The sequence below is a fragment of the Ahaetulla prasina genome, chromosome 1 (assembly GCF_028640845.1).
Source record: "Ahaetulla prasina isolate Xishuangbanna chromosome 1, ASM2864084v1, whole genome shotgun sequence".
NCBI lineage: Eukaryota > Metazoa > Chordata > Lepidosauria > Squamata > Colubridae > Ahaetulla > Ahaetulla prasina.
The window spans coordinates 252183218-252398458 of NC_080539.1; the positions used below are offsets into that span (position 1 = coordinate 252183218).

At 38.3% G+C, this 215241-nt stretch overlaps 5 protein-coding genes across 11 annotated transcripts; 2 read left to right on the forward strand and 3 right to left on the reverse strand.

The window, feature by feature from the left end:
• Window positions 1-526: 526 nt before the first annotated feature.
• Window positions 527-20840, reverse strand: ERCC3 (ERCC excision repair 3, TFIIH core complex helicase subunit). Its single transcript, XM_058195886.1, has 15 exons — window positions 20325-20840; window positions 19299-19504; window positions 18393-18629; window positions 17516-17565; window positions 16769-16904; window positions 16295-16456; window positions 12482-12686; window positions 11779-12093; window positions 10740-10924; window positions 9983-10185; window positions 8750-8846; window positions 8426-8543; window positions 6928-7046; window positions 3303-3455; window positions 527-930 (listed from the first exon to the last, which is right to left on the reverse strand). The coding sequence occupies exons 1-15, from the start codon at window positions 20341-20343 to the stop codon at window positions 796-798; spliced, it is 2340 nt and encodes a 779-aa protein (XP_058051869.1). The 5' UTR covers window positions 20344-20840; the 3' UTR covers window positions 527-795.
• A 2155-nt stretch (window positions 20841-22995) lies between these two features.
• Window positions 22996-74435, reverse strand: MAP3K2 (mitogen-activated protein kinase kinase kinase 2). Of its 2 annotated transcripts, XM_058195897.1 has the most exons (17): window positions 73702-74435; window positions 56324-56386; window positions 55873-55991; window positions 55511-55551; window positions 53759-53858; window positions 51528-51641; window positions 50363-50450; window positions 48757-48875; window positions 48515-48594; window positions 48331-48398; window positions 47022-47111; window positions 43233-43439; window positions 42521-42669; window positions 40630-40761; window positions 39564-39693; window positions 37631-37808; window positions 22996-36182 (listed from the first exon to the last, which is right to left on the reverse strand). In XM_058195897.1, the coding sequence occupies exons 2-17, from the start codon at window positions 56325-56327 to the stop codon at window positions 35957-35959; spliced, it is 1845 nt and encodes a 614-aa protein (XP_058051880.1). In that variant the 5' UTR covers window positions 56328-56386; window positions 73702-74435; the 3' UTR covers window positions 22996-35956. The 2 variants fall into 2 exon arrangements, with proteins under 2 accessions (XP_058051880.1, XP_058051887.1); XM_058195904.1 differs by lacking the exons at window positions 56324-56386; window positions 73702-74435 and having other exon boundaries at window positions 55511-55555; window positions 55876-55970.
• Window positions 74436-78116: 3681 nt separating this feature from the next.
• Window positions 78117-101254, reverse strand: PECR (peroxisomal trans-2-enoyl-CoA reductase). 3 transcript variants are annotated; one of them, XM_058195931.1, is made up of 8 exons: window positions 101147-101254; window positions 94360-94493; window positions 90843-91008; window positions 88122-88203; window positions 85220-85316; window positions 83854-83961; window positions 82665-82776; window positions 78117-80519 (listed from the first exon to the last, which is right to left on the reverse strand). In XM_058195931.1, the coding sequence occupies exons 1-8, from the start codon at window positions 101151-101153 to the stop codon at window positions 80431-80433; spliced, it is 795 nt and encodes a 264-aa protein (XP_058051914.1). In that variant the 5' UTR covers window positions 101154-101254; the 3' UTR covers window positions 78117-80430. The 3 variants fall into 3 exon arrangements, with proteins under 3 accessions (XP_058051914.1, XP_058051906.1, XP_058051898.1); XM_058195923.1 differs by lacking the exon at window positions 101147-101254 and adding an exon at window positions 97692-97728; XM_058195915.1 differs by lacking the exon at window positions 101147-101254 and adding an exon at window positions 100414-100603 and having other exon boundaries at window positions 78118-80519.
• A 45-nt stretch (window positions 101255-101299) lies between these two features.
• Window positions 101300-127238, forward strand: TMEM169 (transmembrane protein 169). 3 transcript variants are annotated; one of them, XM_058195940.1, is made up of 4 exons: window positions 115117-115133; window positions 115680-115843; window positions 119391-119835; window positions 123122-127238. In XM_058195940.1, the coding sequence occupies exons 3-4, from the start codon at window positions 119532-119534 to the stop codon at window positions 123742-123744; spliced, it is 927 nt and encodes a 308-aa protein (XP_058051923.1). In that variant the 5' UTR covers window positions 115117-115133; window positions 115680-115843; window positions 119391-119531; the 3' UTR covers window positions 123745-127238. The 3 variants fall into 3 exon arrangements, with proteins under 3 accessions (XP_058051930.1, XP_058051938.1, XP_058051923.1); XM_058195947.1 differs by lacking the exons at window positions 115117-115133; window positions 115680-115843 and adding an exon at window positions 101300-101424; XM_058195955.1 differs by lacking the exons at window positions 115117-115133; window positions 115680-115843 and adding an exon at window positions 101367-101484.
• Window positions 127239-131382: 4144 nt separating this feature from the next.
• XRCC5 (X-ray repair cross complementing 5) lies at window positions 131383-207708 on the forward strand. 2 transcript variants are annotated; one of them, XM_058195974.1, is made up of 21 exons: window positions 131383-131521; window positions 135899-136012; window positions 136968-137151; window positions 138978-139026; window positions 140011-140133; window positions 143970-144158; window positions 147339-147453; window positions 148011-148149; window positions 152938-153050; window positions 153717-153779; window positions 156814-156951; window positions 161157-161247; window positions 163041-163174; window positions 165673-165869; window positions 167502-167595; window positions 170426-170495; window positions 187108-187217; window positions 187713-187809; window positions 190033-190097; window positions 204638-204709; window positions 206770-207708. In XM_058195974.1, exons 1-21 carry the CDS (start codon window positions 131507-131509, stop codon window positions 206782-206784), a joined length of 2187 nt encoding a protein of 728 aa, XP_058051957.1. In that variant the 5' UTR covers window positions 131383-131506; the 3' UTR covers window positions 206785-207708. The 2 variants fall into 2 exon arrangements, with proteins under 2 accessions (XP_058051957.1, XP_058051948.1); XM_058195965.1 differs by having other exon boundaries at window positions 190030-190097; window positions 206770-207693.
• The last annotated feature ends 7533 nt before the right edge of the window (window positions 207709-215241 follow it).

The window sequence follows — 215241 nt, forward strand, 5'->3', positions numbered from 1 at the left end:
AATTTAATTACTTCTGTTGTATACATATTTATCAAACACCACCTAGGGAGAATATGTCAAATGAACTCAGCAGTCATGTCAAAATGACATCTTGTCCTTTGACATTTTCTAATTAAGAAAAGGAAGTACACATTTTTAATATGAGATCATGGGAGTTATGCAGTGATGAATTTAAAAGTTTAAAGTAAGCTGGAATGCTAAAATCTGTACAGCAGGTATAGAGTGTAGTGCACTGCATAGTTTTTTACCTATTACTGCAGTATAAGAACATAAATAGAATGAATGAATCCTAATACAACTGTCTGAATTTTTTCTGAAGGATGAAGAATAATTGTCAAGTATCCTTAGCAGAAGTCTGCATATGGTTAAATATTTCTACCCGTTTTTTATCCCGTCTTTCCAACAACTCTTTCCAATAACATTTTCTCAGCTTTATACTTTTCCCACATCCCAGCCCAAACAACCCGGCTAAACCACTATACAGTAGAATTTAAGACACCAGAATAAAATCAAGGATGAGATGAGAATCTTTTAATATAGAGTATTTTTATTCAGTGCTTTCAGGTATTTGCACCCTTATGATCTTCTTACTATAAATATAAAACACATTCACAAATATTCTTAAGAATCTCTGAAACTGTTAAATAAAAATAAAGTTAATAGCATTCCCAGAATATAGAATACTGAAATAATTATCTTCAGTTGTGAGCAAATTGCTTATTCCATTTCCTTAATTATGAAATAATATGACATTTTAACTTTTCTTTTTATAGGAAGAGATATATTTTCCGTATATTATTTCCTAAAGCGTTTAAAAAGTGGGTGAATATGTTTATTTGAAGATGCCTTGCTTCGTGAGGATTGATATTCCATGTAAACTGTATCATCTGCTCCAGACATGGAACTCATTGTGCCGTAATGTCGGGATATCTAGAAAAGAAGAACAAAAAAAAATTTATTTACTTATTTACAGCATTTATATAGCCACCCATTATTCAACCAACTCAACCAACTCTGGACTACTCCCAATCAAAAATTAAAATACATATAAAAAGAATTAAAGACATATAAAAAGACATTTAGAATAATTTTAAAGGACATTTTAAATAAGATTATACCTTCTTTATAAATAAGACTATAGCCTTTTTCATGCAAAAATTCATGTGACACTGAGTATTTACAACTAAACAGCCGCTCACAGCTAAGTACTTTTGCATAAAAGTCACATAGATAAAATGATTGGAGCACGGGCAGCTAGGATAAATCACAGGGTTTGAATAAAATCCATTTCTAAACAACCAAATTAGTATAAACAAAATTTAATTATGAAATGGAAAAGTTTCTTCAGTGCAAGAGAGGGCTAGTGATAAACAGAAACTGAAAGAAGGGAGGAATTCTACAATTTTTTTCTTAGTATGCTGCTTTCCATGTTGTTTTGGAAGGCTAAAACTTTTGTATGGTCTAGAGTAATTATGAAACAATTCAGGTTACAAAAATGAAATTAAGATGAATTTAAGCTGCTATAGGCTGGCAGCATTTCTACTCAATGCTGTCCCCCAAGTGTATCTGTTTACATTCTCCTATTAACTGGAAGACCTTCCATAAATTACAGTGTGTAAAACAAACATATTTGGAGAAACAAACATCAATAAGTATGATGTTTATTGGTGTGCTATGCTGATAACAGTATTCTGATAACTGAAAAAGCAAGAATACAAGCTGTAATAGTGATAATTAAGGAGCACACTGAAAAAAAAAAGGGACTAAGGTTAAGAAAACCAAACCAAGCTTTTGCCATATAGACTCAATCAATAGTAAGAACTAACCAATCAAGAAATATGTCATAGACTAGCACTTGGAAAAGATATTCATATTCTGTGATTGTTCCTATACCTACAAAGATCAGAATCTTACAAGCTATGGTATTATCTGTGACGCTCTACAGAAGCAAAAGTTGGATTTTAAAAGAAACACCCTAATCCTCAGCCACTGAGTGAGGTGGTTAAGCAATTGCGCCTGTGATTGCTTTGTTCAAGAACTGCAATCCTGGCACTCCAGGTTGCAATCTCCCAGGTCGTTAAGCAGATCAAGGAAAAAAACTACTTGTGAAAGGATTTTAGCTCTGCCTGGAGTTGAGGCAGGTAATCCTCTCATTTTCAAATGTTCCTGCAGCCTGCCAAAGGATTTTTCCCTCCCCTCCATGCACTGGGGAAATCCTTTAGTGAGCTGCAGAAATAGAACTGAAATTCTGAAGATTTTAGCTTCTTTCTTGCAGCCCATGGAATTCTTTCAGTTCCCCTCTATCGTCTCTGCTTGTAACCTTCCCTGATGGCTTCCACCATTGGCTTTCTGGGAAAACAGGCAGAAAAGGCTGCAAGTAGCATTCATATGATTGTAAGACACTTGGCAACCAGTTGTAAATGTGAGCCAGTGGCCAAGTACCTAAAATGCAGTCACCTGGGGATAGGGGAGACATTTTACAAGAGTGGTAGTCAACCTGGTCCCTACCGCCCACTAGTGGGCGTTCCAGCTTTCATGGTGGGTGGTAGGGGTTTGTCCGATACAGAAGCACTTTCCTTTTTTTAAATTTAATTGACTTTTTAAAAAAATTTCATAGCATTATTTAAAAACATTTTCATTAGGTTTTCATAAAATTCCCTGTGACAATTTAAATTTCTGAAAATATACTATTTGTATCGCCTGCACATAAGTTTATTTCACGTTACATAAGTGAAATTAAATTGCGCTATAGTGCGACCGCAACAAAAGAGCCTCATCCCAGAATAGCTCGTGCATCTCCCCCCACACCACCCAGCTGTAACAGACAAGCAGAGCTGGTAGCCGGTGCCCCCCCCAAACCCAATCCAGGATGTGCGAGAGGCATGCGCAGACAACGATACACGGTGCATTACTGTAGAACCGGTGGGCGGCTAGAAAATTTTACTACTAACAGCGATACAAAAGTGGGCAGTAGGTATAAAAAGGTTGACTACCCCTGTTTTACAATGTCCAGAAGTGCTTCATGGGCTGTAAAGCACCCATTCCAAGGCTGTCACAAGTCAAGGATCACCTGTACACTGTCAGAAAACCTGAAGGACCATCGGGATTAATACCATTGTAGTAGACAGAGAAAAGTCCTAGGCTATAAGCCAAAACATTCCCTTGAGTGATAAACGTAAAATTGTAAAAAGATAATCGGAACACTATATTTCATTTTCCTGTTATATAAAATGTTCTTAATTGTGTGATTTAAATGGCGCCCAACTTATAAAACTGATTGGGGTCATGACATAATTACTTGCCTGAGATGACTTTGAGCCATATTCTCCTGCAACCACCTCTTCCTCAGCATCCAGGTCAGAAGCTTGCAAAACTTTTTGGAGGAGCTGCTGCTGCTCTTCTTTGGATGAAAACATAAGTTCTTCCTCTTCCATACCTGCAAGTTTAGTAATTACCTGGAAATAGGAAGACAGTATTATTATATTTCTATTCTATTCCTATTCTTTTCTTTACCATTGTTTGGTCTCAAGGGCCAAGTGCTTATATACTGAGTCTTATTTGGGAAATTTTAAAAGTTGAGAAAGATTTTAGTGGAAAACTAGCTCATACTGCATATGCTTCTAGGGCATGGCTCATACTATCAGCTTTTCAAATGCTGCAGCACACTAGTCATTTTGTTATTTTTTCCTGGATTTATTTTCACATTATTTCATTCATCAAAATGAAGGAAAAAATGAAAGACTACACTGCATCACTACACTTTCACTACATCATCCTCTATAACCACCAGTTTTTATGGATTTATGGACAACCTAAGCGCCTTTCTGTAAGTACATTTAAGTGTGAAAGGAAGATTTACCCCTATGGTGACCATTTCCTATTTCCTTGTGGGAATGCATATTATTATTTCTTACACATACTGCCATCATATTCTGAAAAATGTAGAACAGCATATGTAATATCAGGGGGTTACTCTGGGAAAATCCTCTTTTGCCAATGAATCAATGATTCAAGAAGCTGTAAAATGCCCATCTAACATGCATAAATAAAATAAATTTATCTGTAAACTTTCTTTCTTCCTATAGGTGTTTTATAACTTAAAGTTTTCACACAGTAAATATACATTTCAATAAGCATCTAATAAGAAGCATCATGATTTTAGATGATTATATAATGGCAACACTAATGATGAAAAAAAAGTGTTTAATATGTCGATTATGTCACTGACTGTGTATTATATTATAGGTCCAAATTTTTGAGCAGAATTCTACAAATACAAAATAATCAGAGATCCTATTTTTCACCATAATATAATTTTTATCAGAGTGTGTCTAGTTTTACAGACAGTAAAAATTTGGCATCTGATGAAGTGAGCTATAGTTCAAAAGATTTTCTTTTAATATTTGTTAGTTCGAAAAGATAGTACAGACTGATAATAATTAACTATGCATAAAATAAATCTGAACTGTCTGGGTTATTCACGAGATACAAAGTTATAAATAGGGCTCTTGCGTTCTAATAAAAACCACAAGAGTGCTTTATACTTTTCCACAAGAGTATAATATTAGCATCTAATAGGTTTTTTTTTCATTTGCCCTAAAAAACAGCTGTTGAGAAGACATTAAAATGCATTAAATTTAGTGCTCTTTGGAGTTTAGGCGCAGTTTTTTTATTTAATTATCTTACCACCTAAAAAAGGAGGCATGAATACTCCAAAACACAGTATTGGTTTATACTAAGAATCTAAGTGGAATCTAAATATGCAGCCCTTCTGTATTACCTCCTTATTTGGATCAAACTCCTAAAAAATTCCGAAACTATAACATAAAATGACAAACTAATAAAGTGTATTTCTTAGTTCTTTTGGTACAAGCATCTTTCTTAATACTGCTAAAGAATTTTGGCATATAAATGCAGGTAGTTTTTGACTTACAACCACAGTTGAGCCCAAAATTTCTGTTGTTAAGTGAGACATTTCTTAAGTGAGTTTTGCCCCATTTTACATCCTTTCTTGTCACAGTTGTTAAGTAAATCAATGCAGCTGATAAATTAGTAATCCAGTTGTTAAGTGCATCTGTGTGCTGATGACACCCAAGGCTATATTTCCAGTCTTTGTGACCCAAGTGATGCTATGGCCACCTTCTCGCAGTTCCTGGAGGCTGTGGAGGCCTGAGTGGGGGACATCTGGCTTCAACTGAATGCTGGTAAGATCGAATGGCTTTGGATACACAGGGCTCCGGGATCCAGGACTTTGTCATCTTTGACTCTGGGTGGGGTGGCATTGACCCAGAAAGACCCAGTCCACAACTTGGGGATTCTCCTGGATTTGCAACTTCTGTTTGAGGAACAGGTGGCAGTTGTGGCTAGGAGGGCCTTTGCACAACTTTGTATTGGGCATCAGTTGCGGCCTTTCCTGGACCAGGATTCCCTGCTTTCAGTTGTTTAGTCCGTAGTCATTTCACAGCTGGATTATTATAATGTGCTCTACATGGGGCTACCCTTGAACAGCATTTGGAAGCTACACCTGGTACAGAGTATGGCAGCGCAGATACTGCAGTTTTGGGAGCTCCAAGAATGGCCTCTGTAGCACCACTGTTCCGCAAGCTGCATTGGTTACAGTCTGCTTCTGGGTACAATTCAAGGTATTGTTGATCACTTTTAAAGCCGTTCATGGCATGGTCCATGTTACTTGAGGGACCATCTCATCCCATTAGGATCGGCCAGTACCACTCATGCCAGCAAAGGAGGCATGCTGCAGGTCCCATCAGCCTGATTATTCCAGCTGGCGGGTTCCAGTGGGGAGGGCCTTATCTGCTATTGCTCCTGCCCACTGGAACACCTTGTGCCCCCCCCCGATATAAGATTGGCCCCCCGATATAAGATTGGCCCTAACCCTCCTATCTTTTTATAAGGGCCTAAATATGTGGCTCTGCCAGTCTGCTTGGGGCCCCAGTGGGGGAACAACACAATGGAGGTGGTTGAGTAATAACAGATCCCACCTCCCCCACACTCTGCTCCTGCCCTCCCCATGTATCCTTGGTTTTTTTTTATTATTATTATTTGAATTTATATCCCGCCCTTCTCCGAAGACTCAGGGCGGCTTACAATGTGTTAAGCAATAGTCTTCATCCATTTGTATATTATATACAAAGTCAACTTAATTGCCCCCAACAATCTGGGTCCTCATTTTACCTACCTTATAAAGGATGGAAGGCTGAGTCAACCTTGGGCCTGGTGGGACTTGAACTTGCAGTAATTGCAAGCAGCTGTGTTAATAACAGACAGACTTAGTCCGTTGAGCCACCAGAGGTTTTAATATCTGATTTTAACTTTTTATGCTGTAATAGTATATGTAGCTGTAAGCCGCCCAGAGATACTCTGTGGTAAGATGGGTGGCCAATAAATTTTATAAATAAATAATAAATAAATCTGGCTTCCCCATTGACTTTGCTTGTGAGAAGGTCACAAAATATGACCTTGGGACACAGCAACAGTCATAAATATAAACCAATTGCCAAGCATCTGAATTTTGATCACATGATCATCAGGCAGCTACAAAGGTTATAACTGTGAAAAACGGTCATAAGTCACATTTTTCAATGCTGTTATAACTTTGAACAGTCACACAGTTGAACAATTGTAAGTTGAGGACTACCTGTATACAATTTGTCCTAGGGGCAGAAACATAATTACAATGCAACAGCTATTTCATTTAAAATAATAAATTTAAAATGGACTGGTTTTCAGCTGCTACAATATAATAAAAATATTGGACATCTAGTGGCACATTGGTTAGACTGCAGTACTCTCAAACTCTGCCCACAGTCTCAACTTTGAACACACTTTAAACACTGAAACTCTGAACACTAGAAAGATTAAAGCCTGTTCTGCATTCTCAATTCTGTAAATTACAAATAACAGAATTACCTTAAAGCTGTAGCCTTGATCTACTAGAAACCTTTGACGTTTCGTAGAATATGCCATTTCTTGAGTGTCTTGAGAGACCAAAGAATAAAAAAAGGCATTGTATTCCTCCGCAATCATTCCTGAAGGAAAAAAATAGCAATGGAAGATTAGCTCACCTCAAAGCAAGTCAAAACTTTCAAGAAAAACCAAGTTTAGCTGATATTTATCTACAAAAGATACTTCCTAGCAGCCTGTAATTAAGTATACTGATAACAATATTCTGCCAAATTTAAATTTATAGATTAGCAAAAGAAAACCTCAATTTTTTCTCAGCTGAAAAATCATGATTTCTTCCAGGAAATTTTTAGTAAGTGCTTTTTTTTTCTGTTAATGCAAAATCCAGCTGATCTGGCACATGACCTATAGCAAATGTATTGCAGCAATTTTGCCCTCTAAAGAGGAGCAAATCTTCACCCTGAGCAGAAAATCCTATCCTTTTTCTAGTAAAGTGGACATACTTTCAAACAAAGCATTTTTCTGCCTCCCATTCCCGCCAGCTTTTTTTTATTAAGAAAATGAATGGTGCCCATCTGAGTCCTTGAGGCCTCTTTGAAAATAAAGATGATATAGAAGACGTTATCTCACTTTTTTACATTAAAAGAATGCTTTAAAATTACAAAAAGTTAGATGGAAGAGGAAGCTCCCAAAGTAGCAAAACAGGTATCTATATATAAAGCAGACACTCACAAACCGGGGATGGGTGGGGGGGCATTTTTAAAGAATAGAAAGGGTGTAATTTATCAAATAGAGTTTGCTAGCATAATTTTAATGTTCTTAATTTAGAAATTTGTGGAATACAAAAAATGCATTTTATAAGTTTTAGTAAGTTTTTACAATTACCCTTTGTTGTAATTTAATTGCTGACAGAGGCTTAGTTTTGGGTCTAGAGGAAGGAGTACTTGCACTAAAACACCTGGGAATCCTTTAGCAAACACTCAGCCAGAAAGTGCTTATATGCATTAGTCTTAAAAACACACCTCATTCTCACGTCAGATGTCATTATTTGCTAACTTTATACTTTGGCTGATCAAGCTGCTAATGGAATACCTCAATCCCTCTGTTTCCTTTGGGGTAGTGTGGCATGAAAGAATATTTCTCCAAGCCCTAATCCCATTGTAAAATAATACTACAAGGGTATTAGAATTTTAGCTGCCATCGAAGTTCAATCAGAATAACCAAAGTCTCTTTAATCTAAGATCTACTAAACTGTATCTTTAAAAAAGGAAAAATATTAAGTGTTTGAGGAATGATTAGGCAGGAAAGAGAAAAAGATGGCCCCCTATTGAAGTATTTTTTATAATCACTTTTGAATTTTGACATAACCTGTGACCTTGAGCTGACAGTGACAAAACGGGACAATAGCAAATTGCATGTGCTTAGTCAGCTAAATAACATATTACTTTCAGGCTTCAGTGTTCCATTAAAATTACAGAATCTTGCAACACAAGAATCAATTTACCCTTTTTTGCTCTTAAGACTCGACCCAGCCTCTGAGCCTCCTGTCTTCGAGACCCCCCATGAGATGAAATCTGAATGAGAACATTGGCTTCTGGCAGATCAAAAGATGTATCGCCAACCTGTAAATGCAAAAGCACCCTTTAGGAAACAAACTATATTCTCATATTTACATAGATAACCAAATCTTAGTAAAACATATTAGCTTGTGGCCAACAATGAAAAACATATGAATATGAAAAAAATTAAAAATAATTTACTAATTTTTAAAAATAAATGCTGAACCTCTCTAATTTAGTCTAATATCAAGCAGAGAAACATGCATTACCTTGGAGATAAAGATGGTATTGATTTTGGGATTGTGTTTGAAATTCTGCAGTATTTGCATTCTCTCCCCCTGTGCTGTAGGCCCATAAATATAAGGTCTAAAAGAGACAATATGCATATTGACAAATAGTTATAATATTTTACTTCCTGGATTCAGGTAGATTCAGGTAGATTATCATACAATCTATAATAAATATACTATGATTAAGAAGATGAAAAAATCACAGCAATATGCTTTCATTATGTAATTAAGCTATATTTTTACAGAAAAACTTTCCTTTTTTGTAGCATTTTTCTCTCTTGTTTATTTTTAGTTCACTGGATTGCGTTCCCACTCATTTGGAGACAAATTCATTCTGTCAGACACCCCTCCCGCTACAGAAATAAATCCTGGCAGTTGTAAAATGTTATGTGCTTGATGTGTGCCTCATGACTCAACAGATCAGTGGGCAGAATATATCTACTAATCCTACATGAAAGGAGAGAAGCAGCTGTTAAAATAAAAAAGGTATTTTCTTCAGCTGAACCAATGAACTTGTACTTAACAGCTGTGTTCTTCTTTTCCCTTTCCCCTTATATCTGATCACATCTAAATTGCACTTTGGAATTAAATTGTTCTGATCTTCACTGAGAGCTACAGTGAAAATTAACAATCAACATATCTTTTGTGGCAAAATAAACAGATGCTGCCAGAGCATGGGGGAAGTATTCAATCAAAGATACAATCTAACGTATCTGCTAAGTTCATACAACATACTGAAATAAAATACAGATTTGTCCAATTATTGCCCTTTTCTGGAATGCAGTCCTCAATACTTCAAAGGCCCAGTACATCCCTCTGCTTACAAAAAATTATGTGTTTGTACTTGTATGCACTCATAGCTGCTCGTGTAGGAAAGGAGATTGTTGATAATCAAATGCAAGAGCCTGGTGTAACTTGCATCCATTATTTTTTATTGACAAATTCTACCAATGAGAAAATTTTATCATTTCTGAAGCAACCTCCAGAAGTACTGTAACTTGTTTGTCAAGAATTCTTTCTAACTTAAGAAATCTTTTTGTCCCTGACTGATAATTAATTCCTGCAATTTTATGCAAACAAATATATAAAAAGTAGTAAGTAGTACTGTTGATTTTAAGGATTTAATATGCAAAGTCACAAACCTGGAAGAAATCTTTTTTTGCTTCTAACATTTATGAAGCACACAAATATCTGTAATTCATGAATACTTACTTGCCCAATCTAACAGCATACTCCTTCAAAGCAAACACATTGTCAGCAAAGACTATGATCTTATCATTCCTTCGTTCATGGAATTTAATCAGGAACTGGCAAGCCCTAAATTTATTTGGGTTCATGGTATACAGCAATATCCGCTTCTTTGTTTTAATAGCTACATATTCTCTGTAGAATTCAGGAGACATTGGACACCAAACCTACAATTATATCCAATAAAGTACAGACTTTAGTAAGAATAGCTCAATAGGTTTACAGCAGAAATGTGAAAGGGATAAAAGTTTACAAGATTACACTGTATGATAAAAAGGAAAAAAAATATTTATACTAGCAGGAAAGCTAAGACAAGGGCAGGTATTTTCAGCCTTATTAAACATTTCTGATTATTTAAAAAACCTATATAGAACTATTATCAACTTCCGATTCTATCCCTAGCAGCAATTGACTAAAGAGAAGCTGTTTCTCTTCCCTGTTGAAGATTTTTCCCTCAGACAGAAGACTCAGGAAAAGCACAAGTTATGGAGTAATGTGCTGCAACAGGAAAAAAGAAGACTGAAATTATATATATATAAAAAGAGACAAATCAAGCCAGGATCTCTAAAACAAGGCACATACAGAAATTTTACTTTCAGTACCAAATGGTCCAGGGTTTTATACCCCAATTGTAAATTAGCTGAAGAAAAATATTGCTGCTGGAGAATGTATTTGCTGAAGTCGCTGTAACACAGCTAGCACTGAACAAAACATTCCTTACCTCAGCACACTGGACTTTAGCAATATAACCATTGTTTTGCAATTCCATCCAATTGGCTTCATAGAGTTTAGGCCCAATCAGGAAATTCAGATCTACAATTTTGTCATCTTCTCGGACAAGAGTAGCTGTTAATCCAAGCTTGCAATGGGCCTGAACAATAGTGAGCACACGCCTGAACATTTTTGCTAAAAGAATTGTGCAAAAAGAAGTGAGATCCTGTCTGAGAAGTATCTGAAAAATATGGCACCATATTAATTTTTCATTCCATGAGTGATATTAAATGAAGAATCATTTGAGACTCTTACATTAAAATTAGATGTGTTTAGTTGACTTCCATGCATATATCTACGTCAGGACTGTCAAACTCAAGGCCCATGGGCTGGATCTGGAAACAGCGAAGGATTGCCCCAAGGTACCTCTGCCAGAGAAAATAGAGCTCGGGAGGGGCTCTGAGCTCTGTTTTTGCTGGCAGAGGGCTGCAGGAGGCCATTGCGATTGAAACAGACTTCGAGCTGGCCACGCCCACCCGGCCACCCCGAGGTCAAACACAATCCTGATATGGCCCTCAATGAAATCGAGTTTGCCACCCCTGATCTTCATGATCAGTTTTGTAGCAATAACTTAATAGTATTCCTCATCCAACTCATTTCATAAATCTACAGAAATTAAATTAAATACTATAGTATCAATTCGAGCAAATCATTGCTAAATTGGCTAATATCTAAATCCAAAAGTCATGCACTAGGTTTAAACCATACTGGGATTTTTTTTATTGTCCACCAAAAATAAAAAAACTGCAGCAATTATCATTAAGCTGTAAGTACAATAAAAGGTGTATATTTGATGCTTAAAAATGCATCGAACTGCAGCATTCATGCTATTGTTATTTGTTTCATTTTACATGTTAGATTCATTATAAACACATACTAGTTTATACAAAGCAGTATTGTCAACATATTTCAGAATAATCAGGGCTCCTATAATTCAGTAATGAAACCTGGGCTGGGACAAAAGCAACAGTCATTAAGAGGGGCTTTACCAGGTATGGTATGCACTTCATCAAGGATCATCAGACCCCATTCTTGGCTTTTCAACCATTCCATCACTCTCTCTGCCTCCCATGACCTCTTTGTTGTGTGTCCCAACATGGAGTACGTGCTGATAGCAATAGAACAGCCAATTGGCTTGTCTTTGGCATCAGAAGTAAATCGGCAGATTTGGCTATCGTCAATGGTAGACCACATCTTGAACTGGGCTTTCCACTGCTCCACTGAGACAGCAGAATTACCCAATACTAGGCATCGCTTACGGACAGTGCAAGCAGCTGTTACGCCTACAAGCGACTTGCCAGCACCTGTAGTGAATGAAACAAAAATTTATAAAACTTTGCATGGAATGTATTACTATCCAGAAATAAAATAATATAACATTGAGCTCGATATGTCCTTCTGAAAAGAGCTTTAACCTAGTCCCTATTTTAAAAAAAAGACACCAATATGGTCTGAAAGCAGCTCCTGTCACTCTGTTGCTGAAACTAATTATAAAATATGTATAAACTGTACAGAAATCAGATGAGAATTCTGTATGAGATGCTCAGAGATATTGAAATGAGTAGTCTGCAGGAGGAAGAAATAAATATGGACATCCCATGAAATAAATGCTATTTTTACCATTATTCTCTGATAATCTAATCTCAATCAGATAATTTTAAAAAACATTCAATGTCAGCAGAGTCCACTCACCACAAGGCAAGACGATAACCCCAGATCTAGCACGGCCATTCCCAAACATTTTTCTCAAACTCTTCTCCTGGTATGGTCGGAGAACAGCTGTAGGTTTCAAATCTATGTTAATATCTGGATTCACAGAATCATTTCTGAAATCATATTCAGCAAGTAGAGGGTACTCCAGATGAATGCAACGCTTCTGAAGCTCTTCAATCATTTCCTAGAAACGGAAACAGAAAGGTAGGAGGGTCTTTTACAGTTCTTCTATTCAGTTATTCATTTAAGGTTATAGGAAAATGCTGAAATTTTTCAATAAAGTTTGAGGTGTCAAGTTGCACTTGTACTCTCTTCTAAAACACACACACATTAGAGCAATGGATCATCAGTCACAAATCCAGAAGCATTTCCCATAATCTGAAAAGGTTTCATGAGTCAGAAAAGCAATGCTATACAAAATATTAAGCAAATATATTTATGTTTTGTATTCTAGCAAGATTGATATAAAAAGTTCTACATCCTCTTATTTTGAAATTGTTAATTTGATTGAATTGCCATACTAGTGTCTATCATGTTTGGTGCTTATACATATAATAAATGTTCCTAGAGTGGTTATGTGGGAAGAAACATATTATTATGACTTCACATCTTGAGAACATAGGAGTGGCTTGATGCAATGCAAGGTAATATCTGTTGAAGTCCTATAGGAATAGTGAATATCTAGAACTCCTGGAGGAGCAGATAACCATGAATTTTCTGTGATGTTTTGATGGAAGCACATAGAAGCAATCAGGAAGGAGACTAATATCACAGAAAAAGCCAAGGATTTCTTCCTTTAATTTCCTATTAAAGTTACCTATAAATTGTGTATGTAACAGCCACATTGTATTTTGTGTGCATGTAAATTTTATTGAAATTTTTAAAGGTAAGAATAAGATTAATACAAACTAAAGATAGAGCAAAAAAGAAAAAAACAAAAGATGCAAAAATAATACAAAAATATGAAAGAAAAAAAATATAAAGTGGTTTCCAATCTTCTTTACAGTAGTTTTAAGCACAATTATAAATTTACCTTTCTTTCCCTCTATTTACATTGTGACTCTCTTTTTTTTTAATTCCATCCTATCTAATCATCAAAACCATAAATCGTAAATTCATTTTTTCTTTTTTATGCAAAAAGTCCATAAGGGATTACCAAACAAGTCAATTTGATCATTATCTTCATCAACAATTCCCATCATAGATATTGCCAAATCTGTCCATTTTTGTACAATAACCTTGCTGCAGTTATCAAATTTAAAAATTCATCAGCCCCAAGAAGAAAAGTTTTAGTTTTAGTTGTATATTCATCTTTAAAATCCTCTTAATCAATATATGCATTTGAACCCAAAATTTTCAAGCTTTTTTGCACATCCATTGAAAGTATAATAAAATGACACTTCTTGTTCACATTACCAACAAAAATTTAAAGTGCTTTTATGCATTCTAACTAATTTTTCTGATGTTATATGTCAATAGTATTTTATAAAAATTATCTTTAAGATTATGACTCAATATAACAGTATAAATTTCAATTCTTTCAATCACATTCCCATCTGTATATTATAACCAAAAATTTTAACTCACTTTATCATACATTCCTTGACTTGTTTTTGTTTCAAATTTCAGTAAGTAATTATACATTTTGGCAATCACATTTGTCATTTGTACAGAATTCTGTTTCAAAAAACACATACAATGTTCAATATCATAAATTTCTTATCTACTTTAAATCTTTCACGTAACTGAAAATAAGAAAACCACTGACAGCTATAATCCTCTACCTTCATCTGTTCTCTTGATAATTCTAGTATATCATGTTTTAAACATTTGTGTTTGCCTATTAATTTTCATCTATAGAATGTTTCTTGTGCTGAAAGCCACAAAGGTTTTTTTGGACATAGCCTGGGGTTGTATCTATTTTATATTCTCAATATTGAATGTTCAACACAATGATTTTTGAAAACTACTGTACATAATTGTTGACTTTATAATATCATAAATATTTATGTTATCCAAATCTTGGGTCATCTTCTAACTCTAAAAGTATTTTATATTCTCAGCAGAATTTACTTTTTCATCCAAACAAACAATAAGCTGTGAAATACAATTTCAATTCAAGTAAACCTGGACTTTAGCAGAAATTGGCAGAGCTTAGATATATCGTTTTGTCACTGTTTAAATGGCATCAATTGCCAAAACAAGTACTAACTGAAACACAATAGGGGTCCCCAACCCCCAAGTTGTGACCCACTACCAGGCCATGGCCTATTTGGAACCAGACCGAGCGAGAGGTGAGCTGGAGAGGCAGGGCACAAGCGTGTGCGTGCCAGCCCGCCGCTCATGCGAGTGAAGTTGTGTGCATGCGTGATGCTTCCTGTTGCTCGCATGGTCCGGTTCTCCACTCCCCCAAGCTGGGCGTCAAGCCACAAACAAGGATTGCGGAAACACAAGCATCATTCCAGGTAAAATATTCACCTTAACACACAAATTCTCGCCAACGGTGACAAAGACGGCAGTCATAAAGCAAATGCCACAGTCATTAAGCAAACACATTGTTTGCTATGGGACATTTGTTGTGGAAACTAAGTAAACACCAGTTTCTGTTAAAAATGTGTAAATCACGGTCACATGTCTGTGGGACTTTGCAAACAGTTGTAAATCCAGACTAGTTTTCGAGTGCCCCAAATGTGATCACGTGACCATACAGGGTGTGGGGGTGGAAATTAGAACTTTGAAACTGGGTCAGAAGTCATATTTTTAGGGTCCGTCAGAATTTCTGTTTACTATGCAAGGGGTCATTAGTCGAGGGCTACCAATATTTTTTTTTTTTGTAAAATCCACTAACTATCTACATTCTTTAATATGAAACAAAATTCGCACAAAAGCCCAATCCATTTGTCCGAGTTCCAATATTTGAAAACCACTTTTGCCAGAAATCTTTCAAAATGTACTGCCTCCTTTATCAATTTAAACTGTCTTGCATTCAATCATTTTTAAGCTTTTTGCTAGAGATTTAATTCCTTTAGAAGTTTTTTCCTCCTTATTTAATTCAGAAAGAATGTTGACTCACCAAGTGGTTTTGTCCTATCCTGCCAATCAGAAGATCTAACTATAAATTGACTACATCCAATAGTGTTTAACAAAATGAAGCTTTTGTGGACTTTATGTCACAGACTGCAATGCAGTTGTGAGCCTAATTGAAATCCCTCACTTCCAGCTGCTCAACTCACAAGTTGAGCACACAAACCTCAGTTCCTGCTTTCTACTGACAAAGAGCAGTTGAAGGAGTACAGAAGGGATTCTCATGGTCTTTCCTTGTCTGAAGGACTCTGCCAGTTTGTGCCACAATGCACACTCCTTCAGAGATAACTACTGTACTTTGCCACGGAATCTCACCTAGCCATACTGTCTTTTCTAAACTGCTTAGAGTCAGCATATAAAAACCACAGGAATAAATATACTTTATTTTGCTAAACAAAAACAAATTATGTAAACATGCTTTCACTCCATTCCATTGATCAGCCTTCAATTTTCCCATCACCACAGAAACTAAAGTGTTTGGGATTGAGTCCTTTAATGGACATATGTTGCAGTTATACAGCACTACTAAGAAGTGCTACACATTTAAAGGAAGACTAGGCACAGAGACACAAAAGTAATTGGGGAAAAAAGATTTAAATCATCTGACATCTCATCACATCAAAAACAAGATGTTATTATTTTATAAGTAGTTCATATCCCATATGCTTTCATTAGGATAGTAAGATATAAGTAAATTCCTATATTTACCTGCTTCACTTCAAAAGACACAGTTTGAGTTTCCTCTTCCTCTTCTTCATCTTTATCCATTTGTTCATAAAATTCAAATAAGTCAGCAGGAACATCTGGTTTATTCTGACCGTCTGCCCCTTGAGAAGTTGATGGCCCACTATTTTCACCAGACTTTGAAATCTAAAATAAATAGGTTTCTCAGTTAAGCAGAGAAAAATGAGACCAGATAGAGGCTCATTTTATCACTGGGATAGGCAAATAACACTTAAAGAAATGTATGAAAACAGACTGTACTGCTACAGTAAACTATAAATAAAGCAACTCTTCCCTAAGGATTAATAGTAGTGACAACAGACACAAAAATATGTGGCATATTCACCATATTGAAAAGGAATTCTTATAAAGATTTGACATAATTGTTCAGCTATAGTTACAGAGTAAAGCAAATAGTTCCCACGCTACATAAAGGCATGGACCATAATCTCAACATACTGCAGATTTGCTCTTGAACGTTTCTGTTATGAGTTCAGTTTCTTCCCCCTCTGCATTTCTCAGGCGACATTCCCTAATAACTTGGTCCTGAAGAAGTTGCTGAATGACTTCAGGGTGGGTGCTTTCTACAAAATACCTAGCAAGTATTAAAAAAAAAAAAGGGGGGGGGGAATTATACAAATAATTAATTCCATAAATGTTATAACTTTTAACCATTTTAACATCTTCCTCTATAGAAACATGTGTTCCTGTAGGTTTTTGCACTTTCTTCAAGTAATGTGCTATTCAGCTGGAGAAGCACAAAGAACTTATATCTGACTATAATCCTTAAAGAGACAATGGCCACATTCATACATAAGAAACCATAAATCTTGGGTTAACAAGTCACAATTTGAATGAAAATACACTGGTTAGCTCTGGTTATTCTGTTATTTGAATTTGGGTGTTTGCTGCATTTTGGTTTTAGTTCCTTTGTATTTTCTGCAGCCACATCACATATTTGTATATCTGATTCTATTTTACTCCTATTTGTGTAGATATTCGCCCTCAAAATGTCTACACAATATACTTTAACAAGTTATACTTGCATATATTTCTGATCCAATCATATTTTATTCAGTAAACACCTTATGAAAAACCAAGATTGTTAACTGAGATAGTATCAAAGCCAAAACTAATATCAGGACACATATTTGAAAATGCCATACTCTATAACTCAGGAAAAAAAATCATGCAAGTAACTCTTACCTGTTATGCTTCAGGACCAGCTTCACCTTTCCATAACTAACAGTACATAGCTACAAAATAATAATATTAATTAAAAATAGATGCATAAAATCTATTTGTATTACACATAGAATTAGATAACAATAGAAAATTTTCAGCAAACTATTCCACAAGAAAGGGAAATCAAAACTAAAGGTTTGGCTGCAATTCATAAAAAAATGCCATGAATATTGATTTAGACCATATGATTTCATATACTTTCTCCCAGCTTAGCATTCTTTAAATCCATTATACCAAAATGCCTATCACCCAAATGGAGACAATTGGTGCTATAATACTTCTGGAGACCCAGAAGTTGGGAAAGGATGATTTCACAAAACTCATAATAACTCCCTAAAGCAGGTTTTGCCACCTGTGCCCATATTTTAGCAATCACTGGCAAAGTAAAAGAACATTTACTATGCAATGGACAGGATTCATACTGTGTTCTTCTAGAAGGTATTATCAGGGATGAAGAAAATATTAGGGAGGTCATAAACGGCCAAAAGTTTGCTTTCATAATATGATCACTGTATCCTTGTAAAATCCTGTCCGTGTTCCATAACAGCAAGTGGGAGCATTGGTTTATTACCATGAAAAAAAAACCAAGCCATTTATGTCTATCTTGAATCAACCTTTATCTAGTTGCACCTGTTTTTTGTCTTCATTATGAAGTAAATGATCAAATGTAAATATTAAAGTATATGCCATATTTCTTTTGATTTCCAAAATAATTTTTGCCATGAAGCTCTGCACCAAAGCCAATGCAGTATCTCTTGTGATGTTTTATTCCACCACCATCCCAGCATCTAGCCCTTTATTTCCTGAACATGCTATTAGATAACGAATGACGGTGTACCTTAATAAACTGAATGATCCCATCAGGCACACCAGTCTTACTCAGCTTTTGTAGATATTCAGTGATATCGCTGGTTTGCAAACCCACACTGACAGCAGCATAGAGGGAATAAGCAGTCAGTTTATATTCATGGACGTGAGTAGGTCGGCAAACGGGCTCAGCAATAGCCACAAGAAAATCCTGGGCATACTTGTAGACAGGTGAAAAGGCTTCTAAGAAAACATGGCCATCAGGAGCCTAGAGAAGAGACAAAAACTGAGAAGATAACCAAAATAACTACAAAATAACCTCAAAGCTGTTAAGTATGAGGCAAGGAAAAGAATTTCACCCTGATCAATTCAATGTTGTGAATGTATTTGTATTTGTGCTTTACTGGAGAAGGGAGGGGACATGTGGCCTTTTAGATATTATTGAGCTACAGTTCCCAGCATCAGTTATGCTGGCTGAGGTGGCAAAGACTGCAGGTTCTTGAACCGAGTCATTCAAAAGATGCATCTCAAACCATTTGGAGAAGAGAATTTTTCATAAAATTACCCAAAGAATGAATAAAAAGTTTGATGTAACATTCTAGAAAATTCATTGACAGAGCAAAAGTAGTCCTTCTGCTTGCATGGATGACTTCTTGTTATTAATCCTCTCTCCGCCCACCATACAAATCACAAAAAAATCAGGCATTTTAACATAATAGAACAGCTTACAACAAATATTTCTTCCCGGTCCTTTAAAATAGATGAATATTATAACGTGAAACACAGGGAGTCTCATTCATCATATGAATGAAACAGGTATGGAGATACTATTTATAGATTCACATGAAGAAGTTAGCCGACTAGGAAACAATGAGATATCTGCTTCCTTTCTTTCAACAAAACTGTTTTGAAAAGCAGCGCATCTAAAAGAACTTACCACCCACAATGGGCGGGAAAAATGGTCAGCTTTGAGTGGCATCTGGTTCCTGTAGTCTTTTGCACCATATTCATCAACTTTGGTCCCAGAATCTTCCACTTGCTTCCCTGCAGCTGATGGAACTGCTTCTTGGGACTCTTTGCCTGTAAGATCATATTCTTCCTCCTCTTCCTCCTCATAGTGGCGTTTTTTCGATTTCTTCTTATCTGGAAACCCAAACATAGTTAAACACACATGCAGTTCCACAACTGTTTTCCTTTCAGCCATATAATAACACAAATGGAGCCATTGAGGGAACCATGAATGTCAACATCATTTTTTTACTGGTTTCAGAAGTAGTTGTTCCTATAAGTATATAGCAATCATTTAAGGTAAACAGCCTGGCAAAGATTGCTTTAGCTGTACCGAGGCTTCTTTCCACTTCCTATATTCAAAGAGAAAGCAGACAGCTATACAAATTACCAGCTTTCCTTTAGATTAAGGCAAAGTTAGGCATACTAATCCGACATTTTTTTCTAAATAGAGGGAATAAAAAACATCCCAATAGATATGGGAATAAGATATATCTTAAATCTTATTAAAGGGCTTGCCATGATTCACAGAGTGAATGAAAATTTTCAGTGGGAAAGTGTGCACTTGCAGAATAGTTTATTTTTGGTTATAGCAAAAGGGGGGGGGAGAGACGAGTGTGCAAGCAAAAACAACACCTTGCTTTAAAGACAGAATAAATAAGGCGAGTAGGTGAAGCATCGATTTATTCCGACCCAGGACGTGCTGATTGGGGTCAAAGGCATCGCCGCCACAAAGCTACCAGCTGGGCGTTACGTTTTGTAAGCATAAGAGAAAGTTAAGGCATGAGGAAGGCAGGGAAGGTAAAGCCAACGGCGCCAGGTCTTGAAGAATTTTCCCCGTCGAAGAAACAACGTCACGAAGACGAGACTGGCATCCCGGACAGAAGCAAAAACCAGCTTCCAATTCTAGGGAGACGAAGCCGAGGAGCCTCCCGAGAAAGCGCCGACGGCTTACCTCGCTCTTTCTTGCCCATCTCTAAGGAACTCCGGCGACGCAGCCCCCGCCCATGAGCGTCTCCCGGTTAGTCCCACTGCTTCCGGAGCAGAAGAGAGCGAATCCGATTGCTCCTCCTCTGAGATGTCATCCGGGGGGGGAGGTACCTCGACGAGGAGGAGGAGACCGACGAATTTGCAGTAGTCAGTGATTGGCTCGCTTTCTCGCTCCGGGAGGCAAGAGCGAAAACGTTGCGAACTGGGGATGGGAGGCCTCCAGGAAATCTCCAGGAATGGTCAGCAGGACTGAGGATGGAAAGTTGGAAAACCCCAAACAACGGAAGACATGTCCGCACAGCTTCCGTATGATTGTAGAACAACAGCCTCAAGGGCAGGTCTGCAGGAACCTCCTCCTTCCAGTAGAGACGTTTTTAATCTTGGCACTGTCGACGCATTCCAGCAAGGTCTTTTTTTCCATTCGATGAGATCTATTGCTGTGTGGGAAATGGATGTCGGACTGCAGCCATAATTAATGGTTGTGAGTGGAGTGTTTTGTTTTTTGTTTTGTTTTGTTTTTTTGCTCCTTCACTTTTTCACAATCAACACGAAGAGCCATGAAACTGGAGAGCAACTCCAGCAGCTCGGATTGTGCTTCTTGAAGAACAAATACCAATTATGAAACTACTAAAAGTTTTTAGATCAGCCGTCTAATTTAGGGTCTCTTCACTGAGGAGCAGAAATATTCTCCTCTTAACAGTGTTGACTTGGGGCAGGTCTGTTCTCTCTCATCCTCCTCCACCACCACCACCAATAAAGAGAACATTTCAACTTTGTGTCTCCACTCAGTAGCTCTCTCGCCAAATTCCAAGAGGATTCCAACATTCAGGTGTAACTTGGCACTATCTGATCCACATTTCACCATAGAGATTGCTACAAATGCAGAATTTTTCCATCAGATATTATTTTGAAGAATTCGTATTTAATAAAGAGAATGACCTTCCAACAGAAAAAAATGCATGTTAAAAGAGAATCATGAGAATGAGGCTGAATTCAGAGCAGAGAACTAGATATGAAAATAAGATCTGTGGTGTATGTCTAAGAATATGGCTTAGTGGCTAAGTGGCTAGAATATTTCTCAGAGACTATTTTATGTTTGCTTTAAAAATCTTAAAGGAGAATCTGGTTTAATCCAAAACAAATTCTTAGTCCCAAGAATGCATTTGACCCTGTAAACATTCTTTAAAAGTTGGCTGTATCTCCGATTTGTAAAAGTGCCCGCTAGTCCAAATCCCTCACCAAAAATAACAGGTCAGAAAAGTAGGTAGTGTTTGGGGGTACTTAATGGGAAGCTCATCTTCAGTTAGTCTCTGGATTGATCTGTCCCAGGCTACACTCATCAGCTGCCAGATGAAGTTTTTAAAAACTCCAAAATATACCCAGACGCTTGGAATTCTTCAGACCATGTTTCTTCTCTCTTGCTTATTTGGCTTGATGTTGCTTCTTCAAAGTGATATATTTAACAGTAACAAAAGTACAATGGAGAAAGATTGGATACACAGTATTAGCTTGGGCACTGGCCCAAGCTCATACAGCATGCTTTAACCGAATTCACAAAACTTACTGAACCATAAATAGATAGGTTTGCCTATAAGACTGAGACACAAAGCAAACTAAGATTAAATTACATTTACTAAATTGTGTGAGTCTTCAAGTCTGCACAAGCTCAAATGTTTGGAGACAATTTGAAGTGTTTTATTTTAAATTATCTTCAATATCAAATTCAAAAGCTGCTCTACAATTTCTCTTAAATTATTGACTGCTAGCCTAGGAATAAAAATCTTGTTTTATTAACACAAAGCAGAAATTAGCAATTTAGTTTAAAATAGTGGTCTACCATTTCAGCTAGAGCCAAGTATAACAGGCTGTTTTTTTATGTTGCTTAGCGAAGTGCAGTAGACAACCCTTAATTTATGATCACAGCTGGGACCAGAAATCAGGTTGTGAGTCATGATGGTTGTAAGTCGAGGCATCTATGTGATTGACCTGTTTTTTCAACATTTTTCACAACTGTCATTAACTGAACATGACAGTTCAGTTGTTAGGTGAACCCATTCTTTGGGTTTACCAAAGAAACCAGCCAAAAAAAGTCACAAATTGCAGTCATGCGGGATGTTTCAAAGCAGCTAAGCACTTGATATGCAGTTATGTAACTACAGGAGCATGTGTGTTGTGACATTTTACAATAGTTGTATTTTACGGACCATAAAGCACCCATTCAAAGGCCTTCATAACTCCAAATGGTTGTAAAACCAGTAGTTGTAAGTCTAGGACTATTAGAATATTACTCTAATATTATACACATTGAAATCAGCAAACCACTTTATATAGAAGTGCTATATTAAATGAATAATATAGCATATTTATTGAGACTGTAATTTAAAACGCAAGTAAGGCAAATTGGAATCAGTGAAATTTATTGCCAAGTCAATTAATATAGGACTTCACTTTGGAAACAAGATTATTCAAAATCCACTTAATGTTCATAATCCATTCTGAATTGCCATTTTTCACCTGCAGGCAAACTAATCTGCAAGACTTATAAAAAATATTGAAATATGTATAAACTATAGAAAGTATATGAAAGCATTATATGTGCTAAGTATTAACATACTTTTTGAAATAGAACACACACATTGGAAATAAATATTTGTTTTATTAACACTTAAAAGTGCCATTATCTATAGTCATTCCATAAGCTCATAAGGTTACATCCAGTATACCTTTGCACCATAACCTTTCCAGAATGAAATAACATGGAAGGAAAAAAAATCTTTCTTGTATTAATTCTTGCAGGTCGTCATGCACAATCGTTCTGAACGAAGATGTGTACCAGCAATATACACATTTCATAAAACAAAGTCATTTGGTCAAACACAAGATAATAAAAGCATGGCTTACTTTATATTTGATAAAGACCCCAAAATAAAATAAAAAGCCATTTACCAGCAGGAAAATAATGGATAAATACATACTTTAAAAAAAAATAAAAAATTATACATTTTGTACAAGCACTACAACAAAGTCCTAATGTGCATGAACAATGGAACAAACCACACCATACCAGGCCATTAGTACACTCTTTAAAAAAAAGAATACCAGTTTTATGTCGATTCTTGAGATCCCCAGTGCTCTATTTCCCAACCTTATAGTTGGTACGTCTTAATCATTAATAAAGATTCTTTCAAACTAGGTTGTCAACTTAAATTTAAACATTGGTATTCTGCTAGTACCCTCAATATGCTTTAATTTTCCCAGTACCAGAAAACAAGGAAAGATTTAAGGTCCAGAGGGAGACATAACATTCATTGTAACAAAAGGGAACAGGCAATAAAAACATCATCTGACTTTTCTAAGACTGGTTATGTGTCTCAATTTTTTCAAGCAGCTATAAATTCAAAGATTGCTTTCAGCTTTGCAGAGCAGCATTACTATTCTCTGTATCAAGGAAACACTTTTCAGGGGTTTTTTTGGAAAAAAGAGAAAGAGAGAGAGAGAGAGAGAGAGAGAGATACAATCCTTACAAGACAAACCAAACCATTGTCCAGCCAGAGTGTTTTAATATACAATTCATGTCCAATTCTGGAAATACAAATACATTTTGAATGGTTAAAAACAAAAATTAAAAAAATATTTTCTGAACATCAGCCAGCTGAAAATATATTTATCTAGTAAATTATCTTTCAAAGCTTTTATATATTTATCTAACTAAATGCAGTACCTTTAAAAAAATTATTTAAAAATGTAGAAATGAATCTGTGGAGTCTGTTGGAAAGAGAAAACACAGTACATTGAAGGCATTTTTGTATACCTTATTTTTGAAAGTTAGACATCTTTGCCACAACCCAAAGTTTACCGAGGCTTTGATGAGTGCATGAAGTTTCATGCAAGCAGTGTTTCTTAGTTGCTTCATATTTCTGAAAAGTTTGCATGCATTCTCATCACACATAAGTGAAACAATTTGGCATTTGGCCAATTTTCCACTCAAATAATGGTCAAATACTCAAAACTGAATGTGAAAAGACTTACATTAAAGACAGGAAAGAGAAAACTCAGTTAACTGCTATTTTAAACCAATTATGTTGCAATCTATTGCCAATATTTGATTGGTATATTCCAACAGTATGAAGTGAGCTGGAAAATCCTTGTTCACAAATGGAATGATTTGTGTGCATGTGGGTGTGCGTGCATGTGTGGAAAAAAGAGAGAATAAACTGCTTAGATGCAACCAAGTTGTTGGATTAGATTTACAATTTACAACTAGTAAGCAACGTTAATGTCCTGAGTTCCTCAACCAAGATAAAGCCAGAAGTTGACATACATTTATACTGAATTAGAAAATCCTCATACATTCAAGACAGTAGTACATTGCACACATACATTTTTTGCATACACTCTATAACAGTTGGTCAGAGTATTAAATCAGTGTACAAATTAAACATTTTCAAAAAATGTGCAAAAGAGTCAACATCGATAGAAAAAAATACCATTGTGTATTACGTTACAAACTGTGCCCAGCATTCAAACAGAGAGTAAAAACATTTAGAGAAATAAAGGGATTAAATAGAGAATTTGACAGCTGCATAAAAATGTACATTAGATCAAAAGGATAAGATTTATATATTATTATTCATAGCTTTTTGAAAAATGAGTCTGCCACTGACTTCCTCATATATAGTGACACTTGCTAGAGGTATGACAGTATGAACGTATCATAATTGTGGTAATCTATTTCTTTTTTACAGTTAAAAGTATCAAGTTTTAAACTGGTGATATTAGCAAAACAATCATAGAAAAAGCAAGCAACGTGAAATTGAGCTTTTAGACCCTGTTCCAAAAGAAAGCATTATATATTTTAAAAAACTGATTATGTGCCTGTTGGGTGCACATGTGCATACATGTGTGGGGTTGCATGGGGATAGATGGTATGTGAAGTTAATAAAATTGAATAATTCTAAACACGTTAACTCTGAATATTCCCATTATTGACATTACTTCATTTCTGAGGTTTCTCAAAATACAGACCCAGTAAACTTTGTAGGAAAGTAATTCTAATTGTCCCCCATTGCAGATTGTTAACACCCAGTAATATAAACCACTTCTCCCTTGTAAGTCAATCATTTAAGTTTGAATATGTCACAATGAAACACCGTTGGAAAAATTATTAGTTTTTGTGTGTTTGTGTTTAAGGGGAGAAACAAACAAAAAACTGTACTAGAGAGCATTTATATAATTCCCCACCTATTCCCAAAGGAATGTAATAGGTTTGCTATGTACATTCTCGTTTGAGATATGAAAAGTTTGCACTTTCAAGATAAAAATGCTGCTAAGATTCCAGGAGCTCTGAAATCTCAGGTTTGCTCACTTGCTTGCCTGTTTTTAATATTCATTGTCCTAAGACACCAAAGAGACTATGACTCTAAATTGTTCGGAATGATGAGACTGAGTATGTGCAATGTTTTAATTTGCTATGGCACAAGGAATACTTTGGCTCATTATACTAAGTCTCCTTTTCCCCTTAAGCTGTAAACTTATTTTCAGAATGTAATAATATTTGATTATTTATACCGAGGGGAAAAGATAGTACAGAAATACTTAGATGGAAACTACAATCCATCTCTAACCCATTTAATCTAGCTTAATGTGTAATGCCCACTCACAGGAGGGAAAGGGGCAGAACAAGAAACAAAATACATAGTTCATTTTTAAAGATAAATTGTCTTTTAGAATAAATATTTTCTAGGCAGAATGTAGCAAAATTTAAAATTAGCAAAATAAATAAAGTAATGGCCAAAAACAATCCAAATGAAAAATATAAAGTACTTGAATGAAAACTTTAACATTTACCCTGTATAATTTTAAAAGGACTTTGATGCTAGGCCAATATTCTCTACTTATTGTAAATTCCTACAATTTGACCTTTTATGCCTGGTATATTTATCAGGTCAATCAGACACCTCTGTTCACAAAGGAAGACATTCCCACTTTCTTATGCTGCAGCCCTTGTGTCCCCTCAAAAATATACCTTCAAATCAGGGACTTCTCAAGAACAAGGTCAGATAGAATATGGTAAAATGTTAATGGAGAAAGAAATCAGATTACAAAAAAGAGGATGAGACCTTGGAGACCATTTAAGCCAACTCCCTCCCCATGCAGGAATCTTGGCATAATCTCCCCATGTCTATGGATCAGTCTTTTTGTTCCTCTCAAAGAAATACATTTAATTTCAAGTCATTTCACATTCCTTGCCACAGCAATAATCACATATTATGCACATTGTTAAACCCAAATTAACAATAAAAGCAAGCTTCTGTCCTAAATTGAGATTTCATTGGGATTTTGCCTTCAATGTGTCATCGATTTTAGGAGCTAAAAGATAAGTAAAGGTAAAGGTTCCCCTCGCACATACGTGCTAGTCGTTGCCGACCCTAGGGGGCGATGCTCATCTCCATTTCAAAGCAAAAGAGCCAGTGCTGTCCGAAGACGTCTCCGTGGTCATGTGGCCAGCATGACTCAACGCCAAAGGCGTACGGAAGGCTGTTACCTTCCCACCAAAGGTGGTCCCTATTTTATCTACTTGCATTTTTACGTGCTTTCGAAACTGCTAGGTTGGCAGAAGCTGGGACAAGAAACAGGAGCTCACCCTGTTACACAGCAGCACTAGGGTTTCAAACCGCTGAGCTGCCGACCTTTCGATCGACAAGCTCAACGTCCTAGCCCCTGAGCCATCGCGTCCCTTTTAGGAGCTACACACATACAAATGAAATACAATCCTACTTTTTCATGTTTACAAAGTTTGTGAATCCGCTATCAAGTTGTCAAGATATGTTCTCTTGAGCTGTGACAAAATACTGTTCTATATGGGATTTTTAAAATTTCCATTTGGTTTCATCTACTATCCATCTATTAAGAATGGCATAATATAGTCAAAGCAGTCACTGACTTTACATTGTACAGCCTGACAAAAGAACCTGCCTCCAGCCTCTCTTATAAAAGATGCTGAAGTTTAGATAATTATCCTCATAGATAATAAAAAAAAATCTTCCTTCTTTTCTAAGGCAGCGTACTGTATGTTAAAAATGGTATAAGGACTGCTTATTAGATTTTTTTCACTAAGAAGAATTTGTTTTCCAATTTAAGACTGAAAAATTTGGAAAATCATTATAATTAACACACTTGTTTGGCAGATACTTGCATTCAAAATTCCTTCTGTATAAGCCAAATGCTCAATTTCATGGTTGATATAGACTGCAACATTTCCATTTCATTTTGTAATTATAATAATTAAAATAGAGTTGCTGTGCTTATATACAGGATCATTTGCCAGGTGCACATTTCTCTGCAGCCGTATGACTATTTTCACACGATCAAAGGGGAATCGGCGTGATCACAGCTGTGTGAATATTGCACCATTTCAAATATACCTTCCAAATAGTAATGGTCTTCATTATCTGCTACAGAATATGTCCAAAGGTCTGATTAATATAATGGATATGAGAATAAATTGCCCTAGAGAGTTAATGAAACCAATGATTGTTCTGATTGGGCCTATATATCATCCGCAAGTACAATCTAACCTAGTGGGTATATTTAGGATATACTCAATATATCCATTATAAAATATAACTCCACAGTTCAAAGGCCAATGACAAATACAATATATTTAAGCCAATGTTTAAATTCATTAAAAATATTTCTTTACTTTTGAAAAGGCTTCAGATGAAATTTTAGTCTATATTGTAACTGCAGCATTTTTCATTCTGAGCTAATTTTTCTACTTTCCACATAAAGCTAGATTTTGGATAAGTACCTTCATTTTCCCTTAAGGGCTATATCTACTTTACTTTCTGTACCCGATCGTCTCTGTCTCTCTCTCTCTCTCCCCCCCCCTCTCGTTTCAATTGGAATCTACATATTTTACACTGAACTAGCTCCCAAAATAGTATAGAGTAGTACCCGGGATCGTAAGGCTTTGATTCCAAAAAGACTGCATTTTATGACCCCAGAACACATTTAAATATCCAAAAGCATGGTGGGTATAATTGTAGGATATTACTGCTCAAGGAGCCACTTGGATTACATCTGTGCTGGGAGAGCCATAATAATAAATATATCCAGCACAACTTAGAAATCAAGGAAAGTTGCTAACAGCCACTAAACTAGATAAATAGTGCTTTTGGCTGTACCTAAGGAGTATAAAAGCTTTGGTTTTCAGTAATTTGCTAACATATACATAATAAGTACACAAACAAACCTGTACTGGTATGTTGACGGTAATACCTTTGCTTAAAAAACCTCTCACCTTAGAGATATACATTCAAGCATAAAAGTCTGTACTTCTCTATAGGTTCAATAAATTTCATTTTTAAAAAAAAAAATCAAATATATTAGAATTTTTTTGACCAATTTTCTTAAATGTCAGACACTACTGCAAAGTTGGTTGAAAGTTACTGAAGTTGGTTGAAAGTTACTGAAAATTACTGAATTCTACACTGAATCTGGACAATGGGAGGAACAAGATTTGTCCTTATTAAAGCTACATGGCATTAATAGAATACAAATACCGTATATACTCGAATATAAGCCGATCCGAGTATAAGCCGAGGTCCCCAATTTTACCCCAAAAACTGGGGTAAACTGGGGACTCGAGTATAAGCCGAGGGTGGGAAATGAGGCACCTACCGGTTGGGGAAACCCTCCCTCCCTCAGCTGAGAAGGCTGGCGGCTCCCCCGCCCCGCCCTCTCACTGCACCGGCAGGGCTTCAGTCCGGTAAAATGTGGAAAAAAAAAAAAACAAAACTCGAGTATAAGCCGTATATACTCGAGTATAAGCCGAGGGGCTTAAAAAAAAAAAAAAAACTTGAGTATAAGCCGTATAGACCCGAGTATAAGCCGAGGGGACGTTTTTCAGCACAAAAAATGTGCTGAAAAACTCGGCTTATACTCGAGTATATACGGTACTTTATTTGAAATCACATCTGATTTTCCTATTCAAAACCAATACTGTCGCTTGCTTTAAGCAAATACTTTCTTAAAAGAAAGCACCACTAAAATCATTCTCAGTTCACTTGAGCTGCTGATTATTCTAGAATTAAATAATCTGCATGTACGTAGAACTCCCTTATTGCAGAATTTACCAGTTCTAGGGTTAAGAATAAAGAATACAATCATATCTAAGTTTAAGTGCTATTAACATCTCTATTTGAAATTAGTGAACTTGGAATATTTTTAACAGCTTAGTTTAAAACTAATAACATACTTGGTTGGATAAAGGTTTAACATACTATCAGTATTTTTAAAAGCAAGACTTGCAAGTCTATATATAGTTATAACTCTGATAAAAATTATTGTTGCAAATACTCCCTAATTAATTTAAAAGGGAAAGGGAAAATTTATTATGCTACTTAGTAAGTGGTCCTATATGATTTGAACCTTTTCTGTAATCAATGTGCTAAGAAAATAAACTTAAGGCATAAAGATAAAGGCACTCAGATGTCTTTGAATGCTTTGTTAGTATAACAAGAACATTTTAATCCAACGTGTGTAATCCATACTTCTTAAAAATTAAGGAGTAAAGCTTATTCTAAAAATTAAAATTTCATCAGGGAGATCATCATGATCTTTTTTTTAAAGATTTTAGGCTTTCTAATTTATCAAAACATCTATTTTCTTAATCTAAATCCTATATATCTGAAGGTACTGGTCAGACTTCATGCCAAGCCTCCCTGTCACTTTCAAATTCATGAAAAATATCAGGCTTCAAGATGTAAAATACAAATAAATTCACCACATTAAAACGCTTAATTTAATTTGTGGTTTAGAAAAATGCTTGTTACGTGCTATGTGTATCTATGGCTGCTAGGAAGCTAGTGCTCCAAGAACTACCTTTGATGGGTGCCCCATGTCATACATGGAAAGAAAGAAATGAATGTTTGGATTTATGATTGGCACAACTATTCAGGATTATACCCAGAGATATAGCATCTAAGTATGACCCTGCATTTTTCTTTCTGAATTTTAGTTATGCTTCACACCTGGGTTTGAACCATCTGCAGTTTCAAAAATGATTTCTAATGCAGTTGGACACATATTAAAACTTGCACAAATGGGCTGAAAAATAATATACTGAATTATTTTTCATGTAGCAGAAAAGCCAGCTACACATTTTTTTTCATTTTTAAGACAAATAAAGACATGATTATGTGCTATATGTAGCTTATGTCTACTCAGCTCTGAGGGATATCAAACTTTCCCTTTAGTGTTTCCAGTTTCATTTTAGAATAATTATTTGAACATAACATATTCCCATACCATTTTCTCATAATCATTTTAATAATATAAAGAATATATAGACTTTGAAATATTATTTAATAATATTTATGAGAAAGCAGTCATTTGCAAGCTTTTGTTTCATGATCTTATATATGTTTATACTTTTGAAATTCTAAGACTAAAAAATAATAGCTTACAAATCACTGCAAACAGACACAATTTGTATTGGCAAACTTTGAAGGATTCTAAATATCACGTTAGATATTCAGAAACGTAAGTATTTTTATATTAGTGTTTTCTTTCTAGCTACATTGATATACTTATTAAAAGTTTCTAGTTAGGAGACTTTTGCCTATAATCACATAAACTGTCCCCAGCCTCATTTGTTGGAAGTCCAAGGAAAATGTAATGAAAATGATCAAAATTTGGCTTGAATTGTAATAGCAAGCTTGCTGTCAATTACTCTGCTTTTTGTTTTGTTTTGTAAACTTTTAATTACAAATTCATACCAAAAACTGGGTGTGTACTTCAATAACTACACGCTAAATTGCTGGAAACTGACCCTTGTGGTTTAAGGGTAAACCATTAGTAACTGAGCTACCTCCCTCCACTACAGCTGGTATTAGAAGTGTTTAGGAATCCTCTTTATATCTATCTTTTTTCTGAAGCACTTTTATATTGTCATTGTCAAGACAAAACACAATATTAAAAGAAGGCACAGCTGTCATTCTTACTCTGCTGGCATTTTTTCTCTCTCTCTCTTTCTCCCTCAGCCACACTATGGATGTGAGCAGCACAAAGTGCCCTGCAATCTGGGCAAGTTATCTACAATTTTGGACTCTGCCTACTTCCAAGATACTTCTTTGGACATTACAAGATTTTCTAATTCTTAACCTGCACTAGACATTATCTTTGAGATCACATTATTACCTTTTGGTAATAGAAGTACTGAGACTAAAGTTATGCAAATGTTTAAACAAAGCACAAAATAAAATGGAAATGTCACCTGCATTTTATGGGTCCCTAGTGTATCTTTAGCTCCCTAGAATAAAAAAATAGCATGGATAGAAATATCCCATGCTACTTCAAATATAAACACACTTAAAATATAGGTTTAGGGTCATTGTAATATTGTTCTGTATAGAAATTATATGTAAAATATACACAGCAAAATAAATCTTATAACTCAGGTATTTTGATAAGGATTATATTTTAAATTGCACATAACTTTAGAAAGGCAAAGGGCTATTGTATCGCCATTTTGTTTACCTAAAGCAACTCCTACACTCATCCATATTTGAACAACTTGATCACAAAATTATTCCTGTTCAGAATATATTAAATTCTAATTGCCTAAATTTCTGGGTTTTTTCTAATTTATTAGCAAAAAGTATTGCCTCTTACATATCTTGTTCTGCATGAATTTAAGCCATCTAATATCTTTTTTTTACTCCACATAATACTGAGTGGTCTCGTACCTGTCTACTCCATAGAATTATAGCCATTTTAAGGACCTTATTACTTTTAAACATTTTAGAGCTGTAGAATTTTGCAAATTTCACATTACTTCTCTCTTTGGGGATTCACAAATTCATGAGCTATTCTTATGCATTTGTTTAATAAATTGACAAAAGAAACAATCCTTTTCCAAAGTTCAGTTGGAGCACTTACTATTTTGTATAAAAAACATATTTCACACCCCAAATCAGGGACAAGAAGAAAGTCAACACTTTCTACATAATCATATTTACCCTCTGTCCCAGTTGTTACCACAGTATCATACATCACGTAAACATCAGACCTGTTGATAATCAGCCTATGACATGCCATGTCATTTTTGGTGATACATCAGGCCTCCAGACCCTCTAGGAGTTGCATAAGAAGACTCTCCTCTTGGAAGGCCTCTGGAGCCTCAGAAAATCACACAAGAATGCTCTGGGTGACTTTTCTGAGGCTTCAGAGACCCTCCAAGAGCAGGGCTCTCTTATGTGTCTTCCACAGAATGAGGAGAATCTAGAGGGGAGTCAAGACAGGCCTCTCTGACTGGGGGGGGGGGATGTGACATGCCAGCAAAGTCAATGTTAGCATTTTCTGAATTTTTGGCATGCCGAGCCTATCGCCCTCACTGTCCTAGTATAATTTTAAGAACTCATTGCTCTAAACTTCTAAACTCCAAAAAGGCATGGTGGGATAAAGCTGATCCAAGAGAGATTAAATTATAGCAGAAAAGCACCATAAACAGGCTGTTATTTATGAAGTAAAAGAGCAAGGAGAGGCAGCCAGTGATTCTATTCCAACAGTATCAAGTTCATGTTTTACAGCTGAAACAGGACTTTGTAAATTTGTTTAAATGTATAGCTGATTAGTGTTGCCATTTAAGCTAGAAATTTCTAGACGGAGTTTAATTCCTGTCTCCTTGCAAAAAATAATTTAAGGCTCTGCTTCAGATTTGGAGAAAAAAAAATCCAACAGCTTAATCCTATGCATATTTGCTAAAAAGAAAAAAATATCACTGCATTCAGTGTAACTTATTCCTTAATGCATTTAGGATTGTTGCTTTAGATACTACCTTCTAAAATAAGTGGAAGGTTCATTAAAACTGGTCTTCAAAATAAGTCTACACGAGCAAATATTTTCATTCAACAATTTTGAACTGGTGCAACAGTGCTGTCAGAGGTCACTCAGAGGCTGCAATGATTGTCTGACTGCTAGATTTTAAACATTTCAAAGCCCTGTTAATTGAGCAGAGCACAGAATTTTGATAAAACTATTAAATATACATATACACCTTGATAAATGTGGGAGGAGGACTTCTCTTGTGGTCTCTCCTTTTAATCTACTCGGGACCAAATGATGCACATGTTCACGTTTTACATAATTTGCATAGCTATAGCTTGATGGCAGTTTAGCAAATTCAGAATCTTACAGTGCTTCCTTACAGGGACCAGGAAAATATAGCCTGTACTCAGATGTAGGATAACACAGCTCTATACAGAACCATAACAGACTGAAGGGTTACAAGAAAGGAGTCATGACAATGATGATTCCTTTTTACATGCTATCGTAAATTTTAAGCACACCTTTAGAAAAATAATCCTGACCTCCTTATAGAAACATTTCTGTTATTTTCAAAAGTCAATAATTAAGACCCTTAGAAAACAATTAATAAGTTGTATTATTTAGAGATTTGCTCAAATTTTGTTCAAGCCGCATTTGCTTCTCCAATTTAAATTCTCTTACAACTATAGACTAATGCGTAAGCAATGTTCCATGTATTCTTAACAACATATGGTCAACTTCCAATAACAAAAGCCATATTTAATGGCTGCAGCTTATTGCTGCAATCAACAGGGCAGCAACAACACCAAAATGTATAACGCTAGGATTATTATTTGTACAATTCTTTGGTGGTTGTTGATTTTGGGATATTAAGATTAAAAGATTTCCCTAGTTCTATAAAAAATGGAAAAAATACATTTCTATTTATTGGTGATCTGCTGTTGAAATTACATTTTAGTTGGGGAAAGACTATATAGATTAGGGCTGCCTACTTCTCTTCAGCATGTCTAAGAGATGCTTTCCAGAAGTACAGGCTTTATCTATCTGAACTTATTTTAACAATAAATAAAGATTGTAAACTCAGGTTACCAGGTCATGATTAAGGTGCCAGGAGCATTATGTAAGTATGAATCATAAATCACATATGTACCTTTATATTGTATATGTAATTTATGATTCATACTTATGTAACTTATGTTTTATATGTAATTGTTGGTCAGGTTTAATAGCATCATTACAGTATCTATTTTCCTTCATATAATTTGACTTGCTTTGAACATTTTGCAGAAAGCCTAGGAAACAATTAATAGTACTGTTTACAATACCACTTCTGGAAAATGGAAGCATCTTTCCCATTTTCCTGTTACTTTTATTGTTTGATGTTAGACAATCCTAAAGGGCCAGTCAGCAAACATACATTCTACAATTCTATTGTTAATACATGTCCAAATATGGGTTGAAACAATTGGAATAATAATCCCAAATCTAATTATTCCTTTATTATTATTTAAATCAAAAGTAAAACATCTAAATAAATAAATTTAAAAAAACAACTGGGAGTGAAAAGGTCTTTTTTTTCTATCTGTATTACGTATTCCTTCTTCTTCAGCTGTAACTGAATTATATGGTATAGATACATATGGGAACTTCCAGATCTCATTCTACCAAATTTGCTTTTCCAATGCAAATTAATAAGGCATTTGCAACCTGCAAAGTTAATTCTAGACAGTCAACCCAGTGCAAGTTAGTCAGATTATGCAAAGGTGGTTCGACAAATAAAATATGCATCTCAGACACAGAATTCAGTTCAGCAGCAACAGAAAGAGAAACTATATATTGACACTCCTGCTCATTCTACCTTAAGTACTTTATGATAAAACTCACAGTAGAGGGGGAAAAAAGCCCTGGACCTTATAAAATATTTTAGGGAACCAGAAGAATATTTGGGACAGAAGAAAGAATATGGAACATATTCTTAATTAATATGAGCAGAATTATGTTGCATAAAATAAACTTCATTCTACCCATTAGACTCCTCACAGATCAACTGTTTCCAACCCTGAAAATCAGTTTGTTGCATGATATGTGGACGTTTAACTTTAGAGAAGTCTGATACTACAGCAATCTGTTTATCTATGATTCTGGATAGACAACATTAATGCACTAGCACTATTAAACAACAGGCTTCTTATCTTCAAAGCAGAAAACACTTATTTTGTTTACATTTTTGTGCTAATATGATGGTTTATTTTCCAAAATGTACCTTGCTCAGCAACCTGAGATTCTAGCTTCTAAATGAATTTCCAGAATCACAGATGAAACTTATTTCAAAGCTCAAATATAATTGAGAGCTCTTTGTTATCTATTTTTACACTGCAACCACTGGATATATACTGTTTTTCTGAAATCTGCTAGTGACATGTATACCTTCCCAGCCTTGGGAGTTAATTAGCAGTGCTTGCCAAGGGAATAGGGATGGGGAAAACCTTATACATGATTCCTGATGGTCCAAATAAATTCTTTACCCCCTTAAATAAGGAATGAATATGTACTAAAGTGCTTTATGCAAACCACATCAGTACATTACTGAAACAAAGGAGATTCTAAATGGGAAAAAGTCTGCATTCTAAATATGCAGAGAGATCTTAACAATTTTATATGAAAGAAAGAATCAAGAGAAATAACTTCTCCCTTGTCTTTTTTCAACTCTGTATAAAAAAAAGTGCAGTAAAAAATGCAGTAGGTGAGAGGGATTGAGGCAGGCCATCAGTGATAATGTGCAAATGTATGTCTCAGCAGTTCATCTGCAGATGGTCGCAACTTAGCCTCAGTAAATATCCGCTTTAGAAAATCCCGACCGTGGTCTGAGACGTGAGGTGGCAGCTGGGGATTGGTTGGCTGTGTGGCAATTTTAAAAATGGCAGCCATTGCTTCAAATTCTGCCCAGGGTGGCTTCTCAGTGAGCATTTCAACAACTGTACAGCCTACACTCCTGCAACAAGAATGAAAAGCAAATTAAAATTAAGAAGACTATCTGGAAAAGATAATCAAAGCATAATGTATTTTCCCATCAAAAGAAAAGCTTTTCATATCTCTATATTAGTTTCTGTTAAGATTTCATTTGGGTGGAGACAGTTTCTACTGGAAGAGGGCAGAGAAAACAAAAGTGAGGTGATTCAACCAATTTATTGTTTTCATTACAATGCCTAGAGCATTCATCACTTCCCTATTCTTATCCTCCAAAACTGTAGGAATAAACAACTAGAACACAGAAATAAGCAGGATTTTTTTTTTAATTTATCTGTTTCATACTGCAGTGGGATATTGTTAGGGACAAAATTCCATTCACCAAACAATTAGATCCAATCCTATACTAGCACAATTGTTCTGTATTTCATCCAGATGAATTTATTATTTTCAATTTGTAACAATTTTTCTGTTTTTTGAAAATCAGAGAAAGCTGCCCCCAGTTTAAATACTGACTGCTCTATTTTGAGTTTCTTCTAAAGCTGAATGAAGTCAGCTTTAATGACTGAAATATAATTTTACTACTGAACACATGCCATAAAAATAGCTTCTTCAGAATTTATAGTAGAAAAGACACTCACTGCAAGGTAATAAGAACATTTATGTCTGAAAAAATTCTTAGTAACACATTATTATTTCTTTGAAAACTGTATTATCCTATTTTCTTTAAGGTAATAATCCTGCATCAAAGGCTATGCCACTTCTTTTTCTCATAAGGCATACAGATTTTGCAACTTTCATGGTTTGTATCAGCCAGTAATGAAAAACTATAGAAGGAAGCAGACTCAGCTAGATAAGGTAGTAAAATTGGTGTAACAAGTATGACTAATGGGCATTCCTATAAAATGGCATGGCCAATATTTTCTACTCTGTAGAACACGAGCTGTTTAGAGAAAGGAATGTCCACATGACGACTCCATAAAACTGCTGTGGACATCACATAAAACGACCTAGTCTAAATGCCCTCCTCAGTTTGGCTTAGATAAACCTACAGAGATTGTTTGTCAATTTATGGAGACTTTCTAAATTGCCAATGATTAAAGATCTTTCTCTAACTTCTCTATCACTTCGGATGGCAATGTCCTAGAGCTATTGTTTAACATTTTTCTTTGCCTTAGAAAGTTCAATGATAGTTAAGGATTTAAACTACCATTATAATTAAACACCTATATTGGGCATTTTCTGCCCTACAACTCTACTAAATTTGAGTGTACAAATCAGGGATAAAACCAGACTGTTGATATTTCAACCTGAAGTAGTATATAATTTTCATAAACCAAATTCTGGTGTCTACTGTTATCCATCCCAGACCTAATCTTAATGCAGCATTGTGGGTATATCTAGGGGCTTCCAAAATAGTGTGCAAGAAATTATTTCCAATTCATTCCAGGTGAAAAATAATATAAGACTTGCCAAATATCTGCTTTTCTTCCGTATCCTTCCCCACTAATCACTTCTGGACTCATCCAGTATGGAGTTCCTGTAGCAGACTTCATTCCCGTACCAGATAAACAAATTGTTTGAAGCCGTTTGCTGGCACCAAAATCACCCAACTTAACATTGCCTGCAGAGTCACGAAGAATATTTGCTCCTGAAAGAAATATTAACAAATTGTGTAATTGTCCCTGCTTTGGATTAATAACAGCTATTGCTCTTGTAATCATATAGGGCGAGTAGAACCAGACACAAAGTAAGTACACTTTTTGTTTAATTGTTACTGTAATTTAGTGTACAAAAATACTATAGACAGACTGAATAAGTCAGTTGGTATCTGAAATAAATATGAACAAATCATGTAAATTGTATGTATATACTTTTAATTAGAACTCAGCTATTAAACAAGAAATTAAACCCTGACCTCAGGGAATCATAGTGGGCAATCTTTTCCCTGAGTTGTTAAAGAGCCAATTCAAAATCTGAAAACACAGACATTTCTTCAACTTTGACACCTCAAATAACATTCTAAACAGTGACTCATACCCACATTATCATTTATCTGGAACACTGTAATGTGATCTACATGGAGCTGCCATTGAAGATCATTCAGAAGCTTCTATTAATCCAGAATATACAAGTTGTTGGCAGGTAATAATCGACATGAGCATTAGATCTATGCATTGACTCTCCACTGACCCCTAGCTATTTATTAAACTTTACCTCAGGCCATCAGTTGATTGTCAGTGAATAATAAGTAATTTGCTATAATCAAAGCAAATCAAAATTAAAATCACAACATTAAAAAAAATGTTTCAACATTAGCAAACAAATAAAATATGGTCCTTTCTAATTTCAAATACCTTCTTAAATAGGAGTTTAAAATGTACTAAAACTAATCAAATGGGGTGGCCTGAATTTTTCAGGATGAGGGTTACATGTGACAGAGAACAAACATCTTTATGCCTCCATTTCCAATTGGTACTTAATACCTCAGCAACAGGTTATGCAGATCTTTAGGGTTAAAATTTGTATTGTGAATTGTACAAAGAAGTAGTCTCAGCCCTACACGGTGGGTAAGACCAAGCAACAGACACCAAGTAGACCCAAAGCTACTTTTATTAGAACAGCTACCATAATATAGTCTTGCAAGTTTAATGTGTTTCCTTTCCTCCCTCATTTATCTTCATGAAAAGGTATTCTTAAAGTGTTTTATTGTTCCCATTTCAAGTTGTATGGTTGAAACTTGTACTCCAGCCATAGTTGGACAAAATATTCCAGGCCCCCACCACAGCTGTCAGCTCTGCCATCTTTGCTATGCTCCACTAAGTTGCTGGTATCCTGCCATCAATGGGGGGAGGGGGAATAGTCATTTGGGGAAGAAGTGCAGGAGGAAGTAAAAGGAGGTAAAGGGGGGAGGGAATTGCATTGATAGAAACCAGACGTGTGAAAATCAGACTAATCCAGATGGCCAAGGTGACCCGGCCTGGGAAAGAATGCACAGCCGTTTCACAATGTGCCTGGCATCAAATCAGTTTCCAAAACATTGCACCAGGATGTTTTTGGATAATGATGGTCTGGCCAATGGGAGTGGGGAACACTGAAACCAGTAATCCTTATAAAAGTAACTATCACTTCAACCAAATGGAGTCAGGCTTGCTACTTGTTAACCAATACTATATTATAATATTAGTATTGTACTGTTATTGTATTGTATCATATATTAACAATTTTTCTATCACACTCACTTGAAACATCTACTTATTAAGTATTGAAAAAGTGCAGGAAAGGTTTTCAATAAAATGCTATTTTCAATAGTATACCAGGAGAAAAAGGAAACCAACTCTTCAAGTTTTAGGAAGCAATTTTTACAATTCACCAAGCAAATTTATAACAATGCCCCCATCAGTACCTTTAATATCTCTATGTACAATCATGTTACTGTGCAAATAGTGAACTCCTTCCAGGATCTGGCGAGTATACTTCCGAGTCACATTCTCTGTGAGAGCACCATATGCCTTCAACTGATCTTTAATTGAGCCCTACAATGAAAGAAAGAAACTTGCTATAGTAAAAGGTTTTAACAGAAGTTTTTAGAAGTCCACCATATAAAAGTTACAGCACATAAAACATTGATTGAATCCACAAATGCAGTTATTTTTATTTATTTGTATCTCACCTATTATTTTTACAAATAACTCAAGGCAATAAACATATCCAACACATCTTTCTATTTTCCCCACAACAATCCCTTGAGATCAGTTGGGCTAAGATAGAAAATGACTGGCCCAAAGGCACCCCGCTGGCTTTCATGGTTAAGGCTGGACTTGAACTCACAGTCTCTTACTTTCTAGCTTGGAGCCTTAACCACTAGAGCAAACTGGTCTTGGGAATCTTTCTCCATCTCACCTTAACTTGCATAGCACTAAATCCAGCCTACCAAGTGTGCAACTTCAACTTAGGGAAAATAGGATTTAAACTTTAAATCCAGATTCTTTCTGGAAAGCATTTCTTTTGATTCATACTAGAAAGATAACAGAATGCTACAAGTACCAAACTTGTTTATAATATTAAAAAGAATAGTAGTTAACTTAAAAATTATTTGTTTTCTTTGATCATGCTGATTTCTTTTAAGCTTCAGATATGCCCTTAACCTACTATCAGCCAAGCTTACTTTCACCAAGACAGAAATATTTAATATGGTGCTTCACACTTATGTGCATCTTGTTAGACAATAGATATGTGAAGAGCCAAATGCAGAGAGCAAAAACACTTTGCGGGATTTCAGAAATGTTGGTTTGTTGATTCTAATGAAAAACAGGAGAAGGTATTTATAGAAACTTAGTAGAAAAGCATTCATTTCAGATTCATGGTACATGATATCTTATGTCACTCCATTTGCAGACTTGATTTTTACATATGGGCACACACACACACACTACAGAAATTTACTATCTCCCGATGGGTCAGTGGCTTACCCCTGGCATATATTCCATGAATATAGAAAGCGTTCCTTCTGGATGGTCCCTTAAGCAGCCATAATACTGAACAATTCTTTCATGTAGCAGATTTTTCAGAAGCTGAATCTCACATTCAAGGGCATTTACTTCCTAAAAGTAACATATTAGAATAAGAGCAAATTTCTAGCACTAAATCATACCAAAAACACTTGATTCAAGTTTTTTTTAAATTTAAACTGAATAATTTAAAAATAATTATTGCTAGCTCATTATTATTAATCACTACAAACCATTTTAGCTGCTTTACTGTTTTCATACTTAAATGAACACTTCAGTTTTGAAAAAAATATATAAAAGCATTTATTTTCACTCTTAATTGAAAACTATGACCTAGGGCAGTGGTAGTCAACTGGTCCCTACTGCCCACTAGTGGGCGTTCCACCTTTCATGGTGGGCGGTAGGGGTTTTGTCCGATACTGAAGCACTTTCCTTTTTTTTAATTTAATTGACTTTTTAAAAAATTCTCATAGCATTATTTAAAAACATTTTCATTAGGTTTTCATAAACTTCCCCATAACAATTTAAATTTCTAAAAATATACTATTTGTATCCCCCACGCATAAGTTTAGTTCATGTTACGTAAGTGAAACTAAATGGCGCTATAGTGCGACCGCAAACAAAAGAGCCTTGTCCCACAATAGCTCGCGCATCTCCCCCCACACCACCCAGCTGTAACAGACAAGCAGAGCTGGTAGCCGGTGCCCCAATCCACGATGCGTAAGAGGCATGCACAGATGATACACTTTATAAATCACCATTATTGTGGAACTGGTGGGCGGTTAGAAAATTTTACTACTAACAGATACAAAAGTGGGCGGTAGGTATAAAAAGGTTGACTACCCCTGACCTAGGGAAACAGCTTCCACAAGTCTCTTTAAACAATATAGAAGAATCTGCAGTGCTCCTATAAATTGCAATAAGAATTGCATAGCAGTGGTACTTAGAGGACCTTGTTTGAATTATCTGTTCTTATTTAAACAATGATCAAATTACTGAACGAAATATGAAATTTATATAATTCCTAAATGTTATTGGTAATACTGTGGGTTTCAATGTCCTCTGTAGTTTATACTCTTAGTACTGAATCCAAAATTACATGTTTAAATATCACAAAGTAATGAAAATGCACTTTACAATTGTCATTCATTTAATTTTCTAGTTCATTTTTTCTTTCAGCAGCATCATAGTTTGAAATACAGTGTTTTAAAAACAAAATGGTCCATTATATTTGAGCACGTGTGAAAAATTCCAATTCTGTATTCATAAGTAACAAGAAAATGATTAATAATTAGCTTACACTGATAGGAAATTTCTGAATATTTGAAATTCTTAGAGAAGAGACTTAATTGATGTACGCTGTACAGCTTAATATTTAAACCTGCCATTAATCCCATGTCTTCATTTTTAAAGAGGAGAATCTTATAATTATTTCCATATGATAGTAGTTTCAACTCCTAGAATGGGAAGGATAATTCCCCTTCCCTCATTGACTATGGAGGATAGTGCACTCTTAAAAGTTTGCTCCGAAAGGACTCCTAACATTTTGAAAAGAAATGGAAGATAAATTAGAAAAAAAATCCTAAACTAAACAAGAAGATACCAGTTCATGTCAAGAGTATTTCACCCATGGAAAAAAAGCCAAAAGTCACAGATTCCACATATGAATAACATCAATCTTTCAGTGACATTCGTGTAATATTCAGATTCCAACAACTTTCTTTAGCTTCTTTTGTTTTTGCTAATATTTTTTTAAAAAGCATGATTCTAAAAAATAAGTTCAATTTATTTTAACTGTTGTATGTGTACATATCAGAAAGGCCGAGAGGATACTTCCTTCCCAAATTCTTACCTTACTGGTCTCTGGGCTGTCAGGATCAAACTCAACTTGTTTAACAGCTAGTTCTCGTCCTGTGTCTGCATCATAGCATAGATAAACTCTACCAAATGCACCTTGGCCAAGCGGTTTACCAAGTACCCAATTAGTTGGAGCACGTGGGGCTGTAACAAAATGTGAGAAGTCTGATAAATCCAACTATACAAGGGAAAAGCAGACCAACACCTTTCTGACACAGTTCCAAAAAGCTCGCAAATCAGCATATTTTATTCTATTTTAAAATATAAACATTTATCCTTTGAATAGACTTACAATTCCTGTTTTTGGTAAGTTTGCAGTATTATTAGTCAATCTGTAATGCGAGTGTTTTCTCCAAAATTTATACACACACAGACACAGACACAAAATGCAAGCACACATACTAACAATGAATAGACTTCAAGTTATTTTCTGCCCTTCTACTGTTACTATCTTCAAGAAAGAATATTCTTAGTCAAAGAAACATATGCAGTAGGTTGCCATAGGAATTTCCTGATAAAGCTTATTGTGGACTACACACCTCAAAGCCCCCTTCAGTTCTGTCCGTCAGATTTTCTGTTTTTAGTCTATTCTTCTGATAAACTCCCATTCCTCTGATAATTTATTTTCCTCACAGTTGTGTATAAAACCTAGCTATTTCAAATAGTTTAGATGAGGGATTACAAGGCAATACATTTTTTCTCCTTACAGCGGCTGGGAGGACTGATGTCCATTACTGTCAAGGTAGGATTTTCTATATCACTTCCTCTTCTCCGCATTCGTCCATCTTCATATTCTGGAGTGAAAATGCTGCTCCCGCTGCTTGTGCTCAATGAATAGTCAGTTGGGCTGAAACTTACTGGAGTGCGTAAGCAGTTTCCTTGAGTCCTTCTAACTCTTGGAAAAGTTTTACGACCTGCAGAAATTATAAGTAAATCAAACACCATAGTTATTATTATTATTATTATTTATTTGTCAAACACGTATAAGATAACAGATATAGGTATAAACATAATTATGAATACAGGATAAGGATACAAATAAATGGGGAAAGTAGGACAGGGACGGTAGGCACGTTGGTGCGCTTATGCATGCCCCTTACAGACCTCTTAGGAATCGTAGTATATTATGATGGTAGTATAATGGTAGTATTAGCTTACATGGATAGGAAATTTCTACATCTAATACAAGATGTAGTATTATGTTTATCTATGTAGCACACTGTTTATCAGTACATTGCTTTGGACAGAACTGACAGTAAAGATCACTAGACAGAACTGGAGATACGTTACAGACCTGAGAGGCAATCATAAATAAATATTACTCTCAGGTCCTTTGATAATAAGAAATGCATATGATAAGCAAAGTAGATATCTTTGTAAAGGACCAGAGAAAGCACCTTTTCTTGAAAAATATATTTCAATTTTCTAAACATAGAAGGTTTAAAATATAATACCGTAATATTTTTTATTGATGATTAGAAAATAATAACTTCAGCTATATAAAAGTAAATATGCTGGTCTTTTAAATACCATATTTTTCAGAGTATAAAACACACCTTTTCCCCCCAAAAAAGAGGGTGAAAATCTGGGTGCGTCTTATACTCCAAATGTAGCCCTGTCCAGCTTCTCAAAGGAAGGTTTCAGAGGCTGAAAAAAGCATCAGAAAAGAAGCCCCCAAACAGAGCTTCAGAAAAAAAGCCCTCAAACAGAACTGCAGCTGAAGCTGTTTCAGAGGCTTTCAGAGGCAGAGTTTCAGAGTTTCAGAGGCAGAAAAAAAAGCAAAAAAAAGCAAGGCACAGAGCTTATTCTGGGAGACTGATCCACCTGTCAATCAGCTTTTTTCTTATTTTCCTCCCAAAAAACTAAGGTGCATCTTATACTCTGAAAAATACGGTACCATACTTGATGAAACTCTAATTTATTATAAATAGTGAATTTAAGAAAAGACTGCATTTACACAGAACTGAAATTAGCTGCTGTGAACTGAACTCGACTATGAAATGCTCTAGAAGGAAGCAAAGAAGGTAATCTAGTACATTGTTCCTTCTCACTGAAAATGAGAAGGATCTACTGAAAAGCTGCTCTAACAATCTGGAAAACTTTCCAGAGCAACATAAGCCTTGCCACTAGAAGTTGCAAAGAAAAGCACTGAAAATATGTTGACATTCTTTTATTACGGAGACGGCTTTGGTCACGTTGGTTGATGATCTCTGGAGGGCCAGGAACAGGGGTTGCTCCTCTGCCCTGGTCCTACTAGATCTCTCAGCGGCTTTTGATACCATCGACCATGGTATCCTGCTGCACCGGTTGGGGAGTTTGGGAGTGGGAGGCACCGTTTATCGGTGGTTCTCCTCCTATCTCTCTGACCGGTCGCAGACAGTGTTGGCAGGAGGGCAGAGATCGACCGCGAGGCCCCTCACATGTGGGGTGCCGCAGGGGTCGATTCTCTCGCCTCTCCTGTTCAACATCTATATGAAGCCACTAGGCGAGATCATCAATGGCTTTGGGGTGAGGTACCAACTGTACGCTGACGATACGCAGCTGTACTTTTCCACCCCAGGCCACCCCAACGAAGCCGTCGAAGTGCTGTCCCGGTGTCTGGAAGCTGTACGGGTCTGGATGGGGAGAAACGGGCTCAAGCTCAATCCCTCCAAGACGGAGTGGCTGTGGATGCCGGCACCCCGGTACAGTCAGCTGCAGCCGCGGCTGACTGTTGGGGGCGAATCATTGGCCCCAATGGAAAGGGTGCGCAACTTGGGCGTCCTCCTAGATGGGCGGTTGTCTTTCAAAGATCATTTGATGACCGTCGCCAGGAGGGCTTTTTACCAGGTTCGCCTGGTTCGCCAGCTGCGCCGCTTCCTTGACCGGGATGCCTTATGCACGGTCACTCATGCTCTGGTTACCTCTCGCTTGGACTAGTGCAATGCTCTCCACATGGGGCTCCCCTTGAAGAGTACCCGGAGGCTCCAGCTGGTTCAGAATGCAGCTGCGCGGGTGATAGTGGGAGCCACTCGTTGCTCCCATGTAACACCACTCCTGCACAGTCTGCACTGGCTACCTGTGGTCTTTCGGGTGCACTTCAAGGTTTTGGTGACTACCTTTAAAGTGCTCCATGGCTTAGGGCCAGGGTACTTACGGGACCACCTGCTGTTACCGAATGCCTCCCACCGACCTGTACGCTCGCAAAGAGAGGGACTCCTTAGGGTGCCGTCCGCCAAGCAATGTCGGCTGGCGGTCCCCAGGGGGAGGGCCTTCTCTGTGGGGGCTCCCACCCTTTGGAACGAACTTCCCCCTGGACTTCGGCAACTGCCGGACCTTCGGACTTTCCGCCACGAGCTGAAGGCCTATTTATTTGTTCGCGCAGGACTGGCATAGGATTTTAATCCGTTTTAATGTTTTAATATTTTATAATTATGGGGTTTTATTATAAATGTTTTATTTAGAATTTTATTGTTTATTTATTAAAACATTATTCTAAATGTTTTAATTCGGCCATTTATGTAATAAGTTTTTTAATTATGGTTTTATGTGTTTATATTGCTGTTGTTTTACTATGGCTGTAAACCGCCCTGAGTCCTTCGGGAGAAGGGCGGTATAAAAATTTAATAAATAAATAAATAAATAAATAAAATAAATTGTGGACCCTGTTAGATCTGCATCTTTTCCATTCTCTTCTATGAATGGAAGGGCACATTTAGGTAAAATCTTTAGGATGCTGAGAACTTGAAGAACCAACTGCAAGTTTTCCCAAATAATTAAATATCAACATTTGTGATCAAATTTATATTATGCTAGAATGCTGCCAGCTCAATGTTTGGGTGTTTTTGACAAAACGAAGCCTCCAAGCCTGGCAATGAGATATTCAATCAGCTGAATGAAGTAGGATATTTTTCCAACTTCTTTGCAACTCCTTGCACCACCTCTCATATGATTTTAAAAGCTATCCCAATTGTGTGAAACAGATCCTGGGGCTTATAAACACACTTCCCTTCCTTCCTATTTGAGTGTTGTTGGCAGCCTAACAGTGATACAATAAAGTGACGGCAGAAGAGAAGAGACCAGGGGGGAGGGGGGCTGTTGATAGCTTCTGGGAGTAGTTTTGCTAAGAACAAATGCATTAAGCCTCCTAAAAGCTTAAGGAACCACTCTGAATTTTATCTTGTGTTTCTAAATGAAAATATTATGCTGCTCCAAAACTGATATTTTACTGGCAAGACAATCTTAGGGAAGGCATGTATACTCTGGAACTGTAAAAAATTTAGCAGCAGCCTGTATGTGGTCACAAGTAAACGGTTTCATTCTGCTGTTCTAAGACAACCCTAAAAAAGTCCTGCTGACAAGTGTTAGTTTCCCCCCCCCCAAAAAAAAATTACCCAAAGTTTTGTAAATTCAAAATTAATACACAAAAAACAATGTTCTCTTCATTTAAAGTAAAACAAAATTAGAATTTGAAAAAAAAAATATAAACCAGGTAAGTTAGCTGACCCACAACTCACCATCATTGTATTCTTGATGTTGGTATGAAATATGATACCGAGGATAAGTTCCACCTTTGACAAACTTTTCAAATATTGGAAGGTCATAATCTGAAGAAAAATATTTTTGCTTTATTCCATTAAGAAGTATAAACTAGCCAAAACTGAAAAGAAAGGTTATGTATCATCCCCAATTTCTAATCAGAAAAAACATGCATAAAGGACTATGCTTTTTTTCATAATATATACTGTATGTCATTCCTAAATTAGGGGCAGAATACAAAGAACATATTCATATTGCTTTTTAAAAACAGCATATTTATTTCAATACATATTTTATGCCCCAGAAATATTTTTCTTTATATTCATATATCTTTATTATTGCAGAGTGATTTTTCATCTATGAATATTATAGACTTTACGTTACTATACTATATGTGTATGGAGATTCTCAGTCATCCAGGTCATGATTGTCCCAGAGGTGCTTCTTTCAAAAAGCAACTGAGCTTTCTTTCCAGATGCCTTTTGAAAAAGCACCTTTGGGACTACTATACTATATTATACTATATACATACACAAATTTCATCATTTATATTCCAGTTTGTTCAAGTAATATTGTTTTATTATCTTTTTAGTAAGCATGATGGGTTCTATTCATTCTCTTTCACTGTGGGAACATACATTTATTACACCTGAAGCCCACTTTGTGGTCTTTTAAAGCTTTCAAAACAGGATTACAATATAACAAACATCCATTTTAAAAAATTCTCCCTTATCTTTTAGAGTTTATTATAATCTTTTGAAGGTTTTAAAATGCTTTGCTCCACTAGATTAAACTTCCAGTTCAACTGTGAAATTCAATACAACTTCATAGTATACTAAAATTAAATTCTATCTTGATTTGAATAGAACTTTGTCAAGTATCTGAAAGCTTGAAAGTTTTAAAATTCTTACTGCAGCTCCAACTGTGAAGATCACAATGACTTAAATAAATATGGTCAATATTTTATATGTTTAAACATCATATGTTTACAGAGCTAGATAAATAGTTGCATAAATTCAAAGGACAAAATTGAAATTATAAATATATCTACTAAAAATAAAAAAACAGATCAAGATCCTTTTTATTATCTCAGCAATGATTGCGATTTCCTGATTTAATTGTTAGATATTTCTTTAATCATATAGCTGTATTACATATACTTCTGCATTTGCTACCATAGTCTTTGACCAATTCAAACACTATATTGTGAAGCTATAGGTACTTAACATTATAATATAAAACTTTGTAACAGTAACATTGGAAACAATGTCTTTCGTTTTTATCTACCAGAGAATTCTTGATGGTTATCAGGATAGCTCTGAGCTCTTGGCATCCGGGACTTAGGGTAGTTCTCTCTAGAAACACAAAACATTGCAATATTAAATTCTTAATAACCAAGAGCCTCCTGAATATAGTAAGAAATTGTGACTTGCATCGCATAGCAGAAAGACAAATTATAAATTATTCTCACCCATCTAAAGGGCTATCAAGTGAAGGACAACTTCCTGAGCCAGAATTTTCAGGGCTACTTAGTGATAATGGATCCAACATCTGAAAGCAAGCACAAAAAATGTACTTAAAATTTCCATTAGGTCAAGGCACATCAATAAATATTAATCCAACATCAATAAATGTTAATCTAAGGAGAAAGGGGGGGACCACCCAAAAAATCCCTCAAGCTACCAGATATGCATGTAACAAGAGAATGCTTACTAAGTCTTTTTCTGGAATGAACTCGCCCTCACTATTGATACTAGTGAATGATCCATTCCGTGCCACATGATCATCTGGAATGTATCCAGGAGGAGGAGAGCTGCTGTCACGAGTATAACCTGTTGAATTTTTTTTTAAAAAGGAAAAAGATTATAAATAAACTTACCATCAAGAATTATTTATTAGTTTAATTTTTAAATCAAATAATATTCTTTTCTTCTGATCCTTCATGTATTTTCTATTATTTTAAATTATGCATGCTGGAAGGCAAACAACTTTAGTTCAATATAGAATGATTTCAAATATAAAGAAATACATTAAGTACTTCTGTAATTTTCTATTTGGCATATAAAGTATCAGAGGGAGATATATTTTATACACTGATACAAACAGGGAGGAATATACACTTTCAAAAAAATGCTTTTTTTTCCTCCTTCACAATATTTCAGAATGATATTCCTTAATATAATTGACGTTTTCCAACAGAGCGTTTTTGATGTGTTGTTTTTAAGTAGTCAAAACATACTGTTTCCCCAGATAAAACTACAGCTACAGAAAAATATGTTTTCCCTTAGTTTAGACAATCTTCTGATTCTGAATATATGTAATTCCCTCACAGAATACAAAATTGTGGAATACTGGTCTACAAAGTGACATAAATTGCATAGAAAATACAAAATATTAGTCACTATTTCCACATTTTTTTCATCTTGACCCTATTTTGATTTTTTTTTTTTGATATGGAATGTTGACATCGGCTGAAATAGAAAATACCTGAAGGATCAGAAGAAAAGAATATTATTTGATTTAAAAATTAAACTAATAAATGATTCTTGATGGTTTGTTTATAATCTACCAAAACAATTAATCTGCCTGCTTTAATTTTGATAGCTTTCAGATATGTAAGTATGAGTAAGTAAATAATTATGGGCAGGACATGAAAGGAATTAAAAACTGAATTTCAAAAAGCTACAGACACTGAGACTGTATCACATCAAAATTTCTGTTGTCAAGCGAGACATTTGTTAAGTGAATTTTACTCCATTTACTCCATTTTACTCCATTGTCTTGCTGCATTTGTTAAGTGAATCACTGCAATTCTTAAGTTAATAACACGGTTGTTAAGTGAATCTGGTTTTCCAATTGACTTTACTTGTCAGAAGGCCACAAAAGGTCATGTCCCCAAGACAGTCAATTGCCAAGTGTCTAAATTTTGATCACATGACTATGGGGATGCTGTAATGATCATAAGTGTGAAAAATGGTCACTTTTTTCAATGCCATTGTAACTTCAAATGGTCACTAAATGAACTGTTGTTAAGTCGAGGACTACCTGTATTCCCATAATCAAAGATTTTGGATGGTGTACTTTGTTCCTGTTATAATTCTAGTATTACATGAACTTAATTTTGACTTTAATGTTCCTATGACTTTTCAATTATTCAGATTCATACTGCACATTAATCATTGGTCTTTGTGTACGGCAATATTTGTATTGCTTGCCTTTTGCAAATTACTGTGGCAGCATCAAAAGAAGTGTAAATGTTTCATAAATAAATAAATAAATAAACCACCAGTTTAAAATAAAAAATATGAAGTGTTGTTACCTATTACAGAATTCCTGTTTTTCTTTTCTGTCACTCTGAAAACTGTATTATCCAAATCTTCTAATGATGACAAGGGATCCATGTTATTCTAGAAGGAAAAGTATGTTTATTTATTTATGCTTTTTTAAAAAATCTCTACCCTTATAAAAAAGGAAGCAACATTTTGTCATAGATATAGATGACATCCAATGTTTCATTTCTACTTCCACAGATGATAATGGGTAGAGCTAATTATTCTCCCTTCCATAGTCCTCAAATTTGGCTCGGAGGGATTGAGGACTTCTGGTACAAATTTTATGAAGATGGAATTGCAGATGATAGGGCTATTTAAAACCACATGGCACAAAATTCCAGTTCTTTTCTGGACTTTTTCCCAAATTTTTGCACGTTTCGAGTAAGATATTATAATATGCTATTATTCTCAAGTGCACACATTCCAAATGTTAAGATTATAATGATAGCAAGAGTGAAATGTTAAAATATATTAAGTGAGATTATTTAGAAACAGGAAAATAAAGTTTCTGGCACACCAAGGAATATTTCTGCATACATCTCTCTAAGGATAGCAATTGACAAGCAAAATATAGTTGATATATAATGTTTTAATCATCTTTTAAATTGTTTTGGGCTTTGGGTATATCTCTCTCTCCTACTGTTCTACTGACACAACTATTAAAAAATAACATTTATGAACTGGTATTATATAATGAGTTTTGTGAATACAATTTATATTTCATGAATACTCTGTGAACATACAGAACATGGTTTATTACATGCAATTTATACTTTATCATTATCCAATTTTACTATACTACATATACCCACACAAACACTCTGATTTTATGAGTTACAAATACAGATAATGTGCACATGAGAATAAACAAACATAATGGGTTAAAAGACAAAAAATGAGAATTCATGCAGACATTATCCAAATAATAATTTTGACTCAAACCTTTTTTATAGATTTGATCAAAAATCACTTGTTAATGAAAACAAGTGCTCTGTGGCTTTTTGGAACTAGAACCCAAAGAAAATTACTTCTCCATAAAAGAAGGGGATAGATGGCAATTTTCCAGAGGGATCAGGTTGTTAGGGGTCACAAGCAGACAACAGAGGAAAAGTGTTATAGCAATATACAAATTTACACAAAGCCTTAACACACCTGTGTGTTTCCATGAGCAACAAGCAGTATCTTTAGGCTCTTCATGTGAACACTGCGATCAAGGAGCTCCACAGCTTTGTCCAGATCATCCTGGATAGCTAATGGAATTACCAGCTATACATAGGAAAAATTCACAAGCGCAAGTTAAATTTATTTATTTATTTATTTATTTTATCACATTTATATACCGCCCTATCTCCCAGGGGACTCAAGGCGGTTAACAGGCAAGTAAAAAGCACATATAAATACAGACTAAAATAACAGTTAATACAAATAATGTATCTACACATTAGGTTTGTGGCCTGAAAATTAACTGTAGCAACACCAACAGTCTTCAATAATTAATATTTAGCAGAACTAAGGGATAGCATGCTAGAAAAAGGATATAAATGAGCCATAAAAAGGATATTTCATTATGACAATTTGGCTAAGCATGATTTGTAATCAGTAGAAAGATGTAACCATAGTAAAAATTAACCAGGTTTTCCCATATCCCAAATGCTACTTGTTAAAAATGCCTATGTTCTTTATGGCTATAATTTTTGAAATTTAAATCCACATCTGATTTGAAAAATAAATCCACATCTGATTTGCAGCATTGCACTGATGAAATGTGCTATTTTCATCATGTCAACTATTATTTTCTCCATAAAGGAACATGGGAGAGGACTTCAAGCAATCTGATCAAATATTCTAAGTTTTTATAACTGCGATGCAAATGCCTATGTGCTTTTTTTTCTTTTTAACAATACTGAAATACTAAAACAAAATGCTAAAATAAAATAAAAAATACCAAAATAATATAAAATACTAAATATTAAGAGAACTAGTTTGATCTAGTTGTTAAGGCACCAGACTACAAATCATGAATTCAAGTCCTGTCTTGGCCATGAAAGTTAGCTGGGTGACTCTGAGCCTGTAACTTTCTCAGCCCAATGTTTATTGTGGTGGGGAAAACAGGCAAAGGAAGGTGTGTTGGATATGTTCACCTCCTTGAGTTATTTTTAAAAATAGTAAAGACAGGATACAAAACAAACAAACAAATAAGTAACAGTTTATTAATATTTAACTATTAAACAATATTTAATAAATATTTTATTATCATCTTTATTATCATCTATTTTTTTCAATTCTGCAAAAATGAGAACTTTTTTTGCTTTCCCTGATTGAGTGCCTGAAAAATAACATAAACTTCAACATGGGCATATATGTTAACATTTTATAGTTCGAAATTTAGTTAACTAATTTTATTTATTTATTTATATCCTTCCTTTATCATTTTTATAAAGAATTCAAAGTGGCAAACCTATCATATTTAGAAAAAAATCTGTTTGTGTCTTAAACTCAGTGCTGATTCCTGGCAACTATTTGGACTAGTTCTTGCAGTTTTCTTGGCAAGGTTTTTTGGAAGTGGTTTGCCGTTGCCTCCTTCCTAGGGCTGAGAAAAAATAACTGGCCCAGGGTCATTCAGCTGGTTTTGTGCCAAAGGTGGGAGTAGGGCTCCTGATTTCTAGCCTGATGCCTTAACTATAGTACAGTACTTTGCCAAACTTGAATTAGTTGAATTAGTGAAAAATACAGATTTAGAGAAGGGTAAGGCATCATCAAGTAGCTAGAATGGCAAATAGTATGAGGAAGAGAAAATATGTAATTATGAATAGTTTCTGCCACCCCGTATAGATATTATTTTAAAAGATTTGTCATTACTAGCATTCTGCCTAGATACAATCAGAAAGGCAAGATAAACTGCTTGTTATTGTTGGTTCAATCTTCCTCTTAATTGTTTATTTAGTAATGATATATTGTTAGTGAAAGAGATCTCAATTTTTAATGTCTTATTATAGATAAGGTTGCTTCTGGGTTACACAGTGATCATATTCTGTAAACTCTAGCCAGTTCACAGATTTTATATTTAATAAGATACATTTTATTTCCCAATTGTATCTTCCAAAGGAGGTATATTACATTTCTTTAAAAATAAAGATATAATATTAAATATTTTTGTTTCATTTTCCTGTTTCCCAAAACACACTGAAAAATCTTATTACATCAATACATGGTTTGATGAGAAATATTATTTTTATGAAAGCAAAAATCCACAGTATAAATGGCACAACTTGGAGTGTAAAACACTGCAAACCTTAAATATGTCCCAGAGCTTCAAGTAGTCCTGTCACCAAGTTTTCACTATATCAACATTAGAAAGAGCAGTCTAAAAATCATTATTTTACCTCATTATTGCTGTAATACAAATTCATGGACTGTCCAAAGGCAACTTTAGCTTTTGATGCAAGATCTTCTAGCTTGATAGGTCTAGAAAACTGTAGGATTCTATAAAGTAGGATACAACTTTATTAGAAATAATCTACAGAAATTAAAGAAATTACAAATTATAATTATGAAAGTCCAATTTATTTTCAGTGCCATCTTGAAAAAAAGAAAAGGCAAACCACTTTTCCCAACAATTAAAGCACAGGAGCTGAAATTAATTGTAATGGAGAACCGAGCTCTCATTCCTTTCTTTGCCTCTGCAAACGAGTAAATAAAGGCTTATCCCTTTCCTTTCCTTCCAAAAGGAGAAATTTCAACTTCAATTATCCCAAGTCAATGACTACTGGTGGGCAAAACAGTATCTCAAAATATTGCACAGTGCAATAGCCAAATTATACCTTATTTCTTCACATTATAAGAGGAGACTAATGAACTAATTGACAGTAAAAAGATTATTTTGCTAGGCTTATACAAATTTCCAAGTATAGAAAGCCATCCTAGGAAGTGATCTACTTAAGAATTGCAACAAGTATAATGGGATAAACCAAGTTAAACTAAACTTTAATTTGCAACATTTTAATTCAGTCAAGTGTTCTAGGAATTAATTTCTATATTAAAAATAATTTGTACTATGTGGTTTACAATTTCATATGGAATATAATATACCTATATTTTAAAATTTGTTTGTCAGAATAACCTGAATCTTACTACATTTCTGTTGTAGTTTGAAGTTAATTATTAAGCCAATTAACCTCTTATGTAACCATCCTAGAAAATACTGTCTCTCTAGCTATCTAGTTATTTAACTATCTTGGATTGAAATAAAAACTTAAGAGATTGCAATGTGGCATATTATTTCATCTATTCTTTAAGCAGAAATTAAAAATAAAACAAAAATCCTCATACATTTAAAACACTTGCTTAGTGACAAAATTACAAAAGCACTGAACAAGGGGACTTAACGACAGGTCCTCAGAATTCCAGTCATCGCAGCATTCCCATGGTCACATGATCATGATTTCCAACATTCCCTGCCAGCTTCCCTGTAGCAAATCTAATGGGGGGAGCCTTAATAGAAGTCAAGTCACTCTTGCCGCTTTTTTACCTGCCTGAGCTCTGCCTGCCTCCAGCACATCCCTGCCACCCACTGACGCTCACCCACATTCTGTATGGCCTGCTTGCAACACCCTTCCCCATCATTTTCCTGTGCTCCATAGCACCTATTTGCGACAGGTTAATCTGCACTCAAGTACCTCCCTATGGCATTTCCCTGCCCTCCACTGCACCTGCCCACCTGCCTGCACTTCGGAGCCTCTGCCCATGGCATCCCTCATTTCGCCTCCTGGCCTGCTTGCCTAGGATTCCCAACTCTTCCCACTTGATTTGATTTGATTTATTAGATTTAATGACCCACACAGTCCTGGGGTTACTACGGTTACTGGGGCTGCTGGAACGGCCATTGCCGTTATGTTACATAGTTATGTAACATTGCATCTATGACTTGATTGTTTAAGTGATAGAAGCTCCTGAACCAACTGCAACCATAACCTGTGCAGGACTTTTTAAAAAATGGCTAATGGTTATGGTTTTCAAAGATTGATTAGGTAGTTTTAAATTAAGTCAAGATTCTATAAATTTATGAAACAGTGAAATTTTTTTAAAAGTTCTCATATTCAGAAAATAACAGAAATTTGCTAAAATGAATTGTTTACCTTTTTTCTCCTCGATGTTCAAATTTGACTCGTACATCATTCTGTAAGAGAATTATATAAACTTATTTATAGTGTTCAGTGGCACTGATAAAGGTGTCTTTTCCACAAGCTTATAAAAATATGTATCTGGAGGTAAGGATTGTATATGAATCTTCTCCAGTCTTTTGAAGCATTCTTAGTTATACTAGAACACATAGGAACACACAGAAAATAAACCGTAGCATATACTGCATGTATGTTTAAAATTTGTTATGTAATTTTAAAACCATTTCATTTTAATTTCTAAAATATACATACTACAAATCAATGTAAAAATTATAGGCAAATTTTTTTCACTATGGGCAAACACATTAGATGATTACCTGTTTTTTGGGTGAAGTTAACTTTCCCTTTCCCATTTCTTGAAGTGGCAAAGTAGGACGACTTGCCTTATGAAGAACTGCCAAATCCTGCATGATTGAATTCAAAGCTTGCTGTTCATCTATTTGAATAATAACGAAACAAGGAAATGTACTTGTCAAACTAAGTTTTTAAAAATCATAAACTAATCAATTAAGAAGCATAAATAGAATCTATGAATAGTTTGCATTGTAACTTTAAGAGCATTCATAATATGGATCTCAACAGCTTGATATTAGATAGTAACTCTGGTAGTGTTCCTTCCTTCAGTTATATTTTCTTCCAGCAACAATTGCATTTTATTCTATTCATATGTCATTTTAAAAAACTCCCATAGAGTTTTAATTAATCATCATTTACTATTTAAATTCAGTATTGGATTATTACATTCTCAGGCATATATTTGGAACTCACCCATAATGGCATCCAGCAAAACTGAATTTCAGAACAGTGCTCCCATTAGAATTCTTTTATTGCCTAAACAAATAAGAAGAAAAGATAAATGAAAATGAAATGAGACAGGTATGATAAAAGTATCATAGCCCAGATGAGGTTGAATTCCTCTTTGAAAAGCAGGTATATCACTATGAATCATCTTAACCAATGCTGCTTTTAATCAATCTTGATTGGGTTCACCAAACCCAGTAATTCCTGATTATGGTTTGTGTGTTCCAGAATCCTTCTTTTAAATCTTGCCATTATTATCTTATGTGACCTAGAAAACATACCTGTTATGTCTTTGCAACTGCTTCCCCCCCACACACACACCAATATGCAATTCCCAACTCTTCTCGCCTTTAGGAAAACTGTTAAGACCTGTCTCTTCCCCCAGATCTTGTAAGGTTATTATAGAATGGGAGTCCCACTATAGTTGTTTTGTTTTGATTCATCACCATTTTACATTTATATATTGTTCATTTATTGTTATATGGTGTTCTTTTTTTCTTATTTTTTAATTTATTGTTGTTTATGCGGTACACTACCCGGTCACACTATTTGAGTTAGGCAGGCTTATAAATCTTATAAATAAATAAATAAATAAATCCTCTCTTAAGATGACTTAAATTTACCATATGGGTTGGGTGACTTTTAAGAAGATAACAGCAGCTGGATAGGACACTGTTTGATTTATTATTTATGAAATGTGTATGCCATCCATCTCATTGTTTGAGAGAACTTTGGTGGTTTACAATGTATACAAAACATAAACATAAAAACAATTATAAATATAAAAGCAAATTAAAATTGCAGAGGAACTGTGAACAAATCATACCAATTCTGTCAGCCCCAGCTCTGTGATGGTACTTGGGGCCCCATTCGTGTGGGGAATTCTATTTTTAAAGCAGGCTCATTTTGTAGCCTGCTCCGGTCTCCCTTCCACTAGAAAGTTAGCTAGGTTATCCGTAGTCCATATATATCGACTGCATGGTATACCAAAAAGGGTTATATCAGATCAAGGCGTTCAATTTACTGCCTAGTTTTGGCAGGACTTCTTAACCAGAGTTGGGTCAATGCAAGGGTTGAGTTTGGCTTTCCACCCGGCAACCAATGGGGCTTTGGAATGAATGAATGCCATGATTGCAAGATACTTGCGCTGTTACGTAAGACATAGACAGGATGATTGGGCCGATCTCCTTCCATATGCCGAGGTTGCCTATAACAATGCCATATATAGTAGTACAGGGTTTACTCCCTTCCGAGTGGCTACGGGTAGGGAATTTGTTCTGATACCCAAATGTCCCTGGGTGGATCCTACAGATGCGGGAGTTAAAAAGTGGGTGGAGCAAACCCAGAGTGTCCGGCCGATCATACAGGAAGTGTTCCAATGGAAATACTTGAATTTAGGCCTTCCCAGTAAGAAACTGGGCCCCAATTATATAGGGCCATTTACCATTGAACAGATTATAAATCCAGTAATTGTCAGGCTACAGCTATCCCGATTATTAGGGAAAACCCATACTGTTTTTCATTGTAGCCTGCTAAGACCTGTAAAATCAGCTCAGATCAGAGGGGTCCCAGATGTACCACTGCCTCCCATTGACGGTAGCCTACAATATGAGGTAGAAGAAATATTAGACACCAGACTGCATAGGGGGTACTACAAAACCTCATTTTGTGGAAAGGGTCTGGTCTGAGGCTTCGTGGGTTCGGGAGGGTGATGAAACTGCCTGTCTCATTGCCAAGTACCACCATTGGTACCCAGACAAGCCGGGGCCTCTATTGTCTTAAAGCTCACTATTGCCTTATATTTTAGACACTGTCTCTCTGGTAGAGGGGGCCGCATGTCAGCCCCAGCCCTGCAGTGGATTCATGTGGGGATCGCTGTTCCGCTGCTGCACACTTTCGCCGATGATCCTTCCTGTGTGCCTGCTCTGCTGGGTCGTCAGCCCCAAGGCATGCCTCTCACTTCGACTGCCCAGCCGCATGCTAAATGACATCAGGGGCATGTACTGAAGCAGTTTCTCACAAACCATCACTTTAAGGAAAGACTGAGCAGTGCGGAACAACTGAAGCAGCTTGTGATGGATTGGGGAGGGAGAGGGAAAATACGGGTTAATTGGATAATTGAGTGACTGCACTGGGGTGGAGCTGTATGCTGCCTAAATAGTGATGGGGAGCATGGAGCGTCAGCTCCAACAAAGATTCCTTTCTGTAACACTTTAAGGTGGTCAATTAGTATATAAGGATATACATAATATAAGGATAAACAAACTTGGTTACTACTTTTGCGTGCTGAGGTTTTTTTCCAGTCTTTATGGAAGCTGACAAATTCTTCAATAGTTAAGACTATCTTGTCATTTTAAAGAGGCTCTGAGGAGTGATTCATAAAGCATATCATGGAATGTTTTGTTCAGCTCTATGAGAAAAGCTGATTTTGTATAAAAATACAAATAGCTCAGGCTGTTAAGAAGCCTGTTATTAGAACACAGTAGCCTACAATTACTGCAGGTTCAAGCCTGGCCCAAGGTTGACTCAGCCTTCCATCCTTTATAAGGTAGGTAAAATGAGGACCCAGATTGTTGGGGGGGCAATAAGTTGACTTTGTAAAAAATATACAAATAGAATGAGACTATTGCCTTATACACTGTAAGCCGCCCTGAGTCTTCGGAGAAGGGCGGGATATAAATGTAAAACAAACAAAAAAAATATGGCTGCCATAACACCAATTAACTATTATAAAAGGAAAACAGTAATTCTCCTCCTTCTTGCTCATAAACATTCATACTTTCAAACATATTCACCACAGACTGCCGTTTTAAAACATTTGTAATTGAACTTTAACACTAATAAAGCACATTGCCAACATGGTTATGATAAGGGATTATGGGACATGTGACTCAGATCTTGTAGGGTCCTAAATTGTTTATCTCTGATTTAGAAGATCAGAGTAATCCAGAACTGATCAAAGAAATAAGCTGCTTGAATAGAATTACCTTAAAGACCATATACAATACATGAACTGTTTATTCCTATCTTATATTGTGCTTTTAAAAATATTTTATGTCATGTATTTTTTCAGTGCCAGTTTTACACATACACAGACATCTGAAAGTCACTCTCTCTCAGCCCAACCCACATTACAAGGTTGTTGTGGGGAAAATAGAAAGAAGAAGAAATAGGTATGTTTGCCACCTTGAGTTATTTATAAAGAAAATGATAATAAGGCAGGATATAAAATAAATAAGATTCAATAAAATTACAGTGAAAATTATTTATTCCCAAAGGTCCTGCTGAATAATCCAACCTTCTTTGTGGAAAAGCATTAAGGCGAAGGTTAATTTAATATTTACAGGGAGGCTATTTCACATTATTAGTTATCTAATAGAAAAGCACCTGGCCACATTTATCACTCTAAAATGTGGGGTAAGTATGAGTTTCTTTTGTGATAAACTGTTGCTGGTTGGAGGAGTCAATCCTGAAGTTACCCTAGTGCCAACCATACACAGCTTTATAGGTTAATACTTGTACTCTGAATTGCACTTATATAGCTTTTCAGCAACTATTGCAGAGCCTTGTGCACAAGTATAATACACTCTTGGAGTTAACCTCTGCAGCAATAGCGCTACCACATTCTGCACTAATTTTATTTTTTCTGGATAGTCTTTAGAAGCTGCTCCATTTAGCCATTTGTGGTATGTTCAGGACTATCTTTTTCAATAAGAATTTACCCACTTATTTTGGGAGAAGGTCTTAACTATCCTATACTTCTATAATATCAGGGGAATTAAGCCAATAGAGGAGTCCCCAATCTCCAGCCTGCGGAAGGGTACTGTTAGGAACTGGGCCACACAGCTAGAGGTGAGCAGCAGATGTACAAACCCTACTGTAAACTGCACATGTGTGTGTGGGATCTCAGTTGCACACTCTTCCTCTCCCCCCTCCCCGCCCCTGGTCTGTGGAAAAATTGTCTTCCATGAAACTGATCCCTACTGCTAAAAAGATTGGGGGACAGAGAATGATTTACCATAATGGCACTAACTTTATGGAACAGCCTTCCTCTGGACATCAGAGGGGGTACACAATGCCTTCCAGAAAGCAGTGAAAATCAAGCTATTTCAGAATGGCTGAGTGGTTGAACTGTGATACTGAAGTTATTTATATGTATCTCTGTGATTATCATTAACCCATTTGTTTATTATGTCAACATGTTTATTCATTTGTGTACTGTGAGCCTTTGTTTACATGAGTACTTCAACCATTTTATTATTGCAGCTTATTTGACTTGATTATTTATGTGGCTTACAACATTTGATTTGGTTATGCTTATTGCAGATATTTTAATCATTGAATTAATGTACTACTAGATTTGGTGACATAAAAACTGAATAAAATCTTGAGTGCTACTTTACTCAATACATCAGTTATATTAAAAAGACACATCTTTCAGTAAAATAAAAAAGTTATGTAACTATACATACAACTGAATTGTAAACCAATATTTTCTTAATTTCATATTATATTCCATATGCATTATTAAACAAAGTAGTAAAGGCACTTGCATAATAAAATAAATAAATAAATAGTTTGCTAATTGTGCTATTATTAGTTTTGGTTTAGTATAATGTTTGAATGTATAAACTATCATTTATCACCTACTAGTCTATGGTTTACTCAGCAAATTATGGTTAAGCAAACTGTAGTCACCTTTTCTGAAATAGACTACACTTTAATAATAATAATAATAATAATAACAACAGAGTTGGAAGGGACCTTGGAGGCCTTCTAGTCCAACCCCCTGCCCAGGCAGGAAACCCTACACCATCTCAGTCAGATGGTTATCCAACATTTTCTTAAAAATTTCCAGTGTTGGAGCATTCACAACTTCTGCAGGCAAGTCGTTCCACTTATTAATTGTTCTAACTGTCAGGAAATTTCTCCTTAGTTCTAAGTTGCTTCTTTCCTTGATCAGTTTCCACCCATTGCTTCTTGTTCTACCCTCAGGTGCTTTGGAGAACAGCCCAACTCCCTCTTCTTTGTGGCAACCCCTGAGATATTGGAACACTGCTATCATGTCTCCCCTAGTCCTTCTTTTTATTAAACTAGACATACCGAGTTCCTGCAACTGTTCTTCATATGTTTTAGCCTCCAGTCCCCTAATCATCTTTGTTGCTCTTCTCTGCACTCTTTCTAGAGTCTCAGCATCTTGTTTACATCGTGGCGACCAAAACTGAATGCAGTATTTCAAGTGTGGCCTTACCAAGGCATTATAAAGTGGCATTAACACTTCATGTGATCTTGATTCTATCCCTCTGTTTATGCAGCCCAGAACTGTGTTGGCTTTTTTAAGCAGCTGCTGCACACTGCTGGCTCATATCTAAATGGTTGTCCACTAGGACTCCAAGATCCCTCTCACAGTTACTATTATTGAGCAAGGTACCATATCCGGTACCTGTGCATTTTGTTATTTTTGCCTAAATGTAGAACCTTAACTTTTTTCACTGTTGAATTTCATTTTGTTAGATAGCGCCTAATGTTCAAGTCTGTCAAGATCCTTCTGTAACTTGAGCCTATCTTCTGGAGTGTTGGCTATTCCTGCCAGCTTGGTGTCATCTGAAAATTTGATGAGTTCCCCATCTATCCCCTCGTCCAAGTCATTGATGAAGATGTTGAAGAGTACTGGGCCTAAAACAGAGCCTTGGGGTACTCCATGTGGATGTAATTCCATTGAGGCCTACACGTTGAGTGTGGTTGGTCAGCCAGTTACGAATCCATCTTGTGGTGGTGCTCTCTAACCCACATTTTTCTACTTCATCTAGTAGTAGGTTATGGTCTACTTTATCAAATGCTTTACTGAAGTCCAAGTAAATTATATCGACAGCATTCCTCTGGTCTACTAATTTTGTTGCTTTCTTGAGAAAGCTTTTTCTAATGTAAATTGTACAGAATTAATTTTTTTTTCAGTCCACTTATTATCTTTTCTCATCTTGTAGATTGTAGGCAAAAACAATAATATCAATTAAAATTCTTATATTTGCTGAAATATATATTTGCAATGCCACAGTGGAAATCCACTCAGATAAAGAAATTGACCATGGTCACAGTTCAATTAAAGCACTATATGAATATCAAGGAATCAAAACTGCCACCAGAGATTTTCTAGCCGGCAAATAAAAAATCTAAGCTTCAAAGATAGTTCACCTCATCAGCCAAGAGGCCAAGCAAACTGACATATAATAAACAGGTATTTAAAAGAGGAACTCCCAAATCTCTGAACAAATCTCTACCAGACATCAGGTAGAGTTGGCATCAGTTTTCCATGCCCCCATTATTTTCAGACTGAATTATTGTAATAATGTAGTGCACTGTACATTTGTCTACCTTTAAAGTCAATCTGAAAACTTCAATTTGTCAAAGAGAACTATTCAGGCACCAGAAGATCAAAAAAATGTTTTTCTCGCCCTAGATGACCTTCCACTGTTTGCCTATTTGCTTGCTCGCTCAATCAGAAGTGTCACGGGTGTCTCTTAAAGCTCTGATGCTACCCATATAAACATGTCTAAGCATTAAAGTCAGCATTAGAGTTGCAACTCCAGGTAGTCCTCACTTAACAACCAATTCACATGACTTGATGAAACTAATATTAGTTAGTTTCTAGAACTAGTTAGTTAGTTCTAGTTAGTTTCTAGAAACTAATATGAAACTAATATTAATCATAGCTTATCATAAATTAATTATAGCATATATGCATATACAAGTATATATACGTATATATGCCAAGACACTTCCAATTTTACGCGGGAGAAAACCCGAATAACCAAAGACCTACGTACAAACACCCGCGAAAACCTCAGAAAACAAATATACATATATACACATACACAGTGCTTTCAGAAAGTGTTCAGACTCCTTCAGTTTTGTCATTTTTGCTATACTTCAGCCTGATTCTACAGTTGTTGAAATTCATTTTTTCTCATTAATCTACACTCAGTACCCTATAATGACAAAGTGAACAATTTAAAAAATGTTTGTAAATTTATTAAAAAGAAAAAACTGAAATATCATATTGGTATAAGTATTCAGACCCTTTGCAACACTTGAAATTTAGCTCAGGTGCCTCCCAGTTCTTGATTGTTGCTGACATGTTTCTACACCACGATTGGAGTCTACCTGAGTTAAATTAAATTGATTGGACATCATTTGGGAAGACACATCCCTCTCTACAGAAAGCCTCACAGCTAACAATGTATACTGTACAGACCAAGAGCGCAGAGACAGGATTATTGCAAGGCACAAATCTGAGGAAGACTACAAAAAAATTTCTGCTGCACTGAAGGTTCCTAAGAGCCTCTATAATTCTCAAATGCAAGTAGTTTGGCACAACCAGGACTCTTCCAAGAACTGGTCACTCTGTCAAACTGAGCAATCAGAGGAGAAGAGCCTTAGTAAGAGAGGTGACCAAGAACTTGATGATTACCGTATATACCCGAGTATAAGCCGAGTTTTTCGGCACGTTTTTTGTGCTGAAAAACGCCCCCTCGGCTTATACTCGAGTCTACCCTTGCAGAGCCGACCCAGGGAGAGGGTTTTTTGCCCTCGGGAACAGCTGGGCCGGCAGGACGAGCCCAAATGCTGCCGGCATGCTTTGCCAGCTCGGCCGGCTCGTTTTGGGCGGCTGGCCTCCGGCGTTTTCTTCCGCCGCTTTTGATGGCGGCGGCGGTGGTCGGCGGAGGCGGGGCGGAGGGGGCGTTCGACATTTTCGCCCCCCTCTCATTCGTCCTCCTCTTGCCCGCGGTGGGGGCGGAGGGGGCGTTTGTCACCCTCGCCCTCCTCTCAGCCGAAATTGAGTGCGGCGGCAGTGGGGTGGGTGGGTGGGGAGGCCGCCGTGAAGTGCCGGCTGGGGGCCAGGCCAATCCCGGGCTCCCCCAGCCGGCACTTCACGGCGGCCTCCCCCCCCCTGCCGCTTCGCACTCAATTTCGGCTTTTCGGAGAGGAGGGCGAGGGTGACAAACGCCAAGGGGCGAGAAGAACTCTCTTTATTTGTTTGTCACTCTCGCCCTCGGAGGGGGCGGAGGGGGCGTTTGTCACCCTCGCCCTCCTCTCCGGAAAGCCGAAATTGAGTGGGAAGCGGCAGTGGGGTGGGTGGGGAGGCCGCCGTGAAGTGCCGGCTGGGGGAGCCCGGGAGCCAATCCCGGCCCCCAGCCGGCACTTCACGGCGGCCTCCCCACCCACCCACCCACCCCACTGCCGCCGCACTCAATTTCGGCTTTTCGGAGAGGAGGCGAGTGACAAACAACAGAGTTCTTCTCGCCCTTGGCGTTGTCACCTCGCCCTCCTCTCCGGCGAAATTGAGTGCGGCGGCAGTGGGGTGGGTGGGGAGGCCGCCGTGAAGTGCCGGCTGGGGGCCAGGCCAATCCCGGGCTCCCCCAGCCGGCACTTCACGGCGGCCTCCCCACCCCCACTGCCCCCTCGCACTCAATTTCGGCTTTTCGGAGAGGAGGGGGAGGGGGACAAACGCCCCCTCCGCCCCCACCGCGGGCAAGAGGAGGACGAGTGAGAGGCGAAATGTCGAACGCCTCCGCCTCCGCCGACCACCGCCGCCATCAGCGGCGAGCGCGAGGCCAGCCGCCGCCCAAAACGAGCCGGCCGAGCTGGCAAAGCATGCCGGCACTTCAATCCCGGCTCCCCAGCCGGCACTTCAATCGGGCTCCCCAGCCGGCACTTCACGGCGGCCTCCCCACCCACCCACCCACCCCACTGCCGCCGCACTCAATTTCGGCTTTCGGAGAGGACGGCGAGTGTGTCAAACGCCAAGGGGCGAGAAGAACTCTCTTTATTTGTTTGTCACTCTCGCCCTCCTCTTACTCGTCCTCCTCTCGCCCTCGGAGGGGGCGGAGGGGGCGTTTGTCACGAATACATCCCAATAAAATGCAAAGGTTTCAAAGCATGTTTTGGAAAAGCAGCGAGGGATGGGGGGAGAATGCTGCCTTGAATGTGTAAAGAAACGTGGAAAACTCCAACTACAGTATAAAAAAAACATTTGCACTCAGTACTTTTTATTTTATTTTATTTTTGCCAAGTTTTCCTAGGGTTTTTTTCCCCTCTTATGGAAGTTGGGGAGGTGGGGAGAAAGAGGTGAAAAAGAAAAGCCTCTTGGAAAGCGGAGAAATACGGCAAGAACAAACAATTTCTCCCCCCGAGAGGGGGGCAGGAGGAGGAGGAGGAGGAGAGATGGGGGCATTGCAAGCTAGGGTGGGAAGAAGGAGGAGGAAGAAGAAGGGAGGCAAAAGAAACCGACCCTCGCGCAGATCAGCAAATTAGCTTTCCTTCTCCAAACCAATTTTTTAAAAACCCGTTCTACCCAGAGCAAATGGCAAATAAGCAGCCCGTTTTGAGTCTGATTATTGTTTCATGGTGGTTGCCCTCTCTGATCTCCTTGTACATGACAAGGCACCTCTAACCCAGCGCTTTGTGTTTGTTATTGGTAATTCTCCTCTCCCTTCTTCCATTGGCGTCCTCTCCTTCCTTTCCGAACGGGCGGGCGATTTACCTTCTCTGCCTCTTTTATTTTCCTGGAGGGGGAGGTGTATTCCTAAGGATGCCTTCAGTGCGGGGGAAGGAGCCGATCCATGGAGGGGAGGGGGGCGACGCTGCCGAGAAGCCGCTGCTTACAGAGAGCGAAAGAGCCAGGGAGACCTTGGCATAGGTGGGCGGCTGGTGTAAGGCAGGGCAGAACCTTCGACCCGCAAGGATCCCGGGAGGTGGGGGACGGAAGAGAGGCAGAGAAGGAGGGAGGAAGGAAAAGAAAAGAAAAGGGGAGTGAAAATAAGAGCAGTCCGAGCAATAAATAAATATTGCTGGGCTGCTTTCCAAAAATCCTCAGCACGGAACTAAAAGTTGCAAGTGTTTTGTGAGTTCAAACAGTCCCTTCCAGACTAACACGTTTCATTAAAAGATACAAAGTTTGGTAAACTGAAGCTCGCTCTGTCCAATGCAAAAAAATCATCATCATCATATAATAATAATAATAATGATAATAATAATAATAATAATAATGATGATGATAATGATAATAATGATAATGATAATGATAATAATAATAATAATAATAATAATAATAATAATGATGATAATGATAATAATGATAATGATAATAATAATAATGATGATAATGATAATAATGATAATGATAATAATAATAATAATAATGATGATGATGATAATGATAATAATAATAATAATAATAATAATAATAATAATAATGATAATAATGATAATGATAATAATAATAATAATAATAATGATGATGATGATGATGATGATAATGATAATAATAATAATAATAATAATAATAATAATAATAATAATAATAATAATATTCAGCCGTGCTTCGCTTTGATGGCAGCCTGACGTAAAATGGGGGGCAGGGGGATACATACACGGTTAGGGAAAAATAACAAAACAATGTTTTGGGCTCAATTGCAGTCTTAAATTGAGGACTACCGGTACTTGCAATTTGAACCTTATTGGACACTTCATTCCTGGAGGGTTTTTAAAGAACAGACTGGACAATCCTTTGTCTGAAACAGTATAGGATCTCTTGCTTGAGGAGTGGGGACTGGACTAGAAGATCACTGTTAGTTTGGGATATGTTCAGAGCCCACACATCTGATGACATAAAAAAATTGGCAAAGTCATCTCAAGTCACTTTGGCCGTTATTCCAGGTGGGCTTACATCTGTATTGCAGCCCCTAGATGTCAGTTTAAATAAACCTTTCAAGGACCATGTGCGAAGGATGTGGCATGAATGGATGACATCTGGTCAAGCTCGTCTGACAAAAGTTGGAAATCTGAGAAAGCCAGACATAGAACTAATAGCACAGTGGGTTCGTGATGCATGGGAAGATATTCCAGAGGACATGGTGCAACGTGCCTTCAAGAAATGTGGCATTAGTAATGCTATGGATGGCAGTGAAGACAGCGCATTGTATGAGAGTGACAGCAGTGATGATGACGACTGTGAACTCAGTGATGGCGACAACGTATATGCGGATAACATCACAGAAGCTGAAGTAGCTGAAGCTCTGTTTGGGCAAACAGATGATGAGGAGGAGAACTCCAGTTTTGAGGATTTTAGCTCGTTAGCTTGGTTGCTGTTACTTTTAAAGATACTGTATTTTTGATACCATATTCTTTTTGGGGACCCCCTTTTGCACTTTTATTGTTTTTCGTTCAAATAAATATTCATGTTATTTTACTTGGCTCTATCTTTATTTTTTACATTGACCAGTAGCTGCCTCATTTCCCACCCTCGGCTTATACTCGAGTCAATAGTTTTTCCCAGTTTTTGTGGTAAAATTAGGTACCTCGGCTTATATTCGGATCGGCTTATACTCGAGTATATACGGTACTCTGATTAAGCTCCAGAGATCCTGTGTGGAGATGGGACAATGTTCCAGAAGGACAACCATCACGGCAGCCCTCCAATGATCAGGGCTTTATGGCCAAGTGACTAGACAGAAGCCTCTCCTCAGTGCAAAACACATGAAAGCTCGCTTAGCTTTTGCAAAAAAGCACTTGAAGGAGATTGTGAGGAACAAGATTCTCTGGTCTGATGAAACCAAGATTAAACTGTTTGGCCTCAGTTATAAATGTTACGTTTGGAGGAAACTAGGCACTGTTCAACATCTGTCCAATATCATCCCAAAATTAAAGCATGCTGGTGGCAGCATCATGGTATGGGGCAGCAGGGACAGAGACTGGTCAGAGTTGAGGGAAAGCTGAATGGAGCAAAGTACAGGGATATCCTCAATGAAAACCTGTTCCACAGTGCTCAGGACCTCAAACTGGGTCGGAGGTTCACTTTCCAACATGACAGTGATCCTAAGCACACAACAAAGCAACACAGGAGTGACTTAGGGACAACTCAATGAATGTCCTAGAGTGGCCCAGCCAGAGCCCTGACTTGAACCCTATTGAACATCTCTGAAGGAACCTGAAAATGGTTCTCCATTGACGGTCACCCTCCAACCTTACTGAACTTCAGAGGATTTGCAAGGAAGAAAAGAATCCCCCAATCCAGGTCTGCAAAGCTTGTCACGTCATACCCAAAAAGACTGTAATTGCTGTCAAAGGTGCTTCATATTGAGTGAAAGGTCTAAATATTGATGCCAATGTGATACTTCAATTTTTTTTTTAATAAATATATTTGTTGTTGTTAGTTGCAAAGTCGTGTCCGACCCATCGCGATCCCATGGACAACGTTCCTCCAGGCCTTCCTATCCTCTACCATCCTCTGGAGTCCATTTAATCTCACACCTACTGCTTCAGTGACTCCATCCAGCCACCTCATTCTCTGTCGTCCCCTTCTTCTTTTGCCCTCAATCTTTCCCAGCATTAGGCTCTTCTCCAGTGAGCCCTTCCCTCTCATTAGGTGGCCAAAGTATTTCAGTTTCATCTTCAGGATCTGGTCTTCTAAAGAGCAGTCAGGGTTGATCTCCTCTAGAACTGACTTGTTTGTTCGCCTTGCAGTCCAAGGGACTCGCAGGAGTCTTCTCCAGCACCAGAGTTCAAAGGCCTCAATTCTTTGGCGCTCAGCCTTTCTTACGGTCCAACTTTCACAGCCATACATTGCAACTGGGAAAACCATAGCCTTGACTATACGCACTTTTGTTGGCAGGGTGATGTCTCTGCTTTTTAGTATGCTGTCTAGATTTGCCATAGCTTTCCTCCCAGGAGCAAGCGTCTTTTAATTTCTTGGCAATTTTATACACACAAACATAGTCCTTGACTTCTGACCACAATTGAGCCCAAAATTTATGTTGCTAACTAAAACATTTGTTGAGTTTTGCCCCATTTTATGACCTTTCTTGCCATAGTTGTTAAGAGAATCATTGCAGTTATTAACAACATGGTTGTTAAGTGAATCTGGCTTCTCCATTGACTCTGCTTGTTAGAAGATCACATGACTCCTGGACACTGCAAAGGTCATAAAAATAAACCAGTTGCTAATCATCCATATTTTGATCATGTGATCAAACACACACACAAACACACATATATATATACATATATATGCCTAGTTTCAAACCGTAACACTTGATTTTCTAAGAATAACCATAATTGAGTTTTATCATAGTGCTGTATCAGGATAACAATAAATTGTCATTAAGTAGAGGAGAAAACTATAAACATCTTCCAATTATATTAAAGAATGCATGTAATGCTTATGATTTGTTCATACTGTACATAATCAAGTGTACTGTGAGGTCATGTGATAACTGGCAAGTCATGAACTTTTGCCAAGATCAATATGTGAAACAGTTCTCCAAAATCTTAGGACCATTAACTTCCAGAAATCTCTGCCAATTTTCAGCTGCCAGGCACCTAGTTGGGGAAGGGTGCTATAAACATATAAGCTCTTTTACTTTTGTAGTTGTTTACTTGACTAAGGTAAGCAGGAATAAGCTAATTGTGTTGGCTTCATTTTCAGTTGTGCTATTACATCAATAAGGAAGAAGTAATATAAAAGAAAGTCAGGATAACATTTTGCAGCTTGTTTCAAATCATAAAAATAGACAAAAGGATATTCTTGTCTGAAGAAATGTAAGATATATCCGTTTAGCAGATATTGTTTAGGATGAAAAAGAGGAATACAATATATTGCATACCATATTTGCTGTTTTAATGTACAGAGTTAACTTTGCAAAAGAGTTGTTCAGAATACTCACAGAAAATATAAGCATATAAATATGGAATATATATTTTAACATGATTTAATCATATTTTATAATATAAAATGGAACTTAAAACAATTATGTAGTATATAACTGTTCAGTAGGTTTTGAGATATGGTGGTAGTAGGGATTGCTATGAGGGCTCCTCTAGCACAGTAGTCCCCAAGCTTTCTGGCTCCATGGACTAATGGTGACAGCAGGAAGGGGTGAGAGAGGATGGTTTTGTTTGAGCATGTGCCATTTGCACAACTGGAGCTTTGCACACTTCCACGTTTGCCCCCCACTTGTGCAGCCTGGTTCTCAATGGGCCACAACCTGGTATCAGGCTGCAGACTAGGGGATTTTGCAGACTAGGGGATACCACAACCTGGTACCAGGGCTGCAGACTGGGGATTCCTGCTCTAGCATACTATGTGGTATTATTTTTCCACTGAGCCTTGATAACTGGTCTCAAGGGTTAACTGTTGCTGGCTTATTCTCTTATGCCTCGCATCTACTGCTGTGCTTTATAATAGAGGACGTTGAAGTGACATTCCAGGTTCAAATATTGACTGCACATCCAATTCTTCTAGGTCTTCTTGAATCAGGGTTGTAATGTATAATTCATCTATCTCAAGTTGTGAGAGCAGCTTTCTCTTCACTTATGCTGAAGCATTGGGTAACTAACTATTTCTCAAATAGTGTATATGTAGGTCTTCTGACCTTCCATAGTTTCTTCATATGTTTTAAACATCCTATCTCATCAGGTTGTAGTAGCATTCCACCAATTTCAAGTTCTGCTCTATTGTCCATGTATCGCTTATTCCAGTAGCCCATTTATGGTCAGATTGTCCTGGTTCTCCAATATCTGATGTGGACCTTATTAATACAGGTGACATCCAAGCCAGCATGATTCTTAGTTTGTGTCACAGTCATATCCAGGGTAGGTAGGTGTTAGGGGGTCTTTGCCAAAGGAACCTCCTTACTGATAAGCAACCTCACATTACAGATAATCCTAAATTACAACCATCCGTTTAGCAACTGTTCAGTTACATCACTGAAAAAAGTGATTTATGACCAATCCACACACTTATGACATTTATTTATGATGGTTGCAGCATCTCAAGGTCATGTGATCGCTGTTTGTGACCTTTCCATATGGCTTCTGACAAGCAAAGTCAAGGGGAAAGCTGGGTTTGCTTAACGACTACATGATTAACTTAATAGCTGCTTTGAATCGCTTAAGTATTGTTGCAAAACAGATGGTAAAATTGGGTTCAATTTGTTTAACTATCTTGTTTAACATCGGAAATTCTGGTCCTAATTGTAGTCGTAAATTGAGGACTATTTGTATAAGCCAAATACTTTTGTCTGAATGCTCAACATTATTGCTCTTTTTCTCCTAACTGTAAAAAAGTTATCTTGAATATTGCCTAAATTTGATAATATTGACTTCAAAAGAATAAATTAGTGCAAATTGGGCAGAAATATTGCTGATTAGTAAAAAGCTACTGGCTTTTTTTCTATCTGGGATGGCACCTGCTCTGAAACAACTTACATTTTGCAGAGAAAGATTTAGGATGCTTTCATCTTACTCTATTTTAGAAGAGTAATGAGGAGAGAGGCCTACATGTGTGCCCATTTATGGGACAACCTGATTATATAACAGTTACCTATACCCTGCTTACACTAGGACTACTACAAAGTACTCTCCTCAAAGAGCACTGAAATTTTTGCAGCAAAATATGGTAGCTGCTTAGCTATACCTAGACAGTATTAATATCACATTGCATATTTATTAAAAGACCTCTGGTAGCTACTGACTGCTTTCTGGACTAAATTTCACATGCTGGTTTAACCTATAAAACAATTTATGGCCTGATTATCTGAGGATTGTACTGGTTTGTAAAACATTTTAATGTTACAATCTGGCAGGGGAAGCCCTTCTAAAGAGCTACCAGCTTGTATAGGCCTACTTATAATTACCAAAACTAGTATCAATTACTTTATATGTTAATCTATGAAGACAGTTACTTGATAAAAAAACCACCTATGTTAAAGTGCACATTATGAAGTGTAGATACTGTTTGCATATTTATTCCAGGTAGCAAAAGTGTACCAACATGTTATTTTTAAATTAATTTTCCTAGGTATACTTTTTTAAAAAAATCTTAAAATCTTCTGGTAGACTCTTTTACCATGAGAGTATGAGAAAGGAACCTGAAATATAAATATCTTTAAAATGTGGTCAGCATCTCTAGACTTTGATCCTCAAACCCACAATGTTATGGCAAACTTGGAAGAATTTGCTTGCCAAGCAAAAGCGGAAGCCAGAGAAATTCCTTGCATGTATTTCCACATTTCACAACGCAGGGCAAAAGAAACCCAATGTTCATTTTTCCGTTTACAAATATGCAGTGATGGGCAACACTTCTAAATCTGGGGACAATCTATCAAGCAGATATCCCCAGAGACTGTATGCTTCAAATAATACATGGAGAAAAGCAGTTAAAAGCACAAATCATAAACAGCACAATTTATATAAAACCAGTATTCACTGGCAGTATCATGAAACCACTTAAGCAAATATAACCTTTTCTACTTGTAATCTGTTTTCCAAAATCACTCAGAGAAACTTTATTAGTCAAGATCACCATCAAAATCGACCAGAGTACAGTTCTTGTGGATAATCTTCATTATACACCCAAAATATCTCTCACAGTAGTTTATAACACTGTTGAGCCTTAATTTTAATGTTTCTATATCTTGTTTTTAAATTAATAAATTGAATTCCATCTCCTTTCATGATGGATTAAACATTCTTCCTCAAATACTCAAAACCACCTGCAGATCACCAAAGGTGCTTTTTCAAGAGGCAACTGCAGATAATCAAACATTAAAAATCGTTATTTCTTGGTACAACAGCCCACAATTCTCTCAGAATATATTATGTATAAATCAGCAGGACACAGGAGGCAGGGAAAACATGCAGGGCATTTCCAAAACAAAATGTGATTCTCATATAAATAGGGTCACTTATATACTATTATTAACGGTTGAAAGCCAAGCCTATACCGACATTGCTTTCTCCTCCATTTAGTAGCGGAGTTTGATCTCAATTATGACACATAAAAAAATGTACGTGCAAGATATACCTGGGCAGGACTTTTGACACCTATATTTATTGAGAAAGACGTTGGGAGTGAGCAAAGCAGGACTGCTTCCTCATACCAAACACCCCCTCCCCCAAGTATAAGTCAGCTAGCTCATGTAGTCCCCTTCCCCTTTCTTTTCAAGCAACGCAAGCGAACCTCGATCTTTTTCCCTCAAATCTTTTCCCCTCAAATCACAACTCAGGCGACTTCCTACCCTCAGAATCCGCGGTTGCTCCTGCAATCCAAAGCTGATACCTGCGGAAGGCGGCGACAGCCCATAAAACCACCATCCTTGGCGCCCCTCAGCGCACCAACCTCCCCAGGCCGTCTGCTTTGCTTCTAAACGCCCCCCCACCCGCCGCGCTTTTCATCAGGCGCCGGAATCGGTGCCCCCCCCCACCGCAGCTCGTCGCGCGCACCCGCCCCCCCACACCGTGCGCACACACATACAAGCGTACGCGCGCACACACCCCCCCCAACGTACCTGTGGGGCAGAATTAAGGCGCGCGAGTGGGGGGGGGGGAGAAAGGAAGGAGTAGAATTCCCCCAGACTGGAGGCTTCGGGCCCAAGCCGCCGAGGGAGAGGGGTGATGGTCCAGGTTCTCGATTTTCACCGGAGACCCGAGATGCTCCTTGGCCCTGCCGCGTGAAGACGGGAGGATGGCGTTGAAAGGGGGAGACGGGGAGCAGGCCCGGCGGCCCCTCGCCCCACAGGAAAGCGAACGCTGCAGGCTGCGTGAGGGTACGGTCGCAGAGAAAAGGCGGCGGCTGAAAGACCCGGGCACTCCCGCGGGCGAGGGGCAGGGGGAAGGATACCACAGCTGCCCCCCCACCCCGCGGCCGTCACCTTATCCAGCCAGACCTTCTTCTCTCCCTGCCCCCTCCAGGTTTTTTTTTTCCCCCTCCAGAGCTCCGCCTCCTTCACGCAGAAACCCGTGACACCGAACCCGGCGGCGACGTCAACGTCATTCGCGCAAGCGCGCGCCTTTCTATTTCCCATGTTCCGACGCCTCGGCTTAGAGACAACGTTTTCAAGGAAGAGGAAGGACTGGCGCGGGCCGACCATTGGAAACCCCCGTCGCCTTAGAAGCGCCTTCAACTACAACTCCCGGCAGCCCCGCGAAAGAGCGAGGAATGCTGGGAGTTGTGGTTTAATAAGCTTGAAGAATGCAGATATCCCCTACTCTTCGGCTAGGAGAATGCGTGTACATGGAATATATTATACACACATATTCACACACGTGCAATATATAAATATTATATTATGAAATATGTAATGCTTAAGTTATATGACTTAATAAAGCATTTTGCAGACATGGTTTTGTCTGAAAAGCAGCAGCAGCGCTATGCTTCCCAGTAAAATCATTTTACGGTACAGTTTGCATCCTGGAATAACCCACCGATATATTCCGGGTTCCTCTAGATGGCAGCGCTACAACAGACCACGCTTAGAGTAATGCCCGTTGTGCTCAAGTAATTTTTCTGAGCTAACATCTGATCGCGAACCTTGAATCTCTGAACCAGAACAGAACAGAACAGAATAGAATAGAATGCTGAACTAAAATCTACAAAGAGGACCCTTGCGTAGGTCTTTGGAGATTCAAGGTGTTGTAGGATGTAGTGCAGAGCCATAACAGCATCATCTGTTGATCTATTTGTTCGGTATGCAAATTGCAGGCGGTCTAACAGTGGATCCCTGATGGTTTTCAAGTGGGACAGCACTAGCCTTTCAAAGGTTTTCATGACTACAGATGTTAGAGCAACTGGTCTGTAGTCATTCAGTTCCTTGATGGTGGATTTCTTCGGCACCGGGATGATAGTATAGCATTTGAAGCAAGAAGGGACATAGCACATCTCTAGTGATTTATTGAAGACGGGTGAAGATGGGGGCCAATTAGTTATCTTGTCTGGGCCTGGAGCTTTTCCTGGCTTTTGTCTGTGAAATAGGTCCTGCACTTCCTTTTCTGTGATCACTAGGGGTTGTAAACCCAATGGGATGGCTTGTAGGAGGCTTGGCTGTTGTTATGTGTCTGAGATGGGGGTTGTGGAGATAGGTGGCTGTAGTTTTCTTTCAAACCTGCAGTAAAACACATTCAGGTCATCTGCCAGTTGTTGATTTCCTTCAGCCTGGGAAGCAGGTTTGCCATAGCCAGTGATATTTTTAACATGTTTGCTGTTTTTTTTCTTCTAAGAAGCAGCGGTCATGAAAACAATAAAAATAAATATTAAGGCTTCCGGGTGGCGCCACCCTCCTCGTTGGGTGCTAATTTATGGCACTCCGCATTGAATATGGTAGAAGCCGGATTTAACAACTGATCCCGGCTTCATTTCTCTCTCTGGTTGAAAGAGAGAGACAGAGCAAGGGGGAGGATTTGGGTAGATTCTCCTAGGGGCTTTGTTTTTGTAATACAAAGCCCTGAACGGTCGAATCCCCTTATTTACCCCTCCCCCACCTCCAGTATTCTCTGCGCTCCTGAAAAAGCAGGAAAAGAGGAGGGTGTCCACTTCTGCTAACAATTGATTTCTTTTTGTGGATACGAAAAGCAGGCGGAAGAGTGTGAGGAACAATTATTGGTTTGCAAGTATTTTTGATTTTCTGACTTCCTCCCCCCCTTCAGTTTCGTTTTAGAGAAACTGAAAGCAGAGCGATACATCAAAGGAGCTTTGCTGTTGAATCGAAACTGAATGGAGATTTTATCTTATTGTGTTTGACTGTGGACTGTTGGATTATATTACGCTGTTTAAGTACGTTACAAGGGGATTCTCAGCAGGAATTTTGTTATGGAGGTTCTTTCAGAAGAATGGGTTCGGGACGTTATACAGGACTACACAGAAAGAATGTATTTAATTATTCAAAAATACAAATTGATAAAAAATGGGGACGTTTTGGATGAGAGTTTGGAGCAAATTAACCAGTGCAATTATTCGGAAAATGGAATGGAGGATATACAAATAAAAGTGGATAAATATGAAGATTTGATCGTGAAGAAACAAGGTGATCTAAAGAAGTTTTCTTTAAACAGTTTGGATGAGTTGCCTGAATTTGTGCTACAGGAGATTGTTCCTCAAATGGAAAAGACTCACAAGCTTAATGTTTCCCAAGAGTTCTCTTTTTGGACTGATGGAATATCGGCAGTAATTTTTGGATTTCTGGACATAAGGAATTACTAGGAAATATTGTGATTGACTTTTAAAAGGAGCAACGAAGGAAAGACAGAGATTAATGCACCAAAAAATGGCAAGAGACAAAAGTATTATTTTTGAAACAAGGTTTTTAAAATATTAATAGACAAAAATATTAGTGTCCCGAAGGCAATTTGTGATTATAAAAGACTAGATATTTGGATATACTGGACTTTGACGAGGAAGGACTAAAGTTGAATAGATATTGTAATTAATTAAATAATATTGTAATTTTCTCTATTGAAATTTTATAAATTTTATAATCTGTTGTATTGAATTTTAAATAGAATATTCTTGAAAGATCTTATGTAAGAAGGACTTGGGGGGGGGAATTATATGGTTATATGGTTATAGAAGTTATAAGGGAGATATTCTCTGAACTGGATTGGATTTTTATGCTTTAGCTGGTTTTAAATATTTTAGGAATAATTTGTTTTACTGATTTATATATTTTATTACTGTTTATTGTTAATTTTTTGAAGGATTTGGTTATGTAAGGAGGAAGTCAGAGTTAGAGAGGGAGAATTGGTATAATAGTTTTGGGGAAAAATTTTTTTTTAGCATATGTTTGTTTTATTTTTAACTATACCTTGTGTTTCTTCCGGGAAGCCAGGGGGGAGGGGGGAGGGGGTTTGTGAAGGGAGAGGGGTTGGTGGGAAAGGGGGAAAAAAATTTTTTGTAAAACTTTTTGAATAAAAAAAAAAAAAATAAATATTAAAAAATATTTTAATATATTTTAAAAATAAGCCATTTTAGCATTGCTAGCTTTGGTCAATGCCACCTTGACTTAGAGGATGGACTCATACAATGACATAGCTAAGATCATGGAGGTTAAACAGATTTCTGTGACAATAGAAATCAGAGTTATAAAAGTGATGGTCTTTCTAGTAGTGATATCTTTGAGTTATGAAACTTGAGTCAGGGTTTAAGGCTATTATGGTCTGCAAGGAGAGCCATTAGATCAGACTTGGACTAAATAAAACTCATTGCTCCTTTCAGACAATGAGCAGCAAAGAGAACTTCACATATTTCAGATATGAGATGTAAATAGATAATGAAATAGAGTAAAACTATGGTTGGCAAGCAGTGGTGAAATCCAATTTTTTTTACTACCGGTTCTGTGGGCATGGCTTGGTGAGTGTAGTGTGGCTTGGTGGATGTGGCAGAGGAAGGATACTACAAAATCTCTATTCCCACCCCACTCCAGGGGAAGGATACTGCAAAATCTCCATTCCCACCCCACTCTGGGGCCAGCCAGAGGTGGTATTTGCCAGTTCTCCAAACTACTAAAAATTTCTGCTGCCGGTTCTCCGAACTGCTCAAAATTTCCGCTACCGGTTCTCCAGAACCTGCTGGATTTCACCCCTGTTGGCAAGGCTGAGGGAAGTAATGACAATTACAGATAAGTGGATAGATAGGGTTAAGAATGTTTAAGGTTAAGGAATGCCGTTTTAAGAGCTCTACTTATTACAATAGGTCAAGATGACTAACATTTATCCATGCAGTTGTCAAAATTTGAGCCAGATTCCAATGTGCTTGTCTCACACCTGTTGTCAGAGACAGTTTAAGCCATTGCAGCCAGCACAAAAGTCTTGTGGCATCTTAAAAACTGAAATAGATTATTAGCCTAGATTTGTTGAGTGGTAGTCCAACATTCCACTTTTTCAGTAAAACTATCACAGCAAATATACAGTATAAATCCATATTTTTTCAAATTGAACTTTTATTTCTTATAGAAATCTAAGCTTTTAACAAGTATAAGATTTGTTTTGTAAGTAATGCAACAGGGCTCAATATTCACATAGGCATCCAATTCCTAATTACAGTACAATAGTGCCAAAATAACAAGTGTCACGAAATTATGCTACAAGTCTTAGTTCCATCAGATACCTATGTTTCTTCATACAACTGAGATTTCAGATACAAGACTTAAGAAAGGGTTAAGGAAGGGGATGACTGCCTCATTACATCTACCCATCCCATCAGATCCAGCAGGAGAGGCACGTTCTGGGCTCCATCAGCCAGGGTCAAGGAAGAGACCATGGCATGGCACTCATCTTGTGGAACATCATCCCTCGAGAAATTACATTGGCCTGACCCTACTAGTCTTTGGAATGACTCTGAAAATGTGGCTTTGTTAACAGGCATGGGGATGCAGGAAATTGATGGAGTCAGCATAATGGTTCTATTGAATTCTATTGGCAGATGTGATTCTTTGGCTACAAATTAATTTTTTATGATTTTTATATTCTTTTGTATTGTCTTTTATTGTTTTAAATTGTTGTGTTGTTCAGTTGCTGTCTCTCATTGTTTAATTGTTGTAAGCTACCCAATCATATATATGAGATAGGTGGCAGTATACTTTAGAAAAAGGCATATATAGATAAGAAATTAAATTAGTCTGAGGAGCATTTTTCATGATGTATGCTTACTTTTAGCAATGGCAATAGCATTTAAACTTATATACTGCTTCATAGTGCTTTACAGCCTTCTCTAAATGGTTTACGGAGTCAACATATCGCACTCAACAATCTGGCTCCTCATTTTACTGACCTTGGAAAAATGGAAGGCTGAGTCAATTTTGAACCTGTCAGGAACTGCTGGCAGTTGGCAGAATTAGCCTGCAATACTTTATTCTAACCACTGTACCACCGTGGCTCTTAATTTCACGTCCATTCTTATTCTGCAGTGTTAACTAGATTTGATTGCCTAGTTAGTCTAAACCCCAATCCCAGCAATGGATTATGATGATGAGGGTGATGTATATCCTATCTTTTCTCCAAAAGTGTCTTACAAAGAGTGTCCTCCAATGATCTTCATCACTGAGAGTGGATCTAAAATAATCCAATATTGAGCAATACCACCACACCATCTTGTCAAATAACACAAATAAATATGGGTATTTATGTGTTTGAAGTATTGGCCCATAAATTCAAAGTGCCATTATAAGATCTTTTGATGTATTTTCTCCAGAGCAATCAGAAAGTTTTTAACTCAGCAATCTGACTCAAAAATGGGAGTTTGAATCCAGCTGGCAGTATCCAAGTGTTGAAAAGATAAAGCAAAATGTCTATACTTCAGTTTCTTATTGATGATGAGAGACAGTAGTGGGTTTCAAATCCCATCGCTACCAGTTCACTCGTGGACGCGTGCATGCACAGAGGGCAGGTAGCTGGAGCCTTATGCCGCCACCAGTAACCCACCATTGGTGAGAGATAATGTTAGATCAAAGTCTCCAGTACTGTGTCCAAGACATATGTGCATACATATAAGTATTTATTTATTTATTTTTATTTATTTATCAATCAGTCAAATTTCTTAACTGTCCATCACCTGACAGAGTATAGCATGCAATTAGGACTCACACTGTTCATGGCTGAAAGGCAACTATGAAACATAGGTATAAACTACCTATTTCTTTACGTTGAAATGTTAGCCATTCTGACTTTCATTATTATGACAAAAGTTATTAACACAAAGCCATTAAAGTGTCCAGGAAAACAAACTGTCATATTCCACCTGCAGTTATTTCAGCATCTTCCCATCCAAAATGTGAGATTGCCAAAATCAGACGGGATCTTGCACAAAATTCTGTCATTCTATCAAAAAAAATGTAAGGTCAAAATCTCACATTTTAATTTGTAGGGCTCTGGATACAATATAGGCGAGCAATGGATGTTTCACTTTCTTCAACAAACTTGTGTAACAGGAATTTAATTTACCATGCTTTAACAAACAGCCATTTCATTTTCTTGAGAGAATATTCATGGATCACAGAGGCAATACACTAACAGGACGCAAAGGTTGACAGAACAGTTTACCCAATGTTTACCAGGCAATGAATTTGTTCAATAATGTGACTTAATACAATATGGTTCCATATAATTATGCTTAGTGAATGTTCTAAAGGTTCGTTAACACTTCATTAAAAATGTGTTTTTATTCTAAGGCACCTTTTTTTAGAATTGCAGTTAATTATTGAAAAATAACTTTTTTCTAATGAAATGGGAACAAATCTCATTTCTTTGAATTATAGTTTTGATTTAGGTTTTCCTGAAAGCATGCTTCTGAGTGCTTTGGCATTATGTCCATCTGGTGCTGGGGGCCATCTGTCATGATCTAGGAGAAAAGAGAAAGTTGCCTCAGAAAGCAAACTAATGCTATTGATTTAAATTTCAAATATTTTTTTTCCAAAGAAAAACACTTAAAACAAGCCTAATGACATGAGTAAGAGTCACTTTTATATAATCTCAAAAAACAAAAAAATGAATATGTTTAACATTTCAGAATATTGTGATAGTCATTTTCTTCTCAATGAAGAAGAAAGAGTTGAGGCATTTGGCTACATTCAAAATCCTGTTTGCTAAGTTTCAATTAAGAATATTGTTTGATTCTTAACACCTGAGTAATTGTCAAAGATATATAAAGGAACTTCAAATGTATAATGGAAATGTAATTGTAAAGGGTACTTTTTATCATCTCTGATGGTTTAGTGATAAAGCTAAAAAATATTGGAATCAGATTTCCCTAATTCAGAATATTCTTAAAATAAATATAAGAATGAGTCCAGAATTTTCTTCTTGGACAAAGGTATTAACAGAAAAATTGGAACTTTTTACTCAGTCTTCCATCCTTCTGAGGTCAGTAAAAAGAGGACCCAGATTATTGGGGGCAATATGCTGTAAACCACTTAGAAAAGGCTGTATAACACTGTGAAGCTGTATATAAATCTAAGTGCTATTGCTATTGCTACATATGCTAACAGTAGCACACAAAGATGGAAAAATACACCGATTCCCACAACTGAAGAATCAATAGTGAAGGTTACGGAATTGGTAAACATGGCAAAATTGATTACTTTTATTAAAGAGAAGAATTAACTATTTTTGTTTCTATTTGGAAACCACTTCTATATTTTTTCTTTACTAAAAACTGAAAAAATATCTAATTTTAGATTTTGGTTATTAGAATGATTTGCTGGAGAAATGGCTTGAAATATTTAGAATTGTAATACAAAAGGTTGAGGGGTTTTTTGTATTCTACTGCACTGAAAGTGGGAAGTCACTACTTTTTTTTCTTTCCTCTTTATCTTCTCTTGCACCTTCTCTTTCTTTTCAAACTTTCTTAAGTTTTGTTTGTATTTGTATTTTAACCCAAAATAAATTCTAGTAATTTTTGCTTTAAAAAAGAATGTTGTTTGACCCCAATCACTGAGTTTGGCATCTTAGCGTACTGTATTTATCTAACCAGTTTTGTTTTAGCCAACCAAAATTAAGCAAACCAGGACTTCACACAATATGTGAAGCCAAGCTGTAAGTTCTGGTTGAAATAGTGTTTCATAACAGATAGGATAGTATTCAAAATTAAGAAAATGCCTTAACTGGGACAATTTGTACACATCCTTAACTTGTTTCACATGAGGGAAATGGGTCCTCTGCTCACCCCAAAATTAAATAGAAATAAGTGGTTGTAATACACACCAAACAATTGCTGATTCCTAAATTAAACCAATTACATGAAAGCACTCTTGGAGGAAAAATCAAAAGAAAATTCCAACAACTGTGGAATGATATTACCAGGGGAGTTGAGACTAATTGTTGTAGAAAGTAGATGTACCCTAAATCTAAATCAGAGATGTGAAAGGTGAGAGATTAAATTATTTACATTTCCAATCTAAGTGAATTTAGATTCCTTTCATTAGCAGAGTTTAGCCAGGAAAGAAAATAAATTAAAAAGTAATAACTTGGCTTTAAGGGAGCAAATTAGAGATCACAAAGATGGAGAATGAAATTCGGCTTTAAATAGAGATTGTTAAACTTCCAACTCTTTCATGTAAACATATGATTAAATTCTATCTTGTAGTATGTTCACTTGAATATCTTTTAACAAACCTAAAAGTTATATGCACCAGAAAAACTTTGCTCAAAATAAATCCAGATTATATTGGTTTATCTTTCTGTATGAATTGAGAGTTTAAAGCTTATAGTAGCTTTAAAGACAAATTCAGCATTTAGTAGGAAATGTGAAAACATCTGAATCAGCGATTTTAGCAGAAAAAAAAGCACGTAATCTGGAAAGTGCAATACAATAATGTCTGGACTAATCTCCTAAGTGAAGTGGAATTTGATTAAGATGGAGAAGTCCTAAAGATAAATTTGTTTTTAATGTCAGGGCAAAAGCATCAGAAAAAAAAAGGAAAGCAGACACCCTCTGCTAAAACAGTCAGGTTACTGTTTTACCACTATTTTTAAAGCATTGTTTTACCTGGAATGTCCCAGAAGGAACTGTATAGGCTTTGTCCACCATCAACCTTCACAGTTTCTCCTGTTATAAAGGAGGCAGCTGGTGAAAGCAGAAAACACACCAAAGCTGATACCTTAAAAGGGAAACAGAATTATTCATTGTTACATTAGTTGCCTCCAGACAAGATGGGAGATACATAAATTCAATAAATAAATAAATAACTGTTAACCATTATAGCACAGGGCCTTTCAGATGTTCAATTCAGGTTTCACTTATTCCTGTTGCTGGATTCACATAATCTCTGTAGTTTGGTGGACAGACTCAGCTTTCATATTATGTTAAGGCACAAACCATGTGTTATCCACAAAGCCTGTACTCACACAACACAAAAAAATGAAGTACAGCTTAGTGTAATGAGGGAACCTGCTCATGGGAGGGAACCTGAGCGGTGTGGCTCAGGCTGTAAGAAGCCTGTTATTAAACACAGCTGCTTGCAATTACTGCAGGTTCTAGTCCCACCAGGCCCAAGGTTGACTCAGCCTTCCATCCTTTATAAGGTAGGTAAAATGAGGACCCAGGGGGGGCAATAAGTTGACTTTGTATATAAATATACAAATAGAATGAGACTATTGCCTTACACACTGTAAGCCGCCCTGAGTCTTCGGAGAAGGGCAGGATATAAATGTAAATTAAAAAATAAAAAAAATAAAAAAAAATGTTGAGAATAGAGCAACACTTATAATCCGGCTCCTTTCTCTGCAGACGAGGCAAATTGTGATACACATCTGAAACATTCATACAATGCAAGTGAGCATAAGAAGTTGGATATTGTGAAGTGTAGGATAAGTATAGTTCTGCCAGCACTATTTTGCTATAAAATACGTGTTTTTAGGGTCTAGAACCTTAGTCACATTTTGAGCTAACAAATGTTAGCTTCATAAGCAAATGTATTTTATTTTCATAAGCAAAAGATTTTATTCGTTCATTGAATAGGTTCACATAATTTGCTTAGTTTTGGTTTAGTATACTTTGTCAATACTTCAGATTAAGTGTATTGTATAAACCAAAACACTAATTAATAACAAAGTCAGTTTGCATTGAACATTAGCAATAAAAATGTATAACATGAAGAGAATTAAATCCAATTTTTAAAATCACCTGAAAACCCAGAAGTTCAAAATATAACAATAAAATCAACATAGTACTATACCTCTTCAGGAAGTCCTAATCTCTTTGCAGGAATCCTCTTAATATTGTCTTTAAACAAATTTTCACCACCTTTGTAGTGTGCAACAGCAGTTTCTGAAAATATAATTCCCTGCAAAGAAAGGACAGCTTCAACATTAAGATTTTATAATTGTTTTTCACAGCAATAAAAACTTTTGACATTCACAAATGATAAACTCTGAATATCAGTACTGAAAAATAAATGACCTCGATTTATAAACCTACAAGCAAACTGTATTGGAAAGGAAGAATTATATCCTTGCAAATAAAGTGCTATTCGACTCAAGCTCCCTTCTTGGCAACTTTGTGGACTTCATGTAAAATCCCACACATCCCACATTTAGCTTACAACTCTGGGGTTTTCTATTTTTATAAATATAGTATGTGTAGTAATTATATTTAATTAATTACTAAATGGAATTACTATACAGACTACATTTATAAAGCAACACAAAGATACCTATCTACCTGTTTTGTAGAGACATCCTACCAGCCAATGAATATTTCAGCTTCAACCAAAACAATACAAGAGCACACAATAGATACAAGCCTCATGGTAAACTGATCCAAACTAGACTGCAGAAAATACGACTTCATTCAAAATAAAACTTTTTTTAAAAAAAGAAAAAAGAAAAGAAAATACGACTTCAGTAGCAGAGTTGTCAATGCCTGGAATGTACTACCAGATTCTGTGGTTTCTTTCCCAAATCCCCAAAACTTTAACCTTAGACTGTCTTCTGTAGACCTCACCCCATTCCTAAGAGGTCTGTAAGGGGCGTGCATAATTGCACCAGGGTGCCTACTATCCCTGTCCTAATGTTTTCTTTTATTCATATCCTTTACATGCATTTATAATTATGTTTACACTTGTATCTGTCATAAAATATATGCTTGACGAAATAAATAAATAAATAAATAAATCTGAAGAGCAATTTCATCCCCAGTGTTAATATTAAAATACTTCTGTAAATATTCTTCCTCAATCTGGGTTGGTCACCGAGACCATGAAGATGGGCTCCAGCTTGAGTCCAAAAGCTCGGAAAACAAAACCTCTGGTCCAGGTGACTGACCCAAATTGGATTCTACAACATTATCCTGGGACACATATATTCACCTTCATTCATGATTCTTCCCCCCAAAAAACAAACTCCACTGAGTGTAGATTACAGCCTCTAATCCCCTTCTCAGTCTTTGGTACTCCAATAGATACTGTATTATGAGCAAAATCTTCTAATCTATGAAAAAGCTCCTATCTTCATCCAAGATTAAATTAGGCAAATAAGATTATCAGAATCAGCTTGAGCATTTTGTTCCAGTCTGTTCTCTAAATCACTTATTTCATAACCTACCGGGGCAACTGAGTTAATCCTCACTCCATTGCATGCCCACTCAATGGCTAAACTTTTGGTCAGGTTATCAACTGCAGCTCTTGCTGCTCCACTGTGCCTGCAAAGGAAGCAAAAGAAGAGGCAGGCTTAATTTCCTTCCACAGGTTAAGTTAGACCACTCTGAAATTAGATGTTGTGATTATGAAATACCTATAACTATACTTTGCTATCTTAACTGGGATTTAGAGTTCAAGAAGCTATCCTCCTCCCAGTAATCTTGGTGCCATGGAACAGTTGTCAGAAATAGTGATCAATTTCCACTCATAGTTTAGCTAGCCAGAGTCAGGATGGTTGAAAATCCCACCTTTTAGTTATTCCAGTCTAATTCATGTGTATAAGCACAGATTTTACAAATAGCACCCAATCTGTATCCCTAGCTATAATAAAATTGCTTATTTGCCTTTATGGATCTTCGAAATACAAATATCTCTAGGATTTCTGAGATTTTAGGGGGTATCAGGCATAATTTTCTCTTACAGCTAGGATTGTTCTCAGGACAGAGTTAGTGGCCAACAAAATGTTCTTTCTCTTTCAACTTATAATTACATGAAACTCTTCCTAAGCGAAAAATATCTGTGTGCACCTGTGTGCATGTTAATGTTCTGTGTGCATGGTTGGTAAGAAATGTGTGCCTGGTTCAAATATGATGTTACTCCATGATGTGGTTTCGTTGTGAGCATGATTTAGCCCCAATGATTGTACATTAGCATTACAGGTAGTCCTTGACTTACAACCATGCATTTAGTGACTTATGACTGTTTTTCACATTTACGACCATTGCAGCATCTCCATGGTTACATGATCAAAATTCAAATACTTGGCAACTGGTTCATATTTTGCAATGTCCCAGGGCCATGTGATCATGTTTTGTGATCTTCTGATAAGCAAAGTCCATGGAGAAGCCAGATTCATTTAACTGTGTTACTAACTTAACCACTGAAATGATTCACTAACAACTGTGGCAAGAAAAGTCGTAAAACGAGGCAAAATTCACTTAACAATTATCTTGCTTAACATTAGAAATTTTGGGCTCAATTGTGGTCATAAGTCAAATACGTAAGTCAATTAACATTCTTTCTTCATGAGTGAATATTCTCTAACAAATCATGCTTTTGCAAGCAGTTGCTATGAACTATTTGTGGGATCCAAGTTTGAGGATCATAAAGATAGGCAAAAGTCCACCATTCCCAAAGATTCCTATGATATCTGTGGAAATATATCAAGAAACAATGGATTTAGAACCAGCCATTGTTCCAGTTAATGTTGATCCCCTTAGAACACACCAAAAATTCCAGTAGTTCAAAGTCTGAAGCAGGGGTGAAATGTTCCCAGTTCGGACCGGCTTGCCCGATCTAGTAGCGATGGCAGCGGGTGGTTCGGAGAACCGGTAGCAAAAATCCCTGGCCCCACCCCCTGCCTCTGCTGAGCCTCGCCATCATCAGGTTTTTTTTTTTACTTTTAAAAGCAGTTTTTCTTCAGCCGAAAACATGCCTTTAAAAGTAAAAAAAAAAAGCCTTTGATGATCCCTCGGCTCAGCTGAGATTGTCAGAACCCTTTAAACTCTTTTTTACAGCTGAAGAGGTCGTAAAAAAAAGTTTTAAAAGGCTCCTCTGGCGATCCCAGCTGAGTTCCTCATCACCAGAACCTTAAAAAACATGTTTTCTACAAGCTCTTCAGCCGAAGAGCTTGTAGAAAACCTCCTTTTAAGAGGTTCTGGGCTGCGATGAAGCACTTACCTGATTACTATTTCTTTCCGGCTGGCAAAGCCATGCTTTACATCAGTTGCATCAGCTAGCAACTGAAGCTGCCTGCCTGGAATCCATCTCCTCAGTCAGCAACTCAATTTGCCAGCTTTGCTGGCTGAGGAACTCTGGGAATTGAAGTCCACAAACCTTAAAGTTACTAAGGTTGGAGACTCCTGATCTAAAAAATATAAATAAAATAATAAAATAAAATATTTGTGCAGCTTTCTGAGATTTGGTGTGTTTCTATAGTATTTAACTACACAAACACACAAAATCTCACAAAGCTGTATGTGGCATTTTGTGTGTGTGTATGTGTGAGTGAGTCAGTCATGTTGTGTTGTGTTGTGTGTGTGTAAAGTGTGAAAATTGGTTTTTGCGCTTTTTGTGGCTGTGTGAGGTTCCTGCTTGTTGCAGGGGCCATTTTGGGTGAAGTGCAGTTGCTTTTACATTGTGTGTGAGTCAGTTGTGTTGTGTGTGTGTAAAGTGTGAAAGTTGGTTTTTGGTACCTCTTATTGTTTTGTATACTTTGTTTATTATTTTTATTATTTATTGTTATTGGCCACGCCCACCCAGTCATCTTACCACCAGGCCATGCCCACTAATTAAGCCACACCCACAGAACCGGTAGGGAAAATTTTTAGATTTCACCCTTGGTCTGTAAAGTCCAGAGTTGGCAATCTCCAATCTCTAAACTGCACATGGCCCTCCAGAATTTTTGGCCTAGCTACTTCTGTTCTTCCTAATCCATCAATGTAGCAGATATTGATTTCTTCAAAACTTTATGATATTCTTATTTCTGCATTGGTAATCTGTACAGTAACTGGGCTTTGCAAAAACAAGGCCACTAAAAAAAATAGGGAGACCACAGTACAATACTGATAAAAAGGGAGCCAGCTAGGGAACAGAGGCTTCAACTTTCCCTGCCTATTAATTTCAAGCTGCAAAACGATATTGCAAAAAGCAGGGAAGTTTCTCTGTGTCTATAAATGTGTGTCTGCTCAGAATTGCCTGAATCGCAAGATAGGAGGCAAATGAATTTGATAAATAAATTAAAATAAATACATTTACTTAGACTTAAGTGACAACAAGCATGCTTTTGGATATTAATAACAGCTTACGATAAGCCAGGCATCCCTTTCCACATATTAGCCACAATATTGACAATGGCACCTCCATGATCCCGCATCCAAGCATTGTATGCTATATGGAAATAGGAGGAAAAAAGAGCAGTAATTAATATCGTTTTTATTTACATTTTCAGAATGTGTACAGAATGCAGTCTCTGTTTGAGTTAATCCCCGCACACACACACCATCTATAGCTAAGTGTATCAATATGGGGGGTTCTGTAATATACAAGATAGCAATGACATTACATTCAGATATTTGCCAAAGGGTACAAGTAACTATGAATGGAAGTTCATTCCCCACATTACTGAAAACATATAAATCCACTCTGTCACACACACCACAAAGCCCAACCCTACCTCACCATGGTAGGGTGGGGTGGGGAGGGTGAACAGTGTAAGCCTACTATACCAGCTAACATGGCTGTGACTTGAAGAAAGATCTATCCCAGTTCTTCCCATCCAAAATCTTTATGGATTGACTCAAAGATGCGGAAGATATAATACCGAGCAGTGAGTCTCCCTGGCTGGGAGGTACCAATAAAGCTACAGGGGAAGAGCAAAGAGACTATCCTAGTAGCAAAGGCATCCATGCCATAGATGGGGTAAATCCTAATATCCCTGCCCCCCCGCCACTGACACAGATTCTAGAGAAAAGAGATCTTTCTGCTATTCAAAGATCTTCAGATCAGGAACATAGAATGTCAATGGCTTATATCTAGGAAAGCTAAACATTGTTAAGGACGAAATGAATAGGTTCAACATTGATATACTTGGCATCATGAACGTCATTGGACTGGCTGTATATGGAGACATTAAAAAATGGTTCAGAATCAGAAAAGGCGATTGGCAAGGCTGCATCCTGTCACCTATACTATTCAACATGTACACAGAAATAGTTATGACAAATGCACATTTGGCGGAATCTATCACTGGCGTTAAAATCGATGGTAGGAATATCAACAACCTCTGATATACAGACAATACAACATTGCTCATGGAAAAAAAGGAGGATCTAGAGAGGCTAATCCTGAGAGTCAAAGATGAAAGTGAAAATTTGGACTGCACCTTAACATCAAGAAAACAAAGATAATGACAACTGCCGAGAACATGCAGGTCAGAGTGCTGATCAATATTGAGATCATCAAAACAGTAAAGAAATTCATCTTCCTCAGCTCTAAAATTCACCAAAGTGGTGAGTGCAGCCCTGAGGTCAGAAGGCATATAGCACTTGGAAGAACTGCAATGTCTGGCATGAATAACATCTGGATGAGTAAAGACATCAGCATCACAACCAAATGCAGATGAGTTAACACAATAATTTTTCTAGTTGCTACTTATGGCTGCAAAACCTGGCCTCTGAAAAAGGCAGATAGGAGAAGGGTGGACATCTTTGAACTGTGGTGCTAGAGGCAACTATTACACATTCTGACAGATTGCAAAAAGACCAAACAAAGAAGTCCTAGAACAAACCTCACCAAAAATATCACTTGAAGCCAAGATCTTCACAGGGGCTGTGATACTTTGGTCATGTCATGCTAGCTGATTCACTCAAAAAGTCAATCATTCAGGGAGTGATCAGTGGGAAAAAGGAGAAGGGGCCGCTCTAGTAGCTGTTGGCTGGACACTATAAAGGATGACCCCAAGGTGATCATGGTGGATCTGAAAGAGGCAACACAAGAGTGCTGATCCGTACAGTGGCCAAGGGTCAGACATGACTGAATGGCTATCAACTCTTTCTTTTATAGAACAACACCCTGAACCTTACACAAGAAGCTGCTTTATATTTACTACTACACTACTATCCCAGTTGGCAGCGTCACTTGGTGATGGCCAGCTTTACCTGGAAATGTCAGTCACTGCCTAGCCAGTCACCACTATCCGTAGCAGGCATTCTAGCATTGAGTCACTCCAAATAAAGTGAAACGATTATATTCCAGTATTATTAATACCAATAAGTATTTTGGTGAGTTATTCAAATTTACAAATTTATAAAATCTAAATGCAGATAACACCTATATTCTAAACAAATAAACAAACTGTAGGGAATAGATTTTAGTATTTCTGATCTAGTCATTAAAGCAGTTCAAATTCTTATTAAATTTCTTCTTTGACTTACAATTAAAACCAACTATTCTCTGTCAGACATGCAGTCTGAATAACTGTTGTGTTATAATTTAGCCTAATTAGCAAAACATGCTAATACATAGTTAGGTTTATCATTATACCTCACTTTCAACCATTATTAATTACGTTGCAACAGCCAAATATATACCAGCTAACAAGAATGTGACCAGCAAAGATTTGTTTCCTGGCAGACCTATGGATAGATCTCTTATTCGTTTGCAGGAGTGTGCTTGCTGGATTTATATCGGGGTGAAATTCACTTACCTTCATTACTGTTTCGCAAATGTGAGCACACGCACCTCCTCCACACAAGCACAGAACCTTCTGTGCATGTGCAGAGGGTCAAAAACAGAACATGGTGACATCCAGGCGGGTGGGCGGAGCCTCCCGCTGCCAGTGCTACCGGTTTGCCTGAGCTGAATAAAACCAGCTGAATTTCACCACTGATTCATATGTCACAATAACCATAACTGCAAATATTTAAATATAAATATAAATATAAAAAATGTCAAGGCATGAAAATGAGAAATGCAAAGTAATCATGCTTCAAATGGCTTTATGAACAAAACTTCAAGTAAGCAATCACCTGCTTTACAGCAATAGAAAGTTCCAGTCAAGTTGGTTTCAATAACAGCATGCCAGCCTTTTGCGTTTATTAGTTCAGATGGGCTAGGAAACTGCCCTCCTCCATTGTTGACCAAAAAATCTATCCTACCATGAAGATCTAATGTTGCTTTCACCAGTGCCTCTACCTACAAGGAAAAATAAAGCGGAGCGGTAAGATTGATATTCCATTTGCAAATTTCTGTACAAGATTAAAATCACTAACTGGCCTTTTGTCTAAGGTCAAATATAGTATTTGTCTATAAACTTACGTAAGAGTGGTGTTTTTTTTAATAGAAAATCCTTTCCACAAAATAGTTTTGAGTACTGTTAGAAATCACGAAATGGCAGTTAAAAATATCACCTAGAATATTCCATAACAAGGGAATTCTACAACAACCGAAGATTTCATCACAATGACAAAATTTCTGTTGTGATTTGGCTACAGTATGCCTGCAGAAGGATTTGTACAAGTTTATTGAGAGTTAACTCTTAAACATAATTCATAAAGAAGAAAACAAGAGTATTATTACTTATAAAACTCAGACACAGTAGTTATTATGTTATATAGTTATTATATAATGTTATAGTTCCATCTTAGGCATGAAAGCCAGCTGGGTGACTTTGGGTCAGTCACTCTTTTTCAGCCCAACACACCTCACATGATTGTTATTGTGGGTACAATAGGAGGAAGATGTGTTGGATATGTTCGCCGCCCTGAGTTTTTTTGTGAAAAAAAAGGCAGAAAACAAACAAACAAACTATAAAAATTGTAGTCAAAGGTCCTTATTATAATTCTGCAAAATGTGTTTTCACTGTATCTGCCTGGCTACCAATGACAGAAAGTTGATCAAGAGGTCTATGACTTTAGCAACTCTTTGAAAGGGATTCAATGGCAGTGGCAGTGACATCAGTCCTGTCATTTTAGATGCATATTTCAGACCAAGCCTCTACAAAGCAAATTATGTTTCCACATGACATCTGGTAACATGATGTTTCCTTTCCTGGGAAAGATGATCAAGCCCAGTCACAGTTAGAATACAACAATTTATATATTTAGCTATGTCTTGGATGTCCTGGATGTAGAACTATTGCACTAAAAGTCACAGCTTGTAATGGTGTCCTCTTAACAAAGGAAAGCTGGCAGGCAGTGCTGTACTTGGAAGCTGTGTGCCAAATAAGCAGAATTATTTATAGCACAATGATGGGAAAGCTTTATTAGAAGGCAAGGATGCCCTAGTGGATAGAGATTAAAACTCAGCATTCAACAAGTTTCCCCCTAGGAGGTTTATTTGAAGCTGCTGTAACAAATTACTCAGAGAAACAAAGCTGCTGACAGATGTAGATATATGAAAAATAAGGTATTTTAAGCTGTATAAAAAAGAATTTTTTAAAAGGGCCCTTGATCCCTTTCAGAGTGACAATGTTATCTTAGTTTCTTGAGGGAGACATCTTTGTAGCCACATCTTCAGGAAGAAGAGACCCCCTTTTCTGATTCTGTCACCAAAGGGAAACACAGGCCAAATTTTTCTGATTGAAGCGCATTCAATTTGCAACGTACTACTCTCTCAGGTTTTGTGCCCCTTGTTCTTGGAAACAGTGATTTATTTTATTTATTTATTTTTATTTATTTGAGTTAGCATGCTATGTAAAGATCTGTGATTTTTGAATCATAGCATACAACCTAGCAGATCGCACTAATTTAGAAAATCACAGTATTAAAGTATTGGGCAATCCTACACAAAAGTGAATTCCGATATTGTGCTAAGCCGTAATTTGTTCAACTATTATTTACCAATAAAGCCACAAGATGATAAACCACACAAAGCAAAATGTGTTATACTATGGTATATGAATCTAGTTAAACTATCATTTAAAAAGCTATTTTTAACATATCCTTCTTTGCTGGAATTGATTCTTGACTCAATAGATTCTGATTTGGGGTTTTGTACATTTGATAGCTCACTTTCTGTTTGACTCTTTGGCCTAAATTAGGATCAATTACCTTGTTGTCATTTCCAGCCTAATACTCAATTTGTTTATTTAACAGCTCTGTCATGCACTAGACAGGAAGTTCAGGCTAGAGATCACAACATATATTTAAAATTGTGTAATATTGCTGAAAATGGTTGGAGATGAAGCCTAGACAAAAGCATTATATTGAGGCAGATTACTTACTCATAGAATTCAAAATTGCTTACATATACAGGTAGTCCTTGACTTACAACCACAACTGAGCCCAAAATTTCTGTTGCTAAATGAGACAATTATTTAGTGAGTTTTACCCCATTTTACGACGATTCTTGCCACAGTTGTAAAGTGAATTATTTCAATTGTTAAGTTAGTAACATGGTTGTTAAATGAATCTGGCTTCCCCATTGACTTTGCTTGTCAGCAGGCTGGAAAAGTGATCACAGGACCCTTGGATACTGCAGCCATCATAAATATGAGTCAGTTGCCAAGGGTTTAAATTTTGATCACGGGGATGCTGCAGTGGTCGTAAGTGTGAAAAACAATCAAGTCACTTTTTTCAGTGCTGCTGTAACTTTGAATGGTCACTAAATAAACGTTATGAGTCAAGAACTACCTGTACCGGCAATACAAATCCTACAAAATACTATAGCATTGAACCAGAGTTTTTCCTTTTCTAAAATCAAAGCAATTGCCAAATTATAATTCCATTTCCATCTCAGTAAATGGAACATCACCTAAAGCAGGGATCCTCAACATGATGTTGTCAGGCCTGGAAACCATACTAGACTTTAGGGTTCCAGACGCTGCCACATTTTTCCCCTGAGGGGAAGAAGGGGGGTTGAGGGGTATGGTAACATTCTTCAAGCGGTCAGGTCGGATGGTGTTCACATCTGCAGGAAGAGTGGCGAGAAGATATTCGAATGAACTGGGAGAACGTGGGACGTGGGACAGCAAAGGGGTTAGGGGGGTGGGACTCTTGGGGTTTGTATAACTGGGAAAAGAATCCGGAAGTTCAGTTTTGGAATTTCACTCATCGTGTGCCAATTTCCTCATGCTAGTAAAGAACTCTGAAAGACAATGGCTTCTGAGTTTTTTTTATGCAGAAGAGGTTTTTCTGGAACCTTGACAGATGTCTTTTGATATTTTCCAAATTGTTAAAGATGGATGTTGCCAACAAATCACATAGGATTTAAAATATATATATTAATAAAGTGTAAACTATTTTAGAGTTTACAAAGCATCAAATGCCTCCTCCTACATTTAGTATTACAATTATTTAAAATTGTATAATATAGCTGACTGACTCCTAACTGATGTAAAAACAACTGGAAACAGCAACATTTGCCATTTCCAGCAAAGGAACTTGTATTTAGATCACTTTTTTGTGGTTTAATCTTCCGATATTGAGATGAAAATACCCTTTTTTCCACTGTAATAATAAAAAGAATAACCCAGTGAACCATACACTATAAATGTGTGGAAATGTGGAAGAAATGTAAATGTGGAAGACTACAGTGTTTTTTTACCTCTTCTTCTTTGCGAATGTTGCATTGTATGGGAGTCACCTGGACAGAACTGGTGGAGGGAATTTCAGCAGCTAACTCTGTCGCTGCAGCTTTTAATCTGTCAAATTTACGAGAGGCAATCACTACATTACTACCTGCAAAGCAAAATGAGAAGCATTTCAACATTAGTACAAGTTGTACAAAGATTAAACCAGATCTCTCGCTGAAGTATTAAATCTGGGCTAATCATCCCTTCAGTATCACTTTCAGGCAGTGGTGCAGGGGTGGGTTCCACTTACCTTTTTTACTGGTTCACAATGGGAGCGCATGTGTGCGTGCTTCTGTGCAGATCACCCCTGATGATGTCATGGTGGGTGGGCAGAGTCTCCTGCCAGTTTTACTACTGATTCTATAGAACCAGACTGAACCAGGAGCAACCCACCACTGCAGTGGTGGATTGCTACGGTTCACCCCGGGTCGGGCAAACTGGTAGCAGCGGCAGCAGGAGGAGGCTCTGCCCAACCACCCGATTGCTTCTGCACATGCACACACATGCCCATGAGCAAACCAGTAGCGACGGGTTTTGAAACCCGCCCCTGCTTTCAGGCCTATCAAGAGATTACTGCTACTTGTAAACCTACAAAGAAAGAGAACATGAAAACTGTTCTTATTCCAATCTGATATTTAGTTTACGAACAGCATGCATTCTCTTCCTAATATTAGGGCTAATTCTTCGAGCATCACAAACAGCTGGAAACTAGGCAAGTCAATTATCAAACCAAGTAGCAGTCCAACACCCCTCCTCCCCAAAAATGAATAGCTTCAAGTCCTTTATACATACTGGAGAAAATGGGACAAGAAATGGAACCTTGATTTCATTATAAACAGGGCTTGCATCCTTCCCTAATGGCTTTTTAGCTTTCCCACAATAAATGACATTAGTCTGTCCTTCAAAGTCTGTTGATACAAGTGAAATTAAACATGCAATGAGCCAAGGTTCTGTCCCATGACTGAACTTGCTCCCCTCTAAATCTTCTTCAGAAAGTCTTCAAAGAGTCTTCAGAAAGTCTTCTTCAGAAAGTCTTCAAAGCGTGTCACTTCTCAGTTCGTAAGATAGCATTTTCATTTATATATTGAACAAAGACTTTTCAATAATGTCCTAGCTCAGTAGTGGAATTTGACTAATATATTACTTCAAATAAGTTAACAGCAAAACCTGTTGATCCAAAGAACCATATCTTGTCTTAAAGGCAGGGGGGGCGGGGGAGAGAGAGAGAGAGAGAGAGAGAGAGACTTTAGTTCAGTCATTGACCAATAAAAAGAAAATAATAAAATGAATAGCAGAAAACTATCCCCCAGAAACAAGAACTATTAGCAACTATTTGTGGAAGAAGTTTACACATATTGTAGCAACATTTTATTACTTTTGGAGAAATACATTTATCTTGATTATTATTATTTTTTTTATTTCATTTTGTCACAACAGTATACACAAACATTGTCATAAATAATACAACATATCTTGAAGAAGATATTTAACTATTTAACAGATAGTGCAGATAAAAGCTCTCAGAATGCACTGAAATTTAAATAAAAGAGGGGTCATCTAAAAGTATTTTGTGTTTAAGATCTGAACAACAATGGTAAGTTTATCCATTGCCATTTTTATGTCTCTACCCTGGGCATACCATCAATGCCTTAGTTCAGTGTTTGAAGACTGAAAGGGTCTGGATAGAGAACAGACTTCAGCTGAACCTTGGCAAAACTGAATGGCATTGGATTTTGGAGTCCACTGGTTCTGAGTCTATGCCACTTTGATGCTGGATACAGTTGCATTGACCCAGACAGACCCCATGTGCAAGCTGGGAGACATTCTAGACTCACAACTCTTGCCTGATGAACAAGCAGTTGTGACTAGGAATCCTTTGTACAGCTTTGTATGTGTGCCAGTTGCATCTGTCCCTGGTTCAGCAGGTCCTAGTGGTGATTAATACCTTAGTCATCAGATTGGACTACTGCAATGCACTCAACTTGGGGCTACCCTTGAATATCCAGAAGCTTCAGCTGATAGAGAATGCAGCAGCATAAGCAGTTATGTGTTCCTAGAACAGCACAAGTTATACTTCTGTTCCCCAAGCTTCTTTTTCTTGCTTCTAGATCAATTCAATGTGCTGGTTTTAGGTTTAAAGTCTTTTTTTGCGGTGGGACAAGGCTATCTGTGGAACTCTCTCTCTCCTTAATTACATCAGCTCATCCATTAGATCTGGCAGAGGAGACATGCGATAAAGGACACCAAATGTAGCTCCAGACTTACATTTGGTGAGTCCTAGGAGATGTGTCTTCATTGTTGTGACACCCACTTTATGGAACATTCTTCCCCCCAAGATTAGATTAGGTCAATCCCTTTTAATATTGCAGAAGTTCCTCAAGACCTGCTTATCTTATCAGGCCTGGGCCCACCAAGAACCAAAGACATGCTTAGATCGCTCCTTTTCTGAGGTACACATTTTTCATATTCTCTTTGCCTTCATTCATATCTGTTGTTTTATATCATTGTTGTATGCTGCTCAGAATTGTCTTTTGTGAAATGAGCAGCTATACAAATTATAAATAAATAAGTAAGTTTCTTGAGAAAGGAGAGCAAATCCCCATCAGTTTTAATGTTACATTAATAAATACTAATCACTTCAAAAGCATGCTGGGAATCCTAAATTATATAGTAAAAACTACATATAGTAGTGGACTCTTCTTAATTACATTTTATAGTTACAGAGTCACAGAAATCAAAGAATTGAAGAATTGGAAGGATCTATAAAAAAATCATATAGTTCTATTTTCTGCAATGTGCTGGAAAACTAATTAAACCATCCTCAAAACTAGCTGTCCAGATTCTTCTTAAAAACTTCCAGAGATGGGAAAACCACAACTTCAGTGGATTGCCTATTGAAATCGATTGTTGAACTGTAGGTCCATAATGCCTACTTTAAGTAACAGGTTAAGCTAACTAATTTGAATGATGAGTTAATTGCAGTGTGCGAACACAACTTCGATACTCTTTAATATATTTCTGCACATTTCATTCCACTAAAACAGATACACTCTTCAATAAAAATGACTTTGTAGTTTTATCATGTCCTTGAATTGAAATCCAAGTAACACAAATGGCAACTTCCTAGTATAACCTATGGATATTTCTCAAATAATATCAGCATTAGATTTTAAACAGTGTTCATATGATATTAAGTATAACCCAGTGATTTTCAAGCTGGAAATCACATGCATTGCAACTCAATGCCAATTATCCAGTAGTTAAACTTTCAGAAGTTTTTTGCACAACAGAATTAACAGAATACCTATCATTGTCCCACTTCTATCCAGTATCCAGTTCTTTATCAATGTTTTGCTATGGTTATACCATTCAAATCATTATACCCAGTTAGCACTAGCTGGAATTTGACAGTATTATTATTTATTTTAAAAGACTATTTAATACTAATTAAAATAACAGCTATTCCTAAATCAGATGACATCAAACATGGTTAAGGGACCATGCACATCAAGGGGGAGATGTCACGTATGCATTCCCATTAATCACACAATGTAGCTTAAAATGTTATGTCAACCAGCTTTAGAGATCACAATCTGCTTTTTCAGTTAATTTATTTATTGTTCAAATAACACCCTCACCCACCCCACACAAACCCATATTCCCAAAGGTGACTGAAATTTTCTGGCTTTACATACACTAAGTCAAAATGTCGGTGTACAAAATAAGGAAGACAATCTTGACCAGATATTCCTCTTTAAAAGGAACTTATTTTTTTAAAAAAATCCAAAACTTCCAGACAATATTTGGAGCAGTTCAGATAGATACCTCCCTAGTCCACAGGTCTTTTTTCTTTCCTAGTGGAAAGAAAAAAATCCACAAGTCCAGAGAATGAAACATTAATCTGAGCCACAATTCAGCTTCAAGAACTAAGTACAGGTCATCCTCGACTTATGACCACAATTGAGCCCAACATTTTTGTTGTTAAGTGAGACATTTGTTAAGTGAGTTTTGCCCCATTTTATTACCTGTCTTGCCACACTGGTTAAGTGAATCAGTGCAGTTGTTAAATTAGTAATCTGGTTGTTAAGTGAATCTGGCCTCCCCACTGACTTTGCTAGGCAGGTTGCAAAAGGGTATCATGTGACTTTGGGACACCACAACGGTCATAAATATGAGCCAGCTGCCAAGCATCTGAATTTTGATCATGTGACCATGGGGATGCTGCAAAGATTGTAACTGTGAAAAATGGTCATAAGCCACTTTATTCAGTGCTGTTGTAACTTTTAATGGTCCCTAAATGAACCGATGTAAGTTGAGGACTACCTATAATCATATAAGATATGAAACAGCAGAAGCACAAGCAATGAAAGCACGACAGAGATGGGGACTAGTTTTTGATTTCGTAAAAGAAGAGTTTAATAAAAAAAATGATTTTTACATAATTATAGCAGGACACTGCAGTGAGTAGCCTACTATATTTTTCTTCTTAAAGAGGAAGAGGAATATAAGCACCTATGCGTTAATTTTTTACTTTATTGTTTTCCTGAAAAACATTTAAGAGTTACAAATCTGCTCCAGGAATCTGACAAGTTGCATTGCTTAGTTCCCATAATCTTATGGATGCTTGACTAAAAGTCAATCACAGCTTCCAGAAAAGCATTCCCACCCCAGATTGAGCTAGATGTGCAGGAAAAACCTGTCAATAGCCACTAAGCAGAAGGATGGGGCGCATTATCTTAATCCATCTGTCAGTAGTTTGAATATTGTTAAAGTAATGCTCATCATAAAGCCAAACTCCAACTAAATCACCGATCCCATTCACATCTAGCAAAAGAGTTTATTTTAAAAGAGTCCATACACTATAGAAATAGAGCAGAATACCAGCTTTGGATAAAACTGTCACGTAATCACTATGTCATGTTACAATATAAGCTAACACAGTTGAAAATCTAAACTTGTTTAATGTTTTATAGACTGAGCAAGTGAAGAGGGAAAAAGAGAAGCAGAATCCTAAGGCATCATACAATAGGTTTTCTTGAATTTTCTTTATCTCCTGCAGTATTTCCTTCAGTTATACACCATTCATATATGATCAGCTTCTCATTAAATTATGCTTCCTACTGATACTCTTTTTTCTCTTTCTTATTCTGAGATGTCTTCAAAACGATTCCTCTTGATATTCACCAAAATGGGCACAGACACAACATATAGAAAGGGACAAAAGATGGTGGGATAAATATGAGGGCTTCCCAAAGCTTTCTTCTATATGTCCCATAAACTCAATGACAAAACTAGTTGGGCTATTGGGAGCTGACACCCAAACAATCTGAAGAAAATTCAACTTTTTCTTCCTCCTAGCCCCTTTCCTTCTTTCCATGAAAATCCCTGGGCCTGTTCTAGTAACTTCATAGCAGATAACTTATTATGAAAAGCAGTCCCAGACACCAAACTTCTAAAGAGAGAGAACCTGCACGCTCTCTCTCGTCACTCTTATTGTCCCAAAGGTGCTTTTTCAAGAGGCAACTGGGCTTTCTGGTTTTTCTTTGAAGACTTTTGGCTTCTCATGGAATTCCCCACCATCCAAGCTTCTTGGAGAAGCGAAACATCTTCCAAAAACAATAATAATCAAGAAAGTCCAGTTGCCTTTTGAAAGAAAGCACCAGTGGTGGGATTCAAGTAATTTAACAACCGGTTCTCTGCCCTAATGATTTCTTCCAAAAACCAGTTTGCCAAACTGCTCAGAAAGTTAACAACCGGTTCTCCCGAAGTTGTGCAAACTGGCTGAATCCCACCACTGGAAAGCACCTTTGGGACAACCATGACCCCTGGATGACTGAGACTCTCCATAGACATCCTGTCACTCTTGTCAAAGTCCTAAAGCTACAATCAGTAACACGGAGGAAGAACTCGCAGGAGAGTCTCTTAACTTAGCAGGCATAGATAGCTTCCACCCTTCCACCTCTCTCATTCCTCCAGGGGAGGAGAAATCAGCCCGCTCTCTCTCCTTTCGGAGATCCGTTGCCCACCGAGATGCAGCAGCTCAGCAGCTATAGCCTTGCCGATGCCGGTGCCCCCGCCCGTCACGATGGCCACGTGATTGCGAAAGAGTCCGGCCGCCAGAATCCCCCTGCCACCGCCGTTACTGAACGACGACGCCATTTTGACAGCTCTCAGTCGTACTCTGAACCCTCTTAAAGCCATTCATATCGCCGGGAGCGTTCCGGATCACGTGACTTGAGCCGCTCCTCCCCGCTCCCTCCCCTCCCCTCTCCCTCCTCTTTCGAAATCGGAAGGCTCCCTCTGGAATAGCGTGCACAGTACAGTGGCAGCCTTCTCCCCGCCACGCCCACCCGCTTGCGAGGGAGGTGGCAGAGGGGCGTCTCTTGCTCAATGCAAGCTAATGGCACGCGAACGGGATTGTGCCTTTTCGTTGCAGGAGGGAGGGAGGGAGGGAGGGAAAAAAAGGGGGGGGGGGTCGCCAGAACACAATCCTCATTCTATACCCTCCTCCCCTTTTTCCCCTCGCAAGCACAAAAGGTCTGTCTCCGCCGGGTTCCTCCTCTCCCTACTAGAGACGGGAGGAGAAGGCAGGCGGGGGGTTAGAGATCCCACTCCGCCCATTCTATTCTAGACAATTCGCGATCCGTGAGCCACATCCCCCCCCAACCCACCCATCCCCAATAATATCAAAAGAATATTGGGCGGTGATGGAGCGCTAGATCATCGATTTCCCCCCCCCCCCGCTTTTTGATTTCGCACCCGGCATTGTCTCCCGGCGAAGCGATGCAAACCCCGTTCCTTACAGGGTACAAGAGCCGCTCGAAGCGGGGAGCTCCCGGTCCTCCTTGAAAAGGATCGATCAGACAGACGCCTCTCCCTCCGACCGGTTGCAGATGCGAAGGGAGGAGAGGTCCTTCGCCTTTCTGAACTATCTCGGAGGAGACAGGAGGAGCGACTCGGGGACAGGGACGACGCTGCCTTCCCGCGAGAGGGACAAGAGCATCCTCTGTCCTCGGCGCTCCGGATGCCACCCCAAGGTAGGCACTGGGGGCAATTTAACCGGCGTTTTGCAGGCCTTGCCAATCTTGCGGGAACAGGTAAGCCTAGAATTTGATTTAAGAGAATTGCGATTTTTCCAACGTGAAGGGACCATGCGACTTCGCCATCCTTTCCTGTAAGCCTATTAAAAAGCAAGAGAAACCGGGAATCCCTCACCTGTGTGCCGTCCGCCAAGCCTACAAAAAGCTAGTAGGAGAACCTGCGTGGCTGGATTATTTGCTTTAAGAGAAATTTCCCCTCTCTTCTTTAACTTGGTGTCCTCTAGAGACGTTTTAACCCAAACTGCTGCGGTTTGCAAGGTTTTTGCTTGTCTGGAAATGATAGCATAATCAATCCTTCCATATATTTTATATAGGATTTTATATAATCCTTCTATATATTTTAAGGGAGTCGGATTAGACAGATGACCTTTGGAATACAATTCTGGTGAAATTATTTGGAAGCAACGTTGTGTGTGTGTGCAGTTTTTAAAAGGAAGCATTGGGATTCCATGGGTATATCTGAAATCAGATGAATATCCTTTTACAAGTTTTTTTTTGGGGGGGGTCTATAATGTTTTCTCTCCCACAATTGTATGTCCACCTTAGTGAGCTCAAAACAATATAGTGGTCTTCTCACAACAGCCTGTGAAATTGCCCTGAGAAATAGTGACTGGCTAAAGTCATTAAAGATTACACCTTATGGCATTGGGAAGAATTCCTCCCTCCACCCTGCCTTTATTCACAGCCTCCTCTGCAGCAAAGGTTAATAGTTACTATTTCATATGAGGAACCCTGAAAATGTATTTAAATATTTTGAACTTTTAATGTTAATGACATCAACTTAGTCATAACTGCTGTTCTGCATGTCTTTTGATTTCTTCAGTTGTTGATAAATACAGTAATTGGGAGTTACTTGCTATGCTTTAGAATGAAGGAAAATTCAATGAATTCTAATGTTTTTCTAAGCGTTAGCCTTTAGCTTTGAAGATGCATGAAGTTCACCAGTGCTTGCTTACCATGAACCATTCTTGTGTAAAATAAGATATATAGGTAGGTACTACCTGGGCTAGAGTGGGAAGGACTGTTTGCATTGTAGAAGAGACAATGGTAATTTGCCAATAGGAAATGGCAAAACAGCCCTAATGTCAGCATTCCAGAAAACCCCCCAACTCCAAGTAAAAACTCTGAAGCAAGCATTTTTCAAAGTTCTATTTACTAGAATAGGTAAACTGGCACATCTGGGAAAACCTGAATCTGAGGGGTCCGGGATTTCCCTCAGTAAATCAAACCCCCCACAAACCATTCCCTCACTCCTCAGTCAATCACATGCTCAAATCACCATCTGTCCCATCTCGAGACAGCACTCCAACCACTCCTTCTCCAGATGCAGGATCGGCCTGACCTTGACCTAAAGGAAGAATGCTATTATGTCTAAAGACAACCCCTCTACTAAATCCCCCCTCCTACTTTCCCACACAGGAGAAGGTGGCAGCATGGAAGCTTCTGGCCTAATATGGCTTCCAAAGCTGACACCTTTCTCAATCCCAAGAGGCTAAACCACACAATGTTGCCTTATCTGGAAATAAACATACTGACATTTCATATACATAAATAGACATACAAAGCAATATACAGTACAATTAAAAAGCCAGAAAGAATGGCAATACTCACTTCAGAATCTAATTTATTATAATATGAGTGTCCTTTGAATGGGAGCTAGCCAATTCACTGCTTAACTATTTCAGCCTGAAGGACCCCATCCATTACTAATATGGAAACCACAGTTATGTGTTCATTCCTGCAATACCAGTGGCATTCCTCTGTCGTTCCTCCTTTATAATCTTATAGTCTTGAACAGTATGAGGAAGACAAAAGCAAAAGGCTTTTCCCCCACCCCATGATCTTGCTTACAAATTTCTGATTTCCCACTGAAGAAAAACAACTGATTGTGATCAGGATTTCCTAGGAGAGAAAGGAAACTAATAATTGCCTTTCCTTTTGGTTGTATCAGACAAAGTCATAGACAGAAAGGAAAGCAGTGAGGTCTAGAAGGAGAAAGAAGAGGTCAATATTTTCTTCTGGTTAGCTATGAGTCTAATCAGCTATTTATTCTTAGATTCCCTGCTCCTTGCAAATAACATTTTTTCAGCCAAAACCCACATATAGGCTGCTTAGCATGCCATTGGTATATACACCCAAGCTATAACAGCTGTTATACCAACTCTCCACCACACATGGCAGCGCATATGAATTATATTTGTGTCATATGTTTACCCATGATTAACTGAATTCTGCTTTACTCAATTAGCCAAATGGTCTGAATTTTCATGACACATTGTACCATATACTAACCACATGTATGGCATTAATCCACACAGAGAGCCAATTTGGTGCAGTGGTTAAGGTGCTGGCCTAGCCAGGAGACAGTGAGTTCTAGGCCTCAGCAACTGGGTTACTTTGGGCCAGTCACTCTCTCAGCCCAACCTACCACACAGGGGTAATTGTTGTGGGGAAAATAGGAGGAAAAAGGAGCATTACATATGTTAGCAGCCTTGAGTTGTATGTCAAAACAATAAAGACAATAAATAAATAAAATAAAAATATTTTTTCACAATTTGATAGGCTAGGCCAGTGATGGCTAATCTTTTTTCCATCAATTGCCAGGAGTGGGGCGGGGGGGTCGCGTGTGTGTGCGTCAACACCCATAATTCTATGCGCCCCACCCTGCTCTCCCTGCTCCTGGCATACGATGGCCCAGTAGGCCCATTTTTCTCTCTCACCTGGCTCCAGAGCCTTTCTAGGAGTTGGGGGGGCAGAGGCCAAAAATGGCCTGTTTGCCAACTTCCTGTTTGCACCGGAAGGCCCATTTTTTGCTGTCCCCAACCTCCAGGGCCTCTCTAGGAGTCTGGGGGGGGGCAAAATAGCCTTCCCCACCTCCCTGGAGGATCTCTGTGGGGTTGGGGAAGGCCGTTTTCATCTTCCCCAGACTCCTAGAGAGGCTCTGAAGCCAGAAGAGAGAGAAAAACAGGCCTTTCTCCCCCCCCCAGGCCTTCCAGAGGCAGGAAACAGCCTGTTTCCCTACTTCTGGTGGCCCAGAAGGCCCAAGCTCACATGCCCACTGATATGGCTACACGTGCCACTTGTGGCACACATGCCACAGGTTCTCCATCACGGGGCTAGGCTATGGTTGGATACTTGTACCTAGGTGTTGTATGAATCCAGGCATAGAATACTTATATGAACAATACTTGATTCTGACAACCATCATGTCTGCTTCAGGCTAAATGTTATCCAGATGTGCAGTAGCTCCTGCTCATGTACAATGTAATTAGTTCGTATGCAAAAATAATAAAACTTTATACAGCATGGGTCATTTTTAAAATCATTGGATGCAATCTTTTGATCATCATGACTGGCTTGGTCTAGTCTAGTGAATTAGTCCTCTCTAGCTTACAGACTCTGGAGTAGAGTGGAACCTCTGTTATATTTTCAAACAATGTATCCTCTAAAATTCTGAGATTTTACTGAACAGTGTAGATTTTTCAAGGTAGTAATAAATCAGTATTATGATGCCCCCCCAATGGCTTTATAAATTATCCGACACATTCATACTATTAAGGTTTATTCTGAATAAAAAGTCTTATTCTACTGAATAAATGTGTTTTAAAAGAGTGCAGTAAGCCACCCTAAATAACCTTAAACACATTATCTGCCAGCCAAATTGCAGTCTGAATTCTTAGTCACCTTGCCAGAGCTTCATCTGAATGGAAGCTTGTCGAGTGAACCATACATAGTCTGATACATCCAAGTGTTGTCTGAGGGAGTTTAATGGCACTTACTTTCTAAGAAGTAGTTCCATTGCTTTGTCTGTGATGCAAACCCACATAGTTGTATAGCCTCTTGACTTCTATTGAAGTGGATTTTAATTTATTATTAATACTACTAAATATAAACTATTTAGAATAGAATTTTATTGGCCAAGTGTGATTGGACACACAAGAAATTTGTCTTGGTGCATATGCTGTCAGTGTACATAAAAGAAAAGACACACTTAATGATAGTCATAGGCTACAAATAAGCAACCAGGAAACAATATCAGTATGAATCGTAAGAATGCAAGCAACAAAGTTACAATCATAAGTGGAAGGAGATGGGTGATGGGAATGATGAGAAAATTTATAGCAGTGCAGATTTAGTAACTAGTTTGACAGTGTTGAGGGAATTATTTGTTTAGCAGAGTGATGGCGTTCGGAGAAAAAACTGTTCTTATGTCTAGTTGTTCTGGTGTGCAAATTTATACATTTGAATTATGTAAGTTCAATTTTCCATTTCTTTCCTATTATTATGCTCATTTAAATTGGAATAATTGAATAAGAAGGTGTGGATACGTGTGTCAAGCTAATTTTGCTTAGTACTTGAAAGATGTGTATTTCTGTTATTTTTTTCCTTTTCTGATGCAATTAAATAAAAATTAAAATAAAAAAAATCATGGTCTTTTTATCTATACAATATTGGTTGAAGTATGAAAGCTAAATACAAGAGCTTTAACTATGGGTACATGAAGCAAATACTATTTAATGGCTGTAATGTAAATCTATGGTTTATTTTCACAACTGGAATATAAATTGGTATCTGCTTAGATACAAAAACCTGCATGACCACTAGATGGCAGCAAAGAGAGTGTGAGTTGAAAAGAATCAGAAGCAATGAACAGAAGAACAGAAAGAGTTATACAGTATATTAAAAGTATACAAGCCAGTCCCAAAATCCTAGTGAATTAATGTGATTGATTATACTGAAGACGCATCTGGGTTAAAATAATTGGAGGGTGGAATAAAAGCCATCCTCTATTTATTATCGGCAAAAGAAGGAGGGGACGACAGAGAACGAGGTGGCTGGATGGAGTCACTGAAGCAGTAGGCATGAGTTTAAATGGACTCCAGAGGATGGTAGAGGACAGGAAGGCCTGGAGGAACATTGTCCATGGGGTCGCGATGGGTCGGACACAACTTTACAACTAACAACAACAACATTTATTATCATTTAACCAAGGAGAAGATGCAAAAATGTGGATGATGCTTTTCAAGTGCGACCTGCCAATTATCAAAGAGATTGAACTGTAACGATGAAAGAGTTTACTTCCCCTGATATCTGCTTAAAGGCAACACTGCTGAACCTAATCCAGTTCTACAGAGGAATTATTGAGTCTGTCATCTGCATCTCTATAACGGTCTGGTTTGGTTCTGCAACCCAACAAGACAGACACAGAATTCAGAGGATAATTAAAACTGCAGAACAATGCAGTGGCTACCATTTAACTATGGTTACCAACTTGCCTTCCATTGAGGACCTGTATACTGCACGAGTCAAAAAGAGGGCTGTGAAAATATTTACAGACCCCTCACATCCTGGACATAAATTGTTTCAACTCCTACCCTCAAAATGACGCTACAGAGCACTGCACACCAGAACAATATCATATCCAATGATCTAAGTACCAAAGCCCACTGAAACTACATTGCAAAAAAGGCTTTAAGAGTTATAAATCTAATCTTATGTAGCTTTTTCTCCAGAAACACTACACTACTAACCAGAGCTTATAAAACATTTGCTAGACCAATTCTTGAATACAGCTCGCCTGTCTGGAACCCATACCACATTTCAGACATCAATACAATTGAATGTGTCCAGAAATATTTTATAAAAAGAGTTCTCCTCTCCTCTGAATACAACAAAATACCATATGCCACCAGACTTGAAATCTTGGGTTTAGAAAACTTATAACTCCACCGCCTTCGACAGGACCTGTGTTTAACTCATAGAATCATCTATTGCAATGTCCTTCCTGTTGAAGACTACTTCAGCTTCAATCACAACAATAAAAGAGCAAACAATAGATTTAAATTTAATGTTAACTGCTTCAATCGTGATTGCAGAAAATATGACTTCTGTAACAGAGTTATTAATGCTTGGAACACACTACCTGACTCTGTGGTCTCTTCTCAAAATCCCCAAAGCTTTAACCAAAAACTGTCTACTATTGACCTCACCCCATTCTTAAGAGGTCTGTAAGGGGCGTGCATAAGAGCACAAATGTGCCTACTGTTCCTGTCCTATTGTTTCCTTTCATTATATCCAATTAATATAGTTATTACATGCTTATGCTTATATATATGCTTACAATTACTGCAGGCTCGAGTCCCACCAGGCCCAAGGTTGACTCAGCCTTCCATCCTTTACAAGGTAGGTAAAATGAGGACCCAGATTGTTGGGGAGGCAATAAGTTGACTTTGTATATAAATATACAAATAGGATGAGACTATTGCCTTACACAATGTAAATCGCCCTGAGTCTTCGGAGAAGGGCGGGATATAAATTCAAATAAAAAAAAATATTATATAGTTATTTTCATGCTTATGCTTACATATACTGTTATGACAAAATAAATAATCAATCAATCAATCAATCAATCAACAACTAGACACAAGAACAGTTTCTTCCCGAACGCCATCACTCTGCTTAACAAATAATTCCCTCAACACTGTCAAACTATTACTAAATCTGCACTGCTATTAATCTTCTCATCATTTCCATCACCCATCTTCTTCTACTTATGACTGTATGACTGTAACTTTGTTGCTTGTATCCTTATGATTTACCGTATATACTCGAATATAAGCCGATCCGAGTATAAGCCGAGGTCCCCAATTTTACCCCAAAAACTGGGGTAAACTGGGGACTCAGTATTGGGAAATGAGGCACAAAACCCTCCTCCCTCAGCTGAGAAGGCTGGCGGCTCCCCGCCCGCCTCTCACTGCACCGGCAGGGCTTCAGTCCGGTAAAATGTGAAAAAGAAAAACTCGAGTATAAGCCGTATATACTCGAGTATAAGCCGAGGGCTTAAAAAAAAAACTCGAGTATAAGCCGATATACTCGAGTATAAGCCGAGGACGTTTTCAGCACAAAAATGTGCTGAAAACTCGCTTATACCGATATGATTTATATTGATATTTTTTCCTGATTGCTTATTTGTACCCTATGACTATCATTAAGGGTGTTGTACCTTATGATTCTTGATGAATGTATCTTTTCTTTTATGTACACTGAGAACATATGCACCAAGACAAATTCCTTGTGTGTCCAATCACACTTGGCCAATAAAAAATTCTATTCTATTCTATTCTATTCTATTCTATTCTATTCTATTCTATTCTATTCTATTCTATTCTAAACCTGGTTCTTGAAATTCCTGATTTGTTTTGCTGAGAGCTTCCTTTTTTGGAGAGTGGTAGAAAAGGTTTAACTATCCTTCAACTGATATTAACTAATAAAGGAAAGTTGAGGATACTGGGATTTAATATTTACATGCCAGCTGCATCTAATGCTTTATCTAGTCTTACCGGCTATTCTAAACTACTTTAATGCAGTGTTTCTTAACTTTAAGATGTGTGAATTTGAACCATGCTGCTGAAGAATTCTGGGAGTTGAAGTCGCTCATTTTAAAGTAACAAAGGTTGAGGAACACTAATGTTTTACATCTTCTTCCCTATTACATTGTGATAATGTATACCAATCCTATTTTATTTTTATTTTATTTTTGTATATTCATTACGTCTCTGATGGAGTATATAACATAGTTTATTAGTCCCATAGGAAACATTAATCTGGGCTAGAAAAGCTAGGTCTTTTATCATTAAGAATGCTAGTTTTCCTGTAAGCTGCAAATTCCCATAGCTTGATGTAAATGGTACTTTTTATAGTTTAGGAGTGTTAAAAAGAGTTACTGGCCCTGCATTATATGTGCTTCTACTGTTTTCCACAGCAGTATAATATTAGTAAAGTAAATTACCTAAGTTTGCATTGCTTTGCTATTTGTTGATTAATTGGTTTATATTTATTTTTCAATTAACATGTTTCTTGCATTTTATTGGGACTATGGTCCAGGACATTCATGTATAATATAAATAATTTAGTTTTGGAGAATTTCAAACTCCATTGAAAAGTATTAATTTGAATTGATAGAAGATGCATGAACAATCTATCGTTTTTAATTTACAATAGACATATATTGTAAAAATAGGCTTTGAACTGTGCTTAGATATACGTTCACATTAAAAAAATACTGAACTACTACTGTACAGGTTTCATATATAATAGTTCATCTTGCAAGCAGTATGTGATTTTACTTGCTATTTTGTACAAAACTCCAAATAGAAGGCAATAAATAGGTGATCTTGGCTCAAAAGATTAAGCAATATCAGACCTAATTAGGAGTTCAATGAAAATCCCAGAGCAAGAAGCTAGACGGGGAAATTGAAAAAAAAATTCCAGAAGACGTCAATAGCAGATCACTTTTATACTCTTACATGGTCATGCCCATGAAGTTACCAGGAACCAACTTTTATTTTTTGTACTAGTATCTCGATAATAGGCCGTTTTGGGTTCCAAAAAGCTTGTTCGGTTTCACAAGGTTCATCTGTACTAATTATGCTTAAGAAGTATTATTTTGTTCAGTATCAGATAATAATAGGGATCATACATCTAACCGAACTTTAATGTAGTATGGTTATTCAACAATAACAGCCAATTTGATCTAATGCAGGGATGTCCAAACTTGGCTCCTTGAAGAGTGATGGACTTCAGCTCCCAAAATTCCCCAGCCAACAACTTGCTCATAGTTATAGCTCATGCTGGCTGGGGAATTCTGGGAGTTGAAGTCCACCATTCTTCAAGGGGCCAAGTTTGGATATCCCTGATCTAATGATTAAGGCACCAGGCTACAAACAAGGAGTCTGTGTATTCTTGTTTCAGTCACATTCTCTCAGCCCAACTTGCCTCACAAGCAGTGGTGGGATTCAAATAATTTAACAACCGGTTCTCTGCCCTAATGATTTCTTCCAACAACCAGTTTGCCAAACTGCTCAGAAAGTTAACAACCGGTTGTCCCAAAGTGGTGCGAACTGGCTGAATCCCACCACTGCTCACAAGGTTATTGTTGGTAGGGAAAATAGGAGGAGGAAGGAATATTAAGTATAGTCACCATCTTAAGTTATTTATAAAAACAATAAACATGATATAAATAAGCAATTAAATAAGCATAAATTCAGCATCGATTCAACTAACTCTCCAAAACTAGCTGTGTTTAGAAACTCATTGTTGGATCTGTTTTAAATTGTTTCTTTGTGCCATTCTAAGGTTTTCCTGCCATCCCAATGTTGAAACCCTTAACGCGCTAAAACTCAGATCGCCCAAAAGTGCTTTGAGGCATTTGTGGTTTAACCCAGTCTTTTCCAATGTGAGAGTTTCCATATGCATTAGGATTCTCCTCTCAGCATTACCAACTTGTGGAAGCTGAACCTCCTCACATCTGGAGGACATCAGGTTGGGAAGACAGCTTAAGTCTTCATTGGTAATAGCTCATTGGGGAGAGAAATAGATGTTTGACATCTGCAAATTTGTGTAAAAATAAATATTACTATTTCTAAGGTTTTCTGCTAATGCTGAACCTCTGTTAAAATTGATTGTGATACTGGTTTAAACATAGGTTTACCTGTGTGAAATCACTTAACTGCTTCTTTTTACATTGTAAATTGTCTCAATGTTTTTTGGGGCAATTACATCATGTCCATTGCATTTAGTATATTGATACACTTCTAATTTACTAAGATTCTTATAAAGAACGTATGCAGATTATGCTGTGCAATAGGCAGTTATCTAAAGAAATGGGAAGAACTTCAACAAAGCCCGCTGGAAGAATTCTGCATAGTAACAGTCAATCCCCTATTTCTAAAAATTCCCTGTTTTCACAGCAAACACTCCCTGGGGTTTTTGCAATAGAGAGACTACTGTTTGTTGCTTGTGAACTAGGCTGCCACTCCTACTGTCTTTACAGTATCTCTCTTCGCTCACATTCTTTTCTTTGAAATTCTAATCCTTTTATTTTCTCAGAGACAGATTTATACAGAAATGTACAGAAAACGAGATATTCCTAAGCAGTGATTTCAACATGGCCACAGAAGCATTTATACAATCTGGATTTGTGCAATTCACTAAGGCAGAGATGACTGGAGGATGTAACCATAGTATTTGAGGGAAAGGAGGATAGCAAGGAGGTGAGTGATAACGCAAAGAGGACAGAATTTTGTTGCCCATGGAAGGACAGCCACATTTTTTCTCCTTTTAAGAAATGGTTCTCTTCACCAGTATCCCATTTTCCTCCCCAAAGAACTTCATAAAGCTGATTTTAGGGCTTGTCAGAGATTTCAAGTGGTAGGAAGTTATACTGTTATTTTTTTGTTCATTATTTATAATCCAAAGCACGTTTGCCATAGAGTCTCAGATTGGCTTAAACAACAATATGAGAACCTAGCTTTTCTGTGTACAGGTTCATTGGAGCACAGACTAGAAAGCCAGATCTTGATTAATATCCTCAAGCAGACAAGCCTGTGTAATTCATTAGAAGCATTATCACTTTAATTTATTTCTTAAATAAAAGCAGACAATTTAAAACAAAGTCATAAAATGAATAGACATGTCCACATACAGCATTTATATTTTAGTGGCAGTTTTTATACCCTGTTTCCCCAAAAATAAGACATCCCCTGATAATAAACCTAATTGAGCTTTTGAATGCATGCCCTAAAATAAGCCCCCTCCTGAAAATAAGCCCTCCCTGAAAATATTTAAATACATGCGCAGCCGGTCCCTGCCGTTTCCTCTGGTTTCCTCCATGCACCCCAAAATAATAAGACCTCCCCAAAAATAAGGCCAAACACTTATTTTGGGGTTAAAAAAATATAAGACAGGTCTTGTTTTTGGGGAAACACGGTATGCTTCCTGGTATATGAAAACAGTTTTATGTATTTTTATTCCGCATAGAAATTATCTCTATGTTACAGGTTTCAACTCAGATTTAAGAATGGTTAGAATAAAAGTCAAGTGTTCTAATGAGTAACTTAAATCTCCTTCATTTTAATCAGTCTCTCATAAACTCAAATAAACTAGATCTTTTTCAATTCGTAAGAGAAAGAGTGGTTACTTTTACTGCAGATATTGAACCCAAGTGAATGTGGTTTAAAATAAATAAAAATCAATGATAGAGATGTATGAACAAAATTAATCAGTTCAGATTAAATGTACTACCATGAAAAGTTTATAGATATTCAAATAGATATATAGGGAACACACAAAAAACAGTTTATATATGTTTCTACAAGGAAATTCTCAAAGACTAAAGAAATAAAACCCTGAAGTAATTATCAGAAAAAACAATAAGAAAAAACAATGAAAGTATAGAAAGGGCTAAATGAATTTCTGAAGAATAAGCTTGACTAATATTTTAGTGGCAGTTTTATACCCTGTTTCCCCAAAAATAAGGCCAAACACTTATTTTGGGGTTAAAAATATAAGACAGGTCTTGTTTTTGGGAAACACGGTATGCTTCCTGGTATATGAAAACAGTTTTATGTATTTTTATTCCGATAGAAATTATCTCTATGTTACAGGTTTCAACTCAGATTTAAGAATGGTTAGAATAAAAGTCAAGACAAACAAATGCCAGATCGGGGTCGAATCTGTCGACTTCTTGGGCTACCGGATAGACAAGAAAGGAATTCACCCTACTGAGAGCAAGGTTAAGGCAATTAGAAAGGCTCCAGCGCCCAAAAACAAAGCAGAGCTGCAGGCATTCCTAGGATTGGTTAATTTTTACGCGGTCTTTTTAAAGAACAAAGCAACTGCTATGGAACCGCTGCATAGGCTCTTAGGAAAAATACTGTTTGGTCTTGGGAAAGTCAGAAAATAGGCTTTTGAAGCAGTAAAGAACCTGCTCTCAAGTGATAGCCTGCTCATCCAATATCACGACTCATTACCCCTAGTGTTGGTTTCACGCCTCCTTATGGGGTGGGGCTGTACTCAGCCATAGACTTCCAAACGGCACAGAAGCCCCTATAGCGTTCTACTCTAGAACGATGTCCTCCCCAGAGAGGAACTACAGCCAGTTAGACAAAGAAGCACTAGCCATTGTGTCAGGGGTCAAGAAATTCCACGAGTATGTCTTTGGGCGAATTTTGAAATCGTGACTGACCACAGACCGCTACTAGGAATACTGGCTGGCGATCACCAACGCCTGTGGCACTTTCGCCACGATTGACCCGATGGACTATATTCTTAGCCGCTTATTCGTACAAGCTGCAACATCGACCAGGAAAAGAAGTGGGGCATGCAGGCGCATTAAGCCGATGCCCACTACCTGGGCGATCAAGACCCCACTCCAGGGACACCCATCCTACTTATTGACTCATTGACTCTGGCCCAGTCACATCTAAGGAAGTGGCTCGGCATCATACCGACATTGTGTTAAGGACTGTACTCGGTTGGGTACAGAGAGGTGGCCGCTGCGCGGCGAAAGGTTCAAAGAATTTGTTAAAAACGAGATGAGCTCTCAGCTCAAGGGGGCTGTCTGTTATGGGGTGATCGTGTAATAATTCCTGAAAAGTTAAGGGGAAAGGTATTGGACCTCCTCCACGAGGGTCACCCAGGGATCGTAAGGATGAAGGGGTTAGCCAGAAGCTATGTATGGTGGCCACTCATGGACGCAGAGATTGCTGAGAGGGTAGGGAAATGTCAGGCTTGCCAAGAATCCAGACCTCTACCCCCAACGGCCCCAGTCAGAGAATGGGAAAAGCCCCAAGGGCCCTGGTCAAGAATCCACATTGATTTTGCTGGCCCTTTTCACGGCCAAACATTCCTAATAGTTGTGGATGCCTTTTCTAAATGGTTGGAGGTCATACTCATGAAATCCACTACGGCCGAAGCAGTAATCGCAACCCTGCGCCACCTATTCGCAACTCACGGGTTGCCGGACACTCTGGTGTCCGACAATGGGCCTCAATTCACGGCAGCCCAGTTTGAAGAATACCTGGCAGAGGAAGGCATCCGACATGCCCTCTCTGCGCCTTTCCACCCTGCGACGAATGGCCTTGCAGGCGTTCCGTCCGAGCGCTAAGGAGGCATTGTCCAGGCTAAAGCCAGGTGACTGGCAAACAAAATAGACTTTTCCTAGCCATCCAGCACAGAACCCCAAGCACGGCCACGGGAAAAGCCCAGCCGAATTGCTAATGGGACGGAAACTCCGTGCCCACTGGACCGTTTGAATCCCATTACACCAGAGGGTTACAAGGAAAACTAGAAAAGACCAGGAAATGAGCATAGGCGACCGGTGTGGGCCGAAACTATGGGGCGGCCCTAGTTGGCTCACAGGACAAATAATTAAAGTAACTGGCCCAAAATCATACGTGGTGGAGCTACCCGACAACAGAGTGTGGAGGCGCCACATAGACCAGTTAAGGAAACGAATAACCGACCAAATTGAACCAAACGTAACATATCATGATCAATACCAATTTGATTCCACAGCCAACAATGACCCGGGGGAGGCGCAAGACTTAGCTGAGATCCCAGAGTTCCAGCGACGCCATCAGGTTCCCGAGGGAAGCGGCAGGGAAATTGAAAAAAGCAATCCAAGGCCCGTTGGCCAAGAAAAAGAGTCGGCCAATAATCCGGAGCCCGTTGGCCCAGAGAAAGTGCTGGGAAGAGAAAACAGCCCCTCCGACCAGCTCAAAACACCACCCAGAACTGAACCGCGCAGGTCAGAAAGGACTAGGAGACGCCCAGGTTATTTGCGTGACTACGTCGAAAAATAACATGTAAATATTTATGTAAATAGAGGCAAGTGTTTTCTGGGAGGGGAGGAGTGTTATGTATTAGTGTTGTACCTTTAAATATTTGAGCGGGAAATCAGCACGTTGCTGATTGGTCGAGACCTCCAGCAGAACTGTATAAAAGGAGAGGTTTTTCCCCCAGCCTGTTGCTGGGTTTACCCTATATTAAAGAGCTGTTGTCACTACCCTGGTCTCCAGCCTCATTACTTCCCGAACTTAACAATATTGATACACTTCTAATTTACTAAGATTCTTATAAAGAACGTATGCAGATTATGCTGTGCAATAGGCAGTTATCTAAAGAAATGGGAAGAACTTCAACAAAGCCCGCTGGAAGAATTCTGCATAGTAACAGTCAATCCCCTATTTCTAAAAATTCCCTGTTTTCACAGCAAACACTCCCTGGGGTTTTTGCAATAGAGAGACTACTGTTTGTTGCTTGTGAACTAGGCTGCCACTCCTACTGTCTTTACAGTATCTCTCTTCGCTCACATTCTTTTCTTTGAAATTCTAATCCTTTTATTTTCTCAGAGACAGATTTATACAGAAATGTACAGAAAACGAGATATTCCTAAGCAGTGATTTCAACATGGCCACAGAAGCATTTATACAATCTGGATTTGTGCAATTCACTAAGGCAGAGATGACTGGAGGATGTAACCATAGTATTTGAGGGAAAGGAGGATAGCAAGGAGGTGAGTGATAACGCAAAGAGGACAGAATTTTGTTGCCCATGGAAGGACAGCCACATTTTTTCTCCTTTTAAGAAATGGTTCTCTTCACCAGTATCCCATTTTCCTCCCCAAAGAACTTCATAAAGCTGATTTTAGGGCTTGTCAGAGATTTCAAGTGGTAGGAAGTTATACTGTTATTTTTTTGTTCATTATTTATAATCCAAAGCACGTTTGCCATAGAGTCTCAGATTGGCTTAAACAGCAATATGAGAACCTAGCTTTTCTGTGTACAGGTTCATTGGAGCACAGACTAGAAAGCCAGATCTTGATTAATATCCTCAAGCAGACAAGCCTGTGTAATTCATTAGAAGCATTATCACTTTAATTTATTTCTTAAATAAAAGCAGACAATTTAAAACAAAGTCATAAAATGAATAGACATGTCCACATACAGCATTTATATTTTAGTGGCAGTTTTTATACCCTGTTTCCCCAAAAATAAGACATCCCCTGATAATAAACCTAATTGAGCTTTTGAATGCATGCCCTAAAATAAGCCCCTCCTGAAAATAAGCCCCTCCTGAAAATATTTAAATACATGCAGCCGGTCCCTGCCATTTCCTCTGGTTTCCTCCATGCACCCCAAAATAATAAGACCTCCCCAAAAATAAGGCCAAACACTTATTTTGGGGTTAAAAAAATATAAGACAGGTCTTGTTTTCGGGGAAACACGGTATGCTTCCTGGTATATGAAAACAGTTTTATGTATTTTTATTCCGCATAGAAATTATCTCTATGTTACAGGTTTCAACTCAGATTTAAGAATGGTTAGAATAAAAGTCAAGTGTTCTAATGAGTAACTTAAATCTCCTTCATTTTAATCTGTCTCTCATAAACTCAAATAAACTAGATCTTTTTCAATTCGTAAGAGAAAGAGTGGTTACTTTTACTGCAGATATTGAACCCAAGTGAATGTGGTTTAAAATAAATAAAAATCAATGATAGAGATGTATGAACAAAATTAATCAGTTCAGATTAAATGTACTACCATGAAAAGTTTATAGATATTCAAATAGATATATAGGGAACACACAAAAAACAGTTTATATATGTTTCTACAAGGAAATTCTCAAAGACTAAAGAAATAAAACCCTGAAGTAATTATCAGAAAAAACAATAAGAAAAAACAATGAAAGTATAGAAAGGGCTAAATGAATTTCTGAAGAATAAGCTTGACTAATATATTAGTGACAGAAAAATTATTTTCTCTGATTTGACCATCTTGATTTACATAATTGGACACAAATGATTAGATTATGAAAGTGTAAAATGGGTCTTTTTATCAAACGGCCACAATTCTGGAAGGAATTGGGACATTTTTTTTAAAATAGGATGCTTACCTTTTCTTTTGCCCTTATGTCACTTGAGTGAACATTTGCCTATTGCCAAACATTTCTTCAATATCACTGTTGCACAATGATTCAAACAACACCTCCTACAAAAGTTGTTTTTCCATCTGGTAATCTTACACTTCTGCATATTACACAAAGCATAATATGATTTATTTGGTTTCAGGCTTAGCACATTACATGCCCATTGACATTGCAGCTTGCAAGCTAAAGCTCAGGCTGCTTAGAAATCGCAAGTTGGGTGATTCAGTAAACTCTGCTCCAGCAAACTTGGCCATATTTACAAACTTGCCTTGTTTTGGAATTGGTGTCTGTGATCAATATGAAATTGATTGAAATTTTCTGCTGTGGTCAAGCAACAAAAGTGAGATAATGCATCATGCTGAGCCTTGATTAGCGAAGTCATTATTTGTTAAGCCAGTCACATTGAACTTTATTTATTTATTTATTTATTTATTTATTTGTTCGTACTTTTATACCGCCCTATCTCCCTAGGGACTCAGGGCGGTTTACAGCCAAATAAAACATATATATATACAGAATAAAACATTAATTTAAAAAACTTATTAAATAGGCCGAATATTTAAAATAGAAATATAAATAATAAAACCCCATTAAAACCAGATTTAAAATTTAAAAATTCTAGTCCAGTCCTGCGCAAATAAATAGATGTGTCTTAAGCTCGCGGCGGAAGGTTCGAAGGTCAGGAAGTTGGCGAAGTCCTGGGGGAAGCTCGTTCCAGAGGGTGGGAGCCCCCACAGAAAAGGCCCTTCCCCTGGGTGTCGCCAGTTGGCCCTGCCTGGCCGACGGCACCCTGAGGAGTCCCTCTCTGTGAGAGCGCACGGGTCGGTGAGAGGCAATTGGTGGCAGCAGACGGTCCCGTAAGTAGCCCGGCCCTATGCCATATAACTATAAACTATATATAACTATAACATATATAACTATAACATATAACTATAAATATAACTTATATGGCCCTATGCCATATAAGTCATATATATATGACTTAAGTCATATAACTCAATAGCATACCATTCAGTTGCTCTGGTGATTGTCTCTTATTCTTTATTTAGTTATTTATTTTTCTCTTGATCATCTCTTCTTCTTCATTTGTTCTTTATTCTTCTCTTTCCTGCTGGCAGTGTTCTTTTGAAAAAAGTCTTTATCCTGACTTGTTACATCGCTTAATCAGATAAAAAATAAAATATCCTTGGATTTAGCATTTCCTCTTGTTGAATTCATGAACACATCTATACACAGCAGATACATTTACTAGATATGGAAGAAGCTTGTTGGTGCTTTGTGAGATGATTGTCAGCTTCCGAGTTCCCTATGACCCCCTTCCGCTTTATCGTCTAAGGGCTAACCTGGCTCAGCCCAGCTCAGCCTTTTCCAGAACAAATGAAATCTATACATTTCTTGGTAGTGAAGTGAAATATATTTTCAGATAGATGATCTCCAAATCTAATTTTTGCAAACACTATTCAGATAACCGAAACAGTTGCTTTGAATAGTCCACTGTAAGTTCTTGTATGCAGGGTAACAATGTGCTTTTCTTGTCAGCTATCAAACAAAAAGAGTTTTAGAAGGGTTGCAATATACTTTTCCAATAAAAAGATTGAAATGTCCTCAAGTTGAACTCGATTTCTGAGAACTGCACTGGACAAACCATACAGTTTTCTTGGGACCATTAGCAAAGTGGCTTGCTATTTACTGACTTCTAATTCATTTTTTTAAAGATTTCCATTCTGGCCTCTTAATAGCCTGAGAGTCTCTCAATCAGATATTACAAATACCAGGTTCATCTTTTCCTTTCTTACCTAAATTCACTGGAGGTTTGGGAGGGAGGGAAGGAAATTCTCTGGACTCCTTAGAAATAAAATCTCCTTTCCAATCTCACAATCTTCTGAAATGGCCCCAGCCAGAGGCATATTTATAAACATTGTACAAATCAACATACACATTGGACTTCAGATGTGGTTCTAAAGTAACTGGCTTAATGCAATGTGCAAAGCCAGATGGCTTTGTGTGATAAGTGTGACTCCAGCAAGCATGTTAACTTTGGATGCTGATTTAAATTCATCTCAAGGCTGCTCTTTTTATATTCATAATTGGGTCACGTTTCCTGAGCATTTTCTCTCTTTTCCTCTCACTTTTAGGATTCAGAGCAGACGGAATTCATTCAAGGCTGGAAAGGCTGCATTTGTTTGTACTGCTGAACTGAACACGCCCCTTTTTCAATGATTGTTTTTGGCACATAAGGGAAAACATTTTAGAAGATAGCAGAAAAAGTAAACAAGATGCCCAGTGAAAGAGTTCAGAGTAACTGTGGACCAGAAGCCCAAATTTCTGGGGAGAGCAGGAACAAGGGGCAGAGCTCTCCTTGCAACTCCTTACATAGAGCTGTGGCTACGGCTGTGACCTTCGAGGGAGAAGCCAGCACTGAAAAAAGGAAAAAGAGAAGGAAAGAGTCCAGGCCAGAATCAATCATTGTTTATCGGTCAGGGACGGAAAACAAGGTGGAAGAAGAACAGGCAGAGGAGGATGGGTGTGAGAAAACTTCCGCGGAAGGCTCCAAATTTTTGGGACACACTCTAGGAGATGGTAAATTTCTTGAAATGAGTGGTTTAACATTTGTTGTTCATGTTTTATTTGTTCCGATAGTTGTGTCAGGGAAGGAAATGACATCTTTTTGCTCAGTTTTCAGGTGCTGACTTAGTACAGTCTACATATATTGTGTTAAACCATGGTTATTTTGTAGTCACTGCTTGAACAAGTTACGGTCCCTGAATTTTAGAATAGAATAGAATAGAATAGAATAGAATAGAATAGAATAGAATAGAATAGAATAGAATTTTTTATTGGCCAAGTGTGATTGGACACACAAGGAATTTGTCCTGGTGCATATGCTCTCAGTGTACATAAAAGAAAAGATACGTTCATCAAGGTACAACATTTACAACACAATTGATGGTCAATATATCAATATAAATCATAAGGATTGCCAGCAACAAAGTTACAGTCATACAGTCATAAGTGGAAAGAGATTGGTGATGGGAATTATGAGAAGATTAATAGTAGTGCAGATTTAGTAAATAGTTTGACAGTGTTGAAGGAATTATTCGTTTAGCAGAGTGACGGCCTTCGGGAAAAAACTGTTCTTGTGTCTAGTTATTCTAGTGTGCAGTGCTCTATAGCATCGTTTTGAGGGTAGGAGATGAAACAGTTTATGTCCTGGATGTGAGGGATCTGTAAATATTTTCACGGCCCTCTTCTTGATTTGTGCAGTATACAGGTACTCAATGGAAGGCAGGTTGGTAGCAATTATTTTTTCTGCAGTTCTAATTATCCTCTGAAGTCTGCGTCTTTCTTGTTGGGTTGCAGAACCAAACCAGACAGTTATAGAGGTGCAAATGACAGACTCAATAATTCCTCTGTAGAACTGAATCAGCAGCTCCTTGGGCAGTTTGAGCTTACTGAGTTGGCGCAGAAAGAACATTCTTCGTTGTCCTTTTTTGATGATGTTTTTGATGTTAGCTGTCCATTTTTGATCTTGCGATATGATAGAACCTAGAAATTTGAAGGTTTCTACTGTTGAAACTGTGTTGTCTAGTATTGTGAGGGGTGGAAGTATGGAAGGGTTTCTCCTAAAGTCTACCACCATCTCTACGGTTTTGAGTGTGTTCAGTTCCAGATTGTTTTGGTTGCACCACAAGGCTAGTTGTTCGACCTCTCGTCTATATGCGGATTCGTCATTGTCTCGAATGAGACCAATCACTGTTGTGTCATCTGCGAACTTCAGTAGCTTAACAGCTGGATCGTTGGAGATGCAGTCATTGGTATACAGAATTTGTACATTGCTAAGCCATCATCCATGGTTTGCAAACCACTACAGTTGTATTCACATATCATGCTGAGCCCCAACAAGTTACAGACTTTTGTACAAAGCCAGCCATAGATTCTTTGGTTCCTAGAGCTGTTTCCTAAAAAAAAAAATGGAGAAGAGCATGACACATTGTTTTGCTTCTATATTTTCCATTCAGAAGCTATTGAAAACTACTACTTCCCATTTCCGTAAAGTGGCTTCAATATCACTTGATATTGTTTTGTTATAGTGTTTGCATTATTTGCCCAAAATGCATTTTTTTGTTGTTGTCTGTCTACCTCAGTAGATAGATGAGACCAAGTAATCAACTCCACAGCAAGGTTAAAACTATTATTATTGAGATTGGCTAGTTAACAGAATCTTGCAAGTCTGATTAGTTCAGTGATCTAGGGAAATGTCTGTTAAGGTGCTTCCAAATATTATCTATCTGTTGTGCATTTAAAATATTTTTCATTCCTCATTGCCCTAGTAATGGATCTTTCACGTATCTATCAAAGTCCTTCCTAAATCTCCATACTGACTGAACAGATACACGGGGGTAAATATTAGGGTCCACTTTGGAGTAACAAGAGGGAAACCTAAGTGAAGAACTTTGCAATTCAATTTTTTTAGTCCCTCTTTATTTTCAGCCTTAGAATGAGAAGCACAATACTTCGACAAACAGATTAAACTACCAAACCATGTTACAATGTGTTCTAGCTTTTTTGTGCCATTCATTCATTCTGTACTGTATTTGATCAGATTTTTTTCAATGTAGTTTTGTGTGTTTGTCAGTGCCTTGGATTAAAAGTTTATTCTATATCTGAAGCTTATGTTAATTTTCTTACACAGTCTCCTAATTAAAATGTGGAAAGTTTTTTTCTATTTTTAAAGGACATACAGTATTAAAAAGATAAGTATTGAGGGGCTAAATTAAGACAAATATATTAATTTAAACAAAATATTTTCCTGCTAATCAGTTGTTTTTCCTCACTATTTGGATTGATTTCTCCTCTTCTTCTTTCCAATTTGTTCATTTCTTTTACCGTTTCTTAAGCCGACTTTCCCTAGCCTGGTGATCTCCAATTTTGTTGGACAACAGCTCTATCCTACATAATATCATGACTGCCATGTTTCCCCGAAAATGAGACCTTGTCTTATATTTTTTTGAACCCCGAGAGAAGTGCTTGGCCTTATTTTCGGGGAGGTCTTATTATTTTGGGGCACGTGGAGCAAGACAGTGGTTCTCTTGCCATCTTACCTGATTTCCAGCTCTGTCTCCCTAATCCTAACCAGAGGAAATGGCGGGGACCAGCTGCACATGCATTTAAATATTTTCGGGGAAGGCTTATTTATTTATTTATTTATTTATTTATTTATTTATTTATTTATTTATTTATTTATTTCATTTACATACCGCCCTTCTCCCGAAGGACTCAGGGCGGTTTACAGCGAAGTAAAAACAGGTTCCACAAAAATTAAAAACATATTAAAACATATTAAACTAATTCAATTAGGCCAAGATAAACTAAAACTGTAATAAAACCCATAATTAAAACTACATTGAGCCAACCCTGCGCGATAAAACAAAAAGGTCTTTAGCTTATTTTCAGGGGAGATCTTATTTTGGTGGGGGAGGTCTTATTTTCAGAGGAGGTCTTATTTTTGGGAAAGCGTGGTATCATAACAAGCTAGTATAGTAATATTACGGTTTAGTGGCTGGATACATGTCCCTGGATAAGCTTTCCAGGTATGAATGTGATTGCAATTATTGAAGTAAGTCCCAATTTATCCCCTGCCAAGGAAGGATTATTTAAATCCTTTCCCAGAGTGGCTTGCTTCACAAGGATTACTGAGGCATTGACAGATAGGTTCACATATCATTTAAACCCCACAAAAAAACCTCATAACCCAGAGAATGCCAGGTTAGAGAAATCTGCCTAAAATGCAGCAGAATTTCTATCAAAACAGTGAATCTCGGCTTCCCTTTTGTCTTGTACTGATTTAGCTCTTCTGTGTTCCCAGGTTCATGGGCTATGCCTTTAGATAGCAGGTATGTTACTTTGACTGGAACCATCACAAGAGGAAAGAAGAAAGGACAGATTGTAGACATCCACGTTACACTCACCGACAAAGAGCTGCAAGAACTGGCTCGGTCAAAGGAGCTTCCAAAAACAGAAACGCCTGAAAGGAAGAAGGCTTGTGAAGTTGGGACAGATAAAGGCCCCCACATTCTTCTCTGGAGCCTTGCCTGCCTCCCTATTATCTTCATTATGTCCTTTATTGTGTCCTTCTACTATGGGACCATTACTTGGTACAATGTCTTCTTGGTGTACAATGAAGAGAGGACCTTTTGGCACAAGATCACCTTCTGCCCATTTCTAATTATCTTCTATCCTATCTTCATCATGGTGGTTTCTTTCTCTCTGGGTGTTTATACAGCAATAACTCAAATCTCCTGGGCCTTTGGAGATTGGTGGCATGCGGTGAGGGATATGGAGAAAGGATTTTGTGGCTGGCTCTGTAGCAAGGTGGGCCTGGAAGATTGCTCTCCATATAGCATTGTTGAGTTGCTAGATTCAGATAATGTCTCAGGGAGTCTGTCAGCCAAAGGTTCAACACAGGGTGAAGAGGTTTCGGCTGTCTGAGTCTTTGCATTAGGAGATTATGAATATACATAACCTGATCGTTTGAAGCTTGCACAAAAACTCTGATGCCAACTCGAGCGTTCAGAAATAAGGCCACATATTGGTCATTTCTGCATAATATGTCAACATGAAATAATTGTCTCCATGTCTGTGGAAACAAATGATCATTTTTGTAGAAAGCAGGCATGACCTGTAGAAAGAGTGTAGCCCATCTGCATTTTCTATGTCTTGCTAATATTGAACATGATGTGCTTTGATACAGCTATAGGCTGCAAGGAAGAGATGCATGTTTGATGCCTAGAAAAGAAATCTCTGCACATCTAAAAATTAAGAGCAATTTTTAGCAAGGCTGGGTTGAAGCCTTTTCTCTGGTCAGCTTGTTTCCTGGGTTTTTACGAGATCACATATTTAATTCTAGGCTCCTGCCTAGAATGAAACGATTCCACCCATTTTCTACTTGTCTGTATGAACCAAGGGATCATAAAATATCAGTACGCTGGAGAAAAATGTCCTATTCCTTGTTAGGATGAATATGGTTAATTAGCTTATGAGTTTAGCTAGTCAGATCAATTTCAGTTGGAGAGTATTAAGCAGGATAATAGAGCTGGGCTGCAGACATTTGGCTAACCATTGGATAGTAGTAAAAGGTTACAGAAAAATGTATTTCTTTGCTGCCATCTAGTGTTTTTCTGAATTTTTTGCAGCCCAGAAGTTATTGTGATTGCTTCTGTGGGGGGAGAAGAGTAGTACAAAGAGAAAAGAGAGTCCAAAGTTTGCTGATTTTTCACAAATCTTTCACTGTAGACATTCTTCTCCATCTTTGAAACAATGGCTGACAAATGCTGATAGCTGAAACTGAGATTGATTCCTGTTAGGTGCAAGAATCCACAGCTTGACTTAGAAATTAGAACCACAAATATGATTTTCATGAAAGAAGCCATGAGCCTAACATCAGTGGTGAAATCCAAATTTTTTTACTACCGGTTCTGTGGGTGTGGCTTGGTGGGCATGGTATGGCTTGGTGGGCGTGGCAAGGGAAGGATACTGCAAAATCCCCATTCCCTCCCCACTCCTGGGGGAAGGATATTGCAAAATCTCTATTCCCACCCTATTCTGGGGCCACCCAGAGGTGGTATTTGCTGGTTCTCTAAACTACTCAAAATTTCTGCTACTGGTTCTCCAAAAGCTGTCAGAACCTGTTGGATTTCACCCCTGCCTAACGCATACAAAGATATGTGGAATCTGCTTCCCATTTTATCCAGCCTCTTCCAATTTCAATTGCCAACTGAATTTTAAGGCTATATATTTTTTTTTCTTTATTTGCATTTATATCCCACTCTTCTCCGAAGACTCAGGGCGGCTTACACTATGTTAAGCAATAGTCTTCATCCATTTGTATATTATATATAAAGTCAACTTATTGCCCCTAACAATCTGGGTCCTCATTTTACCTACCTTATAAAGGATGGAAGGCTGAGTCAACCTTGGGCCTGGTGGGACTAGAACCTGCAGTAATTGCAGGCAGCTGCTGTTAATAACAGACTGCATTAGCAGCCTGAGCCACCAGAGGCCCAGAGACTAGGTTATGGGGTATCAGCGGTCACATCTGATTTAATATGTGAGCAGAAAGCCAAGGTGAATTTAAATTAATTAATGAAAGCAATAATTAAATCAAGTAAAAGATCTAGAGGAAATCAATGCAGTGTACTTGGGATGACACAATGTCCAAAACTGGAATCTCCAACATATGATGTCTTCAATGTAGACTTCAGGTGCTCATCAAGTTTTCTGCTCATAGGAAACATTCTAATGCTCATCAAACATTTTGCCCACATGATTTAAAAAAAAAGAAATTGCTTAAGAAGAAGCTGGCTACATAATAAAGCAGGGGTGTAAAACTCAAGGCCCAGGGGTCAGATCTGGCCTGTAGGGTGCTTAGATCTGGCCCTAGAAACAGCGAAGGACTGGCCCGCCATGCCTCTGCCAGTGAAAACAAAGTTTGGGAGAGCTGCACACAGCCTTCCTGAGCTCCATTTTTGCTGGCAGAGGGTTGCAGGAGGCCACCGCAGACGAAAATGGAGCTCGGGAGCCCGTTTGCACTGGCAGAGTGCTCAGGCCACCACAGGCGCCCCCAACACAAGTGATGATGTCCTGGCCATGCCTACCCTGGCTATGCTCCCCCCACCCCCCAAGATCAAACAGAACCCTGATGCAGCCCTCAATGAAATCAAGTTTGACACTCCTACAATAAAATATAAAGTATGCTTGCTTACTGAAAACAATGGGCAACTTAATTCCACTGCTTACTGTGAAAGTTCCATTACACAAAACAAGCAAATAAAAAATAATCATAGGGAACTGCCTGAAAGGGCAGAGATACAAAAAGGAGAAGGTGGAATTTTGGTAAATTCGTGCTTTGTAACTGATTTTATCCCCAATGGTGTTTGAGTACATGAGTACATGCCTTGTTGATCCCCTCAATTACATAAGTTGTGGAACTGATATCAGAAATTACTCAACCTATCGAATTGAGCCATTTCTGTGGGGCAAACACCATAGAATGTGGAACTATCTATGATGCAGAATTTACCTGTATTATACATTTTCTTCTAGTATATGCATTAATAACCATCTTACTTCAGAACAGATCTGTTGTCTTCTGTGAAGTAACGAAAGCTGTGCCCAATTGGTGGTGCTATTGTATTAGTCCATTTTATGTCTGTCTAAACCGTACAGTCTTTTTCTCATAAATAACCTTTGGTTGCCTACTATTAAGAAGTGTTTGCAAATCTGACCGTCTATTAAAAGCCATGCTATAATTGAAAAAGCACAATGTTCTTTCCTTCCTTTGCTCACACTTCGAGTGTATATTGATGTAACATTATGGAGAAACTTTTTTTAAAAAACCTTTTTGCTACGTTCTGTCCAGGCAAATTATTTTCTCAGGAACAATTTTTGGCAAGTTGTCAAAACAACAACAACAAACTTTATCTCTTTGTAACACTGACTAGGTAAAGCCTGTGACATTACCACTCCATTCTTTCCACGATTGAAATAGTTTGGCATTTTTAAAAAATAAAAGAAATGCTTAAAAGACAATGGTAATGAATAAACTTTTGAAAATAAATGTGATGTGCTAATAATTTTTTACAGCAAAAAAAAATCTTGCTGCAAACATGGATGGAGCTATATTGTTGTATTAGATCCATTGATATTCATTACCGTCATTTACATCAGATTTCCCTAGTTGTATCTTTCAATTAAGTTGGCTGAACTATTGTGCTATGACAGCTATTTTAAATGTTATCTCTGTACTGTATCACCCATTTGTTATTTTGCTGGAATGTCCCAAGAGGCTTAATAGCTGAATATTTGTAGTGGGTGATTTAATGATGCATTTCATAATTTTGCTTTGGGGAAGCAGGTCGTCTTGTTCTTGAACAATGGCCCCAAAGTGTACCATCCCCTCATTTCACTTATATTAAACTGCTTTAGATGGATTTATGCTGCCTTTCTGTAACTTCTTTCTGCTACATTTTTCTTCAGATTTATTTTACTACTCCCCCACACCACTTTAGTCTACTACTATATATACATATATATATATTTCAAAACTTTGGATTTAATTCCACTTTCATTCACTTTCAAGGGCTTCAGGGATATTAAAATAGGTTAAGTTACATCAGGATGAACAGGAAGAAATGACACTTCTTTGTGACATATGAACAATATCATTTGTTAAAGTAAAAATGTACTTTAACCAACCAACTTTTATCTTCCTCATTCTTCTCAGTTTGGAGGTATATTTGGGAGAGGGGGAGACCCTCTCTTCACGTTTTAAAAAGAACTAATTCTTGGGAAAATAAATTTTAAAATAAATCTAAGGGAGATGAACAGTTAAGAAATATGAAATATAAATAAAGTTTCAGGAAGGATAATTCCCAATTCATTTCCAGAGAACTGTGTTACTCCCAAGAAATTTAATTAATTAAACCATGTTTAATTAATTAAACTGTATGTTTAGTTAGCTTGCACTGGATTTTTTGGGCTCTCTGCTGATTTGCAATAAATTTTGAACTTGAGGTAACATTGGCTTCTTCGGGGTTAATTTTAACCACATGTGAAATTATGAGGTGGAGCATAAGATAAAATAAATATATAATTGGAAACTCTTGGTTTTTTAAAAAATAATTTAACCTGGGAGACAAGGCACGCTACCTGGATGTTTGGTAAATACAGTTTCTTCCGAATTAAAATATGCTTTACTTAGTAGGTTGAGTAAACCATCTGTATTCAAATTCTTTTTAGGCCACTGGCAAAGAAAAGTAATAATTACCTAATCTGTGAGATTTGTTTTGGGATTGAATTGGAACTTTCTACATATAAAAAAAATGTTCCACCACTAAGCTACAGCTCTTCCCCACAACAATCCCCTACAAATATCATGGAATTTTACTCAGCTATATAGAATAAAATAGAATAGAATTTATTGGCCAAGTGTGATTGGACACACAAGGAATTTGTTTTGGTGCATATGCTCTCGGTGTACATAAAAGAAAAGAAAAAGAAAAAGAAGAAATAAAAAAATACCTTCATTTGTACAACATTTACAACACAAATGATGGTCATAATTACTTCCTGGAGAGTTCCTTGCTATGATTTATTTCAATAAAATGTTTCTACCACATCAAAACCTGTCCACATCTTCATCTGCTTATGTTATTTCCACCCGGAGCAAGCTTCAGTTAGTGTGTCAGTGAATACATTGCTTCAACATGGAGGAAGTGGGTTATTTAACATCACACAGAATCCATTCATACAGATTCAGGCCACAGCTGCAGTTCTTGAAATGGGGCACTTTTTCCTTGGGATACAGGAAGAAGCTTATTGTTTTTCATTTTAAAGTTTAGTGTTGCGTGCTCTTGCTTCAGACCTAGGTGTGGCAAAATAAGGCTTTGTTTAAAGGGAGATCACACTTGTCAGTGGAAATGAGCAAGATTCCTTCAAAAATCCATGATTCCTTCATCTTGGCAGCATTTCTAAACATATAAGTTTAGAAATGGTACAATCTAAAAATGCTGTTTAATATGTATTCTTCCTGGCAAGTATATACAGTACAGTGTTAATAAAGGAGAATATTTTTAGTTCAGGGATGACATGAGGGTTCCTTGGTGTTCTCTGTGGTTGCTTGTTTTCTTGCAGATGTTTAATTACCCAAACTAGGCAACATTAGCACTGATGATGTTACCTAGCTTGGGTAATGAAACATCTGCAAGAAAATAAGCAAGCTCAGAGAGCACCAAGGGCCCCTGTACAGTACTAAGCCAGAATGAAGTTTGTTCACCTTTTGCTCCACGTCTTATATTTAATTTTATAAGCAGTCCTCACTGTTGGAAGAAATATCCATCTGGTTCAGCTCCAAGTGGGGTGAAAAACACTGGAAACTTGGAGGTTGATTGGAAAGATGGTTTATTGATAGATAGGACCACATGGGTTTTAGGTCCTGGGCAGCTGAACAGATGGAGGAGAGAGAGAGGTATTTACACCCTCTCTTGGGTCTTGCCCTTCCTGTTCCTGTGCAAGAAATGTATTCTATTGGCTGTAGTCAGACTCCCATGTGGAGTTATGTTTGTCTGAATCAAGTTTGGTTGAATCTTGGGCTGATGTAATGTCCTCAGATGATTTTGCAATGCAATGCCCTGCTGCTAGATAATACTATAATGTCCTGGAGGGTCATGTCTTAATCCCATCACCCTGGAGCTGAGGATCTAATTGTCTTATAGATAGACTGACCCAGTCCTGCTGGGGCTATTAACAAAGGTGGGGGCTGCTTTCCAAGAACATGTTTCTCCTTTAGAGAAATATAATATTCTGCCTTTTTAATATTTCTCAAAATATTTCATTCTTTTAGGAGGGGTAGATGCTAACTTTCTATATCACCTTAACAATCACAATTGGGACCAGAATTTTTGTAGCTAAGCAAGGTGTTTGCTAAGTGACTTGCACCTTTATAATCTTATAATCTTGCTTCCCTTATTGACTTTGTTTGTGGGAAGCCAGCTGAGAAGGTTGTGCATGGCAATCATGGGACACTTCAACTAAATACATGCTGGTTGTCAAGTGCCTGAATTTTGATCACATGACCATGAGGATGTTACAATGGTGGTAAATGCGACAACAGGTTGTTAAATCACTAATTTCAGTGCAGTTGTAATTTTGAATGGTTGCTAAGCGAATAGTTGTAAGTCAAGAATTTCCTGTACACTGACCCAGTTGCATCTCAGAACTGCAAGGAATTGTACCTACCCAACCTTCACTGGGCCAGGAAAAAAAAGCCCATTAAGAAAGGCCATTAAGGAATCCAAAGCTGCAGCTTAGATTAACCACATTCCCAAAAATTAAGTCCATTAAGAAATTCAAGGTTGTAGCCTAGATTAAGACGTTGTAACAAAAAAACCCTAAAATGGTACAATCGATAAGTTGACCTGTAGGAGGTCCACCTTCAGTCCTTTAGTTGAACTGTCTGTCTCCAAATGGTCACTGCAGGTCGCTCCTTCTGAAAGCTACTTTTAGGGGAGACCTAGTTAGCTCTTAGAGGGGAGAGTCCTAGTCTCTAGAGTTGTATGCTAAATTAAGAAATTGCACACTTGCACCCTCCCATCCAAAAGCCAGAAGGAAATGATTAAGCATTTCTGGACTGCTGTCAAAAAAAACCCTTTCCTGGATGTGTTCATAAAACTTCCCAAAATTTGAGTTTAATCTGAAAAAAGATTTTCAGTAATGCAAGAAACTAGCAATGCTAAAATAAGAGCATGCGAACAGTGGCGTTAACACAAATACTGCTAAGACTAAGTGCATGAGATGACAGACTTTGTCATTTGCTCCCTTGTTCTTACCAGCACCAGAGGCGTTCATGGAGATGTTGTCTTTCATCCAAATGAAATTAATTGGAGATTAATATCTACATTGCATGTAAATTCACTTTCAATTTCAATGATTTGCATGATGACTATTACATATTTAATGGGTGTCTGTTAGCAAGGGTTTCCAATCTTGTGATAAACAAGCAAAAGAGACCTCCAAGGAACAGCACTGATAAGGACCTATCTGAAACATCAGTACAATATTATGCAAATAAGGATCGTTGGAACTAAAATGTACCTTGAAAGATCTCATGAAACAAACACTGATTGGGGTTAATACATAGATTCATACTATCAATAGGGCTTCTGGTAAAGAAGTTAACAGTTTTTGGCGTTTATTAAATTGATAAGGTTATTGAACTATATGTCCAGACAGCATCAGTCCAGGGTTGGCTTTATTTTGAGAGATCCACCATTGCTGTTCCAAAAGTGTTCCCCCCCCCCCCCAAAAAAAAAAAAAGCAACTGGACTTTCTTGGTGTTTTCTTTGAAAACGTTTCGCTTCTTCAGTTCTAACGGAAGCTAAAGGTTTTCAAAGGAAAAAACAAACCCAAGAAAGCTGCCGTTTGGAAAAAAAGCAGCCTTTGGGACAATCGTGACCTGGATTGATGGACAATCTTCACAGGCATTGCATTGCTGCTATTCGTTCTGCGGTCTCCGGCTACTTCCTTTCTTTAGTCGCTCCAGCTTCTCTTAATCAAGGCGCAGCCATCGAGCGTCGCTGTCGGCTTTATTCTCAACCCGGAGGAAGGCGGGACAAGTCTCGCTGCCGTAAAGCAAGGCGACTCCAAAAGGAAGAGGCGCCGGGATTGTGGCGGAAGACTGTGAGAACTTTACAGGATGGCGCGGGCAAAGGTAACGTGAGAAACCGGGCTTAGACCTGGAAGATTGGCCGACAGAATGCTTATGAATGCTTGCCTTTTCCCGCCACAGGCGGCGGCAGGAGCCTGGATCAACTGATCACTGTCCTCCTCCGTTTGTTGGGGCTGCTTGATCCGGATTAGTGACCTCTTAACCATCACCGTGTTGGCTCCGTGCTCAACGACGCTTAGCGCTTGGACTTTTCTCTCCTATGTCCTCCCCCCGCCATAGAGCGTTTTGTTTTGTGAATGAGGAGCTTTCGAAACATACTAGAAGTAAACGGGTGTAAATGGATCCCACTACTAGGGAAGTTGATGTAACAGTTTACATCTATAGATGCAGGAGCTATCTATTAAGCCGGAGGTGGATTCCCCAGGAAATGAGATAGGTTTTTTTTAATTATTTTGTCACAACAGTATACACAAGCATCAACATAAAACAACACATCATATAAGCATATATATGAGCAAAAATAAGCACTAACTATATTAATTTGATATAATGAAAGGAAACAATAGGACAGGAACGGTAGGCACTTTTGTGCTCTTATGCATGCCCCTTATAGTCCTTTTAGGAATGGGGTGAGATCAATAGTAGACAGTTTTTGGTTAAAGCTTTTGGGATTTTGAGAAGAGACCACAGAGTCAGATAGTGTGTTCCAAGGGTTAACAACTCTTACAAGTATTTTCTGCAATCAAGATTGAAGCAGTTAACATTAAGTTTAAATCTGTTGTTTGCTCTTGTATTATTATGATTGAAGCTGAAGTAGTTTTTAACAGGAAGGACATTGCAATAGATGATTCTATGTGTTAAACACAGGTCTTGTCGGAGTCGGCCGAGTTCTAAATTTTCTAATCCCAGGATTTCAAGTCTGGTGGTATAAGGTATTTTGCTGTTTTCAGAGGAGTGGAGAACTCTTCTTGTAAAATATTTCTGGACGCATTCAATTGTATTAATGTCAGAGATGTGGTATGGGTTCCAGACAAGTGAGCTGTATTCAAGAATAGGTCTAGCAAATGTTTTGTATGCTCTGGTTAGTAGTGTAGAGTTTTTGGAAAAGAAGCTACGCAAAATTAGGTTTACAATTCTTAGAGCTTTTTTGCTATGTAGTTGCAGAGATAGCACCCAGAATTCTCCATCCAGTATAGCTGGCTGGAGAATTCTGGGAGTTGGAAGTCCACAAGTCTTAAAGCTGCCAAATTTGAAGACCTCTGTTCTAGTTAGTTCTAGTCCTCTCTTAAGCACCAGAGCCAGTTTAGTCCCAGAGAGGAAAACTGAGAACCACTGAGAACCAGAGCGGTGTGATGCTTGAGCACCAGTCTAAAAACCGGAAGACTGAATTCTGTTTCCATCTCAGGCACAAAATCATCTGGGTAACCCATGTGTCAGTCACTGTCTCTCAGCCCTAGGAAGCAAACAAGGGCAAACCACTTCTGAAAACCTTGTCAAGAAAACTGGAGGGATCCTAGGAGTCAATGCTGATTTGAAGGTTGCACATGCATGCACCCTTGTGCACACACTCGCGTGCATGTGCGCACACACACAGAGATGTGGGCGGCATGGGATAGGTGATCAGCTCCTGGGAAAAGTAAGAAACCCTGAGATTGAAAGGATGGGGCTGAAATGACTAGGTTGGAACTGGGTGAGTCATCTAAAGGGATCCAGAAGGATGGCCTTTGGAACAAACTAGCCTAATGCTGAGCTAAAAGCAGAACTTGAAAGCATCTGCTTTTGTGCCTTTTTGATCCTTCTGATAAAGATTTTACCCACTTAAAAGGATATGTTAAAATGGTCTTTAATGTTTAGGTTAAAGCCATAAAGGACCAATCCTTTATTTTTATCAGTATCAGACCACATTGGGAGCAAGAACTATTTAGATAATTCCAATTATCATGTCAGTGAGGAGGGAGCTGAGTGGAGTGGGTATTTTTTAAAAGAAGGTTGGGATGTCCTATATAATTAGCCATGGTGTACTTTGTTCTTTCTTCTGGCAAATGTCTTCTTAGCATGGCCGTTTCAGGACCAAAACCTGATTAATTTTAGGATGTAAAGTAGCAGTCAACTCAAGGGACTTTGTAATATTCCAACATATTGGTGCATCCATTTTGGAGAATCTTTCTGGCTAAAAACCAGTTTTGAGCAGCAGCTTTTTTTTTTAATATGTAGGAAATTGCTTTTAAAACTTTTCACTGATGAGACTAGTTTTACTGTACAGGGATTTTAATTTGTTTAATTTGTGTTTTTACTCCTCTGCTGTGCAAGTCACACACTAATTGAGCCAAAACAGCAACTGGGACAAACAGAGTAGGATTAGCTATCCATATCCTTGGATATGAATAGATCCATCTATACTTTTCCATAGAAGAGGAGGTGAGATTTGAACTAGAATATTTAATGCTAGTGCTCTCTTTTATTTTACTGGTTCATTATTGGTACCCCAAATACAGGTAGTCCTCAGCTTACAACTACAATTGAGTCCAAAATGTATGTTGTTAAGTGAGAAATTTGTTAAGTGAGTTTTGCCCCATTTTACAATTTTCTTTGGCCATATTTGTTAAGTGAATCACTGCAATTGTTAAATTAATGACAGGGTTGTTAAGTGAATCTGGTTTCCCCACTGACTTTGCTTGGCAGAAGGTCGCAAAAGGAGATCACATGACAGTGTCCAGACACTGCAACAGTCATAAATGTGAGTCAGTTGTCAAGCATCCAAATGTTAATTACACAATCATGGAGATGCTTCAAAGGTTGTAAGTGTGAAAAATGATCATTAATCACTTTTTTCAGTTTTGTTTTAAAATTTACATTTATATCCCACCCTTCTCCGAAGACTCAGGGCGGCTAACACTATGTTAGCAATAGTCTTCATTCTATTTGTATATTTATATACAAAGTCAACTTATTGCCCCCCCAACAATCTGGGTCCTCATTTTACCTACCTTATAAAGGATGGAAGGCTGAGCTAACCTTGGGCCTGGTGGGACTCGAGCCTGCAGTAATTGCAGGCAGCTGTATTTAATAACAGGCTTCTTACGGCCTGAGCCACATCGCAGCCCAGTTCCTTGTAACTTCAAACGGTCACTAAATGAACTGTTGTAAGTTGAGGACTACCTGTTACTTAACATTTAAGGTACTCAACAGGATTTAAAAAATAATATGGGTATAATGTATTATAAGTAGTATATTTAAATTTGAGCAAAAAGCATTCAGAAGAATTTATGAATTTTGAGTAGTGATTTCTTTAACAAGTAAAGATAGTATGTTTTTAAAAGAGAACATTATTCACATTTATGAAAGGGAAGAAAGGTGGAATGTTTTGCAAATGCAGTATTATCTCACTTTCCCGAGCCTTTTATCTTCATATATACAGCATATTTCATTTTTGTTCTGCTTCTGTTTCTAGTAAATAATTCCTTGTGGGCCCAACATTACAAAAGTTGCATTGGGATAAGGTCATCCTAAGGAAAAAAAGAAAAAGAAATACCCTGCAGGCAGAGATAAAGAGAAGGGGTTTTTTTTATGTCTTCCTCTGAAATGAAATACTCCATGTTTACTTTTGCTGTTTTACATTAAACAACACTTTTTTCTGATGGCAATAAAATTTACTCTGCAAAGATAATTGAATAGATTTTTATCCTCCTTTAAAAATCTTTTAGTTTATTTTTCTATTGTGTTTTTTCTGATACACATACACATTTTGTACCGTTCAATAGAATACTTAGGTGACTGTTTTCTCAGAAGTACATCTCGTAGGTGCAGTGTTTACTTTCAGAAGATTGCATATAGGGCTGTAACTTTTTTTGTATTGTAGGATAACCAGTGGCAGAACGTGGGTGTAGAGTTAAAAGAAGGATCAGCCAAAAATCCCTACATACTCACAAGTAGACTTAAGTCCAACCCCCCTTGAATTCTGTTGACTCTTATCTAACTTCAAGCAGATGCTAACCATTAGTTGAGAAGAGCATAGGCTTTTTAGCCATAAATCAGTTTAATTGAACCTTCACTATGGACCTGGTCTTTTTGTACCTGGCATGTATATATCTAAAATATTGTTATTCAGGAAAACTCCACTGAGTACCATGAATAAGGTACAGCAAATACAAATATACCCCTTGTTTAGCAATTAAGCAACTAGCATAAAGCAACTGTTCGCAATTACAATGGTGATGTAAAAATAACTTTGTGACCAATGCTTGCATTGTGGCCTTTGCAAATCTATGAGGCAAAGGAAAGCTGAAGTACATAAGCAGTTACAACTACCAGTCCCAATTGTGGTTGCTAAACAAGGACTAAGTGTAGGTGCTTGCATTATGTCATCTACTCATCACTAATCTTATTCCATCTATGTTTGTGCTTCTTTTCCCCTCAAAGACGGCTGTGGTGCTATGCATGGATGTTGGTTTTTCAATGAGCAATTCCGCTCCTGGAGAAGAGTCTCCTTTTGAACAAGCGAAGAAAGTGATGACAATGTTTGTGCAGCGACAGGTAAAAGAAGGACAGCAATAGTGATATAAGTTGTCATAAGCAAGAAATCATGACAGATGGTTGCAAACTGCAAGTCTGTTTACATTTTTGTTTCTGTAATAGATGGCTTCTGATGTAACTTTGCTATATATTCCCACTTCTGGAAGCCATCAGCCAGTTGTTCTAGAGAGCCAAGGAACTCTATTGCCATGGATGCTATGATGTTGGGAAAACCTCAGTATCAAATCTTAGAGTGGAAGACAAATTGGAGAAAAGGCTGTCTTCAGCAGAAGCTCTTGAACGTTTCTTGCAGTGCTTAGCTGAAAATATGTTTATTAGGGAGATGTGGCACAATACAGCCGGATGTATGTTACGCTCCAATAGTTGAAAGCTCTGGGTCAAACCAAGCTCCAAGCCTCTTCTGGGTTAATGAAGTGAAGTGCTGGTGGGAAATTGACATTTTTCAGCCACTGGAGAGGGAGGTGCATGTGCTTCATGAACATTTCTTCTACCGTAGCATTTGTATCTCATTCCCGAAAGTTACTTAAAGCAGAAATATACAGTAAACGAAGTTAAAACTAAAGAAGGTACCTTCTTTCACATCTTAACACATTATTTTATTAGTCTTTTGATGCAGGAGGAAGAAGGCAATGCGTTGTTTTACAATCAGAAGATGATGAGCCTTGTTTTTAAAAAACACTTCTTACCCAATGAGAGCAGACTTTTGAAATATATTATATAGATTAAAAAATTGTTTCAGCATATTGACTCTCCATCCTCCCAATATACTGGCAGTTGAGCATGAAAACCTATCTATAATAGATAGATAGATAGATAGATAGATAGATAGATAGATAGATAGATAGATAGATAGATGCAGATAAAATGGGAAAATAAAGCTGTAGCAATGAAGGATTTTATGGTAAAGTCTACACTGCTCCCTTGTATTTGCCTTTCTTTTTTCAACCATCTGTAGGTATTTGCTGAGAATAAAGATGAAGTTTCTTTGGTTTTATATGGCACCGAGAGGACTTCCAATAGTCTTGCAAGTGGGGACCAGTACCAGCATATCACTGTACATAGACACTTGATGCTGCCGGATTTTGATTTGTTGGAAGACATACAAAACCTGACTCCACTGGGCTCTCAACAAGGCGACGGTATCTTTTTTTGAACACTGAAGATGATTGTCCAGCAGATATCTGTACATAGAATTTCTATTACAAACAAACAAACAAAAAAATCTGAAATCTTTAGAATTAAATAGATATTGATGTTGTTTTGTAGGATCCAATCTGAGTCAGTCACCAGGACCAGAGATTTAGTCTTTCAAGCTTTCAGACTTGTGCTCCTGAGCCCATCCTCAGGGAACTTCTCTGAACTGGAATGTATGCTTTGGGCTATTCTATGTGTAGTGTTTATGTGGTGCCTGGTTGTGTGTGTCTTTTGTGTGTTGATTGGGGTGTTGACATGTGGGCTATTAAGTTGTTGGCTGTTGTTTCCTTGTGCCAAGTCCTCAGCTCTTAAGTACTTGATAAGCTGGTGGTAAATTAGAACTCCTGTTGACTGACAAGGGGGCCATTACCCAGGCTTTAATCATTTCCCTGGCTATCTTAGTAGCTGCAAAATTTCAATCATTTCCCTGGCCAACAATCTTAGTAGCTGTGAAATTGAATGTATGTTCTTGTTCATTGCAGTGTGAGGCTACCAATGAGTTTGGGTTCCTTCATCTGAACGCTGGCTTATGTTCTTGCAATCTGGTGGTTAGCTTCCTCCCCATCTGCCCTACATGCAGAGGGTCTGGTAGATTACATTAGAACTATCTCCCATCTCCAAGTGATCTTTGCAATGTCCTTGTATGGTGGTTGTTGGGTGATGTGTGGATACCCAGATCCAGAAACAAAATGGCTAACAACTTAATAGCTGGTGATCAACACCCCAATCAACAAATAAAAGCCACAAAAAACCAGGCACCATAAAAATACTACACATAGAATAGCCCAAAGCACACATTCTGGTAGAGCAAAGATCCCTGAGGATGGGCTCCAGTATGAGTCTGAAAGCTCGGCAGATTAAACCTCTGGTCTTGGTGATCAACCCAGATTGGATCCTGGAACATTATCCTGGGACATGTATATTTGCCTTCATTCATTGCATTCTTTTATTGCATGGTTGGTAGAATTTTAATTTATAACATTTTCCATCTATGATTCCATACATGTTCTCAGACACTCATGGAGCCTCCTCTTTTTGTGAGGTTTGTCTCATGCAGCTTGGTTTTTTTAATGCATGCTCATCAGATTTTTCCTTCGATAGAGAGAAAAGGTAAACCTAGAGGAAAAGGTTCAATACAGGCACCATAGCTCCTTTGCCCAATGAGGAAACTCTGAAATTTCTGTACTATGTTATGATACCAAATTATATTTGAATTACCATTTCCCCTGTATAATATGGAAGCAAAAATAATAATAGCTACATATGGTAAGAAGATTTAAATATTCTCTCCATCCCAGACATCCCATCCATAAGGCCTAATTTACTGTACATGATAACAATTCTGCTTCTTTGAAAGATAGCAATCACACTTAGACTTATATACTGCTTCACAGTGCTTTACAGCTCTAAGTGGTTTACAGAGTCAGCCTATAGCCCCCAACAATCTAGGTCTTCATTTTACCGACTTCAGAAGCATGGAAGGCTGAGTCAATCTTGAGCCTGGTGACATTCGAACTGCCAAACTGCACTCAGCCAGCAGCAGCAGAAATAGCCTGCAGTACTGCATTCTAACCACTGCGCCACCACAGATACTAGTTCTGCTTTCCCCAATATCAGTGCTAGCTGAAGAACGTTAGAAGCTGTAGCTACCAAAAATGGGGATTGTAAAGCTGAGAAAAGTTGCCCTCAATAAATGTTGCATAACAAGCCCTGGCCAGCATATTTTGAAAGGTCTCATTTTTTAAAATTATCTTTTCTTAACATACTGAAGTTCTTGATGCGCTGATTGTGTGCATGGATTTGCTTCAGAAAGAAACAATGTAAGTATATGGCTGTATTTAAGAATTCTGAAAACTGCTGTAACAGCATTCTTCCATAGTTAGAATATCAAATGAGATGAAGTGGAGCCTGATACAGCATTTTATATTTGTTAAGAAATTATACGTGTTATTGAACAAAGCTAATTCATCATCACAAAAAGAGAGGTGCTCACAAAGAAAGCAAAATTTCTCAGGCATTTTATTAGGCCACTTAAAAGTATGTATTACGTTGCCTAATAAAATGCCTGAGAAATTTTGCTTTCTTTGTGAGCATCTCCCTTTTTGTGATGATGGATCAGCATTGTTCAATAACACATATAATTTCTTAGCAAATTAACCTAATACATAATGGATATTTTGAAAGTTGACCCTCAGGTTAAAAATAAGTCCACTTGGTCAATAGGGGTGATGAGAAATTCCTCACAATCAGTGATTCCTCATAATCATTGTTCATAGATTTGTGTCTGTACCAAGAAAAGCCATGGAAATGGCTTAAATAATAAACTTTTATTTTTTTCAAAACATGAACTGAACATGAGACGTATCTTATTTTATAAAGCGGCCTATCAGATTAATGCATTGCCCAAGGGATCAGCAACAATTTGCTAACATTTGGATGAGAATTTTGGGAAGTGAACTCCAAATTTTTTTGGAAATTGTGAGGAAAAGGCGTACTCATTAACTCTCAGTTCAGCTATCCTGATTTACAATAACTAGATGTTATAGGCTGTAAGAACATGTACTTCTGTTGTTTTCATTAGTTATTTAATATTTTGACGATTTTCTATTCAACCCTTCCAGACAATGGTTAACAACAGTCAGAGAATATGGTATTAATTAAACATATTTTATATTGACTTTTTAATTTTTGATGCACATGGATTGACATCATTAGAAGTATAAGATTATTTTCTGTAAGGAAGCACAGTATTCCATGTGAATAATCGTGTAATTCAAATGTTTTATTTTTTTTTTACTTTTTAGAGGGAAAAAATATGACAAACGGCACATTGAGGTTTTTACTGATCTTGGGAGTCCCTTCAGTGAAGATCAACTGAATATTATCATAGCTAACTTGAAGAAAACCGGCATCTCCCTTCAATTTTTGTGAGTGAAGAAAGAACTGTGACAAATCATAATCAGAAAAGAATGTATCCCTACTCTTAACTTAAGCATTCTTAATGTTTTTATTGCAGATAGTCCTAGACTTACAACAGTTCGTTTAGTGCCATAAGAAGTTACAACGGCACTGAAAAAAGTGACTTATGACAGTTTTCCCCACTTATGACCACTGCAGAAGCCCCATGGTCACATGATCAAAATTTGGATCTTGGCATCTGGTGCATATTTATGACGGTTGCAGTGTGCTAGGGTCATGTGATCACTTTATGCAACCTTCTGACAAAGTCAATGGGGAAGCCAGGTTCACTTAACAACAGTGTTATTATTTATCAACTGTAGTGATTCATTTAATAACTCTGGCAAGAAAGGTCGTAAAATGGGACAAAAATCACTTAATAAATGTCTCGCTTAGCAACAGAAATTTTGGGGTCAATTGTGGTCGTACATCAAGGACAGTATTCTTTCCAGCTAAAAAGAGATTATGCACAGGAATCAGAATTATATCTGTGGGTCTATCCATTACCAGACCACTCTGAAAATTCAGTAGCAGGATCATTTTTGGTACCGTATTTCCCCAAAAATAAGACCCTGTCTTATATTTCTTTGAACCCCGAAATAAGCGCTTGGCCTTATTTTCGGGAATGTCTTATTATTTTGGGGCACGTGGAGCAAGACTGGGCTCCTCTTGCCATCTTACCTGATTTCCAGCTCTGTCTCCATAACCCTAACCAGAGGAAATGGTGTGGACTGGCTGCGCATGCATTTAAATATTTTTGGGGCGGGCTTATTTTCGGGTGGGAGGCTTATTTTAGCGCATGCACTCAAAAGCCCAGTTGGACTTATTATCCAGGGAGGTCTTATTTTTGGGGAAACGGTGGTGGCAGGGAAGGTGGCGAAAGAAAGACTGAGTTTGAAAATGAGTCCGAAGACTCAGGGCGGCTTACGTTGTGTAAGGCAATAGTCTCATCCTATTTGTATATTTATATAAAAAGTCAACTTATTGCCCCCCCAACAATCTGGGTCCTCATTTTACCTACCTTATAAAGGATGGAAGGCTGAGTCAACCTTGGGCCTGGTGGGACTCGAGCCTGCAGTAATTGTAATTGCAGGCAGCTGTGTGTTAATAACAGGCTGCATTAGCCTGTTGAGCCACTTCCCAGCCCAATGAATATTTAGGAGACGGACTGACAGGCAGTGTCTCAGAAGGTTGCTGATTCTTCTATCCCACATCGTCACATTCTTCCTTGTCAGGTGACCAGTTGTAGAACACGCCCGGTCTACTCTGTCTTTACAGGTGCACCCATACGCACTAAGTTACACAGATGCAACAGAAGAGGAGAGAGGAAAAACATATACAGGTGCACAGTTATTTAGAGGAAATGCACAGGAGGAAATGCAGATACTTCTTATGGCCACTCCTCGTGAAAGGATTGGAAAGCATTCAAAAAAACATCCTCTGGGTGCTTTTTTCCTCTTGTAGAATAGCTACAGCAGCTTGCCATAACCAGTCCCAATTACAATAAAAACAAATCTTGAATCCAGGAAAGCTGATCTTGGCAAATTATATATGTAAATTAAATGAATTTCCATACATTGATTATTCGGCACACTCTTACTCTGTTTTTAGTAGATTTACAAAGAGGGAAAGAGTTATGGAGAACATAAACTGTGGCTTGGTTTATTCATCAGGCTAAGCCAAATGTGATTTGCTTGCTTATAGCTTAGCATATTATATGAGTTGTTGTAGTTTCTTCAGAAAGCCATAGCAAAATGAATCATGTGCTTAGAATAGCAGATCAACCAACTATCTGTTTCCTGGGCACTTGAAATGCACTGTTAGTTTTCAGAACAAACAGGTCAAATTATCTTTTTCAAACAATTATTATTTTAAAAAAGTTAAAAAATATATAGCTGACATTCAGAAAATTAAATGTCTCACCTAGTACTACATTTTTTGTACTGTTTTCCCTGCTTGTACAGAATACAGGCAGGTCTGGCTATTAATATAGGCTCAGAAGTGGGCAGTTATGGGAAATAGTTTCTGTCCCTAGATCTTTAAGTATGGGGGGGGGGGAAGTGTTGACTCACATACTTACATAGGTATGTGGAACAGGTTGTTTTAGTTCAAATAATGCTGAGAATTGCATTCACTTAATAATAATGTTTAGATTATATTAATCCTTCAAAAGCCACCAGGTAGCTGAAAATAATAAGCAGTCATATTAAATATACAGAATTATACAGTCTGCTCAGAAAAGACACACCGTGGCGTTCAGTTCTCAATAAGCATGAATAGAATTGTAGCCTAACAAAAGAAAATGAAACTCATTCTGGTCATGTTTTATTTTTTATAAGTCAGTGAGATGCAGCGGGTCGAATTACCATTTCTGACAAATCAGGAATACATAATATTCTTAGATATATATTTAATTTGTTAGGGAAACTTAAGCTTCATCTTTCATTTGGTAGTTGTGTTCTTACTAGAAAATCAGAAATGACTCTGTATAAGTTGCATCTCTTTCTTTTTGCCTCTTAATGGGTACCTTGGACATGGGGAAAGTTATCGTCTTTGGGACACAGTTTTTTGAGAGAGGAAAGGTTAAATGCTTTACCACTCATCATATTCTTCCTGAAGCTTCTGTTATGTGAATGTGTTTCTAGATAATCACTAGTCCACTTCAGTCCAATATTGTATCCTTTTCCATTATCTTGTTTTTATGCATATAATTTTTTCTTAAAGAAATTTTTAAAAGAATAAAAACAATGCACATTTTGTAAAGGAATAAGTTAAAGTGCAAAGAAAAAATAGAGAACAGAAAGGAAAGGAAAGAACAAGTGATTAAGAAGCACCTTCCAGTCTTAGGACCGGGTTAGGACTGGGTTAATTACGGGAACGCCTACTGCTACCGATTACGTCCCACCGACCCGTGCGCTCTCACAGAGAGGGACTCCTCAGGGTGGAGTTGGGTGGCTGGCGGCCCCCAGGGGAAGGGCCTTCTCTGTGGGGGCTCCCACCCTCTGGAATGAACTTCCCCCAGGACTACGACAATTACCTGACCTTCGGACCTTTCGCCGCGAGTTGAAGACCTACCTATTTATTTGCGCAGGACTGGCATAGAAATTTTTAAATAAATTTTTAGCAGTTTTAATATTCTGATTTAATTTGGGGTTTTTATGTTCTTAATAGTTTTAATCTGGCCTGATGTTTAATAAGATTTTTATAATTGTTTTTACTATGTACATTGTATTATTTTTATTATGGCTGTGAACCGCCCTGAGTCCTTCGGGAGAAGGGTGGTATAAAAATCTAAATAAACTAAACTAAAACTAAACTTCTTAAAAGCAGTTGCAAATATATTACCTTCTCTCTCTTAAGGCCTTTTTCATTATCCTGAACTGATCATGATGGGACATTTTCTGTCTCACCAGTTGCTATTAAGAATATTTACTATGACATATAGATTTGTAGCTGGCTTTAATATATAAATGACAACAAAATAGAATTTCTGATACCGTAATAAATAAGAGGAAACCATGTGCGCTTTTATTTTAACAAATTCTTTACAATTTGCAACTACCAAGAAATTGTTCAGTCATGTTCCCATGACTAATACTGCGGCAATACCTATCAGCAGCAATTGTTTGCTATGACTTGACAAATGACATTTTTATTTTTAGGTTATATCCAAAGATTCATTCAGAGCGTCAGTTTGCAATTTTCCTTCTAGGTTCTTTTTTTTTTTTTAAATAGAAAAGTTATTTCACTTGTTTCCTGATGAATCAGGATTGTAAATTGAAATTGCTTTCTATTATTTCTTTAGTTTGCCGTTCCCAATGAATGACGAAGACAGAGGTGAGAATGCATCTGCCGGTATGCATGATAGCAGAAACAGAAATTCTTTCCCAAGAAAGGGTCTAAGTGAACAGCAAAAGGAAGGGCTCCAGATGGTGAAAAAACTCATGTTTTCATTAGACCAAGAAGAAGGTCTGGAGGACATTTATACTTTCAGGTAAAATAAAACTCCTCCAGTTCTTGTGAAAAGAACTCTACTATTTAGGGGTATGTTTTCTGTATTCAAGGCTTTAATAGCATCAATGAACGCTTTTTTCTTTTTTCTCCTTCTCCTAAGCTGTATTACTCGTGTAGAAAAGAATACCTAGAGCTTCCTTCTGCCTTACCTGCTATGCTTCACTCTCCTCTCTTGCACCTTATCACTTATCTACTTTAAGCCAGGCTGAGTTTCCAGATTTATGAATGCTATGAATGACGAGCACTCTTGTTATAAGGTTGTTAGAGTAATAGCAGTAGCTGGCCAGCCATGTCTGAGCTTGGATGCAAAACATATCACAGCCCAATTAGTATTTGATTGGGGGAGTGCTAAGAAATATCAGTAGAACAGGTTGGGAAATAGAAGCCAAAGAACCTGACAAAAATAGCAAAAAGAGACAAGGGCAAACTACTTGCTTGCTGTCGCCAAGAAAAGCACATAAAGATGTCTGTAAATCATCAGGAGACAAATTCAATGCAAAAGAAATTTTACCTTTTGGGATAATTCTGCATGACAGTCTTCCACTGCTTTTCTCCTATGCTGATCTTGACTGAAAATGAAACCTTAAAAATTCTGTTCAGAGTTTATCACTTTGGCAGTGATGATGGCCAGGTGTTTTGTCTGAAAAATAGTTACTATGGTCCTTGACTGGTGGATTCCCCAGCGTCTTTATTCTGCCAATCTCTGCTAGGACAAGGTATGGTTTCCTTTTGCATGAGTGAACACACAGCTGCCACGGAACCACAGACTTGGAAGGGACCATAAAGGTCATTAGTCCACTCCCTTGTTCCATGCTGGAGTTGCTTGGTCTTTATGAATGTTTCATTACAACAGTAGATGGGGAAGAAACACTACCATTTCACTGTTCTTGCTATCACTTGAGCTAAAATCAAAACTGGCAAGAAGCACCCCAGTGTTTCACAATCTATTGGTAGGGGGGGAACCCGCTCCTTAAATCCTGTCAGGGAAAGCTAGCAGCACTTTTATTAGTTTCACCCCAATCCCTAACTAGCCCTTCAATACCCCTTCTCCTACATACTGCCTGGAGAATTCTGGGAGTAGAATTCCACACGTTTTCTAGCTGCCATGGTATAGAAACACTGCCCTAGGTGTCACAAGCTAGCATTGCGGCTCCTGAATATGCCATGAACTACACTGAATGGTATTACAGTAGAGAACATGGCACTACCTTGCTGCATTTACATGGGATATTTATCTATAGGACATCAAGCAGAGATGAGGACTGCCTTGTTACATTTAAGTGAAATTGGTTAAATAAATAAAAATGTGTTCACCATTTCATGAGCCCAAAGATGAGGAAAAGAGGCCATTTTTATTCTGGAAAGGACCTTTCAGAAGAGGGAGCCGACACTCAGCAGCCCATGGCAAAGTGGCTCTGGACGACAACTAGTAGCATTGGTGAAGAGGGAAATGTCCCATCAGAGTATATATGTCAGGGTTCCAAGTAACACTGCCAACGAAAAAAGACTACAAGGCTTGAAGTTCCTCTAAATACCATTTTATTAGAGATGTCATATTGGCAATCTGGGAAAACCTGAATCTGAAATTTTCCAGGTTTTCCCCACCCAAAGGAAAAGTCCAAGTCCCTGCCCAGCACCCATATGTCCATCACATGGTCCAATCACAACCGGAGATGCCTTCCAGTTTCAGCTTTCCAGGTGCAGGGCAAGATGTCCTTGACTCTCTGAGAAAGGAATGTTATTATGACATTCACCCTTACTCCATAGAATAGAATAGAATAGAATAGCATAGAATAGAATAGAATAGAATAGAATTCTTTATTGGCCAGTGTGATTGGACACACAAGGAATTTGTCCTGGTGCATACACACTCAGTGTACATAAAAGAAAAAATACATTCATCAAGAATCATAAGGTACAACACTTAATGATAGTCACAGGGAACAAATAAGAAATCAAATCATATTAGGAAACAGTCAATATAAATTGTACGGATACCAGCAACAAGGTTACAGTCGTACAGTCATAAGTGGAAGGAGATGGGTGATAGGAACGATGAGAAGATTAATAGTAGTGCAGACTTAGTAAATAGTTTGACAGTGTTGAGGGAATTAGTTGTTTAGCAGAGTGATGGCGTTCAGGAAAAAACTGTTCTTGTGTCTAGTTGTTCTGGTGTGCAGTGCTCAATAGCGTCGTTTTGAGGAAAGGAGTTGAAACAGTTTATGTCCAGGATGCGAGGCTGTAAATATTTTCATAGCCCTCTTTTTGACTCATGCAATATACAGGTCCTTGGGCAGTTTGAGCTTTCTGATACATTTCCCCCTCCCAGTTTCCCACAGTAATAAATGTGGTAGGCCTGAAGATCCAATACAAAAGATAGCTTCCAGGCCTGACAGTATATTTACTGACGGAGTATAACAACCTGAAGTGTAGCAGGACTATTAGGCATAGTGTGCACTGTGGGAATTCAGAAAACATGGCTTTAGATATGAAGCCAGAAAAGATGAGTAATTTTACAAGCAAGAAGTGTAGAAGACCCCTTTGTGTTCATGAGGAAGATACTACTTGAAATTCTGTGTTAATCAAGACACAAACTGTGAGAATGTAGAGCAGGGGTGTCAAACTTGTGGCCCATGGGCAGGATGCATCACATGCTTGCCACACCATCCGCAGTTTAGTGAAGGGGGCAAAAGTCACAATACGTCACGTGATGACGTGATGTCTCAAGTTTGACACCCGTGATGTAGAGGGATCCTTACGTGATGTCACAAGTAATATGTGTACTGTACTGTATTGTACTGTGTACTGTAATATGCATTCATATATAGGACTTGATAAATGGAATCTGAATGTGTGAATAATCTCTATGAAAGAGGCATTGCATTTGCTGCCATGTGAGGATTTTGTCGGATTTCTATCCATGAAAAATATGTCAGTTCTAACCCAGGGATTAGTGAACAGATGGAGAAGTGATTGCCCTCTGTATGAGACAATCTGAAAAGATAATATTTAGACCATAATTTAGGAGTGATTTTGGGACTGCGGCAGCTAATAAGTGCCCAACAAATAGTTTGGTGAAAACGGGCAAACAGAATTGCTCATTGTAAAATTGTTCTTGTTTTTTAACTGGGCCTCATTTCCTCCATGTTTGCTTATTAAGGGAGAGTTTAGAGCGTCTTTCAATGTTTAAGAAAGTTGAACGGAGACCCATGCCATGGCCCTGCCAGCTTACAATTGGTTCTAACTTATCTATCAGGATTGTGGCCTACAAAACAGTAAGTGACTAGAACTCATTTTAATCCAGCGTTAGCATAGCTGGACACAGTCCAACAGAGATGCCAAGTAAAATGGGACTAATATCCATATCGAGGACTAATTAGTTTCACATTCAGACATTGCCAGAATAACTGATCTGAGCTAAATGCATGTTCAAGTACTAAATGGAATAGCTGAGACAGCTAGAATGCAGGCATTTTTCATAAATCAGACAAAACCTCATAGTCAGGTTTCTAAATGTCATATTAATTTGGAGAAATCAGATGCCTTGGAGTTGAGAAACTATTAGAAATTATCAGTTTTCTTTGATTCATTTGGGAAACTTTGCATTTATAAAAATATACATATATTGTATTTATGCAGCATAATAAAAGACAGTTTTATAAACCTGCTCTGATCTCTTTTAATCAATGAAAGTTATACTGTTAAATAAGATCATTCCATTATTCTGTCACCTATAATTCTAGGCAGTAAAATCTAATAGGTGAGGTTTGTTTTTTTATTCATAAATTAAAATTAAACGCCTTCCTTTTCTTTCTCTCAATGTGGTTCGAAGTTCACAGAGGAAAAAGTGAAAAAATCCTGGATAGTCGTTGATGCCAAGACTCATAAAAAAGAGGATATACAGAAAGAAACAGTTTATTGTTTGAATGATGATGATGAAACAGAAGTTCAGAAGGAAGATGTTATTCAAGGTATGAGTTCAGCATTTTCCAGGGCAGGCTGCGAGTCTTTTTACAATCCATTATTTTGGTCAGTTCAGACAGAATGAAAATGCTTTATTGTGGAAACTATAGTCTGTCTGACATTTTGCCAGATTTCTCTTCTAGGCCTGACTATAAACCCCAGATTTCTGCAGTTATCCTGCAGTTAGCTAAGAGCAGGTTCTTCATACTGAGATGGATAGATAATAAATATACATACAGGTAGTCCTCGCTTACTGACTTCCTTGTTTAATGATCTTGCATCCAACTTTGCAATGATGTTTCGAAAAACAGCTTTACAACCAGTCCTCACATTATGACCATTGCATTCTCCCACAGTCATGTGATCGCCATTTGGGGTGCTTTGCAGCTGGTGTACATTTAAAGCCATTGCAACATCCTGTGGTCATAGGATTGCCATTTGTGTTGTTCACAATTGGCTTCCAGTCAGCGGAGTTAATAGAGAACACAACAGTAAAATCATAAATTGGTCACAGGATGTCTTGCTTAACAACCTTGGTGGCTTGCTTACTGACAGAATGGAATATGTTTGTAGCAATCAGATGATTTTCCACTTAGTTGCTGGTCCCAACTGTGGTCAGTAAGCAAAGATAAGCTGCACGCTGAAAACCTGCCTACTACAATTCAAAGCAATTAAGGTGTGTGTCTATGTGTGCACTGTCTCTCATCCACAGAAAATAAACCATAAGAGGTAACAGTGCAATTAAAGTATGTTCATGTAACAATTCTATCTGGCCTATGAATCTTAATTTCTCACCAAAGACAAATTCCTTGTGTGTCCAATCACACTTGGCCAATTAACTATTCTATTCTATTCTATTCTATTCTATTCTATTCTATTCTATTCTATTCTATTCTATTCTATTCTATTCTATTCTTTCAGCCTATAAATCTTTCCTCTTCCTTCGCCTGGAAAAGAGACTGATCTGAAACTTTAACTTTTGAAATCACTGCAGCTTTTCCAGTTTGGACAACTATGTCAGGGGTCCCCAACCCCCAGACCGACACCCGGCCGTGGCCAGTGGTGGGATTCAAAAGATTTCTGTGGGCGTGGCAGGGGAAGGATACTGCAAAATCTCCATTCTCACCCCACTCCAGGGGAAGGATACTGTAAAATCTCCATTCCCACCCCACTCTGGGGAAAGGATACTGTAAAATCTCCATTTCCACCGCACTCCTGGGGGAAGGATCCTATAAAATCTACATTCCCTCCCCACCCTACTAACCTGCTTTTCAGCTCCATACTCCTGTGCAGGGCAAAAAAAGAAGACCCAGCTTATCAGCTGGGACTCAATTAGCTGGGACTTGGGAGGCAGTGAATAGATGGGGGTGGGGCCAGTCAGAGGTGGTATTTGCCAGTTCTCTGAACTACTCAAAATTTCCACTACCGGTTTTCTAGAACCGGTCAGAACCGGCTGAATACCACTTCTGGCCATGGCGTGTCAGCAGTGGAGCTGCGCAAACAAGTGAAGCCCTATCAGCAGAATGCAGGTAGCATGCAAAACCACACACCCCCGGTCCGCGGAAAAACCTGTCTCCACACAACCAGTCCCTGGTGCCGAAAACTTTGGGGCCGCCGCTCTAGATTATTCTAGCATGTTTGACTTTTGTGGTCATTAGTTGCTACTTAAATACTAAGTTTTGGTAACCAGGCACAGGAAGAACAGTGACTGTCAAATTCAGATTTAATGGGAAGCTGCCCTCAGTTTGAAAGCAGGAATTTTTAGTCTGTTTGTGAACATGAAGGAATAGGAGCAAGATGAACACAATAGCTCACACGGGCTCATTTTAAATTGGCAGATGATGATATCAGATTTAATAACAAAGAATGATTTATCATTAGATTTCAAAAGGAGTTTGTTGATTAATTTTCTCATAGGGGGATTTTTGGTTTAAGCGTTAACAGGTTTCAGCAGTTAGTGTGGTCAAATGTACTGAAAACAGAAACAGTTTGAATATTGGTACCCTCTCACTTTTCTGATCTGCTCCTTTTGTTTGCAAGTTGCCTTGAGTGAAATCTAATATTGGACAAGCAGATTGTCCAATATTCACACATGCAACAGAAAACGGTTTCCTCCTCCCCCCCTCTTTTGTATTTGCCAAATCACTGGAGATTGGTTCACTCCCAGAAAAAGTTTCTAAAATATATGTGGCCTGTACACCAGAGGACTCATCCTCTGCCATTTGTACTAATGGAAGGAATGACATAAGTAGAAAAAGCTAATTGGATTTTACTATTTATCACACTTTTTGCTTGTTTTCTTTAAACACAGATATTGAATGCCGAAAAACATTCAGCCCCAGTAAAGCAACATATGTGAGCCCTGTTCTTGCCTCTCCATATGAAATTGTTTGCTCTTGTTCTCTTTGTATCATCTCTGGTTTCTTCAGAGTGTCCTTTTGAGACATCTTAGACATTCACACCTAAAGTGTTTTAGATATTCCACAAAAATGTCTTGGATCTCTAAGGGTTTTAGGTGGCAGGTATCCATTTTTGTGAAACCGCGTAAGGCAAATAAAATTGCAGCCTTGCTGTTTTTCAAACCTAAATAATAAAAGAAAATAAAAGTTAGGGAAAAAAACCCTTGCACATTTGCTCAGTAGATTCTTCATTTTTTCATGGGACACTAGTGTATCTTGCCGCCTTTTGTTCTGTAAATTCCTCCGAGCGCTTTTCTGAATCTTCTGCTGATTTGTTTTGTCACTGATTCTAATTTTGCAAAAGAAAAGAATAAAACACTGTGCACTTGGTGAATATGGCAGAATAAGAGTGTGAAAAAGGTTCACACATAAATTGTTCTCAGGATGAAATACCTCATTTCATGTGGCTTGTGCCTGAACTAAAAAATGTAATCTGGATATGGAACAAAACGGAGATCCTTTGTTCTAGATATGGATCAAAATGTAAAGAAGTTTGGGAGGATAAGGGACAGGGAACCAAGGATGATGGTAGCTGAGAAGAGTCAGAGAAGAAGGAAAGCCAAGCTTTGAAAGATCAGGGATGGCGGCAGGATATGAAACATTAGGTACTGCTTACAGGAGAGAGGGGGAAAAGCATATCAGTGTTGCCCTACTTACTCTATAAAATTACTGTGGGATATCTGCACATTTTATCTGACCCAAACACAGATGTTCCAAGTTTTGTTTCTGCTGAACTGTGACCAATCTTTGGCAGAACTTTGAAATGTGATTGTTTTGAGCTCAAAATGAAACTCATTTTTCCATTTTGTGTGTACCCTGTGGCATAAACATTAGGATGAAATATAGTAAAGCGAGCAGATGTATGAATTGTGACAGAATAGGTTAATGTGATATGTATTCCAGGAAGGAGAAAATTAAAAATGGCTTTGGGATACATGTCCACAATTAAACATACAGAAAGCTTATGAAACTTTTCAAAATCATCAACCAGCAAAACCATTGTGTAGCAGACCATTTGTATAAGACAGTCTTCTTCCTGGTTCCTTAAATATTTTATTTTTTTTATTTATCAAATTTTTATACCGCCCTTCTCCCAAAGGACTCAGGGCGGTGTACAGCCAAAGATAAAAAAACAAGATATATACAATTAAAACCAACAGTTAAAAACATAGCAAATTACAAAGGCTGATAATTTAAAAATTTAAATTTAAATTTAAAATTTAAAAATATTAATAAAACCCCAATTTAAAATCAAAACTATTATGCCAGTCCTGCTTGAATAAATAAGTGTGTTTTTAGCTCACGACGGAAGGTCCGAAGATCAGGTACTTGACGTAGGCCAGGGGGAAGTTCATTCCAGAGCGTTGATGCTCCCACAGAGAAGGCCCTACTCCTGGGGGTCGCCAGCCGACACTGTTTGGCGGACGGCACCCTGAGGAGACCCTCTCTGTGAGAGCGTACGGGTCGGTGGGAGGCATAGGGTAACAGCAGGCGGTCTCGTAAGTACCCGGGTCCTAAGCCATGGAGCGCTTTAAAGGTGGTAACCAAAATCTTGAAGCGCACCCGAAAGACCACAGGAAGCCAGTGCAGACTACGGAGCAGTGATGTTACGTGGGAGCCACGAGCGGCTCCCGTTACTACTCGCGCAGCCGCATTCTGGACTAACTGCAGCCTCCGGGTGCACCTCAAGGGCAGCCCCATGTAGAGAGCATTGCAGTAATCCAACCGAGTCGTAACCAGAGCATGGGTGACTGTGCATAAGGCATCCCGGTCAAGGAAGGGACGCAACTGGCGAACCAAGCGAACTTGGTAGAAAGCCCTCCTGGAGACGGCCGCCAGATGTTCATCAAAGGACAGCCGTCCATCCAGGAGGACGCCCAAGTTGCGAACCACCTCCTTTGGGGCCACTAACTCGCCCCCAACAGTCAGCTGCAGCTGCAGCTGACTGTACCGGGGTGCCGGCATCCACAGCCACTCCATCTTGGAGGGATTGAGTCTGAGTCTGTTTCTCCCCATCCAGACCCGTACAGCTTTTAAGTTGCAATAACTTGGTCTCAGACCTGCACCTCATGAAAAGAATTTTGATTGAGGCCAGTGGCCTCAATAAAAAAGATTGTGAAATAATAGAAAAGAAATTGTGTTTAGATACTTGCCACTAAGAATATTCTCCCGCCATTTTGTTCCCCTATCTTTGTTTTAGTGAAAATTCAGTCCAGTTTCATCAGAAAGGGCTTTTCCGAGAAGGCTAACTCATCCTATTTTCTACTCTCATTGCTTATTTTAAGTTTTCTTAGAAGAACATCCACTAACATTAGAAATCATTCTTTAATTTTGTAGGATTCAGATATGGGAGTGACATCATTCCTTTCTCTAAAGTGGATGAGGAACAGATGAAGTATAAAACGGATGGGAAATGCTTTGCTGTTTTGGGATTCTGCCGATCTTCTCTGGTGTGTCCAAAACTCAGGTGTTATTCAGTTGCATATTTAAACAGGCCAGACATTGCTACAGATGAGTTGCAGATATCTGACTACTAAATTGTGACAGAAATAGTGCTTTCCAATTGGTCTGTATTATAATGATGTGATATGTTCTTCCTTCCTGTTAAAGACTACTTCAGCTTTAACTGCAATAATACAAGAGCAACCAATAGATTTAAACTTAATGTCAACTGCTTTAATCTAGATTGCAGAAAATACGACTTCTGTAACAGAATCATCTATTGTAATGTCCTTCCTGTTAAAGACTACTTCAGCTTTAACTGCAATAATACAAGAGCAACCAATAGATTTAAACTTAATGTCAACTGCTTTAATCTAGATTGCAGAAAATACGACTTCTGTAACAGAATCATCAGTGCTTGGAATACTTTACCTGACTCTAATATTTACTCATATATATGTTTATATACTATATAATCTTTTTGTATAATATTTACATATATTGTTGTGTCAAAATAAATAAATAAATAAATAAATAAATAAATAAATAAAGACAGCCAAAGTTGTTGCAAAGGTTCCATTTAATCTTTCAAATGCTGGATTGGCCTTTTTAACACTTGCACTTGTTTTCGTAAGGAGCTCAGTATCATAACTAACTTTCTGAAAACATTCTAGATTCAGACATACCGATATATGGGGAACCAAGTCCTGAAAGTCTTTGCAGCAAAGGATGATGAGGTGAGATAAACTAAGTTTAATACTGCATAAATTATTCATGTATCTTGAAACAGTCAGCTTGCTGAACAAAACTGAGTTTAATACTGCATAAATTATTCATGTATCTTGAAACAGTCAGCTTGCTGAACAAAACTGAGTTTAATACTGCATAAATTATTCATGTATCTTGAAACAGTCAGCTTGCTGAACAAAACTGAGTTTAATACTGCATAAATTATTCATGTATCTTGAAACAGTCAGCTTGCTGAACAAAACTGAGTTTAATACTGCATAAATTATTCATGTATCTTGAAACAGTCAGCTTGCTGAACAAAACTGAGTTTAATACTGCATAAATTATTCATGTATCTTGAAACAGTCAGCTTGCTGAACAAAACTGAGTTTAATACTGCATAAATTATTCATGTATCTTTAAACAGTCAGCTTGCTGAACAAAAACTGAGTTGACATTTTTCCATTTAGTTTTGCAAAATGAAAGAAAGCTCAGTTACTATAGGAATAATGAGAACAGCATGGAGTTGAAAAACAACCCGGCTTTAATCCAAGAGCAAATAACACTAAGAAAGTATTTGTATTCACTGGGTATGTTGGAGGGTATATTGAGTATTTATTGGGTATGTTGGCGAGAGTGAGAGAAAGAGAGGATATATATGTAATCTTGAAAAGAGATAAATTTTTGATATCTGTACTGAATAGTTCTGTCTAAAAGAGTATTTGCTCATGAGGTTAGTCTTTTTGAGAAATACTGTAAATAGTGAGTAGATGGTGACAACATGGGGCTGAAATTATCTTTTACTGAGGAAGTTTTGTATGACTCTTTTTTTGTTGCATTAACTTTTCATCCAAAGCAACTTTGGGAAGATAATTACCATATTTGTATATATATATATAATATATATATAATATATATATATAATATATATATAATATATATATAATATATATATATATATATATATATATATATATATATATATATATATATATATATATATATATATATATATATATATGCTTATACCTCCTAATATTTACTCATATATATGTTTATATACTATATAATCTTTTTGTATGATACTTACATATATTGTTGTGTCAAAAATAAATAAATAAAGACAGCCAAAGTTGTTGCAAAAGGTTCCATTTAATCTTTCAAATGCTGGATTGGCCTTTTTAACACTTGCACTTGTTTTCGTAAGGAGCTCAGTATCATAACTAACTTTCTGAAAACATTCTAGATTCAGACATACCGATATATGGGGAACCAAGTCCTGAAAGTCTTTGCAGCAAAGGATGATGAGGTGAGATAAACTGAGTTTAATACTGCATAAATTATTCATGTATCTTGAAACAGTCAGCTTGCTGAACAAAAACTGAGTTGACATTTTTCCATTTAGTTTTGCAAAATGAAAGAAAGCTCAGTTACTATAGGAATAATGAGAACAGCATGGAGTTGAAAAACAACCCGGCTTTAATCCAAGAGCAAATAATACTAAGAAAGTATTTGTATTCACTGGGTATGTTGGAGGGTATATTGAGTATTTATTGGGTATGTTGGCGAGAGTGAGAGAGAGAGGATATATATGTAATCTTGAAAAGAGATAAATTTCTGTACTGATATCTGTACTGAATAGTTCTGTCTAAAAGAGTATTTGCTCATGAGGTTAGTCTTTTTGAGAAATACTGTAAATAGTGAATAGATGGTGACAACATGGGGCTGAAATTATCTTTTACTGAGGAAGTTTTGTATGACTCTTTTTTTGTTGCATTAACTTTTCATCCAAAGCAACTTTGGGAAGATAATTACCATATTTGTATATATATATATATATATATATATATATATATATATATATATATATATATATATATATATATATATATATATATATATATATATATATATATATATATATATATATATATATATATATATATATATATATATATGCTTATACCTCCTAATATTTACTCATATATATGTTTATATACTATATAATCTTTTTGTATGATACTTACATATATTGTTGTGTCAAAAATAAATAAATAAAGACAGCCAAAGTTGTTGCAAAAGGTTCCATTTAATCTTTCAAATGCTGGATTGGCCTTTTTAACACTTGCACTTGTTTTCGTAAGGAGCTCAGTATCATAACTAACTTTCTGAAAACATTCTAGATTCAGACATACCGATATATGGGGAACCAAGTCCTGAAAGTCTTTGCAGCAAAGGATGATGAGGTGAGATAAACTAAGTTTAATACTGCATAAATTATTCATGTATCTTTAAACAGTCAGCTTGCTGAACAAAAACTGAGTTGACATTTTTCCATTTAGTTTTGCAAAATGAAAGAAAGCTCAGTTACTATAGGAATAATGAGAACAGCATGGAGTTGAAAAACAACCCGGCTTTAATCCAAGAGCAAATAACACTAAGAAAGTATTTGTATTCACTGGGTATGTTGGAGGGTATATTGAGTATTTATTGGGTATGTTGGCGAGAGTGAGAGAGAGAGGATATATATGTAATCTTGAAAAGAGATAAATTTCTGTACTGATATCTGTACTGAATAGTTCTGTCTAAAAGAGTATTTGCTCATGAGGTTAGTCTTTTTGAGAAATACTGTAAATAGTGAATAGATGGTGACAACATGGGGCTGAAATTATCTTTTACTGAGGAAGTTTTGTATGACTCTTTTTTTGTTGCATTAACTTTTCATCCAAAGCAACTTTGGGAAGATAATTACCATATTTGTATATGTGTGCTATATAATCCCCCCTTCATTTGAAAGTTAGTACAATATGTTTCAAAGATAGCATCTTAACTGAAATCTTGATTTTGTGATTTGACTCTGCCATATAATGGTTTGCTAAGCTTTTGAAGAGGCAAAGCTGCGCTTCAAGTCAGAAGTTAAGAGTTTAGTTCTAGGTGATAATGTGTCTTCATTTCTTTGATTCTTTGTAAATATTCCAATTGCTAAGTTTTAATGACATTAGAAATAACTGTGGGGTTGTGTTTTGTTTTGTTTTTTGGCAGGCTGCTGCAGTTGCACTTTCTGCCCTAATTAATGCTTTAAATGAGTTGGACATGGTGGCTATAGTACGGTATGTTTATGATCGGAGATCGCAGCCACAGGTTGGAGCAGCCTTTCCACTAATTAAGAATGAATATGAGGTATTATTGACGACTAAGGAGCGTGGGAATATAATTCAGAGCAGTTATGAAGATAACAGTTCCTCCATTCTATTCAATCGCCTATTGTTAGAACAGAGAAAAAGAGGATAAATCACAGAAAGAATTAAAAATTTCAGTTTAATATTTTCAAAAGATTTTAGATCTCATTTTGGTCTAATAGTTAAGGCTTTTCATTTTGAATCTGGATCAGTTTTCAGAGGAGTTTTTAAAATGTCTTTATGCAGTTGCTATGTCACTGAAATAAATTCTGCATCACTATGAAGTTTGTGTTACACATAATATTCGTCTTTAAAGAATAATATAATTCTTTTTGTTTTTGTTTTTGTTAGTTGCGAAGTCTTGTCCGACCCATCGCGACCACATGGACAACATTCCTCCTTCCTTCCTGTCCTCTACCATCCTCTGGAGTCCATTTAAGCTCACGCCTACTACTTCAGTGACTCCATCCAGCCACCTCGTTCTCTGTCGTCTTCTTCTTCTTTTGCCCTCCATCTTTCCCAATATTAGGCTCTTCCCCAGTGAGTCCTTCTTTCTCATTAGGTGGCCAAAGTATTTCAGTTTCATCTTCAGGATCTGGTCTTCTAAAGAGCAGTCAGGGTTGATCTCCTCTAGGACTGACCAGTTTGGTCGCCTTGCAGTCCAAGGGACTCACAGGGCAACAGTACATAGCCTTGCTGGATTCCTTTCCCAATTTTGAAGCAATCAGTGGTTCCGTGTCCAGTTCTTACTGTTGCTTCTTGATCTGCATATAGGTTTCTCAAGAGACAAATAAAATAGTCTGGTACTCTCATCTCTTTAAGATCTTGCCACAATTTGTTGTGATCCATACAATCAAAGGCTTTTGCATACTCAATGAAGCAGAAATAGATATTTTTCTGGAACTCCCTAGCTTTCTCCATGATCCAGCATATGTTGGCAATTTGAACTCTAGTTCCTGTGCCTCTTCAAAATCCTGCCTGTCCTTCTGGTAGTTCTTGATCCACATACTGCTGGAGCCTAGCTTGTAGGATTTTAAGCATAACCTTATTAGCATGTGAAATGAGTGCAATGGTGCGATAGTTTGAACATTCTTTGTCATTGCCTTTCTTTGGAATTGAAATGTAAACTGACCTTTTCCAATCCTGTGGCCACTGTTGAGTTTTCCAAATTTGCTGGCAAATTGAGTGTAGCACTTTTACTACAAAATCTTTTAAGATTTTGAATAGCTCAGCTGGAATATTGTCTCATCCACTAGCTTTGTTGTTGCTCAGATTTCCTAAGGCCCATTTGACTTCACATTCTAGGAAGTTTGGCTCGAAATCAGTGACCACCCCTTGGTGGTTGTCGAGGGTGTTAAGTTCATTCTTGTATAGTTCTTCTGTGTAATTTTGCCACCTCTTCTTAATCTCTTCTGCCTCTGTTAGGTCCCTGCCATTTTGGTCCTTTATCATGCCCATCTTTGCATGAAACGTTCCCTTCATATCTTCAATTTTCCTGAAGAGATCTCTGGTCTTCCCTATTCTATTGTTTTCTTCTGTTTCTTTGCACTGTTCATTTAAGAATGCATTCTTATCTCTTCTAGCTATTCTCTGGAACTCTGCTGGGTGTATCTTTCTCTTTCTCGCTTGCCTTTCACTTCCGTTCTTTCCTCAGCTATTTTCAAAGCTTCCTCAGACAACCATTTTGCTTTCTTGCCTTTCTTTTTCTTTGGGGTGGTTTTAGTTGCTACCTCTTGTACAGTATAATGTTGCGAACCTCCATCCATAGTTCTTCTGGCACTCTGTCTATCAGATCTAATTCCTTAAATCTATTTGTCACCTCTACTGTATATTCATCAGGGATATGATTTAGTTCATACCTGAGTAGCCTAGTGCTTTTCCCTACTTTCTTCAATTTAAGTCTACATTTTGCAATGAGAAGCTCATGATCTGAGCCACAGTCAGTTCCTGGTCTTGTTTTTAGTGACTGTATAGAGCTTCTCCATCTTTGGCTGCAGAGCACATAGTTAGTCTGATTTCTGTGTTGACCGTCTGGTAATGTCCATGTGTAGAGTTGTCTCTTGGGTTGTTGGAAAAGAGTATTTGCTATGACCTTTGTATTATCTTTACAGAATTCTATCAGCTTGTGCCCTGCTTCATTTTGTACTCAAAGGTAAACTTGCCTGTTATTCCGATTACCTTTTGGCTTCCTACTGTAGCATTCCAATCCCCCATGATGATAAGGACATCATTTTTGGTGTTAATTCTATAAGGTACTGTAGGGCTTAATAGAACCAGTCAATTTCATCCTCTTCAGCACCAGTGGTTGGGGCATAGACTTGGACTACTGTGATACTGAATGGTTTGCCTTGGATTTGAACTGAGATCATTCTGTCATTTTGGGGATTGTATCCCAGTATTGCTTTTCCTACTCTTTTATTGATAATGAAGGCTACTTCATTTCTCCTGAGGGATCCTTGCCCACAGTAGTATACCTGATGGTCATCTGAATTAAATTCACCCATTCCTGTCCATTTTAGTTCGCTGATTCCTAAGAAGTCAATGTTCAGTCTTGTCATCTCTTGCTTGACTACGTCCAACTTGCCTTGATTCATGGATCTTACATTCCAGGTTCCTATGGAGAAAAAAATCTTTATAGCATCAGACTTTCCTTTCACCACCAGATGCATCCACAGCTAAGCGTCCTTTTGGCTGTGGCCCAGTCTCTTCACTTTTTCTGGCGCTACTAGTACTAGCTCTCTGGTCTTCCCCAGTAGCATATTGGGGGGCTCATCTTCCAGCATCATTTTTTCCTTTTGATACTGTCCATGGAATTTTCATGGCAAAGATACTGGAGTGGGCTGCCATTTCCTTCTCCAGTGATCACATTTTGTCAGAGCTCTCTGCTATGACCTGTCCGTCTTAGGTGTCCCTGCATGGCATAGCTCATAGCTTCATTGAGCTACGCAAGCCCCTTTGCGTAGGCACAGTAATCCATGAAGGGGATAATTCATTTTAGGGTTGCTTTTTCATTAGAACAACATGTGAACCCACCCCTTACGGCTTGACATTATGTATGAGTCAGGCCATTATGACTCAGTCAACAAACCTTTATGATTCATACACTGTACAGTGGGTAAGTCCAGCAAAAATATTTGTACTGCTGTGTCATCTCTGCAGCATTTACATTTAACAATGGGGGACGTACTAAGAGTTGGTTAGAAGAAATCAGAAGTACATAACAGTGATTTTATTTTATTTTACTTTATTTATTTATAGCTCAATACCAGTCATAAAAGTAAAGTGCAGCAAACATAATGATTAAAAGAAGTAAAATAAGGCAAAACACTCCAGCAATTAATAAAGAGAAGGATGTACCAGGTGGTGTCTAAAAGCCAAGACCGTCAATAAGAATTTTGCAACCTTTTAAAAAGATTTCTGAGATTTGAACACAGAAGGAAAACCATAATCTCATAATCACAGGAGCAGTTAAATTAGTGTTAATTGAGGCTATGAGTTTCATTGGCTATTGGCTATGTATGGCAATGGGTATTATAATAGCATATGTAATGGAGAACCAATTCTGAGTGCAGAAAAATACAGCGTTTGTGTGGAAGGTTAGTCTATCTATCAGTTGTCATCCTAAAGGGTAGTGCCCCAATTCTTGCTAAAGTAAAAAACGTCTCTAGGAGCAATTTAGGAGGCAGAGGCAATTATACTCTAGAAAAGCTAAGGAACACTGCTTCTGTCAGTATAAATATCTAAGGCTTGGTTCATCTAGAGTAAAATTATTTAAGGTGGTCACTAATGTCAAGTTCTTCTGATGCATAGTATCAGATATGAAAGTAAATGATTTAAAATTGTATGAAGGATTGAATACAAGAAGAAAAGTCTCTGTATATTGAGAGTAGTTGATACTGGTTATAATCTTCTGAGAAATATAGCTCAGACCAGGATAATGATGGTGATATTTTGATTCCTGTGTTTTTTACAAATAACACAAGATGGCAAACATACCTAATGCTCCTTCCTCCTATTTTCCTCACAATATCAACCCTGTGACGTGGGTTGGGCTGAGAGAGAGTGATGGGCCGGTCACCCAGCCTACCTTCCTGTACTCTATTAAATGTTTTAACTAAATAGTAATTTAAATTCTATTATTTGTTGTTGTTTTAAATTCACAACATGCTTTTATTCCAACTGCCATGTTCTTCCATTTTGTTCCAGTGTTTGGCTTACGTGCAATTACCCTATATGGAAGATTTGAGGCACTACATGTTTTCCTCCTTAAAAAATAATAAAAAGTGTACCCCGACAGGTGAGCTTGCATTTTGAATCACATGTCTATAATGTGTGGATCCTTTATTTTATTAGAAATCATGGCTTCTCAATATGCATTCGGATGCTTAGATTATTTTCCAGACATTTTGTGTTTAATTTTAAGCTTTCACCCCAGTCTTTGGCACTGATCTTAAATGCCAAAGGATAATCAGGGTAGTTCACCATTATTCGATTCCAACATATCCTTTAGTTGCTATGAAAATGGAGTCATCAAATCTAGCAAGGGGAGAGTACAGAATATACTGTTCAACAGTGTGCTTCCTGGTTTCTATCATCTGACTGAAAGAATCCTTTGTTGTATTCATACAACAAATGATGGGTTTGTGATACAGTGCTTAGTCTGAGATACATTTTTTTCTCTGATTTGCTGGTCTGCCCTCCCTCTTCCTAAATTATAGAATTTGTTACATTTCCTGTCACATTAAGATTGGGTTTGTGTATGTTTCTTATTAGCAGCATTATGCATTGAGACATTATCAATCCAGCATTCCTTTTGTAACTGGGTTCTCTCTATCATTTAAAAAATTGAAACCATTTAAATGGTTGGTGATGTGCTCTACGAAAATGCAGTTTGAGGATTGTTCTGTTACGCTTAGCAGTTTGAGAGTGATTATGAGCTCTAAACTGGTTTTTTTTTAAAAGGTGAAAAAAAAAAGATTGTTCCTTATCCTAAATGTAGTTGATGTAAACCTAACGTAAAATACTGTAATGTTAAAATATATATTTAGGAATAAAAGTTGTCAGATGAAAGACAGGCTCTTTCCTAATGGGAGAAATTAGAGTGCTTCTGATCAGAAGAATGAAGATACGTTTCTGAAGATATCTTGACATTAAAACAATTCTTTTAGTTGTATTTAAAAACAACCTGTAGTGAGACACACATGGCAGAAAAATAGGATGAAACTAAGCAGAAAATGTGACATCTTTTAGTATTTGCGCGGAGAATCCCAAGACAATTTAGCTTTATAAGCGAAACAGGGATGATGTCAGGAATATATAGAAATTGCCTATTTATATTCATTGTATATAATTCTGTGCTTCTCTTTTGTAGTTTGATACTGCCCATTTATTACCTGTAATAGGGTTGTACTAAAACTTGGGAGGCAGAGATTCAGGTATCCACTCAATGGTCCAAATTGGATCAGTTATAATACACTCATTCTCCGCCCATCAAACTCAATAGAATTTTTATTATAGTGATAAAAATCGAAAACCAAATTTCAATTTGTATACTAATGTTTACGAATGACACACAGTCTGAATCTGTTAGGATTAGGAAGAGGGGGAAGCTGCAGTTGAGTGCTACTTGAGTGCATTCTGGAAGATTTTCTCCCCACTCCACTCCACTCCAAAAAAAAAGAAAGAAAACACCTGATCTTTCATAATATCAGGGTTCCCCTCTAGGTTCATCTTCCAGATTTCTCCTAATAGCTTGGCCATTGCTCAGAATTCTTGAGCTTCACTCATCTGAAGGGAAGGTTGGAGAACACTGTCTTCAAAGATGAGTCAAAGTGTAGTATTACTCTTTAGGCAAGCCTTTAAAACCTAATGATGTTGCTGTGTGCTCTTTGCGTTTTTAGTGTTTTGCTTTTATCTTGTATCTTTATTACTTTTACTTTTGTTGTGTCTACGCTATGCTATGAACTGCTATGCTATGAAATGTTAAATATGAACAGAGATACAGACCGCACATTGAGTAAATAAATATATAAAATGACAGGAAAAATCTGTTTCATCATATTAACTATTTATCTATATTTGATAATCCAGAGGCTCAGTTATCTGCAGTTGACTCCCTGATTGATTCTATGTCTTTGGTTTGTGAAGATGATAGTGAAGGGACCCTTGTTGATATATTTAAACCCAGCAAATTCCCAAATCCTCTGTTTCAAAGATTGTACCAGGTAAGATACTAAAACTTTCCCTCATTCTTCTCAGCTAGATCGATTATATGGCCAATTGCGTGAATTGATTGATTTTCCCCCCCCACCACCACCAATGTAACTTGACCAAACTCTATTGGGACCAGCAGCTGTCCAGCTGTCCAACCATGGCTGTATGAATTCCCCACCTTATTGCCTTCCTTATATGCCCTGGGCCCACCTCGCTTAACAGAAATGATGCAGAATCCCACAGTTCTCTCATTTCCTGGGCTCCATAATGAGAGCTGAGTTTGTGAGCTGCTCACTATGTTGAAAAACCTGATATGATTAGTAAAAAAAAAACCTAATTGTCCAAGAGATCAAAAGAATGATTTGAATTTAGTGAGTAAAGGGGAGGAAATAAAATATATTAGTACAAAACTGAAGTTGGGGGATTTCTTTCTGGGATTTTCCCTCCTCTCTCTTCCATCTGCTATAAGGGTGGGATCAGAATCATTTTTGAATCAAATGATAGCATGACATATTAAACTATCTTAATTTATGTTTACTGAAAGACAAAATGTATTGGGTTGCACAACACTTTCTGTGATACACACTGATTGGGTTTTCACAACTCACTACACTATAACCCTCCCACCCCGATCAAGATTAAGATTGATCCAGATAATTTAATTATTAATGAGAGAATACATGCCGCAGAGTCAGTGGGAAACATAAAGCCTTCTGTTTAAAATAGTAGGAGTAAATAATAAACACAACCACAACAATATTAATCTCAGGAAAGGAATTAAAATTTATAAGAACATAAGTAATACCCTCAACCACCAAACCTATCAACAGTTTCTGATCACCTTTTCATATATCAAATACACAGGTTAATGTATAATCTAAAATAAAAAGAGAGAGGGACCTACCATTTTATTGGAACAAGTTCTTACCCAAATTAGATTAATATGCCTGTTCATAACAATATAAGATATAATAGCATGAAACAAGCTTCTCTATGCAAGAATGAAATACATTCATTATTGCAGTAAAAAGCGCTGTTATGTTTTATTGACTTTATAGTAAATTCTTTGATTGTTGTGAGTCATTGAGGGTTGGGTGGCATCCAGGTTTAATAAATCATTGTTAGCATAATTTCAGATTACCCCAGATTCTTTGTGGTTGTCAAATTAGCAATGTGTATTGAGGATAGAATGCTCTGTGTATTTTTGTGCATCAAGAAACACATATTACAGCAACTCATATAAGCTATGTAGCATTTCCTCCTGCAATGCTTAATCCACCGAGTCCCAAGTAGACTAGCCTCTGCATATCCCTTCATTACTTATTCTAGTCTCACAGGAAAATATGAATGATACATGGAAAAATTAACATTTCTGTATTACAAAGACTGGATAGCTTCATGGGAGTTACTATAGAGAAGTTGGGGGTTTCACAAATGAATCTAAATGTGAGAGGCTTTAATCATTTACTTTTACAATAGACCTAAATTCTGATACAGAAATATTTTTTATTATTATTTTATTCTAATTTCAGTCCAATGTTTCAATATTAGTTCCACAAAAATTTAGATAAAAGATAAATTCTTTTAGCTTCCTCTTGAACTTTAACAAAGAATGGAAAAGTTCTACATTCAATGGGAAGTTGTTCCATAGCTTTATTCATTTGTCAGGTCTCTACACAATTTTGGGTAATCTAAAGTGGACTCATCAATGAGAGTTTGATTGTTGTCATTCTGACAACAGTGACCATGAATGTTTGGTGGCATGAATTTCATGCCACCAGACTTGAAATCCTGGGTTTAGAAAATTTAGAATTCTGCCGCCTTCGACATGACCTGAGTTTAACTCATAGAATCATCTTACAACATCCTTCCTGTTGAAGACTACTTCAGCTTCAATCACAACAATTTAAGCTTAATGTGAACCGCTCCAATCTTGATTGCAGAAAATATGACTTCAGTAACAGAGTTGTTAATGCCTGGAATGCACTACCTGACTCTGTGGTCTCTTCCCAAAATCCCCAAAGCTTTAACCAAAAACTATCTACTATTGACCTCACCCCATTCCTAAGAGGTCTGTAAGGGGCGTGCATAAGAGCACCAGCGTGCCTACCGTTTCTGTCCTAATGTTCCCTTTGATTGTATCCAATTTCATATAGTTATCACATACTTATGATTATATTTATGCTTATATATCGTATAGTTATTTCATGCTTATGCTTATACTGTATATACTGTTGTGACAAATAAAATAAATAAAATGTTTGCAATATTTTAAACCTTGCATCGCAAATCATATCATACAATATCATCTACTTTCAGAATGTAGTCAAGGACAAGTTCATATTTATCCTCTACAGTAATCTTGCTCTGTATTCATGGAAAAGTATCTTCTGTCATAACAAGAAAAGTGCAAAATATACCTTTCATGAATCATAGATAGACTGATTCATAGATAGCCTCATTAATTTACTGATTTGACATTGCTTATTCTCTTGTGATCTTTCATCAGTGCCTGCAGCATAAAGCTTTTCATCCTGATGCACCTCTACCGCCCATTGAAAAGCACCTCTTAGACATGTTGGAGGCTCCTCCGGAAGTGACGGAAAAATGCCAGGCTCCTCTTCAGAAAGTAAAAGCTCTTTTTCCCTTGAAGGAGGGAGGCAAAATAAAAGAGCAGAAGACAGCTCAGTCCATCTTCAAAGACAAGTGAGTTAGCAGCACTGCAAAAAAATAGTTCTTTAGCTGTTTGTCATCTTTCATCTCCTTTGGTATTTCCTTCTATAGGGGGCACATCATTGCTTCTTGGGCGTTTGGGCTGGCCGCAAGTGTTTGTTCAATAACATGGTATGGGAAGAAGATCTTAATGTTCTAATTGAATGTAAAGCTAGCTTCTGTCTTTTGCATCCTTAAAGACTTAATGTCTGCTAGAGTTCTTTGGTGGAACAATAGCAAGTGATAGTATCTGGCTGAACAGGGCTGGACTTGGTTCTAGGTCTAGGCTAGTCTGGAACATAAAGAAGACACAAAAATGATCCCTGTTTTGGAATGGCAAATCCTTTATTTGTCCTACAAATATGCATTTTATTTTTCTGAAGTATGTCTGGAAGCTTATAGATCTCCAGCAATAGTCAAGCCTCTTTAGAATTTGCCAGTGGCATCATGGGGGTACAGGTTTTCCTACGAACAAACAATAGCATCTCAAATAAGCATCTTAACATTTGTTTAGGACTATATGTGCTTTTTAAAAAAAAATCATGCACCCATCTAAACATAGGGTAGAAATATTAATATCCCAGCTTTGGAAAGATAACCATCTCTGCTCCAAAAAGATCCAGATCCAGATGTAAGAGTCAGTCATTACACTTTTCCTCAGAGCTAAATTGGGCTTGCTTTTTTAAATGAGTTTATAGCGTAATTTTCTACACAGTACTTCAGGGGATTTAGCTCAGTTGCACAAGAATAAAGAAGGATCAACATATTCTGGAGACATGGAATTTTTTTCCTCATAGGAAAGGAAAATCTGGCATGAAAAGGATGTCTTCCATCTGCATATCCTGTACTAGAAAAAAATAGGGGACCAAGCCAAAAGCAGGCCTTTTGTCATAATGATATGTGTACATAATGTTCGTTTCTTCTGTCTAATGGAGAGAAGGTACAGATAATGACATTAAAATTGCATCTTGCTAAACCCTAAGGCTTGTTTTTAGGAAGCAGATTTGGATGTTCTTGAAGGTCATTCAGCACAAGAGCATATTTAATTGGGAGTTTTTCTCATAAGTACTGACAACTGCAAACTGATGTTTAATAAGCTCTTAGATATACTAATCTGAAAGATGGTTTAGAAGACATTCTGGGTTTCTGTGTACAGAAGTACTTAGTAGCTATCAGTTTGAAGATGGGAACTAGCAAATTATATTAGAAGGGTAAATAGATTTTTTCCCTTAAATATAAAATTCCCATTATCGCTAATGTCAGTTTAAACATTAAAAAGAATTGGATGTGATTGCAAAGTACTATTAAAGTATTCACATATAAACACGTCAAGAGGAGGCTATATTAGTAAAATACAGAGACAATAATATTTGGTTTTTAGGTATTCAGAAAAAGCATTCTGTAGCTGGTGTTGTAGTTCGGGTGGACGTCTCATCATTCAGACATCAGATCTGATTTCTTATTTTTCTGAATAAGCTCTGAAACAAAGTATAATTTGGAAGGAGCTTGAAGGACACTTGAATGCCTAATACGAATCTTCTAAAATTATTCTCACAGTAGATGTGATTACTAGTTAATTTATCTTGAGAAGAATTTCTTCAGATTGATGGCCTTATCTTGTTCCAGTAATGAAGATGGCCCCAATGCTAAAAAGGCAAAAACAGAAGATGGTGAAGCCAGTTTCAGGATTGCAAGCCTCTCTGAAGGCAATGTGATTACAGTAAGTATTCTTGGCAAAGATTCTGCCGTAGAAGAGGTTGGATTGGCTACTATGTTAAAGGTGTCTTTTCTTGATGAGGCAAGTAAGTACCAAGAACTGGATGATTGACCTATTTCTTAGGCTATAGCCAATGACCTCTTTGGTAATTTTTTCCCATACAGTTATCCAGTGTGATGATTAAAAGAGTGTTGTAGATTATTAGCCCTCAAGAGGCTATGAATGGTTTCCTCATAATGTGCCTTGTGAACACACTTTTGATTTCAGATCCAATAGATTTAGTGATTAACAAAGCATACAAACTACATCCTATTCTTCGAAACCATGATCTCTCTTTAAGTGTGCATTCTTTTTTTTTTAAATGCATATTTACAAGAACACATAATAGTTCCTTAAATAATTCAGCCTTCTGTGGATTTAGAGCCATTAGTAATATGCTTCCTCAGCAGAAAGATGTATAGTATAGAGTTGAGATTGTGGGAAATGCTGTTCAGTATAAGGAAATGCAAAGAGATGCATGTTGTCTCTGAAGACCCAATTACATGCATGGATCTTAACATACATGTTAATGGTTATAAGTATTGATGATTCTGCATCACATCCCAAATCACAGAAAAGTGCCTTAAATACTTGAAGAAATAATGAAAGATGTTTGTGAGTTTTCCTGATGCATCTGTTTGCCCCTAATACATAATTCTGGGCTTGATTGGTATTGGCTCCTCCTCCTCCTCCTCCTCCCCCCTCCTCCTCCTCTTCTGCTTTTGCTTCATCAGTTTTGGTCCTTGAGACTGCTTGGACAAGTCCCTGCAGTTTTCTTGGCAAGTTTTTTTTGGAAGTGGTTTGCCATTGCCTGCTTCCAGTGAGTGAATGTGATTGACTCAAGATCACTGTTTCACTCTTTACAATATTAAACTAATAAATGGGAATATTTGTATCTCAGGTTTGACATTGGGGTCCTTGGTGCTCCCTGAGCTTGCTTGTTTTCTTACAGACATTTCATTACCCAAACTAGGTAGCATCATCAGTGCTAGTAAGGAGTTCTGTTTGCTGTCAGTTTTACATTCTAGTGGTTTGGCTGTCAGTGTTGGTGGAAGTGGTCTTAAAGATTCTTTGATTAGGCTGTTTGCTGTTGGTTTCCTTGGCAGTTTTTTGATTGGGGTATTGCTTACTTGATTGTTGGTCTGATGTTAACCTTGGAGTTAATCTATGCTGATCTGGGTACTGATTTCTGGTGGAGAGAAAAAAGAGCCAAGCATTCACCACCAGAAATCAGTACCCAGATCAGCATAGACCAGCGGTTCTCAACCTGTGGGTCGGGACCTCATTGGGGGTCAAATGACGATTTGCCAGGGGTCGCCTAAGACCATCGGAAATATGGGAAGTATACTTGTGAGTTGAAGAATCGCGCTCCAATGGTTGACTTCACAAGCCAGCTGCAGGCTCTTCAAATCGCTAGCTGAATTCGGCTTCAGGCGTGATCAATTAAAAAAGAGAGAAATCTTTGCTCTGATGTCTCCCTCTCAAGCCAGTTGCAGTCACTCCCTGGCTTCAGGCGCGATAAACTTAATAGGGGAGGAGTCTCCACTTTAATGCCTCCATCCTCAAGGCAATCGCAAGCAGTTCAGATCGGTAGTCAATACGGCTTCAGGCGCGATAAATTCAAAACGAAAATAATTTTACGGCTGGGGGTCGCCACATCGTGGGGAATTGTATTAAAGGGGTCGCAGCACTATAAAGGTTGAGAACCACTGGCATAGATTAACTCCAAGGTTAACATCAGACCAACAATCAAGTAAGCAATACCCCAATCAAGAAACTGCCAAAGAAGCCAACAGCAAAGATTCTATTTGATGTTGGTCTGATGTTGCTTATTTGATTGTTGGTCTGATTTACTATCCCTAAGACCACCCCCACCAATACTGATAGGCAAGCCCCTAGAATATAAAACTGACAGCAAACAGCACTCCTTACTGGCATGGATGATGTTACCTAGTTCGGGTAATGAAATTCAAGAAAACAAGCAAGCTCAGAGAGCACCAAGGACACACATACACCCTTACAGTATTAAAAAACAAAACAATAGTTTCCCATTTAAGAACATTTTAAGTAGCCCTTGTTTGAAATTAGCCCTTACATGTAATTGGTGGAAACTATTTTTTGGTTTCTGTGTCAATTCTATGTATTCAGTGAAGTACATTATTTCTTCTGACCTCTTAATTCCTATAGGAGCTATCTGTGGCTTAGCCTTTTTTTCACATTTATTATAGTTATAGTTCACATTGTGAAATTTCTGAATTTAAAGTACTCCTAGAAAGCCACATGGATGTTTGCTCTTCTAACATTAGATGGCCAGGGCAGCTATTTTGTATCCATTTGGCTGATATGTTTGTCTTGTAAATAAGCATAAGTAAGAATGAATAATTAACTTGCAATTTAGGAAAAGTCGCATATGAAAGCAACATAAACCTTTCCTGCTGTAATCTTTAAAGCAGGGGTCTCCAACCTTGGCAACTTTAAGACTTGTGGAAAGCTGGTTGAGGAACTCTGGGAGTTGAAGTCCACAAATCTTAAAGTTGCCAAGGTTGGAGACCCCTGCTTTAAACAGTATGACAATTTCAGGCGAGGGCAACATATTATAAGTTCATTTTACAGAACTCTTCCTTTCAAATCCTGTTTTGACCAAGGCATTGCACTTTATGAGTATCTAAAGACCTATTTGGTTTAGCTAGAAATGAGAAAAATCAGAGTTAAGCTTTGTATTTCATTAAAATTGGGAAGAAGAAGGCTATGAAAGCTGGGGCCGAGGATGCGACTTACTGAAGTATTTTGGTAGGTTGGAAGTGTCAATCCAGCAGAAAACTTCAGCGTGCTAGTGAGGAAGAAGAATGCTGACTTCAAAGAAGGTAAATGGAATTTCATTTATTTGAATGAAAAACATTGACAATACTGTTGGGATCCAGGTGTCCTGACTCCAAAATATTGCCATTTTTTAAAAAAACTATTCAATCAAATTCCACTACTCCCATGAGAATTATGTTAATGATACTCAGATTTAATGCAGAAATCTTTCTGAGTCATAGTGATATGTTCCAACTGAGTTGCTGGATGTTAACTATTCTTAATTGATTCCCTTATCTTTCTTATCTTGAAGAAGTGAGGAAGTATTAGAAAAGTATTGAGACAAATATTGGAAGTATTGGGAAAAATGGAACTCTTCACATATAATAAACCTTTGTTATCTGTTTAGTACTATTTATTTAGAATTTAATCCTACTTTTAGTAGGATTTTTCTATAGCAAGTTTGTATACGACTGTAATCCTAAATTTCTGCAATAATACATCTACAATGTATATATACTGTATATTATCCTAAATTTTCTAAAAAATGTAATAAATAATAAATGAATGTTAAGTTTCAGTAAAAGCCTTTTGTAACATATTCAGAACACAAAGCATTTAAGAAATGTTTTCTATATGTATTGCTATTCAGCATTTCTGGATAAATGTATATTATTTTTATAAAATCTAAAATGTGACTTAGCAGTTGATTAAGGATAATGGCTACATTATGCAGACATCTTTTTTTTAAGAGATATCACCACCAATTTTAAAAAAGAATTGCTTCAAATTTGTATTCTGGATGGTGTACAAATAAACTATTAAAACTTAAAACCAATATATAAAAAGAAGCAAGGATGATTAAAATCCATTGTCAAAAATTAATCAAAAGGCAAAGGAAAGAATTAGCACTAATCAGCCTCACAGCTCTGTGCTCTTCTGTGCACCCCAAGATTTACTTTATAAAAGATTTACTTTTATAATGAGATTAATTTATGATAGTTTTGTTTTCTGTATACACAAAAGTGGTGGCACACTTTCCAAAGATTTTTTTTTTTCCTTTTGCAATTCGTCTCTCCATCTGATCCACAAGAGTACACAAATATGGTGTACTCCTGGAACTGCTGCTATTTTAATCAAATCAAGCAGCAGAAATGTGGTTCCTTGAAACACAGGGTTTAATGTGCACATACACAAAGGCTTGGCTAATGAAATAAATAGAGCATTAGGATGATTAGATCTGGAAGACAAGGGCATTTTTAACATGCATTTATTAAAGTAAATTCAATAATGGGAAACTGCTCAGCTGTCTCAGAAGCATTTGATGTCTGTGCTTGAACGCTTTGGATACCTAGCATTAATTTACCAACCATTTGCAGAATGGTTTATAATTACAGGGAAGTTTCTGTCAATTGTGTTCACCTCATTAAGAAAAAGAATACGGTGATATTCTTAAGGATTCCTACTCGGTAAACGAGAATTTTACATTATAAATAGAGAAACCTAACTTCAAATAAAATTAACTAAATACGTTATGCTAACTTCCTGAACTAATGCATTTTCATTATTATCTTAAGGATGCAATTAATCATGTTGGTTTTCTCCTGATAAATGCTTTTTCCATTTTATGTGGGGAAAAAATGTAAAAACCGTGGAAATATGTTTTTCTTTAAAAAGAAATCTCCCTTGTTCATAACTTGGGAATACGTTTTACTGTACAAAATGTTTTTGGTGTGCTTCTCAGACATGTTTGCATTCCTTCTTTTGCAGCAGCTTAAGAAGGGCCGAGTGTAAACTTTTAAGATACTTTGGCAGTTTATATGTATGTGCTTCCAAAATTGGCATGGATTTCCTAGGTCCTGACTCTGAAATGGCCCCAAAGGGTAATGGTGGTAGGGATGGGTAATTATACCTGAAGAATGGAGTCTGTTTTTATAGCCCTACAAACATATATTTGTGTTACAAAAAAAAAACCCAACACAACACCATGATGAAGATCAGCCAACAAATTACATTTCTAACTTGCAAAATGTAGAAGGCAGTAAAAAAGATGAGAAAATATAAAAATCACAGTCTTAGACCCAAAATTGAAGTGGGGCAAGGAAATATTACATATTGCCCAGGTTTCTATAACACAATGAACCTTAAATTAAAAATTAAAATCCATACTTACCCTGGCTGTGTTCTAATCTGTCTTGCTTCGAGTGAATGGCAGATTCTGCATGTTAATTGTTTTTTAATGGGTACTTTTTTCCCCAGTGTTTTTTTGTATTATTATGATTGTATGATTGCTTTTACGTTGCCCAAAGTCATCACAGAATAGGACAGCCTTATACATTTCTGCAGGGACGTGGTGGCTCAGTGGCTAAGACACAGAAATTGTCGATCGAAAGGTCGGCAGTTCAACAGTTCGAATCCCTAGTGCCGTGTAACAGAGTGAGTTCCCGTTACTTGTCCCAGCTTCTGCCAACCTAGCAGTTCGAAAACACGTAAAAAATGTAAGTAGAAACATAGGGACCACCTTTGGTGGGAAGGTAACAGCGTTCTGTGCGCCTTTGGTGTTTAGTCATGCCGGCCACATGACCAAGGAAACGTCTTCGGACAGCGCTGGCTCTTCGGCTTTGAAACGGAGATGAGCTTCATCCCTAGAGTCTGGAACGACTAGCACATATGTGCGAGGGGAACCTTTACCTTTATACATTTCTAAAGTAAATAAGGCGATCATGCAGTAGTCCAGTATGTGCACTGTTGTTAAAATGTCATCAGACACAATCTGATGCTGGTTTGAAAATAATATATTATTTGTTTTCTTTGTTTTCTTTGTTTCTTTATTTGTTTATTATTTGTTTTCAGTAGCTTTAAAAGCCATGAAAATAGGTCAAGTGGACTAAATTGAACTGGAGGTAGGTTAAGTAGTAGCAATATATTAGCATGATGTGAAAAGCAGTGATGGAGGTAAACTTGCAGGTTGGAGGATAGGCAGTGAAATAAGGTGAAGATAAAGAATCTCAGATTGAAAGCCACCTCTGGTGACCATCTGAATGCGCCCATGTTGTTTTTCCTGGCAGTGTTCTTCTGGAGTGATTTTTTTTCCTTTTCTTTTTCTTTCACTTCCTAGTCTTGTTACAACGTATTAACCACTTTTTGGTTAACTTTTCAAGATCAGCTAAGGTTAACTAAGCAATGCTGCTTCTTGTGACACTGGAATAAGATGAGAGGCAAATTAATGCACCAAGTTCTGTGGCAGACCAGAAGATAGTATATATTTGAATTGATTTCCGGGAGAAGTATCTTTAAAATGCTAAGAAGTGGTGATAGATGAGTTGTCCTGGGCTCAGTATTTGTGAAGCTTTCTCAGCTAATACGTGGTAAGCAAAAGTTACCAGTTTGTTTTAGAGGATGGTGTTTTAATAATTTTTGCAAACGTTTCCTAGTGTCATGTGTATCTGTAATTGCTGGATTTTATTTCACATGATCTACACCCACTGTGTAGGTCATGTCATTTATCACCAACTGCGATGGAAATCAGGTATGCTGACTGACAAGCTCTTCATGTATAAAAGCCCTTAATTTAAGAAGGATTGTTCTAACATTTTTTAGACAATTTTTGGAGCTCAGAACCAGATTCACACATCCCTGGTTTGCTGGGAGCTGCACTCCAAAATTGTGTGAGAGCGTAAACTTGTGGGTAAGACCCAAAGAGAGAAATTAAGTAAGAATAGAGGTAAAATGATAGTGTAATGTATTTTGGCGGGAGTTTTAGGCGGGAAGTATCTCACTTCTGATTGGATGCAGCCTCTGGCTGAAGTGTATATAAGGAGAGGTTTTTCTCCAGAGTTTTGCTGGGTCACACTATATTAAAGAGCTGTTGTCACTAACCTGGTCTCCTGCCTCGTCAATACCCAAACTTAACATTGGCGACGAAGGTGGGATCTTGAGGCAGAGCACCAGAACAGAGCTGAACTCACTACGAGAATCAAACCCAGCAAGGTGATAGCGAATGCAGCGATGACCGGCTACACGCCACCCACTCCGTTTGACCCTGCCCAGGAGACATGGGGAATATATATGACCCGTTTCGAAAGTTTCCTGGAGGCAAACGAGCTACAGGGAGTCTCCGACAACCGCAAACGGGCTTACTTCATAAGCCACTGTGGGTCCGCAGTCATCGCCGTCGCAGAAGCCCTAGCGGAGCCAACACCGCTACACTCCGTATCGTGGCAGACCCTTCAGACCCTCCTGAAGAATCACTACGCACCAGCCCCGCCCAAATACGTTCGACGGTACGAGTTTGGGGAGCGCAGGCAACAAGAAGGCGAGTCTATCAGCGACTACATGGCAGCCCTGAGACAAGCCTCCAAGCATTGCGAGTACCGCGATCTGGACGAAGAGCTGCTGGAACAACTTATACGGGGGGTCAGAGACATCCGTTTGAGGAGACGGTTGCTAGCCAAGAGCAACCTGACATTGGCAAACGCTCTGGACGAAGCCAGAGCCCATGAGATGTCCAACCATGCAGCAGACACCTTACAAAAGCGACTCACGCCGATGGCGGGCGCAAAGCCGAGCACAGTCCACCACGAAGAAACCTATCGTGAGTCAACCAGCGAAGAGGAGGAAGAAGTCCACTACACCGAAAATCGACAAGGAAGACCCGGAGGAATGCGGAAGTTGCGGGGCGACATCAGCGCCAAAGATGTAAGTTCAGGGACGCCATTTGCGGCGGTGTGAAAGGAAGGGCACCTGGCTCAAGTCTGCCGAGCACCCCAACCTTCCTACCGAAAATTCAAATCGGCCAATCAGAGCGGCTCTGAGTCAGAGATGCAAACCCCACATTCCGCCGAAATTTCAAACCAGCCAATCAGAGCGAGATCGGCGAGGCGACCCGCGATTGGCCAGGAAAGAAAGAGCGCGAAGTCAAACCGAATGACTGTTACCATAGACCACGCAGCTACCCGCATCAAGAAAAGATCTTCACAAACCCGACAATTGAAGGCGTACCGTGCCGACTGGAAGTAGACACAGGATCAGCAATCACAATCATGTCCTGGGACACTTTTGTGAAAGCCTTGCCGACATCGCAAAGCGCAAGCTACAGAAACAACGGCCCGGGTGCAGGATTACCAGGGCAACCGCATCCCTGTTCGAGGGACAACGACCGCCGAGGTCAAGCACGGGACATACGAAAAGACCCTGCCCATCACGTTAGTCGAGGGAACCTTGCCAAGCTTGCTGGGGCTAGACTGGTTCCGGGCGTTGGGAATGGGGTGACTGGCGTCCACCGAGCGGATGCAACCTGCAAACGCCCTAATGGAGGAATTCGCAGACTATTCGAGGACCGTTTAGGCAAGTACAAGGGACCCCTATCTCCTTCAATTTAGACCCCAAATAGCTCCCATTAGGTTAAAGGCAAGGAGGGTTCCTTTGCACTCAAACCTAAAATCGACAAAGAGTTAGATAAATTAGTCAGCCAGGGGATACTAGTGCCAGTTGACCATGCCAAATGGGAGACGCCAATCGTCACCCCTATAAAACCAGACGGGTCCATAAGAATTTGCGCTGATTACAAGGCTACCTTGAACAAAGCATTGCAAAAGAGCGCCTACCCAGTTCCAGTAGTGCAACACTTATTGCACTCACTAGGGCACGGACAAGTTTTCGCCAAATTAGACTTGGCACAAGCGTACCAACAGCTACCCGTAGATGCTAGCACAGCTGAAGCCCAGACCATTGTAACGCACCGGGTGCCTTTAAGTGCACCCGGTTACAGTTCGGGGTGAGTGTGGCCCCGGGGCTATTCCAAAATTTGATGGAGCGGCTCCTACAAGGGTTACCGGGAGTCGTACCCTATTTCGATGATGTGTTGGTATCAGGGGAAGATTTAAGAGAACTGGGGAAGCGGTTAAGGAAAGTTTTGGCCATTTTTAGGTCGGCAGGATTAAAAGTCAAAGCAAGCAAGTGTCAGATAGGGGTCGAATCTGTTGAATTTTGGGCTATAGAATAGACAAAAAGGATTCACCCCACTGAGAGCAAAGTCAAGGCGATAAAGAGAGCCCCAGCACCCAAAAACAAGACAGAACTCCAGGCTTTCCTGGGTCTGGTAAACTTTACGCCGTGTTTTTAAAAGACAAGGCAACCGTTGCTGAACCGCTGCATAAATTGCTTGGAAAAACACTGTTTGGTCGTGGGGAAGTCAGAGAATAGGGCATTTGAGGCAGTAAAAGTTTGCTATCAAGCGATAGCCTGTTAATACAATACAACAACAGACTGCCGTTAGTATTGGTTTGTGATCGTCCCCTATGGAGTAGGAGCTGTACTTAGCCACAGACTCCCAAACGGCACTGAAGCCCCTATAGCGTTCTATTCACGAACGATGTCCCGGCTGAGAGGAATTACAGCCAGCTAGATAGGAGGCTCTCAATAGTGTCAGGGTGAAAAATTTCACGAATACGTTTTGGGAGAGACTTTGAAATTATCACTGACCACAGACCGCTATTGGGATTACTGGCTGGCGACCGCCCAACGCCAGTGGCACTATCACCCGCTGACCAGATGGACTATTTTTTGGCCGCCTACTCTACAAACTGCAGCATCGACCTGTAAAGGAGCTGGGGCATGCGGACGCATTGAGCAGATGCCCATTGCCCGGGGAAATCGAGGACCCTACTCCGGGCACCCCCGTTCTACTAATTGCCTCTTGGGACTCTGGCCCAGTCACATCGCAGGGAGTGGCTCGGGGCTCCTACCGGGACGTTGTGTTAAGAACTGTAATCAGTTGGGTTCAAGGGATGGCCCGCTCATGAGCGACCGTTTTAGAGAGTTTGTAAAGAAAAGAGGGAATTGTCTGTGCAAGGGGTGCCTGCTCTGGGGGATAGGGTGGTAGTTCCAGAGAAGCTGAGAAAAAGTCCTGGAACTACTGCATGAGGGTCACCCAGGAATTGTAAGGATGAAGGGCTAGCCAGGAGCTATGTTTGGTGGCCCCTAATGGACAGGAAATCGGTGACAGGGTTGGCCGATGCCAGGTATGTCAGGAATCCAGACCACTACCACCCACGGCCCCAGTGTTGGAGTGGAGAAACCCCAAGGCCCTTGGTCCCGCATACACATTGATTTTGCCGCCCTTCCACGGCCAAACATTTCTAATTGTGGTGGATGCATTCTCCAAATGGCTGGAGATCATCCTAATGAAATCCACAACCGCTGGAGCTGTCATTGCAGCACTAAAACACCTTTTCGCCACGCACGGGCTACCGGACACCCTCGTGTCCGATAACGCCCACAGTTCACCGCAGCATTATTTGAAGGGTACCTGGCTGAAGAGGGCATCCGACATGCCCTCTCAGCGCCGTTCCACCCGCGTCGAACGGCCTTGCTGAACGCTTTGTTCGGAGTGCGAAGAAGCGCTATCACGAAGCGGCCCCGGCGATTGGCAGGCACAGATCGACGATTCCTAACCGTCCAACACAGGACCCCTGTGTGGCCACCGCCGCAGCCCAGCCGAGCTATTAATGGGCGGAAGCTACGGTGCCCGCTAGACCGGCTACACCGAACTACGTGCAGGACGGGTTCAAAACAAAACCAGATAGAATCCGGGAATTAAACATAGGAGACTCAGTGTGGGCACATAATTACAGCGACGGCCCAAGCTGGAAGAGGGGATAGTCATAGACAAAACGGGCCCCAAATCTTACCTAGTGGAAATAGACGATGGCAGAGTTTGGAGGCGCCACATAGATCAATTAAGAAACAGATTGAGCGATAAGGCAGGATTAGGCGAGACCAGCCCTGACTATGATTTAATTAACCCCACAGCTGACTGGAGCCGAGAACAAACAGAAAGTGTAGAACCAAACAGAGACTTATCTGAGTCAGGCGAAGTCCAGCGACACCCTCCGGTCCCTCTAGAGGACAGCAGGTCCGAGCCGGAAAATAATCCAGGGCCGGATGGCCGGGAGGAGGAGCTCAGAGGAACGAAAAGCCCCTCCGGCAAGCTCGACTCAACTCCAGAAAGTGAATTGCGCAGGTCCGGGAGAGTCAGGAGACGCCCCACGTACCTGCGGGACTACGTAGAGAAGTAATATGTAAATATTGGCAAAGTGCCTTCTGGGAGGGAAGGAGTGTAATGTATTACTGTAAGTTTTGGCGGGAGTTTTAGGCGGGAAGTATCTCACTTCTGATTGGATGCAGCCTCTGGCTGAAGTGTATATAAGGAGAGGTTTTTCTCCAGAGTTTTGCTGGGTCACACTATATTAAAGAGCTGTTGTCACTAACCTGGTCTCCTGCCTCGTCAATACCCAAACTTAACAGATAGAGTGCCAATTAATTTTTAAAACCCAGATTAAGGAATCTTTTTTCCCCTCTCAAGAACTACCTGGACATCTACTAAGAGGATTGTACCAGTGATGAGAGGCTGAAACAAGAAATGGGTGGTGCCGTATTCACTTTTTCAACTTTTTCATCTCTTTTTCTTTTGTCTTTTCTAAAAGCCATGCTCTACTAGAGACTTGAGGCCTTCGCTTGTAGATGGCTTTGGAAATTCATCTCAGGGCTACAGCTTTCTTTTTTTCTGATGTAATATATACAGAGCCAAAGTTTCTGCATGGGGTGTTTCATCTGGCATGTTTAGAGTTAGCATATGGACGCTGAATTTCTGCAGAGAAACCTACTAAGCCAGTTTTGGCTTTGTGTCATGAAGGATATGCCCAAAATGTATTAAAAATGCCTTCACAGATACTTTACTATAGGATAATGTTAATAATTGAAAATAAGCTTCAGAGTGGTTTGCTTACCATTATTTATTATTATTGACAAACCTATGGTGACTTTCCAAGGAATCCAAGGAATTTCAACAAAGCTGAAAAATGAGTTTGATTTAAAAAAATAAAAACCTCTTTTTAGTCTAAAACGGGTGGTGGTGGTTCAAACTACTGGCCCATGGGCAGATGCATCACACGCAGGCCACGCCCACAAAGGGAAAAACGTCACGTGACGGCAACACGATGCCACGAGTTTGACACCTATGGTCTAAAAGGAATAGGAATAGAACTTCATGTGAAGAAAATCCACCTACTGAGCTTTCCAGAAAGACTGAATCCAGCTAGGAATTGAATGGTTTGTCATTGCTTTAAGAACATTACACTGGAAGAAGATGTAAAGTGTCTACAGGTGAACCTGCCCACCATCCACTTAAAAATAAAAATAAAAGATTCTTGGACTGAGTACAGGAAGTGCTTATAAAGGGACAGGTATTAAAAAGCCTCCAAGAAGATAGAAGATTGCTAGGCAGCAGGAACAGAGAGATGGCGGAATATGACATAAAAACCCTCGTCTGTCACAAATAAATGAACATAGAATGAGGCAAAGACAGTGTGATAGCAGAAGAGGGCTTAACACCAGTAATTGAGTGGATGGCAACACTGATGAGAATTGGAGGAATAGAAATAAAGGAGTTGGATGTGAAAGGAGGCAAGAGGAGAAGTGGAAGAACTTAAGGCAGAGAAAGCCAAGAGTGAAAGTAGAACAGATGTGTTGGAAAGGACTGTTAACAAATCCTAATTGAACAGGCTCCTGGCATTAGAACAACAGGGCAACTAGAGAGATCAACATGAGGCATTAGAAGTGAAGTGGCCAAGAACAGCAGTGGATTTTGGTAATTCTCTTAACCCCTGATAGCTAGTTGGAAGGTTGCCACCTTCCAACTGAGGGAAATGAAGAAATGGAGCTGGTGCCAGTAGGGAATAAATTGTCAGCTCATATTCCTGTGGTCAGTGGGGATCAATATGAGAGCACAAATGATCGCTTCTGGCTTGCCATCAGTCCTGTGTAATGGTAGGGCAACACAGGAAACCCTAGCCAGCTATGAAAGACTTATTTCAGAAACTATGGGAAGGAAGTGGGAGAGCAGAAGTTCAATGACTGCAAGAAGAGGCTTCACAGCCCAGATTTCAAAGGAATCATTTCAAAGAGACTCTGTTTTAATTGGCTCACTATACTTCTGCCTGGGGATTTACTCCTACAGTGTTCAAGGTTGTTGTCAGGCCTAATATAGCTGGAAAATCCAAGAAGTGGGAACCATATGGATTTCAGAAATATATCTTGATTTCTGGTTAGGGGTAAAAATATAATATTGTGTGTTGACAAGCAGTAATAATTTTACCCAGCGTGCACTTAAAACTAAGCATAGTATGGGTAAATCAGTAAAATAGAATATAAACCAGCTTACACAAAAATTTGGACACAATATGCAAAGAGCTATCTCTTTGGAAGAACTCTAATACTGGGAAAGGTGGAAGGAAAGAGCAGAAGAGAAGGTGAATGGATTCAGTTATGGTGGCAATGAGTGCATGGTTGGAAGAGCTGAAGGACCAAGTTAGCACTACCAAGTTAGGAACAAATCATGTGGAAGAGATCTACACAATTTGCTAATTTATTGGTTATGTGATGACACGTAACCAATAAACCCAACTCCCCCTCCACAAACACATATTATAATTATTATTATCAACGTAAGAGTTTAACAACAACAACAACTACAACTACAACAACAGCAACAAGAACAACAACAAGACCTGGCAATGGCTAAGAGCAGGAAAGTTGAAGAAAGAGACCGAGGGATTAATTCTGGCTGCACAAGACTAAGCCTTAAGGACAAATGTATACAAAGCCAGAATTGAGAAGACAGCAACAGACAATAAGTGCCATCTATGCAAAGAAGCTGAAGAAAGAGTGGACTACCTCGTAAACTGCTGCAAGAAGATAGCACAGATTGACTACAAGCAGTGGCATGACAAAGTAGCAACAATGGTGCATTGGAATATCATTTGCCTGTGAGCAAGAACTGGTAGGACCATAAAATAGAAAAAGTTAAATTGCTCAGGGATTTCAGAATCCAGACAGACAGGCACCTGCCACATAACACCCCAGACTTAACAGTTGTGGATAAGAAAGACAAAAAAGTCTTGATAGTGGATGTGGCAGTGCCTGGAGACAGCAGAATAAAAGAGAAAGAACTGGAGAAGGTAACAAAATACAAAAACCTACAAATAGAAATAGAACAACTATGGCAAAGGCAAGCAAGGGTAGTACCAGTAGTAATAGGCGCCTTGGGTGCAATCCCAAAACAACTGGGGCACCACTTGAACACTATAAGCATTGACAAATTTGCCATGAGTCAATTGCAGAAGGCGGCTTTACTTGGAACATCCTCCGACGATAACTGTAACACCGTCAAACATCCAGATTTGCCTATCCCAGATCCTTGGTAAGAACTCGACAAGTAGACAAAAATGCCAAACCCAGTCTGAACATCTGGCTGATTGTGCGATGATCAATAATAATAAGTATAATAAGTAAAATAATAAGCATAATAAATATAATAAGTTTCTCATTCCAGCCTAAAGGTAAAAGTGAGTGCTAGTCCTTTCCAGCTCTAGGGGTAATGCTCATCTCTGTTTCAAAGCAGAAGAGCCAGCGCTGTCTGAAGACGTCTCCATGGTCATGTGGCCAGCATGACTCAATGCCAAAGGCGCATGGAACGCTGTTACCTTCCCACCAAGGATGGTCCCTATTTTTCTACTTACATTTTTTACGTGCTTTCAAACTGCTAGGTTGGCAGAAGCTGGGACAAGTAGCGGGAGCTCACCCTGTTACAAAGCGCTAGGGATTCGAACAATGAACTGCCGACCTTCTGATTGACAAACTTAGCCACTGAGCCACTGAGCCACCGTGTCTCCACATTCAAGCCAAATCCTAGTCTAAATTTATATCAATTATTGTCAAGGAAAATTCTCCCAGTATCACTAAGGTCATTAATTTGAATTGGTGTTCAGTAGGTCCTCAGCTTCCTTCACCCACCCACTTTCCAGAAAGACTCAAGAATGGATTGAGGTTTCTGTTGGATTAGCATATTTCACAGTGGATTGAAACTATCCAATTGTTTCCCCTTATTTTTTAATACATAGAGTGAATTCTACAGTTCCAGGTTTCGGTTCCAAAAAGTAGCTACAAAGAATGCTGTCACTTAAGTGGCTAAGTATTCTGCAGAAAGGGAGCAGGTTGCTGTTTCAATGGGGAAGTCGATGGATCAAAACGAACTTGAAAATTCATTGACAATTGGGAGTGCCTTCACAATAAAGACTTCTATACTTTCCTGATGCCTGGGGTTTTAATTTAACACATCACCGAAGAGGCAGCACTCTAAAAATAGAGGGGAAGGAGGTGGGGGGAACAGCAGGACTTCATTTTTATTGCTGCAGTTTATAAGAAATTATAATTTATGACAGGATCATTAGGTATGGAGGGGATGAACTTATAAAAGAAAGAATCTGACTACGCTATAAAGGAAGCAGCATTGGTACATCCTGGCCCAGTTTCTTTTTGCTGCAGGTCAGTATAACTGCTGCCATTATTGGATCACATTAATTGTTACAAAATAAGTGTTATGGTCCCCGAATTAGCATCCAATTAATGTGGATTAATATGTACGTGCGCTACATTGGTTGCTTCAAATGGTGCTCCAGTGAATGCTAGGGATTCATCAGAGATAGGGTATTTTATTTTTGTCCTCTGATCTTAGTGATGGACAAGCACCTTAGAATGACAGGTTATTATTGAATTTACTTATATTTTTATACTGCCTGTTCACAGAGGGTGACTAACAATTTCAGCATAAAGTGAAATACTTTATACTCCAAGTCTCCAAATCACAAAAACAGAAGATAAAACTTAATATAGAAACACCATGTGTCCACTCTCAATTATAACACACCCTCCTCTTGTGCAGAATGGAACAGAATAGGTCTTCAGTTCTTCAGGTTCATTTTCTTGAGCCTCAAGATATAGCATTGCTGGTTTTCCTAGAAGATTGGCAAGGAGAAATTGATTACAGATAGTCTTCAAATTACCACAGTTCATTTAGTGACCATTCAAAGTTACAAGTGCACTAAAAATGTGACTTATGACCATTTTTCACAGTTGTGACCTTTGCAGCATCCCCATGATCATGTGATCAAAATTCAGACCGTTGCAGTGTCCCAAGTTCATGTGATCACCCTTTGTGAGCTTCTTTCAAGCAAAGTCAATGGGGAAGCCAAATTCACTTAAAAACTAATTTACCAACTGCAATGATTCACATAACAACTGTGGCAAGAAAGGTCATAAAATGGAGCAAAACTCACTTAATAAATAGCTCAATAACAGAAAAGGTGGGCTCAATTGTGCTCGTAATTTGAGGACTACCTGTAGTGGTAACTGCTTCTTTTCCTTAGAAATCTGTATGATTTTATATTTTCCTGTAATGCTTCAGTATTGTGGTTTAGAATTAAGCATTTATTTTTGTCACTAGGTTAAACTAGGCTCATATTTTGTTTTCTCCCATGCTTGGTGAGACACCTTTGTTGAGTAGGATTATTATTTTTTTTCATTTCAGTCCAATTAACCTTGAGAAACAGCTACTTCTTATCTCTGAGGCAGTCTCATCACCACCTGTTAAAAAAAAAACACCTCAGTTTCAATTGTCTCATTTTTGACAAGATTTCACAACCTTGAACCTTGATGGTCTCACTCTTGGCAGAAATGCAAGCATTCCAAGATGACATAGGCTTGTCATCTTTGTCCTTGTCCAATGGATGAGACCATTGAAAAGTAGGTGTGCTTAATTATAGTTTAGACCCATATAAGCTGGTCAAATTGATGAAGGCCTAACCAGGAGGGCTTACTAGGTTTGAAGAGGTCAAATTTTAATAATGCCACACTTATCATTTGGGAAGCAATCAAATGCTCCAGTTTCTGAAATGCTTCCTTCAGGCCCTTAACTGGAGGATTGGCTGTTGTCTGTGTTATCCAACATATTTTTAAACCCACATTCCCCAGACATTCTGGTTGTGGCATTACAATGATTTCCTCCCTGCTGCTAATAACAATATTTCCTTGCAGGTATTCTGTGAGTGCTCTCTAGAACAGAGGTCTCCAACCTTGGCAACTTTAAGCCTGGTTAAGCCATGCTCTAGAACATGGCATAGTTTCCTGCAGTACAAAAAACCCTCTAACTCTATTTTGTAACAGTGGTTTTTACTAAGCAACTAAATTTTGGCAAATATTTTTGTTGCAATACACAGTAGTGAAAAATGTGGATTGTTTGGTTTGTTACATATGACATAGCTATATTTTTGTTTTGAACTGTGGGAGTTCTGTAATGGTATTTGGGGAAAAAGACAGCGAGAAGTCTTAAGCATAATAAACTAATTGTTATGAGAAGTAGCTTTCTATGAAATTATGTGTATTCATTATGCAGTTAAATTTGTTGTAGCAATTATAAAGATTAAATTTATTCTTTAAAAGGAAGGGAGCTGCAGCTATTGTATACATGTCAAGAGAGCTTATTTCTTTCCCCATCAGTTTTGAAACTGTTGTTTATTTGACAAAGTAAAAAGCCAACATAAAGACTATTATTTCCTGGTTTTTGTGGACAAAAATAGTTCTGTTTCCATAGGATGATTCACAAGTGCCTGTAATTGTTTAGGGAAGTGTCTAGATCTGTTTGGAAGCTTTAACTTTCAGGATTCAATCTGAAGAGCCATGAACACAGCTGGCTAGGCCAATCCCTAAAATTTAATTAAATCCTTTGTGAAGGCCTGTCAGTATTGCTTACTAATTGACTGCTTGGTCATTCTAAGCAGCTGCAAGAGCTGAGATGCAAAAGTTTCATCTAATAATTAGGTGCAATACTTTCTGCAAGCCGAAGATTTGGAAGATGTCTTCCTCACAGACCTATTCCATCAATTGTTATGTTATAATACAACACTCTTTTACAATTAACAGAAATATCAATGTCTTCTGTGTACGTGGAACTTGACATAGCCCATCCTATAAAGAAAGAATGTTAATAGTCTATTTTATTCATGCACAGAAGCCTATTTTGCTTATAGAATAGATTAGAATAGAATAGAATAGAATTTTTTATTGGCCAAGTGTGATTGGACACACAAGGAATTTGTCTTGATGCATATGCTCTCAGTGTACATAAAAGAAAAGATATGTTCATCAAGAATTCTAAGGTACAACACTTAATGATAGTCATAGGGTACAAATAAGCAATCCGGAAACAATCAATATCAATATAAATCATAAGGATACAAGCAACAAAGTTACAATCATACAGTCATAAGTGGAAGGAGATGGGTGATGGGAACAATGAGAAGATTAATAGTAGTGCAGACTTAGTAAATAGTTTGACAGTGTTGACCGAATTATTTGTTTAGCAGAATGATGGCGTTTGTGTCTAGTTGTTCTGGTGTGCAGTGCTCTGTAACGTCGTTTTGAGGGTAGGAGTTGAAACAGTTTATACAATATATACTTCATACAATACAATATATCTTAGACATATCTAGCTTTAAAGCTTCTGAACAAAAGAAATAAGTTATTTTGGCTCTCTGATTTGACCTAACAGTTACAGATTGGCAGATGTGTTTCTTCAAAAGATCACAGGGTTGTGATGGCCCACTCTCATTTTTTTTTTTAACCTGGATCTTTTTCCTTAAAAATACAGCTTGACATACGGTATTAAACTTAAAAATTATACAACCATAGCATTAAAATGAACTCAGCTCATAGCTAACATCCAGACAACAACCAGGTCTTCAGCATTAATGAAAGATCAGCATCATTGGAACAACCAGGTCTTCAGCATTAATGAAGGATCAGCATCATTGTTTATGGGGCAGGTACCACAACACAGAGGACACCTTTTTGGGGTCCCATTAAGTGACCATTTAACGGAAGGAATCCGGAGAAGGCATGGTGTATTAGACTTCATGGGACAAGCAGAAACAGTTGGAGAAAGATGGAACCAAGCAAAAGCCTTCCTAGCCATGGCGGTCAGCTACTCCTTAAGTACCAGTTGCATACTAGCTTGGTCTTGGACAGGTCTACTCCATTCAATACTAAAGTTAGTAAGATCTGAAAAGACTCCAAACCCACAGCCATTCAGTCTTGCCTTGATTGAGCCTGAGCTTGTTCTTCCACTCTCAGGCTCCTACATTTTCTGAACACTTCAGAAGCATCTTGATGGGATCATTTGTCAGCCTGGGGCATAGATATACATGTGATCATAGCGATGATACTTAATTCCATGCTATTGGATGATCTTGCTCGGTAGCCTGATATACAGTAGATGCTAAATGGGTGGAGAGGTAGTAAAGTTATGTAGAACACCTCAAAGCAGAGGTTCATGGCTACCCTCCCCCACCCCATCTAAATATCACCAACTGGTATTGATCCCACCCCCTAAAAAAGAATACTGAAGCACTTTTCCCTGAACTCCCAGTCTCCTCGGTTGAGCCATGCCTTGATCAATCATACTGAAAACCACTGAGAAATCAAAGAGGGGCAGGATAGAAACAACCATCCTGGTTTCCCCAGAGGTCATCAGCAAGTGTAATCAATGTTATCTCAGGACTATAACCTGATCTGAATTCTGATTGAAAAGGGGCCAGGTAATCTGCTTCCTCCAGGACCGTCTTATTCTCAACAGCCTTCCTGCAAAAGGGAAGGATAAAAGCTATAAAGTAGCATTGAGTCCAGGGATGGTTTCACTGTAATACCTTGCACAATTTGAATGACATCCACACTGCTTACGCATTCCAAATAATATATCTGAATTTTATGATTCTTCTCTTCCAGTTAGTCAGCAGCTGATAAAACACATTTTCCAGTTTTTGGAAAACAGAGGGATTGTGTATTATATGAAGAGCATCCATTGCATAAAAGTTTTCAGAGAGGACGCTATTAAGGTAACATGGATATTAAAGCCATAATCTTTTCTGGAAACCAAGATCAAAGAGAGATGCATTTTTTAAAAATTGAAAACTGATGAAGTGGCATCAAAAAATGCACAGAACAAAATGCTTATAAATTGCTAGAGATAGAAAAGATATGGCTATGCTATGTTTTCGATCTGAGGTCCATATTCTGAACAGATCAAGCTTTCTTGAAATTTTCAATTACCTGTAACTCTCAGATGAAATAGAAGTTTCATCTAAAATAATTTCTTAGTTCGAGCCACCAAAGAAGCACTGCTCCTTTGATAAACGATTTGATAAATCACATTTCTTTTGTGGTTCACTCCACCAAGTGGAGGCAGATGAATGTCTGTGTGGTGGTTTGAAATTCTTTTCTACGCCCCCTTCATTCAGAGTATTACGATGAATTAAGAATATGGTGTCTCTTTGGTGTCAAGCTAACTTTTATTTCCCTGTCTTCTTCCTTTGCTGTTGTCACCATGTCAGCTGTCAGAAGTGCAGTGCTTTAATGATTTTTTGGAGGCGTTGAAAAAAAAGATGGAAGACAAAAACTTACCAGATTTCTGGGACATTGTGATACAAGGTATGTCAAATATTAGTTTATGGTTTGCAGCAGACAAAGACAAGATTTAATTGTAAAGCATATCAGAAATGTAAAGGAAAAATACTTCTATTCAAAATTATTATTTTTTTATTATTGTATTTATTTATCAAATTTAGATACCACCCATTGTATGGTATTCGTCTAGGTGAAAGAAATATATGTGTATGTATGTATGTATTCCTGTATGCACATGTTTGTGTGCATGCAGGAATACATATACATATACATATACACATAAACAGACAGACAGACAGACAGACAGACAGACAGACACACACACACATTCCTTGTGTGCCCAGTCACTCTTAGTCAATAAAGAATTCTATTCTACTCTACTCCACTCCACTCCACTCCATTCTGTTCCATTCCATTCCATTCCATTCCATATCCTATTTCCTATTCTATATGTGTGTGTGTGTGTGTGTGTGTGTGTACTCCTATGTGCACAAACGTGTGTATCGAAAGTATTCATTTTTAAATACAAGTTCAGGTGTGCAATGAATTTGATGAAAAGAGTGGGCACACAATAGTCATTCTACTACCAGTAATTGTAATATTGAACCCTGTACTATTGTAAAAACACATTTCAATCCATACTGTGTTATCCTGCACGTAGAAGGGGTGTGAGTCATGGAATGCTTCACTAATCCCTTCATCCCCATTATTATCCCTACCTCCATTTTCTCCACAACGCCAAAGGGTATTGGTGGAGCATAGGGAATTGGCAGAAAACAGTTCCTCTGCTGTTCAGCCACTAGATCAAAAGCATCTCACAGACAGAGGCATTATAGTACTTTATTCCTAGAAATTGTTTGATGCATTCAACTCATTCACTATAATGGTAAAAATATTTGAACAAAATATTCCATGCAAGCAGCATTCAAATAATATATTCCATTGTGAATGTTTTGGGGCATAGTGAATTGGGGTGGGGTGTGGGGTGGGGAAGTCACCTGTAGCCAGAATGTTTGAATAAATTTGTACTTACTTTGTTGTACTTACTTTTTAGCTGAGTTATCATCCCACTTTCCATTGGATCTGCTTGTACTTCTTTATGCGTAACTTATAACAGATAAATCATAACAGATAACTTACCTATTACATTTGGCCAGCTTACATTTGGCCACTTAAAATAAAAGTATTATTGCACGTTCTTGTTCCCATGCTTACTGAAATTTGGGTAAGCATCTCCAGATGGAATGAGGGAAATTTTTCATAGATGTAATGCAGAAAGCTTTTATAGAGGTATGGCAGATTTATGTGTCATGTTTCAATCAAGTGGGGAATAATCAATCAAAAGAATGCTTTGTGTAAGCTAATTTTAAAACTGGCAAACAATAACTCAAGCATTCATGCCCATATAGCTTTTATTTTTTACAGGCACATACGTAAAGACTTGTGCATCCTCAAAACAGAAAGCCACTTAGTTTATATAAATCCTTCCCAGCTAAAGGATTTTTACATTAATGACAAATTAAATGAGTATGAAAGAAATATTTGGCTAAAAACATAGGAGAGTCAATCTTGGCTGTATATCAAATATAGGTGTTAAATCATAAAATAGAAAATGTCAGCTTCCTGAGCAAGCTAGCAGATGTTTCCCCATAATAATTATAGAGGCAATCAAAATTCATAAACATCTGGTTACTTATATAGGGAGGGAGTTGTTATCAATTAGAGGTTGGTTATAACCATTCTCATCTCTTGAATACGGGTCATGACATTTGTAGCCTAATTCAGTTTTAGCTCTCCTTTGAAGAAGTTAGCAGCTGGACTAGAGAAATATTAATAGTAGAGGTCAGACCGGCTGATGTTGGGAAAAAATTCTGCAGTGAGCCAGATCAAAATCAAGTTATCTCTTAAGGAAGATTTAAACATATCTGATAAGATGAGAAGGACTAAAAATGTCTGTCTCCCCCATCACCAATTTGTTTCAGCTAAATTTATTCTTTTTAATCCAGATAATCTGGATTGTAGAATAGTTCTGTTGAAGACCAGAAAGCTTTGCTTTAAAAAATATTGTTAATGGGTTATATTTATTCAATAGTTGAATTAGGGTATATGGTACTTAGCCAATATATGAGTGATGTTGTCATGTGGATCTCAAAAAATATTTTGATTTCTGACTATGCTACTTTGATCTGACGTGCTTTAGCTAATGTGAAAAAGGTTAAATGTAAATTACTTGCTTACTTTTAGAAGGAATTTCATTGATCACCAATGAAGAAGCTGAAGGAAGCTCTCTAACAGCTGAAGATGCCAAAAAGGTATCAGGGTGTAGCATTTTTATACTCAAAATACATGGTTTGCATTAGGCTCTTGGTAAATATGGAATATTGTCACTGCTTAGTCCCGTGCTACAAATGATATCATCTTTAATTCTAATAAATTCATTTCTGGAAAAAAAAGTTCTAGCTTTATATTCCCCTTACGTAAATATAGATGTATGTTCCTGCAGAATGTGATAGAAGATCCCTATAGTCTGCCATTCTGAGTCAACTATCCTATATCTTTTTCATTGTTAGCACTAGCACATTATTTTCATCATCCTGCCCTTCTTTTTTTTTTTTTTATTCAAAATGTTTTACAAAAAAAAAAAAAATTTCCCCCCTTTCCCCCCAACCCCCCTCCCTTCACTAATCCCTCCCCCCTCCCGCCTGACTTCCCGGATGAAGCACAAGGTATAGTTAAAAATAAAACAAACATATGCTAAGAAGATTTCCCCCCAAAAGTATTATACCAATTTTCCCTCTCTAGCTCTGACTTCCTCCTAACATAACCAAAATCCTTCAAGAAAAAAAATAAAATAAAAAAATTAACAATTAAGAGTAACAAAATATGTAAATCAATAAAACAAATTAATCCTAAAGTATTTAAAACCAACTAAAGCATAAAAATCCAATCCAATTCAAAGAATATCTCCCTTATAGTTTCTATAACCATATAATTTCCCCCCCCCAGGTCTTTCTTACATAAACTCTTTCAAAAATATTCTATTCAAAATACAATACAACACATTATAAAATTTCAATACCAAGAATTACAGTAGCTATTCAAATTTAGTCCTTCCTCGTCAAAATCCAGTATAAATCCAAATACCTAGTCTTTTATGATAAATATAAAACATATAATCAACCCATTTCTTCCAGATCTTCCTCACATATTGTCTTTCAGGGACAGTAATATTTTTGTCTGTTAATAATTCAGAGGATAATACTTTTGTCTCTTGCCATTTTTTTTGATGCATTAATCTCTGTCTTTCCTTCATTTCTCCTTTTGAAAAATCAGTCACAATATTGCCTAATAGATCCTTATGTTCAAAAATCCACAAATTACTACCATATATTCCATCAATCCAAAGAGAGAATTCTTGAAAAGCATTAAGCCTGTAAATTTTTTCGGTTCGGGAGACAACCTCCTGTAGCACAAATTCTGACATTTCATCCAAACTATTTAAAGGAAACTTCTTTACATCAACTTGTTTATTCACGATCATATCTTCATATTTATCCATTTTTATTTGTATCTCCTCTATTGCATTTAAGTCCTGATCACACTGGTTAATTTCTTCCAAGCCTTGATCATCCTGCCCTTCTTTATAGGAATATTTTGTTGCGGAAATAAGCATGTACAGGTTGAAAAACAAAATCAGCCTTGTATTCTGCTTTACTACATTTATGTTGTTAAGGAAACTGCTGAGAATTCCAACCTCTTGTTTGTTAAATCTTTATTGTTCATATATTAATAATAGTCTGCTCCTTTTTATAACAAGGCAACTGGTAAGGACATACAGATCAAACTGACAAGGATAGGAATCAATTATTCATTCCAGCTCTAGATCAAGAGAGGACAATATATGGATCACACATGCTGCATCCCCAAATCTCTCTTTTCAGGACAGCCAATTTGGCCACAAAGCACTGAATGGAATATCTATGATTTGGGATCAATGGAATACATATCTATAAAAATTAAGACCTATTATAAATAGAGCCTCCATTTAATACATAGCAATTGGTAAAATTATTTTGTTATTCCTTTGTCAGGCCTTAGTGTCTTTGGAGGTCTATTCTTCCCTAGCCACAAATGACTTAGATTTCAGGCCCAACTTTACGTAAGGTGATGTTAAGAGATTTCTGCTCATATTGTCTAGATACGGATTAGGACTGTTTCTTGTAATATTGCCTAATTACATGTAGTCCTGGATCATCAGTGGGCACCGTTGTATAATTTAATTATTTTACTACTGATAGTTGAACAAGATCATTTAGTGTTGGTGAAGCATCATTAATTAAACATTTAGCCTACTCACTAACATAGGGAGTACACCACGGGTGAAATGCTCCTGGTTCAGACCGGATTGCCCGATCTGGTAGCAATGGCGGCGGGTGGTTCGGAGAATAGGTAGCAAAAATCCCTCCCCCACCACTCATGCCCAGCTGAGCCGCGCGATCATCAGAGGTGTTGTTTTTTTTACTTTTTAAAACTTTTTTTTTGCCAAAAAATGCTTTTAAAAGTTAAAAAAAAGCCTCTGATGATCGCGCAGCTCAGCAGGGATCATCAGAGCCTTTTAAAAGCATTTTTTCTACAACCTCTTCGGCTGTAGAAAAAGTGTTTTTAAAAGTAAAAAAAAAAAAGTTGGCCACGCCCAGCCAGTCACATTATCACCACCACCACCACCAAGCCATACCCACAGAACCGGTAGTAACAAATTTTACATTTCACCACTGGAATACACCATTTGGTTCAACCCTGCTGGACTTTTGTAAGATCTTTTGTACTGAGTCTGGGGCCCCTGTGTGTGATCAAACCAGTATCATAGTTGTATTAGTTGTGTTGGTTCGTCCTTTATCTCAGCTGCTGTGTGTGCTGCTCATTGCTTTCTTTATAATGTTTTTATCCTCTTTTTAATCATTGTTAGCTGCCCAGAGTCAAGTATTTGCGGTAGATGGCTGTACAAATAGACCAAATAAATGAACAAACATGTGAACCAGGCCTTGAATTTCAATACAGTTAATCAGGCTGTAGATCAGCTTCTGTTCAGATCATAGGCTACATTTATTTCTATGTGCAACTAACTTGACTTAAAGGCACTTAATATTGTCATAGATGCATAACACACAACTAAAGCACCTGCCATTAAAGGGCACATGTTGTATTTAAATTGTGACCAGCAAGTCTATACATGTTTTGCAAATGATTTGGAAGAAGAGCTTCAGAGCTTGTGGGAGCATGGCCCCGCTCTATTATTCATTGTTGTTGTTGTTAGCTGCGAAGTCATGTCCGACTCATCGCGACCCCATGGACAACGTTCCTCCAGGCCTCCCTATCCTCTACCATCCTCTGGAGTCCATTTAACCTCACGCCTACTGCTTCAGTGACTCCATTCAGTCACCTCATTCTCTGTCGTCCCATTCTTCTTTTGCCCTCAATCTTTCCCAGCATTAGGCTCTTCTCCAGTGAGTCCTTCCTTCTCATTAGGTGGCCAAAGTATTTCAGTTTCATCTTCAGGATCTGGCCTTCTAAAGAGTAGTCAGGGTTGATCTCCTCTGGAACTGACTTGTTTGTTCACCTTGCAGTCCAAGGGACTCACAGGAGTCTTCTCCAGCACCATAGTTCAACGGCCTCAATTCTTTGGTGCTCAGCCTTTCTTATGGTCCAACTTTCACAGCCATACATTACAACTGGGAAAACCATAGCCTTGACTATCTACTATCCATTAAAGTAGACCAACGTTTTTCAAATTTCTGTGGGTGCATGAAAACAAGAGGCTTATGCTTTAAGACAGTAGCCCCCAACCTTTTGGGCACCAGGGACTGGTTCCATGGAGAGTGGTTTTTCCACGGACAGGAGGGGGCGTGGTTTCATCTGCTGCCTATATCCTGTGGATGGGGCTTTACTTGTTTGCTCAGCCTGTTTTCTGGCACACCACGGACTGGTGTCAGTCCACAGACAGGGGGTTGGGGACCCCTGCTTTAAGAAATGATCTGACTTTTCAAGTAACAATATTCTTTTTACACTCTCATGCAAAGACTGGTAACATCGAAACTGCTTTTCCGAACAACAAAAGCAACAGAAACAACAATATCAGAAGCCTTTCTTCAGAATTATTTCCAAAGCATGTATGGTCTTAGTAAACAGGCATTTGTAAAAAAGTTGATACAGTACAACTTGTCCTGTGATTCATGTCCTACATCAGCCCTCAGACTTTTTCATTGAGAAAGTAGTTCTCATTAAAACTGATACATATTCAAAAGAGCAAACATAGAAAGTGTTTCACTGTCGATAAGAGAAGTGGGCCAAGCATTTTCTGTCACTTACCTTGTGAAAACTGAAGGATTTCAACCCGATCATTATATGTAATTTCATTTTGTATCGATGTAAAGCAAATCGTGTCAGGAAGCAGGGAAAAAAAACCCAATCCGCTGATGCTTAGTGGGTTTTGATTCAAAATAAAAAAAGTTTAACATAGTTGCTAAGCAATTTCTCATCATCATCACATAACACATTTCAGTTACGTGTTGTTTACATTTCACCACTGAATACACCATTTGGTTCAACCCTGCTGGACTTTTGTAAGATCTTTTGTACTGAGTCTGGGGCCCTGTGTGTGATCAAACCAGTATCATAGTTGTATTAGTTGTGTTGGTTCGTCCTTTATCTCAGCTGCTGTGTGTGCTGCTCATTGCTTACTGTATAAACCTTTCTGTGGGTTTTGTTTTGTTGTAAAGGCTGCAGAATCAGCCTTAAAATAAACATTTTTTGAGTATAGAGTTTGCCTGTAGGTTACCAAATATTGGATATTGATACAAATAAAGCAGCTACCCGTTAGATCCAACATCGTAAGGACATACAGATCAAACTGACAAGGATAAGAATCAATTATTCATTCCAGCTCTAGATCAAGAGAGGACAATTTATGGATCACACATGCTGCATCCCCAAATCTCTCTTTTCAGGACAGCCAATTTGGCCAAAAAAGCACTGAATGGAATATCTATGATTTGGGATCAATGGAATACATACCTATAAAAATTAAGACCTATTATAAATAGAGCCTGCATTTAATACATAGCAATTGCTAAAATTATTTTGTCATTCCTTTGTTAGGCCTTAGTGTCTTTGGAGGTCTATTCTTCCCTAGCCACAAATGACTTAGATTTCAGGCCCAACTTTACGTAAGATGATGTTAAGAGATTTCTGCTCATATTGTCTAGATATGGATTAGGACTGTTTCTTGTAATATTGCCTAATTACATGTAGTCCTGGATCATCAGTGGGCACCGTTGTATAATTTTATTATTTTACCACTGATAGTTGAACAAGATCATTTAGTGTTATGGTGCCACTTTGGAGGCCTCGGAGGAAATATGTGGTTTTCAAAAATAACATTTTACCTTAATTAACTATAAAATGGGATTTGCTCAAGTGCAAAAAGGTGTTTAAATTTGACAGTTTGCTGTTACTTCAAGATTGCCTGTACAATAATTGCATTACATCCACAATGTCAGAGAAAAAGGAGCATCTAGGCATGCTGTCACAACTGTGCAATCTTACTGTATAAACCTTTCTGTGGGTTTTGTTTTGTTGTAAAAGGCTGCAGAATCAGCCTTAAAAATAAACATTTTTTTGAGTATAGAGTTTGCCTGTAGGTTACCAAATATTGGATATTGATACAAATAAAGCAGCTACCCGTTAGATCCAACATCGTAAGGACATAGCCTCATTCTTGAAATGTGAGGTAACATAACATAACATAACATAACATCAGAGTTGGAAGGGACCTTGGAGGCCTTCTAGTCCAACCCCCTGCCCAGGCAGGAAACCCTACACCATCTCAGTCAGATGGTTATCCACTAGGACTCCAAGATCCTCTCACAGGTACTACTATTGAGCAAGGTACCACATATACGGTACTGGTGCATTTTGTTTTTGGCCTAAATGTAGAACCTTACTTTTTCACTGTTGAATTTCATTTTGTATCGATGTAAAGCAAATCGTGTCAGGAAGCAGGGAAAAAAAACCCAATCCGCTGATGCTTAGTGGGTTTTGATTCAAAATAAAAAAAGTTTAACATAGTTGCTAAGCAATTTCTCATCATCATCACATAACACATTTCAGTTACGTGTTGTTTACATTTCATTTAGTGTTATGGTGCCACTTTGGAGGCCTCGGAGGAAATATGTGGTTTTCAAAAATAACATTTTACCTTAATTAACTATAAAATGGGATTTGCTCAAGTGCAAAAAGGTGTTTAAATTTGACAGTTTGCTGTTACTTCAAGATTGCCTGTACAATAATTGCATTACATCCACAATGTCAGAGAAAAAGGAGCATCTAGGCATGCTGTCACAACTGTGCAATCTTACTGTATAAACCTTTCTGTGGGTGCATGAAAACAAGAGGCTTATGCTTTAAGACAGTAGCCCCCAACCTTTTGGGCACCAGGGACTGGTTCCATGGAGAGTGGTTTTTCCACGGACAGGAGGGGGCGTGGTTTCATCTGCTGCCTATATCCTGTGGATGGGGCTTTACTTGTTTGCTCAGCCTGTTTTCTGGCACACCACGGACTGGTGTCAGTCCACAGACAGGGGGTTGGGGACCCCTGCTTTAAGAAATGATCTGACTTTTCAAGTAACAATATTCTTTTTACACTCTCATGCAAAGACTGGTAACATCGAAACTGCTTTTCCGAACAACAAAAGCAACAGAAACAACAATATCAGAAGCCTTTCTTCAGAATTATTTCCAAAGCATGTATGGTCTTAGTAAACAGGCATTTGTAAAAAAGTTGATACAGTACAACTTGTCCTGTGATTCATGTCCTACATCAGCCCTCAGACTTTTTCATTGAGAAAGTAGTTCTCATTAAAACTGATACATATTCAAAAGAGCAAACATAGAAAAGTGTTTCACTGTCGATAAGAGAAGTGGGCCAAGCATTTTCTGTCACTTACCTTGTGAAAACTGAAGGATTTCAACCCGATCATTATATGTAATTTCATTTTGTATCGATGTAAAGCAAATCGTGTCAGGAAGCAGGGAAAAAAAACCCAATCCGCTGATGCTTAGTGGGTTTTGATTCAAAATTAAAAGTTAAAAAGCCTCTGATGATCGCGCAGCTCAGCAGGGATCATCAGAGGTGTTGTTTTTTACTTTTAAAAACTTTTTGCCAAAAATGCTTTTAAAAGTTAAAAAGCCTCTGATGATCGCGCAGCTCAGCAGGGATCATCAGAGGTGTTGTTTTTTACTTTTAAAAACTTTTTGCCAAAAATGCTTTTAAAAGTTAAAAAGCCTCTGATGATCGCGCAGCTCAGCAGGGATCATCAGAGCCTTTTAAAAGCATTTTTTCTACAACCTCTTCGGCCGAAGACGTTGTAGAAAAAGTGTTTTTAAAAGTAAAAAAAAAAAGTTGGCCACGCCTAGCCAGTCACATTATCACCACCACCAAGCCACACCCACAGAACCGGTAGTAACAAATTTTACATTTCACCACTGAGTACACCATGGTTGAAATGCTCCTGGTTCAGACCGGATTGCCCGATCTGGTAGCAATGGCGGCGGAGAATAGGTAGCAAAAATCCCTCCCCCACCCCTCATGCCCAGCTGAGCATTTTTTTTTTGCCAAAAAATGCTTTTAAAAAGTTAAAAAAAAGCCTCTGATGATCGCGCAGCTCAGCAGGGATCATCAGAGCCTTTTAAAAGCATTTTTTCTACAACCTCTTCGGCCGAAGACGTTGTAGAAAAAGTGTTTTTAAAAGTAAAAAAAAAAAGTTGGCCACGCCTAGCCAGTCACATTATCACCACCACCACCACCAAGCCACACCCACAGAACTGGTAGTAACAAATTTTACATTTCACCACTGGAGTACACCATTTGGTTCAACCCTGCAGGACTTTTGTAAGATCTTTTGTACTGAGTCTGGGGCCCCTGTGTGTGATCAAACCAGTATCATAGTTGTATTAGTTGTGTTGGTTAGTCCTTTATTTCAGCTGCTGTGTGCGCTGCTCATTGCTTTCTTTATAATGTTTTTATCCTCTTTTTAATCATTGTTAGCTGCCCAGAGTCAAGTATTTGCAGTAGATGGCCCTTACAAATAGACCAAATAAATGAACAAACATGTGAACCAGGCCTTGAATTTCAATACAGTTAATCAGGCTATAGATCAGCTTCTGTTCAGATCATAGGCTACATTTATTTCTATGTGCAACTAACTTGACTTAAAGGCACTTAATATTGTCATAGATGCATAACACACATCTAAAGCACCTGCCATTAAAGGGCACATGTTGTATTTAAATTGTGACCAGCAAGTCTATACATATTTTGCAAATGATTTGGAAGAAGAGCTTCAGAGCTTGTGGGAGCATGGCCCCGCTCTATTATTCATTGTTGTTGTTGTTAATTGCGAAGTCATGTCCGACTCATCGCGACCCCATGGACAACGTTCCTCCAGGCCTCCCTATCCTCTACCATCCTCTGGAGTCCATTTAACCTCACACCTACTGCTTCAGTGACTCCATTCAGCCACCTCATTCTCTGTCGTCCCATTCTTCTTTTGCCCTCAATCTTTCCCAGCATTAGGCTCTTCTCCAGTGAGTCCTTCCTTCTCATTAGGTGGCCAAAGTATTTCAGTTTCATCTTCAGGATCTGGCCTTCTAAAGAGTAGTCAGGGTTGATCTCCTCTGGAACTGACTTGTTTGTTCACCTTGCAGTCCAAGGGATTCGCAGGAGTTTTCTCCAGCACCATAGTTCAAAGGCCTCAATTATTTATTTATTTATTTATTTTATTTTATTTTATTTTTATACCGCCCTTCTCCCGAAGGACTCAGGGCGGTGTACAGGCAAAAGTAAAAACAACACAATATACAAATTAAAATACCATTTAAAAACTTATTAAATTAGCCTGAAATTAAAATTTTCCATACTAAAAACCCCATTTAAAATTAATAAAATTTCCCTTAAAACTAATTTAAGCCAGCCCCGCGCGGATAAAAAGATGTGTTTTAGTTCATGAGGAAATGTCCGGAGGTCAGGTATTTGACGAAACCCGGGGAAGCTCATTCCAGAGTGGGTGCCCCACAGAGAAGGCCCTTCCTGGGGCCGCCAGCCGACATTGTTTGGCAGACGGCACCCTGAGAAGTCCCTCTCTATGGGAGCGTACGGGCCGGTGGGAGGCATGTGGTAGCAGCAGGCGGTCCCGTAAGTACCCAGGTCCTAAACCATGGAGGGCTTTAAAGGTCATAACCAACACCTTAAAGTGCACTCGAAAGCCACAGGCAGCCAGTGCAGCCTGCGCAGGATCGGTGTTACATGGGAGCTACGAGAGCTCCTCTATAACCCGCGCAGCTGCATTCTGACTAACTGAAGCCTCCGAGCGCACTTCAAGGGGAGCCCCATGTAGAGAGCATTACAGTAATCCAAGCGAGAGGTAACGAGCGCATGAGTGACCGTGCATAAGGCATCCCGATCAAGGAAGGCGAACTGCCGAACCAGGCGAACCTGGTGGAAGGCCCCCCTGGAGACGGCCGTCAAATGATCTTCAAACGACAGCCGATCGTCCAGGAGGACACCTAAGTTGCGCACCCTATCCTTTGGGGCCAATAACTGCCACCAACAGCCAGCCGCGCTGCAGCTGACTGAATCGGGTGCCGCATCCACAGCCACTCCGCCTTGGAGGGATTAAGCTTGAGCCTGTTTCTCCCCATCCAGACCTGCACGGCTTCCAAACACCGGGACAGCACTTCAACAACTTCATTGGGGTGGTCGGGTGGAAAAGTACAGCTGGGTGTCATCAGCGTACTGCTGGTATCTCACCCCAAACCACTGATGATCTCACCCAACGGTTTCATGTAGATGTTGAACAGAAGGCGAGAGAATCGACCCTGAGGGACCCCACAAGTGAGGCCCCTCGCGGTCGACCTCTGCCCCCTGTCAACACCGCTCATGACCGGTCAGAGAGATAGGAGGAGAACCACCAATATACGGTGCCTCCCACTCCCAATCCCCCCAACCGGCGCAGCAAGATACCATGGTTGATGGTATCGAACGCCGCTGAGAGGTCTAGTAGGACCAGGGCAGAGGAATAACCCCTGTCCCGAGCCCTCCAGAGATCATCCACCAATGCGACCAAAGCTGTCTCCGTGCTGTATCCGGGTCGGAAGCCGGACTGGAACGGGTCTAGATAGACGTCTTCATCCAGGTATTGAGGTAGCTGTCGCGCCACGGCATTTCTACAACCTTCGCAACAAAGCGAGGGTGGGAGACTGGACGATAATTACCCAAAACAGCTGGGTCCAGGGAAGGCTTCTTAAGGAGGGGTCTCACCACCGCCTCTTTCAAGGCGGCAGGGAAAACCCCTTCCAACAAAGAAGCGTTGATAATCCTCTGAAGCCAGCCTCGTGTCACCTCCTGAGTGGCCAGTACCAGCCAGGAAGGGCACGGGTCCAGTAAACATGTCGTGCCGTGAAGCCTCCCCAACAACCTGTCCACGCCCTCGGAGCCACAGGGTCAAACTCATCCCAAATGGACTCAACAAGACGTGCCTCCTCTCCCTCGCTTGATCATCCCAAATTCGATCCAGACCGTCCCTCAGCTGAGCGATTTTATCGTATAGATAACCACTAAACTCCTCGGCTCGCCCTGCAAGGGTCATCCCGCACCTCCTGATGTAGGAGAGAGCGGGTGACCAAACAGGGCGGCCGGGCGGTTATCTGCCGACGCAATGAGGGTGGAGGCGAGGAACGCCGCTTCTCATTGCCACTAGGTAGGTCCTAGAATAGGACCCAACTAGTGTCCGATCAGTTTCGGAGCGACTGGACCTCCAGGTGCTCTCCAGGCGCCTTCTCCGGCGCTTCATCTCCCTCAGCCCCTCGGAGAACCACGGGCCGGCCGAGATCTACGCCGGGTCAGAGGTCGCAAAGGCGCGACACGGTCCAAGGCCCCGCCGCCTGTTCCCAGGCCACGACCAGTTCCTCAGTCGTGCCGTGGGCCAGATCCTCAGGAATGGCCCAAGCTCCGCCAGGAACCTCTCAGGGTCCATCAGGCGCCTGGGACGGAACCACCGATAGGTTCCGTCTCCCTGCGGTGGTGAATGGCGGTTCGGAAGTCTAGGCGAAGGAGGAAATGATCCGACCATGACATTGGTTCCGTTACTAAATCATCTAATACCAGATCATTTAACCACTGTCCAGAGATATAAAGCAGATCCAGTGTGCCTCCCCGTGTGCGAGGGGCCATCATTTACTCGAATCAGGTCCAAGGCCGTCATGGAAGCCAAGAACTCCCGAGCTGCCGCCGATGACGAGCCAGCTGATGGCAGGTTGAAATCCCCATGACAATAAGTCTGGGGACTCACCGCCACAGCAGCAAGTACCTCCAACAGCTCAGGCAGGGCTGTGGTCACGCAGCAAGGAGCCAGGTACGCGATCACCAAGCCCAACTGATTCCTATAACCCCACCGCACATAAAGGGATTCACAACCGGCAATCTGAGGAATAGTGGCCTCCCTCGGCTCTAGATCTTCCTTAATAACAACCGCCACCCCCCCACCCCTACCTTGGACCCTCGGCTGATGAAATGCTCGGAAACCTGGAGGGCACATCTCAACCAGGGGGACCCCTCCCTCTGGGCCCAACCAGGTTTCCGTAATGCCCATAAGGTCCGCGGACTCCCCCTGAATAAGGTCGCAAATCAGAGGAGCCTTATTAACCACGGACCGGGCATTACATAACATCAGCCGAAGATCCAAGCTCTGAGGATCACGACCACCCGAGGAACGGGTAGGGACAGAGGGGCCGGAGCACGCGATCGCTTTCAAACATCGAATTATTTGGTGCTCAGCCTTTCTTATGGTCCAACTTTCACTGCCATACATTACAACTGGGAAAACCATAGCCTTGACTATCTACTATCAATTAAAATAGAACAACGTTTTTCAAATTTCTGTGGGTGCATGAAAACAAGAGGCTTATGCTTTAAGACAGTAGCCCCCAACCTTTTGGGCACCAGGGACTGGTTCCACGGAGAGTGGTTTTTCCACGGACAGGAGGGGGCGTGGTTTCATCTGCTGCCTATATCCTGTGGATGGGGCTTTACTTGTTTGCTCAGCCTGTTTTCTGGCACACCACGGACTGGTGTCAGTCCACAGACAGGGGGTTGGGGACCCCTGCTTTAAGAAATGATCTGACTTTTCAAGTAACAATATTCTTTTTACACTCTCATGCAAAGACTGGTAACATCGAAACTGCTTTTTCGAACAACAAAAGCAACAGAAACAACAATATCAGAAGCCTTTCTTCAGAATTATTTCCAAAGCATGTATGGTCTTAGTAAACAGGCATTTGTAAAAAAGTTGATACAGTACAACTTGTCCTGTGATTCATGTCCTACATCAGCCCTCAGACTTTTTCACTGAGAAAGTAGTTCTCATTAAAACTGATACATATTCAAAAGAGCAAACATAGAAAGTGTTCCACTGTCGATAAGAGAAGTGGGCCAAGCATTTTCTGTCACTTACCTTGTGAAAACTGAAGGATTTCAACCCGATCATTATATGTAATTTCATTTTGTATCGATGTAAAGCAAATCGTGTCAGGAAGCAGGGAAAAAAAAAACAATCTGCTGATGCTTAGTGGGTTTTGATTCAAAATAAAAAAAGTTTAACGTAGTTGCTAAGCAATTTCTCATCATCATCACATAACACATTTCAGTTATGTGTTGTTTACATTTCATTTAGTGTTATGGTGCCACTTTGGAGGCCTCGGAGGAAATATGTGGTTTTCAAAAATAACATTTTACCTTAATTAACTATAAAATGGGATTTGCTCGAGTGCAAAAAGGTGTTTAAATTTGACAGTTTGCTGTTACTTCAAGATTGCCTGTACAATAATTGCATTACATCCACAATGTCAGAGAAAAAGGAGCATCTAGGCATGCTGTCACAACTGTGCAATCTTACTGTATAAACCTTTCTGTGGGTTTTGTTTTGTTGTAAAAGGCTGCAGAATCAGCCTTAAAAATAAACATTTTTTTGAGTATAGAGTTTGCCTGTAGGTTACCAAATATTGGATATTGATACAAATAAAGCAGCTACCCGTTAGATCCAACATCGTAAGGACATAGCCTCATTCTTGAAATGTGAGGTACCCTTTTGCTGGTTCCACTTCCATTGCGCATTTGCTTCAGGGGTTCCCTTGCCAGAATTCTCTCGTTGCAAGCTAGACTGGAACTAATATAAAGAAAGAAGATTCAAGATCTCTGTTAAACAGTGTTTTTAGAAGTAAGGTTAAGGTCACAACCTCAATTCCAAGTGTGTATCCTGCTTTCAAATGAGATGCCTCTCTCTATATCACTTAGGGCAGTAAAATTCTTATACATTTCCTTCTGTTTTGTTTTTTTGGTGGTTTTTTTTTTTATTGATTGAGGGCTAAAATTTGCCTCTTCTGTGGAGGCAAAGTAGTTTGTTTCTGTTCTCTGTTTTGATAACGGTCATTCCAATCGATATGAAAAAGAAATTCTCATACCAGCAATTCTACAGATAAATGACCAAGGGCTACAAGTGGAAATCTCTGACATCAGTGGTTTCTATTGCACTCTGTGAAAAGGCACCATAGGATGCAATCCATCACATATACTGTAGATGGTAATCAAAAGCACCAAAAGTAATACTGCTAAATTAATGTTCTGTTTGTATTGTAGCTGGGAAATTGAGTCAAAACAGAGCTTGTGCTAAAAAGAACTTCCTCAAAGTTCCATTTTATTAGAGATGTCATATTGGCACATCTGGAATCTGAAAGCTTCCAGGTTTTCCCCACCCAAAAGAAAATCAAAGTCCCTTCCCCTGCACCCACATGTTCAACACATGGTCCATACTGTTCATCTTGTTTCGTGATGTAGAATTAAGTAATTGATAGGCAATTTACTCGTATCACACGACAACTTTAAGAATAAAATTATAATTAATACCCATTAATCTAATATAAGCATTTGATAGGATATTTGCTGTTTCTAGTATTCACAGTATATTTACTATGTCTTCTACTCTTTACATTCTGTAATTCTACATCTGATAGATGAATATTATTTGGGATATTAAAGCAGGAATGTTGTGCATGAGTGTGATAGTGTAGAAGGAGATCAGAGTTTTTTCTTGACCCTCTTAGGCCTTTGCTTCCTTGAGTCACACATTTCATACAGAGCCAATGATCTCTATTGGATATATTTTATTACTGGAGATTCTCCACACAACCTAAAGCATTTTTTTCATTCTTTAATTTCTTCTTACTTTTTAGGCCTTCTTTCTAGTCTAGTCTGTTTTGTCCAGTTTTGTCCTTCTGTCTAGTTCCCAAATAGATGGGTTTTTCAGTACCGGTGAGGAAGCTAAGAGTGACGTACAGTGCAGTGTATATGCTTGCGTACTCAATGAAAGATGCTCTATAGAAAATGCTTGTAAGAGCATCATCTTTATTGTTAAGAACCTACTTACTTCCTAATTGAAATATATTATGCAAAAGGGTGACATCTGTTTTTCCAAACCTTTTACCATTCCTGATTCAGATATTTTTCTTCTTTTTCTGTAAGTTGCTGTTGTTGCTATTAATAAGGGAGGGAGGGAGGAGAAATTAATCTTTAATAACTAACATCGCAGGGTGGGGTTGTTGTTGGGAAAATAGAAAGAGTTAGATACATTCACTGACAATATTAGATATGTTCATTGCCTTGGTTGTTTAATAATAAATAATAAAGGTGGGATATAGATAAATAAAAATATGTTGCTAATTACATGCAAATGAATTTTGTTTGTAGTTTTTGGCTCCCAAAGAAAAGCCCATGGAAGTTTCACCAGTGGCAGAGGAGGGTGGTGATGTTGATGATCTGGTAAGTATTTTAATGTTGGTAATGTACATGTGCTGGACAGTGAAACACAGAGTCAGAAACATTGTTCACCCTTCGATACCCTATAGCAGAGGTGTCAAACTCGATTTCATTGCATCAGGGTTGTGTTTGACCTTGTGGGGCCGGGGTGAACGTGGCCAGCTCAGTGTCACTCGTGCTGGGGGTGCCTGTGGAGTCCCGAGCACTCTGTCAGCGAAAATGGGCTCCCGAGCCCCATTTTTGGCTGTGACGGCCGCCTGCAACCCTCGGCCAGTGAAAACGGAGCTCGGGAGAGCTGCCCATGGCTCTCGCAAGCCCCGTTTTCAGCTGTGATGGCCTATTGCAACCCTCTGCCAGCAGCCCTCCCGAACTCCATTTTTGCTGGCAGAGGCACCATGGGCCGGTCCTTCACTGTTTCCAGGGGAGCCCCTCCCCCCAGGCCAGTTTGATATCCCTCCCCTATAGCATTGGCTGGTCTTGTCTCCAGATTGGCAGATTGGCTTCTCCTCTCAAACCAAAGCTTACCTGAATTTGCAGCCCTCAGATTTTAATCAGGGAATTTATAAAAAAGGAAATTCAAATTGTGGAAAAGGCTCTCAAAGGACACATAATTCGGTTGTGTTAGAAGGTGAGGCACTAATTCAGCTTTGCCTGGACCTGACTGTGCATCCCGCCCTGAAGTATTTTTTGCTCATCCTCAGCAAGTAACAAATTACAAGGCTGACACGTTTAAGCAAATAGCTTTCCAAAAGAACCTGATTAGTTCCATTGATGGCGAGATCCTGTAGCAGTTGGAGTGAAAGATACGTTCCTTCCAGCTGGATAGGTTTAGCATTGCGACCCATCAGAATACCTATGTGGCAAATAGGTAGAAAATATATTGGAGTTGCTAACTAGAACAGCTTCTCCTTTCTCTCACTTTCTCCTCTGGCTCAGTAATTTTAGAAGTCAGATGCTTCACTTCACTTGACTTATAAGATTCCAGTTGGATTCATTTCCTAATAAACAGATCTAGGAGTATGGACGACTAAGCATGAGTTCTGTATATGGTAGCGTGGTGAAGCTGTAGGCTAGAAATCTGACTCTGTCTTCTATCAAAAAGATGGCTTTTTTAGTGGATTTTGTTTTTTAAGGATATACATTGTAAAAGAGGGCCTGAGTCTAGATATTTGTGGCTCATTATCAAATTGCAAGTGATAGAAGCAATATACCTATTCTTGTAGTAGTGCACATATAAAAAAAACCCATAACCCAGTCTGTCTCATAACACCTTCCTCAAAGATGCAAAGATTATCCATTTCCTATGTCAGTGTTTTTCAACCTCAGCAACTGAAACACCGATTTATATCATTTGAAAACTTTATTGCCATTAAGATGCCACTCTTATAAAGTTTCACCCTCAATGAAACAGAGCACCTCAATGCAGAAGCATTTCAGGATTATAAGAACGGGCCACTCCAGCTGTAGTATAACATTTGGAGAATAAATAACATGGAGTAATTCTCCTCTCATCAAGCAGTTATTCACAGTTTGCTTCTGCCTCTGTGTGTCATTTCATAACTGTGTTTATTTAGAGTATAGTCGATTTATTTCCTTTTTTGTTGTTGTTGGAATTTTAGGTAGCAAGGTAGGCCTGTACGGTAATCATTCCCAATTTCTATATGGTTTCTAATACATGTGGTTGTTGATTACTAGGCTAAGGAATATATTTTATAGAAAATACTTAATACGCAGACTTAGTTCTGCTTGAGTGTATAGGTGAATGTATAGATACAGATCAAAGAACAGTAGAAAAATATAATCGATGTATTTTGTGAACATAATGCTTACTCTGTGTAAGCAATAGAGTTCAGGCTTCTGTTAAATCCTGAATCATTACACACAAAATCTATCCTTGACACTTAAAATAATGAGTCCAAATTTTAGTGAATTGTCCTCCTTAGTGGAAGAAAACCAGAATATGTTTTTTAAAAAACTGAAAAAGAATATTTTTCAAAAGCTATTTTTATGTTTTTTCACAATTAATAGTCTATTTTCAAATACTGTTTTGTTTTTTTTTGTAGCTGGACATGATTTAAATAGTCAAGCAGCATTTGATGGCCAGTTCCATATGCAGTGCTCAGCTCCAGAAAAGGCACCCGTTCCAAAGAAATTGCTTGCAAGATTTAAATCTTGGTCAGCAGAAGCCATTATAAAAAATTGCCAATGTGAGCCACAATATGACTCAAATTTCCTTCACTGCTTGGAGAGGACATGGTATCAGTGTGGAATCTCAGCGGACTTTATATCTAGAAATATATATGCATTTTTAGTGTGTTTCTGAAATGTTACGGGTTTGGAACTATTGTAAATGTTAAGAACATTGTTTAAGAGTTTTTATAGTTTAGTCTGAAGGTTTATAAACTGTAACCAAGTAAAAAGTCTCCTTTGCATAATACCATTTTGAACATATTCATGATTTGGGTGGGCCGTCTTAATACAATCGATGCTGAATCATCCACAATCCAGCTTTTATGTTCAGGTTCGTTGCCTATTCACAAGGTGCCATGGGCAACTGGGCATCCCTGCAGAGAAGCGTTGGGCTGGGATAGAGGACATAACAAATTGTGTCATGATAGCCTACATATATAGGTAGTCCTCGACTTAAAACCACAATTGGGACCAGAGTTTCTGTTGCTAAGCAAGGCGGCTAAGTGAGTCGTGTCCAATATTACAACCTTTTTTATTTATTGGCTAAATTTATTTGCCACTTGTCGTGTAAGAAAAAGGGCTCTTTTTGCCATAAATCACTTAACAATCACTTGTAAATTAAATCACTGCAGTTGTTAAATGAAGCAGGGGGTCATTAAGTGAAGCCATATTCCCCCATTGTCAGAAGCCAGCTGAGAGGGTTGTACATGGCAATCCTCAGTGACCCTATGATGCTATAATACAGGGGTCTCCAATCTTGGTAACTTTAAGCCTGTCTGGGGAATTCTGGGAGTTGAAGTCCACCAGGCTTAAAGTTGCCAAGGTTGGAGACCCCTGCTGTAATAGATACATGCCAGTTGCCAAATGCCTAGATTTTGATTACGTAATTATGGGGATGTGGCAATGGTTGTAAATCACTTTTTTAAGTGCTGTTGTGACTTGGATCATTAAACGAATGGTTGTAAGTCAAGGACTACCCATTGATTTTATGTATCGGATGTCATAACTCCAATACCTTTATGAGGTGATGTCATGACATGTGTTGTCGTTCTGACATTGTGGGTAGTTATAACTACCCATGCAAGGTCCATCTGTAGCTTAAATTACTGTTGTAACATAAACATAAAATATTTGATTTGGGGGTCCAACTCATGATGACTTCACGGTTAGTAAAGAGAGGTCCATTCCTATCAACAAAGATTGGCTTTAGAATACAAGGTCCTCGGTTAACAATGGTCATTGGGACTGGAATTTCCATCACTAAGCAACACAGTCATAAAGCACAACATCATGTGACCATTCATTTCATTTCATTTCATTTATTTGATTTTTATACCGCCCTTCTCCCGAAGGACTCAGGGCGGTGTACAGGCAAATAAAAACAGACAAGACAATAATCTATAAAATGCAAAATTAAAAAACTTATTATAATTTGCCTAAAAATTTTAAAATATATAGAAATTAAAACCCCGTTTAAAATTAATAATAAAACTATACAATCCATAAAATTTAAGCCAGCCCCGCGCGAATAAAAAGATGCGTCTTCAGTTCGCGGCGAAAGGTCCGAAGGTCGGGTATTTGGCGTAAACCCGGGGGAAGTTCGTTCCAGAGTGGGAGCCCCACAGAGAAGGACCTTCCCCTGGGGGCCGCCAGCCGACATTGCTTGGCGGACGGCACCCTGAGAAGTCCCTCTCTGTGAGAGCGTACGGGTCGGTGGGAGGCATATGGTAACAGTAGGCAGTCCCGTAAGTACCCAGGCCCTAAGACCACATCATGTAGCAATGGCAATCCTGGCACTCATGGTTGCCATCGTTAAGTGAGGATTTGGGTCATTTAGCAAATTCGAGGAGTTTTGCAAGCAGACTGGCAAGGAGGTAAGGTATGGCATGGAGAAGGCTGCTGCCAGGTGAGGGAAGGAGGCATGAGTGGCATAGGTTACAGATCTAATAATGTAATAAATGGTATGTAGCAAGCTGCCTTGCATGTGACCTATCAGATGAAAGTTCTCGTTTCTATGACACATGACACCTGGAGGCTCCCATGAGTGATAATAATGATGTACGTTTTGGAGATATGCATCAATATTTCACTAGTGTCACAATTTTGAGAAGGTAGTGACTGCTTATCAAACTACATACTGAATTCTATTCTGTTCTGTTGCCTGAACAGGAGTTCAGTTTTGTTCCAAAGAAAATACATGTTTTCTGGTGTAATACAATTATTTGACTGTATATAAAAGAAAAGCTGGCCTTTGATAGCATAGCAATTTGTTTTGATTTTTTAAAATTATTATGGGATTAGTGTTCTTTACTTGTGCCTTATTGGAAGAACACTATAGGATCAGGTGCTTAACAGGAAATATTTTTCTTCTCTGCAACGCTATACATTCTTTTCCCACATCCTTTTTATATTACTGTCTTTCCAGCTTTCACATTTCTTCCTTCTTACGGAATTGTAGTCCTGAGAGAAATTTTTGTCTCTTGAAAACAAACAAGACAGATCCTTCAACTTGAAAGACATTCATTCATTCATTCATTCAATTTAATTTCTATGCCACCCGTCTCTCCTACAAAGTTACTTTGGGCAGCTTAGAAATTATATTTTATAAATTATTTCATAGAATTAGGAAAAGTTTTACAGAACAGTAAATGACAGAGAAATATCTCATGCCTAATATACAGACCCAGGGAGAAAAACTATATGCTGAGGCTTCCAAACTGGACATTGAAAAGTACAGTTCCAGAAATATTGAACTTCATGACGAACCTCTAGAAATATAAATATACCAATACTGTCACAAATCCATGTGATGAATTTATTAAGAAGTAAGAGACCTAAAGCAAGATGAAGTGTTGTGTTGTGTTTATAGGGAGCCAGTGAAATATTCTCTGAGATATAGAGGATTTAGGTCAAGGGAGAAAGTTTAAAAAAAAAAAAAGAATCCACCAATGAATGGTCATAGTAGTTAAGGGGTTATTGTTGACCATGCTTCCTAGAGTTTCTTAGAGTTGCTGTTCAATATTTGGTGTAGGTTCCCTATTCCGCACTTAGAACTTAGTGTGTTTTATGTATCCAGCAATTTTGTTGAATTGAATTGAACGATGCTTTGGTGCTTCTTTCAGGATAAGAAAAGGAATACGGAATAGCCTATCAGATTGGAACCAAGCAAAAATAATAGCTTTTTTTCTCCTTGATCTTGGTGAATTGACAACAATTAACTACTAACATTCTGTCTTTTATGTGCTTCTTGTAGCTACATCCTGACACCACACAAATCAATGTGTCCTACATGACACCTTTAAATGTACAGACTTTTTGATGGGTGCCACTTATTTATAGGAGTGCTTTTCCTATCTCATTTTTTCTTGCTCATCCTTCTCAACATACTGTTGCCTTAACTATTTATTTCAAATATTTCTATACAGGGGCAATTCTGCATCCAGGACATGATGCGATGGAGAGAGAGAGAGCCACTTGGAGCCTGTTGTTTTCCCATATATTTCTCCATTGGCACTTGAACAAACGCACATGCTTAAAGCCTTGAGAATAATTTCTTATTATAGCTAGGGGTAGAATCACTGACACATCTGCTGCTGTGTTTAGAATGAAGAAAAGTTAAGCGTTTATACACTGGGCTTCACTCCATTCAGCAGCACCCTGAAAAGAATTAGGAAAAGTTTTACAGAATTGTAATTGAATTGTATCATCGGCTGGGCAATGGGGCTACTAACCCACCCACCCCGGAGAAGAAATGCGTAATAGATATTTACCGATAGAACTCGGAAATTGTCACACTTATCTCACGTTCAGCAAGCTCGGGCCATGGCATATGGTTGTAAGGAAATCGCCTCTCACATTCTGAACAAGTGGCAGAAACACTTTTAAATTGGATTCTCTGTTTTTATGAGGTTTCTCAAAGGAAGACATTTGTTATTTGGGTTAACGGCAGTGTCAGTAATGGTGTTTGAACAACTCACCAGTTTTAATGCCTAATATCTTAAGCTATAAAGCAGACGGTGGGAGCAAACAAATCTCCAGCCTTGAGCTCTTCGTTATGGATGAGCTGCAAACTTTTTTGCCCGGGCCCATGTCTTCTCCAGGTGAAAGGAAGGGCTGGAAATTTGCTCGTACCCATTCTCTTGTGTTTATTGTTTGCTACCCCCTGTTTATTTATTGGTTTTATTTATTGGCAAGCCTTCTGAGCAAGCTTGTAACTCTTTTGGAACCGCATGAATGCTCAGAATAAAAAACAATCTTCTCTGCAGCAATAGAAATAGACTCTGATTCTGTAGGGAGGGAAATGTGAACAGCAATGGCTGGCACTGCCATTCAGAATCATTTTGGATTCTGTTTCCGGGACTTGGCCCAAACTGAAATTAAAATGTGAGATCCTACGAAGGGAACCAGTTAATTTTATTTTCTTGTTTAGCAAATATAGTAAGGAGATTTCCACAAAAGCATTAATTTCCCTCCTGAGACATTTTGGTCTATTCATTATTGGGCTCATCCTTTTGCACATGCATGGAGGTGTGCTGCTAAATATTTTTAAATGAATGTCGTCATGTCGCCTTCATCACATTCCCAGTTATCAATGGAGGCAACGTAAAGTCAGGTTTAGTTGTTCCAGTTTTTCCTCTTCTCCCAAAAAACTGGAACAACTAAACCTGACTTTATGTTGCCTCCATTGATAATTTTTTTGGTGATGAGGTTGATAACAGATGGATCTGCCCAACTCCTACTGGCTACTTTAGCCTGCTGCAGATATTCCCCTCTGTCACTGGGATCTGCCTTCCATGGCAATTTTGAGCTGCCACCCCTCGCTTCCCCAGGCTATTTTTGGACGTGGTTTTAGTGCTTTTTCCGAACAGCACTAAACCTGTGGAGCACTCCTTCAGCAAAGCACCAGAGCTGTGTTCAGAAATAACTTGGCTGAAAGACCATAGGTACTGAGCACTTCTGCACCTATAATCTGTCACACATGCTATTTGAAACATGCCCAAATCCTGCATCCTAGATAATTGCACAATTCAATCCCATTGTCATGTTTAAGGAAAGTGATGTGTGTGGGTGGTTTTCACTCTTGCAAGCAATACTTGGTAAAAGGAAAAGCAAAACCAAGAGAATCCATCCATTTCATAGTAATTCTGTCAAGTTTCCAACTAATGAACCCAAACAAGTCAGCAATCAGAGACTTTCCGTTTCCTCAAAGAACTGCTTTGTAGAGTACATCATTTTGGCACGGATGATCTTAAAACCAGCTCTAGTTATTTCCCACAGTTTTAGTATAATTAAACATTCGAGATTCCCCCTCCCCTTGTGTCACAGGTCACATTGTCCAATAATATGTTCTGGTGTCTCCTTGGTGACCAGTCTTAGTCTCTGTCTGGCACCTGTTGGAAGCGACCTTGGTTCCCACGAGATACCAGGTTATTTTGGCTAGTTCGTATTCCACACTTCTCCCCGTCCCAATCTGTGTGACAACTTGAGAAACAGAAGATGGCTGCCACGGAATCAATCTGTTTCATAGTTGATAAATTCTCTTATTCTTTTTTGGACTGGTGAAGATGGCTGGAAGCCTGGAGTTATTTTGGTGTCAACAGTTTACCTTCATCCTATTCACTGTAGGGTGAAACACGGAATATTTCTCTATTCAGTCCAGAACTCACATGCCTTGAAGCTGGCTTTTCTTAACCATAAGGTATTAGGACTGACCCATTCTGGACTGGAAAAACCTACTAGCTAGCTTGCTGGATTTGTAAGAAAATAAAATGGAAATGTCCTCTCTCAAAAACTGATTTCAGCCTAGAGAAATTGTAATCCAGAGTTGGTCTTCATGCTGTAAGGCTTCTTGATCTGTCAGGGGAGTAAATCCAATGAAGCCAAATGCATTATATCAACAGCATTTTTTTTTTTCTATTTTGAAAGACCTTACTGGTTGCCAGGTGTCTTTTGGGCACAATTTAAGATGTACATTTTAAACTTTAAAACCCTGAGCAGTTGGGAGTCAAACTATTTTAAGGATTACCTGTTTTGAACTTAATCTGTGTGAAAATTTAACAAGACTTCGTTTTCAAAAGGCCTTGTGCTGGGTGGAAAGAGACAGAAGCTGTCTTTCCTTGCTCCCAAGCTGTGGAATTGCGCTCAGCATACTTTTTCTGCTTTCACAAAAGTAATCAATTTCTTTCTCTTTAGTCAAGCTTTTTTAGACCGAGTGATTTTAGTAGTGCTTTTATGAGATTTTAATTGTTCTTTTTTTAAATTGTTAGCTGCTTTTCTGCCTTCTGTAGGCAGAAGGAGAGGATATAAATGGCAAGGATGGAATCATGTTAAATATGGGATATCGCTCAGAGAGATGAGAATTACAAAGAGCAGCTGACTGGCTTTAATTTCATCCATGACCCTTTCTTGTAGAAATTTCAGCTGAAAGAATTACTTGTCTGACTAATCTCATGAACCAATGATTGAATATTTCAGCTGCTTGCGAACTAAAAGAAAAACAGGAGTGTCTCCAAGATCAAGCTAAGACTACCCAGATAATAAAAGCTACCATATTTTTTAGAATATAAGACGCACCTTTCCCCCCCCAAAAAAGAGGGTGAAAATCTGGGTGTGATTTATACTCCAAATATAGCCCCGCCCAGCTTCTCAAATGGAGGTTTCAGAGACTGAAAAAAGCTTCTGACAGGGAGCTTCAGAAAAGAAGCCTCTGAAACAGAGCTTCAGAAAAAAAGGCTGAAAAAGCAAGGCGCAGAGCTCATAACCAAGGAACCTGTTGCTAAAATTCACCTCTGGGAACAGCTGATTGAGGGTATTCTGGGAGGCCGATCTACCCGCCAATCAGCTTTTTTCTTATTTTCCTCCCCAAAAACTAAGGTGTGTCTTATACTCCAGTGCATTTTATAATCTGAAAAATTCAGTAATCATTTGCCTACTTAGAATTACTTGGGGGAACTGAATACACTGGCAGGAGAAGGAAAGCATCAGTGGTATGCTTGATGTTCCAGAGTAGGCCACACAAGGGTGATCCACCATACTAAATAGAAATCAGCAGTCCTATACTGAAATTTGCAAAATGATTCTTGTTTTGCAGCATATTTCAGTATCACCTTGTGCAAGGCTAGTTGGTTGCATTCAACTTACAAGTTCTAAAATTCTGCAGACCTATTTAATGCTGATCCTCCCTGTAACGGTAACATCATCAAAGCTCTTGCCTTCTCTACAGGAAACTTAGGGGTTGCTGTTCATAACCTTTTATCAATCATGTAATCCTCATGATTACAACAAGGCGAAAGTTAGTGAAAGCAGCAGGATTGACAGATCTTGTACAGTATTCTTTTCTTTTGAGTTATCATTATCCTACGTAAGAAACATGCTAAGTTGGCTTGGATAACCATGTGTCAGGGTTCCAAGAAACACCCCCATCCAAGTAAAACTCTGAGGCAGGCATTTCCTCAAAGTTCCATTTTATCAGCGATGTCATATTGGCACACCTGGGAAAAGCCGAATCTGAAATCCCCGGGTTTTCCCCACCCTAAGGAAAGTCTAAGTCCCTTCCCCTGCACTCACATGTCCATCACATGGTCCAATCAGGTCACCATCCTAACTGGAGTAGCTTCCCAGTCACACCTCTCCAGGTGCAGGTTTATTTATTTATTTATTTATTTATTTATTTATTTATTTATTTATTTATTTATTTATTAAATTTCTATACCGCACCATCTCCCAAAGGACTCAGGGCGGTTCACAGCCATATTAAAATACACAATACCAATACAAATATAATAAATAATATTAAAAACAATTAAAACCAAATATTTGATGGCCAAATCATTAAAACGGTAAAAGACCGATTTAAAACCCATTTAAAATTTCACTAAAATATTTCTTAGGCTAGTCCAGCTCGATGGAATAATAAGGTCTTCACTTCACGTTTGAAGGCCCGGAGGTCGGGGAGTTGTCGTAACCCCGGAGGTAGCTCGTTCCATAGGGCCGGTGCTGCCACAGAGAAGGCCCTCCCCCTGGGGGCCGCCAACCTACATCGTTTGGTCGACGGCACCCTGAGGAGGCCCGCTCTGTGGGAGCGCACAGGTCGTTGGGAGGCAATCAGTGGCAGAAGGCGGTCTCGTAGATATCCCGGTTGAATGTCCTTGACTCCCAGTGACAGAATGTTGTTGTTGTTGTTGTGGCTATACATCTCACTCCATCGCCATCCAACCCCAACTCCCAGTTCCCACAGCATCCCCATCCTCCAAGTGTGGCAGCCTTGAAGATCCAAAGAAAAGAAAAAAATGGCCTCCAGGACTGGACACCGTGACTGAAGAAAACAGATGGACATATACAGTTCA

Coding starts and splice junctions, on each gene's coding strand:
- ERCC3 (XM_058195886.1), bottom strand. Junction 8,544..8,749: donor ATACCATCTTTATCTCCAAG/GTAATGCATGTT, acceptor TTGCATTTACAG/GTTGGCGATACATCTTTTGA. Junction 3,456..6,927: donor ATCAAGGCTACAGCTTTAAG/GTAATTCTGTTA, acceptor TCCTATTTCCAG/GTAATTACTAAACTTGCAGG.
- MAP3K2 (XM_058195897.1), bottom strand. Junction 51,642..53,758: donor TGTATTACAGCAATAATGAG/GTAAAATAATGA, acceptor TCCTATGTATAG/CTGGTAATTCCATTAGCTAT. Junction 43,440..47,021: donor ACATCAAGAATACAATGATG/GTGAGTTGTGGG, acceptor TAATTTCTGCAG/GTCGTAAAACTTTTCCAAGA.
- PECR (XM_058195915.1), bottom strand. CDS start 100,588: ATGGCTTTAAGAGGGTTCAGAGTACGACTGAGAGCTGTCAAAATGGCG. Junction 91,009..94,359: donor ACATTCGCAAAGAAGAAGAG/GTAAAAAAACAC, acceptor TTTTCCTTGTAG/GTAGAGGCACTGGTGAAAGC. Junction 83,962..85,219: donor GGATTAACTCAGTTGCCCCG/GTAGGTTATGAA, acceptor CTTTCTTTGCAG/GGAATTATATTTTCAGAAAC.
- TMEM169 (XM_058195947.1), top strand. CDS start 119,532: ATGCCCAGTGAAAGAGTTCAGAGTAACTGTGGACCAGAAGCCCAAATT. Junction 119,836..123,121: donor GGGACACACTCTAGGAGATG/GTAAATTTCTTG, acceptor CTGTGTTCCCAG/GTTCATGGGCTATGCCTTTA.
- XRCC5 (XM_058195965.1), top strand. Junction 140,134..143,969: donor GGCATCTCCCTTCAATTTTT/GTGAGTGAAGAA, acceptor TTATTTCTTTAG/TTTGCCGTTCCCAATGAATG. Junction 165,870..167,501: donor CAGTCCATCTTCAAAGACAA/GTGAGTTAGCAG, acceptor ATCTTGTTCCAG/TAATGAAGATGGCCCCAATG.